The sequence below is a fragment of the Pyrus communis genome, chromosome 2 (assembly GCF_041283825.1).
Source record: "Pyrus communis isolate YQ-2024b chromosome 2, ASM4128382v1, whole genome shotgun sequence".
NCBI lineage: Eukaryota > Viridiplantae > Streptophyta > Magnoliopsida > Rosales > Rosaceae > Pyrus > Pyrus communis.
Window position 1 is genome coordinate 27317837 of NC_142566.1, and position 242096 is coordinate 27559932.

General features: G+C 37.6%; 35 protein-coding genes, 1 long non-coding RNA gene, 4 other non-coding genes and 6 pseudogenes across 59 annotated transcripts; 25 read left to right on the top strand and 21 right to left on the bottom strand.

Moving 5' to 3' along the window:
- The first annotated feature begins 9747 nt into the window (after nucleotides 1-9747).
- Nucleotides 9748-13838, top strand: LOC137749069 (cytochrome P450 734A1). The gene is made up of 5 exons (XM_068489252.2): nucleotides 9748-10207; nucleotides 11482-11705; nucleotides 11791-12032; nucleotides 12169-12544; nucleotides 13276-13838. The coding sequence occupies exons 1-5, from the start codon at nucleotides 9922-9924 to the stop codon at nucleotides 13738-13740; spliced, it is 1593 nt and encodes a 530-aa protein (XP_068345353.2). The 5' UTR covers nucleotides 9748-9921; the 3' UTR covers nucleotides 13741-13838.
- An 8244-nt stretch (nucleotides 13839-22082) lies between these two features.
- On the bottom strand, nucleotides 22083-26999 carry LOC137747559 (uncharacterized). Of its 6 annotated transcripts, XR_015960176.1 has the most exons (6): nucleotides 26844-26999; nucleotides 25597-26029; nucleotides 24623-25303; nucleotides 24429-24473; nucleotides 22675-23993; nucleotides 22083-22472 (listed from the first exon to the last, which is right to left on the bottom strand). XR_015960176.1 is itself a non-coding variant. In XM_088690044.1 (4 exons), exons 2-4 carry the CDS (start codon nucleotides 25996-25998, stop codon nucleotides 24468-24470), a joined length of 1089 nt encoding a protein of 362 aa, XP_088546170.1. In that variant the 5' UTR covers nucleotides 25999-26029; nucleotides 26844-26999; the 3' UTR covers nucleotides 24304-24467. The 6 variants fall into 6 exon arrangements, 2 of the variants coding, with proteins under 2 accessions (XP_088546170.1, XP_068343789.2); XR_011069977.2 differs by lacking the exon at nucleotides 24429-24473; XR_015960174.1 differs by having other exon boundaries at nucleotides 24429-25303.
- Nucleotides 27000-34423: 7424 nt separating this feature from the next.
- Nucleotides 34424-37805, bottom strand: LOC137747552 (protein arginine N-methyltransferase PRMT10). Its single transcript, XM_068487682.2, has 7 exons — nucleotides 37260-37805; nucleotides 36640-36832; nucleotides 36444-36549; nucleotides 35820-36009; nucleotides 35434-35619; nucleotides 35249-35332; nucleotides 34424-34794 (listed from the first exon to the last, which is right to left on the bottom strand). The coding sequence occupies exons 1-7, from the start codon at nucleotides 37473-37475 to the stop codon at nucleotides 34618-34620; spliced, it is 1152 nt and encodes a 383-aa protein (XP_068343783.1). The 5' UTR covers nucleotides 37476-37805; the 3' UTR covers nucleotides 34424-34617.
- Nucleotides 37806-39468: 1663 nt separating this feature from the next.
- LOC137746818 (putative receptor-like protein kinase At5g20050 pseudogene) lies at nucleotides 39469-40855 on the top strand (annotated as a pseudogene).
- A 966-nt stretch (nucleotides 40856-41821) lies between these two features.
- Nucleotides 41822-45524, top strand: LOC137747148 (acyl-protein thioesterase 1). 2 transcript variants are annotated; one of them, XM_068487177.2, is made up of 10 exons: nucleotides 41822-41939; nucleotides 42902-42997; nucleotides 43487-43601; nucleotides 43854-43890; nucleotides 43975-44044; nucleotides 44190-44294; nucleotides 44548-44698; nucleotides 44788-44870; nucleotides 45052-45145; nucleotides 45234-45524. In XM_068487177.2, the coding sequence occupies exons 2-10, from the start codon at nucleotides 42967-42969 to the stop codon at nucleotides 45319-45321; spliced, it is 774 nt and encodes a 257-aa protein (XP_068343278.2). In that variant the 5' UTR covers nucleotides 41822-41939; nucleotides 42902-42966; the 3' UTR covers nucleotides 45322-45524. The 2 variants fall into 2 exon arrangements, with proteins under 2 accessions (XP_068343278.2, XP_068343280.2); XM_068487179.2 differs by lacking the exon at nucleotides 41822-41939 and adding an exon at nucleotides 41957-42583.
- Nucleotides 45525-45606: 82 nt separating this feature from the next.
- On the bottom strand, nucleotides 45607-48564 carry LOC137747150 (deSI-like protein At4g17486). Of its 2 annotated transcripts, none has more exons than XM_068487180.2 (4): nucleotides 47992-48564; nucleotides 46743-47030; nucleotides 46262-46342; nucleotides 45607-46163 (listed from the first exon to the last, which is right to left on the bottom strand). In XM_068487180.2, the coding sequence occupies exons 1-4, from the start codon at nucleotides 48143-48145 to the stop codon at nucleotides 46012-46014; spliced, it is 675 nt and encodes a 224-aa protein (XP_068343281.2). In that variant the 5' UTR covers nucleotides 48146-48564; the 3' UTR covers nucleotides 45607-46011. The 2 variants fall into 2 exon arrangements, with proteins under 2 accessions (XP_068343281.2, XP_068343282.2); XM_068487181.2 differs by having other exon boundaries at nucleotides 45607-46160; nucleotides 47992-48492.
- Nucleotides 48565-49587: 1023 nt separating this feature from the next.
- LOC137747284 (uncharacterized) lies at nucleotides 49588-52477 on the bottom strand. Of its 2 annotated transcripts, none has more exons than XM_068487367.2 (2): nucleotides 52208-52477; nucleotides 49588-51018 (listed from the first exon to the last, which is right to left on the bottom strand). In XM_068487367.2, exon 2 carries the CDS (start codon nucleotides 50949-50951, stop codon nucleotides 49914-49916), a length of 1038 nt encoding a protein of 345 aa, XP_068343468.2. In that variant the 5' UTR covers nucleotides 50952-51018; nucleotides 52208-52477; the 3' UTR covers nucleotides 49588-49913. The 2 variants fall into 2 exon arrangements, with proteins under 2 accessions (XP_068343468.2, XP_068343469.2); XM_068487368.2 differs by having other exon boundaries at nucleotides 52034-52411.
- Nucleotides 52478-55441: 2964 nt separating this feature from the next.
- On the bottom strand, nucleotides 55442-59775 carry LOC137748717 (uncharacterized). Of its 2 annotated transcripts, XR_011070108.2 has the most exons (9): nucleotides 57633-59775; nucleotides 57406-57483; nucleotides 57164-57316; nucleotides 56808-56971; nucleotides 56516-56663; nucleotides 56277-56399; nucleotides 56104-56191; nucleotides 55751-55996; nucleotides 55442-55669 (listed from the first exon to the last, which is right to left on the bottom strand). XR_011070108.2 is itself a non-coding variant. In XM_068488895.2 (8 exons), exons 1-8 carry the CDS (start codon nucleotides 59715-59717, stop codon nucleotides 55830-55832), a joined length of 3006 nt encoding a protein of 1001 aa, XP_068344996.2. In that variant the 5' UTR covers nucleotides 59718-59775; the 3' UTR covers nucleotides 55442-55829. The 2 variants fall into 2 exon arrangements, 1 of the variants encoding a protein (XP_068344996.2); XM_068488895.2 differs by having other exon boundaries at nucleotides 55442-55996.
- Nucleotides 59776-63165: 3390 nt separating this feature from the next.
- Nucleotides 63166-64149, bottom strand: LOC137749060 (plastid transcriptionally active protein). The gene is made up of 3 exons (XM_068489243.2): nucleotides 63881-64149; nucleotides 63631-63779; nucleotides 63166-63336 (listed from the first exon to the last, which is right to left on the bottom strand). The coding sequence occupies exons 1-3, from the start codon at nucleotides 64004-64006 to the stop codon at nucleotides 63294-63296; spliced, it is 318 nt and encodes a 105-aa protein (XP_068345344.2). The 5' UTR covers nucleotides 64007-64149; the 3' UTR covers nucleotides 63166-63293.
- A 1176-nt stretch (nucleotides 64150-65325) lies between these two features.
- On the top strand, nucleotides 65326-68417 carry LOC137746910 (receptor-like serine/threonine-protein kinase SD1-8). Its single transcript, XM_088677887.1, has 7 exons — nucleotides 65326-66505; nucleotides 66685-66774; nucleotides 66867-67084; nucleotides 67229-67436; nucleotides 67524-67761; nucleotides 67871-68021; nucleotides 68121-68417. Exons 1-7 carry the CDS (start codon nucleotides 65326-65328, stop codon nucleotides 68415-68417), a joined length of 2382 nt encoding a protein of 793 aa, XP_088534013.1.
- A 4522-nt stretch (nucleotides 68418-72939) lies between these two features.
- Nucleotides 72940-74899, top strand: LOC137748608 (protein kinase PINOID 2). Its single transcript, XM_068488776.2, has 2 exons — nucleotides 72940-73600; nucleotides 73941-74899. Exons 1-2 carry the CDS (start codon nucleotides 73020-73022, stop codon nucleotides 74860-74862), a joined length of 1503 nt encoding a protein of 500 aa, XP_068344877.1. The 5' UTR covers nucleotides 72940-73019; the 3' UTR covers nucleotides 74863-74899.
- A 6057-nt stretch (nucleotides 74900-80956) lies between these two features.
- On the top strand, nucleotides 80957-82944 carry LOC137746490 (early nodulin-93-like). The gene is made up of 4 exons (XM_068486511.2): nucleotides 80957-81137; nucleotides 81995-82056; nucleotides 82155-82230; nucleotides 82359-82944. Exons 1-4 carry the CDS (start codon nucleotides 81059-81061, stop codon nucleotides 82451-82453), a joined length of 312 nt encoding a protein of 103 aa, XP_068342612.2. The 5' UTR covers nucleotides 80957-81058; the 3' UTR covers nucleotides 82454-82944.
- A 1920-nt stretch (nucleotides 82945-84864) lies between these two features.
- Nucleotides 84865-86310, top strand: LOC137746491 (early nodulin-93-like). The gene is made up of 4 exons (XM_068486512.2): nucleotides 84865-85049; nucleotides 85512-85573; nucleotides 85827-85902; nucleotides 86027-86310. The coding sequence occupies exons 1-4, from the start codon at nucleotides 84971-84973 to the stop codon at nucleotides 86119-86121; spliced, it is 312 nt and encodes a 103-aa protein (XP_068342613.1). The 5' UTR covers nucleotides 84865-84970; the 3' UTR covers nucleotides 86122-86310.
- A 2343-nt stretch (nucleotides 86311-88653) lies between these two features.
- Nucleotides 88654-90798, bottom strand: LOC137746909 (pentatricopeptide repeat-containing protein At1g08070, chloroplastic pseudogene; annotated as a pseudogene).
- A 5909-nt stretch (nucleotides 90799-96707) lies between these two features.
- On the top strand, nucleotides 96708-98745 carry LOC137746532 (RNA-binding protein csdA). The gene is made up of 4 exons (XM_068486551.2): nucleotides 96708-96832; nucleotides 97242-97583; nucleotides 98253-98323; nucleotides 98432-98745. Exons 2-4 carry the CDS (start codon nucleotides 97255-97257, stop codon nucleotides 98437-98439), a joined length of 408 nt encoding a protein of 135 aa, XP_068342652.1. The 5' UTR covers nucleotides 96708-96832; nucleotides 97242-97254; the 3' UTR covers nucleotides 98440-98745.
- Nucleotides 98746-103760: 5015 nt separating this feature from the next.
- On the top strand, nucleotides 103761-107097 carry LOC137748683 (zinc finger CCCH domain-containing protein 39). The gene is made up of 2 exons (XM_068488854.2): nucleotides 103761-105102; nucleotides 106585-107097. Exons 1-2 carry the CDS (start codon nucleotides 104334-104336, stop codon nucleotides 106836-106838), a joined length of 1023 nt encoding a protein of 340 aa, XP_068344955.2. The 5' UTR covers nucleotides 103761-104333; the 3' UTR covers nucleotides 106839-107097.
- A 529-nt stretch (nucleotides 107098-107626) lies between these two features.
- Nucleotides 107627-119877, top strand: LOC137747627 (nudix hydrolase 19, chloroplastic). Of its 2 annotated transcripts, XM_068487767.2 has the most exons (6): nucleotides 107627-108460; nucleotides 108693-108833; nucleotides 108912-109016; nucleotides 109138-109237; nucleotides 109355-109447; nucleotides 109678-110223. In XM_068487767.2, the coding sequence occupies exons 1-6, from the start codon at nucleotides 107846-107848 to the stop codon at nucleotides 109965-109967; spliced, it is 1344 nt and encodes a 447-aa protein (XP_068343868.2). In that variant the 5' UTR covers nucleotides 107627-107845; the 3' UTR covers nucleotides 109968-110223. The 2 variants fall into 2 exon arrangements, with proteins under 2 accessions (XP_068343868.2, XP_088546171.1); XM_088690045.1 differs by lacking the exons at nucleotides 109138-109237; nucleotides 109355-109447; nucleotides 109678-110223 and adding exons at nucleotides 118278-118377; nucleotides 118495-119877 and having other exon boundaries at nucleotides 107716-108460.
- Nucleotides 110166-111977, bottom strand: LOC137747628 (uncharacterized). Its single transcript, XM_068487768.2, has 2 exons — nucleotides 110764-111977; nucleotides 110166-110615 (listed from the first exon to the last, which is right to left on the bottom strand). Exons 1-2 carry the CDS (start codon nucleotides 111478-111480, stop codon nucleotides 110334-110336), a joined length of 999 nt encoding a protein of 332 aa, XP_068343869.2. The 5' UTR covers nucleotides 111481-111977; the 3' UTR covers nucleotides 110166-110333.
- LOC137746518 (uncharacterized) lies at nucleotides 118770-122232 on the bottom strand. Its single transcript, XM_088690046.1, has 3 exons — nucleotides 122110-122232; nucleotides 119175-119944; nucleotides 118770-119051 (listed from the first exon to the last, which is right to left on the bottom strand). Exons 2-3 carry the CDS (start codon nucleotides 119886-119888, stop codon nucleotides 118770-118772), a joined length of 996 nt encoding a protein of 331 aa, XP_088546172.1. The 5' UTR covers nucleotides 119889-119944; nucleotides 122110-122232.
- Nucleotides 120561-121541, bottom strand: LOC148698856 (aspartate--tRNA ligase 1, cytoplasmic-like). Its single transcript, XM_088679219.1, has 4 exons — nucleotides 121494-121541; nucleotides 121183-121251; nucleotides 120959-121072; nucleotides 120561-120833 (listed from the first exon to the last, which is right to left on the bottom strand). The coding sequence occupies exons 1-4, from the start codon at nucleotides 121539-121541 to the stop codon at nucleotides 120561-120563; spliced, it is 504 nt and encodes a 167-aa protein (XP_088535345.1).
- Nucleotides 122233-130151: 7919 nt separating the features above from the next.
- On the top strand, nucleotides 130152-133804 carry LOC137746905 (NADH-cytochrome b5 reductase-like protein). Its single transcript, XM_088690047.1, has 13 exons — nucleotides 130152-130425; nucleotides 131190-131231; nucleotides 131402-131478; nucleotides 131660-131719; nucleotides 131830-131880; nucleotides 132092-132146; nucleotides 132259-132329; nucleotides 132410-132461; nucleotides 132706-132783; nucleotides 133006-133095; nucleotides 133195-133308; nucleotides 133409-133477; nucleotides 133581-133804. Exons 1-13 carry the CDS (start codon nucleotides 130267-130269, stop codon nucleotides 133644-133646), a joined length of 984 nt encoding a protein of 327 aa, XP_088546173.1. The 5' UTR covers nucleotides 130152-130266; the 3' UTR covers nucleotides 133647-133804.
- A 1933-nt stretch (nucleotides 133805-135737) lies between these two features.
- Nucleotides 135738-136712, top strand: LOC137749059 (uncharacterized protein At1g15400). The gene has a single exon (XR_015960177.1). It is a non-coding gene; the product is annotated as an uncharacterized protein At1g15400 (transcript).
- A 3976-nt stretch (nucleotides 136713-140688) lies between these two features.
- On the bottom strand, nucleotides 140689-142545 carry LOC137746441 (uncharacterized). Its single transcript, XM_068486455.2, has 2 exons — nucleotides 141931-142545; nucleotides 140689-140976 (listed from the first exon to the last, which is right to left on the bottom strand). The coding sequence occupies exons 1-2, from the start codon at nucleotides 142438-142440 to the stop codon at nucleotides 140821-140823; spliced, it is 666 nt and encodes a 221-aa protein (XP_068342556.2). The 5' UTR covers nucleotides 142441-142545; the 3' UTR covers nucleotides 140689-140820.
- A 3858-nt stretch (nucleotides 142546-146403) lies between these two features.
- Nucleotides 146404-149735, top strand: LOC137748955 (mediator of RNA polymerase II transcription subunit 17-like; annotated as a pseudogene). The gene is made up of 9 exons (XR_015960178.1): nucleotides 146404-146682; nucleotides 146793-146991; nucleotides 147091-147204; nucleotides 147315-147399; nucleotides 147695-148078; nucleotides 148157-148615; nucleotides 148707-149024; nucleotide 149082; nucleotides 149217-149735. The product of XR_015960178.1 is annotated as a mediator of RNA polymerase II transcription subunit 17-like (transcript).
- On the bottom strand, nucleotides 147590-149231 carry LOC148698857 (uncharacterized). The gene is made up of 3 exons (XR_015960179.1): nucleotides 149122-149231; nucleotides 148340-149004; nucleotides 147590-147997 (listed from the first exon to the last, which is right to left on the bottom strand). It is a non-coding gene; the product is annotated as an uncharacterized LOC148698857 (long non-coding RNA).
- A 677-nt stretch (nucleotides 149736-150412) lies between the features above and the next one.
- LOC137748216 (uncharacterized) lies at nucleotides 150413-153057 on the top strand. Its single transcript, XM_068488330.2, has 4 exons — nucleotides 150413-151582; nucleotides 152166-152330; nucleotides 152425-152476; nucleotides 152571-153057. Exons 1-4 carry the CDS (start codon nucleotides 151326-151328, stop codon nucleotides 152688-152690), a joined length of 594 nt encoding a protein of 197 aa, XP_068344431.1. The 5' UTR covers nucleotides 150413-151325; the 3' UTR covers nucleotides 152691-153057.
- A 1116-nt stretch (nucleotides 153058-154173) lies between these two features.
- LOC137746900 (uncharacterized) lies at nucleotides 154174-155680 on the top strand (annotated as a pseudogene).
- Nucleotides 155681-162891: 7211 nt separating this feature from the next.
- Nucleotides 162892-165890, top strand: LOC137748551 (F-box/kelch-repeat protein At1g55270). The gene is made up of 2 exons (XM_068488720.2): nucleotides 162892-163626; nucleotides 164392-165890. The coding sequence occupies exons 1-2, from the start codon at nucleotides 163600-163602 to the stop codon at nucleotides 165649-165651; spliced, it is 1287 nt and encodes a 428-aa protein (XP_068344821.1). The 5' UTR covers nucleotides 162892-163599; the 3' UTR covers nucleotides 165652-165890.
- Nucleotides 165891-165956: 66 nt separating this feature from the next.
- On the bottom strand, nucleotides 165957-169732 carry LOC137748552 (putative ethanolamine kinase). Its single transcript, XM_068488721.2, has 11 exons — nucleotides 169532-169732; nucleotides 169200-169291; nucleotides 168901-169007; nucleotides 168309-168414; nucleotides 167836-167958; nucleotides 167561-167652; nucleotides 167213-167297; nucleotides 166758-166863; nucleotides 166591-166657; nucleotides 166394-166486; nucleotides 165957-166311 (listed from the first exon to the last, which is right to left on the bottom strand). The coding sequence occupies exons 1-11, from the start codon at nucleotides 169666-169668 to the stop codon at nucleotides 166165-166167; spliced, it is 1155 nt and encodes a 384-aa protein (XP_068344822.2). The 5' UTR covers nucleotides 169669-169732; the 3' UTR covers nucleotides 165957-166164.
- Nucleotides 169733-173212: 3480 nt separating this feature from the next.
- LOC137748749 (uncharacterized) lies at nucleotides 173213-176017 on the top strand. Its single transcript, XM_068488930.2, has 8 exons — nucleotides 173213-173451; nucleotides 173555-173683; nucleotides 173935-174050; nucleotides 174207-174288; nucleotides 174488-174547; nucleotides 174628-174735; nucleotides 175328-175373; nucleotides 175642-176017. The coding sequence occupies exons 1-8, from the start codon at nucleotides 173383-173385 to the stop codon at nucleotides 175851-175853; spliced, it is 822 nt and encodes a 273-aa protein (XP_068345031.2). The 5' UTR covers nucleotides 173213-173382; the 3' UTR covers nucleotides 175854-176017.
- A 467-nt stretch (nucleotides 176018-176484) lies between these two features.
- LOC148698858 (uncharacterized) lies at nucleotides 176485-178944 on the bottom strand (annotated as a pseudogene). Its single transcript, XR_015953108.1, has 4 exons — nucleotides 178775-178944; nucleotides 177644-177732; nucleotides 177110-177316; nucleotides 176485-176991 (listed from the first exon to the last, which is right to left on the bottom strand). The product of XR_015953108.1 is annotated as an uncharacterized LOC148698858 (transcript).
- A 618-nt stretch (nucleotides 178945-179562) lies between these two features.
- On the top strand, nucleotides 179563-183069 carry LOC137747398 (DEAD-box ATP-dependent RNA helicase 37). Of its 2 annotated transcripts, XM_088690048.1 has the most exons (7): nucleotides 179563-179740; nucleotides 179839-180580; nucleotides 180693-180776; nucleotides 181062-181304; nucleotides 181434-181598; nucleotides 181730-181843; nucleotides 182179-183069. In XM_088690048.1, the coding sequence occupies exons 2-7, from the start codon at nucleotides 179855-179857 to the stop codon at nucleotides 182716-182718; spliced, it is 1872 nt and encodes a 623-aa protein (XP_088546174.1). In that variant the 5' UTR covers nucleotides 179563-179740; nucleotides 179839-179854; the 3' UTR covers nucleotides 182719-183069. The 2 variants fall into 2 exon arrangements, with proteins under 2 accessions (XP_088546174.1, XP_068343604.2); XM_068487503.2 differs by having other exon boundaries at nucleotides 179708-180580.
- An 83-nt stretch (nucleotides 183070-183152) lies between these two features.
- On the bottom strand, nucleotides 183153-183225 carry TRNAA-AGC (transfer RNA alanine (anticodon AGC)). Its single transcript has one exon. It is a non-coding gene; the product is annotated as a tRNA-Ala (tRNA).
- A 1746-nt stretch (nucleotides 183226-184971) lies between these two features.
- Nucleotides 184972-187003, bottom strand: LOC137748971 (adenine nucleotide transporter BT1, chloroplastic/mitochondrial-like). The gene is made up of 3 exons (XM_068489156.2): nucleotides 186247-187003; nucleotides 185876-186034; nucleotides 184972-185779 (listed from the first exon to the last, which is right to left on the bottom strand). Exons 1-3 carry the CDS (start codon nucleotides 186847-186849, stop codon nucleotides 185309-185311), a joined length of 1233 nt encoding a protein of 410 aa, XP_068345257.2. The 5' UTR covers nucleotides 186850-187003; the 3' UTR covers nucleotides 184972-185308.
- A 937-nt stretch (nucleotides 187004-187940) lies between these two features.
- LOC137748618 (ribosome biogenesis regulatory protein homolog) lies at nucleotides 187941-190430 on the bottom strand. Its single transcript, XM_068488786.2, has 8 exons — nucleotides 190233-190430; nucleotides 189839-189989; nucleotides 189449-189500; nucleotides 189118-189246; nucleotides 188892-189009; nucleotides 188486-188669; nucleotides 188274-188387; nucleotides 187941-188186 (listed from the first exon to the last, which is right to left on the bottom strand). Exons 1-8 carry the CDS (start codon nucleotides 190328-190330, stop codon nucleotides 188046-188048), a joined length of 987 nt encoding a protein of 328 aa, XP_068344887.2. The 5' UTR covers nucleotides 190331-190430; the 3' UTR covers nucleotides 187941-188045.
- A 730-nt stretch (nucleotides 190431-191160) lies between these two features.
- On the top strand, nucleotides 191161-193840 carry LOC137748651 (chaperone protein dnaJ 49). Its single transcript, XM_068488819.2, has 2 exons — nucleotides 191161-192607; nucleotides 193492-193840. Exon 1 carries the CDS (start codon nucleotides 191486-191488, stop codon nucleotides 192590-192592), a length of 1107 nt encoding a protein of 368 aa, XP_068344920.2. The 5' UTR covers nucleotides 191161-191485; the 3' UTR covers nucleotides 192593-192607; nucleotides 193492-193840.
- A 509-nt stretch (nucleotides 193841-194349) lies between these two features.
- Nucleotides 194350-197210, bottom strand: LOC137748650 (pentatricopeptide repeat-containing protein At5g66520). 6 transcript variants are annotated; one of them, XR_015960184.1, is made up of 6 exons: nucleotides 195566-197210; nucleotides 195255-195461; nucleotides 195105-195169; nucleotides 194895-194982; nucleotides 194487-194560; nucleotides 194350-194407 (listed from the first exon to the last, which is right to left on the bottom strand). XR_015960184.1 is itself a non-coding variant. In XM_088690050.1 (1 exon), exon 1 carries the CDS (start codon nucleotides 197154-197156, stop codon nucleotides 195570-195572), a length of 1587 nt encoding a protein of 528 aa, XP_088546176.1. In that variant the 5' UTR covers nucleotides 197157-197210; the 3' UTR covers nucleotides 195456-195569. The 6 variants fall into 6 exon arrangements, 1 of the variants encoding a protein (XP_088546176.1); XR_015960183.1 differs by lacking the exons at nucleotides 194487-194560; nucleotides 195105-195169 and having other exon boundaries at nucleotides 195255-195297; nucleotides 195372-195461; XR_015960181.1 differs by lacking the exon at nucleotides 195105-195169.
- Nucleotides 197211-197818: 608 nt separating this feature from the next.
- On the bottom strand, nucleotides 197819-201276 carry LOC137748652 (uncharacterized). Its single transcript, XM_068488820.2, has 8 exons — nucleotides 201065-201276; nucleotides 200806-200918; nucleotides 199750-199821; nucleotides 199328-199363; nucleotides 199152-199197; nucleotides 198796-198883; nucleotides 198237-198294; nucleotides 197819-198091 (listed from the first exon to the last, which is right to left on the bottom strand). Exons 1-8 carry the CDS (start codon nucleotides 201141-201143, stop codon nucleotides 198041-198043), a joined length of 543 nt encoding a protein of 180 aa, XP_068344921.2. The 5' UTR covers nucleotides 201144-201276; the 3' UTR covers nucleotides 197819-198040.
- Nucleotides 201277-201974: 698 nt separating this feature from the next.
- LOC137747157 (uncharacterized) lies at nucleotides 201975-203806 on the top strand. Its single transcript, XM_068487189.2, has 5 exons — nucleotides 201975-202115; nucleotides 202206-202326; nucleotides 202441-202544; nucleotides 203327-203458; nucleotides 203537-203806. The coding sequence occupies exons 1-5, from the start codon at nucleotides 202113-202115 to the stop codon at nucleotides 203561-203563; spliced, it is 387 nt and encodes a 128-aa protein (XP_068343290.1). The 5' UTR covers nucleotides 201975-202112; the 3' UTR covers nucleotides 203564-203806.
- An 863-nt stretch (nucleotides 203807-204669) lies between these two features.
- On the top strand, nucleotides 204670-204751 carry TRNAS-AGA (transfer RNA serine (anticodon AGA)). The gene has a single exon. It is a non-coding gene; the product is annotated as a tRNA-Ser (tRNA).
- Nucleotides 204752-207622: 2871 nt separating this feature from the next.
- Nucleotides 207623-209621, top strand: LOC137749028 (AAA-ATPase At3g28510). The gene has a single exon (XM_088690049.1). It carries the CDS (start codon nucleotides 207683-207685, stop codon nucleotides 209105-209107), a length of 1425 nt encoding a protein of 474 aa, XP_088546175.1. The 5' UTR covers nucleotides 207623-207682; the 3' UTR covers nucleotides 209108-209621.
- A 1227-nt stretch (nucleotides 209622-210848) lies between these two features.
- On the top strand, nucleotides 210849-210930 carry TRNAS-AGA (transfer RNA serine (anticodon AGA)). The gene has a single exon. It is a non-coding gene; the product is annotated as a tRNA-Ser (tRNA).
- A 455-nt stretch (nucleotides 210931-211385) lies between these two features.
- Nucleotides 211386-211793, top strand: LOC137746897 (protein NRT1/ PTR FAMILY 6.2). Its single transcript, XM_088679233.1, has one exon. The coding sequence runs from the start codon at nucleotides 211386-211388 to the stop codon at nucleotides 211791-211793; it is 408 nt and encodes a 135-aa protein (XP_088535359.1).
- Nucleotides 211794-212149: 356 nt separating this feature from the next.
- On the bottom strand, nucleotides 212150-213714 carry LOC137746804 (putative sugar phosphate/phosphate translocator At4g32390). Its single transcript, XM_068486813.2, has one exon. The coding sequence runs from the start codon at nucleotides 213514-213516 to the stop codon at nucleotides 212479-212481; it is 1038 nt and encodes a 345-aa protein (XP_068342914.1). The 5' UTR covers nucleotides 213517-213714; the 3' UTR covers nucleotides 212150-212478.
- A 3548-nt stretch (nucleotides 213715-217262) lies between these two features.
- On the top strand, nucleotides 217263-219970 carry LOC137747204 (beta-glucuronosyltransferase GlcAT14B-like). The gene is made up of 4 exons (XM_068487267.2): nucleotides 217263-218038; nucleotides 218604-218679; nucleotides 218787-218902; nucleotides 219138-219970. Exons 1-4 carry the CDS (start codon nucleotides 217489-217491, stop codon nucleotides 219653-219655), a joined length of 1260 nt encoding a protein of 419 aa, XP_068343368.2. The 5' UTR covers nucleotides 217263-217488; the 3' UTR covers nucleotides 219656-219970.
- A 65-nt stretch (nucleotides 219971-220035) lies between these two features.
- LOC137746497 (putative pentatricopeptide repeat-containing protein At5g59200, chloroplastic pseudogene) lies at nucleotides 220036-221679 on the bottom strand (annotated as a pseudogene). The gene has a single exon (XR_015960185.1). The product of XR_015960185.1 is annotated as a putative pentatricopeptide repeat-containing protein At5g59200, chloroplastic pseudogene (transcript).
- Nucleotides 221680-242096: the final 20417 nt, after the last annotated feature.

A 242096-nucleotide genomic window follows, 5' to 3' on the forward strand; every position in this document is an offset into this window, starting at 1 on the left:
CATACTTGCCCATCATATGCAAAATTCAGATACGAATTCATATGAATAAATATGGAGAAAGGAAAAGAGAGGGGGGAGGGGAGGGGGAAAAAAGGGGGGGGGGGGACGCTCCTTTTGCTCCTCATCGTCTTCATGCTCCACCTTACCCTACGATGAGGAGGAGGAGAAGGAGCGCCCCCCTCCCCTCTCTTATGAAGATGATGATGGCGACGAGAGGAATTCATTGTGGCCTGCTGTGTGGTATGCTTATATTACAAATACTTCATGTAAACTTGAAACAGGACATGTTCTGTAAAGGAGGCATGTGCCTTACGCATAACGGGACTAACATAAATACAAGGATAGCAAGCAACTGTCTTTGTCTATATGCTATATGCATGTATTTCTCGTGCTACTATACCTGAATTTAATACCACCATTCATAACTTCATGCTTGTAGTAGCTTCTTTCATTATCTCTCTCTCTCTCTCTCTCTCTCTCTCTCAGCTTAGTTTTGATGATCTGGAATCCCATGCTTTATTTTCTTTCAACTTCATGTCAAAGCGCAAGGACTTTGGTCCTATAAAGCTCATCTAATATTCTCGCGCTACCTACTTTTATTCACTTGCTAATTAAGAAGCTCGTTTGGCAATTGTTTTATTTTTACTTTTTACTTTTTGTGCTTGAGGTACCGAGTATGAAGGAAAGGAAAGGTAAAGAAGGGTAAGGGAGAGAGGGAAAGAAATAAGGAAGAATGAATGTAACCAAAATCTTGAAAGTACAAACTACTTAAAATTGTTTTTAGTTTTCATTTCGTATGCCTTCGTAAAATTTCTTCTACGTCTTTCTTTCCGTTCTTCATTTCTCCTTTCTCTATGAATTTCCCTCCTAGCACTGACAAAAAGAGAGTGAAAACAAAAAAACAAAATTGTTGTTAAATACAGTTAAAGCTATATATTGACTTTCCTCTCCATGAATTTCCCCTATTCACAATTTTTTTTTTCTTGTACATTTTCATTTTTATTTCAATTTTTTTGAAAGCAAAGGTGCACTGAAAATCATTTCCCCCCAAAAAAAAAAAAAGTTGATTGCGATACCTCTTGTGCTTCTTGAGGGATTGTAATGTGATGAAGTATTATTTATAATGTGATATCTTTGGTGACAATTACTTACAACTGAATCAAATTAAATATTTGAGTGTCACATGATTGTCTGTTTAAACATTCCTCCAACATCTGCCTAAGTCGCACTAGTAAACATAAAAATTCCATTGTATCATGCAACCACGTGCCTGGATCTTCCACACATTTTTTTTTTTTTTACTTTAGATGTATAAAAAAAAGGAAAACTAATGAAAATGATTTGAAAACTTTGAGTTTTAACGAAAATGACAAAATAAAGGGTAGAGTGAATAGTATCATGATTGACTTTTTAGTGTAAAAATGTGATTTTTCGTTAAAATGAACAGTACCGGAAGCTTTTCGTTAAAGTTCCCACAAAAAAATCATACTTTACAATGTAGAAACACACATAATTCAACATATAATAAAAATTCAATATGTTTTTATATTTTTAACAAGAAATTAATTCAGATTCTATCTCCTTCCATTTTTTCTTCTCACCGGTCTCTTTTTATTTGAACGCTCATAATTAAGCTATATCGACATTTTGTATTACCTCTTTGTAGAGTGAAAAATAAGAAGAAGAAGAGGGAGGGAGGGGGAGAGAGAGAGAGAGAGAGAGAGAGAGAGAGAGAGAGAGAGAGAGAGAGAGGACCGGAGGGAAGGCAACGAGGGAGGAAAAAATCCTACTCCATAAGCTAAGGGAATAAGATGGGTTGTGAAACTATTTATACAAATTGGAAAATGTGGTTGTTGGGAACAGACATAAGTTAACAAAGATGGTTTGATAGGGGAAAACATTTGGCAATTGTCACAATGGAAAATGTAACATTTGTTGTTGGGTTTGGTTTCCGTTTACAATTTTGTGAACTGTAAATTTTAACAATTGAACAACTTTACAATATCTGTTCCTGTGAGAAACTCTTGGGAAGGTAGAAAAAGGTGGTAAAATAGGGATTGAGATCAACTCCAGATTCTGTGTTTGGAGTTCGCGGATGGATCACTTAATTTCAATCATACGGTCCTCATTAGCTTATCCTAATGGCACACTTCATAAAAACCTAAAAATTTGAACGGTTCAAATATCTTCCTCTCTCTTTCAAAAGGTTTGGGTCGCTTGGTCAACAAGCTCTGAACACAGAGAGCTAGAGTCGATCTCATTCCGTAAAATAGTCATCATGGATTGCAGTGAACAGTAGAACCAGTGGAACTGGATATAGAAATAAGAAATTAGGGTTGCCATAATTAGGGTTTGTAACTATGTAACTCGAAAAGAAAAAGAAATAAATCAGGCCCGGGATTCACGAGGGGATTTGGCCTGTGCCTGTGGCTAGTGGGTGGAGAGAAGTACGGATTTGACATTGCTTCTGCCTGTGTGATTCTTTTACACTACTGCCAGAGGTTATTATCTTGCCAGAGGTCGTTATTTTCTCACTCAAAACATAAGATCTTTTAGTATTCAACGGTATATTTTAACAGTAAGTTTTTGACCGTTGATTTATTTAGTTGCACATGTAACGTTTCAATTATTGTTGCACACCAGACACAGAGTTCCCATTCTATGTTTTGGTTTTGAAAATATTCATAATTGGAGACCATCATTTACAAACAATTGGAAGAGAATGCTAGTCTCTGTTATGAATGGAAACGTTTTTTTTTTTTTTTTTTTTGCTTAATAAGAAATGAGTTTGAAATTTTCGGAGGGTGACCCAGTTGACTGTTTTAAGAATATTCACCTGTAATCACATGTAACACAAATAACTAAATGTTCATTTACAGAAAATGGTTAAGTGAAACAAATTATATTACTAAGCTCTTGGGATTAACTTCCGTAGTAAGAGAGGTGAAGTGATGAGTTAAGATTATGATAGATTAAGACTTTGATTATCTCTAATGTAACTAAAATTATAGTGTAGTTGTAAAAGTTTACACATATTTATGATAATAGAATTTTTGATAGAATTGTGACAGAATTGTGACAGAATGACTACATTGATTTGAGACACGTACTTGCAGGACTACATTGAACAATTTTCAATTTCATGGACCATTTTGATGTCTCGTGTCAATTTCATGGACCATTTTAATATCGCATGTCAATTTCAAGGATCATTTGTGATTAAAAAAATAAAAAAAACTTATGGGACCCATTTATGTGCCACATCAACAACATAATTTTTAACAGAACTATGACAGAATGACCATATTGATTTGCGGCACTTATTTTTAAGAATTACATTGATCGATTTTCAATTTCAAGAATCATCTTGATGTTGAGAATCAATTTTAAAAATTATTTGTGATAAAAACCTTTTATATAATTCATGATTTTTAAGCATTTTGGATCGCAATATTATGTAGTTGCGCTTCTTGTGCATTATAACCAAACTGATAAATTAGGTAGAGTGACAAGAAGGGTGATTTGATAAATTGAGGAAAATCAAAGGAAATGGATCCTCGTCTAGGATTCTTTTTTTAGGAATTCTAAATATCTAGTGATTTTGATCGTTTATTGTATATTATACATTTTACGATCAGAAATTATTTTAAAATTTAAAATTTAAAATTAAATATGGATAGCATTTAACAAAAATTGATCGTATGATATACAATAAACGATCACAATCACAAGATTTCTCAGATTCCTGAAAAAGATCCGGCAAGATCCATTTGCGAAATCAAAGAGAGGAAGACTGAATCTGCCAAAGCTCGAGTTGACATAACCAAAGGCTTTTGCATGCGGACAAATGTAGAGAAAGTGTCAATGATTGAGTGACACGTGGAAATCCATGATTTGACTTGGATAAAGATATAAAAAGAGAGTGCAGCTGGAGCCTGGAAGGCCTGGACCCGTCACACCGTTGATTGAGTGGACGAAAACTCGTTTTAAAGAAATGTTAAGGGACCTTTTGAAAAATGAGGTTTTTTATAAACTTTATGTTACTTCAAAATTTAATGTTAATTTTTAAATTAATATTATAAAATATGAAGAATAAAAAATCTCACTTTTTAAAGAATTCTCTTAGCATTTCTTCTCGTTTTATACCTTTATTTATTCACATATACATGATATGAGTGTATATGATCTCACAAATCAACCAAATCGAAGTACGTGATATAATTGTGCACACACAAGCAACCTAGTTATTCTCAGCTTTTATGTAATTGAAGGAGGTTATAGGTTAGATTCATACAAATTTGGTGACAATGTGTGTTTTTAGTGAGTTTGATGTTTAGTTGTGGTTCATTTTAAGTTGTAGTTAGTCAGTTAATGATAAATTCACTTCAATTTCAAACTAAAGTACCAAAAATACCAACAATTGGAGTTAAGTTTCAAACGTCTTATAATGATAATAAGGATTGATGTAACTATTATAATCCAAGATGTATAGAAATTTATTATATATATCACTAAACACATCTTTTACAAAAATAAATTTACATATGACCTATTTTTATAGGTGTGTTTTATCTACAAGTTTATTTTAGAGATGGGATTAGCAGTACGAACAATAATATAGCAAATGGAACTTCATCACTCTTATTCATATGCGTAACCATGTATAAACTTCAGATTCTCCCTCGCGGACCATTTGAGCAAGCTTACATTATTCCTTGACTTGCACAAGTTGTATATCAATTATAATTTCTTTATATTATCTAGATTACCTATCGGTTTCTCACCACATAAAATTTTTACTCTGCCACTAACCATACTCAAATACTAAAACTATATCATCCAAAATTCAATTGAGGTTACATGTTGGTGAAGAGTTCTTATGAGCGCAGGTTAAAAAAAGAAAAAAGAAAAAAAAAAGGGAAAGTAAACACATATATCAATTTACAACAAGAAATTGTATCATTTCTTAAGATCTTTCACAATAAGCCGAAAAGTGAATGCGATACCAATATATTGAATTCATGAGTTTATATATTCAACTTATGAGTTAAATATATCAAACTCATAAATATGGTACTAATATATTGAACTCATACTAGTGTGAAATGCCTAACAAGTAAGCTAGAAAGAGGAAGAAAATCCTCTAACATAAATCGTGCTCTTTTAGCTAAAAGCGCACAGACGCATGCTCGATCTTTTAAGTTGATGGTGAAATTTGTCTTTCTATTTCTTAGTTGACCATCTAATTAAGTGCGCACTTCTTGACCATAAGTCCTAATAAATCAAATCAAATCTAAGTACAATGACATTATTACTCGGATGAAAATTTGATCACTAACTCTCTCGTTTAAATTGGATATGGCATGAGTACCTATGGATACTCCAACTAAACTTCTCAGTTCTCATCATAGAAGTTAAATTAATTTTTTATTTGTAAAAATTAGATCAAGTTGGCCAGATATGCCATATATAGAATGACACGCGGACACAATATGGCGAACGATTTTTCAATATGTCTGGAAGATAAATCTTTGTTGTACCGGAACATAAATGGTACATCATATGTTATTATATAACTAGTGGAAAGTTTTACTTTTTAAGTTGTTAATTTTTTTAACACTAGTATTTTACCATTTGTATAGTGACACATGATGGTACACATTGAAAAATCTCTAGTGCCTGGAACACGGGTATATATGTCATATGTCATTATACAAGTGAATGAATACTTGAAAAAAAATTCCTCTACTTATAGAATAATATATACACACCGTCACGTTTTCCAGATACATTTAAAAATCTTTCCAAAATGGTTGGTTAGATTTGGATTTTTATCCTTGCTTGTAGGTTGAAGTCATTGTGGGGGAGGGGCGGGGGGCGGTGACTTGTGATGTTCATTAGAAGAAAAATATGAGGTAGGGTGGGGAGAGGAATTTGCTAGCAAAAGCATGTGTGCAGATCCCTTCTTTTGCTCGTACCAATCGTCTTTACCAACTAAATCTTTGATAACTATCACCTTATAAAAGTTCCAATTCTTTTATAGTCAATTATTTTCATTTCACATTTGGGTCCAAAGTCTATCAGTAAGTCTCACTCATTTTGATTCAATTCATTTGCATCCCATAACAACAACAACAACAATAATAATAATAATAATATTATTATTATTATTATTAATCCAATTTTGAATTTTCTTTCTACAACACAATTTATAAAAGTTCAGAAATATGCATATTTCATGAAGTGACAATACACAAATATACAAACAAAATATTAAATAAATTATATATGGGACTGCAACTGCAGTTTTTTCTGGTTCAATTGGTCCCATTTATTCAATTGGTCCCATTTATTTATAGGAAACTTTAACGAAAAATTTCTGATACTATTCACTTTAACGAAAAATCATATTTTTACACTAAAAAGTCAATCTTGGTACTATTCACTTTACCCTTTATTTTTTCCTTATCGTTAAAACTCAAAGTTTTCAAACAATTTTCATTAGTTTTTCTTTATTTATATTTGTATTCTTATAAAGGTTGGGAAATGAAAAACAAAAAATATATATAAGTTTGCAAGCAAAGGTACCTCATCAGGCTGCAGCCTTTTCTTGGTTGGATTATTTTGGTCATTTTCGAAAACTCCATACCTTTGTTAAGTGATTGCATATTCTACTTTGTCCTTTTGGCTTTTTCATTTTTGCAGAGAAAATATTCATGTTTTTATTTTTACCCTTTTTAAAGTTTCGTTCGAATAAACCACTATCTAACTAAAGTTATAGACACTGAACGCAGCGAACAGACTTTTCAAGAGTGAACTCAGATCTCTTTGATGCCATCTCCAACCGATGGTTGGCCAGATGGCTCGTTTTAGCCCTCTGGCCCTCCAAGATTCTCCAAGATATTAATATTTTAATGAACAGTACAATGCCATATTTGCTTCCATCTCCAACCGAGGGCCAAAGGGTCAGAGGGCTCGTTTTAGCCCTATCACAAAAAACTGTCTCCAACCGAGGGCTATAGGGCCAAACATAATTTATTATTTAAAAACTACACCTTAAATGTTGTTACATGTTTTTTAACAAATATGAAAAAATAGAAATGTTTTTAATAATTTGTTAAATGTTGTTAAGAACTACAAATTTTGTAAAATAAAAGTTATAGGAAAAAAATAGAATTTAAAAAAAAATGAAAAATAGAAGTTATAGGAAAAATTTCGTAAATAAAAAATAATAATAAAACTGTAAAAAAAAATTTCAAATCAATCTTGTCGGTTAAAACCGAAACCGACAGTAATACATTTATACTAAATAATATGCATGTATTCCTGTCTGTTTTAACCGACAAGATTGATTTGAATTCTGACCAGCCCTCCAACCCTCTTCGATTCCGTGGGGCCCTCTTAGATTCCACAGCCCTCTGGCCTAGCCCTCGGTTGAAAACGATTTTCGGACTATTTTCAGCCCTCTGACCCTTGAGACCCTTCGGTTGGAGATGACCTGAAATCTCTCACACACACACTGACACATACTCAAATACGTACACAGATTACCGTCACACCTAACTAAAGCTTTTCAAACCCTAAAGCATGCTTAACTGTCTTACTTAAGTTTGATCACAACTCTTGTTTAACTTGCTCTACATAGTCTAGACCGGTATTGTTTGCATCGTTCTATGTAGGCAAAAGCATTTGCATGCATGCATGGAACATGTTTTATTCTTCTTCTTTTTGTATTTTTCATCATGTAACATGATGAGAGATGCAGATATATATAGCGAGTATGAACACCGGTTACTAGCAAGTGTAGCAATCTAAAAGAAGCCTCGTGACCACCTCATCACCCCTTGTGGTCTTATACAACCTAACATACACATCGACCACATGAATCTCGCGTGCCCTTTGTCCCCAGGACATACAATGTTTCTATGTACTTGAACAAGTTCCCTTTGGTTAAACACACACACACACAGATATGTGTGTGTGTGTGTGTGTAATTGATGATCAGTTCCCTTTGGTTAAACACACACACACACACATATATATATATATATATATATATATGTGTGTGTGTGTATAATTGATGATCATCAAAGTAGAGGTCAGTGTGAACGGTTACTCTATGTGTTTTGGCCACGAAGTGGTAACGGTATCTGTAAGTTTTGGTTTGAAGTCAGCAGCTGCATGCAATTGTTGCCACCCGCCCTTTGCCACAATACTTCCGAGTGTAACCTTTGAGTTTGTTTTAAATTTGTAGGACGTATGGGAAGGGCACATGGCCCAACATGTCTTGGGGCTATTAGGACACGATTAGGGGAGGATGCCTTTGCGTGGGTACCCCAGTGTTGGGTCAACTAGAGCATATTTCCCCACCTAGAGCACAGATAGAAACCCTAAAATAGACAGCCTTGTTTCCATGTGTACAAATTAAAGAGCAACATTCCAAAACTACAAAGCTCCCTTGAGCCCTGGCCCTCCACTCTTTCTCCTTCGTCCCGCCTCCCAAATCATATTTTTGGGACAATAGGAAGAAGATAGGAACCATATGTAACAATCCTTCGACATTCTATCCTCAATTTTCTTTTCAATTAGCCTAAGATTAAGTAATTAGTAGGCGATAATTAGTAGGACATAATATGTATAGTTTTAATTTCAAGAAACCTTATTAGATGTTCATTATGTATGCGATAATTTTCATATTTTATGTAGCTAGATTGGAAAAATAGTGTGCAAAAAGTCTTGATTTGGTTCATTATTTTCAACGTCAATAGATGAACTATTTAGGAACATGGGGGTTTAATTATGATATTGAATAAAGATCATCGAGTTAACTGATCAATAATTCTTAACAAATCTGCTTTTTCATTGTTTTTAAGAGAATATGTACATGTGGTGGGGCTCATAATTTTAGTTTAATCAAGAAACCATACAATAAATGTTGTGTGAGTCACATATTAACTGCGACGTCAATATGTCGTTTTTTTTGTCGAATTTGTCATCTAAAGTTTTGAAATCAAAGATTTAATCCAACGATAAAAATTAAGTGTTACAAAATCAAATGATCATAAACATGCGTCATTAGATAATCCTACATAAGATCCAGGCAAGGAAAAGTTTCTAATTAAATCCTTAAATTTGGAACATATAACGAAAGGGCAATAAATAATATAGTCAAAGATTAAACTAAAACGAAACAAGATATTTTTTCACTTAGCAAAGCAAGTGTATCCCCATAAGCTTGGAACATTCTCACATTAGAATGTTCATCCCTTGCTATATAACAAAGTAAAAAAAAAGATTTTTCAAAGAAAAGTATCAGAATGGAAATATTTTTGCTTACTATCATCAGGTGATGATAATGTTCATTACGTTATTTATTATCTTTATATGAGTTTAAATTTAGAGATCTGTCTAGTGGATAGATACAAATCTCAAAATTTTAAACAATAGATAGATACAAATCTTAAAATTTTAACTTATCTATTGATGATAAAATGGTAAACATGACCACCACTTAAGGGTGGTGTGCAAAAATATATCCGTATGTAAAAGTTGGACAGAAGGTTGATAGTGGAAAACAAGAGGTGGGGATACAATAATACTAATAGAAAAAGACAAGGGTAACATTGTGAAATTGAAACTAACAAAAAAGCTCGTTGACCCCTCTCCAATTCCAATGGCGGCCCCTACGCCGTTGGCCTTGCACTTGCTTATATCCTTTCTCCCTCCTAAATTAACACCATCTCTCTCTCTCTCTCTCTCTCTCTCTCTCTCTCTCTCTCTGCTTTCTGTAAACCACCCAAGAAACACTATAACAAGTAAACAGCACCACAAGCAAAGCAGATAAAAGAAACAAAGAAAGGCTACTTCACTCTCCACATTGAGGAGGAAGTTAAACGATAGCAGTTCTATTAGAGCGTTAAGATGGAGGACGAGCTCATCTTTTCGTGGCTCAAATTTGTTTGCATATCTTTAATGGTGTTGGTTTTTTCTCTGAAGATGGCGGTGGTTCTCTGGTGGAGGCCCAGAAAAATCGAAGAACATTTTGGGAAGCAAGGGATCAGAGGACCTCCTTACCGTTTCTTCATTGGAAATTACAAAGAACTTGCTGGGATGATGATCAAGGCCTCCTCTCAAACCCTTCCTTCCTCCTCTCACCATATTCTCCCTAGAGTTCTTCCTTTTTACCATCACTGGAGGAAAACCTATGGTACTTCCCTCTCTCTCTCTCTCTCTCTCTCTCTGTCTCATCATTTTCGGTTCCTTGTTTTGAAGTCTTTTCAAGTTTCAACAACTGGGTTTTCAATTGTTTGGCTTGTCATCCTTTCCCTTGTTTTTTTTTACACAATACTGGAGTAGAGGGATTCAAACTCGGGCCTCAGGTGTAACGAAAAATGTTCCTGTCTCTTGTTTCAAAACCTTTACATTAATATCTGGATGTTACATTGACATATTTGTTAATTTTTGTTTGAATGCTATAAACAAGTTGATGAAAGGGTGTTAATAATAATTTAACTTGATTTTTTTCCCCCTTGAAAACCATTAAAGTAGCTATTGGTGTGTGCTCTCTTCTACTATGCATGATTGTTCCTTTACCTTGGTTTTATGATGCTCAGAGTCTGGCTTTTTTGAAAGGCTTTTTCTTCAGTTTTGGGTACTTCTTCTTAAGCCTTTTTCAGGCTTTTTTTTTTTTTTTTATTTTTTTCTTCTTCGGCGCTTAGATGCTTGATGTTGAAGTTGAGATTTTGTTCTTTCCGCAGCTTTTGCCCCCTTGATTTCTTTTAAAACCTCCATGGTAACAATGTCCTGTTAATGACCTTTTTTTAGTAGGATTATCTCCTTTTCAAATTCTCTTATCTCCAGTCTCTTCCTCTTTCGATTTCTCTTTTTTTTCTCTCTCTATAAAAAACTTAACACTAGATATTGACATAGCTTATCGTAACTGTTTAAATATGAAAATATTGGAGAAAAATAAAATTAAAAGAAGAAAAAATCATACTCCTTTTTTCCCCTTTCCCAATGGAATAATTTTTCATTCTTCAAAGTGAAAGATGATGAAAATGTTCAACTTTTTTTGCGGGAGTAAAGCTTTCACCACTTTTTCAGTTTTTATGTCTTGTTTTCTTTTGTTTTTTGGAAGGCTTGAGTTTCCCAAATGAACTTGTCTTTTCCTGCTTTGTATTGCTAATAGCTTCGTTTTGAGTTGTCTTCTTCCGTATTTTCTTTGTTTTTGCTCTCTTTGTAGGGTCTACACTATCCATCTTATAACTACTCCTCCATTATTAATTTTATATATTTATTTTATTTTATTTTAACGTACATTTATTTTTTCAGGTTACATTAAATATTTCAAATCCTAAACCTAGCCTACTACTACACTCAATATCCTCCTTATCGTCACTACTGAGCTAACTCCTATGGCTTAAATTTTAACCTACCTAATTAATTTACTTTGTTTAATTTTCTCCAATATTTTTACTGCAGGTGCAACATTTCTTGTGTGGTTTGGACTTACAGTTCGACTCACAGTTGCTGATCCTGATCTAATTAGGGAAATATTTACCTCAAAATCAGAATTTTATGAAAAAAATGAGGCTCACCCACTCGTTAAACAGCTCGAAGGTAATGGCCTCCTAAGCCTCAAAGGTGAAAAATGGGCTCGCCATAGAAAAATAATTACCCCTACCTTCCATATGGAGAATCTCAAGGTAAACAGTTAGTTAACTCTCTAATTATTGTTTATATTCACTTAACCCTAATAAAATTATTGATGGAAATGATTACTGGTTTCAGTTGTTGATACCGGTGATGGCAACGAGTATAGTAGACATGATGGACAAATGGTCAGCAATGTCCAGCTCCGGTGAGGTCGAGATTGAAGTATCCGAGTGGTTCCAAAACCTAACCGAAGATATAATTACCCGCACGGCGTTCGGAAGCAGCTACGAAGATGGCAAAGCCGTTTTCCGGCTACAAGCTCAGCAAATGGCGTTTGTTACCGAGGCCTTTCAAAAAGTTTCCATCCCTGGTTACAGGTAACGTTTTGTTTATGTACAGATACAGTATGAAAAATAATGTAAAAGTAGCGTTTTATTTGTTTAAAAGCTCAACTTCGCCTTAATACTTTATAACCCGCGATACTTAAGGATTAACTTTCATTTGAGTTTTCAGATTCTTGCCCACAAAACGAAACATAAATTCTTGGAAATTGGATAAGCAAATCAGGAAGTCACTGATGAAGCTGATCGATCGACGGGTAGAGAATTCGAACTCGGGCGTGCATGAAAAATGCCCGAAAGATTTACTAGGTCTTATGATTCAGGCCTTAAATTCTTCTCCTTCTTCCAACATCACTGTCAACGACATTGTTGAAGAATGCAAGAGCTTCTTCTTTGCGGGCAAAGATACCACATCCAATTTGCTGACGTGGACAACGGTTCTCCTAGCAATGCACCCACTGTGGCAGCTACAGGCACGTGACGAGGTGCTGAGGGTGTGTGGATCACGTGACATACCCACTAAAGACGACGTTGTAAAGCTTAAGACGGTAAGCCAATCAGAAGCTTTATTTTGGGACGGAAACAAAGTTCTAAAAGACACTAGATAGACGCTAGGCACTAGTCGGGCGGTGTGCTGGGATCTAGCGCCTAAGCAGCTAGACAGATTTAAGTAAATATATTATATTTCGTGTAAATAAATGTCTGTTTATACTTAAAATATATATAATTACATTATAAATTACAAAATAGAATGACATATATATTATGAAGTATTGAAACATAATGAAAACATGAGGAACAAGCATATAATTTTTGTTCATTTTAGTATTCAACAAGTTTCTTTCAACTTATTAAAAAAGTAATGCAAAATAAAAGTTATCTATTTTCTATACAAGTCAGTCGCAACCTAAGCGGGTGTCTAGGCAGGCTAGGCAGGTACCTAGGCAGTCTAGGTGAGTGCCTTAGCAGGTCTAGACGCTCTTTCTAAATTTTTAAATGTCTAGGCATTAATGATAGCAGTGATCAACCGCGGCGGAGCTTAAGTGAGGATTTTTAGAACAGTGTATGTAAATCATGTTTTGTCTCTGTCCAATGTTTGTTTCCTGCTAAAAAACAAACGGACACCTTTTGCTTTTCTGTTGCATGTTTTTTTTGTAAAACATTCACTGGTAGTATAGTCATTTTCACATGCAAAAGTTAGGCACAAGGGTATTTTAGTTATTTCATTCTTTATTTTCTAACTTTTATTTACGGGCATATGATATGATATGATGTGCAGTTGAATATGGTCGTCAACGAATCACTACGTTTGTACCCGCCTGCGATCGCAACGATTCGACGGTCGAGAACAGAAGTGCAGCTCGGGGGATACACTGTCCCACGTGGGACCGAGCTTTTGATTCCAATCATAGCCGTTCATCACGATCAGAGCATATGGGGGAATGATGCGAAGGAGTTCAACCCGAGCCGGTTCGGAGAGGGCGTGGCGCGGGCCGCGAAGCATCCGGTGGCGTTCCTTCCATTCGGGCTTGGGGTCCGCACATGCATCGGGCAGAATCTAGCATTGTTGCAGGCTAAATTAGCCCTTGCCATCATGCTTCAACGCTTCTCTTTCAGGCTGGCCCCTACCTATCAACATGCACCTACCGTCCTGATGCTACTTCACCCACAATACGGTGCACCCATCATTTTCCAACGCCTGCCACCACATGATCAGGGTCAAGATCGAAATCAAGGACCTTGATCTCTTACTGTCACTATGCAATACCAGTCGTTTGCGTGTGAGTGTGCCGTATGATTCGGATGAATTGACCGAAGTACCCATTTGGCCGATTTTCCTTATTTTGTTTTCTTTTTCATTTTTATGCTGGGTTTCCTTAAAACTATAGGAGCCAAGTTAATTAAGGTAAAAGATAATATCTTAAGAGAAAGATGTTGCACTCCCAGATCCTCTCCGGATCTAAAGATCCTGAGTCTAAGGATCAAATAATTCGGGTCGTTGAAATTTGGTCCAACGGCTACAATTATTATAACTTTTAGAGTTACAAACAGGAATCCCTCTAAAAGTTATAATAATTGTAACCGTTAGATCAAATTTTAACAGCTCGGATCATTTGATCCTTAAATTTAGGATCTTTAGATTCGGAGAGGATCTGCTTTCCTCCCTTTCACCTAGCTTTTTACTGACCCTCATGACCATGGTTTTTTACCAAAGGGAAAAAGGAAAAAAAAAAATTAACCCTCTAGTCGCGTGTAATTTTTTTTATTTTATTATTTCTCTGGATTTAATTAGGAATTAGTGAATCGCTAACAAGTAGGTTAGCTTCCTCTCTCTCTCTCTCTCTTGTTTGTATGTAATGTATATTCTGCTCTCTATTTTTCTACAAAGTTTGTGATATCATTTTGCATCAATGGATATTAATTGGTTGCCTAGCTACTTGCGTTTCAAGAATTTCACTTTTTCCACATTGAATTATTCGGCGACTTTTGAACGTGGGCGTAGTTATATTACTCAAAGCAAATTTGTTATGTTCTTTACATGCTAAGTGTTAGAATTTCTCTGTCCTAAATCGACCAGAAAGTTTGAGAACAAGCTCTTTAAATAGAATCACTCCACTCTAACTAACACCAAGACCTTTTGTATTAAAACCCCACACCTGACGAATTAAGCATGTGGCCAAGTGGGGACAGTATCGGTGTTGTTGGAGTGGACCCATGGTCCGTCTACCTGAAATTTAACATGGTATCAGAGCCAGGGGACGGCCATGTACATCCACGTGAACGGATGGGTCCCCTTTGACCCCGCGCGAACAGGTGAGCCTCGACTTGGCTCCATGTAGGCCAAGAGATGCCATGTGAATGGGTGAGTTCCCATTGGCCCCGTGTGAACGGGTGACCCCCGGCTTGGCTCCACGTGGTTGCCGATGTGTGGAACTTCACGTGTGACCCATAAAATGGGGTCTTACGTGCGGGGGAGTGTTAGAATTCCTCTGTCCCACATCGGCAAGAAGGCTTGAGAACAAGCCCTTTAAATAGAATTACCCCACTCTAACTAACACCAAGGTCTTTTGTATTAAAACCCCACACTTGACGAATTGAGCAGGTGGCCAAGTGGGGACAGTATCGGTGTTGTTGGAGTGGGCCCATGGCCCGTCTGCCTAAAATTTAACACTGAGTTCGGCTCCACCGCGTACAATTCATATTAATTTAAAGTAAAATATCACTTATAGAAAATGTATATGGCAATTAATAGTAGGGTTTTCAGGAGTTGTATATTTTAAACTCAATTTGATTTTTGGGAGAAGAGAGCTCGGTTGATTAGAGAACAAGTTGTTGCAACCCAAACAAATTTACTGATGTATGTTACCAATGCACTAAGATTTGCACATTTCATGGTTATACTCTAGAGCAGGTTGTATAATATATGCTATTATGAATGGCTATCAGTTAAGTTGAGCAACCCAATGTAAATATGTCTAGTAAAGAGAAATGCTAAGTGGATTTTTTTAAAGCGGGACTTTCCATGGACTTTGTCACATTCTGGCCTGGACCCCCACTACATCTTGAGCTCAACTCCACCGTAGCACGATATTGTCTACTTTGGACCCCCACCACACCCTCACGGTTTTGTTTCTGGAAACTCACACGAGAACTTCCCAGTGGGTCACCTATCTTAGGATTGCTCTCGCACAAACTCGCTTAACTTCGGAGTTCCTACGGAACTCGAAGCCAGTGAGCTTCCAAAAGGTCTCATGCTAAATGGAGGTGAGCATATACATATAAGGCTTACAGGATTCACTTCCATCAGTGATGTGGGATGTAACAATCCACCCCCCGTTAGGGGTCCGACTCCCTCGTCGGCACACATCCGACCAGGGATTGGCTCTGATACCAAATTGTCACATCCTGGCCCGGGCCCCACCACATCTCGGGCTTAACTCCACTGTAGCACGATATTGTTCGCTTTGGACCCCCACCACGCCTTCGCGGTTTTGTTTCTAGGAACTCACGCGAGCATAACTTCTCAGTGGATCACCCATCCTGGGAATGCTCTGGCCCCTTTCTTGCTTAATTTCGGAGTTCCTACAGAACCCGAAGCTAGTGAGCTCCCAAAAAGCCTCATACTAAATGGAGGTGAGCATATACATATAAAGCTTACAGGATCCACTCCTCTCGACGATGTGGGATGTAACAAACTCTATATATGTCACCTTACAGTTAAATGTTAATTCTTGTACTAACATTATAAAATATCGTGACAGAGAATTCATGAAAAATCTCACTTTTGAAAGAGTTCCCTTATCATTTCTCGTAATAAAATACACGTGAATCATGCATGAAGTTTTTATAGTACCATTTTGGGGTACCACGAATTTTATTCACAATGTTGAATCTATGAGCTAGTAGTAGAAAGCATTAGGAAAAAAAATCGAAGTTTATTCACAAACAAAGAAGTTTTGCCATAAGAAATCAACCAGTCCTTTTTACAGATGAATCAAAGTTTAATAGATTTGTATAAACGTTTTTGGTTGGTGAGGAACGATTCTTCTTATACAAGCAATATATGTCAAAAGTGACTTGCAAGTAAGAATCGATGACACCTTACATGTAAAGAAGTAAGCAATATCCTATTACATACACATAAAAAATTAAAAAAAACGTATATTTTGTGATGAACATTAGCGGCTCAAATACTTGATCCTTGTTTTTCTTTTTAAGATTTTCAAAATAAATGTAATATTAATTTTTGGTGCGTTACTAACAAGAGAAGAATTGGCATGAAATATTGTTTTAAAGCAAATATACTGCAATCCAGCATGCAAATGCACTTTTTTGAAACATTCTCCTTTATGGGGTTTCGGGCTTTTGAGTTGTAGTTTAGTGAGGAGTACGATCGAAAATCTATAGTGATACGGATCAATGCATGGTACAACAATTCAACGGTTTGGATTGATTCTTGTCCAATCGAACGGTTGGCAAGAATTATGGATTTGGAAAAAAGAGAAACCGGCTAACTCCAATTGCAAGTAAAATTGGGACCTGAAGTGGAGTGGTGGAGACCCATTCAACTGTTTACCTCCAAGGATATGTCTCACACATGCTAATTTAATTAAAAAATAACACCGAAGGATCAAATACTACGTATTGCTAAAGAAAAACCCGTGTAAGATTTGAGAGAAACCAAACCTTTCTTGTTGTATTACTTTTTGGGATCTTCTCATGCTCTTGGAAGGTAGCCTCTCTCTAATTTTTGGGGTTTGATGGTCCCCATGGAAGCATGTGGGTTTGAGCTACAAGTAACAAATCTCTCCACCTGTTTTGGTGTATAATTTTTAACTTTTTTGTTGAAGGAATCAACGAGAAGCATGCCAAGATGCATGTGATCTCATTACTCATCCCTAATTGCCTTAATATATGGCTCATAATATTAAACTTCACACATTAAAGGAATGTTAGCAACTTTTGCTAATTGAACAATCTCATCCTAGAATGTTACATGATAATTCGAATTGTTTATTTTTTATTATCAATCTTTGAAGATCAACTCTACCAAAATTATCTGAAGCTAAAATTATTTAGCATCTAAATGTTATATAATAAATAGACGAATCACGTTATTCAGTTAAACACTGAAAATTTGACAACTTTAATCAAACATTTAAACAATTTATGATTGAATTTTTTTTCAGAGATGCATTAGAACATAAACATTGCAATCACTGTTCAACATTGTAAAATCAGAAAAAGAACCGAAAAAGTCGGTAGCATACTAACATTCCCCCACAAATTAATCATCTCTCTCTCTGACTGCACACAGAACTGACAACTTTCTATTCAGGTACAATTTTACTACATTATTATGTAGATTACAATCTGATTATTCTTCCTTATCGATTATCTTAAAGTTCGTGCTGCATGAAGAACCATTATTACGTTAAGTGAATACCTTATTAATCTTGGTGAAGTGTGCTTCCTTTGCTTTCTTTCTATGTGAGTAGAAGGCATGAGAATTACCTTTACGATGCTCCAATCACATAAAACAAGAATATAATGTTTCACGACGCACCTATGATTCTTCATTAGCTTTTTTTCCAGTTGTTTAATCTGTAACACGATTCCCCTGATTAACAGTAATCTATGTCCTAATCTTGAATGTTTAACTTTAACTTTTCTTTTATCTCTTAGAGACTTCTTTGTTCACTTGTGCTTCGTCTTGAGCATGCTTCCCACATTAACATCTAGGGCAATGTCTCGCCACCTTTGCTAGGCGACAATATCAACACTCCTCCAATGGCTGATGGCTCCATCTTAAAAGGTCAAACTGCATTTGTAAAAACATTTGATAATATTTCCCTCTCCATCTTTATAATTTAATATAACAGACAATATTCCAGGAAAACTTGAGGTAAAGTTATAGTTATTTGAACAAACCATTTTCTTTTTGTGCAAGTAGCCGTTTGATTTGAACCCTGAGAACAGGAAGGTCAAGCTACGAGCCTACAGGGTCATGAACGAGGTAACTTTGAGTGAGATCGGCACACTGTTACATAGTGTTAATAATCTACTTATACTATGCATGCATGCATATTTATTTAATCTCTAGTATATCAATTTCGTCAACACTCTTCTTCTAACATGTAAATTAGTCACAATACATTTCAATATATATTGATTATCTCCATGGAAGATGTCCCAACTCTTAACTTGTATACCGTCTAAGGAATTTAAATTGGTTTTTGTCCCCTCCACCAAATTAAAAAACTAGGGTTTTATAGATCCCTAGGAAATACTCAAGATATATGGTTGTGACAGGAACATCTCCCAATTCCCTTAATCACATTGTATAGTATATTACATCAATATTTAAAAGAATTATTAATATAAAATTCCCTTAATATGCTCTCCCAAATTTGCAGCCCTGCCAAAGGAATTGAGCTGGCTAATGTCTGCCCTTGATTAATGCGACCTTGTCGGCATAGACCAAAGGCCTATCTATTTCTGTTTTGTATGATGGCCTTTTCCTCTAGCCTCCACCGCCAATTTCGTATGAACGTCTTACTCCTTCAATATACTATATCATACATAATTCCATATCTCAGTGTTCCACATAGCCCATGATCTTCTTCTCCACCTACCATATATATATATATATATATATATATATATATATATATATATATATGATCACTGGGATGGATCACAAGGCTTAACTAGTTAATTGTATAGGAAATAATATATACAGATACACACACACACACACACACACACAAACATACATATATGCATGTACATATGCCTCAAACAACAACAAAATTTTATCTCATTAAGTGTGGTCGGTTGTATGAATCTTAGAACTTCAATGCGCTCGATTTTGCATCATGTATTCCGTTAGTTCTAAGTACTCCATATCTTTTCTTAAAGTTTTTTTCCATGTCTTCTTAAGTCTTTCTCTACCCCTTTTGCTTTGAGGCTTCATCTTATAGTCTCATCTTCTAACCAGAGCTTTTGTACGTGTTTGGTTCATGTGTCCAAATCTACTTACCCGATTTTCTCTCATTTTATCTTCAATTGCAGCCACTCATACTCATGTGTATATGCCGAGATAATTATTTTAAATGGATGCGTGTGATGAACAAATGGCATCTGATATATATTAAGCGGATCCCAACAATTGCTGACAGCCCAAATACATTAATACTTGTTTGATTGAATTTCTATCCAAGTTTACAGTAGCACACACATGCATGTTCACTGTTCCAAAAGGAAGTGGCATGGAGAACTCGATGGAGAGACACAAAGAAAAAGTTGGCCAGACATTTAATAAGTGCTGCATATGTTAGGTGAAAGTAACTAAAGTTTGTGTTGGACATTCAAAAGACAACTTGTAACATTCTTGTCCAAATTGAAGGTGATAACTGATAAGATGGTGCAACCACATAGCACCCCCAACCAGGCCATTTGTTGATACGTTAAGTTCACGAGCCGGGATAAATTCCAGTAACTCAAAAACGAATTTGTTTGTGCAACTTCATAGTTTGAGTTTTTGTTTTTTGCTCATGGTGCTCGGTTTAACTAAGTCTTCTTATTTACTTAACGACTTATAAGTTAAGCTCATGGATTGATCGTAATAAGCTGCAGTAACTCTTATCAAAGTTTGGTTGCGCTCTAGTCTTTATCAATAAGACATACATCTCCTCTATGTCTCCATTTGTGGGAGAGGCAAAATCACATGGGATTGACAATGATGAAGAGACGATAGTGAGACAATTGGAGAGGATTTGGTGGAGCCACATAAATGCAACACTCATTTGTTAATCCAAAAACGTCTTTGCAAAGAATGACACCTTCGAATTTTGTTGGTCATTTTTGTGACAAACCCACCTGTTTGGTTGCCCTTTTGCTCCTAAGATTCTATCTAATTACTGCCTCTCAAGGAAGGAGACGAGAAATTAAGAAACAAAACAAGAATCATTGCAAGTTTTCATCAACATATGAACTATATGAAGGATGCGTATATAAAGTTAGAGATGGCCATGTGGTTAGCTGAGTGCAGCTTTCTGTCATCACTGTAGTCGAACAGGTTGTGTGAATAAGATCGTAGAAGTACCAACCACTTAACGTCATCGAATCCTTCTGGGCAATATATTTTTGCCTTTTGTGCTTTATTCGAGGCTGCGTTTGAGAAGATAAATTTAGATAGATTATATTGACTCGATAGATTCAAAGTATATCGAAATTAGAGAAAGAATGAATGATAATTTTTAAATATAAGTTGAAGGTACAAAATGCAGTAGATATAAAGGAAAATTATCCCGACTAATTCTATCGTCTTTCTGAAAGGGGTAGCTTTCACTTCTTCATGCGACTAGGTTTGTGTTCAAGTGCCAACCACAACTCATCCGCAAATTTTCACCATGAGTTAGTTCAGATATCCACGTAATTATTATGACTGCAAATTTCCGCCATCTCTTCCTTTGATGAAAATGCACTTGCAAAAAAAATAACACCTTTGATTAAAACCAAAAACCTCACGCGCCCATGATGAACAGGGGTTTTGGCCGAAGAATATCCGATGCCAAAGTTTAGAATTCTGAAGAAAAAAAAATGTATTTAGGAGTTTGTGGGTAGCAAATGACTTTATAGGAGGGTGGTTGGTCCTTTGGGTGGAGAATGTCCGGCCATATATGGGGGAATTTGGTGAATTATTGCAAGATATTATGTGAAATAATATTTACAATTATCATGGTAATTATCCCAAATTAAATAGGAAGTTTTGGAGGTTACCTTATTGAATAAAATCAATGAGGAAGTGACGAGGGGAATTCGAATAAATTCCATAAAAATCACCTTTGAACCGTTATTGTATGTTGCATGTGCGTGAGAATTCCAATGTGCCTCGAAAGTAATCTCGTCTCGTCTTGCTTAACTAAAAATCCACGTATCACCTCCATAATTTTTGCGATTATTTTTTGCTCCACAATCATGAATAATAGGAGTTGTAGAGATGTGCAAAAATGCCCTTGTCCAAATGTTAATATGAAAATTAATTTCATCCAAAAACTTTTGCTACCATTTGCATACTAGATTTTCTTCCATGCCATCAAATCATCACTTTATCAAAATTTAATGACTTCTGATGGTGGGTTGCAACTTGCAACCAAATATTGGATACATGAAGCCCAAAAGTCCTTGACCCTACTTTAGCAAGAAAACCAAAACTTGGGCCCATTAAATTGTTTTTTATTTTGTCTTGAGGGCCCATAAAACAGTACTGTTTTGCATGTACAAACAATTGGCCTTTGGAACTTCGGACCCCTAAAGTTGGAACCAATAAATCGGATGGAGATCCTCCCCGGATTTTTGTATCCGGAGCCCGCAAATTCAAAAATCCGAACTACTCATTTAAAATCCTATGACCCTTATTTTTCTATTTCACCAGTCACTGCACACAAATCAAATGTCTGGATCTCTCTCTCTCTCCTTTGAACGACCCAAATCTTTGGATCCGCGGGCTCTAGACTTGGAGATTTGAAAAGGATATCGATTCCCATAAATCTTCACAAGATATGAAAACCTTATCCCAAGATAGAAAAAACTGTCACATTCTCTTAAAATTTTCACGAGATACAAACGATGTAGGGTCTCATGGTATGGCATGCAGCAACAGTGAATGCTCTGCTGATACAGAAACAAATGAGTTTCTGCCATGAACTTTCACACAATGCCAGACTTACCAGAGGGGGTGACAATACTTAGCTGAATCATTTGGAATTGCCGAGGCAATCAAATTTTGCGTAGGCGTTATGTCATCGTTACATGCTCAAGATTCTGGAATGTTTTGCATCTCACATTTATGAGCATAAAGTATTGAGCAATCCTCAAATCTTTACCAAAAGCGAACGCTTCTCATTGTTGGCTACTTGGTTTCCACACCGGATTTGTTCCGAGCTGATATAGAGTTTGTGTCGAAAGCATCTGCAGCAGGAACCATAGAAAACTGTAAAAACGAATTTTACTTTCAAACCACGAAGGACATCGAAAACAAGTAATGTTTTTTTCTACAGAAACTTGACAAGGACAAAAGCTAATAATTAAGGTCAATGACAATCTAAATACCATTAACAGAAAAATATAACTTTGCTTCCTTCCGTATCCAGTTTAACCATTTCCAGCATACCTCAGTTCAAATCTTGTAGCACAAGGACATGGCTGACAATTTTTGTCAATCAGGGGCAAGCAAAAGCGTGCATGGATGCTTTATTCGAAGTTATCCATTTGCTTTTTCTTGGGGCATAGTGTCCATCGCTCTGCGCTCTTGTCGAAATGGATAATTGATCCAGTCACTAAAGCTTATGCAGTGCAATGCAATGCAACAGAACCTATCCGATAACTTCCAAAGATACAAACATACAAACAAATACAACAATAATCACAAAGAATTGAAGAGCTGTAGGGCAGTCAGATGGCCTATATATCAGGACATGAATATCTTCTTACTGTTTACACTTGGAAAGTTGGTTATTAGGGGTTAAAACACTCCCAATCAGAAGCTGAGGTAGAATATCGAGAAATAAATCGCACATTTCCTGCTGATCAGCATAAGATACCATCAGGTCTACCGCCCTATGCTAATTCAGCGAATGGCGTACTCAAGCACTTACTTGAACAAAGAACAATATGCAGCTACAGTACACAAGAAAGGAAACATGTTAAGAAATTTTCCAATTGCCCCCAAGATGTAGCACATGTTGTTCGCATCTTTTTAAGAGGTTACAATGTAAAACTTGTCAAACTACAACTTCCAGAGAGACCTGTGACTCTAATTCGTAAGCTTAAAAATACCTAGATATCATCAGTTCCTCCTCCTATAATGCGTCTGGCTTCTGCATAATCCGCAGAAGCCGTTAACCTATCCTTCCAAGATTCTTTCTTTTTTTTTTTTTTTTTCCAAATAAACTTCCCATGCTTATGGACATTTACAAAATCCTGAACTTTACTTTAGAAAGACCATCGACCAGACTTGAATAAAGTTATAAACTTTCCCAAATAAACAAAAAAGGACACAGAGACACAGGAAACAGAAAGAACAGAAGACAATAAAAGCAGTAAACCGTAGAAACGACGAAGATTATGAAATGTAGTATGCTGACATGATAAATCTATAGCAGATGGAGAATAAAATTGATATCAGTAAGTCAAGTAAGCTGTAAGTGGAAGTGCTGAGGCAGCGGTTTGAAACAAAACCTTTCAAGCATCTACATCTCAGGTCATCCTGTGTCAGCCACTAGATTTTCTTACTTCCTCCAGTAAAACAAGTATCTAAGGCACACGGGTGGCCTGATATGGACGAATGCAGAAACCAGATATATTAATGTGAACAGCAGCATCAGAAGCTGTCTTACTATTGCCCTCGAGTCTAGGCTGATAGAAAGTTGGCAAGCCCCAAGATCATCTTTGGAGACTTGAAAGCAAGGTGACAAGCCTCCTACTCTGTCCCTGGAAAACGCAGTGGATGCATTAATACTGTCCACAAATGAAATCCTGGGACATATTATTCACACCAGAGAATCGAAGAGAAAGCAAAGCCTCACAAATCAACAAATAAAGAAAGGATACAGCACTCTATATGTGCAGATGTGTCATAAGAGAACATGCAGAGTCATTACTTGCAGTTTGCAATATACATCGATAATACCCAAATGCTTACACGAATAGTACAGAAACTTCATATGGTAAGGTTTATGTTGAACCTCTAGATCTTGATATGGATTCAGTACAACCCCAGAAAAAAGCAAAAAGAGAATAATTGATCCACAACGAAGAGTATAATAATAATAGGCATACTTGGAAAAGTTTGTACTACATTGAATCTGGACTATGTGTTGTAACTAAACATAAAAGAACATCAAAACATCTCATCTTGTTTCTTACAGTGGAGCGAGGTCATTAATGAAAATGCTCATCGAGATTCTACAGCTACAAGAAAAAGAAAATATGAATCAAAACACGCAGTTCCAGTTTTCCTGTCATCTAATATGAATGCTGGTATCTCCAGAAATTAAGTTTCTAAGCTCCATTAAATGTTCATCATTTGATATATGGAGTGAAAGGCGAAGATTCGTCACCAATTCTTCTTGTTCCCAACTTAAAGGTCCTGACGCATGTAATGCCCCTATCGTGCAACGGTAAGCATGCAACTCTAACCTATGGATCTCATCTGCCAATTCTTCTTTAGCAGGAAGGAGAGAGTTTCCTTCCTCGTATCTCAATTGAAAAGAAGATTCGGCATCAGAAAACTGATCATCAAAATCTTCAGTAGAACTAGCAGAAACAGGAGGAGGCAACTTATTGAAATCTTTGCTATCAATACTACAACTACCAACAGAGCATGTAACACCATCAGCATCATTCGAATTTAGGTTCACAGCAAACAAACGCCCAACATCACCACTTGGTTTCCTCCTTTCAACATCCACATCAGACAATACACCTTTTCTGTTGTTAAGAGAAGCACGTATATCTTTTCCACCCTGCATACGTCCTGGTAAAGCAACATCTACCTGTTCAGAAAATGTACAGAAATTCGCAGCAATTACTCGGAGACACCTTCCCTCTTTTTCAACAGCTCTAAACTTCTCAGCAGGTCCACCATATGCTTCATCTTGAGAACACATGTAGGGTGATCTTCTCTTCAGATGAGAGGAGGCAGTCAGCGTTTCGTTCTTCTGAGCTTTACGATATGAATGTTGATTGAACTTTGGAGTTAAAAATTCACCATGTTTTTTATTCTCGTAATTGTTCAAACCCTACAAGCAAGTAAACAAAAAGTTAGCACATGAAAACAACATAGAAGAATTTTGTCAGTATTATTCTAACAACCAAAGCAATTTCCAACTTTAAACATTCAAAACAAAAACCTACAAAGCTTATACTGATCACTCGTCGTGATGCTTAAATTTTGTACCACTACTGATTAACCTTAATACATACTACATTTTGAGGTCCTCATTACTGTTAACACTTGAAAACTCTTGGACACATAAAACTGATAAATGCAAATAAATAAATTGCGTCGGCAAATATATTAGGATGATATTACCTTTCCAATCACAACCCATTTGTCATCTTGCCAAAACTGTCTGACTCGGATTTCAAATTTTCTGACCTTGTATTGCCGGGAGGATCCGACTGGCCTGATTAAAAAGCACTCCTTTCCCAAAACCTTTGTAATTGCTGCCATTTTCCAAGAAAAATTGTCTAAAAACTCAATGACATCACCAGGAACCAAATTCCCTGAAACTTCCAGTGAAGGTGGGCAAGGCCTGATGGCATCTCTGGATACCCTCTCCACAACGGCGTTATCAGCGTTACCCTCATATCCATCATATCTGACAGTGTAGTTGTGGCCGTTACCGCAGATTATCTTAGCAGAGCACCAGCAGCCTGAAGGCATCTCCTTTTTGCTCAATACTTCGACAATGCTCCCTCGTTTGAATCTCATGATGCTATATGCAAATTCCCAATTACAAAACCTGCTTTATGCAATAGAACTAACGTAAGACACAAGACAGAATATGAATTACAGAATAAGATTATATTAATCTCAGCATCTCATAAGGAAGAGTGAGGATCAAGGGCAATCAAATGATACGAAACAACGTAATACAATTGAAGGAACATCCATATTTAGAGAATCTCAAACAAATAAGAACAAAAATAAAACAGATTTAAAAATCAATTTTTATCTGATCTGCATCTTCTAAACGGCCCAACAGTCAAAAAATTGAAAAACTTGCAGAAACCCTTTGGTTTAAGATTAAAGGACAAAAATTTAACAAGATCATAAATTCAAATCGGACTGCCGAAACTTATGCTCTGTTTGGCTGCTGAGAAAATGCAAGAAAATTTAAAAAGCACCAAACTTTAGATTCCCAACTTTTCCATTCATTAAGACATGAGAAAACTCAAACCAGCACTCAACTGAGCTAAATTCAACTGCATGGTTTAGTTTCATCAACCCAATTTCACAAAACCATCTTTAGTTTCATCAACCCAATTTCACAAAACCATCTACCAAACCAGCAAAATTACAGACCAACCCAATGTTTATTTTCTGCCTGTTTCCACCGTTTTCTCGGCAACCAAACAGCTTGGGGAAGGTAAACGATTGAACCCAATAAGCAAAATCAAAACTTTTTTCTGTCAATTCATTCTCTTCAACCAGAAGAAAAACATTAAACTGACAAGAGATAAACAGATTGCAAAGCAAACAAATTTAATCAAAATTACAAATGCAGAGAGAGATTAAAGAATTGAGAAACGTAAACAGAGAGGTTTCTGTCTGACCTTTTCTCCAATTCAGAGAGAAAAATTTGGTTATCAGAAAAAGTTTGAACTCTCTGATTCTTCCTCTTCTTCTTCTTGTTGTGGTGGTTTTGTGTTAGTTTTAACTTTTATTGTTTTTTATGTAATTAATTTTTTTTATATTTTTGTCGGAATTTAAAAGGTCCAAATATTTTAGCTTAATAAGCAACGAATATGGCATGGTTTCTATGCCAAGTTGCCATCTTCCCAAGAATAGCTTGCTGAGGTGGGAAATTTTACAGGGGTTAAATTTCGACTACAAATACCAGGTGTAAATTCTAAATACGTACAATTTGAGTTTATAACTTGTTCGCATTTACGTTTTTGTATCGAATTACTTGTGTAATTTAATGTGAGAATGTAAATTATATTGTAATGAAATGAGTCACAAATACAAGTTTAACGAGTAATTTCAAGTCAAACTTTCAAGCTATGCAAAAAAAGGAACAGCATTAGTTACAAGTTTGACTATATTATTTACTTTCATCGTTACTAAACAAATATTACATTTTTTTCGAAAATGATATTTTAATTACTCTAATATGAAGGAGGGGAAATTAAACTTAGGAACAAAATGACAGGCACACTGTCTTAATTAACTTATCTAACGTACTTATTTCTCTAAATAAAAATTATTTAATTACATTTTCACGAGCTCATTATTATTTGATTTGGATTGTCACGTTGGCTTCTATTGTAGAATGTATGCCAAACTGAGATATGCAGATATTCTGTTGGATATCGAATATATGGTTGCATAATTTTTTTAAATGAAAATATTTTCCATAAATTGAGAATATTTGGTATTTTGTATTGCGAAAGGTTGAGAAAGAATTCTCTAATTTCTTTTTTATTTCTTTTACTTTTATACAATATCAAAAAGAAGAGAAATTTGCTTGTACTTAAAAAAATTGAACATAAGACTCCGAGGAATCAAAATTCGAAAATAAAACTATAATTGGGACAAATAAATAAAAATATTCCTAACTTAGTCAATATTAAAAATAAAAATAAAATACTTGATGCGAAAACAGAAGCAAACATGATTCGATAATTTTTTTTTTTTCTTTGTAAACAGAGGATTAGCTGGTAGCTTCGTCACGGTAGTCCATATTTTCAGAAAGCAAGAAGGCTCATAGAGGTATTTTAACATTTTCTAATCACCATTGTATGATGTACCAACGATATTAATCAAACCTAAAACATACTACGTGAAATATAAACTAAAAATTTATCTCAACTACTGGACCATCTTGTAATGTTCATGATATGATAACCTATTGAAAATTTGAAATTGTTGACAGAAAAAGTCGAAAAGCATCTTTGGGCACGTGAGGTTTTTCTTTTCTTGGGGACCATTCACCAGTTGAGGAAGACCAAATATATAATGAGCAGACGGTTGTCTTACTTTGAATTTGAACTGCAAACGGTGGCTAACAAAATGAGGGTTTTGACTAGTAGAACCTGTGATGAACATGTCAACACACACATTGTCTTATAACCTTCATACATAAAATGTATATCAATTCATTTGTATTGTATAACATATATTCATAGCAAGTTAGCAACATGGCGAAACAACGTATTCCAAGTATGTAGGGTTTAGGTCAAATGACGTGATTCGGGAATAGAAACTAATTTTCGATGTACTTATAACACTATCACATGATGTTATTATTTTACGTATTTTGAACAACGTAATCATGAATTACGACTAAATTAGGTCAAAAGGTCCGAATGCATGGGGTTCAATACTTTTTTCTTCAAAGCATGGCGATCATACTTGCATGTAGCATGTCTTTCCATGCATTGCATGGTGATCGTTCAAAGGTCAAGTTTTCATAAACTAATCGATACGGCACAATTTTTTTAGCTTGGTTTTTTCATAAACTAATCGATACGGCACTATTTTTTTAGCTTTGGTCTTTTCACTTTTAGAATAGAAAATGGGAGCCATAATCTAAATCAATTGATAATATGAGTAGCTTAATTTACTTATAAACATAAGTAATATTTCTTTTCTTATTAATGTGGAATTCAGTTTTAACAACTCTTAGATCCTAAAATCGAAAAATTTACATCTAATAATATAAAAATATTTTTTGACAAACGATAGCGTTAATGAGTTAAATTGTTAAGTGAAAAAAAAACTGTAAAAATTTAATCCGCATCAGAATGCATAAACATAATTATTTTACACTACTGGAGTAAAACGCATTTGAGATATTAAGTGGAGAGCTAAGGTGCCTAATTTCTGGTAAAAGTATTTAATTTGCTTATGAAGTGACATTTGCCTGCCTAATTGTCTTTAACAACCAATCCTCGTTTATTTAGAAATTATAATTAGGATAGGGGTGTGCTATTCACACACCTCATTTTACTTCTTACACATCCTTTGTTAATTTATATCCGTTGATTTTTTTCAATTCATTCAATCTGACGACCGAAAATTAGAAGGGTGTGTGAGAAGTAAAAAAAAATGTTTGGATATCACATCCCTTAGGATAATGCTTGTGTCCTTCATGGGAACTTACTTATCCTCTTATATGTGATTAACGAACTTTTACTGTCCGAACATCATAATCAGAACTATTCATTTTGTTTGTTATCATCTAAAAATTATATCTGTAAAAATTATTCAACTTGAAAATCGTTTAGTCATTCATACGTGTATAACCTAATAAACGGTTTTATTAACAATAAGTAGCATTCTCATAATGAACATTCCGTTTGTTTTATGCATATGAATGACTAAACAATCTTCAAATTGAAAGATCTTTTGCATATATGATCTTTAGATAATGATAAAGAGAATAAACAATTTCAATTATAATGTTTTAATAGTTAAAATTTGTTAATCGTAAATGAGAGAATAAGTAATTCCTCTGACAGAGGGACACAACCATTATACATCCTTATGAATAAGGAAAAACTAACGGAAAGTCCAAAGAAATTTTAGTTTTAATGAAAAATGACAAATAAATGTGTAGTAAATAATACCAGAAAAAAAGATAAAAATGAGATTTTTCGTTAAAAGTGAACAACACCAAAAGTGTTTAGTTAAACTCCCTGTAAATAATTGTGATAGCTGGCAAATAGCATAACATTCTAAATTTAAAAAGAGGAAGTCGATTTTCATGCCAAACCACATACTTGGCAGTTTGGATATGCCAAAGCCACTGTGAAACCGTGGCCCTCTCACCCTCAGCCCTCAGGCCCCTCAGTTTTAGGTGAGCATATATACAACAAGGATTAGCTGCACTTACCCCTTGTTTGTCCCTTTTGAATAAATAAAATCCCCACGTTAATCCCTAATATGTAATAATATTTCAATCAAAATTGAACTATTCACAAGTTTTAATTGGTTTTTTTATTACCAAAAATTGTTATATAAACTATTTTTGTGGCGTTTAAACCGAACTATAAATTTTTATGCATTAGTAGTTCATTCGATTAATGACGAGCATTATATCTTTCAGACCTTTCTGATCCTGGATCACTGTGATGAACAAACATCGTTGCATGCTCAAGTAGACATTTTGAAGATGTTATGGCGAACAAAACTGTATTCTAGCTATGATAGTGCTATGGATTTGCTAGTATTTTTTTTATTGATTTTTTACAGTTTCCATATTAAAATCTATAAAAAAAATATTTAAAAAAATCAACAATCATATTTTTCTAAAAAAAAAAAAAAGAAAAAAAAAAAAGACCATGACTCAAATTTTTCTTAATTGTTTTCGCGAAGTTTTACCATAAAGAAATTGTAAAACGAATTTTTCATGTGACTCAATAAAAGTTACTTATGGGACTCGATAAACAATTTGAATACTTAACCACTAAAGGTGGTCTCATGGTTGGAGATGATTCCAGATCCGTATTTCATACGATACGTCTTAAGTTCGATTTCTGACGTTGGTAAATCACATAATGGTACTCATGAGAGGCTAAAATTCATTTGTGATACTTCCCAACTTCCAAAAAATAGATTATTATAGCGAAGTAACCTTCTAGTTCTTTAGAAGAAAAAAAATGGTAAATTACACTTTCATACCTTATATTTGAGGTCTATTTCAATTTCCTACATCTTCAAAACATTTCACTTTCATACCTTAAGTACTATTTTATTTCAAAATAATACCTCCGTTACATTTTCCATCTATTGATCCGTTACATTTTCCATCCATTGATCCGTTAAGTGTTGATGTGGCTACAAATGTCTGCCACGTGGCAAAAATAATAATTTTTTTTTTAACCTGAATTTTCTCAAAAAAAAAAAAAAAAACCGAAACCTGTCTTCTCTTCTCCAAACCCATCCCCCCATCTTCATCTTCTTCCCTACAACAAAGAAGAAGAAGAAGAAAAAGAAAAAAAACCCGTCTTTCCCCCCTCTTCCCCTCTCTTCATCTTCTTCCCCCGATCCCCTACCTGCAATCCAAAAAAAAAAAAACCCAAATCCCGTCTCGCCATCGCCGGGTTCGTGGAATGGATGTGGATTTAAGAAGTGGGGGAGGGGGTGTAGAGGAGAGTGGGGGGTGTGTAGAGAAGGGAAGAGGATGGGTGCGGAGGGAGGGAGGGAGGGTCGCGAGTTGGGGGTGGGGTGCGTAGGGAGGGTCGCGGATGGGGGATATGCAGGCGGCGGGGGAAGGATGCGGGTGGGGTGGGGTGGGGGGTGGGGGGGGGGGGGGGGGGGTGGTGGGGGTGGGATTGTTGTGGGTTTTTGGTTTTGAAGGGAGAACGGGGATTGGGGGGGATGACGGGAAGGTTAACTTCAGTTCATTTATTTTTTATTTTTTATTTTTTTTTTAAATTAATATATTTAGAAGATTTAGGGTTTAAAAAATAATAATAAAAAATTGTTTTTTTTGCCACAGGGCACACATTTGGCAGCCACGTAGTGGCCACGTCAACTCTTAACAGATCAATGGATGGAAAATGTAACGGATGTTTTATTTTGAAATAAAATAGTACTTAAGGTGGTATGAAAGTGAAATGTTTTGAAGATGTTATAAGGAATTAAAATAGATCCCAAACCTAAGGTATGAAAGTGTAATTTACCCAAAAAAAAAAAAAAAAACCAAGAAAGCTTATTCCTGTGTTATCTGTTTGCTATTTATGTAAAGCTACTTTAAGAAATGTAGAAAACGTGCATGGTTTCTTGGCTAATACGTTTCTTCATAAATATTTTATATTGAATACGTTTTTGGTTTGTTATTAAACCTCTTGCTTTTTAAGTTTTAATATAAGTTGGAACGTCGCTTTTGGCCATCCTCCATAATCCTCTCTGATATTCATGTGTTGCTTGCAAGCAAACGACTCTCTGTAGCACACAAAAATGAGGCATCAACATCATTAATTTCTGTCACCTTTCTATTTCTTATTCTCTATATATGGAGAAATTTTTCAATGTGTCGAAAATACAGCTCGGTACATTAAGTATTATAATATAAGTGGTCAGAATTTTTTTTAAAAAAATATTCAACTACTTATATTATGACACTTTGTGCACTGAACCATATTCTCAACACACGGAAAAATCTCTCATGTTATAGACAACAAATATGACCTCCTACGACACATTAATGTATTGTTGCATGGATGATGGATCCACGTCATTCTTTGATGTCGTCTCAGGTGAGAAAATGGCTAAAAAGAGACTCCGAGCATGAAAATAACTTCCATGCATCTAGCATGAAGATATTTCATAATGCAATACAACGTTAGAAATATAAAAGCATGATAATATTTGATTTGACTTGTAATACCGCAATCTTGCTCATCCAAAGTGTAGAATGGATGCTCGGGCAATGTGGTAGGTTAGAGGGGGGTGGAGATCGAAGCCTTGTGGGCGTGTGGTTGGGTTGGGAAGAGGTTGGTCCTTGACCAAGCCCATCCAATTCCCAATGCCTCCAACATTCAACCTTGCAGACTTGCAGTTGTAGGAGCAACCAAAAATTTGATTGACTTGTAAATATATGAGCAGGAGCAACCAAAAATTGGTTAATTAAGTATAAATTTACGGCAAAACCAAAGATGAGAATAAATTTTAGGTCGGTATTCTACATGATATGTCTAGATTCGATTCTTGGAGGTCGTGAATCACACAATGGTGGCTAGAGGAGGTTGGAATGCCTCTGTGAGTCTTTTCGGCCCCTAAAAGAATAGATTGTCGTGACGAAGACACTAGCTGGTCACTTTAAAAAATAAAAAAAATAAAAAAATAAAAAAAAAACAAGCAATCAAAACTAGCAAATATCATTGTCTCAATGTCATGATCTTATGATGTGAGAGTACTAATAGTGATTACATTATTTCCGTATTATCAACCTCTTTTGCAGTATAGAGCAAACGAAACGAGTGGTGCATACGTGCGTTGGGAGAGCACATACACTCGCTCTAACTAATGTGACTACGACCGTGTCTGCTAAAGAGATGACATATTTAAGTTTTGCATATAACGACATGATAATTAAGTTTACATTTTAGGCGGATAAGAGGAAATCCAAAGTATAAAACCGCAGAGAAACAAAACGAAGGGAATTAGATGAATGACATTCCCTCCTCCTGGAGGGGTATGAAGCAGACCAATTTCCTTTTTGGTAGCATGGTCTGAGTTTCCATTGGAATACACTGGCAAGTCTTCGGAAGCTGCTGCGGTTTTTAGAAGCGGAGTTGAGGCCAGGGACAGAGACGCTGGAGAGAAGTTCACCAAGAACTCTTCCGAGGCTCGGGCAGTGCTCGACGATCTATGCATTTTCGGAACAAGAAGGCGAAGGGGTAATCGGGTGATCGAAAACGATGGAGAACAAGAAGAACAAAGTGCTACCAGATCTTATAGTAGAGGAGAGGGAAATAATTGTATATATAATGGAGCTTGCTAGGATCGTCAGGAAAGGCTGGAAGATCAAAGGATAACAGCTTTGCTTGCAGAGCCAAAAATGCAGGGAAGTCGCATGAGAGAATGCCAACTTAGCTTAAAAGCAGCTTCTTCCAGGACAATTAAAGGTATGCATGCATGTGATGAACAAAAAAGTCAAATTATGCAGGCTGTCATGTGTAACACACTTGTTTTATTTTAAGACATTATCAACTAATAGATAAGAAGACTAGGACGTTTGAGTCAAAATCATGTGACTCAACGGAGATAACAAACTGAAACGATCAAAGAACCGCCATGATGTCAGTAAAATTAACGCTTTTCTCAACTCAGTTGACAAAGTATTGAGTAAAGTGAAACACAAATGATGAGTCGAGGGAGTATAGCAGGACAAAATTGAGTACAAAGAGTAAGGTGAGATTTTAAGCCATTATCAACTAATGGATAAGAAGATTCGAACATATGAGTCGAAAGACATGAATAACCAAATATGGACGTTGAAAGAAATTAAAAAAAAAAAAAAAAAAAAAAAAAAAAAAAGCAAATATGGATTATACCAGTTGGTTTGCACCTAAGTTCAAATTCCCTTCCTTGTCTATTTTCGAAAGGTGCATGATACAGGCGTTTGAACGGAACCGAAAATGGGGTTCAAACGTTCTCCGGTATGACACTGCAAAACTTAATGTGACCATAAGGACCCAATTCTGATGAAATTGACATAACTTGGCTTCAAAATATCACAAGATTAGGACATAACAAATATTCGAGTATAGCGAAACAGCTGCAAAGCCCGCTGCAAAACTCCCACAAAACTTGCAAATATGATTTGTAGGACTGATCACATCTTACAATCCAGTCTTACAGGATCCGTGTCTCCGGTCACTCTATGAAATATCTATTTGTGAAACGCGGAACTAACTCGCCAGACTGCTGTTGAATCTCACAGCTGAACTCAACCTCCATTAATCTATGATTCTCCTTTGATCGTTTCATTGAGAAAGAACCATTTAGTTTATCCCCTTCAGTGATACGAGCCGGAGGGTTCAACAGGAAAACCTGTTCAATAAACAAAGGGGACGAGCATGGAAGAAATTAAATGCTGTAACCAAAGATGCGAGCAAGAAATCAATTTCTTATTGGATTTCCTAGAACATAGTAACGGAAACTTTACGTCAAAGAATATTCCATAGAAGCTAAATTATTTGGTTCCGGCAAGTGTGCCTATGTATAAGTGAAGAGAACAGTTGAAAAGACATCATGAATAGTAGTGCACCGGCAACACGAAGTTAGGTGCGATGTTCTACTTATTCAGTGGCCTGTCAATATACGAATTCTCTGGGCCCTAATTACACAAAACTACACTAACGGTGATACAGATAGATGGAGTAAAGCCTTGCAAAGTTGATATGTTATCTTATAGAAATACATACATCTTCCTACGATATCGCACAACGGCATATTGATTTAGACAATTACAAAAATATGAGGAAAAGATTTTTGGCAGAATAACCTGTTGGCCCCAGTGAGTGCCATCGTCCACACTAGGAGCAGTAGTCAACTGGACTTCTTCCTGAGCTGGATCCTCCTTTCTTCCCTGGTATGCCAGAAGAGGATAAGTTTCATGTTACATTGAGCATGAAAATATTGAATAGTGTTTTCAATCTACAAGATAAAGGAATGCAAAGATCAACTTACTCGAAATTGAACATCAAACCATCCCCCGTACCCACAGAGCCTTGTGTTCTGAAGAGTTACGGTTGATGAAAAGTTCGAATTGACTTCGAGGATGTCACTGACTGAGGCAGTTAAACAATCAATCTCCTTTATTGAAGCAGCTGTCCCTATAACTTGATGTGGATGAAGGTTGTTCCACAATGATGTCTGCAGAAATTTCATAGCATGCAGTTTAAGATGTTGGACACCGGAAGGAGCATGCATTAATTGACAAGCCTGACTATAACTATATATACAGTATACAAAGACTCTGCCTGGATGAACATCGCACAACAATGTACAACATAAAATACAAGTCTATCAAACACACTAGGATGATTTAAACACACTATAATTATAGAAATTACCTGAAGATAGTATTTCTTCTGCTCTTGCGAGAAAGGCTTTGTTAGAACACTCATATCAACACCATAATAATTTTTTGTCTCATCTGTGAAACGTTCCCATTCGTCCATAGATGAATAATAATCATTACTTTTTTGATCTCCCAATCCAGTCCTAATAGGTGCCACCCACATGGTAGCATGGCTTGGATACCTGTGAAACCAAAAATTCATTCTGAGTTATAATCTAAAATATTCTGTAAACAATTTGAGGATTGCCTAATTAACATACTAAAACTAGAAGGGGTCAAGATAAATTTCCCTGTCTCCAACAGACAATACTAATCCCATCGTAGTACAAGCAAACTACGATGAGATAAAGAATTGGCAAAAGCACAGTTCGAAAAGACAAATTCCCACATTTTGAAAGGACATGAAAGCTTTCCGACAAGTACTCATATAATCTTGTCATATGGGGATGCATTCTGATGACTTAATAACAGATGCAAGTGTTGAGTTTCAGAAAAATACAGATCTTTTTCAGTACTCAGTAGAACAAAATTCACCAAACTTTAGACTACAGACACAAAGTACCAATTATGGAAGTGTGTGCTTGCAACATCTGATGTAAATGCTAGGAATACTTACATGACTCCGGTTGGCTTTAACCATCGGTCACGTGCACATATTACTGAATCAAACATCGATTCACGCAGCAGGAAATACCCCATCCACTCAGAAATGATCACGTCCACTGAGCACCAGTACAGAATCACATAAGCATGACACTAATCAAAACAACATTACTATACCAAAATTGTCAAATTCTTCAACAATGCCAAACCTTTCTCTGGCAGGACAACATCCTCCATGGAGCCCTCGATCACCTCAACCACGTCCTGAAGGTTATTCGCTTTTACAACTGCACGTGCATGTTCGGCCATGGAAGTCGCTTCAACGGCATAAACCTTCCTCGCCCCAGCTTGCGCTGACCAAATTGCGAGAATGCCACTCCCTGCTCCCACATCCAACACAGCCTGCTCCACAATTAAACCAAATTAATCCCAAATTATCGATGGTACAACAAATTCTCACATTCCTCAGAAACAAATGCCTACTACATAGCAAAGGTGAGTAACAGATACACCATTTTCAGCAAAGCTTCGCTCTTTTCGGTTCAGAAAACCAAATTAATCCCAATTCTTCATTAGTTTGACAAAATTCTCACATTCCAAGGAAACAAATGTCTACTTCAAAGCAAAGCCGAGTTTAAAATACAGCTTTTTCAGTAAATTTTCGTTCTTTGCGGCCTTAAAACCAAATTAATCCCAAATATTTTACAGCCTAACAACAAATGGTAAAATTTATAGCTTTTTCAAGTAAAGTTTCGTTCTTTTCGGTTCTTAGAGCAACGAAACAGGGGGCAAAAGAGTAATTAAGTAGTGAGCTCATGAGATTTTGTACCTTGCCATGGAAGTGGTGCTTGTTCTTGAAAACGGCGTTGTAGTAAGCGTCCATGCGGACTCGATCGGAGAGCATCTCCTTCTGGTGGTAGAGGAAGGCGTAGGTGCAGAAGTAGTTGGCGAAGTCGACGCCTTTGTCCACCGGGGCGCCGCCAGCGTCGCCATTGCTGGTGCCGCTTTGGTCCCCGCCACGGCCGCCGTTTCTGTAGCTCCCCATGTAGCTACTGTAGGAAATGGTGGTGGCGGACTGGTAGTGGTCAATTAAATCCTCTCTCACTCGGGGAAGAGACACAGAGAGAAGAGGGGGGGGGGGGGCGGGGTGGTGGGCAGGGCTTTTGGTATTAGGGTTTAGGGCAACGTCGACGTAGCCATGGGGTCCTTTTGCCTCCAGCTGCCCCGTATTCACTATTCAGCTTGCCACTTGCATTTTTTTATTAATAAACTACTATAGTGGAAAGCTTTTCTCTTTATTCGTCTATTTTATTATTGGACAATGTTAGGCCATCACATTTTTAGGATTGATATTCGTTCTAGATCTCTGTATCTGAAGTCCGAAATTAAGAAATCCAGACCTTTGAAGAAAGAGAAAAAGATTAAGGCCGTTCAAATTTTTGTATTTTTGTGAAGTAGGGACAATAGGATGAGCTAATGGGATCGCAGGCATACCATATTTATGTGTCTTATATTTTTCATCTTTTTAAAAGAAGTGCAACCTACTTGTATTAATAGACTATTGCATCTATTAGAAAAATGGTATGATAGGTATATATATAAGTGCGGTCTCCCTAACACTATTCAATCAATCATGATAATTATTATAGCATAGAAGCGTAAGTCGTGAGAGAGTGGAGAATAAAGAATTTGAAATTTTGAATTATGATAAGTCGAGTTCAAACCTCTCCAATGTAACAAGAGAAAAACAACGTACATTGTGCTTTATCCACCTCACTCAAGCTCTCTACTTTTTCCTCACTTTGAGAAAAATTTCAATCTGCTAGAAATACAGTCCAGTACACGTATCATGATATATTTGGTTCAAAGTTTCAAGTTTCCGACCAATTGTATTGTTACGCTATGCACCGAGTGCTTGCACACACACACAAATCTCTCCCTCACACTCCCTTTCTTCCCATCATTTCAACAAGTAGAATTGAGCCGTTGGTTTCTATGGTTTTGTTTGCAACAACAAAACAGGGGGCCTACAAACGAATCTATACAACGTCACATGAATCCAAATAGTTGGAAGTTCTTGTCACATTGCACATTGTTGTTTAGTGTCTAAACCTCCCGTTAATCCCGATTATTTAGCTGCAACAACAAAGCAACAACTGTTTAGGTTTCTTCACGATTTGTAATGTTTTGCTGATTCCCTGAATCTGAAATTAATCCTACCCAGGACTCGGTCTTGCAGTCTCTGATTTTGTCAAGAACTCGAATATAATATGAATTCTGTCAGTGTTAATCAAGGGAAAACTTTGTTTAAAGTGCAATTAAGGGTTAAACCACTTGTCTTTAGCTCAAGGGATTGAATCAGTCAATATATATTTAAACTAATTAACATTTGTTTATGGTCGATGACTAGGTCATATTATTACTCGGTTCATCGTTTTTCATATGGTAATTGGCTTTTTCCTAATCCCACAAATGAATTATAATGCAGCAAAAAAGAACTAGCTAGACATGTTTAACGAAGAGTGGTGTTTCATCAAGTTGTGTAAGCAATGGCGGATTCAGGAATTTTTGTCCAAAAGGTTAACGCGTAAAAGTTAAGGTCATTCTTAGCATTATATTGAGATATTATAGGTGTGAATGACCATTTGATTTCAGAAAGAGATTTAATTTTCTACAGAATATATATATTTCCAAATAATTGACCAGATAAAGGGCGGCCCAAGCTTGTGAGGGTCGGGACAATGTTTATCGTACACAGTTTTACCTTTGTTTTGCAAATAGGCTGTTTCCACGACTCGAACATGTGATATTTCGGTTATAAAAGATCAATATTTCTGTTGCGCTAAGGCTCGCTCAAAATCAAACAGATAATTAATATCAATTATCAGACAAAATATTAGGTGATTTCTTATTAAATAATGAATTGTTCAAAAGTATAAAACTATGGTGATTGTTCACAGAAAGAATATGAATCATGTCAAAAGCTCAAAAGCTCCCTCTCTCTCTCTTTATCCGAAAACAAGGATGAAGCTTTTGCAATGGAGGACAGAAAAGCAAACATAGTAGCTTCATCGTCGATCATCGCGTTCGTTGTTTTTATACTCGTTGCGCGAATCACTCTCAAACTTTCGCCAACTTTCTTCCTCATTTGCGGGGCAGGTGTTGCTGTGATCCTTGCTGTGTTTGTATGGCTAGCGATCAGACACCATTACAATTGCCGGAGAAAGCTCTTGGAAACAAAATACGCGTCAGAAGGAAACGAACTTCGCATGGAGTATAGTTTTCTTCGAAAAGTTGCGGGGGTTCCCTCGAAGTTTAGGTACAAGGAGCTAGAGGATGCAACGGATCATTTCGAGGCATTGCTTGGGAAAGGGGCTTCAGCTTCTGTTTACAAAGGGATCCTAAGTGATGGGACTCAAGTGGCAGTGAAAAAGCTCGATGTGGAGGAGCGCGGCGAGACGGAGTTCAGATCAGAAGTTGCGGCGATTGCAAGCCTGCAACATATCAATCTTGTGCGCCTTCTCGGGTATTGTTGTGTTCCTGCAGGACCGCGATTCTTGGTTTATGATTTCATCCCAAATGGATCGTTGGATTCGTGGATTTTCTCTCAGAAGGGAAGGCCTAATCGGCGTGGGGGGTGCTTGCCTTGGGACGCAAGGTACAGGGTTGCAGTTGACGTTGCTAAAGCGCTTTCTTACCTGCATCATGATTGCAGGTCAAGGATTTTGCACCTTGATGTGAAGCCAGAGAACATCCTTTTGGACGAGAATTACAGAGCAATTGTCGCAGATTTTGGCCTTTCGAAGCTAATGGGAAAAGACGAGAGCAGAATCATGATCACGATTCGGGGGACTAGGGGCTACTTGGCTCCTGAGTGGCTCTTGGAGCATGGAATTTCCGAAAAAACAGATGTGTACAGTTACGGAATGGTGCTTCTTGAGATGATCGGAGGGCGGAGAAACATTAGCTTCGTTGAAAAGGGCAATGCCACCAACAAGTCTCAGAGGAAAATGGAGTATTTTCCCAAAATTGTGGTCGAGAAAATGGGAGAAGGTAAGCTTCTGGAAGTTGTTGATCAAAGGCTGATCGAAAGTGGACGCACTGATGAAAGGGAGGTAACAAAACTTGTTCATATAGCCCTGTGGTGCATACAAGAGAGGGCTAGGCTTAGGCCTACCATGTCACATGTGGTGGAGATGCTCGAGGGCCGGACGCCCGTGGAGGAGCCTCCCGACACCCAAATGGTGGTTGTCGATTTTTTGGCGATGGATGACGAGGCGGATGACAGCAACGACAGGGCAAAGATTGGTAGTGCAGCCTTGGCAACGCAAGAAGTAGAGAGCAATGATGCATCCACATCAACTTGTTCATATGGAAATGCAATGTCCATGATAGCCCCAAGATAGATCCATAAACATGATTGATTGGTTGCTTCTTAATTTATGGATATCCAAATTCTTATCTCACCCCTTCATGAATAATATTTATTGTATTGTCCTTTGAAAGTGTTCGCAAATCAGTCCCCTCTCCTTCGAAAATTATTGCGACATGTAACTTACCTTCGAAATCAAGTTTCGTGTTTAACTTATTTTATACCGTCAAGCGTGCTAGACTCTCTAATTACGACAACAAATAATATTATTTACATTAAAAAGAGGGAGTAGGCTTAGCTTCACAATATGTTAGCAATAATATGGTTCAAATTCGTCTTTAGCAAGAACCAAATCTAAGACATCTTACTTAGAAGTAAAGAGAAAATTACTATACCGTTGTATTAAGTAACAACAATGAGAAAGATTATTAGACTGCAATGTTAAGTGACATGTGGATCCATGATTTTGAAATATGAGTAAATTATAAGGGTATTTGGTCAAATGGTAAGATGAGATGAAGAAAGTGGGACCAGCATAGCAAATAATCGCACTGAGATAGGACCAACGTCCAGCAACTTCTAATCTCTAAGTATATTGTGTACTCGTTTGAAAGTGTTTTTAAAATTATTAAAAGATTTCGATCAATAATGTGTATTTTATAGAAAGTATTTTTAGCGTTTTTTTATTGATTTAAAAAATATTTTTGTACTTTAAAATAAGAAATTTTAACGAAAAACTTCTGGTACTGTTTATTTTCATGAAAAAAAAACTTTAGGTATTGTTCACTTTAACGAAAATACCATATTTTTACACTAAAAAATCAATCATAGTACTATTCACTTTACCCTTTATTTTGTCATTTTCGGTAAAAATTTAAAATTTTCAAGTTATTTTCATTAATTTTTCTTTTAAAAAACGAATCTAGAATTTTCTTTCCAACGCTTATTACTTAAGAGACACGTGGCATACATCGATGGTGTTACCTAGATCGACGGATGAGATTCTTCATCATTTTATTCTTCGACGCAAAACGACACTCTGAATTCCGAAGGCAGTACATCAAACGACAGGAAACATGAGGTGAACATATATGGGGGAAGCGAGAGGAAGAAGACAGCGTCCAAGACTTGTTTGAGGTATGTACTGACTCTGCATCAATGGCGTAAAACCCTAAAACCCAATTTTATTTTCTGCTCAATTTTATCTAATTTTGTTTAACTTGCTTAACTTAATTTTTAAAAATCAGTATTTATGCTTCTATATCATTTCTGGTTTCTGTTTTGCTGTTTTGTAGTAGCCAAGCTTTAATTTTTGAGTTCTGGGATTTTTTCTTTGTACTTTTAATTGTATTTTTGGATTGTTTTCCTGGATTTATGGTAAATATTACAAATTTTTGTAATGATTTTAGTTTTTCTCTTTTGGGATTTTTTTATTTGTGGTTTCTGGATTAAGGGGTGTTCGGAACAATATTAAAGTTTTTCTTGTTATTTTAGCCCGAATGGTTGAAAAGATTGATTGAAGCAGCCTATGGCTCATGTATATCTGTTTGGCATTTCGGAAGACCAAAACTCCTATATGCAGAACCCCTGAGTTTTTATTGTTCGAATGGGTTTGTGTTAGTGTTGCTCGGATTAGATTAAGGTTATTCGCGTTCTTGATAGGGTGAGGAAGATGCCGTATGATTGGTCGGGGGAGGGAAGTTAGCCTTAGCCTCGCCCGGCCCTGCTTCTACTTACAATCAAAAGCCTTGCCACGAGTGAGAAGCCAGTGGCGAATCTAGGTACAGATGGAAATCTATAATGAGCTGACAGCACTCAAATTGTATTTCTTGAGGCCGGGGTTTAGGAACTAGTTACATATTGACCTCACTAGTTTTCTAATGATCATGTACTGAATGTTAAATGTTTGCTAGCACTGTCAAAGTAATTTTATGCAACTGCTTGTTTGAGCTATCGGAGTTGCTCCAACATGTTAATTAACTATGTGTACTTTATATGTTTTAACATTATGGTTTCGTTGGAGAGCTTATAAATAAGCAATTTTAGGTGCTCGCAAAGAAGCCGGCGAATATGAATTTTTTGGTGTTTCTTCGTTGCAGGATCTGTGCTCTGTACACTTGCTGCAGAGGAGTTTGGTCAGTGGTATTTACTTGAGGAACCAAATATGAGCTTTACTGGTCCCTCTGTTGGTTCTGGTTAGTATGTTTGCATTTCTTTGCGTAGCCATCATTTGGTAAAGAAGTTTTGATACTGATTGCCATATCCATGAGTGGTCGCTGAGTCATGTCATTTTGTGTTTGTGTCAAACGATAGTTGGCCTTAACGGCATAACCCTACCTATTTAATTGATCGTGTCAAAGGACTTGACACCAACAGGAGTCAACTCGTATATCCTATGAGCTAGAAGGATATGACTAGGGTCCCATTTATTCTTAAATTAAACTATTACTCAAACAGTAATAATCTACCATCTAAGAACTAGCAAAAATAAGAAAACTTATCCTATACTTTTATAAGAATTTGTAACATATTCTAGGAAAAGAACGAAGAGATCACTCACGCTTTTATGGTTCTTCCATTTTCCTTGTTGGCGATTTTGGGCTATCTTTCATGCTTATCCATTTGCCTGAGGTTTCATTGGTTCTGTTATTTGCACCTTTCTCATTAGGGTATCATGATTTCAGGTGGTAGAACTGCTAGAAGGGCGTTTGAGTTTGGAAGAACCTATGTAGTCAGACCTAAAGGCAAACACCAGGCCACTGTAGTTTGGTTACATGGCCTCGGCGATAATGGTTCAAGGTGATACTTTGGCCTCATTGCTTATGTTACCATTTTTTTTAAGGTTACACAGTAATTAGGAAACTGAGGAAGTTTTTCATTTAAATGACTTTTTATTAATTTCGAAGTTCCTTCGTTATAGAGAACAGTAATTTTTTAAATATTTTTGCGAATTAAAACTAGAGAATCGCATGATCTTTAGAAATTAGATTTATCCTTTTTTATATACGTACACACTTGAAGTCTTAAGATTTATATTTTTCTGTCTGACAGCTGGTCGCAGCTCTTGGAATCCCTCCCTCTTCCAAATGTAAGAAAAAATACATACAAACAATTTGAATTGAATTTTCATAATTTACTGTCAATGACTTATGGTGAAAATTATGCGATGCAGATTAAGTGGATTTGTCCAACTGCTCCTACTCAACCAATTGCGGTTTTTGGTGGCTTTCCCTCCACTGCTTGTAAGTTTTTTTCATTAATAAATCCACACATTAAAGTATATTCAGCAGTTGATCTGATTATAGTCGCAGAAAAAGAAAATGTCATTCGGTTTTTGGTGAATCGAAAGTCATAAACTCCACTAAAGCGGTTATGTGATTTAAACAGGGTTTGATGTTGGAGAACTTTCAGAAGATGCTCCGGATGATGTAGAGGGTTTGGATGCTTCTGCAGCACATGTTGCGAATTTGTTATCAACAGAGCCTGATGACAGTAGGTTTCTTCTTGCTCGATTTTAGCATTTGATGAACTCCAATTGCTGCTATCATTTGTTTGATTTTTTTCTGCACGGATGCTTAGAATTTCATTGCCCCTCTTGATTGATGAGATATTTTGAAAAGACAAGCTTGTAAACTATGACTAGCATTTTTTCAAAGTAAACTCTATGCAGGATGTCTTGTCTACAAAACTCTGTTAATGCCATTATTCTAATACCATATACGCTTTTGAATTTTCTCTGTTACAGTTAAACTTGGAGTTGGAGGGTTTAGTATGGGTGCAGCTACGGCCCTATACTCTGCGACCTGCTTTGTTACAAGAAAATATGGGAATGGTAATCAATACCCATGCAATCTGAGTGCGGTTGTTGGACTAAGCGGATGGCTTCCATGTTCCAAGTTTGTCCTCTCACACTCTCCTTATCTCGGCTGGATTGTTTTTGCAGTGTATTTAAGTGCCTATAGTTAAAAAACCTTTTCTCTTTCAGGACCTTGAGTAAGAAGTTAGAAGAAGTAGATGAAGCTGCAAGGCGTGCTGCCTCCATTCCGCTTTTGTTATGTCATGGGAAAAGTATGCATATGATTATCTCTCGTGTAAAAATATTGCTCGTTTTATTTGTATTTTAAATTATCTGCATCGAAGAAAAAGCTTTGTTACATCCTTGCCTCTAGCATCTTGTTGCGTAGGTGCTCTGTATTTTAAATCATAAGCCGAGCCTAGTTCATAATGCTGTGGATATGATTTATTGCAGGTGATAATGTGGTTTCTTACAAGTTTGGTGAGAAATCGTCGCAGTCCTTAAGGTCAAATGGCTTTCAGGACGTGACATTCAAATCCTATAACGCGTATGTGATTCTTAGATTATGTCGAAAAGTTGTATATAAATTTATCAAGACAACGAAATACAACAATGATTTGTTTGAGTATATGCAGGCTTGGTCATTATACAATCCCGGAAGAGATGGACGAGGTTTGTGCTTGGCTAAGGTCAAAACTGGGGCTTGACGGGACTTCTTCGTAGGACGCCCATGAAAAACTCGAGTGACGGCAATGGAAGAGGAAGCAGAAAGGAAATATGTAGCAAACAATACTTTCGAGTGTTTAGCACAACCTATATGTCCTGTTATTATTTGGCTGGTGCCACTGGTTAAATCGATATTCGTGTGTAACTGACATTCATTATTTGAATTATGAACATGTAGTATGTGTCGATGTTCCTCTTAACTGCCTGAGATTGCAATTTCTTGTCGAGTTATTTCTGCATATTTGTCAAACTACAGAAGAAATTAAATCTGAACTCGGCGGATGAGTACTCTTGCGAGACAAAATGAAACAATTTATAGCATCATTCCAACGTTTGAAAAAATTACAGAAGAAATCAAAGACCAAAACACTCAGATTCGTTTCCACTTGCAAAAACAGTTCCCTTCCCTCTTGCACAAATCACAAATTTTACCAACTATGACCTAATTTCGGATTCCTCCGTTTGCAAAAATTAAATAAAAAATAGCCAAAATAGTAGAAAAACACGCGTCTAGTTGAACGCTTGTGCACACAGATAATGGATACAATTGAGGCTTTCTTTCGGAAAAGAGTTGCATGTACTTTCCTTCCAAGTCCATAACAATGACAGGCACACCAATAACTGGCCAAACCGCCCTTTTCCCAAAGGGTGACTCCTTCCTCCATCTGCAAAAGTTGAGGGTTTGTTTCACTTTTGAGCCTCTTTAACAAAAGTTACATCTCCACTTCCCGCCACGGGTGAAAGTGAAGCCAGTGGGGACAGCAGGCGTTTTTCTTGATCGTCATCAACTTCTGCTGACTCACGAGGCGTTGTGATTGATAGAGTTTCAGTACCATCTTCTGGACCCAGAAAAGAACGTTAGGGATGTAACAACTAGAATCAGCACACTGAATACAGACACTATAATACTGAGTAGAAAACAGTCGAGGGAACTCACCTGACTCGTGATGGTATTCAGGTATTTGTTTAACAGTGGTCACTTGAAGGCTTTCGGGGAGAAGACAACTGCATAAGGCACCTGAAATTACAATGAAAACATGGTCTTAAAAACACTTCCGAGAAATAAATCATACCCATTTGTGATTGCATGTCTCCGAGAATTACCAATCACCTTGAGAAGTAAAGGGCAGCACATAAATAATACGCAGAATATTACATAAGAAGATGAAGACACAAATGAAAGCATCTAAATCCAACCCTCACAAATGATATGATTTTGATTTTGCGGTTTTAAAAGACATTCATACAGTCCTACCTGAACAAGAAAAGAAACTATTTCATGCGGTAATTACATTCATCTCAAAGATTTATATCAGACTAAATCAATTAAAAATGATGCAAACGTAAATGAGTTCCAGCTAACACATACCAATGAAATATAGAACTACTAGAATAGTCAGTAGAAAAGTTCTCTTTACCTAGACGAGCAAGCCGATTCACCCATCCAGGAATCCGTTTTTCTGTCAACCTAAATGCCATCTCATCTGTGAAATGGTTGCAATTCTTGGTGATGAGATGATAGGTATCCCCATGATACTCTGCCGCAACATTCTCAATAAATGTCCGAAATTCAGAGGGAGGCATATTTATGCGGCCAAGTTGAATGGAACATCGATAAATAAAACCTGGGCAGCTCCTTGGTTCCACTTCAAAAACTCCGCTAACTGGGAAGTCATGGGCTCCAAAACCGTACTCTTTGCCATGGACTGTTTATACAACAGACAGATGATATCGTTAAACATAATTTCTCCTTATTTGCATCTCAAGGAAATGAACAACAATTAAACGAAGTCACTCATTGGTCAGTGCAATTTCCAGAAAGGATGATTCAAGATTCAGTTCAATTTGTAAAACAACTCTCATAAAAGCTTATAACAACACAATATCCAAACTCAATCAACCAGGAAAATATTTCCCAACACATTGAGAAATCTATCTCTAATACCTCCCCTAATCCCGAGATACGCTCAGGATCATCACGTGGCAGAAGAAAGTAGCGGTACAATAATACATGGACTCGACTGGAACTCATACATAATACCCACACACCACGATATGCAGCACATTCCCATTAGCAGTTCTTCATAACCAAGCATAAAGGAACAAAAAAGCTGACCAATTTCATTTCACATTGCAAAATTTGATCACCATTGCACTATACGTAATGGTATACAACAGCATCGTTCTAGATCCTGGTGCAAACCTTTCAAGTCATGTTGCTACACATCTAACTAATATTGGATGCAAAAGAAGCCAAAGTACTCAATAACATACCACAACACAACTACACTTTAAATATGTAAGCACATACATACTTCAAAACAGCAAATAAGAGTCGAACAAATCCGAAAACCCGGCATCCTTCCTTCTCCATCTAAGTATTGAAAGTGCCAATCTTTTTTTTTTTTTTGCTTCAAAAACCAATCTTTAAACACAAAACAATAAGAATAAATGCATATCCATCGCAACTAAGCATGCCCAGAAAAGGAAACAAACGAATCCAAAAATTAACTAAACAAAACCCAACAGAGAAAACCAAAATGAAAAGATACCCAGATCACCAAAACACATATAAAAACGAAAAATCAAACAGAAAGAAAACAATTTTCAGAATTTTCAAAAGAAAAGAAAAAAGGAAAGGATTCGAAAAGGTCCTAAATTTTTTACCTTCAATACCGGAGTGAAAGATTCCGAGACCGAACCAGACGGTGTAATTATTGAGGGGGGTGAGGTCGTAGACATTCAACACCACCTGAGTCTCGTTGCCCTTTCTGCTGTTTTCAATCCCGCCGCCGCGTAGAGAGGTGCTCTCCGACCCCATTTTTACCCCCAATTCTTTTCGAATTTCTGAAAAAAACCCCCACAAAGGTTTCCAATTTTGCGTTTTTGTTCTTCTCCTCCCCTTCCCAGTCCGTCGGAGAGACAGAGAGAATGTTAAATGCGACGCCTTCAGTTCAGAGATCCGTCTTCCGGCGAGACGAGGAAAAATATAGACAGGTTTGGGGCTTTTGATGAACAAATTAAAAACGAAAAATAAATATAAACAAACAAAAAATAAAAGTTTAATTTCAAAAATGGAAGGCCATCATGGGCGATGACAAGGTGGAGAAATCTGTATGACTGTCGTATATACTATTTCACACGTTTACAACACTAAAACTCCACGGTGTTCGGAATACTGAATCCTCCGGACATTTTATCCTGTCACATTTTAATTTTCATAGTTTTTATTAAAGATTTAATGGTTAAAAACTTCGTAATACCTGATATGCGAAAGTATTATAACGTATTGAAGTCACATGACGATAAATTACTAAAATCATTTTATGCGATTTATGTATTTTTTCTTCTTCTAGACAGTGGCGGACCAAAAAAAAATATTGGGATGTCAGTAAGAATAGCGTGCAAAATATTTTAGACGAAGTAGCATCCAAATTGGCATTTTATCAAGCCTTAGTAAGCATGAGATCGTTTGTCAAGTCGTATTGCACACCTGTCAATAGATGCGAACAACTTCCGAACCAGCATGTTTATTAATGTCAATAACTTTTGAGCAATGATACCATAAATACCAATATGACGATTGAACCTATTGATATATGCCTATAGAAACACATATAGAGGTATGAGGTCGAGAGCTAATTTGCCCAATGCCTTATAAAAGTTATTCGTCGAGAAGTTAGAAGGTGGCTCAGGACGACTAAAGACGGCCTAACTTTTTTTATGGAGAATTTTGAGCTTGCAAGATCGGCTGCCCTACCTTAATTTTTTCGAATAGCAACAGCATGAAGCTGTAATTTTTTGAACTTTCAAAAATTTGGACTGGTGGACCACTTTGGCTGTCGTTGTTTGACCGACTGAATTTCGCGGGAGGTGTTTGAGGAATAGCGCGAAATTTTGGAGCGCTTTCTCGCGAGATGTTTAGGGTAGTCACGTGGGCTCATTGAGGAAAGGGAGTGGCACTTTCGTCCTTTGACCGCAACAAGAAAATTGAATTAAAATAATGAGTGGAAAACAGAAAACCGGACCCGGTTCACGTAATGGTACAACACGAGTATAGGACCGTGAGACCATCCTGCACTGCACTCTGCATTTTTTTTCTAATTTTTGAATTGCTTCTGTAAAAGCACTTCTACTCCAGCATAAAACTTGTAATTAAAACCAAAACCTTAGACTGAATCCAGGACGCCACGTAACGGTAAACACATTCATGTAAATTCCTCTCCCATGAAACAGCTAAAAGAGGTAGCGACACATGCTAAGTTAGCAATATCATCCCGTTTCATGTAAATCTCTCGCGGTACGAAGAGGTACTCTCGTTAATTGCCGGAGAAAAATTACAAATACGCGAGTCCTGCGAAATAAACACATAAATACATTTCTTCAATATATCTCTCAGCATCATATTTATAATCTTTGGTTCGTTAACAGAATGTGAAGGAAGAGGTTTCACCGGGCAGAAGCAAAACAATCAGTAAGCTACTGAAAGCTGCCGAACACAGAACTGGACCAAACTTACTTTCAAAACTTTCGGGAAAACGAGGACGACGGAAAAGAAACAGATTCACTGATCTCTCAAACGTATGCAATCATGGCTGGTGGTTGTCTGGTGTTGTCCGTCGCCGGAGGCGCGCACTGCGCCTCCTGACACCTGAGTCACCGTCTGAAGACTCGTTATCCTCTTCTACGGTTGAAGATGCAGCTTCTCCCTCGTAGCTCTCCCCCCATAGTCTGTTTGATCTCCTTCTCATACTAACTTGTGCTCTGGTTCTTGTGGTTCCATACCAGCTGCTGCTCCTCGAACTGGACCCAGGTCGAACTACTCTAACTAGAAAGAATATGGTTAGCCAGCCCGCACCGTCATCAGCCGGCAAACTACTGCTATCATCACCCCTATCCTCTCCAACTGAAGATTGGATTGAGCTGAACAGGTCAGCAATATCCCTCTGTCGCTCCAAACTCCTCCAGGTACGCTGTCGCTCTGGGTCTGCCTCTGATGGGCGCACTAATGGATGCTCCAGCCTCGCATGCTTCCTGAGATCTGCATAGGTTCCGTTATAATTACATGTCTCACAAGAACAATTTCTTGATTTTGCATTCATGAAACAACGAGCAGGCTCCACAATAATCCAATCTGTTATCTCCCCACGGCAGAGGGGGCACACAAGCTTCGGCTCTGCCTGATGCTCACAAGATACGGAATTCATGGAGGAGAGCTCATCCTCAATTGTACTATCATTTTGCACTTGAGTAATTGTTGATTCAGGAGTTTCAGATGGAGACAACTGAGTATCTGAAATCTGAGTTGCTCCTTCTGGCGGGATAGTTGGCGAGGTTTCTGCCGAAAATGACTTGCAGTACTGGTCTAGACAGTTTGAATGGCGGTAGCTTGTGTCACACATGTAAGGGCGGCACCCTTTCTCATAGGATGAACATATTAGGAGAACAGCATTGTGTGGATGCTCCAAGCAAACGGGGCATCTGGCTTCTTCCCATTCTTTCAAATTGTCCTCGGTTTCTGAAGGAATTTTGGGCGATGACCACCTTGTATGACTGGAGCTGCATGGATAAGGAGATGCTCTATACCTATCACGAGAAACAGAACGCCCTCTTCTATCCTTAGGCATTTTGAGCTCTCAAAGATGCTTCACGCTTTCCCGACTCCAACGCTCTCCCAATATGATAGTAGCAGAGCTATTGAAACAGAAAAAAGGCCACATTAACAAGAGTAAGAGAATAACAACCTGTTTTAAAGATTAGATGGTGTTGAACTTAAGTCCATACCAAGACCAGGCAGCAACGACAACATTACAAAAAAAAGATGTCATATATTCAACAAACAAAAAGAAAAAGTTTCAAGTACATTCAAGAATTTAGGCCAACACCACATGTGATTAAATGCATATGAGCACACAATTTCAAAATCTCAGAGGCCATTAAAAGATAATACACTGAAAGTAACTTGTTACATAGTTTGAAAGTATTACTTTTGAGTATGAAACAACAATTAGAAACAAATGATAATATCAATGCAAACGAAGCCTCAACACATGTCATTGAAGAGAACAAATACTCACAACACAAAGATGACCGTTAAATCAACATAAAACTATTTCCACAACCAGAAATCAAACTAACATATGGATGTACCTCCCATAATCGCATAACTACGACAATGGCCATTTTTGTCAATTATCATACGGCATCAACCTGGTACTTCTCCTTTAATAACAAAGTATTAACCTCCTTCTCTTTCTTTCCAAAACATTAAGTACAGTGTAATAACAAGGACTGAAACACTGTAAGTTGATTACAGACTTGAAAGTTCAGCTATGATATCGAACAAATTCATAGGGCTGGTTTGGGACTGCTCTTATAGGAAGCAGTTGTGCTCATAAGTGCTTTTATTAGAAGTGCTTTTATTAGAAACCCTATGATTTTGTTAGAAAAAATCCAAGTTCTTTACGAAGAAGAACTTAACAAGTGCTTCTCCAGAAAGCGCTTCTATGATCCATAAGCACTTTTAATGCTTTTCCCAATTCCAAAAGCGGTCCCAAACATGCTCATAGTTACAATCCAATCAAAACTACCCACCATCGTAAACTACCAGCTCAAACATGAATAATGAAGCAACAAAAACAAAAAATCCTTAATTTCCTTATCCAAATACATCAAAAAAGCAAAACCAACATCAATTTCACAGCTTTACCTAAAAAATCAGAAACCCCAAAAAGCTCAAATCCCCAATTTTTCAAATTTCACCATTATTGAGCTAACGCACCAAAATCGAGCCAAGAAAAACTTGAACCGAGAAGAAAATCCGAAAGCATTCAGATCCAGCTACAATCGGAGGTCAAATTAGGTAAAGGATGAGAAAATTTACCAGATTGAAATCGGAAGAAAACAAAATCCCCAACTTGAAACTCCGATTCAAATGGATTTGACTCGGCGGAGACGCTAGGTTCTAAAGCCTAGCTGGAGCAGATGATCGCATAAAGCGTTTAGAGAGAGGGAAGAGAGAGAGGGGATGAAGATGCAGCCTTTCTAGGTAACTGATTCAGCAGCGGCTGCCGAGAAGGAAAGAAACGAAAGTAGGAGCCGAGAGGAATATATATACAAGGGAAGGGATCTCCATTTAAAAAAAAAAAAATAGGAACATCATCTTAACGTTAGATTTGACTTTAATAAAATTATGTGGTTGAAATTATATGGTCTGTGATTTAATCTCAACTACAAAATTTCATTAAAATCAAATCTAACGGTCAAGAAGGCTATCCCCAATTTTTTTGAAAAATAGGATTCCTTCTCTTAAAGGGCATATGTCTCTTATACGTTACTTACATATCATTTGTATGTACATAGACGACTTGCGGTATCTGAGAATTTTTTTAATTCGAATATCACCGTCATACTGTCTGATGGTTTTATAACTCGTACAAAATCAAACTTACCAAGAAATTTATTGTACCGTAAATCATTATTCATTTTATAACACGTGATAATAAATTAATAATATCAGATGACGACGAATATAATAAGGTGTGAGTTGACGTGGACGACTACGGTACACTCAATTAATTTTTTTTTTTTTATTTTATAGTTTTTTTTATTTTTAATTTATGCTACTTAGTAATAGATCACTTTTTGTTAATCAAAATTTTATAAAAGTACCGTCATGTCCCTCTCACGAAAATTTTAAAAAAATATTATAGACAATTTAGTAATTACATGCAGCATAAATTTTCATTTTTTACTAAACATTCAGCATAAATTTTTCACTTTTTACACACTTATTTAATTAAAAATAAATAATTTTATTTTAGTCGCTCTCAACCACACTTGTTGGGTGTCTAGAGTTTTTTAGTAGTAATAATAAATTACTAATTCTATTCAAAAGTTTGTATGGTTATAGAAATCGGCGTCGTTTTATTGTAGTTGGAGGCAGATGGTACTTGAAAGGCAGCGATGATACGGTCTTAGCTTAGTATTATACTTGGATAGATAATATTTTCAAAAGAAAAAGAAAATAAATAAATTAAGGTGAGACTTTTTCGTTGAGAAAATTATAATTAAGGGCTTAATGATGAGTATGTATTAATAAATTGGATTTGTAGGCTTAACAAATGTGTTAATCACAGCCCATTGACTCTAATGTTTAATCTTTTAGGGTCACGGTTGGATAAATTCCTGTTTAGACGTTATGTAGCTGGTCGCCATTCTGATAAATTCTTATATGAATTAAGAAATAGTGCCTAGACCTGATTCTTGTCCGCCACCATACTAGCGCCTTTTAGAATCTTGATTAGGATTAATAATACATACCTTCTTGTGTTTTGATTCTTGAAGGATGCAGGCAGAAATCTTCTCAGAAGGTAGGCTTTCAAGTTTCGTGTTTCTTTGAATTATGGGAGAGACTTCCTTTATATATAGTGGAATGATAATCCTAGGAAATTTTTCTTCTTGTTTAAGCCTTATATTATTTAGGTAATTAATTAATGTAAGTGTGTTTTTGACAAAAGTTTTTTTTTTAAATGTGTGTAAGGATACAATTAATGTCAACAAATAGGACTGTGCCAAGTGTTAAAATAATCTTATTATTAAATCAGCTACTAATTTAAACTTCGGGGAGGGAATTTGAATTCGGGTGTATAGTTAGTAGGAGAACGAATATTTTCACAACTCTTTGTCAATGAAATATTCGCTCAACCAAAAAGAGTTGTGAAATTATTCTTTGAGAAATTACACTTCATCATGCAAACATGGTCATAATCACATTGTGTAGAGTGGATTTGCTCCCCTCTATGCACCGAATTTAGAGCATCTCCACACATTTTGGAAGGCTAATACAGAATATTACTCATATTAAAATAAAAAATGATTTAAGTACCTAAATCCTCCCAATTTTTTGATGTGATTCCAAATTAGTTTCTTTGTTTTTCAAAAGGGAATTATTATTAGCACTCCAAAAATCTCATTTGACACTTCAAACTTTCTATAATTAAAAAGAAAAATACACTTAAGACAAGTGTAGAATAAGATTTTTGGAATGCTAATAATAATTCCCTTTTAAAAATTCCAAAAGAGTAACCAACATATAGGAAATATCACTTTCGCTAAGTTCCAAGTTAAGAAACCGTTAAGTGTTTACATGGCCTTCATGATCAAATTTTTGTTGATAACGTGGACAAATCTCATAATTTCCAAATCTACATGGATTTCTGCTGATTAAACAGGTCCCGATGGATGCCAAACCTCATAATACTTCTTCGAAACCCTAACCTCTTTTTCGTCTGAAACTACACTTAGGGTTGCAAACTTAAGAAACCACGAATATCACGTCATGAATTCAAGAGGTTGGGACTAATTTGACCATGAATGTCACGTAATTAAAAGTTGCTTCATGAGATTTGTCCACATTAGTAAAAAAGTTTGACCATGAATGTCACATAGGCACTTAACGGATTTCTTAACTTAGACCTTAACGGAAGTGATACTCCAATATGTTGGGTACTCTTTTAAAATATGTGAAAACGTTGAAATTAATTTGAAATCACACCAAAAAATTAAGGATTTTACGTACTTATCGTGAAAAATCACATTCAAATTTTTTTATCCTAAAACATTGGTAGAGGACTAATTCAATTCGAGTGCATGAATAATAAATCATTTTAACCCCAGGTACACATGCAGTGCAACAATCTAAAGCTCGAAACAATATAATTGTAGACAGATTATTTGACATGTCAAAACTAATTAAGGGTTCTGGTAGGTAGGTAGGTAGTAGGAAGCCTGGCCGGGCCAGGAAGGTTTTCTGCAGTTTCACCGTCTTTTCTGAGGGCCACAACCACAGACAGCAAGGAAAAACTAGGCATGTACCTTCCAAAAGCACATGCTGCCTCACCCCCCACAACAAATCATGCCAAATTCCTAGTAATAATTCAACGCAAAATCATTTCCGCACTCCCTATTTTCATCTCCTTGCATTTCTCCTCTTATTTCTGGCTACAATGTTGAATAAATCAACGGTGAATCGAGGAAAATAACCAAGTAAGGTAGTGTAGGCCGGGAAGTGCGAAAATCATTTTCCTAATTCAATTCTATCCTTCTCCATCTTCAGTATTGTAATCACAATCTTAAGTGGAATATTAATTCATGGGAAAAGAAAAATATCAGAGGTCTACATGTTATTATGTTCTATACAATATATTCTATAGGAAAGTCCACAATCAAGGCCTTGATGAAAAATTTTCAGGACCATCCAGCTACCGAGGACCGAAATTTTCATATACTTCAGCCTCCGTCTGCATACGCTACCTGTTCGCCCTATCACATACCGGTGCAAAAACTGCAAAAACGGCACCCAACGTGACTAAACGTACTGCAAGATTCATTAGACTGCACATGACAGCGGACGGCAAAACTTAACCATGTCTCAGCACGTGCACTTCCTCCTCCTGGTGATCCTGAAATATTTACATGAGCGTGTAGGCGAGCTTCAATATTTGTCACTTGATGTTCATGGCAGCTGACATGGCGCGTAGCTCCTTTGCAATTTCTGAGAAGGTTGGCCTAGAGTTGGGGTCAGATGACCAGCACCTTTCCATTAACGATCTCCATGTTGGATCGCACCAGCTTGGGATTTCAGGTCGGAGACTGCCTTTTATTATACCAGCTGAAAATATCATAATAAAATGCTTCTAAGCAAATTTTGATCGCCCATAAGAAGAAAGCAATTCAGTTGTCGAACTTCTATTTTGCTAAGATTAACTTAATGAATACCTATCATTTCCTCTGAGCGCAGGCGTCCATATGGTTCCTCCCCGGTCAAGAGCTCCCACATCACAATTCCAAATGAGTACACATCAACCTGCGAAGTCATTCAAAAACAGTATTGTAATCGACAAAAAGACATGAAAACTAGAAACGTTTGATCATTTAATGGTGATCTTCACCTTTTCTGTCACCAAGTTGTTGTTGCTGCTCAAAAGTTCAGGAGCCATCCACGGTATGGTACCTCGTACTCCACCAGAAACAAGTGTCCTCTGCTTGATCTTTGATAAGCCCAGATCACCAATCTGAATGCATTAAGTTGAAATTTCAAATTAGTAAGCGGAAAGAAAATATTCTTAACAAGAATAAAGGTAGAAGAAATTCTAATAAAACCACCCATATTTTTTCCCGGGCTGCATACCTTGCACACTGGACGCTGAGGGTCCCTCATATTCACAAGAAAGTTATGCGATTTCAGATCAAAATGGACAATGTTCTTCTCATGAAGATATTCCATACCAAAAGCTGCATCCATTGCGATAATCAGCCTCTTTCGACGATCAATGGTCCTGTGAATCAGAAATGCAACTTCAGAAAATGATCTCCTGAATTATTCATTGCCAGGTCTATGAGCTATATACTAAAGATTGGGAGACGACAGTCACAGCACTACAACTTTCAAATCCTTGTATTATGCTGTAAAACTATCTTACCGGTCTTTCTTTTGCAAAACTTGTTTTAAGGAGCCATTCACCATGTACTCTGTCACCGTTGCCAAATCCGTCACTGGTCCATCTGACACTACACCATAGAATGCCACGATATTTGGGTGGTGAAGCTGGCTGAGTATGCGAGCTTCCTTCCAAAAATCAGCAAGCTGCAGAGAAATAAACAGGCGTCAACACAGCACGCAGGTATAAAAGTGCACGCAATCATAAAAAACAATCTAGAGATGTTCTCCTCTCCTAACCTTCTTTCTACTCCATGCAAGCATAAAAAACAAGATCTCCTTTTCATGAAAAGTAAATAACGGAATATTTATGCTGAACAATGCGAATGAAAAAATTACCAATCGCTCTTGCTTCACTGTGTCTTCAGTAAAGCAACTTGGCTTAATCTTCTTTATAGCAACATCAGAACCCTTCCATTTTCCATGGTAAACAGTTCCATATGTTCCCGAACCAAGTTCTTTTATGAACTCAAGGTCAGAACTTTTGATGGTCTGCGTAACAAAGTGGAGAACATCAATCCTACATTCCATTCACGCTCCACATGCTTATAAAGCAGAAATTGTATATGATCAAAAGCTACCTGAAGCTCTCGAGTTGCAAGATGGGCATAAAACGCAGCCAGATCACTGGAGGTTCCACCAATTACTTTATTGTTGGCCTAAGAAAACATAATCATAAGTCGAAGCTGAGTAAAGTATACTTTGAATAGTAAAGCTACTAGAAACCTATAACAAATGTTCTTTTTTCCTTCTGATTTCTCGTATATTGAGAGTAATAAAAGGAGATAAAATGTCTTCAAGTAACTACCTTTTCATCAATGGTGATACCAGATGAAGCGTCCTGTTGGACCTCCTCATCAAGCACATTATCCTTCTCTTTCTTAGCTGAATTCTGGGAGGCAGGATTAGGTGCAACTCCATTGGATTCATCGACTTGATGATCTGGGGTAAATTGTCCTTCATCCATGAGATCTCTAGGCTTTGATTGATGTTTGACATCAGAAGACACAACACTGCTGGCATGAGAAGACAGTTGAGGAGCTTCCACTTCTTTGGATGATGACAGTGAGAGGTTATGCAAAGAAACACTCACTGAAGCTGGGACTCCGCTACATGAAACTTGTATGTCATTAATGCCATTTTTGCAATTTTGTAAAGCGTCGATGACTGCTTCCCCATCAGGCAACTTATTATCACCTTCCAATCCATTACTACAGCCCACTTCACTTGGAAAACCAGAGGTGTTAGCAACCTCATGAGAGTCCATCAGGCGCGTCTCCTTCTCAAGCTCGCAATAACCGGGCATTCCATGAAGATTTTCATATGAAGTTTGATATGGACATTCACACTTCCCAAACTTAGAACCAGTTAGGCGATCTTCCAGAATGTCCATTGTCTTCACAGATGGAGATGAACTCTCAATGGCATCAGAATTCACGAGAGATTGATTTCCCACGCCAGTATATGCACCACAATTACCTGAATAGGATCCGCTCGGATTATCTATCAGGTAGCTGTCCTTCGTTGAGCTAGAACCCATCATCCTCAGTCTTTCTTCCATTGCATGCTCCGAGAAACCAGAACATTGCCACCATAAACTCGGATTATATACTCTTACAGGCTGCCCCTGCTTTGCAATGTTCAAATTTGGCCTAAGCCCTGGGTAGCATTTTCGTGCTGAAATTCCCTGCCTTGTTCGATGGCTCCCCATCTCAGCTATGTTGATCCGATTATGGTTCCAAACATGATACTGATAACACCGCTTATTTCTAACATCATTCACACCAAACCTATGGTTACGAATCCGGCTCTTTAAGCCGCACCACGCCCTATGACCACTACAAGAAGACTTCACAGGATACACAGTAGTTCCAGCCAAAGAATCACTGCCCCACTCCCAAGGCATAATGTTTTCTCTGTTCACATAACTAATCCCAGCCATTCCATTGTTTCTACAATCCTGCTTAGCATCACTACAACAACCGTTACAACCCGGTACTGGTTTCGCAGGTGGCGCCCGACTCGACCTCCCAACCCCATTACACAAAACCCTCCCCGACCTCCCCGAATAGCACTGCCCATAACTCTTACTTTTCAACCTCAAATTCCCATCTCTGGGATTCAACGGATTAGCCCGAGACACCGAAAAAATCCCTAGATTATTACCACAATTAGTCCCTAATCTGTTATCAAAAGATCCACCCTTTTGGGATTCACCCAAAAACCCCATTTCCACATCACTCTCACCAGCACCAAAACGACGCCAAAAAGCCGATTGCTTTGCAAGCAATTGCTGTTTCAGCACCTTTTTTCTCAGCGATTCATCGCCGGACCGTCCGCCCCCAAAGTTCTTCACCGCCGCCTTCTCCTCCACATGAGCTTCGCCGCCCAAATGGCGGTGGTTGGTTCCTACATGTTCGCTCTCCGACTCAAGCCCATTACTAAATTTCACTCCTTTCACGCAATTCACATAACCATTGACATCATCACTGACATCGCTACAACAAACAAAGACCCAGAGCCTCGGGGACTTACCGTACAGCTCCAGCTTGTCGTACTCTTCGATCATGCACCGAACGTCGTCGTCTGACGCCACGATGACTAGAGGGGCGGCTGAGTCGGAGTCGGAGCCGGAACCCGGGAGCTGGTACACGAGGGTGAATGAGGGGTTACTGTTGGGGCAAAGATCCAAAATCTTTGATCGGAGCTTGGAGTACACGATGTTGCGGTCCACAGATACGATTCTGGCCTCGCCGCCGACGTAGCGGAGCTTCCCGGACGGCGGGCGGGTATGGAACGCGCCGTTAAAGCAGCAGACGAGCTTCAGCTTCTTGGGCTGGTGGCAAGTTGGCCTTCTGCGACGGGAGAGAGGTGGCTCTTTCATGGTAGTCATAGAGAGAGAAAGTGAGGAGTGAGAGAGCGAATGTTTGGGTGTTGAGAAACAGTTTGTGCGTGTGATATTAACATTTGTACATGTATGGGAGCGTAGCAGGGGGATATCAACTCTTTGCCCCGAGAGTGTCTCGAAATTTCCATGTTGCCACTCTGACTCCACATGAATTTTTGTTGCTTTTTGTGTTTTACAACTTGTATGAGGTTGCTATGTATAAATAAATATATTTATTTCATGAATAAACCTAATTAATTTAATAAATAAATAAAACCAAAGGTAGTGTTTTATAAATAAATTGTGTGGGAATCATGTGACTTCTCTCACATTTTTTCCCTCCTCTTTTTTTCTTTTTGGACCGATGTAAATTGAAAAATGATATAATAACTTGTAGGTGGCTGGAAGTAAAAATTAATTATTTGTATTAAATTTCAGAAGAATTAGGAAGATAAGGTACCCTTTTTTAGGTTAAAATCCCACCTATTATGATTCTTGTGAAATAAGAACCTTCCAATTATAAAAAATATAGGAATTTTCTTGTTGATCTGATTTTGTGGTCCTAAACCTAATCCAATACACATGGGATTTCTTCTCATCCCTCAAATGGTGGAGGTTGTTGTGTAATTTTAATTTATTTCGGTGTATGTTTGAGTCTGAGTCTAATACACGTCTAGTTGTGATTTTGTGGTTAAGATTTCATTGTTTATATTTTGTAAGTACAAGTGTGCTATTTTGCTTTTATTGATAGTGGAGGATAGAAAATATACATGTGATAGAGATGAATCATGCGAACACTTGAATGGTATGAGTATCGAGTTTTCTTTTTCATTTGACATGTCTCTATTAAGAAACAAAATTTATACGTTCATATCAATTACAGAAAATTCAAGAGTGACTATGAAGATATACACACTTTGAATTAATCATGTTAAACGGGTCGTTTTCGTGTCATTTTCGTGACATATCCATTATCTTAACGGATTATTGCATGTCAAACTCGTTAACTTAACAAGTGATATGATAATAACTCAATTTGTTAATGACTCTTGTCGAGTTATAGGACCATGCAAAAAATTGTGATTTATAAATGTTTAAACTTATATTTTATCGAGTTGTTCATGGGTGATCTGATAATGATCTAACTAATTAATAGATTGATCCAAAACATTTTATTTGAGCGTTGTTTCGTATCAAATTAACAGATTGGATAAAAAATTACTAAGCCTACTCTGAATCCATATTTCATTACTTAATTTCATACGCGTGTATCACTTTTCCATCGACAAAATAAATGCATGACTTTTCTTGTTATCAATTAACCGTCCAAATTTATTAGTTGGGAAAATGATGCTTCAAGGTTGATTTTAAAGATTGGTACGATGAGGTGGAAACCGTTGATTGGAGGACTAACCAAAATTTAATTAAAGAGTGGCATTTGTGTTAATAAGATGCCATGCAAGGGCATTACTTTATTGAACGCAGGGATTCTCGTAGGATGATGCCATGCCATTTGGCCTCTTGGCAGTTTTATTCTAACGAGATAACCACCTCCTTTTTGTCTTCTAGTGCAGTCAGGAAACCTCCACACAAAGCAAGCAGTTGAAGATAGTTAGACCCGATTTGGTACTGAGGTGATTCTGAAAAAAGTTGGGAGCTGTTTTTGTGTTTGGTAAACATTCAACTTCAACTTTTTTTCACAGTTTTGGATGAAAAAAGCCAAAAACAAGAAGCTGCAAAACCCAGCTTTGAAAAATCGGCTTTTTTTCACATTTGTTTTATATAAAAGTTTACCAAACACTATAATACTATTTACCAAACACTATAATACTGTTTTTTTTTCAAAAGCACTTTTACAAAAAAAGTTTACCAAACACTCTGCTGCTTTATTTCATAGCCGCTTATTCTCACAACACATCAGAATCAGTTTTTTTTCAAAACACAGCAATACCAAACCAGCCTTTAGTCCACGCCACCTTGCGCCCGGTGCACACGGTTGGAAATTATTGGTAACATCAGTCTTTTTCAAGGCATAACGAATTTGCATGGGAAATGCAAAGTAAGATGAAAGAATAAAACTACCTCTAAAGATTAGTCAAGCAAAAATAATGTCAAAAGATTTAATCGTGAATCGAACCAAATTGAGACATTCAGTAAACATTACAACTTTTTAAATATTAAATTACATGACAATCGTAATAAGTTAATGCTTGTTTAGAAGTATTTTTTAAATAACTCAAGGGTTTTTAGATAAAATATTTTTTGATTTCAAATGCACTTAAAATACTTCCTGTAAAAAATACGAGTTATGTGCTCATTGTAGAAAACACAAATCAAGTGCTTTTTCGACATTTACTTGCGTAAATTTTTCTAACAGAAGTTTATTTTAAATTTACAAAAAACGTATTCAGTAATTTTAAATATCATTATAAATGAGTTCCTTATGAAAAACAAAAATAAGAATATTCAAAATTGCAACCTAATTCTAATTCTTATCTTATTCTTATTCCTTATCGTCTATCTATTAATTATTCCAAATTGATTTGGATTCTCACACGTATAAGTTTAAACGCCGACAGCGGGCGTAAGTTAGCCTCTGAGCCGACGTGTACGCGGGCCACCGATGTTTCATTCCCGCCAGAAAACAACAAAAGCGGCACCTCACTTTTTAACCATTTTTCAGTTTCTGATGACAAGGCCGGAACTAAGGGGAGACTGCCACGTCGAGAAGGGTGGCTGGTGGGTCACACGCGGCGGAGTTCAAGCTGGAACACCACCCCAACCGGACGGTTTGTGGGACCCCTAGCGGGACGTCATATGGTGGGGCCCGCAGGTGATGTACACACGAGAAACTTCGGGGTGCGGTTGGCAAACGGCAAACCAACACGACGTCGGATGATCGAATTTTTGAGAAAGCATGTTGGGCTTTTGTTTTATGTTGGGTTGGGTTGGGTTTTTTAATTTTGGCTGTGGGCCTGTTTGTTGGTCCATTTTCACCCCACCCAACAAACCCTAAACAAAATCTGTGCATATCACCCAGTCATCCTACCCTCTGTGCAAATTAAGGTTTAAACTTCCAACGAAAGGAAAAGGATCTCCTTTTCCTGGATTCTAAGGATCTCGTGATCATGACCGTTCATCGTACATCGTGCGATCAGTTTTTTTTAAGTACTATTCATATTTAATTTAAAATTTAAAATTTTGAAATGATTTCTGATCGCACGATGTACGATGAACGGTCATGATCATAGATTTCATAGGAAAAAGATCCTCGTCAGATCCTTTTCCTTTGGTTTAAACCGAATCGACTAGGAGAACTAGTTGATCTGATTTCTTTTTCTTGCTTCTCCTATTCGAAACTATTACATTAATTTGAACCAGCATGTGGATTTTGAACCGGAACGCATTCATAAAAACCTCACACTTTACCCTAAAATATATGACCACATGCAACAAAAGTAAGACTCACTTTATTTTTGCTGCTATTGTGATACACTTGTACAAGTTACAACATAAGGTTGAGTAACATTACATGATTAAGAACTAAAGAAATAACCATTCTGCCATTGATTATACAATTACTCAATTGTATCCCTTCCCTAGACAGTTGAGACAGCGTTGCACCCTGCAAAATCCCATTTAAAAAAAAAAAAAAAAAAACATCAAAACACACAAAATTTCACATGCAAAAGATAAGCAGTCTTAATATTTTAAAGAGACGAACCAGCAACCCACTGCTAATTACATTCGTATAATCAACAAACGTTTATCTTCCCCCTACGAGCACCACAAGTATGAAATTTTATCACAAAATACGTGGACACGATTAGTACTATTAACCTTCGTTACATATCATATTGCATTTTTTGTCAATTTTCCGACGGATAATCGAAGCAAAGAGCGTTAGTATCGAATTTACCTATTTCCATCACAGGTAGGGCAAAGGCAGGGGTTGATGGCAATCGGATCGTGCAGCGGCGACCATTCAATGGTGGCATTCCCTTTGCAAAGCTTGCATATATAAAACCCTTTCCCTCTGCAAACCACACAGGGCAGCGCAACCCTTCTCTGCCGCAAAAACCCACCAACAAAATGGCGATAAGATACCAATTCAGCAAAGACGGAGAAGATATTTTGGAAGTTAAGAGCTGGGTTTTTGGTCTTTTTACCCGTTTGGATTCGGCGGCGAAACGGAGCGCTCCGATTGTGGCGGTGGAAGCCAGATTGAGGGTGAGGATTCCACCGAGGAGTACGGCGGCGGCTGTGCCAACGGTGCGGAGTTGCTTCGGAAACATGGTTGGTGTGGTGGAGTTTCGCTCAGTCGATTTGTCGAACTGTTGGAGGGCGTTGAGTCAAACTCTGTGAAGCTAAAGGCAAAAGGCATCCAGGTGAAGTGGGCCGTACCAGAAAACTGAGGCCCGTTTGTTTTGGTATGCGGAGACCGTTAGAATTTGGAATGTTAGGATGTGGGATCCTAACCCTCTTTTATTTGGGTTTCCATTATTTACGAGGATGGGACTCAATCAAGGGCGCATTCAAGAAACTTGCATCCACTCCGTTACGTGAAGTGGCAAATGCACCCTAAGTTGAGATTATGATCTACTTCGGATTTCTATGTCTGGATCTGCAAACTGAGAGATTCGGACTACTCAATTTCAATTTTATGATCTCCATTAGTCCATCCCATTGGCATACTTCACAAAAATTCAAAAAAGATGAACAACTCGGATTTCTTTCTCTCTTTTGAACGATTCAGATCTCTCGATTTATGAGCTCCGAACATAGAAATCCAAAGTGAATCTCATTCTCTTAAGTTAGAGCATTTTGAAAAAGAGCCACGTTTTTTTCGCTTCGACTGATGGTGTACTGTATGAGGCCTTTAAGCAGATTCTCAAACACATCTTTTAACAAAATGAAGACCAACTGTCGCTTAGACCAAATGATCATACTTTAAAAAGCATAATGTTATGTGCTATGTGTTCTCCGTCTTGGATGTGGAGATGTGACAAGCACATGAAATGATACATCATGTGTCACTATATAAATAGTGAGATATGTATATTAAAATGTTAATAACTTAAAAAATAAAATTTCTCATCACTTACATAAAAACACGTGATGTACCACTTGTGTTCCCGTCACATTGAAAATTTTCTCCACAAGTAGGGACAAACTAAAAGAATATTAGACCTTTTGAGAATATTATTGATAATATCAATGCTTAAGATTCATGTTCTTGACCTTGGCTGGCCAACTAGCAGTCAACACTTTCTTGGACTTTAGATGCTCTCCAGACTTCTCGGTTAAGATTAAGGTTAATTATGTTTATTCCTTCATTTGGACTATATAATTTTATTAAATACACATAATTAATATATATATATATATATGTATATATATATATATAATTGTTGGGCTGTTATCCTGTCATGTTTCCAAGTCCCCAAAAATGGTGAAGCCGTACGCCAAAGAATTGCAACCCCTCCACCATTTTTGACTCTCTCTCTCTCTCTCTCTCTCTCTCTCTCTCAAATGTTGCCACCTAGTATGACAACCCTCATCGCAACATAGTCCCTCATAGTACAATTGTTTTCTGTCTTTGATTTGTTTAGACATGAAAACATCGGGAACATTTTCTCTTCTGTTGTGTACTTTCACCTGCTTCTTTGTGTGTTTATGTCATGCATCGGACACCCTGAGTCATGGACAATTCTTGTACAGCAATCAAACCCTGGTTTCCGCCGGCGGAGTGTTTGAGCTAGGCTTTTTCAGCTCCCCCTCTTCGCCGGACACGTACATGGGAATCTGGTTCAAGAATGACAAGAACCAAAAGCCAGTTTGGGTTGCAAACAGAAACAGCCCCCTTATGGATTCTGTTGGAACGGTAGGTTCCTCCGGAGTATATCTCACCATCCGGTATGATGGGAACATGGTGATCCTTGACAGAAGAGACACTCCGTTTATTGTGAATTATGGAGCAGTTGCACCAGGGAAAAACACAACTGCAAGGATTCTTGACTCGGGAAATCTTGTTCTGATGGAAGGAGGAGACACGTTTTGGCAGAGTTTCTACTACCCGACGGATACATTTCTTCCTGGAATGAAGCTGGGGTTGTTCAACATAAACACTGAGGAGTCGAGGAGGCAGTATCTTGTGTCCTGGTCAAGCACTTCTGACCCTGCTGATGGTCCTTATGCTCTAGGCATTGATCAAGTGAACCACACTCAGTTCAACGTCTGGCGCAGCGATGGAGCTTACCAACAGATTGGATTTTGGGATGGCCATGAATTCCATTTATTCTTCAAAAGCAAGTCGGATAATCTCAACTACAGTTTCGTTTGGCATAGTAACGAGATTTATCTTACTTTTAGCAATAAAAATAGTAGCATGCCTTCGTGGTTCGTGGTAGCCTCGGATGGGCTGATTGATGAATTCATGATGGTAGGAAATGAGATTACGATTGTCGATTATTCACTATGCAATGACACAATGGCACGCAGTTCTAATGGCTGTTTGGTGCGGACGCCATCAGCGTGCTCAGATGGAGATAATTTCTCACGTGTCACAGGAATGCTGCCGAGTTCATTGTTTTTAAGTTGGCCAATTCGGATAGATCCCTATGACTGCGAGATATTGTGCAGGAACAATTGCTCATGTGTTGCATATACATATGATTCTCTGCCGGATGATGGAACTCTATGTCAACTTTATTATGGAAATAAAACCGATCTTCAAAAAATCGTCAGGACAGGAAACAGCACCATCTATGTGCGTGGTAACGCCTTTAAATCCGGTAAGCTTTTTCAATTACTCAACCTTTGATAGTTAGAGGAAGAATCAACAGCGGAACTACGTATCCTTTGTTCATTCAAATGCCCTTAAAGTTTTTAGATGGTAAGATGTGAACAGCCTCCTTTTTCTCTCCCTAAATTCTGATAGAGAACATTTTCTTTTTCTTTCCCCACTCCTCAGATAGGAAGCTGTTGGCTGTCACAATTATGGTGATTCCTTTGGTGTTGTTCATTTTAATCTTATTGCTATGGATAAAGTGCAACTCTTTAGGTACGTTAACTGCGCTATCGATTGTCCAGCACACAGTAAAACGTTGCCAAATTAATATGTTGAGTAGACTGACTTCTTTGTACCAACAACAGGAATTTATGAATTCCGCAGTGGCACGAGAGACAGTATGAGGCTATTATTGTCGCAGTTGAGTGCCGATGATAATGCCAGCAGTCCAAATCTTATAGAATTTGGAAGGCAGAAGGATCATGAGTTGCCACTGCTTAGCTTTTCATTCATAGTGAAATCCACTAATAATTTCTCTCTTGCAAATAAGCTTGGGCAAGGTGGTTTCGGGCCTGTTTATAAGGTTTGTATTACAATTGTACTACATTTCTAACAATAAGGCATATGGTGTGACGAGTTTTATCGATTTCTAAATTGAGAAGTTATGTTAGATTCGAAGTTTATGTTAAAAAAAAAAAAAAAAAACTGTATCTGTTGTTTGTTGCAGGGCAAATTACTACAACACCACATTGCAGTCAAAAGGCTATCCAAAAGTTCTGGACAAGGACCGGTGGAGTTCAAGAACGAGGTGCAGTTAATCTCTAAGCTCCAGCACAGAAATCTTGTGAAGCTTTTGGGTTGTTGCATTCATCGAGAAGAAAAGATACTAATATACGAGTACATGCCCAATAAAAGCTTGGATTCCTTCCTTTTCGGTTTGTAAATTCATCTATGCTCCTTTCCTATTTTATTTTTGGTCATCAGTTTAGTTCTCTCATGCTGTTGAATTGCAATTCTTGCAGATCAATCAAAGCGAAGGCTATTAAATTGGAGACAGCGCATACACATAATTGAAGGGATTGCTCAAGGGCTTCTTTATCTTCACAAGTACTCTAGATTAAGAATTATTCATCGAGATCTGAAAATTAGCAACATCTTATTGGATGCTCACATGAACCCCAAGATTTCAGACTTTGGCTTGGCTAGAATTTTATTTGGGAATGAATGTCAAGCCAAAACAAATCGGGTTGTTGGAACATTGTAAGTAATTTCATGCCTGCTGCATTTGTGTATTTTTGACATGTGTTTGTCATGCAGCATATAGTTTTCATAAAACTAATAACTCACTTTCTCTTTTCACTAAAACCAGTGGCTATATGTCTCCTGAGTATTTGATGCACGGCCTTTTCTCAACTAAATCCGATGTGTTCAGCTTTGGAGTCATTGTATTGGAGATTGTAAGCGGCAGGAAGAATGCAAATTTTTATGAGTCAGATCATTCCCTGAACTTACTAGGACATGTAAGTAGCAACAAGCTTTGGTTCTGAATTTATAAAATTCTTGTATGATATACCCCTCTATTCTATTTATCCAAGTTTAAAATGTGAAAATTGTTGAAGGCTTGGAACTTATGGAAATCTGCGCAAGCCGCGGAGCTCATGGATTCGACATTGGCAGGTTCAAGCTCAATGGAAAGCCTTTTGCTCTGCATTCAGGTGGGTCTTTTATGTGTCCAAGACTGTGCAGAAGATAGGCCAACCATGTCGGATGTTGTTTCGATGTTGAGCAATGAAGGAGCAAATTTACCTAACCCTAAGCAGCCTACGTATTCGAATTTAACGACAGAGGTTGATAAACCATTAAATCGATTGCCTTCTGTAAATCTATTAACATGTTCGGAAGTGGAAGCACGTTAACAGCTTCGAAAGCGAACCAAAGGTAAATAGTTGCTTGTGTTCCAAGTAACCGTGCAGATGTATAGCTATACGTTCTTGTTCCAACTGATGAAGCCACCTGAGGTGGTCATTTTCTGCTTTTTTACTTTCTTCTGAATTTTATCCTCTACCAAAATGTACATATTTGTTTTTTATTTTCTCCATACACGCATAGAGTAAGGCACAGTTTCTCAACAAATTTAGCAGTATCCATCTCTTATATGGGGCCCAAAAGCCCCACGCAAGACAACTTGAAGTCCAAAGCCAAAGCCCATCCATTCTTCTTTGGACAGGACATCCATTTTTTATACAAGTACGGATTGTTAACATGGTGGTGGCAAGTCATCGACACTATATAACTAAAACGTATTGACTTGCTATTGATATAAATCCGTCTTATGTATACAACAAAATAGACGTCCATCACAGAGAATTTCTAATCAAGTATTAATCAAATTAATGGTGTTTAAACCAACTCCTATCATGATAACAAAATAAATGTAAAAAAAAAAGAAAATTAAGGGTAGTTCCTCACTCCTCAGCATATGTATCCATATCGTCGTTGAAATTTTTATCCAATTGCACTGAAATTTATGCTTCTTAACAAACCTTTTCTTAAGAAACCTTAGCTAGGGTTCATAAACTTTCCTATATTCATATATTATTGTGTAAAGTCTTGTTGTGGGGTTGTCAGTTTGGCCATGTTTTGCTCAGTCTATGATCCCTCTACATTATTGAAGAAGTGGAAGTTCACAGTTTAGACAACGACATTGTTGGTTCCAATTTCATCATATCTTTTCTTCCGATTTTATTGTGCTCATCGACAAGCTATTCACATTCTCGATCTGAAAAATTTGTCCCGCGTTATTTTTAATCTATAGACGTACTAATCTCGAATTATAATCGAAGGCTTCACCCTTCTTTGACATTAATTTATCAATTGGTGGTTGCATAAAGAAATGAAATGAAATATCTTCAAACATGATCACTTGCAATGATGAGAGATTTTGTCCATGATGATACAATAAAAACCAAACTTTCATGCAATATAAAACACATATAACTAAATTATTTATCAGAAAAATTAATGTCCTCACTGATACTGTTCTACCAAGCGTAGTTCTAATAGATTATTTTGTTTTGGGATGTGCTATCCATACACTCCTTTTTACTTCCTACACACCCTTCTAATTTCCGGCTGTCGAATTGAATAAGTCGAAGAAGAGCATGTGTTTTGTATTGTATGAAATGATATAGAGTATTTGGAGCTAACAAAAAACTTAAAGCAAAACCGAGCGTAGTGATGTTCTAGAATTCATACAGCCAACTCCACTTAGCGGGATAAGACTTGATTGTTATTGTTGGTTTAACCTCAGAAAAAAGAAGACAATGTTGTCGGAAACTTTTATTGGTGAGGGGAGAGGAATGTATGGGGCAAGTGATGGAGCCTTGAGTCATCCTATATATATGCTTCTCTGTAACACTGCAATTCTTGCTAGGTTTGTTGCCTAAAATTGGAACAAAGCATTGCAACTGATAAGATCCTGTGGTGAAAAAGTGCAGAATTGAAAAAAAGCAGAAAAAGGGATAAAAATTAATTTAATTTAATTTAAAAAAAAAAAAAAAAAAGATATCTGCGGAGGAAAAATTCAAAGAATTTGTGAAAAGTCCGAAGTAATTCCATTAAAACTGGCAGAGGGGACAGGATTTGATGCCATCCTCCTAAATATATTTCATCTATCAAATTCAAACCCATGTTTTTCCATTTTTACCTCTCATGAATAATATTTGTTGCTTTTTTCTTTCTTTAAAATCTCTTTATTTGGTTTTGTGAACAAAAACAAAATTAAAATAAATTGTGCTTTAGGGTCCCACAAGATCAAACACCATGGGATGGGGTAAGTATCAACAAGAAAGTCCAGAATCACACTGATTGGGTGATCTTTGTTGTCTGATCTAAAGCTAAAAGGTGGGAATATGATGTCTTTCAATGGTGGGATGCATGAAATAAAAAATTATAATATTATTATTATTAGAGGGGATTTTGAACTAATTTACAAATGAGAATACACACAAGCCTAAGTACTTAAGTTAACTAATATTTTATGTAAGAAAGTATATTTACATGGGTGATGCTATTGCGCACATCATCATTTACTTTTCATCTAGACTTTCACTTTGAAATTTATCAAACATGATATCAACAACTATGTAATTGAAGTATAGATTGTGTCAATAACTAGCATGCAGAACATGTTGATAGTCTATAACGTCTTCATATGCATGTTGATATTAGGTGGTCAGATATGTCACGTGATCACGATCTAAATTCTCCACACAAAAGGACTAAATACAAATCATAAACTTTTGTTTATTAGAAAATGTGTTAGGACCTATCATTCATACTCTCATGAGCTGATGCAGACGTCTTTACCCTTTATAAATCTCACAAGCATGAATAACCAAAATAAACCAAATGCGGGTCCCCTACAGTCTACATGGGTTCACATGCATGACAAGAACGTCATAAACATGTTAGGGCAGAAGGTATAAAGGGGCACCAGCCACGTAACCCTAATGAGGTGGACGTGAATACAGAGGCACGGGTATTTGGTGCACCCTCCACCTTTCCACTGACCTATGGCCTGTCTGTTAATTTACCAAAAGGTCCCTCACTTTTAAAGTAACTACTGTTTTACAGAGCAGAATATCGATTTTTAAGGTGGCAAGCAATTTGACCGTTTGACAGAGGTTGATTGGTAGATAACAGTGGTAAAACACCAACACTACGACATGTCGTTGAGGGTAGGCGTGGTTTGCGAACTTTTATCGTGGTTCTTGAAAAAACGGTGGAACGAGGCTTTTAACGGGAAAAGAAAGAAGCGACGCTTTTTGACCGCCAGCTTTGGAAAGCAACATTTGTTGAGGCAAAATAACAAATCAGCCACCCACTAAACAAATACAAAAATACTTGTCGAAAACCCTAATCGATGCCATGTTAATTAAAGCAGTATTCTAAAAGAGTGTAATTCAAGTTCAAATTTTCTATACATACATAGTCGAATATCGCTTAAATAAAACAACTCGACCCATTAATTTGGGCTTAGGACTTGTTTGGGACTAGCTTTAGAAGAGCTAATGTGTTTGAAAACCTTAAAAGTGGTTATGAATTGTAAAAGCAGCTTTTTAAAGAAATACATGTTGCGTCCATAAAAATTACACAAAATACTTTAGGGTTTATGTTAAAAAGTTATGCTTATAAAGCGCTCTTATGAGCTGAAGTATCTTATACAAGAACAATTTTAGTGAAACTCTTACATATTTAATCGTAGGTGTCAAATGATGATTAGAGAAAGGGAAAAAATAGAGAAGACTTCAAAAGTATTCATAGAATACAAATTTGTACAGAAAACTGCAGGGAGACAGAAGCAAATGACATGCACATACAACTAGTTAGATTCTAAGACATGAAATATCACATCATAAAATAATTACTTCCATATAAGACCTTTTACATATGAGAAATTGACAAGGTCCTAATTAAAGCACCATTAAAATAATAAAAAAAGATAAGATAAATAATGAAAATTACAAGTTACAAGGCCTTGTTTGGCTGGTTTTATAATTTTAATATGATGAAACATGCATCAACCATTTGTTTTGGAAGTCACTTTTGAAAACAAAGCATAGTGGTGGTGTCAGCTGAGATAAGCATGCCTAGAACAAGATCAATCTAAAAGCTCTTTATTTGCTGCAGTCTTTTGTTTGGCCGAAGGCAGATAGCTTGGGTTGGTTGAGATCAGCTGTAAGAAATTAAAACGCTAGAAATTGTAGAAAAAAGAAATGGAAATGGTGAACCAGATAAATTTCCATAGACTTGCACTGTGTATTTCCAAAAGTGGAGTGGCTTACCAAAATAGCCATCCTCTTGCTCCCCTTTCTATGTATCTTTTGGGAGAACCCCACATGATTCATCAAAAAGTGAAAACAATGGCATTGTTGTGAAATATTGTGGAAACATGGGTAAGTATATAGATGACTTTCATTAGCTTCATAGAACAATAACTTGGCACTTAAGTTTGATAACACTTGGGTAGAGACAGCGACTACATCATTTATCAGACAACTCTAACAGAAGTGAAAACACTCTATGCATGATGATACAACTTGAGTCCATGACTCGTCACATTCAATATGAGAATTGTCCAAATAAAACAATCATGCTGAAGTAAAGTTTTCATCCTTAACTTCTACCAAAATTTGACACATGTTTAGCGGAATACGATATTTGGTATGTGAGAATGGATTAAAAATAAGAAAATTCTACAATAATGTCTACTCATATATTAACACATAAACTAATTATACTAAATTATTGTAATTCGGTAGTATCACACACTAATTTTTCTTTTATTATCAAAAGTAGCACTTTGTAACTTTGTTTGAACACCTATTACATATTTTGATGTGCTAAATAGCCTCATAGCCTACTAGTTCTCACAAACCCCTTGTTATAAAAAGCCCGATAAAGCAAACAGAACACACACTCTCTCTCTCTCTCTCTCTCTCTGCTTCTTCACAACAATGGCAACCATGACAACCAAAGATGAATCGGAATATGATAGCAGTTGCTCATCCATAACAGTTCCGGACTCGAGCCGGAGCTGGATGAGCAACCTGAGCTTCAGCAGCCGCCGGCCGAGTTCGGTCTCCGTCTGCTCCTCCGCCACTGAAGCCTGCCCGCATTCCTCTGCTCACAAGCCCCACAAAGCCAACCAAGCTGCATGGGAAGCCATGAGGAGGCTCCGCAGCTCTAAAGGCCGAGTTGGGCTTGAACATTTTCGTCTCCTCCGCCGACTAGGCAGCGGCGACATAGGAAATGTGTACCTTTGCCAGATAAGAAACCCGGTGGTGGGTTTGCCGCAGTGCTTTTATGCCATGAAAGTGGTGGACAGAGAAGCACTTGCTATAAGGAAGAAGCTGCACAGAGCTGAGATGGAGAAGGAGATTCTGGACATGCTTGATCACCCTTTTTTGCCTACTCTCTATGCTGAGTTTGATGCTTCTCACTACTCATGCTTGGTTATGGAGTTTTGCCCCGGCGGTGACTTGTATGTCGCCCGGCAAGGCCTCCCCCGAAAATGCTTCAGCATCTCATCTGCTAGGTAATTACTTAACTCCATCTAACTAATCGTAGTTAGTAGGAAATGCTCTCTCGTCAAACAGTATTAATCTTAGTCGGAAGTTCTGCTATGCAATTAAATTACTTCCTGTAATTGCACTTAGTCGGTAATTAATAGCCGAAAATGTTCTCTTGATACAGTGCGTTTCATTTGACAACATAGTACCTTAAAAATAGCTATATATACGTTCATTATCATGTTTTCTAAATTATGAGGAAACTCAGGAGTACTATTAGCTAGAATTACTAGGTAGCCTCGTTTTATTTTGTGAAAGTGGTATAAAATTGAAATAATTACAATTTTTGGGATGAATTAATCGCAGGTTTTACGCGGCGGAGACGCTGCTAGCTCTAGAGTATCTGCACATGATGGGGATTGTTTACAGAGACTTGAAGCCTGAAAATGTGCTGGTTAGAGAGGATGGACACATCATGCTCTCAGATTTTGATCTCTCCCTCAAATGCGACGTGGTTCCGAAATTACTCAGGCGAAAATCAGAGTTAGAATCGAACCAGAAGAGCGCAAGGAGCTCATCAATGTCGTATTGTGCTGCTGCCCCCATGCAGCCTGTGCTCTCTTGTTTCTCTGCATCCCATAAGGAAAAGAAAGGCACAGTCACAACCATAACAGAACAAGTTGGTGCTGGTAATCATGTTAATCACGATCATCATGATATTAATCATGATTATGATGATGATTATCAAGAGCTTAACCCGGAAATGGTGGCCGAACCAATCCACGCCAGGTCCAAGTCATTTGTGGGGACCCACGAGTACTTGGCGCCAGAGGTGATATCAGGGCAAGGCCATGGAAGCGCGGTGGACTGGTGGACTTTTGGAGTGTTTTTGTATGAAATGTTGTACGGGCGGACGCCTTTCAAAGGCGAAAACAACGAGAAAACCCTAATCAACATACTCAAGCAGCCATTAAGGTTTCCAAGAGTTGTGGTCAGCAGCAGTAAAGAGCTTGAGGAGATGGTCAAAGTTCAAGACTTGATTAGCAAGCTATTGGTGAAGAATCCCAAAAAGAGAGTTGGAAGCTTAAAGGGATCTGTGGAGATCAAAAGGCATGATTTCTTTAAGGGTGTGAATTGGGCTTTGATTAGGTCAGTTAGGCCTCCTCATGTCCCTAATAGCGATTTGCATGATAAGATTAGGAATAATAGAGTTAATTACTTGCCTAAGTTAAGCAAGAAGGAGAGGGATGAACCGTTTCAGATCCCTCATCATGTTGAATATTTTTAATTTTATTGCTTCGATATATTAATGATTTAATGATGCATATAGGTAACCCTAAAACACAAAGCAAATTTATTTTCACGTTTTACATAAAAAATGTCATTGGAAAGGTATCTCCCGTCCAGGTAAGTTTATGAGAGCGTTTCTCTTTTGAGAATATAAATAAATGTATGTGCAAGTAGGGATGTAAAAGTAAAGGATCCCATAATTGTCCCAATGTGATTTTCATGAGAAGTCTATGAAGACATGTGAGGACAATAATTACTCTTTGTCAATGATGGAAAAAATTATAAATAAAAAATAAAACTTGAATCATGTTTTTGCTTTTATTATTTTTACTTTTTCTCAAAAATCGTCTACTTTTTGCATATGGGACTTTCATATCCACACATTCACATGCTGTTTTCACCGAGAAAGAAACTAACAAAAGCATCATGCATGCTTCCTTCCCTTCTTTGTTCTTCTGATATTTCTGGTCATGTAAAGTGCCAACTTCTTTTTCCTCTTCCCCATATCCATCCAAGCACTTTTTTAAAGAAGCTTATGCATAATTTAATTCAAACATGTACGATTAGAGAGCAAAGCCCTAAAAATCAACCAATCAGTTCAAGCCATATGATTAGCGTTGTGGTTGTATGGACCATTTCAAGAACTAGCCTCCGTTTGTTGGCCCAGACTGGACAAGATCGGAATTGAATCCAAGCCAGTATTACAAGGTTTAACGAGACATAGTATGTTGAATTGTTATCCTATATAATAATCGAGTCTCAATGCTTATATGTCACCAAATAGAGTTTAAAGTATTGGTTCAATTTATTTGAAATAGTCAAGTTCAGGCCGAACCACTAAACGGAATTCCTGAAACCACAGCAGTCGGCATTTGGAATTAATCTAGTCATCTATGCCCAAACAATCTTCCCAAGACACAGGAAGGACAGCCCTACATTGGTTCTCAGTGCATCAGTTTGCACACGATCTCTTCTGAATTCAAAGAACCTTCTGCATATGGCTAGTGAGATTAATTTTTATAATCTTGTCATGTAATCATACTATGCAGCTAATTTGGTGCAATCTGATAACTCGTACGTACGTGTGTATGTATGATGTGCATAATATATAAAGATTTTGAGAAGGAACTGCCTGTATGCCTCTAAGTCAACGCTATGTGCACAAAGGGTCAATAGAGGTTTCATTGGCTTTCAAGAACTTGCCATTTTGTCAATACCATTGATGGAAATTCAGACTAACAGAGGGGGAGATCGTGCAGTCTTCATCACTAGTACTTTGCAGCAGCACGCGCAGGAAAGAGACAGGGTTGGCTATGGCTTGGGTGACCTCTCTCTCTCTCTTAGGGATTTCAATATGCTCCGACATATTTTAAGTTGAGACACTGTAATTTGGCCGCTATAGTTTAGGGTTTAGGATACTCTTGGGCATCCCGATGTTAGAATGCTCCAAAGCATAATAAAATTTTCGCCCTCTCTCATTCTTTCTTTAAAATTAGGTCTAAAGCCTAGTCTTTATTGTACGGAATATATGTGCATGGGCCTTGCTAGCTATCGGTTTCACCAAACAAGTAAAAGAAGTAGCTAGGAATTGTAATGATGCTCTTGAACTCATATCATGCTCTGTTTGCTTTTTGTATTCTGCGAGCCGTTTGGTTAAATTTCATGCAATTCTTTGACAACAACCATTTGAACCTGCTCGGCCTAAACTGGATATATTTGAAAACGAAGGGCGAGTGTTAAAGTTTCTAGTTGTATACCAAGGAAATGAGGACTATATATCATGGTTGGATAACAAAATATCTGGTAGACTTAGTTATAGTTATATTCATAATTATGTGATTTTTTAAAATGTAAATTAAAAAAAATTAATACATATGTATTTCTTTGGACAAAATATAATGTCCTGTATTGCATTTTACGAGTCCAATATCCAATGGCCAAAATATCATTGTCGTGATTAGAAAAACTATCTTTTCTCATAGCTTTCAGAAATGATTTAACAATTCAACTAATGTAGTACTTGCTTATCATTCTCTTCAATGATAACTACGTTGAGCTTGTAGCAGGAATAGGATCCTCTTAGGATTCCTTCCATCCGGATTCACAGAGTCCTTCAAATATATTCGTTCAATAAAAAATCGAACGGCTAGGAACTAATTCTCTGTTCACCTGCACCTTCACTTTTTCCTGTTCATCTTCTACCATCTTCACCTTCTCATGTTCATCAATTTCAATTTTTTCCTTGTTCATCTTCTTCCCTTTTCTCCATCTCTCTCTTTGGCTTCAAAATTATAGGATCTGAAGAGAATCGCAGTCCTTTGTAGTAAAATTCTTGGTTTTCATGTATTTGTTGTGTATAAATTACAGCACACATTATTTGTTCCATTGCTTTTATCATTAAGATAGAATTAATTAGGATGCGGAACCAAATTATTTGAGAAGGTATAATTCTACATTATCAAAAATTTGATCATGCTCATAAATTGGACTTGTACGCCCAACAAGATCGTTCATCAAATGTTGTGACCGTCTACCACTTGTTCAAAATTCAGCTCCCATCACACATTATTTGATACGAAAATTTAATAAACTAATTAGACATGTTAGCTAAAATTATTACTTTGATAATCATAAGAAACCTATACCAAATTTTTTTTTTTGGTCCGGACATCATCTAGTGTCATCACATCCTAGATTTTGCATGTGCCACAAATTTAGAAAACATACCATCGCAATCATGGTACCAATATTATATATGTAATTAAAGTTTTAAGGTAACGCTGAACAACTATTGCTTTCCAATATTTTCATGTTCACAGGCTACTATTTTGGGGAAGACAAAACACTTTGAATAAACAAATATACAAATTGAGTTAGCTCAGCTAGTCAGGCATATTTCTGAAGTGATTGGTTAGTCGACATGGTACATTGACCATAATATGGCAAAAATATCAACATTAATCAACTGTGAATATTGATCAAAATAATATCAACTGTTAATTGGGTACTAAAGCAAATAAATGAAAGAATCTTTTTATCTTTAACTACTTTTTCATTAACAATATATCTTTAACTCCTTCACCTACCTTTAGCCACTTGATTAACGTTTGAAATGGAAAAGCATTAAAACAATCTTTCTTTTAGGTGACCGATCATGTGATAAAAGAAATATCAGTTCATTTGTGATGGATAAGTCTCTCTCACGACGTTCAGTTTTTATTGTATTTGAGTTTTATGCGGTCAAAAAAGTAATAATTTAATAAGATAAGATAACACTACAAGTAATATTTTTCTCCACCAAATGAAAGATACACAAAACCTACCCATAGTCGCTATTTAGCACGTATGGATTTGTAAGAGAAATTCTTACATCGAATTGATGATACTGTCTTTGTATATATTCACAGTTTTAATTTTATGAAACACGTTATGAAAGGTAGATGTAGATACAAGATGACATTTCCTCGGTCGCACAATAGAATCTCTCAGACTTGTGACGGTGCAAAGACAGACAACATATGAAACCAGACACTGGCGACCCACTCAAGGGAAAACCATGGACTGGAAAAGAGAAACCCTTTCCAGGATTTTTTTAATACTGTCTGCAACAGCAGATCACCTGGTGATCTCAACCCTTGCTTTTAGGACACCTGTCTCAATCTCATCAACTATTGAAGTGCGTATGGAACCAAAGCACAAGGGCAAACCCATGGTTTTGGGGCAGCTTTGTCCCAAACCAGTTACAATTTCACTCCCAACTCAAGAGAAAGTGAATTTCATAAAAGGTGGAATAGTAAAATTCAAATTTTAGGTTATAAACTTATCTTAACTTGCTCAAATTCTTGGGTTAAATATGAGTTTTAACTCAAAACTTATTTTTGAAGCAAATTTCGTCCAAAATTTCTCCTAGGTTAGTAGACTGGTCCACCATACATGTGTATTTTTTTTAGTTTTATTATTAAATCCAACTGCTAAGCTCTCATATGATTAAATCCAACACTAAAAAAAAAAAAAAAAAAAAAAATCTAACGGTCCACATTTAAACTCAATGGTTAAATAATTAAAAAAAATCTTTCATATGTTTCATATTCTTTCATCATGTTCCACGAGTTTTATGGTCTTAGTTTAGTGATTTTTCAATATCTATCGGAATCAAAATATTTTTAGATCAAAATGTTCATAAAATTAAATTAGGTAGTCTACATATTTTTTTTTTTTTTTTAAAGTTACTTTAAGAATTTTTTTTTTTTAAATTCATTCTTTTAATAATCTCGGGCTAAAAATTTAACTTTAGAAGAGTTTCAACAGAAAAACTGTTTCTAAATTAAAACTTAATTTTCTGGTTAAAAATTTTAAGTTTTAACTCAAGGTTGAAGATGATTTAAATAAAATAACATGCAATACTTAGAAAATAAGTCTTATTTAGGTTCGTGGGTCATCTTAGTAACACCAAATGGTTAATATAAGAGCATCTCCAGTAGAATTGTTAAATTTATTTTTTTAACTAAATATGTAAATTAGCCCGTAGGATTTCCTTGTTCTAAGAGAGTTGTTACTCAATTTCAAATTTAGGACTTGTACTACACTTTCTAGATTTAAAGAGTTTCTAACCAAGTCTTTAAACGATCTTTTTATTATAATAATGTGTCTTTTCTCAACATCTCTATTACAAAACAACAAAAAAACGTAAGACCACTTGTTTCATATTAGGTACTATATAATATATAATATAATATCAAAATCTATACAGTAACAAAATTGTGGAGTGGCAATTTTTTCTCTTTAAATTGCCACGTAGGTCAACAAACTCATATTTGAAGAGTTATATTTATGGAGGTTGTAGGAGAGGCTCGATGCTTTAATTAAGCATTGTAGATCTCAAAAACCTTTCACCTGGAGAGAGATTTTATTTTTATTTTTATTTTATATAAGGTAATGCTAGAGATACTAAATTTGTAAACTAAATGATACGAAAGTTAATGATTGAATTATTTAAGCGTTTAACGATTTTATTTCTTATTGGGAATTAATCATTTAGTTTGTAAATTTATATCTACAAATTTAGTCTACCTAACATTATGTTTTTTCAACCACAACAAGTGGCCTAGTGGTAAGGACGCAGACTGCAGCTCCCCAATAAACAAAAAAAAATGTAAGAGGTCCCGAGTTCGATCTTCAATCTGGTGAGTCTTGACTGTGGCCACGGACATGGTGAAATTCCTCATAGCCTCTTTGGATCCGTAAGGGGTGAATAACCGTGGTTTGCCATCAGTAATCATGAAACTTTGACCAATGTACCTTGTAGTTCGTACTGTTTGTTGACCATAATTCATGAACCCAGTTACCATAGAGAACATATCGTTAATATATATATATATATGAATAGTTTTACGTTTGTTTATTTCTCTTGTTTGAGACACGATGTGAATATAGAATGTTGCTTTACAGTGAAAAGAGTTGGACCGCTTTTTAAAAAGAGAAAAAAAAAAGAATTGTTATTAGCACTCTAAAAATCTCATGTGGCACTCCAAGCTTTCTATAATTAGAAAGAAAAATACACTTGTGAGAAGTATATAATGAGATTTTTGGAGTGCTAATAATAGTTCAAAAAAAAGAAAAAAGCATTACACTTTTTATGTAACAAAAATTTAGTTACAATACCATCTAATAAATATTTATTACATGTTTAAAAATATATTATTTGTCAAATATATAAGGAAATTGTTATTAGCATTTCAAAATTTTCATTTGGCACTTCAAACTTTCTATAATTAGAAAGAAAAATACACTTGTAAAAAGTGTAAAATAAGATTTTTAGAGTGCTAATAATAATTCTCATACATAATTGTAAAGAAATAAATTATTCTCTCTCCGTACTTAGTTCACATTGGTATCCTCAACCATCATTTGGTTTACCCAATATCCCAGACAAAACCATGGGCACTTTGAGAAACAAAAGCCAAAGAACCAACTAACCAGCCAACAACCAAAGGTGAAACTGAAAACAAGCGATTCTGACCCCAGAATTCAGTGAAACCATCTAACTCCCTCACAACACCTGTGCTTCCTGAATCCTTATAAATATCCACCCAAGTCCAACATTTCAGTTCATCCAGTGTTTCAGAAACCTCATTCATTCGCTTCGAATTTCTTCAAGTACCCATTTTTTACAACTAGCTAGTTATTCTCCTACAATGGCAAAAAACATGGCTCAGTCTCCCTTTGAGAAGGCCTCAATTGACAAACTAGCCATGGCTAAGCGTTGTTCTCATGGTATGCTTATGTTTTCTTTTCTTTTTGGTTCCGTTGCAATCATATCTCTCTTTTAATTTCTTCATCTCTTCTCATGCAACAAATACATTGCATGATAAGGGAAGTAAAGACAAAGTAATACAACATGGAGTAACAAAAATACTTTTTCCCTTTGACCAACTTGATTTATATATGCATTTTATTAATTTTTTTATTATTAATTATGAGAATTATTATTGGCACTCCAAAAATCTTACTTTGCACTCTAAATTTTCTATAATTGGAAAAAAAAACACTTGTGAGGAATGTAAAATGAGATTTTTAGAGTGCTAATAATTGTTCCTTTAATTATTGGCTAAATTTATATTAATATGGTTTTTGAATTTGTTGTGTGGTGATTCATGATGTTAAGCATCATGACCTTGAGCCAATGAGCTGCTATACAGTTGCAGACTGAAAACTGATATGCTAATTATGTGATTAAGATTTTCCATTAAAAAAACAAAAAAAATTATGTGATTAAGATTTTGTATTATTTCATGTAAATGGCCTTTTTCTTCTGAAATTGGATAAAGTATATAGGGCTTCCTTTTTCATGGAAATGGATTCTCTCTTGAGCATCTGCTAATCTAACGATTACAAACAAAAGGATCATTTTAAAGTTATAATAATTGTAGTTGTTCGACGGCCTTTGTATGTGGATCATTAGGATCCTGAGCAGATGCTCAGGAGAGAATTCATTTCCCTTTTTTAATGGGGGACCATACTCATATATCCTAAAATTTTTATTTAATCTTCTTTTCTTTATACTTAAGTAATTCACTTTTACAATTTCTTCTGGGACTGTAATTATTTTTCACTGTTAATTGGATAAACAGAGGGTGCAAAAGCAGGAGCTAAGGCAGCTGTTGTTGCCACCATTGCCACTGCTATTCCAACTGTAGGTTTTCAATCTCATCATATTTCAGGCTCCATAAATTTAAAGTTATACTGTTTTAGGGTTTACATCAAATTTTGTATGTGCTTAATTATATGCAGCTGGCTAGTGTGAGGATGCTACCTTGGGCAAGAGCCAATCTCAATCCCACTGCTCAGGCCCTCATAATCTCCACAGGTTTTCTTCAATCCTTTCCCTAATTTTCCACATCATAATCTTCTTAAAAACTTATTAATTACTGCCTTAAATATCATTATAACTAGTTTATAATTGAAAGAAAATATTGTTAATTTGATGGCGTGCAGTGGCTGGAATGGCATATTTCATTGTGGCTGACAAGACTATTTTGGCAACTGCAAGAAGGAACTCATTCAATCAAGTGGTTCGCCATGAAGCATGAATTAATCACTAACTAACTAGGGTTTATGCTCCTGTTGCTGCATGCCTGTGAACCCATATCTTTAAATATAAATAAATAGAGATGGGTTTCAATATCTAATAGCACTAGAGTGTTTATGTACTAAATTTTCAGCATTAATTTATGAATGCAAATTTTATAAAGCTTTTGAGAGGGAACTGCAGTACTTAAGCCTCCAAGTCAACGTACGGTATATGCATGAAGGCGTCAATAAAGGTTTAAGTGATGGGGAGATCACTATATTTTAGCAATACGAGCACAAGCAACTTCTATTCCTCTTCATTCGTAAGCAGAAAAGAGGCAATGTTAAGCTATGGCGAGGATACCTATCTGTCTCTTTCATTATTTCTTTAAATTAGGTCTAAAGCCTCTCAAAGTGTTGTATTTGTATGACTTCTTCAGGTTTTTTACCAAATGAGAAGTTATAATATATACTCAAGAATTTTATATGGTCACCTCGATCTGTTTGCTTTTCGGGCTTCTGCATGGCGATTGTTTAAGTTTCATGCAAATCTTTGACAAGAACGATTTTGTATCTGCTCAGGCCTAATTAACTGGATATATTGAAAGCAAAGGGCCAGTTTGGAAACTTCTAGCTGGCTAATTTATAAACCAGGGAAATGGGTACTATCATTGGCCAAAAGAACAAATATTTGGTAAACTAAATTCAAAATTGTGTGGTTTACAATATAAATTTATGAGAACGCTGAACTGCTAGCTGTTGCTTTCCCATTTTCATTTTCATAGGCTACTATTTTGGGGGTTGACCAGAAACACAGAAATTTTGAATAAACAAATACAAACTGAGCTACCTAAACCCTTAGTCGACTTGGTACGTTGTTGATATTAAGACAAAAATATCAACATTAATCAACCCTAATTGTTTAAAAAGAATCAAACTAAGAATCTTTTTACCTTTAACTACTTTACCAATGATGAGCACTAAGTTAATGGGGGCTACATTTTTCATCTTACGGGTGTAAAACAATGTATGTCTACATTTTTCCTGACGTGATTGGCTATGCGTGAGAGAGAAAAAGACATGGATGCGTTTGTGAAGAAACTTTTTTCTGTAGGTGAAGTCTAACTGTATGTAATTGGCTTGAAATGCTGTATGTTATATTGACATTCTCAATCACAGTAGTTATAAAAAAAGTATCTCACTTGATACAGGGGTTTGTTTTTATTATTTTTATTGGCCATTGAGTTTGATGATGAGGTAGATTGAGTTGGTAGCTCGATTTTCTATGCTACGTACTGCCTCTGCTTTATTACAAGTAAATATTATCTCCGTCGGATGGAAGTTGAAACCACTACCACCCCACAGTGGCTACTGTGCACTGCCCTTTGGCGGTGCAAAGACGGACGACTTATGGAACCAGACCACTGGCCGCCCACTCAAGGAAAAAACCAGCAACTCGTGAAAAAATATCAAAACCCATATTCCAACATTTTGAATGCTAGCCTGCAACAGAAGATCACTTGATGATCTCAGCTCCTGCTTTTGGGACACTTGTCCTAATCTAATGAACAATTGATTTGCATGTGGAACCAAAGCCCTTTTGTGCACCCATGGTTTTTGGGCAGCTTTGCCCAAACCAGTAGCAATTTCCTCTGAGATAGAGATAGTGACTTGAGTGATGCACAAAAGCCATCTACACTTTAAATATGTAAAATAAAACGAGAAAATGTACTTAATAGAAAATTGTAAGAATCTTTTAGAATGAGAGTAACAGCTCTCTTAAAACGTGCTATGTATTATGTTTCGACAGTTGAAAGTTGAAACTCTATTTTCAAGTCGAATTTTTGTAATAATTATAATTAGATCTATTAGCATAAGTTGCAAAACTGGAAAAATAAGTCATATTTTTAGATTCGTGTGTCACCTTATGCTAACACCAAATGGATAAGGTGCAGATCTCAAAGCTCCTTCACCTGATCGAATGTCCATGAATACATTGAATTTACACTGATACCCTCCAATATCATTTGGATCATCTAAGTATCCCTGACAAACCAAGGGTATTTGGGGGGAGTAAGAGAAAAAGAAACAAACCAACCATAGCCAACAAAAAAAAAAAAAAAAACTAATGAAAAATGTTTGAAATTTTTAAGTTTTAACGATAAAGATAAAATAGAGAGTAAAATGAATAGCACCAGAATTAATTTTTTAATATAAAAAAATAATTTTTCGTTAAAATAAACAGTATCGATTTTCGTTAAAGTTCTAAAAAAAATAAATAAAAAATGAGAACCAATGATGAAACTAATAACCAGGTGACTCAGACCCCGGAATTCAGTGAAACCATCTAACACTCTCACGACACCTGTACCCGCCCAGCCTCAACCAGCTGATGAACCAAAATCCTTATAAATATCTACCCAAAATCCAACACTCTAATTCATCCATAAGATTCAGAAAAACCTTCTCATTCACTTCCGACTTCTTAAACTTACCATTTATTCAGTTACCAATTTACTACCAGCTAGTCTCTAACAATGGCAAGAAATCTGCCTCAGTCTCCCTATGAGAAGACCTCAATTGACCAGTTGGCCTTGGCTAAGCACTGCTCTCGCGGTATGCTCATGTTTCTTCTTTTTTGTCTCCTATTTCAGTAATAAGTCTGTCTTGTAACTGATTGTATATCTTATTTTATTCATCTTTCTCATAACGTGACTAGTTTAAGCGACGAGGTATAGACACAAATTAATACGACTCTAAATAGCTAAGATACTTTTCTTTTTGACCAACTTGATATATATGCATTGATAGTATTAACTCTTACCATTCGTTGGAGACTGAATCTGCAATATATGCTAATTATGTGATTAAGATTGTTTTTTATTGTCATCTTGCTGTTGCTGCTAAATACTAAATTGCACACGAAGGACTTTTTTCAACTGGGGACCACACTCATAGCCTTGTATCCCAAGATTTTTATTTATTTATAATATTAATTTTCATTTATTTTTTAGTAATTCATCTTTAGAATTTCTTCTGAAAGTGTAATCCTTTTTTCTTGTCTTAATTGATAAATAGAGGGTGTAAAAGCAGGAGCTAAGGCAGCTGTTGTTGCTACCATTGCCACAGCCATTCCAACTGTAAGTTTTCAACCTCATTGTATATACGAAAAATTTACAATATTTCAGAAATATTGAATATTCCGCCACTTAAAGTGCTTAAATCTAGTCTAACAATTATCCAAAAGATTAAACAACCATTCAATTGAATCTGTGGGCACTAAGTGCCGGAGTACACAATATTCCGGACTATTGTAGCCTCTCCCTATATTACAAAGGCTCGTAGAAACTACTTTTTTGGGGTTTACATCTAATTTCTATACTTTATATGTAGCTGGCTAGTGTGAGGATGCTGCCTTGGGCAAGAGCCAATCTCAACCCCACTGCTCAGGCCCTCATAATCTCTACAGGTTTTCTTTAATCCTTGCCCTAATTCTCAACATCATAATCTTCCTTAAAAGCTATTAATTTCTTCCTAAATGTAATCATAATTAGTTTATATATTGAATTCAAATATTGTTAACTTGATGGCAGTGGCTGGAATGGCATACTTCATCGTGGCTGACAAGACTGTTTTGGCAACGGCAAGAAGGAACTCATTCAATCAAGTGGCTCACCATGAAGCATGAGTCCGTCACTAACTAGGGTTTAAGTTCCTGTTGTCGTATGGTTTGCTAGATGAACCCATCATCTTGAATATAAATAATAAATAGAGATGGGTTTTCAATCTTGTAGCACTTTATATATGTACTAAATTTCGGGTTTTCAATCTTAATGAAATTGTGGATAGAAACTGAATTTAGATGGTATATTGTTAGAGAAGTGTTATTGGCACTCCAAAAATCTCATTCTACACTCCTCACAAGTGTATTTTTCTTTCCTAATATAGAAAGTTTGGAGTGTAGAATGAGATTTTTAGAGTGCTAATAACAATTCCCTATTGTTAAAAGAGTAATTCTAGGAAGACTAAATTTTGGAAACTAAATGATATGAAAGTTAATGATTGGTTTATTAGTTAAGCGTTGATGAACATGCTCACTTTTATTGGTGACACATTATTTAGTTTGCAATTTTAGTCTTCAAATTTAGTCTCTCTAGCATTACTCTTATTAAAATGTTTGAAGTTTTGGTGGTTAATTGTAACTTTATTTGTCAGGGTGGTAAATGAACATAAGCTAAAGAAAAAAAATTAGGCGTCATTTGTTCCAAACCAAGCACAATGACATTCTAAAATTTATACAGTGAACCTGACTCAAGACAGCCAGTGTTCCCCACCAATGGACACCCGACACCTGACTATCTTCTTTTTGTATTGCACATGTTGGCACTTGAATTATTATCTTCCTAGTTAGTCCCTAACAATTTTTTTTCAGAAAATAATTATATAAAAAAAAAAAAAACATAAAAAGTTAAACAAAACCGTTGAACCCAGATTGTCGTCCCGAGTCTCCGACCTTCACCCCACCCCCACCCATCTCCGCTTCCCCTCGCCGTCACTATCTCTCTCTCTCTCTCTCTCTCTCTCTCCCTCCCTCCCTCCCTCCTCGTCTTCCAATTTTTCATTGTACTCCTCCCTTACGCCGGAGAAAGATCCTAGAAATTGCCCGCGACCACCCTCACGTTTCCATCAGAGGCCAGCGACATCTAATTTGAAGGTTGGAGTGTCGTCGATCAGTCTCCAATAAAAAAATATCAGCTTTGACATTCTCCAGTGAAAAATATCAGCTTCGATTGAGGTGGGTGATTGTCTTGGCTAAGTTCTTGGCGGCGCTGGGTGGCTGGTGCTGAGGGTGATTATTCTCAATTTCTGTTAGGGTTTGGGGTAAATTAGAATTTTGATTAACCAAAAAAATAATGCTAGTTTGACATTTTCTTAATTCACAACCTGGATAATTACTTTTCAAGCTTCTATTAGTTAGGAACACCAACTCAACTGGGTTACCCGGTACCCGAAAAAATTTATCTTGCTGTAATAATTAAGATCAATTAACGAAAAGTTAAAAAAAAAAAATTTCATTTTAGTGAAAAATTATTTTTAAAGATATAGTAAATAGTACCATGAAAATGTATAAATATGATTTTTTGTTAAAAGTGAACAGTACTGTGTTTTGTTAAACTTCCCTATTTAAAATGGCCCTTGTTTTACCAAAATTAATGGCCTAAGCATATTTATAAAAGGAGAAATTAGATTCTCATCCTTCTTTTTGATATTCCACTGATTAAAATCCTATTCGTTTTCAATTTTTGATCAAGGACCTGGTATTAATAACAACATTAATTATTTCAATAATAAAATATTTTTTATTTCTAAATATATTCATTTAATGTTAAAAATGTTACAATTAGTATATTTATATTTATGACTAAATTTTTTTTATCATATATTTTTAGTTTTAGTTTGTACCCATTTTTAATTTATAGTTCTTTTTTAATCTGTACCAATTTTCTTTTCAGTTTTAATTTGTACTCATATATTAATTTCTTTTTTTGCCCATATTTTTTAAAATTTATTTGTATTTATACACATATATGTTTTTTATTTGTTTTTTTTTTTTTTGCTAAATGTACCCATGCTAATTATATGTACCCATTCATGTAAAACTTTTTAATCTTAAAATGTACTCATTTTTAAATATACCAATTTGTTATATGTAAAATGTACCCCTTTTTTTATATAAAATATATTCAATTTTTTTAATCCATTTGTAAAGGTACATTATTTTTTCTTTGATTTTAAAATATATCCATGTCAAGTTTAATCGAAGAAATTTACTAATGTTATTAAGCCTAATATCTTTTTTTGTTTTTTTTTTTTTGTGATTTTGAAGAATGTGCCCATGTTTTGATACAATAATTTATTTGGTTAATTTTGATGAATGTACCCATGTTAATATATATACACACACAATAATATATTTATATTTTAATATTTTTAATCCCACAAATTATGGTTTTTTTTTAATTTAAAATCTCATTTATATAAACAACTAATTTTTTTAATTTTTAATTTAAAAAATATAGTAACGTACATAGAAATAAATTATAACATTGATTTCAGGGATCTCGATCAAAAATTAAAAACCAACAAGGTTTTAATCAAAGAATATTCATAGCTAAGGACCGCATCCAAAGTCTCCCTTTATAAAATGTACAAGTGGTTTTCAACAATTGACATTACATGGACAAGAAGCATCTCTAAAATGGTGGAAACGGTTGCCATCTCTTGCAATAATCTCCCTATTAAAAATCTTGGATATCAGCTTTTTAGCTGAATGGCAATTTCCAGAAACACGAAGATTCTTTACAATTCGAATCGTTGTGCCTGCCTTCGTGCTGATCAAACCGAAAGCGATGGCCAACTTGTCACTGTGATGACTAAAAGCCACACTAAAAGCCACTTCCTTCCACTCCTCATCTATGTCGTAGAGCACCTCCGATGTATCTGGCACAAATCCAGCCGTATACAAACGCCTGTCGATTTCTTCCGGCATCTCGTAGATTTCTTTGCTTAAGGGGTGCGATTTGTCACTTACGAGACACTCATGAACACATTATCAACCTCAATAGAGGTAGAGCCAGGAACTTTCTTGATTCCCAAGTCATTCAGCCTGGACGTTCTTATTCCTTCCATATCATCCCACCTGCCAGCTCCTGCATAGATATTTGATAGCAGAACATAAGACCTGGCATTTTCAGGCTCCAATTCGAACAGATGTTTGGCAACATATTCACGCAGCTCCACCCCACTGTAGAGTCTACAAGCTCCAAGCAGAGAACCCCAGACAACACTATCTGGCTTTATTTCCATGCTCTTCATGAAGACCTTCATCAAATAACCCGGCTAGCCCTAGAAGATCTTTCATGCGTCCGTAGTTATGCAGTTCTGGTGAAATATGATAATCCGTGGTCATGGAGCTGAAGTATTGGCGTCCAAGGTTTACAAGACCACCATGGTTACAAGCAGATAGAACTCCCACAAATGTGGTAGCATTTGGTTTAAATCCTTCATCCTCCATTTTCGAGAAAAGATCAAGGGTTGCATGCGCATCCCATTTTAAGAAGCAAAGCTTTGGCTTCCATACCATTAAAGACTTGCTTTGCTGCCTCGATGTTTCTGCATTTTGCTTACATGCCGATAAGGCTCGTCCAGAGGGAGGTATTGGTAAAACTCTGGAAGTTCTCATCTATATAAGCATGAATCGACTTGTCAAGATCAAGAGCTCCTAAATGATCACAAGTTGGAAGACTGCCTAAGAATGTGACATCATTAGGCTCTGTATTTGATTGAAGCATCAACCGAAAGAGCATCAAGGCCTCTTTTGCAGTGGCTTTTATGTGTATAACCACAGATCATTACATTACTTGAAATTACATCCCTTTGCAGCAAACCATCAAATAAACCCCGAGCTATGTTGAATGCCCCACACTTTGAGTACATATTATTAAGTGCACTGACGAGGTGAAGATTTGAACCAAGTCCATAATCCTCAATCAAAGACGCAGCCCATTTGCCCTATTCGAGAGATTCCGATTGAGCGCAAGCAGAAAGCACCGTAACCATAATACTCTCATTGTGCGAGGTATTTGCTTTCAGCATCTCCACAAACAAAGCCAATGCCTCTTCAAACAGGCCACTTTGAGCGTAGCCCGAAATCATGGCGTTCCAAGACACCACGTCTCTCACTGGTAATCAAACAGAAAACGAGCATCATCAATAGAACCCCTTGATACATAGCCGCTGATTAGTGCCGTAAATGAAACAGCATCTCTCAGAAGACTTTTATAAACGTGCATTATCCATTTCAAGTCCAAAGGCATCGGAGCCAAGTCCAAGCTTCAAAAAATGTCCATGGATCTGTTTCCCTTAATGGCTGGCTCGCCACATATTTTGCTCAGGATTTGAAAGGAAAAGGGAACGCATAAGAACTCTGCTCCCGAAAGGATCATCCGCAGATAGAATTCCATGGCCTCCATCGGCTTGGAGCTCAAGAATGACCCCGAATAATCGTGTTGCAAATAACATGACTGGGGTTCTCGATGGATTCGAAGACTGAGAGGGCATAAGAGAGGTCACCAAAGAGCAAAACGGTGCTAAACTCGATGATCTTGCTCAGGGAAAAGTGTATGCTGTGGAGGCCGGTTTTGGTGATGTGTGTGTGGACTTGTTTGAGGCTTTGGATGCTTTTGCATTTGGAGAGAAGGGTGAGAGATGGATGGGTTTGGAGGAGTTTGTACGGCGGATCAGCGGCGGAGAGGAAATGGAAATTGCAGGGTAGAATGGGCAACGATGAAGAAGAAAACTCCATAATTGAATAACTTGAATTTGGGTGCACTGTGGAAAACAGAGGGATAAGGGTAGTGTGGCCGGTACAATTTGATATGCAGTTGGTTAGTTAGGTTACCCGCCAAAATTTACCACATTAGTCTTCTTAATAATATTGACTAATCTTGTTTTTTTTTTTTTTTAATCATTTCGGTCATATTTGATTATTCTATTTAAGATGTTTAGTGGTGGTAAACTTAAGGACTATCTCACGGTTACAAAAAGTGGTTGTTTTCCTGTTAAGTTTATAGCGTCATTAGTGAGTTCAACACAAGAAGATAGTTCATTATATGTTAAGTATGAGCCCTTTTTTTTTGTAGGCATGTAAGAAAATCTCCAACCGAAATGTCAAAATACCACGATAGATAAAAAATAACTTTTTTTTCATTTTTTTTCTTTTTTACAACAAAATGGCTCTAAGGACAAACCAAATGATACCATAGATTAAAGGAGGAGAGTTTAACGTCAAAAATTGGCGGCCACCAAGTATGATGCCAATTCCTTCTACAAATTGACTAATGGTGGGATCCACCATAAATATGGCTTCTTTTGTGTGTTATATAACCATGAGCTTACGCTTTTCAATAAACAAGTTATAAATATTACAAATAAAAGTCACTTGTAATACGGTCTAATAGTATTTATTTTCATTTATAAGTTAGATGTCTTATGTTCGATTCTTACCAAAGGCAAATTTGAACCACGTTAGTTCTAACTCATTGTGAGGGTAAGCTCATCCCCTTTCTCTTTAGTGTAGATAATATCGTTTGTTAAAAAAAAAAAAAAAAATTAACATATTATGTGAAGTAGAAAGTTCTTCATAATGTCAAATTTCTACGTAAGTCGTCAAATTCAAATTTGTTGTTTTACATTTGCTCTAAGGTGCCTCCCACACTTGCTCATTTTGTAACCGAACAAAAGAAGAATAAATCAGTTAATTTTTTGTCATCTTTTTTTTTGTTTTGATTTAGGTTAAAATTCGAGCTATTTCCATAAAATAATATGGAAGGTAAGTTGTGTTTGGGCACGTCACTTATATATTCTTGATTGTTGACGCATGTTGAGCTCAACATCGATTTCATTTGTCGATATATAATAAGAAAAAAATTTCACACGACTGCGATAGCATGGAGTCCTTTTTCCAAAACACTTGAGTATCTGAGAGTGGACTGCAAGAAAAAAATGTTAAAATGTCAATGCAACGGTATCTCAAATCAATCGTGCACTGTTATGCAAGAAAGTTGAAAGGCGGAACAATACGTGATTCTTATGACAAAGGCAGAAAGTAATTATCTTCGAGTTAGTGTGCCACCCCTAGGGTCACATCCAACTTGGTTGGTAGGCAGGGCCATGGGAAGTCCAATTCATGCAGTATATTATCTTCAAGCATCCTCAAAATATAACCAGGAATATGGATACCTAGTTTAGTATACTCACATTCTAAAATATGGGATTAGTGCATCGTTTTTATTCTCAGTTAGCGTCTAGAAGGTTTCAATTCATAATCTTAACATAGAAGTTTACGAAAAAAGTTATCAAATAACCCAATCCAATCATTAGGTAACACCCTTCGTTACCCATACATTTTGATTCCATAATTGACCTTGCAAAAGATAGGATTCATATGAATCACGAGCAATTTAATTTAGGTTTCTAAAATATGAATAAAATCCACTAAAGACCAAAGGATAGGATAGCAAAGATAGAGCTCGCTTTTAAGAATTGATGTGTCCTCTAATTAATTCACATAGTCATTACTCATTAGTGATTAGTAGTGTTCGAACTTTTCAATTAAGGCGTTTTTATGAGATTGATCGTGGTGATTAAGGTTTTTGAGTGCTTTCTATCTGAAAAATATCAACCCATACAGGTGAAGATATTCAAAATTCTAAAGCCACGGCTATTTTTCGCTGGTTATGCCTGTCGATGGGAAATTGGGGATATGGAGTTGTAGATTCTCCTCATCCTTGAGATTGCCTCATCCTTCTTTTCCCTTCCTTTTGAAAATAGTCACTCGTATTTGAGGGAATAAAGATTGAAGGGGCACTGTCCAAGGTTTTTTTATAATTCACGCGGAATATTCATCATGTCTGGTGATCAAAAATGTGGTGATTAGGTTCTCCAATATCCAATCATAGGTCAACATGCAAGCATCTTTTTGCCACCTCGGATTGCATGGGACTTGTAATTCGTTCGCATGTCTGCATATGAGGACACCCTAGTTATGCTGCTATAAGAAATTTTTACGGTACTCGATTAATAAGAGTGATCGACATTGTTGATGTGTCTTATTTTAATATATATTATAAAAAGATAAATTTAAGTATTATCATTTGAATGAAATAATTAGACTACATAGCCATATTTTGAGTATATCAATATATTGGTATCTATAATCAGCATTGGTCAGAAAGGGAATGCAAATTATCTGATGTGTAAGTTTTCATTTGCATGAATCATTTACTTGAGAAATATTATTGTTCTGGATGAGGTTTATGATTGGGTTGCTAAAACCCTAGATATGCTTGTTTCTTCGTTTTTGATAATGCTGAACACAAAGTGGGAGGTCGGTAGCTGAGTCGCTGACACAGGTTAACCTTGAAAAAATGCTTTGGTTGATCAAAGAGTCTAATTAAACATGGGCTGCTTGAGAATTTGATCCAAACTCGACTATTAAGGCGTATAAAAGTGGAATTAAAGTGCATGCGTTGAGAAATTAGTTTGATCCCATTCAGGCATTCTCCCATGCATGAACTTGAAACAAAAATAATATAATAATCATTAATGTTGTGAATTGTTGTCGTGGTTATATAAGATATCCCTTTTTAACTCGCTGCATTTTAGGTTTTTCTTCTCTTCTCTTTAATGTAGATTAGTATAAAATATTGTTTTTACTTAAAACTGATTAGTCATTTACGTTTGTCTCTGCAATACAATTCATGAAATGCTAAGCTGATTGACTTATAACATTAAACTAATATACCATAAAACGTCACCCAGGTTGACCTTGGAAAAATGCTTTGGTTGATCAAAAAGTCTAATTAAACATGGGCTGCTTGAGAATTTGATCCAAACTCGACTATTAAGGTGTATAAAAGTGGAATTAAGGTGCATGCCTTGAGAAATTAGTTTGATCCCATTCATGCATTCTCCCATGCATGAACTTGAAGCAAAAATAATGTAATAATGATTAATGTTGTGAATTGTTGTGGTGGTAATATAAGATATTTCTTTTTAACTCGCTGCATTTTGGGTTTTCCTTCTCTTCTTTTTAGTGTAGATTAATATAAAATATCGCTTTTACTGAAAAATGATTAGTCATTTACGTTTGTCTCTGCTATACAATTCATGAAATGCTAAGCTGATTGACTTATAACATTAAACTAATATACCACAAAACGTGATTAGATTTTAAAAAAAAGGAAAAAATGGATAGTTGAATTCTCAAATTTTCCAAAATATTTTGTGACATACACCAATTCCCGGAAAAAGATTGTTGGTGCATTAAAAGAAAAACCCCTTAATTAGATTTACAGCAAACATGCATGCATGCCATATATGAACCCTAGAATGCTAACATGGGACAGTTAAGCAACAGTCTCCCTAGACAAGAAAGCCTTAGGTTGAAACCACTTTTGTGGAATACCAGGTTATGGTTCTCCAGCTCATTCTGCATAACCAGCGTCTGTCCGCCGCGATGCTTATTCCAATTTGATTTGCTGAAATAAAGCTTTCAATTTTTTTAACAAAAAGAATGGTGGAACTTGTTGGTAGGCTAGCTATAAGATTTGGGAGCCTCACCTCCTTCGCTTTGTTTGAGATTGATTTCCAAACACGTGGCCGACATCCAACTGTAGAGGATCGAAGGTCACCTCACTATTGAGTTTACATATTCTTAATCAAACAAATATTTTAACTTAATTACTTCTTAATTAATTATTTCCTAATTCATCTATCCTATGAGTTTCACTACACAAATATTACAATATTTTATTAAAACTCGTTTGATAATCACTCCCGTTTTTGGTTTTTATATTTTTTGAAACAGAAAACCAAAATATAAAATTTATTTTATGAGTTTCTAAATTTGACTTGATATTTAATTCAATATTCCTTTTTGCAAATCTGAAAAGGAAATATAATATTAATATTCACCATAGAGATTAACTTTGACAAATATAGTTAGAGTTAATTAAGCAATTGTGGACATGAATCTTCGAATGGCATTTCAAATTCAATTATTGCCAAAGGGCAAAAAGGAATCGAGAGAGAAGGTAAGACGAATTTTGCAATGGATGTGCACATTACTTTGGAGGTATTGATTCCAAGTGAAAAACATATTTAGCAGCATGGAAAAAGTTGTCTGGTATTTGGCCCTTTTTTAAACTGACCCATCTAGGGAAGGTGTATTTGGTAGATTGAATGAGAATTAGACCTCTTGGCGTGTGACGTATATGTGAATGTAAACTTTTTTTTAATTTATTATTATTATAGGGAGGAGGATGATTTGAAACTATTATAATAAATTAGGGAAGAGGTTTTCGGATCCTAACAAATGGGTGAAAACCCAACAGCCTATCCACTAGTTGATTCCTTGTCAATTTCTCTTCGGAGTTGGCGTTACTCGTTGTCAAAGAGTGTCCTCATATTCGTTATATTGTAGTTTTTGTTCGCTAAATTTCTCAAGTTCCAAAACGTCGAGTGTTTGTGGAGTTCATTTGGCTTTGAAGTGTCATCTCAATCTAAGTTTAGGTGTGGATGATTTCAAGACTTGGATGATTTTTTTTGCTTCTTCTCAGGCATGTCTCGCTCTCAAATCCACCGATACGATGACAACTAGTTTGGCCAAGTTGGTGTTTATCCAAAATGTCCTAGTTGAAGATTATTTGTAAAAAATTAAAATAATTAGAGATGTTTTAGGCACAAATTCAGAATTCTATTGTTGTCCATTTATTTAATACATATTAATGAGTAATCAACGTCCGATTTAACATTAAAAGTAAAATATATTCCTGGGGCCTCTTTCAAACTTTCAATTTCAAATAGGAGCTTCCCCTCATACCACCTTCGTATCTAGAAGTTGTGGATATACTCGGGACATGGAGAATAAAAGTTCCAACTTCAAAGTGTGTAAAGGCTGGTTTGATATTATTGTGCTTTGAAAAAAAATTACTTCTGTTGTACTATGAAAATAAGCTCATTTTTGCTGCTTCATGTTTTCAGTTTTTTTTCACCCAAAACTGTGAAAATAAGTTGTTTTAAGTGTTTACCAAACATCATTTTGAGCTCAGTTTTTTTTTTTTTTAGGAAAACTAACGAAAAGGGCTTGAAAACTTTGAGTTTTAACGATAAGGACAAAATAAAGGATAAAGTGAATAGAACCAGGATTGACTTTTTAGTGTAAAATTGTGGTTTTTCGTTAAAGTAAACAGTACCACGAGCTTTTCGTTAAAACTCCAATTTTTTATACCTACTTTTTATAAAAGCACATCAATACTAAACCAGTACTAAGTTTCCAATAATGCATCGAGAATAATGTAAAGATGGGGCAGGGGAAGGGGGTCACCCCCAGTAGAATTTGACTGGGAAAGTGATATGTGCCTGCACTCACCAAGTAGCTAGTTTTTCTCGACCTTTAGAAACCCACTTGCCACCCTTCCCTTGATTCTAAATCCCAGCAGCAGAAGTAACTATCCAATACTTGTATGAAAAAAAAAAAACAATCTTAAGGAATCCCAATCACATGCTTATTATTAAGGGAAAAACAAACCCATCTAAAGAAAGCTGGGAGAGAATAAAATAGGAACATCAATGGCCCCCAATCCAGAGTCTTACAGTCCACGCAGGAAGCCTAACTTCACCAACCACTATATAAATCTCCCTGCCCATTCAAATAAGATCACCAACTCATTTGACAAATCTTCTCTTCTTCTGGTGTTCTACAACAAGCTAGCACAAGCCAAGCACAGCTAGTACAGTTTACAGTTCATTTCTTCTGAGCTTCTCCTTACCTTCAGGTGAGCTAAGCTAGCGCTTCCTTCTGCTTTGGGTTCTGTAACTGATATCATTCCTTTTGTTTCAAACTCGTGTATATATAGAGTTTGCCTCTGTGCAAGACACACTGTCTCTAAAAAGGATATATCCTCCTTTGGGCAAGATGTCTTGTCTTTAAGAAAGATCGGACTCGTTGAGGAAACCTCAAGCTCTTATCTGTTATAGAACATTGATACAAGGGGAAGGATCTAATAGACTATTAAATTCTTTCTCAAATGTACAATGCAGTTTCTCTACTAGATTTACATGGAAGGAAGCCTGCCTCTATGAGATTTCTAGCAGAACAAAATGAAAAATCTAGCTAAAGTGTTGGTTTGTAGCTAATATTATATATATGCTAATTAGTTCTTATGCTATTTGTTAAATATGCAGGAGGGAATTAAGAATGAGCTGGACAGGAGGAGACTGGATGTGCGGAGCATGCCAGCATGCGAACTTTAAAAAGCGCGACGCTTGCCAACGTTGCGGGTACCCCAAGTATGGCGGACCTGATCCATCAACATATGGATGCAACCGGACAGAGGTCTTGGCTGGAGACTGGTATTGCAACTGTGGAGCTCATAACTATGCCAGCAGACCCAATTGCTATAGGTGCAGCTCAATGAAAAATGACTATGGTGGTGCTGCCTACAGCATGATGCCTTCTGCAGAAGGCTATGGTTCCGATGCCAGCGCCCCACCTGGATGGAAATCCGGCGACTGGATGTGCAATAGGTAATTAATGTTAAATGTCCCACATCGGTGGGTTCATAGAAACCCAATGGGTTTAAATATGATTACGTTACTTTAACTAATACCGAGATTTTTTGTGGTAAAACCTCACACCTGATGGATTAGATAGGTGGTAAAGTTGGCGACAGTATCGGTGTCTTTAGCCTAAGGTAGGCCCGGTGATCTAAAAGTTCAACATGGTATTAGAGCCCAAGATTCGGGCCCGTGCAAGTCAACGAGCTTGTAACCCAGAAGGAAACAAGTCTGAACTCTTAATAAAGAGACAACAGCTGAGTTCCATTAAAAACAAGTGGATCCAATGTGAGACGACCTCTGACAAATTGAGTAAAACTCCATACCTGATGGATTGGGTATGTGGTGAAATTTAAGACAATATCGGTATTATTAGAATGAGACAGGACCGGCGATCGAAAAATTCAACAATTAATTAGCCCACAGACACTCTCTAAAACCCTAAATTGCCAGCATTGTTTATAGAAACATCACATTTAACTAAGAAATGTGTGCTACTAGCTAGTACTTGTGAAATTTGTTTATATCCTCACACGTCCCTTAATGTATAGCAAATTTATGGTGAAATCTCAACTTCTTTAGCAATGTGATTTTCTTTAATTAGTTTGCTAATTTGAGTGTATTTTTGAATTGGATCAGAGTCGGATGTGGAGTGCACAATTACGCCAGCCGAATGGAATGCTTCAAATGCAAAACACCTAAGGATTATGGTAATAAGTTTGAATTAGACTTCAAAATTACCTTTTATATGTTAATTTATGTGCACAACTAAAAGGGGCTCAGCATCTAATTTGCAAATGTTTATTACGTGGTTGCAGGTCTGTAACACATGATGTACTTGATCAGGTGGTGCTGTTTAATGAAATGGAGCATGTAGTTTTATGCACCGTCCCTTTTCGCATTTGCGCGCATCTGATCCCATCTCAAGTCTTGTATTTTTTTCCCCAAATTTTCCTTTCTAGAGATAAATAAAGTTAGGTGATCCTGGTTGAAGGCACATTTTCACAGGGATAGCCTTCAACTGACAACTGTATTAGATGAAGGGTTTTCTAGTTTTCTGTCGCAAATTTGCTATTCTATGAAGCCCAGAAAATCCCTTCTTTTAATGGAACTACCAAGTTTTCTGTATCAACTCTCTCTCTCTCTCTCTCTCTCTCTCTCTCTCTCATATTGTGTGTGTGTGTGGGGAGCATATAGAATTGAGAACACAATACTACTTTTTGTAAGGTGGTCCAACATTGACAGTGGGCCAGTGGCTGCAAAGATCAACAGAAAAATGGAAGTCTTAATTAGGGTTTCAACAGAAAAGAAAATAGAGGAGAAACAAAGAAAGTTAACAAATATTATGGGGTGTCTTCAATTGAGAATTAGAGAGATTTTAATGGATTTATAAATCGATGGATTTTTATGGAGTTTAATTGATTTGTAGAGATTTCATGTAAAATTTTGATCCAATTCTCTCGAAATCTCTTTTGGCTAGATGAGATTTGTGAATACTTAAAATACACTACAAAATCTTTTCAAATTCCCTCTAATTTCTCAACTTTTTGGAATTCTTTAAAATCAAATTCTAATTTAATACACCTGGAATGTTATAAACTTCTTTAAAATCCTAATTGAATACACCCAAATTTATAAGGATTTTAATAAACTATCTTAAAATTTTGATTGAATACACATTGAATTTTAGAGAATCACTTAAAATCCTAATTGAATACCTTAGATTCATTAAAAGAACTAAAATCCCTCAAAATTCCTATTGAATACACCTCTTTAGATTCAAGGAATTTCTTTGAGTTGATCACTTTATATAACAAGGCCTTCTCTCACTGCAATAATTTATGAACCCTTTAAGTATCAAATATCCAGCGAAACCAATAATTATGCAGATAAGAACCAGATGCTCTGATTCATAAAGCATAGATGCAACGCAATATGGAAGTTCAAAGTTAGTCAAATTCAACTTTTCCTTGGACAAAAAACTTTTGCATTTCATTTGATAGCAAAGCAAAGCACACAAATTTATAATCTCTCAAGGCCTCACCATCATGCGCACTAGCTAGAAAGACATTTGATTCCATCTTATGCATGCTTGCCCCTCCCTATTGCTAAATTTGGATAAAAGTTTTCGACTTCCAATTGGCCCTCAAAAACTTCATGTGCATGCATAGGTTCCCTTTTATTGAATTTAAATTAGTGCTTAGGTTTGGGAGCATCCTTGGCATTGTCACGTATTTTATCTTTTTCACGTGCATGAAAGAGCATGATTGTCTTTATATACTGCGATATTGACATCTCTGTACGTTGCAGCTTTATGGTTTGCTCTACATGCTGCATTGTTTGGCTTTTATAAAATATTCTGGGTTTACTCTATCTAACTCGACACCTTTATGTTCTTATGCTTAGCATATTACTCTTAAAGCAAAAGGGTCCAGTTTGGTGAATTAGTTCCCCCAGCACATAACGCAGACTTCAAATTACTTTTCGGTTTTTTCCCTTACTGTTTTGGTATTTTAATCCAGGAAAAGGGTTCCAAGCTGAATATCATATATATATCATCAAAGTTAGAATCCAAGATTCTGAACTCATTATGTTTGGCTTCCTCCGTCTTCCCCTATCCATATATACAAGTCCACACACACTGGCGGATGCATTGAGGGCCCCCCTCCGTCGGCTCGCGGGGGGGGGGGCGGTGTGGGCTGACCTCCTGAACTTTGGTGAACGTTCATGGATACTTTGGGTGCTAACTCTCCAAATTTCGGTGAATGTCCATGGATACCTTGGGTGTTGCCCTTTTGAAGATTGGAGTTGGCTTCATACATGTCCTCCAACATCATCATTTTTTGACAAACATATTAATGGTATGCAATGATATCAAACATTATTAGTATGTTCAAGATAAGTTTGTTTCTTTGTTAAGCATTCATATGAGAGCAGTTTTGGAACATGTTAGTTACCCTCGCAAATGAAGCATCAACAGGTGTGCAGTGTCTTTCCAAATAACTTCATACCTACCAAGACTCGATGAAATAACGATATGCATGTTATTTCTGGTAAAAAAAATTTGCGCGCGCAACCTGAATCCGCCACTGTCCACACATAAAATATGACCCCAAACAATACATGCATTCAAGAAGGATTACTGAAATCCATCTTTGCGTTGTCCAAATGAAGAATATTGAAATCCGTCGCTATCATGTGTCTCGTCATCCAATCAGGGATCGATGAGAACAACTGAGAGAACCTTTTTCACAAAGTTGCATAGAACGAGTGTCTCCCATGAGCCATGTGCTAGCTGCTCACTTGATGTAGTAATTAGTAAATGTAAGATGTATGTTTTAGGAAACGAGTGCATGAAAATTTTTCTTGTTGTATACTGGCCAAAACAAACACGACAACAAACAAAGATGATATAGCCGATTCATACATATTCGAAGATTTCAGCCATGTTGTTTCACCAAAAAATAATATTAGAGCCATATTAGAGTTGCATGGGCAAATAAACTACACGTAGTTGACATCTTATTTTAGGAGTTGGATTCCCTCATCTCCTTTTTTTCCTCTCCTCCTCTCTCAATTTCCTCTTCTTCTTTCTCTTTTTACAAAGAAGATAAAAAAAATAATAATGTGGCTTATTCTTGAGTGTTCAAATAAGAGAAGAGGGAGAGGAAAATGGAAGGAGAGAATTCCTTGTAGGAACTATAAATGGTTAGTCTTCAACAAGGATCACAAACAACATATCTTACATATAACATTACAAGAGTCGGCATTAAAAAGAGATCGACCATACCTGAGAACCCATCTGCCCAGCAACAAAGACAGCATCAACACCAACTGAAAAACCTGGTGCAGGGTGTGTTTACTGGTAACACAGAAGAATTCTTCTACTCACTCAAGACCTTATGTTCCAATGGTGATAGAACCCTGATTACAGAACCTTTTCTTTGTGAGCAGGGAGTCTTTTTTATAAGTATAACCTTTGCCAACTTCCATCTATCGTGGAGTGTTGGTTCTTTACAGTTATTTGCAGTTTCAGATTGCAATTTGTTTTGTGATCACAATCACCACATATTCCTTGATTATAGGAAGCAGTTTTACACGTTTACAACTCCCACCAGTTTGTACAATTGGCAACTGCATTTCTTCCTTATACAATTTAGTTTAGTCCAATTAGGTTTCTTACATTCCTACCCCTTATTTTATGAGTCGCCTTTCGCCACCACATTGTTACAATTATTGATCAACCGTGATGTGATAGCCAAAGAAATGTTGCATTAACCTTCAGGCTTTTGCTGCAAATCCAAGCTTGTAATTTCATATGAGGTTTTGACTCGTAGTGAGTCGAGTGGGCTCAAACTCCATGCTATTTTCTTGAATTATTTTTTCTCTAGTTTAAAGCCTCATTACAACTCAAATTAGACCTTAGTTTAAAATACCTAAAATATAAAAGGAATGACTACTACGTATAAAATGCAACTAAAATATGCAACGTATGTACGTAGAACATATTATTTTGGTCCAAGGTAATGAAAATTTCTCAAAAAAAGTGCATAAAATTGTAAATGCGGATTATAAGTCAGTCAATCATGATAGATTGTCTGTCTCTAACACCTGAATCCAAAACCCCATTTTCGTAGGGTGCAGTTTTATAATATTAGAATACTAAAAAAAAAAGTACAGAGCATATAAAAGCCAACAACGATTTTTATTTTTATTGTTTTTTAAAGTACTTATAGAGAAAATAATTTTGAAATCAATTCTCAATAAAAATGTAAATTAATTATGTAAAAACACATAACTGATGTTTCTTACATGAAGTGCTTTTGAAACTAAAAAAATATTCTCTAAAAGCACTTCCCAAACATTCTTGAAAATTTGTTAAAATGATCAAACTTCAAATTTTAATTGCTAAGTTCATCCAAATAAATATTAACCACATCGTGATTTAAAATTGATAACATACCGATCGAATATTGACGATATAGTGGTTAAACTCTATTCTAGCTAATTTCCCTTTACTAAAAAGAACATAATAGATGAAGAGGAAACACTACATTCATGCATTCGTTGTGCTAAATGCATTGTGGTTATTGCCCTACTAAGTTAGTAGCTCACTCCTTATGGATTATTTAACAGTTGTTGAATTAGAAATCTGAAAAATTAGTCGACTTTCATAGAAAGTATAGAGGAATTTTGGAATATATGGTAGAGTGTGACTATATTATTGTGAAACGTTCTAATATAATTTAAGTGATTTTTTAAGTTTTTTTAATTTTAATTTTTTTTCTTATCATTTTCTACTTTTATTCGCGTATTTGACGTAAACCATTTTATCCACCGATTTCGGGTCCATAGCGTAAAGAATAGTAATTTTCAAGAAAAATAAAAGGAAAAAGAAAGAGAAAGTAGGGCTGGGTTCGGTTCTAATCGGTTCGGTTTTTTCTCAAAACCGAAACCGAACCGAAATTTCGGTTCGGTTCGGTTCGGTTTTTTTTCGGTTCGGTTTTTCTCGGTTCGGTTTCGGTTTTTTTTCGGTTTTTTTTTTTTTTTTTTTTTTTTTTTCTCTCTCTCTCCCTCCAAAATTATTAAAAAAAAAAAAGGAAATATGAAAGTTCACATTCATATTAATAGGCGAGGCGAAATGAAAAATAAGGAGGAGGAGGGTTAGGGTTACACTTAAGGGTTTTGTTAAAAAGATTAAAAAATTAAAAAAATCTCACAAATCCTGGAGGCATGAGGGTTCGAACCCATGCCTCCATGCTTGTAAAGTTTCACTGAAACCAACTTGGCAACAGGTTCTGTTTTGTTATGATTGTATGACTAAACTATTTATAAATATTCAAAAAAATTATATATATATATATCGGTTCGGTTCGGTTTGACAATTTCGGTTCGGTTTTTTTTTCGGTTCGGTTTTTTTCGGGCTCGGTCCGGTTCGGTTTTCGGTTTTTTTCGGTTTTCGGTTTTTTGAATCCACCCCTAAGAGAAAGTGGAAACATAGGAAGACACACGTGGAAAGCCAAAGATGGATGGCCCACAAAACTGGTCCCCGCTGACGTAACCACCTCTCCTCAGTGACGTGCATTTACCAAAGGTTAAACGAAACTCTACTGCGACGTATTTACCCCTCAGTTTTTTACCCCAAAATCGCAGGGTTTTGGGACGCGTTTAGGGGTTTAAGCTTTAAGGGCTTCTCTCACACGACTCCTCGCCCACTCAGAAGTCGTGGGTGGCATCGATTTTCGTTTTCAAATTAGGGTTTCTTTGGCGGCTAGGGTTTGATCTTCTCTGCAAATCATATTGCTTCCAGGTTTTCTTCTTTCCCTGTCCTTTGATATAATTATCTCAAGAGTTCTTGAACTCCGTCACTTCCCTCCAAATTTCCGACCCCAAGTTGGTGTTTTAGCCCCAATTCTCATCTGGGTGTCTTGATCAAATTTGGTACTCCAAGCTGTGAACTTTGATCATCCCTCTCATCAGAATCAGTCAAAGATTGGTGGGTTTGTGAAGAAATTCTGGATTCTGCACAGGTTTTGTGATTTGGGTTTTCTTGAATTAGACTCTGCTCGTTGATTGATTGTTATCTGTTACAGTTCTTTGATTCTTGCTTGCTACCATACATTGAATTTGTTCAAGATTTGTTGGGGGATTTGAAAGTTTTGATCTTTATTTGACTGATTTACAGAGGAAAGTTTAGGTTATAGAGTAGTTTTCTGAGGTATGAATTTTTTTGATCACTCACAATTTATGCCGCCGCAAACGCCTTACAATGGCGGTGGCAGTGACGCGGTTAATTGCTGGCCGCCTGCATTTTCTGAGAACAATGATGACCAGCATTCTCAGTTTGAGCAGCAACCTTTTAAACGGGCTAGGAATTCTGAAGAAAGCCAATCAAATCCGATGCCATACCCTCCCATGAATATCAGGGTGCAGCAGCCTAATGCGCCGGTTAACAAGGGTGCGAGCAACATTTTCTATAAGACCCGTTTGTGTGTAAATTTTAAATCCGGTATGTGTAGGAATGGTGAGAATTGTAACTATGCACATGGCATTGAGGATATCCGCCATCCCCCGCCCAATTGGCAAGAACTTGTTTCTGTGCGTGAAGAAGATCGACCATTGCCTGGTAATTGGGATGATGATCAGAAAATAATCCACAGGATGAATCTGTGCAAAAAGTTTTATAACGGGGAGGAGTGTCCTTATGGAGATAGATGTAACTTTCTTCATGAAGATCCGGCAAAGTTTAGGGACGATTCGGGTAGGTTTAGGGAGAACACAGCAATAAGCATTGGAACTACAGGGCCACCAGTGCCTCATGGGAGTGGCTCCAATCATCCTGAGGAAAATAGGCTTGTAAACGCGGTTATGGATGCTTTGCGGGGAAATGTGAAGCCAGTGTATTGGAAGACAAAGTTATGTAATAAATGGGAGACAACGGGTAAATGCCCCTTCGGCGAGAAGTGTCACTTTGCTCATGGGCTAACAGGTAATACTCAGTCCTCGTGCTAAGCATGTTAAGTTTACATTATCACTATGCTTGCTGCTCTGCTTAGTATGGTCAATTTTAAATGTTAGGCTAACAACCGTATTTAGAACTGAATCAGTGTGAGCTTGTGCAATAGGGGGGCGTTTGTTTGCCCTCACTAACTCGGCCTGGACTGGACTGGATTAGCTATTAGTCCAATATTGTGTTTGTTCCATGCTGTGACTAACATTAATGAGACTAAAGGGGACTAGCATGGACAAAACCCTTCACTAAGTGGTCTTAGTGAGACCCCCCAATAACCATGGGACTAGCTAAGACTATCCTCTATTTCTCGTCCTTGTCATGCTCAACGACCACTCCCGACAGACTCCTCGTCATCGCCGGTCACCTAGATCAATCATTAACTTCCCGACTCTCTTTCAGATCCATTTCACAACCAACTTTCATATAAAATATACCAAATTGAAGCTAGGAGTGACAAGATTACGATTTTACTTGAATCGAGGCCAAAATGTGGTCGAATGTGGCCGGAAAATGGCCTGGAAGTCTCGGCCTGTTTGGGCTTCTTCAAATCCATGACAAATTTGAGTATGCAAAGCTAAGATCTCGGTCTAGGGATGGTGATGAATTTTTTGGCGGTGCTAACTTCATCCAATTTAATGAGGGTTGGCCAAAAAACACATCGGGAAACCTGCAACTCGTCGGAAAAATTGGAGCCATGAGGTTCCGTTTGAACAACGCGTAGCTAGAGAGGGAGGGAGGACAGAGAAATAGAGATTGGAATCAATAAGGAGTTTGACCAGGAATGAGAAAGAGACATGAATTGAGAGGTCTGAGAGGAAAAAAAGAGGGAGAGGGTGGGACGATGAGAGAAGAGGAAAAGAGTGGGACGGAAATGGTAGGAAAAGATGGAGAAAAAGATAAGATCATAATAAAATATTAATAATTTATATATTAAATAAAATAATATTAGAATTTGTTATTATCCAGCTTCTTAGTCCAATACTGCACCAAACGCTTCACTAAGTTAGTCCAGTTTAGTCTAATCTAAGCCAATCCAGCTTAGTCCTTGAAGCTAATCCAGTCCGAGATAGTCCGGCGCAACAAACGCCCCCTAGGAGTACTGGCATTTTGTTTTAGTTTGTGGATTTGATTAGTGGACCAATGTTGCTATTACTTAAAGTACGTAGGGTAACCGACTGGCAATGTTGTAATATATAGATTGAGATTATTTTGGATGCAGGGTAACAGATGTTTCGTGTAACAAAGGTACTTTGTAATTAGATGTTTCTATGGATGTGTAGCGTTTATTTGTTTTATGCGATTGGCATGTCATTAGATGATTAGGGATTTTTTTTAAGAATACTTGTGTATCGAGTTTGTAAATGTTAAAGAACGTGAATAAAGAGAAGGTTAAGAAAATGTGGGAACTGACCTTTTGTTGGTAATATTGGTTTTCTAATATTGAAGTTTTAATTTCAGAGTTGCAAGCTCCCGGTGGACGCACCGTTGAGGCAGAATTTCTAAGTCCCCTTCCCTTTCCAACACCCCAAGTTGTTTCTGCTGTCAACTCATCTGCAACTGTAATAGCCGCACTGCCTGCTTTAAATGAAGAAGGGGGGCAGAAGAAGAAGGGCATGCTAAAATGGAAAGGGTCCAAGAAGATCAATCGCATATACGCTGACTGGCTTGATGATGTCCCGCTGGTGCACCAGCACAACTTAGTGGAGAGCTAAATTTGAGTTCAAGCTCTTATCTCGGCGCCATTTTTGAGTTGGTTCAAAAAATCCAGAGTGCTGTCGAGTTTCAAAAGTTTTGCTCTTGAGGATGATTTGGTTTACAGAGTTTGATCATTGTTTGTTGGTCAGATCTATAGGTTTCTGTTTCTTGTTATTTATAGTATTGGTTCCTCTATCCTCAATAGAGATTGTTGTAATAATGTCGCAACACTTGCTGTTAATTTTTTAACAGATCAAATAAGAGCTCTTGATTGTAGATGTGATTGCTACTTAACTCCCCCACTATGTATCAAAAAAAATATAAAGACGACTCAAACTTGACTACCTCTCGCGCTTACTTAACTCGTATCTACAAAAGAATTAACTTGACTCCTTAAGATCGTGGAGGAGTTTCTTCTCAAGTTATCTTGTGACTAATTCACGGTACTACTTGCGCTTATGATTAGAATCATTGATATTTTAAATTACTTTGTAAAGAAAAAAAATGATCTTTGCAACAAAAAAAAAAAAAAAAAAAAAAAAAAAAAAAAAATCAATTAAAAACAAGACAATTTATTCAATCAATTGTAGCAAATAGATAGACAGTTCATAAGTCTTTTATTGAATTCGTGCATCTGTTTTTATAAGGTTGAATGACTAAACGATCTTATATTTTATTAATTTTTTGTAAAAATGATCTTATAGTGATTTATAGTATGAACGTTTAGGTCGTAGTTTTAAAATTCCGTAAATCGGTCATGAAATATCAAGAAGAACTCTATTTCTGAGAAGGCCCGAAGCAGAGTCCAGTCCAAATACTGAAGGCTCCCGTTAACCACTTGGGCTTTCTGTAAATTCCCATTGTGTGTGGCCTTATCTGACGGCACCCGGCACCCGGCACCGGCAGCTCGGCAGCTGTGCGTCTCAATCAGTGACAGTTGTCGTCACGCCAGCCTCGTAGTCACCACCTACCTCCGTTCGCTTTCCCTCTCTCTCCTCAAAAACCGCCACCACCCAATGGAAGCATGGTCAAGTTCTCTCTCCTCTCTTCTTCCACTCACCTCCTTTCTTTCTGTAGAAAATCCACTCTCCGCACCCTGTCCAGAAGAGCTCTTTGTTCCACCTCTACCGCCGCCGCCGACACGATGTCTATAAACCTCCAGTCCCACGCCTTCGCCGGCAATCCCCTGATATCCAAGACCCCAAGTCCCAGCGACCCTTTTTCACCATCCCAAGCGCTCGAGACCCTCAAGACCCAACTTTTGGAAAGTGCCCAATTGCCCTTTTCCCTCAGCTTCAAGGTTTTGCCTTTCAGAAAGGGCAGGCCTTTAGCCTCCTCCGGCTGTGGGGCCGGCGATTCCGCGCCAAATTGGCATCTGGGTTGGATCAGTTTGTTTGAGTGTAAAGATTTCCTGGCCAATTGTGGGGTCCAGCTGAGTGGAGAATCGCTGGTGTATTTGGGTTCCCGGCCCGAAGACGACCTCGTTTATTGGGCAATTGATGTTTCCGCTGATAGTGAGAGTAGCCTGGTTGCTGAATTGGGTAGCAAGCAATTGTGTTTTGTTGAGCTGAGGACGCTTATGGTGGCTACTGATTGGGCTGATGCCAGGGCTATGAGGGAGTTGGCTATTGCTGGACATGTAAGTGCTTCTACCCAAAGCACTTACTGCTTTGCTATGTGTAATATTCTAAAATTGACATGTTAGTGAGATCAAGTTCCTTGAATTGCAATGCGAATGCCTTTGGTGTGTTTAATGAATGAAGCAATTGAGTTTTTGAACTTTTTTCGTATTGGCGCGCAATAGTTGTGTGATGATCTCAGTCGTTTTCCTAAATAGTTACGAATTGTATACGCTTTTGGTGTGTGATCAGGCCAGGGCTTTGCTAGAATGGCATAGTATATCACAATTTTGTGGACATTGTGGAGAAAAAACAGTTCCCAAGGATGCTGGGAGGCGGAAGCAATGTTCAAATGAGCTGTGCAGAAAGCGGGTCTACCCTCGTGTTGATCCGGTATGATTATGCTTTATCAGTTTGCATTTCAAGTTGGTGCTTTTCTCTTGTATAGCTCATATTGTGTCATTTCAACAGGTTGTCATAATGTTAGTCATTGATAGAGAGAACGACCGTGCTCTATTAAGTAGGCAATCTCGATTTGTACCTCGAATGTGGAGTTGCTTAGCTGGTTTTATAGAGGTAACTCTATTGAATATGTCAGACACTGCTAACTGTGTATAGCAGTCGGTATTAGTATTCATACTCCTTTTCGTGGGGTTGTGTAACAGTTTCATTAGTTTGATCCTTTTCTCGTCCTTAGCCAGGGGAAAGCTTGGAGGAAGCAGTGAGGAGAGAAACATGGGAAGAGACTGGTATTGAAGTAGGAGAAGTTGTCTACCATAGCTCTCAGCCATGGCCTGGTATGAATGTTACGAAGTTTGTGTTCTGTTTCACTACAGACAATTGCACACACCATATGGGTTTCTTTCTTTGTTTCCAATAGATTGATTGAGTTCCAATTTTGGTTTTGTTTCCAGTTGGACCAAATAGCATGCCATGTCAGTTGATGGTTGGGTTCTTTGCATACGCAAAATCACTGGAAATAAATGTAGACAAGGAAGAGTTGGAAGGTACACAGGAAATTAGCTTGTCGTTGCAGTTTTAACTAAACTGCGTTTGCCGTTTCTTCATACTGAATTTGACTTCCTGAGGCCGCTTTGTGCTCTGTTTTGGAATTTATTTTTTGTATGAAAAGTAATAGAACTCGGTACAAATATTATATTTTCTGAATACAAGCTGCATTGTACGCATCCGATCAAATGGAGTGTTGATTTTGTTCTTTGAAATTTTGTCCAACCAGATGCTCAGTGGCACAGTAGAGAAGATGTAAAGAGAGCTTTGGCATTTGCTGAATACAAGAAGGCACAGACAACAGCGGCGTCAAAGGTGGAACAGATGTGCAAAGGAGTTGAGAAAGGGCAGAACTTCTCTGCCGACTTCAATGTTGAAAGTGGTGAACTCGCACCCATGTTTATACCCGGGCCATTCGCAATCGCCCATCACCTGATCTCTTCTTGGGTTTATCAGGATGCAACGGATGGTGTCACAGCACGTCTAAAACAAACTAGCGGTTCCACTTCGAATTTGTAGCTCGGTTCAATTCATTTCATCCGTAATCCAAATTACTGGACTACTTACCTTTGGATAATAAAATAAGCTTGGATATATGTTGATTTGGATGTCATATGGTTAAAGATGTTTGAATGTTTTTCCCTCTTTTCTATTCACATAATTCGATCGTTGTAAAAGTGTATTGTTTAACTTTTGCCTGATGACATTTTGGTTGTCTACTTGTAACTCATAAATCTGTGTATATATTTCAAACCAGAAGTTGATTTTACAAGAAGTTTCAATTGAGTTGATTTAAAGATTTGCTAATATCTTCAGAATTGAAGAGAAATATGGCAATGACACGAAGATTTTGTACATTTTATTTAGCCATGTTGCTACGATCTCTTATCCACTTTTGCCTGTAGCCCTTGCCCATTTTATTGTCGACCTAGCCAAAGCGTCCATGGGGTCGATACATTTCTTAAGAAGAGGGTCGTCCGGAGGCAGAACGCCCTGCAAGTCATCCGAAGCAATGATCACGGTGTTCACCGCCCTCACCAGCAGGACCTGGATTGCAATGCTTAACAGGTTTCGTGCCCCCTCCATGTCCCGTCTTTTTATCGCTTCAATAGTGGGAATCACCACATGCTCCATGGTTTGCTTGTCAGGTACCACAACATCAAACCCCTGTCCATTGCCATTGCACCGAAATATGTTTTTCGCGGTGACTTAAAATGTAAGTAAAGTTTTCGAAGAAAATCGGAATTGGTATCTTCATGGTTTTCACATAATTTGATAAATGAGCAAGAAAAACAAAATTAGGTTGAATGTGTACCTGACTTTGTAGCTTTTCTTGGTAAAAACCAGCCATTAAAGTTGCATCTGCAGCAAGCACTCCAATCCTTACATTACTTCCTTTTTCCAGTGGCTTCAAATTTGCTTCCCTGAGCTCCCGGGCAACACACTCACCGATATGAAGGAAGCGCAGAGAACAGTCCTCAGATATCTGGTCGTGCCACGCATGAGACAGATGACACGGCATGACTATGCATTGAGCGCCAGAGTGCTCGAGGAACGCCCTCTTGCGACACAAGCTCTCGATGACAGGCCAGTTATTTGATAGGATTTGAGCACTACTAGTACTTCTTCTTGTGAGTGAATGCAACAAACTGCGAATCGGAAGCTCCTTATACAACGTTGGATCGCTGCACACGATGAAGGGCGGGCATTCTCCTCCATCTTTTAGACTCCACCACACAAGCTTCTCCAAGAAAAGGAGGCTTGAATAAACAGACACCCCTCCAATGATGCCGACAGTGTTTGGTTGGCTCAGTACGTGGCATCTTGTTAGAGGAAAGCCCGAATTCCGAACTTTCTTCGATTCAGGTAGATTTCCGCTCTCATTGGTTTGCAGGACTGAAGATACTTGCACTGCAGCTACAAAAGAGCTTGATTTGGTTCTGTATTGTGTCCTAGTTTTGGTCAAAAGTCCGAAAAGAAGAGGTGGCCGGTTTTGTGTGTGGAAGGATATTGTCATGCCTGCATCAACCATCCCCGTTGCGATGTGATCAACTACTTAGAACCCTAAGATTTTGGCTACTTAGAACCCTATTTGACCACCAGATACCGGTTTCTTGTATCGAATCCGCCTTTGAAAACTAGAAAATCTCATTACTCTCTCTACTTCACCACTCAAAGTTCAAACTTTCAGTATGAGGTTGTGATCATACCAACTTACGCACACATGATTCCATCAGAACTGCGAAGTTAAGCGGGTTTAGTCGAGAGCAATACTAGCATCAAAGGATGGATTATCGTCTGTGAAGTCTCCGTGTTAAAGATGAATCCCTCTTGGAATCCAGACCCCAGATCGCAAAAGCTACTCCAAACCAGTCTTTGGCTCAGAAGTTTGGTGATGCAAGTAGAATGCAGAAAAAGACACGATCCCGGAACATTTTGCAGGGTTTTATATAAGCAAACAAAGAAAACACATTCAATATGGAATCTACACAATTCCTGTCCTATCAGGTTTTGCCATGGCAGCATTGTCAGCCGTTGAAATATAAAATTAATAAATGTAATTAAAAACAAAATAAATGACTTTTATTGCTAAAATATCTGCGAATATCTGCGACTTTAATTGCCTTTATCCTGCTGTGACAAATCTGATAGGGATTGCAGTCTGTCAGTATTTTAGGATAAAAAATTATTGACAGGCTGAGATCATTTCCACGTCTCATTGTTCGGAACCTAAAAATTAAGAAATTCTGATCACTTAAATTAAATACGACAGTCTTTACTAAATCATTGCATTAGCCCATTTCACATAAGCGGCCCGATCTCTATTAAAGGGTTTAAATTTTTTAGTTCTTAAACCATCTCCAACTGATCCAGCCAAAGGGCTAGAGAGTCGAAAGTTTTCCTGTTTGGTTGCTGTGAAAATGGAAGAATTTGACTAGCCTGAGAACAGTAAAGCACAAAACTTGAGGCTGGATTTTCTCGGAAGCCAAACAGAAAAACCCCAAAAACTGAGAAGTTGAAGCTTTTTGCAAAGAACGCAAGGGCTCAACAGTGAAAACTTTGCAAAGAACACGGATTCTTCCCTTTTTTGGAAGGAAGGAAGGAGAAGAACACGGATTTTCCAATTTGGGTTTTTGATAATTGATATTTCCGAAGTCCGTATGAAGAAGAAAGAGAGAATCTCTCTCACAGTCACAGTCACAGTCACATCCAATTGTTATTTTAAAATATAATAACTTTTTTCTTAAATAATAAAATACTGGTTTTACTGTGACACTGTTCAGACTTCAGAGACTACATTATTGGTGCCAGAATTGAATTTCTTCTGTCTATTAAATTGTTTTTCCTCTAGAACGAGGAATTCGGATTCTCTTTGTAAGGATTTCAGATATATGTTAATTGTGTTTATTTATCTTATATTGTACAGTTAGAAATTATTTTAAATATTTTTATTTAAAAGTAAACACAAACAGTACTTAACAAAAATTGACTGCACATATCATTCGAAATCCTATTTGAAAAATTATTGAGTTTACATTTTGAAAAGTTATTGAGATAGTTTAATTTAAGGAATCATATTAATTCAATTAAAATAATAAATTATGTTTGGCATGTGGCCCTTTGGCCCTCTCGGTTGGAGATGGTTTTTTGTCATAGGACTGTGTTTGGCCTACGGCCATTTGGCCGTGGTTGGAGATTGTAAGAAATATAACATGTCAATATTTATTAAAATATTAATTTTTTGAAAGACTATACAATTAAAATGAACCTCCTGACTCTTCTTTAGTTGAAGATGGCCTTAGACCATCTCCAATGGTTGGGCTAAAAGCCAAATGTTTTAGCCCGGAAAATTTAGCTTTTAGCCCAGAAACAGCTTTTCTACTCCAACCGTTCTAGCCTAAAATTTTAGCCCGGGATCATTAAATAATGAACTTAGGCTATTTTTTTGTTAAATTAATTTTTTTTTTAAATAAATATGTAGAATATCGTAAATTAATTTTATGAACATTTTAATATAAAAAAATTTAAATTCCGATAAATATTGGGTGAAGTCCACTCTGATTTCTGGGCTAAATTTTGGGGGGGAATTTGGCCTTGGTTTAGCATTTAGCATTTAGCCCAAATTTTTCCCTTGGGTTGAAGTGGATTTGGGGGAAAATTTTGGAGGGTAATTTAGCTTTTAGCCCACCATTGAAGTTGATCCTAGGCTCCAAGGAGTTGGATCTAAAAAGCATCTCATCTCAGTTGCTTGTGAAACGTAACAAGTGGGTGTTGCTTGTGAAAAGTAATGAGTGGCTGTTTGTGTTTTGGTGTGAACATCCCATGATTGTGAGTGCTCAACCAACTCATTTGGTGAATATAAATTTTGATTAATCCTAGAATACATCTGGAATTCAGTAAGTTTTAAATCCAAAAACATTTGTACTGTTATTGTCACTTCGAGAAGTCATTTTGCAGGTCTTAAAATGCAACTTCAAACTTTTATTTTTTAACCTGAGATAATCTTTGAAAGTGTCTAGCCAACGAGAGTTGATTGAACTGGAAAAGATCGTTTTTTTTTGTTAAATCATGATCTAGATTCGAGTTTCGTTGCAGACAATCTCTCTTGATGAGCGACCTGTAAAAATCAAAGAATAAGCTAAGACCCCTCTGTAAGTCTTCAAAAAAACTTGTGATATACTCTGACTCTAAGATGGGATAGCCTCCCCTTCTCTTAAACTTTTTATCAAAAAAACGTAGCCTAATCCAGTAAAAAGGCATGATTGTTGTAGTGTCAATCTTGAATATATTTTGCAACAACAAAAGGGGGTTGCTATTTGTATTTGCATAAGTAAAAAATTATTATTAGTACTTCAAAATTTATTTTACAATTTAAAATACAATTTTCTAACTGTAAATAAGTAAATAATAACTTTTTTGAAGTCGAGAAACTACTATACTTCCTTAAACAACAATAAGGCATTGTTCAATGCATCAACGGGGGATCCATACATCACACATGTACAACAATATTCGATCAAAACCATTTGGTGATCGTCCTCGGAAAAGGATTCTCGCTGGATCCTTTTCCTAAAAATTCTAGGCATCTCGTGATCGTAATCGTTCATTGTACATCGTGCGATCAGTTTTCGTTAGATACTATTCATATTTAATTTTAAATTTTGAAATGATTTCTGACCGCACGATATACGATGAACAATCACAGGATCCTTAGAATCCCCTAGAAAAGGATTTGGCGAGGATCATTTTCCATCGTCCTTTATTATTTGAAGATTGATCGTGACTAACATAGTGACAAGTAGAAGTGTCTCATTCCTACTCCATTTTTTTAAGTGTTAACCTCTTACGTATTTTTCAAATAAGAATGAAATTGTTATTGACACGAAAACTCATTTTGATTTTGGAAATGTGATTTGATCGAGCTTCTGTTTTTTGTCAATGAGTAGTGCATGGTGATTTTTTTGAAACGAGGAACCCAAATAATTCCGAGACAAGAGGCACTCGCTTCAGTAAGGTCAAGGACACTTAATGAGACTTGATGAAATTTTTGTGATAATTGTGTGAGGTTACGGTTTCGCTTTGACGCTAAAAGGGATAGATAACTAAAAATCTCGCTTAGAGATCACAATGATAATCAGAGTAGAAGTTCACATCCTTCGTTTTACCAAAAGGCATTGTTCAATGCATCGACACATCGCACACATGTACAACAAAATTGGATTAAAACCAAGAGGTATCGATACGTAGAACAATATTGGATTGAAAGCATTGGTGATTTGGTGATCGTAGTCAATTATTTAAGAACTTTTATTCTTCTGGCTAAACAAAAAAACAAAGAGCCAAATAGGAATGTCTTTTTCCAAGTTCATTCAAGGTATAATATTCATAAACATGTTATACATTTTGTTTCTATGTTTCCATGACCAATCAGAGTGACATACGTGGTAAATGATGATCATAGTGGTTGAGACCGATATATGTATATAATTCGTACATAAGTATAAATATTAGTAGATTATGTTATCCTTGGGTTAGTTTGATCTTAACGTTAGTGAAGTTCATATTTCATCAGCTACCAAGGATGATTATAAGCCAACAAGGTTTTCTGTTTTGCGAGAGTCAAAGAGGGGTTGGAGAAACGTTTATCATATGCAACATTACCCTGGCTTTGCAACGAGGTTATTTCCACGACTTGAACATGTAACCTATACAACATAATTATATCACATATGAACACACACAACTGTGCATGTTTATCACAAAGTGTGTAGACATATAACTCCTTCTATATAATATAGAAATTAATTTTTTGATCACTGAAACTATGTACCTGATTGACACCCGTTGTATTTATTTATTATATTGAATGAAATATCACTCTATCGCTTCTGGTAAAATATCCATATATATATAAGCTTATAACAATACATATTTAAGTAGGAAACCTATACTAAGAACAACATATCAATTACATAATATATTAGGAAACAGTTACTACAGTGAAGATTCCAGAGTCATCAAACAAAATGCATCAATGCAATTAAAAGTAGGACTATTATTATATATTGTATTTTGTTTTGTCAATATGTCGATGTCGTAGTTTTTGCCTTCTTCAATAGTAAGATGATGGTAAGTTTGTGTTAGCCGGAAGAGGATTTGGTTTGGATCTTTCTTATCAAAGGTTCAAGATCAAGTGATTCGGGCTGTTAAAATTTAATTCAACGGTTTTAAATAGGGGGTCCCTTTAAAAGTTATAATAATTATAACCGTCGAATCAAATTTCAACGGTCCAGATTATTTGGTCCTAGACATTTGATGGGAGAGATCCGGACCGGATCCTCTTCCATGTTAGCCGACCAATCAGCTTCAGCCAAATCCAAATTTGCTTCGATTATCACCTTGAATTTGAAGAGTTTCCTGACACACCAAATGTATTAACATAATTAATTATATTTAATGTATCGAGATTTGTTACGGAGATAATGAAAATTTTCTTCGAACCTAGTAGCCCGCCGACAGCTACTGCAGTTCGACTGTCATCCAATTTTCACCGACACTGGATGGATGTTTGGTGCTCGGAGTCGTGACTCATCGTCGTAGAATAATTTACCATTAATAATAAAAAGCAACTCTAAATATCTTCTTCTTTTTTTATTCTTGTTTTTTTTCGCCGCTAGCATAGTATACCAGTTCCAAACGACAAGAGGTTTTCTTGTTTGTAGATCTCCTCCTTGGTTCATATTTAAAGCTTTTCAGGTTGAGAGACCCAAATTGCATGCTTGTGGTTCTTTCGTTGGCTTAAATTTGCAAGAAAACGACGACGCTATACATCAATTTTAATATATTTATTGTTTTACTCCTGCTCATGACAATAAAATCTCACCGTAAAATTAGAAATGATAAATACATCGTAATCCTTGAGCATGTGTTCTTCATTTTGTTTATTGTTCTTCAATCCCACTTGTTGAATTTATAATTGATTATAATAATTTCTTGTTTTACTATCACCAACTATATAATTGGTGCTATGAGATATTGTTATATATCCTCATTCAATCATAAAATGATTAGATGTTTGAATCTTAGTATCTTACCTACCACCTTGTATGTTTACATGGTTACAAATCAACCATAATTTATTTCCCTTGTAATGAAAATATTGTTACTTTGCAATTGGAAACTCGATTTTTACTCTATTTTGCTAAGATTTTGTCTATTAAGTCAAAATGTGACGTCATATGCTCATGTGGCATAAATATTGCTTATGTGGCGTGTATTCAAGCAAAAGATATAAGAATATATTGATAAAGTTATCATATGTTCTTCCTTCTCTTGGATTTACTTCCATTACCATTCGAATTCAAAGAAAGATTGAGCCCCAAATCCATGGATGTTGATGCTCTCAATTTCAAACCGAATCTCTAAAGTACGACAACCTAAATTCATCGTCGAATCTACTTCTTTCTCTTCAATTTTCTTCCATTGACATTCGAATTTCAACAAATATGACCCGAAAAACTGTGTATGTGGAAGGCCATGTAGAATTTCAATAAATTTGACGTGAAAATCTCTTCAAGTGTTCATATTGGTTATGTATTTATATTTAACGGGACTCATAAAGTAATATTTTCAAATATTCTCATTGGTTACGTGTTTGTATTTTAACGGGACTCATAAACCACGTGGGATTATCAGTACTTTTTTTTTTTTTTTTTTCCACATTGAGGCACTAGTCCACTGGAAATTGAGAGCACATCAGGCCTTAAGCTTCGACCTATGTCTATTAACTTCAACAGTCAAGGCCCATATTTGAACTCCCGGCCCACCCAGTGAAAAGTATCCGATCCATAAATTGGGCCGTGTGGCTATTGGGCCCAGCAATCACTGACATTGCAATAAGAAATATCAGTTGGACTTTTTGACAAGACTAAGTATGTAGCTCAAAGCCTTTGTTTTTATCATGAACTTAGTTTGTTTTAACAGATTAGAAACTTAGTATATCAAGCTTAATTTCTGTAAATGCCACATATCCAATTCTAAAATTGACATGTTAGTGAGATCAAGTTCTTTGAATTGCAATGGAATGTCTTTGGTGTGTTTAATGAACGAAGCAATTGAGTTTTTGAACTTTTTTCGTATTGGCGCGCAATAGTTGTGCGATGATCGCGGTCGTTTTCCTAATTAGTTTCGAATTTTTGTATGCTTTTGGTGTGTGATCAGGCCAGGGCTTTGCTAGAATGGCATCAGTTTGCATTTCAAGGAGTATTTATACTCCTTTTCGGGGGTTGTGTAACAGTTTCATTAGTTTGATCCTCTTCTCGTCCTTAGCCAGGGGAAAGCTTAGAAGAAGCAGTGAGGAGAGAAGCATGGGAAGAGACTGGTATTGAAGTAGGAGAAGTTGTCTATCATAGCTCTCAGCCATGGGCTGGTATGAATGTTGCGAAGTTTGTATTCTGTTTCACTACAGATAATTGCACACACCATATGGGTTTCTTTCTTTGCTTCCAATAGATTGATTGAGTTCCAATTTTGGTTTTGTTTCCAGTTGGACCAAATAGCATGCCAGGTCAGTTGATGGTTGGGTTCTTTGCATACGCAAAATCACTCGAAATAAATGTCGACGGGGAAGAGTTGGACGACATTATGGTTGTCTACTTGTAACTCATAAATCTGTGTACATGTTTCAAACCAGAAGTTGATTTTACAGGAAGTTTCAATTCAGTTGATTTAAAGATTTGCTGATATCTACAGAAACGAAGGGAAATATGGCAATGACACGAAGATTATGTACATTTTATTTAGCCATGTTGCTACGATCTCTTATCCACCGTTGCTTGTAGCCTTTGCCCATTTTATTGTCGACCTAGCCAAAGCGTCCATGGGGTTGATACATTTCTTAAGAAGAGGATCGCCCGGAGGCAGAACAACCTGCAACTCGTCCGAGGCAATGATCACGGTGTTCACCGCCCTCACCAGCAGGACCTGGACTGCAATGCTTAACAGGTTTCGTGCCCCCTTCATGTCCCGTCGTTTTATCGCTTCAATTGCGGGAATCACCACATGCTCCATGGTTTGCTTGTCAGGTACCACAACATCAAACCCCTGTCCATTGCCATTGCACCGAAATATGTTTTCGCCGGTGACTTAAAATGTAAGTAGTATCTTCATGGTTTTCACATAATTTGATAAATGAGCAAGAAAAACGAAATTAGGTTGAATGTGTACCTGACTTTGTAGCTTTTCTTGGTAAAAACCAGCCATTAAAGTTACATCTGCAGCAAGCACTCCAATCCTTACATTACTTCCTTTTTCCAGTGGCTTCAACTTTGCTTCCCTGAGCTCCAGGGCAACACACTCACCGATATGAAGGAAGCGCAGAGAACAGTCCTCAGATATCTGGTCGTGCCACGCATGGGACAGATGACACGGCATGACTATGCATCGAGCGCCAGAGTGCTGGAGGAGCGCCCTCTTGCTACACAAGCTCTCGATGATAGGCCAGTTATTTGATAGGATTTGAGCACTACTAGTACTTCTTGTGTGTGAATGAAACAAACTGCGAATCGGAAGCTCCTTATACAATGTTGGATCGCTGCACACGATGAAGGGCGGGCATTCTCCTCCATTTTTTAGACTCCACCACACAAGCTTCTCCAAGAAAAGGAGGCTTGAATAAACAGACACCCCTCCAATGATGCCGACAGTGTTTGGTTGGCTCAGTACGTGACATCTTGTTAGAGGTAAGCCCGAATTCCGAACTTTCTTCGATTCAGGTAGATTTCCGCTCTCATTGGTTTGCAGAACTGAAGATACTTGCATTGCAGCTACAGAAGAGCTTGATTTGGTTCTGTTTTGTGTCCTATTTTTGGTCAAAAGTCCAGAAAGAAGAGGTGGACGGTTTTGTGTGTGGAAGGACATTGTCATCCCTGCATCAACCATCCCCGTTGCGATATAATCAACTACTTAGAACCCTAAGATTTTGGCTACTTAGAACCCTATGGTACCGTTTGGTACGCAGACGGGACGGGACGGGACAGGACGGGACGGAACGGGACGGGACAGAATGGATGTTCCGTGTTATGTTTGGTACGCGCAAGACGGAACGGGACGATTGTTCCGTTCTGCGTTTGGCAGCACATGGACGGAACGGAACCAAAAGATAAAAATGACTAAAATACCCATGTTTCGTTTGTTGTTTGGTACAATATTTATGCGTGGAACGGGATGAGACTTTTTTTTTTTGTTTTTTGTTTTTTTTTTTTTTTTTAACTTGTTCAAATTTTAACACTATATGCTTATCCATTATTTGTTTTTCTTGGTCCAAATTTTATTAGGTATATGTTGTGTTCCACTTGCAAACCCCTTTAAAATTTGTAATTCTTCTATGATTTAGGTTGATGAAGCCAGACTTCCTTGAGCCAGTAAATATTGGAAGTGATGAGATGGTTAGCATGAATGAGATGGCTGGTTCTGTCTATATGGTCATGGTTGCCATGCAATGTTGAAAAATATATAAGTTTAATGATCATGCATGACCAGAACAAACAAGCATATAATTGCACCATAAGTTAACATACATCGTCATATAGGGCGGTAAAGGTAAACAAATGCCTAAAAAATTACTAATTCTACCTCAAAGTAGTGCCTCTTGATCTCCATCTCAACATCAAGGCCAGTGAACTCACACAAATGCCTATGGGTAAAGGAGTCCTCAGCTCTAAAAACAGGACCAATCTCAAAAATACGACCGAAGTCACCACGTATAGCCATTTGCTTGTGAAGCTGAGGTGACTGGGCAAGGCAGGCATCTTGACCCTTGTAGTTGAGTCTAAAAACAGCAGCTCCACCTTCACTTGAACCAGCAATCAGCTTTGGCAAAAGAGCCTTCGGATTTCAAGAACTGCCCAAAGATCTACACAACAATGCAACCGACATACAGAACTAAACTCTTAACGATTTTCTCTAGCTTTAAAAAGATAAATACTGTAAATGGTGGAAAGACTACTTACATTGCCAACTTGACTCTGAATGCGGAATATCCCCTGATTCGCAGGTGTTCGCAAATCAAGAACTCGGTTATTCAAGCAGGTATCCTGATTAACTCGAACAAGTGTTTCTCCGGCCTATAAACCCATCATACCACCCAACGAATATACATGTACTAAGAGAGAAAGTCCCAGAAAGCTTAACAAAGCTTCAATAATCCATTTCAAAATAAATCATCTAAATGTACCTGCAAAGCCTTTTCGATTTCGATATCACTCCGAGCAGCATCCTCAATGTTAATAGGTAAAACAGCAGCCTTACTCACACAATACAACTTCTCCACTTACTCACACAATACAACTTCCCCACTTGAACCTCCACCTAATTAAGATCAACATGTCAATTATTTCAATCAAAACCCAATACAATCATAGGAACTTTCAATCAATTTCTTTCTTGTTTTTTTTTTCCATATTTTTTTTTCAAGAACCTAATTAATAATATTATTTATTCATCAATTTCTTCTGAAAATCCATGGATATCATCACCATCAATTGCCCCAAAATCCCCAGTAGAAAAACAACCTTGTTTCCGCCCAAACCCCATCCACGGTTTTCATTGCCTAAACCCCAGCATGGCCCGTCCAACCTAAAACCCAGCGAAGAATGCACTCGCACTCCCAGTTGCACAAATCTTAACAAAACCCAGTAATTAACAAATCAAATCTGATAATTAACAAAACCCCGTAATTAACACAACCCAAATCAGCAACAAAAGACATTAATCGCATACTTGGGTCAATCTGCAGTGCGACGGTAGTGGCTCCGTGCTGCTGCGTGCTGGCTGGGTGCAGTCGACGGCTATGGGAGAGGATGAAGAAGAAGGATGAGGAGGAAGGATGAGGAGGAAGTCTACGGGAAGAGAGAGCAGCAAGGATTTAGGATTTGGATGGTGTAAATATTGAAAAAGACAAGGGGTATTTTTGTCTTAAAATGTTATAAATTTGTGTCCCACGAACGTGGAACAAGTCGTTCCAGGGGGGAGAGGTGGAACCAAAAATCACTCAAAACTTGTCCCGTGGAACAGCGTGTTCCACCCATTTTAGGCTCACCAAACGTGGGACGGAACGTCTCGTCCCACTCCGTTCCGTCCCGTCCCGCGTACCAAACGCTACCTATATGACCACCACACGAGAAATGATAAGATTAGGAATGAGGATATCCGAGGTAAAGTAGGAGTAGCCGAAATTGAAGGAAATATGAGAGAAAATCGGTTACGGTGGTTTGGAGATGTGAAACGAAGGCCTATTAACGCTCCGGATAGAAGATGTGATTGCAAGATAGAGGTTCAAGATTGAAGGGGTAGAGGAAGACCTATGAAGACTTTGGAAGAGACTCTAAGAAAAGACTTAGAGTACTTGGATCTAACGGAAGACTTGACACAAAACCGAGCTCAATGACGTTCTAAATTCATATAACCGATCTCACTTAGTGGAAAAAGGCTTTTTATGCTGCTGTTGTAGAACCCTATATGACCACCAGATACCGGTTTCTTGTACCAAATCCGCCTTTGAAAACTAGAAAATCTCATTCATCTCTCTACTTCACCACTCAAAGTTCAAACTTCAGTATGAGGTTGTGATCATACCAACTTACGCACACATGATTCTATAAGAACTACAAAGTTAAGCGAATCTAGGTGAGAGCAATACTAGCATCAAAGGATGGATGATCACCTTCAAAGTCTTCGTGTTAAGATGAATCCTTTTAGAATCCAGACCCCAAATCACAAAAGCTACTCCAAACCAGTCTTTGGCTCAGAGGTGTGGCGATGCAAGTAGAATGCAAAAAAAGACACGATCTTGCAACATTTTGCAGGGTGTTATATAAGCAAACAAAGTAAACACATTCAATGTCCAATCATAAAAAGGTAAATGAAATCTACACAACTCCTGTCCTATTCGGTTTTGCCATAGCAGCATTGTCAGCCGTTGAAATATAAAATTAATCCATAATGAAAATTTGATAGTAGCTTTTTGTCTTATAGGCTTTCGATAGAATTTAGGTAATACTTTCAAAGTGACTTGACGTCTTCCAGGCTATTCAGGAAGAATGCAGCAATTCCTAATCAGTTTGCCTTGTCAAAGAACAATACTTGAATACTCAACAGGAAGTACCGTAGTTGCTGACCATCCTATTAGGACCACTAAATTTAAAACATTAAATAAAATCCTCTTACTATCTTTCTAACCAAACACACCATTTCATCTCTTGTACTAGTATTCAAACATCCATGTTCTTTCTCACTACAAAGCATTGTTGCCACATCTCCACCAACCACCTGCTCTCTTTTCTCCCGAAGTCATGGTAGCTTCACCCTCTCAAATACCCATGAAAGATCTGATCCATCTTGCTAATCTTATGAAGGAAATTTCATCTATAAGAAAAAATTATGAAGCATGTTGAAATTATTTAGTGAAATTTGGGAGAAGGTTGGTATTCGGAACTGCCAAAGATTCCACTAAGGAGAAGTCCGACGACGGCGACGAGGTGTTGCCATGGCTTCCACAATAAAGAATAGGAGGATTTTTGGGGCAGAGTTGACAGAGAAAGGTCAGATGTGGGTGGCACCGACGGAGAAGATGAGGTTCCCGGAGGCGTTGGGGAGGACAAGGTTTCTGGCGTTGATCCCATGGTAGAAGCAAGGAGTAGTGAGGTTGGAATGGTGAGCCTTTGAGGGAGAAATGGGATGTTTGGATGTATGGTTAAAATTGTGTTTGGTTACAAGTTTATTAAATTAAAGTTGTAATGTTCTTATTGGGCCACTAGTCAGTACCTAAGTAGTAACAAGTGGTTGTTGCTTGTGAAAAGTAACGAGTGACTGTTTGTGTTTGGTGTGAATAATGAATATCCCATGATTGTGATTTGTGAGTGCTCAACCAACTGATTTGGTGAATATAAATTTTGATTAATCCTACAACCTAGAATACACCTGGAATTCAGTAAAGGTATGCTCATATACCCGTAATCGGAATCAAAACGAGAAGTTGAATTCTGATTATGAAGTATTCAAGCGTTTACTAATTTTAAAGGAATCAAAGGAGTGGCGGACCCCGCACAAATTAAGGAATCAAACTCCCCAAAATGGAGGAATCAAACTCCTTTGATGGATGTGGTATTTGAGTTCCGGAATAGGGAGGGAATGGGAATGTAATTTTTCTACCTATTATGCCCGCTTAATATTTTTAAAATTTCAAGTTTGCACACAACAAACCCACCACTTTAGGATTTTGGAATAAGGGTATTATAGTAATCACACTGTTTTTCATTTCGAGTTAGGTAAATTAGTAAACAACTTATTGACAAAAATTAAAGAATGAGCTAAGACCCCTCTTCAAAAAGCTTGTGGTATACTCTGATCCTGAGATGAGATACCCTCTCCTTCTCCTAAACTTTTTATTAAAAAAAACGCAGCCTAATCCAGTAAAAAGGCTTGATTGTTGTAGTGTTAATCTTGAAGATATTTGGCAACAACAAAAGGGCGTTGCTATTTGTATTTGCAGAAGTTGAAAACTGTTATAAATACTTCAAATTTTATTTTACAAGTTAAAGGATAATTTTCAAACTTCGGTTGTATTGCAATAAGTACATAATAACTTTTTTGAAGTCTTAAATGACAAAAAGGCATTGTTCAATACATCAATGGGGGATCGACACATCACATGCAAATTGGGTGCTTCATTGGGTTTTTCTGAGGTAATTTTGGAATCTGACTCTTCCGAGGCTGTATCTTGCCTCTCTAATTCTCTGGAAAATGGCAGTTGGGAGGCTTTTCCTATTTTAGAAAGGGTGAAAATGATGGGGGAAGCTTTCCAGAACTATCGTTGGTCTTGGGTCCCAAGATCAGCCAATATGGCGGCAGATGCTCTTACGTCGCGAGATTGTGCGGAGCTGTGTGATGTTGTTTGGGTTGTTTGGCCCCCATCGTCGCTGGTTTTTGTTTTGAACAATGATGGTCTTCCTTGTCCTTTTTAGTTGTAGGTGGCAGTGTCGGGGTGACGCTTCTGCTTGGCTGAAGCATCTTTGTTTGTATCCCTTTTCATCGCCTTCCTTGCTTTATCATGTTTGTTGTTTGCCTCTTCGTAGGCTCTCTGGTCTTCTATTTGGCCTCTGTGCCCTGGAATGTACTTTCCTTGTTCTCAAAAAAAAAAAAGAAAAAAAAAAAGAAAAATTAGATCAAAACCATTTGGTGATTGTACTTAATTATTTGGGAACTAGATCCCCTCCAGATATGTAGGAAGTGAACTTAAGGATCATGAGATCCGGACCGTTGAAATTTGATCTAATGGTTACAAATAAAGGATTCTTCTAAAAATTATAATAATTGTAGCTGTTAGATCAAATTTCAACAATTTGGATCCCATGATCTTTAAGCTCAGTTCCTACATATTTAGAGAGGATCCGGTTTCAATTATTTGAAGATTGATCGTGACTAACATAATGGCAAGTGTCACTTTCCCACTCCATTTTTTAAAGTGTTAACGTCTTACATATTTTTCAAATAAGAAAGAAACTGTTACTTATATTTTCAAAACTCATTATTGATTTGATCAATGATGACTTTTTTGAAACAAGAAACCAAATAATTTCGAGATAAAAGCACTCGTTTCAGTAAGTTCAAAGGACGCTTAATGAGACTTAATGAGAATTTTGAGATAATTGTGGGAAGTTAGTGTTACGCTTTGACGCTAAAAGAAATAGATAATTAAAAATCTCGCTTAAGATCACAACGATAATCAGAATATGAGTTATCATCCTTCTTTTTACCAAAAAGCAATTGTTCAATGCATCGACGAGGGATCAACACATCACACACATGTACAACAAAATTGGATTGAAAGCATTGGTGATTTGGTGATCATACTCAATTATTCAAGAACTTATATTCTTCTGACTAATCAATAAAACAGAGAGCCAAATAGAAATGTCATTTTCCAAGTTCATTCGAGGTATAATATTCATAAACATATTGTGCATTTTGTTTCCCTGTTTCCATGACCAATCAGAGTGACATACGTGGTAAATGATGATCATATAGGTTGAGACCGATATATTTATATAACTCGGACATAGGTATAAATATTAGTAGCTTATGTTATCTTTGGGTTAGTTTGATGATCTTAATGTTAGTGAAGTTCATATTTCATCAGCTAACGGTTAAAAGAATGACTCTAAGCCAACAAGGCTTTTTGCTTTGCGAGCGTCAGAGAGAGGGTGGAGAAACATCTATCGTACGCAATCTTACCTTGACTTTGCAAGGATGTTATTTCTACGACTTGAACATGTGACCTATATGCTACCACATATGAACACAACAATTGTGCGGGTTTATCACAAAGTTTGTAGACATATAAGTCCTTCTATATGATATATAGATTAATTTTTTGACCATTAGAGCTATGTACCTGATTGACACCCGTTATATTTGTTAATTATATTGAATGAAATACCACTTTATCGCTTCTCGTAAAATATACATATATAAGCTTATAACAATACATATTTAATAGGAAACCTTTACTAAGAACAACATATCAATTACATAATATATAGGAAATAATTAGTACAAAGAAGATTAGAGTCAACAGTTTACCAAACAAAATGCATCAATGCAATTAAAAGTAGAACTATTTATTATGTGTTGTATTTTGTTTTGTCAATTTGCTTACGTGGGAGTTTTTGCCTTTTTCATTAGTAAGTTGACGGTAAAGTTGCATTAGCCGACCAATCGGCTTCAGCCAAACCCAAATTTGCTTCAATTATACTACCGTCACTCTAAACCTAGAAGAGATTATCAACACATCAAGAGTAATAATATAATTAGTTTAAAATTAAAAAAAAAAAAAATTAATCAATTATATTATTACACTTAATGAACCAGACTGTATTCCAACTTAAATAACATTTTCTTCAAGCCAGCTGGCATCTACCACACTTGACTGCCATCCAATTTTCACAACAATCAATGGATGTTTGGTGCTCGCAGTCGTGACTCATTTTCCTAATAGAATTACTAGCAGATGAGCACACACTCTGTGTATGAACAATTTTATTTTATTTTTTGTTTTTTTATTAAGGAGTATGATTAGTTTTTAAAATTTTAAAAAGAGTATGAAATAATGATGGTGGAATAATTTCTCTTGATAAGTGCATATTTTATCTTAATATTACATTTTTTTTATTAAGGAGTGATTAGTTTTTAAAATTTTAAAAATAATGATGGGACCATTTCTCTTAATAAATGCATATTTTATCTAAGTATTACATAATTACTGTTTTGTGCTCTTTATGTAAATATTGTGTATCAAAAGTGAGTAAAATAGAAAAAATAAGAATATGATTGTCATTTTCTCAAAAGATGCAAATTACCATTTTGCCCTCCTTATGTAAGTATTGTGTATCAAAAGTAAGGGCAAAATAGGAAAAAATGGCAAAAAATTGAAAAGGAGGGTTCTCTTAATAATATTATAGATAATAATAAACAACTTTAAATATCTTTCTTTTTTTTTTTTTTTTTTCCGCTAGCATAGTATACCAGTTATAAACGACGAGAGAGGTTTTTGTTCACAACACAGAGCAGTATGCCATATATTATTATACAATCAGAGAAATATTTTTTTTAAAATTATTTATCTACTTCTATAATGACACATGATGTATATAATCGTGTTCCACTCACATTGAAAATATGTTTTAGATCTCCTCCTTGTCCTAGCAAATGAGATTCATGCAATCTTAATGAATGCTGTGTTTTGCTTGGCTCATATTTAAAGCTTTTCAGGTTGAGAGACCCACGTTGCATGCTTGTCGTTCGTTCCTGGCTTATATTTTGCATGAAAACAACAACGCTATATATCAATTTTAACAATATATATATATATATGTGTGTGTATGTATGTATATATATAATCTTGCTCATGACAAGAAAATGTCACCATTAAATTAGAAACGATAAATACACTGTCATCATTGTGCCTGTGTTCTTTATTTTGTTTATTGTTCTTTAATCCCACTTGTTGAATTTACAATTGATTATAATGATTTATTGTTTTACTATCACCAACTATACTATTGGTGCTATGAGATATTGTTATCCTAATTCAATCATATAATCATGAGATGTTTGAATCTCATTATCTGGTTATAAATAGCCCATAATTCGTTTATCTTGTAATGAAAATATCGTTACTTTGCAACTTGAAACTTGATTTTCACTTTATTTTGCTGCGATTTTGTTTATTAAGTCAAAAAGTGACAGAATGTGCTGACATAGCAGAAATATTGCTTATGTGGCGTGTATTCAAGCAAAAGATAGAAGGGTATTTTGGTAAAGATATCATGTGTTCTTCCTTCTCTTGGATTTACTTCCATTACCATTCGAATTCAACAAAGATTGAGCCCCAAATCCATGGATAAGTGCATATTTTATCTTAATATTACATTTTTTTTATTAAGGAGTGATTAGTTTTTAAAATTTAAAAAATAATGATGGTGGGACCATTTCTCTTAATAAGTGCATATTTTATCTTACTATTACATAATTACTGTTTTGTACTCTTTATGTAAATATTGTGTATCAAAAGTGAGTAAAATAAGAAAAATAGGGATATGATTGTCATTTTCTCAAAAGATACAAATTACCATTTTGCCCTTCTTATGTAAGTATTGTGTATCAAAAGTGACGGCAAAAAGTTGAAAATGAGGGTTCTCTTAATAATAGTATAGATAATAATAAACAACTCTAAATATCTTTCTTCTTCTTCTTTTTTTTTCTCTTTTTTTTTCCGCTAGCATAGTATACCAGTTATAAACTACGAGAGAAGTTTTTGTTCGCAACACAGAGTAGTACGTCATATATTATTATACAATCAGAGTAATATTTTTTTTTAATTATTTATCTATTTCTATAATGACACATGATGTATATAATCGTGTTCCACTCACATTGAAAATATGTTTTAGATCTCCTCCTTGTCCCAGCAAATGAGATTCATGCAATCTTAATGAATGTTGTGTTTTGCTTGGCTCATATTTAAAGCTTTTCAGGTTGAGAGACCCACGTTGCATGCTTGTCGTTCGTTCCTGGCTTATATTTTGCATGAAAACAACAACGCTATATATCAATTTTAACAATATATATATAATCCTGCTCATGACAAGAAAATCTCACTATTAAATTAGAAACGATAAAACACTGTCATCATTGTGCCTGTGTTCTTTATTTTGTTTATTGTTCTTTAATCCCACTTGTTGAATTTACAATTGATTATAATGATTTATTGTTTTACTATCACCAACTATACTATTGGTGCTATGAGATATTGTTATCCTAATTCAATCATATAATCATGAGATGTTTGAATCTCATTATCTGGTTATAAATAGACCATAATTCGTTTATCTTGTAATGAAAATATCGTTACTTTGCAACTTGAAACTTGATTTTCACTTTATTTTGCTGAGATTTTGTTTATTAAGTCAAAATGTGACAAAATGTGCTGACATGGCAAAAATATTGCTTATGTGGCGTGTATTCAAGCAAAAGATAGAAGGGTATTTTGGTAAAGATATCATGTGTTCTTCCTTCTCTTGGATTTACTTCCATTACCATTCGAATTCAACAAAGATTGAGCCCCAAATCCATGGATGCTGATGCTCTCGACTTCACATTGCATCTCAAAAGTGCGACAACCTAAATTTGTCGTTGAGTCTACTTCTTTGTCTTCAATTTTTTTTCATCGACACTCAAATTTCAACAAATATGACCCAAAAAACTTTATGTACGTGGAAGGCCATGTCGAATTTCAACAAATTTGACGTGAAACTCTCTTCAAGTGTTCGTATTGGTTACGTACTTATATCTTAATAGGACTCATAAAGTAATATTTTTAAGTGTTCGTATTGGTTAGATACTTGTATCTTAACAGGACTCATAAAACACATGATTATCGGTACTTTCCACAAGAGGAAAGGTTTCTTTTTTCACATTGAGGCACCGGTCCACTGGAAATTGAGAGCACATCGGGCCTTAAGCTTCGACCCATATCTCATAACTTTATCAGTCAAGGCCCATATTTGAATTCCCGGCCCACCCAGTGAAAAGTATCCGATCCATAAATTGGGCCTTGTGGCTATTGGGCCCAGTAATCACTGACTTCCACGCCAGAAACGTTAAGACTTTTCCCACGAAAGTGGAAACTGGAAACGTCGCCAAGAGTAGTGAGAAATCAGCAAGGCAAGTGGCGAGCAGCATCTGTGCTTTGCTTCTTCCAATGGCTACCTTCTTCCAAAGGCTCGCCAAGGCGGCGCCGATCGCCTTCAACAGCTCGTTTCGAGGTCAATCGAAGTCCAGCTTTCGCATTCCCTTCGGAGCAGTCGCAGCCGTCTCCGGCGGAATCTCCTATCTCTGCTACTATTCCTCGCCGGATTTGGTAATTTCTCCTGCTCATTTCATCTGGGTATTGATCAGATTGTTGATTTATTACTGATACAATGTGGGTTTTAGCTCAGGAATTTTGTGGCCCCAATTGGGTTTTTTAAGAAAGTATAATTTCTCCTGATGGTTTTGAGCGTTTAAAGAAATGGGTGTGTTGGTGATGGTGTTTTTGTTTTCTTTTCGATATTCGATTCTGGGTTTATTTAGTTGTAAACTACAGATAGTATAATTAGGTATTTGAATTTTGTTTGTTCAGGTCTTTGTTGTTGATTAATTGTTTATGTATTTGGATTCTTGTCTAATTAGCTTAGAATGTTTGGAGTAATGGGGATTTTCAAGCTAGTGTAGATTGCGTTTGATGAACTGGTTTCATTTATGGTGTTGCGTTAGTGATGTTCATCATCGGATAGTAATTAGAAGTTGTGTATGCCTGCATGGTATAACTTTGAAAACGAAAAGAGCACAGGATCAGATATCCCGGTGTGTGATCAGAATACCTTTTATTGCTGGTTTACTACTGCAAGATGACCCTTCTGAGCGACATTAACGTTTTCATGGATAATCACTGCTCTATTGGTTTTATAGGTTTCCTAATGCAATAAAAGGTTTTTCATTGTCTTTTCCTGCTCATTATGGTTTGGTTTATATTTGCCCGTATAGCAACTTACTTGTCATTAAGGGTTTAGGATTCAGGTTCTTCTTCTGTATTGAGAGCTAAGAATCCTTCCTTTTTTTTTATTTTTTATTTTTTTTTAACAGGTCTATCTAGATGAAATCAAAGAACAGACTGGCCCAAAAGTTGTTGAGTTTTGATAAGACTAAATACGTAGCTCAAAGCTTTATATCATGAACTAAGTATTGTGTTAACGGATTAGAAACTTAGTATATCAAGCTTAATTTCTGTGAATGCCACACATCCAATTCTTTCACCCTTACATTCATGCTCGGTAAATGTGTTTACTGTGTTTTCAGCACTTAATCCAGACAAATGGGTTGAATTTAAGTTGCAAGATACTGCAAGGGTTAGCCATAATACACAATTATTCAGGTATATCCTCAAGACACACCAGATGCCTTAGAATTATTATTTGAAATAAAATTTATATTGATCAGAAGCACTAGCTCTTCAATTACCTGCAATAATACTAAGATGTCCTGATTTCATGTTCTTGTAGAATGTCTAAACATCAATGTGACTGATTTCTCTTAGTTTTCTCCAAAACTGGCAGGTTTACATTTGATCCGAATGCCAAGTTGGGTTTATATGTTGCTTCATGTCTCCTTACAAGGTACACTCTTCTGTTTATAATTACTCTGCTTTGTCTTGAAATTCCTTATTGATAGGAAGTCTGTCACTTCATTGATATAGTTTTTTGTCCCTGTGATCCTGTAACACTAGGGCTCCATTAGGACAAGATGCTGAAGGGAAACCAAAATATGTCATACGCCCGTAAGTCTTTCTGGCCTCATGTTAAATGCTGTTTTTATTTTCTCCTTATGCCGGGACTTAATTATGTAACTTTGGAAGTCTTTGAATTCTGTATTGCTCTTACCTGCAGCTGTTTGTATGAGTTATTGAATTTACTTTTTGATTTTCAGTCACCTCGTGTATTTTCATTTGCATGACTTGTAGTGTTTATTCAGTTTACCTTTATGCTCAGGTATACTCCTATTTCAGATCCAGATGCCAAGGGATACTTTGACTTGTTAATTAAGGTATGCTGTCAATTATATTCACTTATTCGCTTGATTTGGTTAAGTTTCTGAGGATTCATTGACCCTTAGATGTAATTCAAGCTTCTTTCATTTTTGTTGAAACTCTATGCAGGTGTATCCAGAAGGAAAAATGAGCCAGCATTTCGCAAGTTTAAAACCAGGCGACATAGTTGAAGTGAAGGGGTAATTTATCCACATTCACAAGTAATAGCAGTGGATATGCTCTAAATCATCTTCTAATCAGGTGTATCTGTTTCTTGCAGGCCCATTGAAAAACTCAGATATACTCCCAACATGAAGAAACATATAGGCATGGTATGAGCTACTTGTATAGAATTCAATATATAATATATAATAATTTTCTCCACCTTTTACGAATATCTCATGGGTTGCATGCATTTGCATCGTCGTTAGCTTTATCAATTATGGTAGTGGTGTTCAGTTCTTTCTTGCATTGTGTGTCTATACACGTGAATACTTACAAAAATTAAGATCATTGGTGTATGATAAATCTGTGTGGTCTCTTTGTCTGAAAGTGCGATTTCATTCTTTGTTACAGATTGCCGGTGGTACAGGTATTACTCCAATGCTTCAGGTTATTGAGGCCATACTGAAAAATCCTGACGACACAACTCAGGTGAGAGAGAGCCTATATCATTAGTCTTTACATCACAAGATTCACAACTGCGGTCTATCCAATTGAAATCTTGAACTTCTCATTTTAATATGTGTACTTATATACATAATAGAGTAAGTATATTTGTGATATTTAACAATGTCAATTCTATGTAATAATCGCTATACGACAGTCTCAGCATATTTTGTAATTGTGTGAAATTGACGATTGATGATGGCCTAGGTGTCACTTCTTTATGCGAATGTCTCCCCTGATGACATACTGCTTAAACAGAAACTCGACATACTTGCAGCTAGCCACCCAAATTTAAAGGTACCATTTGTCTCATCATAAAATACCATCATTGCATCACTCCAAATTTGGATGGTCTCTCTCATGAAACGTGGCTTTATTTTTTGAAACCAAATGCAGGTATTTTACACTGTAGATAATCCAACAAAGAGTTGGAATGGGGGAAAAGGTTACATATCAAAGGATATGGCAGTTAAAGGCTTACCTGCTCCTGGTGAAGATACTCTCATCCTGGTAAGTGTTACATACTGCAGAGGCACTATGTACTTGTCGATATCATCTTCTAGTTCAATTTTCATTAGATCTCATCGATCGACCTGCATTGCTTGTGCAGGTATGTGGTCCTCCTGGGATGATGAAACATATATCTGGTGACAAGGCTCAAGACCGATCGCAAGGAGAGGTAAAGAAGGGCAGTATCCTGCTTTTTAATTGCGGCAAAACCATTTAGTCCATTACCGTTTCTATTTCTTTTTTCTCATAAGTTTCTGTTTGCTTTGTTGCAGCTCACTGGCATACTAAAAGAACTCGGGTACACTGAAGAAATGGTATTTTTGATTCAGCAAGGATGATTTCACTTACAAGAAGCACTTACTAAGTTTTATTTCAAATTTGTGTGCAATAAACTGTGTTATTAGGAAGCATACACAACTCAAACTCGACTTCCAAATAAATTTGGGAACAATACTGAATGGGACATATTTTGTTATGAAATTTGTTGTGTTGTCCACTCGAGGGGACGAAATGTCATCTCTCTTTCTGCACATCATTGTTTACGGAAAGGAGATAATGTTCGATTCCGAATTGGCAGACAGACAGGGATTTTACGTATCTCTGAAACCGCCTGAGAAGGCGAAGGTTGACTGATGGTCGTTCAGTTACCGGCTTATCAAGAAGGCGCGAATCACTTGGATTGTTTGGCAGAAGCAGGAAAAGGCCTAAAAGGTATGGTACGGGTAGGCTGTTGCATGGAAGATTGGCATCTGAAGTGGGAAATAGCCCTTGTGAATCACTCAGGGGAATGCAGTTTTCTCTAGCGGTCGAATTCGACGTGGTTCACTTAGGCATGCACGGGAGAAGAGATCCGCACGGCAGCCTAATACCTGGTGGGATAGATAAGATTGAGCCTTAGGATAGGATTGGATTGGCAAAGATTTGTAAGACAGAACTTGTAACCTGTGTATTAGGATATGTTAGATAACTCACTCTATCGTGAATTCACAACTCATCATGTCTAGTCATGTCCATCATACATTTTAACACAACAAAAAAGGGACTAGATTCAAGTTCAAGTTCATTTTAATTGATCACAACCTATTCAATTTGTACTTTAAATCTTTGACTCAACTCAAGTTGTCAAGAACGTTTACTGTTGATCAGTTAAGCATCGATTAATCAAAGCATCCGATGGAGAAATAATCAGTCAAAAAACACATTTCCTTTTTGGCTAAGTCAAACGCATTGCTTTAGAAGATTAGAACAACAATATTGACCAGGTGGGGACTCATGTTCAACTGTTTCCGGGTAACTCGACCCGAATCCATCTAATGGCCCACACTGGTTGTTCACAGATGTCGACCAACCAGTGTTGAATTGGAGCATTATGTACACAGAAGTCGACATGCCATTGGAAGGTTTTCTTGCTAGCTTTGACAATCTCCAAATTCGTTTAGTAACGTTTTTTTGTCTTGTAATGAGAGAGAGAGTTAGAAATTAAATATTTAAGTGAGAAGATAATCAATTTAATTTTGTATATACAATTTTTGCTGTAATTTATTTTTTCTCTTTTAATTTTTTTAGGGAACAAAAATTTTAGAGCGAGGGGAGGCTACCCATTTAAAGACTAGAGCATATTACAAGCCTTTTTGAAGACTTATCGTTGGAGTCTTAGCCCTTTTTTCTTTTTTTTTTTACAGGTCTTTCACCAAGAAGAATTGTCGACAGGGAATTGAACTTAGGCATTGGTCTGGCAAAAAGAAAGATCATTACCAACTCAAATTTTAGCTTCCAGTCGTTAAGTACGTCTTTTACACGAGTTAGAACATTGGACGTACAAATTCATGCAACAATAAAGGTATCTCAAATAAAAATGTAAAATATTTTGCATTTTTTGGTTGGCCAAAACCTAAAAAATATAAATTAAAACGTAAAGCGGAAAATGCAATGAAAACATAGTTTTTGCATCTCCCCGTTGGAGATGCTATAAAAGGACATAAAAAATCTTTTGAATTTTATTATTTTAGAAATATTAGTATTTTAGGTAACTTTATGTTTTCTTTATCTTCTTTTCCTGGTTGGTTATGTTTTCATTGATGCTTCTTTCTTTACAAGATCTTCAAATTCCTAATAAGATTTCGAATTTCAATTTGGATTTTCAGTTCCAAGTACAACTTATATTCACCGAATATCAATTAAATTTTAGAGTTTTCTTAAAACATTTATTCGTTCTTTCTTAATTTTAGACGCTTGTCTAATTCCTTATTTCGCATTTTCGACTGAGAATCAAAATCAAACAAAAAGATAAACAGAAACGACCAAGCTAATTGTTTTCTTTAGTTACTGAAAAATAATTAGGAAGAAAAGGAACACTGAAACAAGACACAGTAATTCATATAATTAATCGCAAATTAGCGATTAGATTCCACCTCCTAATCTCTTTCTCCCTAACATTCATTTGTCACTTTCTCTCTCTTTCTCTCTCCTCCCTCTCTCTCTCTGCACCCCAAAGCAGCAAGAAAAGTCCAACACCATATAAATAAATAAACACGCACCATTGCAGCTACTTGGACTTCAAATTTCCAATCCCAAATTCCAAATCCCATCCACCAAATTCACATAAATCGAACCATCCAGACTCCAGAAACAAAACCCAGATCGTAGATTCAGAGATTCATCAGAAAAATTTCAGAAATCAATCCGATGGCTGAGGGGCTTCAGAGGTCTGAGAGCACGTTTAGGAGGCAGGGCTCGTCGGGGTTGATTTGGGACGACAAGTTTCTACAGCGGGCGCTGAACCAAGTGGAGGCGGAGAAGCAGGCAGAGGCAGCTCAGCAGGCTCAGGGCGGCGGCACAGCAGCACCCACCATGGAGCGGAGCCGATCCAACGGAGGAAAGGGGTATCGGACGGTCAAAGTTTCGCCACAAGCGACGGACCCGCCTTCCCCGAAAGTCTCCGGCTGCGGGATCTGCGGCGCGTTTGGAAAACCGAAGCCGGCGTCGGCGCGTCGGCCGAAATCGAACAAACGAAGGTCGTAGAATTAATTAATTCTTGAAATTTGTACTTAAAAATTTGTTAGCTGTTTCTTGTTTTAATTGGAAAAACACTGCATGCCAAGTTTTTTTTTTTTTTTTTTTTTTTTTTTAATTTTAATTTTCTAATGTTATTAGAGAATTGGGGGGGGAGAAGGATTATTTAATGCTGGAAATACGGTCTGGTACATACGGTGTATTAGTATAATTAATTGAAATTTTTTTCTCGAATTTTAATCAATTATGTTATTACACTTGTGTACCGAGTCCACCGGCATACTGGAAAATTTCTGAGAAGAAGGTGTGATTGTAATGTAATGTTAAAATGTATAATTAAATACTTTTGGTGTGTCCGGTGAGCTGCAGTAATATCCCATTTGAATTCTCAATTATGTTCTAATTTTTCTTAATTGTTCTTGATTATCAATTCGAAGAACCGAGGAGCTCTTAATTTTTTTAGTGATCGAAGATGTTCTAAGTTCGAATCTTCATTTGTATTCATAATTAGAGAATGTCGTTGAAGGGTTCACTTAGGAGTTAGCGGATACAATTGCTATACTTGGAATTATACAAATATTTCTCTGATATTCTTTTTTAAGTACTAAAACGGCAAAATACTTGATAAAATATCTCAAAAAGACCAAGATAAGATAAGCTTTAAAAGAGCGATCGAAGTAGCGTGCCGGTTATATCTTGTTTTGGAGATATAAATTCTGAATCCGTCACTGTCACTAATCGTTGTAATAATGATGGCCACGATGGGTTCAAAGGAAGTGGGAGCTGCAAATTTGATCAATTCAACAAAGTAGCGCCTTTTCGTAAAAGGATTTTGACTTGTTTTCAATGTGGGATAAATGAATAGGATTGTATGAGCTATTTACAATATCGCCCCTTCAAGGGCAGCGCATTGCATAATGCGTCCACGCGATGGCAGCGGGCAAAGCTTGTCATCTTACTTTTTTTTTTTTGGAAACTAGCTTATCGTCATACTTTTGTAAAGTTATAAGACCAACATAATTTTTCAGAGGGCCCATTTGTTATACCACTTTTTTTTTTTTTTTTTCACAAAATAATTGTGTTTTTGTGGAACTCATTCTATAATATATATTAACGATTTGATTTATTTATTTTTAAAAATATTATTTATAAATTATTTTTACAAAAAGTTAGATAATATATAACAATTGAAACATTTTTTATATTTTTACAAAAAGTTAGATAATATATAACAATTGAAACATTTTTTATAGATATTATCTAAGATCTAAAAAATTAACGATTCGGATCGTTAAAGTACATTATAAAAATGTGTGACAAAATTTATGTGAAAAAGTGGTGTAACGGATTTGTCTCCAATTTTTTATGTTGATATAATGTCAGAAATTGTTGTGTATTGTTGGTGTTTGGTGAGTAGCAATTAGCAATTTTTTTTTTTGAACAAATGATAATATCTATACTAAAGTGGTGGATGAGTGAGTTAAGTCTCACAATGGGTTGACATAATAATGATCAATTAACCTTTGACAAAAATCGAACTAAAGATCTCTCACTTACCAGTAAATAAGAATACCATTAGATCGTAGCACTAAGCGGCATAAACTTTTGTTAATTCTAATGATTTTCTAATAATTGTTGCCTTTTGAAAATTAAGGGCCGGGCATCATATTATTCTAGTACCCGTGGCCTTTTACTTAAGAGTTTTATTTTAATTTTGTTTAAGAATACCCTACAATGAAAGAAGTCCTTGACATCAACGTGCACTCCCCCAAGTTTCCAACGTTCTTATGCTAAAGTGCAAGAGAAAAAGAAATTGATGTACTACGAGGAATTTTCGTGCGAATTTACTGTTTTTCGAACTGAAATATGTTGTAAATGAAGAGATGTCGAAGGAGCTTAGTAGTTTTTTACTTTTTAAATAAATATTTGTACATCTATTTATAAACGATAGTTCGTTAAGAATACGCTATGGTTCAAAACTAACTGTTTATTATTTAATGATTTTTTTTTTCATTTTAATCCTCAGAATTTTCAGTATCTTAATATTACCCTCACATAAACTCATAATTTTGCAATTTTATCAATATTTTGTGCATGTGAGCTAGTATGATTGCTTCGTTTTCTTTCTTTTATGCTTTTAAAAGGAAAAATATTAAAACTCTGCAATTTTATAAATATTCAGTGCATGTGAACTATTATGATTACACTTTAAGACCAAAAGCCAGTTCTAGTACCAATTAGAGCTCAGCAATTTTTGGCCAACGATACAAGAAACATGTAATTTTAGTACGCCAAAAATATGATCTAGTGCATCAAGTGTCATAATATAAGTGGTTGAATATTAAGAAGAAAAATAAATACTTGTATTATGATACTTGATATATTAGACTGTGCTCCTAGTATACTAATAGATAACGTCTAGGTTGAAACAACCTAAAAAATAACGTGGGATTATACAAATAAATAGGACTAGTTTTGAAGAAAATTACAATTTACTTTGGTTGGTCCCCAGACACAATAATTAATTAAAAGAATGTGTGGCAAAATCGACAGCTAATCCAATTTTCTATTGGCTATTTGGCTTGCTTCGGGGCTTGTTGGCTTGTAAGGACACGTATGTAATAAGGATAAGGTGTATTGGATTTTGACAGTAACATTTTCCTCTACTTAACTTCCTCAAAACAATCAATTTTCACTTTTCTAATCTATTTATTCACTATTTTTTTTTCGTTGTCGAGCTGTTAAGGATCCACACCATATGAGGATATGAGTTTTTTTTTCTTCTGAAGATTGTTATGAAAAAAATGAAGAAGAAATTGTTAGTGGTGGGTTCAGAAAATTTTGTTAAACAGTTTGTCCCACAGCAACCATGGTGGAGTTTTAACTTCCACGGAAATTTTAAAACTTTGTAGTTAGAAGAGAATTGGAGTAAGAGCAACAACCTCCACTCGCCTTGAAATCCGCCTCTGAATATTGATGTCAAATATTTTTAAGGTCATGAAACATAATTATGATTTTTTGGCCTCCAATTCCGCCTGATTACAATAAGATTAAGAGTTTAACGTGACTTAGAAAATAAACGATTCAATAATCATGAAACATTACAGGACAAAAAGAAAAGGCGAAACAACATAATAAGAAAATTTAAATTAAAAAGTTGCTAGTGTTCTTCGAATTTTAAAAATTATTGTATTTGATTTATTTAGCAGTCCAAATCAAAGGGAAATGATGCGTTTCCGGAAAGACCTTCCGTGACTTCATAGTTGCCTCCAAAACAAGCATAGTTTCCTCGTTCCTGTATATTTAAAGGCTTAGGGATAATAAAACTGATTAATCATGCATAATCTCACCTATTATTATATGCTTGGAAAAATAGAAGAAGGCAAATTAATTAGCAAATTAGCAATCAGTAGCCGCAGCAGAAGAACCTGACCGCCCCATTGCGTATATTCTTATGCTTTATTAGACATATTCAACTAAACCAGCCAGCCACAAGGGACCACGAAATGGTCAGATCTCCAGACCAATCTGGCAACCCATGCTTGACTCTTAATCCCACCATTTCTTTTTGTTTTTCTCCATACCTACTCATGATTGCTTCTCTTCTCTACTTACTTCACTAATTGTGATGTTGTTTCTCTCAAAATTTTATACAAATGACAATCTACTTCAAATTAATCTCGACTACAAGGAGGAGGATTCAAACTCGAGAAGAAACATATCGTTCTAACCAATTTTAGCTAAACCAAAACTTCCGTTGTTTCTCTCGTACGTTTTGTTTCGTTGTTTTGTTTCGTCGAAAGCATATAGCATCCTATGTCATGTTAATTTGCATCTCCACAAGCTTCACATGCAAGACCAGACAACCAATAAAACCCTAATTAATTAGAGCCCAACGACGTCAAAAACGATAAACTCAACCACCTGTCACATTCCTTGTTTTTCAAAACCATACATACCTTGCAGTTGAAATTTATGTTTGACCTGAAAAACAAGTCTCTCCAATGATTTATGAAAAGCTGCATAAGGTAAAAACTGAAACCCTAATCGAAAAGCTGAATGTGGTAATTAAATTATAAACTTAAACCCTAATTCAAAAGTTGCATGCAGAATTGCAGGTCATCTCTGGCTAACATGGTCCACGAGCTCAATCTAAATTATGTGGACGATATTCTACTTTAAACTAATCTAAATTACAGAAGCGGTGATTTAAACTCATGTGCATAAAGGAAAACACATCTGCTCTAACCAATGTGATTATGCCCATATTTGCTCCTTCTAGTGCTTCCACGACTTCAATATGACCATGAACCAAACTTGCAACAAAAAATTGACTATGTTTACTAATTAAGTTTTTTGAACAAAATGTCCACTAAATAATTAATTAAGGTCGAATATTTGAGATTATATATGCACACTCTAATCCAGTGTTCTTGTTTAATAATACAGTAATGATCTCAACCCACAAAAAAGAAATAAATAGTTAAATACAGACAACAATCAGTCCACAGCTTTCTGGATTTTTGTTCTAAACAAGAGAATGCACAGCTTCTCCATTGAAAAATATAGGAAGCAACCTGTTGAATGGGTCACGAACGACCCGAAACCCGAGCCCACGATACAATGCCATGCCGGCCCGTACAATTTATCAAACTCCTGCATAAATCATGGAGCCCATGATTAGTCAATGAATTTTAGTTAAGTGACTAATCACCTTGAGAAGAACTGTTATTAATTGGAACACATGGGCTGTTGGAAGCAGCTGGAACATGAACCCACTTCCGATTTGCAGACAGGAGAACAACTAGTGCAGAAACACAAGTGCTGCGAATCCAGATTCATTGATTCAAGATCCAACCTATCTCATGAAATCATCTGATCAATGGGTAACCGTTGGATCACAAGTGGCCCCATTGATAGAGAGTCAGAGGAGAAAGGCTGCCTTATAAACGAGACAAAAATCTGTCTTATAACTGATTGGTAGTTGTTGTATACAACTATGTGTTTATTTCGTCAAATATTTGTTAAGTGGCCTCATATTGATTAAGAGACCGAGAAGAGAATCTATCTTATCACCATTTTCATGTGACTATCTTATACAAACAAAAACACTTGAGAATCTTAAATAGAAGCACCAAGAAATATATCAGATCTGGTCAGTGAATCAATCTCAATGTTTCTATCTTTATATATTCATTGAACCCATGTTGTCTGTGGGGTTTGTATGTATCACCATATGAATATGATCACACATGAATCCAATCATCCAAACAAGAGATGGTTGGAAGTAAACTCCAAAAAGAAACTCCACTTAGAAGTTAGAAACCAATTGTATCCCAAGAACCAAAGAGGAAAATAATTTTATCCCAGACAATTGTCTTGGGCTTCTTCGCCCTCAAGAGATTCTTGAGCGTTGCTGATTGTACTGGTGGTAGGACAAATTTTCTCCGTCAAATTTCATAAACCTTTTCATTTACTGTGCTAATTAACTTTACCTCGGTTGCTTTGGACAATTAATCTTAATTAATAATAAGAGCAAATGACTGATGAAATAAAGTAACTATAACATAATATATGTAGATCTAGCTAGGGTTTAAATTTGGAACGTACCTTTTTTAAGTTATAAGCCATGTGTTTTGAGCTAAACTTCTCCAAGCTGTCATAAGTTCGTCTGGCGCTGCGGAAGGCATGAACTTGCATGAATCCCGGCATATCAGAGGCCAACACCTTCACTTGAAGAAATGAAGCCACTGATGCCAAATTTGTTTCCACATGAGACACCGACTTCCTGGCCGCCTCAACCACCATCACTTCCCCTCCTCCTCCGCCTCCGCCTCCTCCTCCTCGTCTTCCATTTCCAAAATTACCATCTAAACTATAAGTAACATTCCCGCCCTGCTTCCTCTTCTCGTCACAATGGACTACATCAATTTCCGGACTAGGTTTTGGTTTTCTCATGGATAAATTGAACCAGTTTCGTAAAGCATGGGTCTTATCCGCCATTGTAGTAACAGGCTTGGATTCCGGCTTTAAGTGACGGCCGCTGCTCGGATTGTATTGGTACGTGGACATGGCTCCTCCCCTCTTCTGCTTCTCATGGCTGGGAGTGCTACTCGCCATTTCTCAGTTCTCAGACTCTCTCTTACCCTTTCATTTGTTATGGCGGTACAAAAAATATATAATGCAGGATAGGGGGACTGTTTGGAATCACCAGGAAAATCAATGGGGTATTAATTAATGGTTGATTAGGATGGTAACATAATTTATAGCAGCAAACCATGTGACTCTGCCTGTAATCTTGGATATTAAAATGAGGTTGAGATTGATAGTTTTGCGGATTACATTTCTTGATTTTGACTAGGAGTGGTAATGTGATGTGTCGTTTACCATATTTGATTTATGCCAGTCAATCTTAAATAATTTCTGGAATCAGGTATTTTTTGGAATAATGTTATCTTCAGTCGTGCATGTGTTGCTTGCTTGTTGGATTAGATTTTCATTTTCGATTTGTGTTAAAGACCAGTCTGTTTCTATGCATTTCAATTTATGTTAATTACTAGTCATCTTCTTTTTTTTTTTTTATTTTTTTTTTTTTAGGAGTGCTATCGTTGATCGCCCATTTTAACTTATGTTAATTGTAGATGCATGTATGTCGTATGATATTACGAGTTTGTTGTTGCTTGAAATTGGTGGTAGTTAGATACTTGGATATTGGTGGACATTGGTAATTACTCGTTGGGGCGTGTTGGTCCCCGACGGGTGATATGGTTTTGTTTTGGAGACCAGCAGCAGAGGACCCCCCAGATCCCCCTACGTTCCACCGCTTATTTCTCTGGTACACAACCAAATGGTCGCTGTCTTTGTTGTCTTTGCTGTATGCTGGTATTCTTTATCCACACACACACACACACACACATATACACGTAGAATTAAATTACAAGATATGACAGCACAAATCTATACGTGTAAATTTGTAGCTCCTACATTGAAGAATTGACTATGATATTATATATTGTATATGCTTTATAACTAGGAAGAAGATTTTTTACCCTCTTAATCTCTTTATCTTTCCATGTCTTCCTATTTGAACGGTCACGGTTAAGCTATGTCAACATCTTATATTGATTTTTTTTTATAAAATCTAATAAGACAAAAAATAATATATAAGAAGAAGGGATGGAAGGGAAGAATATGTTAGTAAAGAATTCTCTGCATTATAACTAACAACCTTTGTTTTCTTCAAAGCACCTTTCCCAAAAATTAACATGATCAACAAATTATAAAAAGATTATGATATTCCTTATTAAGAGCTACAAAGAATGCAAATTTTCTTTCTTATACTGGATTAAAAAAAAAGCGACTCCAAGCCAGTTTTTCTTTTTTGACGGTCAGAAGAGAACGTTTATCGTATGCAACCTTATACTGGACTATTCATTTTTTTTTTTTTTTTTTTTTAATTTGTTACATTGGAATGGAAGTAAACATTGGCTTATTATCATAAGCCTAACTCATGGAATATATCGGTTTGGTCAGTTAGTCAAGAAGTTGCATCCGCCTCTTACTCTCCTTAGTTCAAAATCATATTCACGTAGATTAAAGTAGTTTAGTATTATAAGATTTATACAGGAGAAAATCAGGGAGCAAGAAAAGAGGTATTACATAAACTACTCATGGCATTGGTTTAAGAGATTTTCAGTCAATGAAACTTACAGGATGAGCATATACTTATCTATTAATTAAGCATCACCATCAACCCCGAGTCAACAGGATCACATGTCCTATCTTTCTTCCAACATGCTTAGAGGTAGAAAAGTAATTCTTCAGAAATATCTTAAAATAAAAAAAAAATTAGATGGTCAAATTTTACTTCCTCATGATGGTGCAGTTCACTTTTGATTAATACGATGTGTTTGATTTTTGTTCAAGAAATATTGATCAATGAGCATTTGAGAATAAATTGAAAGTTCGAATTATTAAAAGAAATGTGAAATAAATTTCACCCGATATTCTTCAATAAAAAAGACTTTATTAAATAATTTTGAGACATGCATGTACGGTTAGCACAGACTCAATATTATTTTCTTTCTGAATTATATGTTTACATAAATTGTAGGGAGCATGTTTGTTAATTAGAAGACTATTATGAATTTGATTGGTGAATGTATGTATGTATGTATGTATTAATTATAAATCTGCATGTGGAGACTTTGGACTTGGAAGCTCCTGAGTGACACCCCACCCAATTGCTACAGAATGTTTGTGGGTTAAAAGCTCAGCAACAGACCCTTCATTGAGGAGGGTCCATGTTGATAACTAAGGGAAGAGGAGCCCTCAGTCTCAATCTTCATGCATTCATATAAACAGTGTAAGGCAAGTGATACAGTTGTCTTTGAAAGCGATTGGAGAGTCGAATGCAAGATCTTACGTAAATGAGTGATTACTTGAGTTACATGCCTCTTTGAAGCAAATCATGATGTCATTTGCAATTGTTACATAAACATGTAAGTGTAAGGTAAGGCAAAATGACCTAATGTTCTTTATACAAGCAATATTCTGTAACTGGGAATCAAACGTAGAACCTCAAATGCCGGAGTAATTGTTCTTAACTACTTGAGTTACCTAACCTTTGCAGGCAAAATGAGCATTTAAGTAGACAACAAATTGGTTAGGTTTGGAATAGAAGAAAGCTTCCAATATTTGTAAGGGTAGGCCAATAGATTTAATAGGATACTAAGTCTAGCTAAATCCAGTAGCTAAATTGTAGTTAGAGTCAAGAGTGGGGGGATGAAAGTCAATGAAACAGTTAAGGGAAAAAAATGAATAAAGGTTGGATGCAAAGAACAATTGGAAATATTTTTCTGTTTTTGGGAAGCAATTGAAAAACTTGATTTCACCTTTGCATTTGTATGTTATCAAAATAAGGATTATTCTCTTGATCAGTTAGATGTCACAGTTCTTACAATCAATGCTTTGGCATTCATCTTCAAGCCATGACTAACTATAAATCCACATACCATTTTCATCCCTTCTCATCTTTCTCAGCTTCCGTTTTCTCTTTTCTTGTCTATATTCGTGTGAAAATTGCAGAAATGAGAGTTCCATGCAGCCCAAACCAGCGGCTATGAATAAAATAGTAGCTCTATGTTTTGGACTGAAGGGAGCTCCCAATTCTTCTATTTTCTTTCCTTGATAAGGGCTAAAACAGTTTAAAATATTTAACTCTGCAAAAAATAGTGCTCATATGCTGTAGGTAAGTTTATTTTTTATTTTTTAACTTTTATCTCACTGCTGAAACAATAAATGGGTTTAGAGTTTTCGAGGGAGATTAGAGCCGAATAAAACAACAAAATCTCTCTCGAAAACTCTAAACCCACCCAGTTAGAATTTACCTGAGATAATTCACCCCTTACTCCTGTATTCTTGTGGACTTGGGCTCCGGTATTTGGATACTTGGTGTATCTGTACACTGTAAGGGTCACTGTGCTGCCGCGGACCTCTTTTTTGGGTAGGAAATGGAGAAGTGCGGCACTGTGGGCGTGTCAAGGATTTGGGTAGGAAAAAATGAGAGGGGAAAAACCGACGGCCCTGTTAGCTCGGTTGGAAGAAATCAAGAGCCCGCTCTTCAGTGAAGGAAGAAATCAACGGCTAGGTTTCGTTTGTTCACTGGTGCCAAATTCATTTGGGTTAATACGAGACAAATAGTTACATACAGAAGGTTGAGACCATGCAAAGAATATGTTCAAGTTTCATATTTTGATTTATAATTTTAATCCACTAAACAATATGTATGAATTTGGAAACTATAAACCCAAAATCATGTACAAATGGACATGACGGGACAATTAAAACGCACAAGTTCTAACCGTTGTTTGATGCAATTTAATTACAATACAGTTTTGGTCTTAGAGGAAGACCAAATTATTGAGGTTGTTATTGTCACTTTAGCAAAGTTAACATGATTTGACAGAGTTAACAAAATTCGGACAAATATGGTACATTACAGTCATTAAGTTTCAAGAAGTTAAGGGTCTTTTCGGGGACATCCGATAAAATTGGGACAATATAGAGTTTCAAGAAGTTAAGGAGAACAAATCGAGTTCAAAAAAAAAAAGAAAAACTAAAATCGAGATAAAAGGTCAAATATGTCTTTTTATACAGTTCGACTGAATCCGCGAATTTTCCCTTTCAGTGACCAGCTTCCAACTCCCTCCTCCAACGGTTCTGTCCGAATTTTCTCTGCAAATTTTCACATTCCCGGAAAAATCGAGAGGAAATGGACGGAAAAATGGAAATCTCGCTCGACAAGCTTCCCATCAAGTGGTTGGAAGTCATTGAAGAAAACGGCCTCGAACAATTTCCTCCGTACGTCGTTATTCTTCACCCTTTTTTTCGGCTGATTTTATTTTCTCGGCAACCAAACGGCAACTTTGGATTTTCTCGGAAACCCCAACTATCTGTTTCTTTGGTTAAAGTGATGTAGGCTACGACGAGAAGCGGCAGATTTTGATTCGGAGAATCGTTTTCGCGTGGGCTGTGGGGATGGACGAGAACAAGAAGCAGAAGAAGAGCTTGAAAGAGAGCGCCGCAACGCAGTGGCAATGGCTGAGCATGGTGGAGAACTTGCAGCTGGCGCACCAGGAGCTCTCTGTCATTATCGATCTCATCAACACCGTAAGTCTTTCAATTCTCGGGTGATTTCTGACAGATTTCATTTCAAGGAGCAATGCATGCTGTGATTGAGTGATTCTAATGGAATGTGAATGTGTGCAGGTGGAAGCAAACGATGCTGTAACGGTGGCTAGCAGAACGCGTCCAAAGCCGCTTCCTAATGAAGCTCTGTCTGATCTTGCTGTGTCTGCAGCAACCAAGCTTCAATGCTTCAGGGTGATGCTGTTCTCGCAGGGTTCCAGATTTCGTAAATTTTGTAAATTTGGTAACTTTTTGTTTTGATTGTTCGTGGATAGCTGTTTATGTGTTATCGATTACCATTTCAGCATCTTGGAAAGTACTTTAAGCAGTCTGCCAAGGCTTTGGACCGACAGGTTGCTCGAGAAGCTAGATTTTACTTGCTCTAATCAGGTGAGTCTGCAATGTTTGATGATGCTCCACATTGCTGGCATTGATGTTAGTTTTTTGGCCATTGATTTCTTTCTTATCACCAAGAAAAGCTATTTGCTTTAATTGCGTATATTTCTGCGTGAGTTGTTCATATCACTTATAAACGACTTCAATAAGCTCGTTGGTTTCTTCTTGCATAAAGGAATTTGGGTAACTTGAAATTTGTGATACTCTGTTTGTGCATGAGTGAAAGGAACTCGGTACAATAGTATTCATATATTCTTGAACAATATTCTCTATCTCGTATATTGGCAAGTGGATAGATTACAGCAGAATTGGAAAGTTAAGCGGCAGCGTATGGCAGCTTCAGCTTCTGGAAATGAAGGCTTTACCATTGATCTGTTTGACAACTCATTATATGATCCAGCTGCTATATTTCGGCCGTCTGCTCTGTCTACAGCTCGTGTTGAATATGACTCGGCTGGCATACTGGCAATAAATCTACCTCCAAATTCATTTTGATCCCATCAATTTGGTTTTCTTGGTGCTAATCCAGCAGATAATCCAATTGAATCCAGTAAAACCAAAATCAATTCATCAAGGGAGGCTGAGAAAGAATCTGTAAGTAATGATAAGTGTGTTAAAGAAATGCATTCACTTCTTCGCAAAGTTCATCAAGCAATATTTGATGAGCAGGTATATTTTACACATTAATTTTTTCTTATTTATCGCTTTTTCATTTTAATGGTTTTTAACTCCTGTTCTTATGGTCCAGGTGTTTATTTGGTAAATCGTGAAGCTTTCAACCAAACTTTAGGAGTCAATGTAACTGGAATACAAGAAAACTATTTACAACTGAATAGAGGCCATGGAACCTCTGTGTTCATATCACTTATCCCGTCTAAAGATGAACAAACGGTTGACAGTCTAAGCACCCAGAACATAGAGAATGCAATTTTACCTTTGGACACATTGGATGGCTTGCAGTTCCCAGAGGATGATAAACCGGATACCCCAAAGAAAATGCCAGTAATTCCTGATCAAATTAGTTGTTAAATATATCTGCAACAGATTTTTCACCAGCATGTATTTGTCAAAGCAAAGGATGTACCAACAACAACAGGTGCTCGAGTATCGTCAACCAGCCAAAGAAGGGTCCGGACTTCTTGGCCATTTTTGCATGTCTTTGGCTCATCGAATCTTTTCAAACAAAGTTCTTACAGAGCTGGAAAATTTGGTAAAGTCCAAATTCTTGTGAAGACATATCAATGCTTGAATTTGAATTTATTTGATTGAACTTTTTGTCACTTGTGTCCATGATTCTGTAGGTTAAAGGGGTACCATATCTGCAGCTGTTATCTCAACCCACTTGGCATTCGCAGACATCATCATGGATGCTCTCTGTGAAGATTCCTGAATCCATTCTACATGCATGTCAAACCCGAGCATCTGACATGCGTCATGTGGGGAACGTTGCCAAGTCTCAGTTTCATACTAAGGTGGTTGTAACAGATGATTGCCTCGATGTAGAAGGGGAAGGTGCTCCGAATATGGTTGGCCTGTTCAATGGGAATTCTGAGGAAATTTGTTCAATGAACAGATACGACTGCAACTTGGCAGATCTACCTGTGATAATTTTGCAGCAGGTATCTCTTATATTTGTAAAGGTGGGTTATAAGTCGTTTTAATTTATAAAGAAAAAGGGTAATGTTGTGAAACTTGACAGATTCTTGGCAAACACACCGTCGGTGTCTTTTGATGTCTCTCTTTGCCTATGATTGTGTGTGGTACACTACGACTCATTTATACTTAACATGGTTGTGGAATTTGGAAACAAGTTGCAGGTCAAGTTATTCGCTGGCTTCACGAAGAAGCTCTTGCAGTTGGAATAAAGGCAAACCGAGACTTTCTTTGTTTGTCACTTGAGCTGGTTCAGGGCGAAACACGCAGCATGGTGGCACATGTGGACCCAGGAGACAGTGAAGGATGCATCTCATGGTGGTTGGTCGTAGACGGCAGGTTTATAGAGGAACGAAAACTCAGTATAGACACTTCGGATGCTGCGTCAGAAACTAGGAAGTTTTTAGGTCAACTATCCCTGGAAGTGTTGTATTGGACGCTGATGGACTTGGTTAGCCTGTGCAACGGAGGCGGTACCTGATGATGAAGCATGCGTGATAACGTTCTAGCTAGTAGTTTTGGGTTGTTTTTTCATTTTTCTACGTACAAATGTTGTCGTGTAATCGATATACAATCCCATAACCAATTGTGGCATGTCCTTTGCACCTTCAAGTGGGGTATTTTTGCCCCCGTTGACTATTGTAATCAAATGTAAGTAGTTGGGAGGGATATTATCAGTAGCTGTAGCATCCCGGATAGGCCGGCTAGAGGTCGGCACGGCCCGCCCTGACCGACCCGACAGCCGAAATATCTACAAGCATGGTCAAAGCCAGGAATTATCTTGCTTGCCTTCCAAGCAGGCAATCAACAAGAAAGGAGTCAACTGGGAAAGAAGGAACCTGGAGGTTTCGTGTTTGGGCCAATCACCCCTTGCCAACTTTTTAATGGGCGTGACTTTAACACCATTCCATCTCACCTCTTTAATAAAAATTAAAGAAGGGTAGATGCTTGTTAGGCCAATTAGTCAGGACAATATTCATTTTTGTTGCAGTCAAGTTTGAATTCATATTTCCATATAATACAAAAAAGAATAATAAATTCGTGATAATTAACCTAATTCGTGACAAGGTTGTTTTATTAATTCCTTGGTGATTAAAAAAAAAACCTTTCGTGATGCCACTTAATATTACGATTTAATGGTATTTCTCTTCACTTGTAAGTGAGAGATTTTAGATTCGATTCTCGCCAAAGACGAATTTGAACCACATTATTGTGAACTCATTATAAGGTTAAGTTTACATAATCTCTTTTAATATAGATAGTATCGTTTGCTCATAAAAAATAAAAAAACACATAATTACCCTAATTTGTCACGTCAACGTTCTTATTCCCGTCAACGTTCTTATTCCCTTGCATCCACGATGAATCATAAAAATCATAATACACATACCAAAACGAAAAACAGTAAAGAGGGAAATTTACAAAATTTAAAATCAAAATTATCGTCATCAAAATTGAAGGTTCTTTTTTCTGCCTTTCGAACGTGCACGAAAAGAATCACATCCTTAATTTCTTCTTCCCGAATTCCAAACTTCCAATTCAATCCAAACACGTTCTTCCGTTATACAGAACGGATCCGGTTCCTTCTTCCCTCTCCAAACACCTGCGCAGGGACGCCACATGCACCCGCTCGCAAAAGACCCAAAATACCCCTCTGGAGTTCCGTTAGTCGCACAGCCTTTGCAGCTCTCCCTCTGTGCTCCCCTATTCCAGGACTGCTGCTCGGGATTGGGATTGATGTCTGCGAATCGGAAAAACCGATGAAATTGCCGTCTGGGTTTCGAGGGGAGGTTGAATTGGGGAACTGGGTTTGAAGAATTTGAAGCCTTCGTTCTCTGTTGGGAGAGGATTTTTGAGTTGGGGGCCAGATGGGTTTGTTCTTCTGAAATTTTTGTTTTTTGTATTCGAATTCGAGATGGTTTTGCGGGAATTTGGATTTCTGATAAGGGTTCTTTGGATTATAAAAAATTATTGGTTCTTTGATGATCAAGTGGTGGACTTTTGTAATTTTAGGTGATATTTGGTGATTGAATTACTAGATTATCGCATTCAATTTTCATAGATTGTGATAGATACAGAAACACATTGCTGCTTGATATTTGATTAGAGGTTTAGGAGCAGCAGAAAGAGTAGAACAGTTTTACTACATTCTTTGTAGAATTGAGTTTTGCCCGGTGGGGGTTTAGTTAGTGATTGATTGGAGTGGTTTGGTCAGATTCTGCGGCTTGAGATTCTTGTAGTTTGTGTACTTTATATTGTTTGTCTTGATGTCGGGTGGTACGCCAACTGGGGCCGGATATATGAGGCAGAGGCATAGCCAGGGATATGCATCGAGCGGCGATGATCTTGAGGATGATGCATGCTCGGTTATGCGCTCTCCGTCCCCACAAAGTCCGAAAGTTTGGTCGCGGATTGAGATTTTGGAGAATGCCCTTTGGCTTGCCTCAGCAGCATTCATTGTGTACTATGGTGACAGGAAATCCAATATGATATATATCTTCTGCCATGATGAGCGAATTAGAAGGTATCGGTTTTGCTTGAATTGTTCTCAATTTTGCACCGCTGGTTATTTTGCTTGTTCATTTGTTAGAAGGGTTGTGCCTTAGGCTTGTGATAAGTAATATGTACTAAATGTTATATACTGTATGACTTGGTTCTTTAGTCTTGGGTATTTGGTGGTACATTTTCCCTTTGAATTTCCTGATTGCGTTTGCAAGCTTTGACAGAGCTTAAACTAATCTTTGATGTATCGTTTGCTACTCTTGAAATGTAAATGGTTTAGGACATACGTAGAAAATCTCATAGCCTATGCCTCTTGATTTCTGTTCACACAATACTAGGTGAAAATTTGGATTTATGTGGTCTTGATTTATGGTCAAGTCATTTGTCGGTATGTTTGCTTAAGATTTGGATTATGCGTATCAGTGTATGACAAGCATAACCATGCTGTTTAGAAAATTCTTGGGATTTTAACGACGGGAGGAGCAGGGTTTGCCTGTATATATTCAGTATTTGCTCATGAATTATATGGTGTGTTAACTTTTAACTGATTGGGATTCGTATACATTTTAAAGCTTTCGTTCTTATTTTTTTTATAAATCTTGCAGATTGCCTTTATACCTTGGGATGGTGGGCGTAGTTTTAAACATTATCATCTTCTTTTATACGAGTATGTCGGCATGGAGCGTAAGGAGATTTGACGAGAAATGGGAATTAGAAAGTATAACTGCTCTGCCGTTTGTGACACTACTTGGCGGCATCTCATTTTGCTTGTAAGAGAAACCATACTGCAATTCCATTTTACATTCATCAGGTGGTATGTTTACGATAACTGCTTCTGACTTGCTGCTTTCCATTTTTTGGCAGCTTCTGCTTTGCTTTGTGGCCAATATGGAGTTTCTTGACGCTTCCTCTTTTGGTAAATCCTAGTTTCTTTTCATCTTGTCGTACCTTGTAGATTTACGTATTATTTTTGTTGTGAAACTGTCTAAGTACTGTTTGCATTACTGCAGTTCACGCTGTTTATGGCAGGCATGGTTATATGTCCGTACATTATAATCGGGATATTCAGGCAACAGCATGATGTGCTGCGTACAGATTATGCCTCAGAGTTAGGTGAGAAACATTACTGATCCAGAACAAGAGCTTCTAACCCAAACCAGGGATGGCAAGTCACTCAGAAGATTGAAGTTTTATCAGATGCTCTCCTTGCCATATGTTGCGAGATTGGTCATTCTGTCGTTGCTTCCAATCAGTCAGGCTTCTGTTTTTACATGAACCTTATTCAGTCGATACACCTGATGGTACATCCATAGAGTTCTGTATTAACGTGAAGCGGAATGGTTGGGATGTAGTTTTTGTGATCTGATACCGGTTAGCAATTAGCCATATAAGCATATTGAGTTTATATCTTTTTCTTTCTTTTCCTTTTTTTCATTGTAAATGAGCAATATTGCACCATAAATTCTGCATCTTTGATAGAGAGACTTCACTGTTCAATGTTGTATACCCCTATGTGACTTAAGAGTGTCTGATCAAATCATTCGTAGGACATCTCTCACATAAACATAAAAATCTCATATATTTTGGTCCATCTGACCCATGCTCTAGTTCTACTCCGTGTAAGAGCTGCTTTGGTCAAAAAGTCCTACCGAAGTTTCTTTTGCATAACCATGGAATATGAGGGAGTGTTGAGTTAGAAAGTGAATGTGAACCCCACAAAGAATGAAAGAACTCAAGTCACCAAGCCTTGTCCCCCCAAAAAGGAAAAGTGGTCTCTCACTTCTGTAACATTGTAACATAGTGCTCAGAATATTGGTTGAGTTTGCATCACATGATGGTGAAACTCCAGATCTTACGGCCATGTTTAGTGAATATGATTGGATTATTGCATTAGATTAGATTAGATTGCTGGATTGGAGATGATAACATTAGTCTAATGTGATGTTTGGTGCTTACACAATAATGAGTTGGATTATCTGAAAAGTGCACTGGTGTTCCAAAGTCTAGGTTCCGGTTGTCCCGGGTTTTGCATAGAGGGAACCGGGGGGGGGTAACAGTGTTCTTTACCAACTAAAAGCGCTTACGACTACGTCTAACAAAAAGAAATGATTTCGAGTTATAAAAGTGCTTCATGGAGATTGTAATTGGCTTCATGTCACCAGTTATGTATCCCGTGACCAATAAAGAACTAGGTAAGAGCGGATAAGTAATTGACTAAATGGTTGAATCTCTCTTAATCATGAGTCGGGAAAACCATCTCCTCAGCTCAATTTGCCCACACTAATTTTGGATCCTTGTTTTTCTTTGGGGACTGAGTCGAATCAAGATTTTCCATGAAATCATCATTGAGAACTAAATATCAATGAAGAAGAATTCTTACGTGCGTCAAACTCACGAATTGCTTGGAGGCCAAGTTTAAGGCCTAGCGTCTAGGGTTCTTCTGCCATTATAAGTACATACAATTCGAACCAGGCAAAAAGGTCTAGCGTGCGTCTAGGGTTCTGGCACTACAATTACATACAAACACTAAAGACGTTTTTCTTCCAACAACCACTAAAGATTTTTTACAAGAAGAGAAAGAGAAAGCGAAGCGTCGACATGATCCAATCCAAAATGGACGCGGACTTGGACATGCTGATGCCGGAGGAGATGACCGAGGACTTCAGTCTTCTCGGCGAGGAGAAGAAGATCGGCGGGCAGGGCCTGAAGAAGAAGAAGCACTTCAAGGTCAAGGACACCCCCAAGAACGTCGACGAGGGTGATTAATTCTCTCTTTGATTTCTTCCTTTCTTCTGAAATTTTGAAATATTCATTTTTTGGGAAAGTTGGTTTTGTACTGGTTTTTGAATTGGGATTGATTGGAATGGCTATGGTTAGTTGTGGAAGGGTGTTGGCAGAAACGAACCTTGGAAATCATATAGAACATCGTACAGCGGCTCGACTTACTTGATCGGATTCACGGCTTAAGCCTCCTCCGCAAGCATTGGAGTTCGATTGCATTGCAAAGAGACATCCGCAATAATCATCAATTCCCCTGGTTACTGGTCACTAAAGCACCCAGGTTGCTTGGCGGCACTAACCCAAGGCCCAAGTACTTAGAGTTGTCCATCCCACCCGATGGTAACGTTATCACGTTAGGGTTGTCGAAACAAAATCAAGGGCTGTTTCATAGTTCCTGCAAAGACTGGTTGATCATGGACAATGAAGAAAACTCTGGAAGCATTTCTACTAAACCCTATTTCTGGAGCCAAGCACGAACTTCCTTCCTTAACACAAATCCCATCTTTCGGAAATTTTAGAGCACAAAATGTCCGTTTTCTTGGTAAAATTGCACCATCGAGTTCAAACATGTCAGAATGTACGGTGGCAGCATTTTTTTCTTCCAAGGAAATTGGTGTGTGCAGGCCGGGAAAAAATAGTTGGAGCATCTCTCCGATGTCGGATGATAGCAACGATTCTCTTTTATGCTTGTTGTTTTCTTCATGTGGCATGCTATATGCCTTGATCGACAACAATGCCAAGAGCGGAAGAGTTATAACTCGCACGTTACGTTTTGGAGATGGTGATGATCTTGAACTGAAGTTGGTTTATCATATAAAAGGAAAACCAAGGGAATATTAGTCCACTGGCCTTAACATTCCTAATGGTTTTAGGTATGTCTATATCAAGCACAAGTCATATTTGATAGAATCAACAACCAACAATGAATTTTTGTTGATCCATCAGTTTACGGATTACGTACAGAATAAAGAACGATCCAATCGTGAGACAATGACTCGTGATTTTGTAGTTTACAAGTTCGACGAGGAGGATGGCGGAAGCTTTATCGAGATACAGAGTTTGGGGAACCAAATATTGTTTCTAACAAGCCGAGGTTGTTCTTTTTCGTTGCCCGTGAGTAATTCCAAACGATTGGAAGCCAACTGCATTTATTTTCTGGAGATGGGAGTTGGTTCCTGCGTGAGTGGATTTTCTCATCCTTTCTACTTAAATGGTCGGAAATTTGGAAAATCCAGAGACGATTACTCTCATGCTTTTTTGTTCCTTTGGTTCAGTACTATTTTTGTTTGCCCTATTTGTTTTATTTTACCAGTGTTATATTTTGCAGTTCTTAAATTAAGTTATATACTCGCATCTCTTGTACTTTTTTTTTTTTTTTGGTGAAACATGTTTCAGCATACTTGCATTCCGGTAAAAGATTCTTCTTCAAAATGGTGACATGACAAAAGTGAGACCGGATCAGACAGAGATATCCATATTAACATGGTCTCAAACGCATTTCTAATAAAATTTTAACGTTTTCTTAGGATATCTAGGTCATCCTTTGAAAGTGCACATGATGAATTACGGTTGGACCATTTTCGGGTTTAGTACTCTAATCTGACTTCTTATCTTGCTCACCTAACGACGTGCATGGAGCCGCTAATGTGAATGGACAAATGTGTTTGTCTTTCTAAGAGGAGATTTAATTGAAAGCAAAAAAAAGATGGGTGACTTTTCTGTATAACGATAATTCGGAATTAGGCATATGTAGCTGTTTTTATGGAAGTATTTGTTTGATTTCAATGGGTTTGTAACTGGTCATTGTGTGATTTAACTTAGTTTCATTCATTAGTATAAATATGATATCGTGTTTTTTAAATAGAGAAATTAAAAAAATTACGTAAAAATATTAATTGTAAAGTCAGGTAGACACCAACAAAAAATCAACTGAAAAGTCTGATTCTTTCTATTTTCTTCACCATCATGCGGATCGGAGTGGTTGGATTAAGGGCCTGTTTTCCGAGATTGAAGTTTTATGAGATGCTCTCATTGCCATAGTTTGCGAGATTGGTCGTTCGGTCATTGTCTTCCAATCAGTCAGCTTCTATTTATACGTGAACCTTATTTATACGGGATATTGATTTGCCATTACAGTATCGAGTTCTTATCATGTGTCTTTTCTTGTTAAATCCAGTTTTTTTCTTTTCCTCATTATAAATGAGCAGTGATTGCTCCATAATTCTGCATCTTTGAGAGAAACTTCACTATTTGATGTTGTACCCCTCTCTCTCTCTTGCTTGTCTCCACTATAAGATAGGAGTGTGATTGCTCCAAGTCATTCGTAAGCAAAACCTAGAGAAAAATTTGGATAGGAGTGTGATTCCAACACAAAGCTTGTAGAATTCTAGTGTGCAAGATAGTGAAACTCCCAATCTTATGGTCATGTTAAGTGAGGATTGGATTATTGCATTAGATTAGATTACGTTGGATTGGAGAAGATATCATTAGTCTAATCTGATGTTTGATGCTACACAAGTGAGTTGGATTGAATGAAAAAGGCACCGGTGTTCCAAAGTCTTGGTTCCGATTGTGCCGGGTTTGCATATGAAGAACCAGGTCATTGGTCTAAGGGTTGGGTCTTGGATTGTCTTGTGTTTGCATACGGGGAACGGGGAAGGTTAAGAGAGTTCCCTACCAACTAAAAGCATTTATGACTATGTCTAACAAAAAAAATTCCGAGTTATGAAAGTTTTTCATGAAGATCATTATTGATTGCATGTCATTAGTTATTCATCTATTTCTCAATAATCAGTTAAAATGGTAGAATCTCTCTTAATTATGGGTTAGGAAAGCCTGTCTCCTTAACCCAATTTGCCTCTATTTTTTGTTTGTGCAAAAATTTCACTAAGCCCACAATAATTTTGGATTCTTGTTTTCTTTGGAGATTGAGTCGAATCAAGAATATTAAATAAGAATCCTAATAACTTTTGGAGCAAATAAGAATCCTAACTGTTATGGTAGAATTAATTAATCAGGAATTATCTCAATAAGTATTGCATATATTATATGAATATATGTTTTAATTGTAATTAGTGTACGATTCCTACTTAAACAGGAGCTTATGTAACCTATATATATTGTAACAAAGTCATAATTCAACGTTGTAGCGTCTAGGGTTCTGCCGTTATAATAACAAACAATTGGAAGCAACAGGCCTAGCGTCGGGTTCCGCCATTAATTACGTAATTAGAGATGTTTGAGAAGAGAAAACGAAGCATCGAGAACATCAACCAATCCAAAATGGACGCAGACTCGGACATTCTGGCGCCGGAGAAAATGAACGAGGACTTGGATCTTCCCGGGGGAGAGAAGGAGATGGGTATGCAGGTTCTGAAGAAGAACAACCACCACCTAAACGTCAAGGACACCACCAAGAACGCAAACGAGGATCAAGGTAATTATCTTTAATTTATCCGTTTTCTGAAAATTTGAAATTTTTTCGCTCTCTTTTTTTTTGGAAAATTGGTTTTGTACTTGTTGTTTGGATTGGGATTGATTGGAATGCCTATGGTTTGTTGTAGAAGGGTGTTGGCAGACACCACATTTGGATATCATCGAGAAAATCGTACGGCGGCTCGACTTACTTGATCGGGTTCGCAGCTTAAGCATCCTCTGCAAGTACTGGAGCTTAGCTAGAGAATTGGTTGTTCCTTTTGTTTCAGTACTCTATATATATATATATATATTTTTTTTTTTTTACCAGTGTTATATTTTGCAATAAATTAAGCTATATACTTTTTCTTTTTTTTGTTGAGAAGTGATTTTCATATGCTTTTTTTTCATTGCAAGTTGTAGAAACACGCGTTGATATAGTCGTCACTAGAGCCACGCCATTCTATTCAGAACAAAGAAAAATAGAGGTGTTAAAATTACCTATAGGTGCAAAAAATAACAAAACTTTGTGTTGTGAAATTACATTACTGCCATTAATTTTTTATGTAGCAATAAAAGATTAAATAGTTTTTTCATCCACTTTTGGTTGACAAAGAGAGTTCTATTAATATGTAGTTTAGATACATTTTTTGAGAAGTAAATTTTATACATGCCCTTTTTTTCATTGCAAGTTGCAAACCATTCTCCTCGGAATGAAGAAAAATAAATAGAATGTGCAAAAATCAGTTTCCTTCGTTTTCGTTGTATGGGCAAATAACTTCAAATCCAATGAACCTCGCAAAGAATGAAAGAAGTCAAGTCTCACCAATCCTTGTCCCCCAAGTTGGGAAAGACATGTTTCAACATACATCCCCCTCAAAAAGGAAAAGTAGTCTCTCACTCTGACTCTTATCATTCTCTACTTAGTGCTAAAGAATAACTGGTTTGTGTTTGCATGATATGATGAATGAATACCACCCTCAAATTCCAACACAAAGCCTGTACGATTTTACTGTGCAAGATAGTGAAATTTCCCTACAGATATCGCGGAAGTAGGATTCTCCCCCCTCCAACTTTCTGACCCTCCTCTCACACTTTCTCTCTTTGTCTTTATCTATCTATAAGAAATCTACACATGATATTGACGTGACTTAATCATAAGCGTTTAAATCAGAGGAGAAGGAAGGAGAGAGGGATTTGGAGAAAAGAAAATCCTACTCTCGTCTTGTGACCGTGTTTAGTGACTAGGATTGGATTAGTGCATTAGGTTACGTTGGATTGGAAAGGATAACTTTAGTCCCATGTGATATTTGGTGCTACACAAGATGAGGTGTGGTGTGGGATTAACTGAAAAATGCACTAGTGCTCCCATGCCGGGGTTCCGATTGTCTTGGGTGCATGTGGGTATCGGGGTCATTGGTCTGCGGCACAAGGTTGGGTGTCGGGTTTGAGTTCATGCGATTGAGTAGTTGGATTAAGGGTCTATTAGGTACTCGTTATGAAACAGTACTTTCAATGTTTTTTTTTAAGGACTTGGTTTTTAACAAGAATTTCGAGGTGCTTTTAAATTTCTAAAATAAGTTCTTAGAAGTAAAAACACTTATGATTATAAGTGCTTTTTACATAAGCAACCTCAATTGTGTTTGTAGTAAAATTCCAACTTTAATTTGCTAAGGATAAGTCATCCTTCGAAAGTGCATAGACGATGAATAACACAGGTAGTCTAATCTACTTCTTCTCTTGCTCACGACACGTCGTACGTATATATAGGATAATTAGCTGCTAAAATGAATGAACAAACGTGTTTGTTTTTCTAAGACGAGACTGAATTGAAAGCAAACAAAATATGGGTGACTTTTCTGGAAAACAAGATTGAATTAGTCATATGCAGCTGTTCTCATGGAAATCTTACATGGTCTTACGTGAGCAGTATTTGTTTGATTTTAATTTCACAAGTACATGTCCATTACAGTTTTGTAATATTCCTCCACATTTATAATTAAAACATTTTAAGTTTGACTTTTTCTTTTAAATGACGAGTTCAATACTAAATTATTACGACAATCATAATGCAATTGAACTTAAAACTTTCATTCATTAGTATGCAAGGCCAGCCCTGAGAGTGTGCTGCCACAACACAGGGCCTCGAGTTTGGAAGGACCCCAAAATTTTCTTTACATATACACTGATACACATGTACATAAATGTGCAAGACATCACCAAAGCGCTAGTGGTTTAAGCTTTGTACCTATTTGTGCATGTATTGGGTTTGGGCGTTGTCGTTGTGCATTAAAAGATGAGAGGCCACCGTCTAAGTTTTGTTCAGGACCTCTAAATGCTCAGAGCCGGCCTCGTTAATATAAATATGATATCTCACCTTTTAAATAAAGACATTAAAAAAATTAGAGAGACTTATCAATGGCGATGCCAAACCTATATCAATTCATGTACAAATATTGTTGTAAAGTCTTATTCTTTCTAAGTTTCTTCCCCATCACAAGATTTTGAGAGATTAACAAAAAAAGTTAGATCAACTAATAATACACTTTTGCCATCTTCCTAAAACTAGAGTGAACTTGTGAAAGAAATATTGGTTAGTGGACATTATTTTAATTGATTTCCTTTTTGGATGATTTGGATTATTCCCAATCATGGGTTTAATAAAGCAAAAAACAAAAAGAAGTTGGAGCTAATGATCTTGCTTTATTTTTATTATAATATCAAATTAAGAATCAGTCAAAAGAACTTTAGGAGACAAATGGTTAGGAATTTAGGTCTAGCTAAGATGTTTTATCATGTAGCAAATTTTTATCGAGTATGATAAATATTGATTTGTCAAATGACGCAATTGAAATTACAAAATGAATAATTGCATAATAGACATCACATTTCTCATTTTTTTTAAAGAGGGATCAGCTAGTTGATTGGTTATGATAATTTATTATTTTGAAAGTCGAGAAAACTTATAAAAGTATTTATGTCTCTTATTGATTATCATCATGTGATTCACATACGTCAGGAATAGAACTAAGAGGGTACCGTGTAAAATACGAGTCTTAAATTCGTCGACAACTACTAGATTACCTGTAGTGGATCATGATAGACATCTGATGGATGTTATGAATAGAATTGTATGTACAAACGGGCTTTTTTCTTTTTTCAAAGTGCGGTGTTAGGCACATATTCCTTCTTGAACTGTTTGAAGATTGAAAAGTGGTGCGAACCCGAAAATTTACCAACTATGTTGGTACCTTAACGCTCAATGTTGAATACTCCACCATGTCATGTTTTTGCACCTTTTTTTTTTTTGGGGGCTGCTAATTTTAACAGTCCAAAATTACTTTCTATGCCTCCTCAGACAAATATTTTGGCACTTTAAAAGTCGCTTCTAATTTCTCATATTCCTCTATTCTCTTGCACGAGACATTTTTATGTGTATTAAAGAGTAAATTTTCGATTGGTTAAGAGGGTTTCGAGCGTGACAAAGACGAGTCAATGTTAATGAGTTTCGTGTATACAACACCTTAGAATTATAAACCACCATTTTCACGGCTACAAAGATCATGGGAAAGTTTAAGAAATGTAGTCACATTTGTAGGTCAACTAGACATCCCTTAAATATATTTTACTTCAAATATCCAATTAAACTTACAGGGCATTGATCCTTTCACTTAATTTCCTACCATTCATCCCCTCCACATGAAAACCTCTTGTTCGAAAGATTTTTTAATGACTAATTTCACCCGATAGTGTGTTTGTCACACTCAAAAATCTCTTCTTTTACTCTTTAACCATCTTTATTATAATGCATAAATGACTAATGTCACGTGATGATGTGATCGACATGCTTAAAAATTTTATTTTACCCCTATATCATTGTTGTTATATAATAAAGCACAAACTATTAACAGCACGAGACAATATGATTGTCACGCTTAAAAAAATTGTGAATTTTTTTCAATTTTTTTTTTTTTTTTTTTGGAGGTGCATACAAAATCTATCATGAAAAATTATCGAATACATATGAAATAAAATACGGCAGCACAAATTAGAGTTCGTAAAAATGTTTTTGAAACCGATCATTAGTAAAAATATTTTTGAAGCCAATCCTTAGTAAAGATGCAAGTTAATCATAGATTAGCACTTGAAGTACATAATTGATGCTTCTGAAATGAAGCATCTCAAATACTTTTAGAACCAAAAAATATCTTCTTTAATAAAGCTTTTAATCATCAAAATGCACTTATCAAACGAGTCCTTAATTAATTCGATTATGATAATCCAATCGCACTTCAGTCCACGGACTAATTTAATTTGATCATCACCAAGCAATGACTAATATTATGAGTTTAGGATCGCGCTCGTATTGATTTTGACCAAAATACCCTTGGTGGAGTGGGAGCCTCATGATCGGATGGTGCGGTGGGTCAACGCAAACACACTAGAAAATCTTTGTGTCATTAATACAGTTTGGCACTTTGGTGGGGCCCGTATTTGTGATTTGTGATGTGGTGGGGCCCGTGGGGCACCTCTTATTCTATTTTTGAATCTTTGTCTATGGCTCCTGTTATTCTTCATGTGATAAACAACACTAGCTTGGATAAAAAAAATAAAAATAAATTAACACCAGCTACGGTGTAATGGATTAATTTGTATTACAGGTTTTCTTACAACTAAAAGCGTTTAATTTTGAGATATACATAAGGCATATCTGACGTTTCATTGTATCATATGAATTTTATTTTAAATATATCCATAATGCATGTCGGATACTTGATTATGTAATACTTTTAAGTATTTTTACATAACACGTTAAAAGTACTTTCAACAGAAAAAATTATAAACAAAAGTAGAAACAATCTCAATTGTTTGTAAGTGATGATCTTAATGCAAAACACTAGTTGATGCAAGTCCTTGATTATTTGTATGGTTTTTGTCCGCTTTAGTTTTTTATTAATTTTATGTTTTAAAATTTGATATTAAAGCAAATAAAAAAACAAAACAAATTCATATGCAATTGTGTATTAATTTTCTTTTTAATGAATTTTATTGATTTGATTAAAACAAAATAAACCATTTTTAAATAAAAAAATATGAGCTTTTCGACTTTTGACCCTCAAATTTCCCACTCTCTTTTCCCCAAAGTCTCACAAGACAAAGGCTAACTTCCAACTTCGGTTTGTGAATTGTTACTCAATTCCTTCAGGAAACAACCACCAAATTGTCATCACTCTCAATCAAAACCCTCTCTCTCTCTCCCTTTCCATGGTCCTCTTAATGGTTTAGGTTTGCCCTTCCTTTCCCCCCATCTCTTGTTCAACACACTTGTGCTTTGGTGGGTTGTGCCGCTGAGGTGAAAAAATGGGCCCTAAACTCCACTGAAACAATTTTAATGGCGAGAGGGGTCTCCACATATTCCTCCACTGCTCTCTTTGCCTCCTAGTCTTTGTGCTGTCTCGCATTTGGAGGTTTTGGGTTCTCTTCCTTTTCATCTTTTTGTTGAAAATATGAGATCTTTGGAGGTTTTGGGTTGTGATTTTTGAAGATTTGGAGGCTTTTTCCGATTGGGTTTTTTATTTTTTATTGGTTTTGATGAGAAATGAAGTGAACAATGTTGGGTTTATGGTGTTTTCCAATTGGGGTTCCTCTTCCTGTGATGCTTTCAGATTGCGATTCTTCTTCTGGAACTTGAAGATTTGAATTTTGTGGTGGAGTTTTTGAAGTTGAAGTTTTGGTTAGGTTCAAAAGTTAGGACATTACGATTGAAAGATTGGTAATTTGATTTCTGAGGTGGAGTTTTTGTTGCAAAATCTGGTGTTGGCAAGTTCCTGAAAGGAGGAAAAGATGGACACAAGAATACAGCCTCCGCTGGTAAGTTTCTTTTGTCAAATCTCTGATACTTTCATGTTTTGCTTAGCGTGCTCTGCTGGGATTTCATTTTCTGACTTTTACATTTCGAATTGTCCGATTCTCGGGTTTTGCTTATGATTTGTGTGTTTTATGCAAGTGTTATAACTATGGAGAAGAAAAACTTCAAAAAAATGAATTGATGGTGGATAAAGTTCAGCGGTGTCCGCTTTCATTGAATCCAGGGGGAATATTGGTCGTATGGTTAATCGTTGATGAAAATTTTGTATTTTGTAAGCGTTGGAATCGTATATCATAAAGTGCATTTCTGTCCAATGAGTTCAACTGAAATCGTATATCAGCTGGATTGGTTCCATTTCCAAACAATTTTGGAATTTCTCTAGTGATGGAAACATCCTGCGTGCCCATCCCAAGGTGTAAAAGGCAACGAAAACGCTAGAGGAGAACAAACATTAGAACTCCAAGGTTGCAACATAGACAATCTTCCTACTTGTTGGTACCCGTACAAGAAAGTTTTGGCTTCTTGCTAATTCAAAACCTATACTCTTTTCCGCTTTGTTTTTATCTGTTTGTTGTAGATTAATATAAAGTACATTTGCGTGAGTTTCATATGTGTTTAATTGGCTGCAAACCTGCTCCCTCGTGGTAATGACTTACCATGAGATCAGGGAAACTGTGTTTAGATAATGCATTTTGTGAGTTGCAGTATTTTCGAAAGGAAAATAGCTTGGTTGATTGCGTTTAAGTAATGTACATTTCTCTTTGCAGGTTGATTCAACAGCATGCTTGTGTAGAGTAGATGCTGGCCTTAAAACTGTTGCTGGAGCTAAAAAGTATGTCCCTGGGGCAAAGCTCTGTCTTCAACCCGATATTAAATCATCCATTCATCCAACTAGGAGTAAGCCTTCACGTGGTGAGAGTAGCCGCATTCAATCCCCTCTGCTTCCTGGACTCCCAGATGATCTTGCTGTTGCTTGCCTAGTTCGGGTCCCAAGAGTTGAGCATCGTAAGCTCCGCCTGGTTTGCAAAAGATGGTTCCGTCTTTTGGCTGCTAACTTCTTTTACTCACTCCGTAGGAACCTTGGCATTGCAGAAGAATGGATATATTTAATTAAGAGAGATCGAGAAGGGAAAATCTCTTGGCATGCTTTTGATCCCGGATGCCAGCTCTGGCAACCCCTCCCTCCTGTCCCTAAGGAATATTCTGCAGCCCTAGGGTTTGGTTGTGCTGTACTCGGTGGCTGTCACCTGTATTTATTTGGAGGAAAAGACCCGCTGAAGGGATCGATGAGGCGAGTCATTTTTTACAACGCCAGGACCAATAAATGGCACCGTGCCCCAGATATGCTTAGGCGGCGGCATTTCTTTGGCTCGTGTGTTATAAATAACTGCCTGTATGTTGCCGGCGGGGAGAATGAGGGAATAAGTCGGTCTCTGAAATCAGCTGAAGTCTATGATCCGAACAAGAACAGATGGTCCTTCATTTCGGAGATGAGCACTGCAATGGTTCCCTTCATTGGGGTTGTTTACGAAGGCAAATGGTTCTTGAAGGGGTTAGGGTCTCATCGACAAGTTTTGAGCGAGGTCTACCAACCAGAAAATGACACCTGGAACTCTGTGTATGACGGAATGGTTGCAGGCTGGAGAAATCCTAGTGCTTCTCTAAACGGCCATCTCTATGCTTTGGAATGCAAAGATGGCTGCAAACTTAGAGTCTATGATGAAGCGACGGATTCTTGGAGCAAGCACATTGACAGTAAGATGCATTTGGGTAATTCTAGGGCTTTGGAGGCAGCTTCCCTCGTTCCCCTCAACGGGAAACTTTGCATCGTTCGGAATAACATGAGCATCTCGCTGGTTGATGTTTCGAATTCCAGTGATGTTCACGGGGAAAGTGCTGAGCATCTGTGGGAAACTATAGCTGGTAAAGGGCAGTTCAAGACCTTGGTTACGAATCTGTGGTCAAGCCTTGCCGGCAGGGGCCGCCTTAAAAGTCACATAGTTCACTGCCAGGTTCTTCAAGTTTAGAAACTGTAAATCGTATCAAATTCAAAGGTTCACTCTTGTGGTTCGTATGTTTCTGAAAATTTCACGATTCAATGGACTACACGTAATGTAGAACCCTAGAGGCTTCGTCGGACACACCAGGGATTCTAAACGCCATCGGTATAGGTTCTCGTGTACCATGAAATGTGCTAGGTGGTCGAGGATGTTTGTTTTAGTGAACTTACTTTATCACATACACATATGTTGGTTGCCTGTGCAAATTTTTCATCTTCTTTCATATTGCTGCGCTTAAACAAAAAATGATCATGCGATCTGCTGCCTCTCGGTTGTATAAAATTTGAAAAATTTAATCACGAATACTCGAAAAACATTACAGAGATCAGCTACACAAGTTTCTGCGTTACACAACACTTCTGGGAGCTCCTAAATGCCAATTATTTGTTCATCTTTGCTGCAAAAGAATATTTTACAACACTTCCAAAACTGGTAAAAAGAATTGCTTTCCCTACAAATTAATCACATACCGGAACCTACTTATTGCGCATTCATGTTCAAGCCGGTCTCAGATTGCAAGAGATGTGATCTTGCCATGGAGAAGCTTCTTTCCTTCTGCGTTTTGTATTCATTGTATCGCAGGAAGAAGTAACCGAGGTAGTCGAAATTGATCGGAGAAAACTTTGCCTGCATACGATTGGCCCGAATTATATCACAAGGATAAATTTTATGGTTTGAGAGGAGAAGCACAATTGGAGTAAGAGGTCACCTGGATTATTCCCCATAAAGCCCAATACAAGTGAGAAGCTAACATATATGTATTTGCCTCAACATACAGAGCTTCAAGATCCTTGTCTGATACCTGTTGGAATCGGAAATATGAACGAAAATTTACAGGGAAGAATATGATCCGATAACATTAACATCTTCATTTAGGGCTAAACTTTTAAATTTGAACCAGTTTACCTCATGTGGATTGGTAGGTTGTATATAATGCCTCAAGAAGTGGTATTGTTCATCCTTATTCGGGCATCTGCATTGACACCATGTTCAACAATCAAACGTAATCCCATGGGATCGCCATGGTATGAAGCTAAAGAACAGGAGATGGATCAAGAAAATAGAAAACATACAAACTGTAGTCGCATTCATAGCCTGCATATTCATTGAAGTGATTCCCGATGTCAAAGCCTCTATAATTGTATGATCCGTACTCAAAATCAATGAAGTACAGTTTATCTGGAAACTCATCAGAAAAAAAAAAAAGAAATGTAAGTGGGATCAAAAAACAATGTTACTTTCATTTTCCAAGTTATGAACCGAAAAAATTTAATCTATTTTTGCTTTCCCCCCATATGCATGTCCAAATACCATTTCAAGCACCAGGAACCAAAACTACCATCATGGAAATCCCATTCTGTTTCTGACCATCTTGGACATCCAGTAACAATGGCAGGCAAAGGAAGACGTCACAAACCAAGGCAACCATCACAAACAGATATATCGCAGGACTGAATTTTGATTATTCTTTCCAAAATGTCTTTTGAGGAGTCAACAATAAGAGATGGTGAAAAGAAGTGTTGAATACCTTCTTCATCATTAACCATTATATTTCCGGAAAGCAAGTCATTGTGAGCAAAAACAACTGGAGCGTTCAAAAGGCTCGTCAATTCCTGTTCCATTTTCAGGAGAAATGTCTAGGTAAATATGCACAAGTACAGTATAGCCAACCAACACAGAAACACCGAATAACAATTGAAAACAAACAAACTTTTTGATCCAAACAAATATATTCCTTTATCGTTACATCAATGTATCACTGTCAACAACACTTTTGCATTGCCTTCCAGTTGTCATTGTTATGCCAATTTCTACATACTTCATAAGTTGATTAGAAGGATCGCCAGCAACAGGTAAACAAGGATGGTGGAGATACCTTGAGCTCAATCATTTCATTGTGAACTACACTAAATGAAATGGTGTTATAAACTTTCTGCTTCTGATTGTCGTCAAATTCCAGAGCAGATGCTGCAATCAGGCGGTGACGCAATCATGAGAAAAACTTACGTGTATGAACTGATGTTAAAAAATAATATGAATTGTAAACCCGCCCATACAAAACAGGCCAGTTCCAATCGCCTAATATCAATCTAGCTAACCAGACATGTAGAACATAATGTCTACAGGAGGTGGGTAAGACTAATAGATAACCTTTCTCAAAGAACTTGAACATGTCAATCCACAATTGAGGTTCCTTGGAACCTGGAATTTCCACTTCATGGAATCTGCGCAGTTCCTTGGCAATATCGGCAGCCAGCTTTGGATTTCTCATGTCTGCCAAGATTGGAATGAGTTAAAATCATGTCAATGGACAGATTCAGTTCAGCAAGAACCCTGAAAATGCATACGATTTATTTCAATGAAAGCGACCTACTGTCTCTGATTGTATACCAGTTTCGATCATCCAATGACCGGACAAGAAAAGATTTTGAAGGATAGAAGTTGGTGAATTAATCCATCTGTTTTTTGATGGTCATATAAAACCAGAGAACTCTTGTTATTGTTTATTTGGTTTGCTTTTGATTTTCAAACTATGTATACTTTTGGGGCGCATATGAGTGCCCCCTTGGAGGCCTTAAGAAAAAAGATTTCGCTCATCAAAAAATTATATAACCAGTAGTTACCTGATGGGACTAACGTACGTGCATTGATAAAAGATTGCACCATCCCATTCGCAAAAACTCCCAGTAAATTTGCACCAAATCCTGCAGCCGAGAGGTATTTGATTGCCTGAAGATAATATTCAGTGAGCAAATACAAGTGAAGCATGCAAGTAAAACATCATCAATATTGTAAATTGAAGAGCAAACTAAGTTTAGATGAATAATCCAAATAGACAGAGAAGCATACAGATCAGATATAAGGGAAAAGAAAATGAGAACGTTGAGTATTATCTTAAACGATAAGTGTTTGTATGCCCGTATGGTTATATCCTTCAATGAATATAATTAGGGCTCGTTTGGAAATGCTTTTAAAATGACTAAAAGTGCTTTAGATGTGAGTGTTTTTGAAACCAATCCGTAGTAAAAATGCAAGTGAATCCTGAAACAGCACTTCAATTGCTTGAAGTGCTTTTGGAACCCAAAAACACTTTCGGCAAAAGCGCTTTTCAGTCATTTTAAGGCACGTCCAAATGAGCCCTTAATCTTATAAATAGTACCAATACTAAAAGAATTTCATCTTCTACACTCATCATCAAAAAGTTCACAAAACTACCTGCAGTTCGCGTTCCCTATTGATAACATAATCGGTGTTAGGCCCGTACAACCTAACTGTCACAGACACGGTATTTCCATTCTCTTCCTTGACAGTCACCTTCAGCACTGCATGTATCAATGATCAATAACTCAGTTCAGCTCTGCACCGAAAAACGCTCAGAAAAATCGAATGAACAATAACGAATTCAAATTTTTGTTTTTGATAACATTTTCACAAAAACGATCTTTCAATTGCAAAAGACGACTTCTCTTAGCTCATAGAATCCAAACACAACAAACAAGAAGAACAACACTCACGTAGATTTGTGATGCCGCCCGAAACCGTCTCCACGGAGAAGCGAGAGTTCTCCAAATTTGACCATTTCTTAAACAGATCCTTGCACAACTCTCTGCAAATCAAATCAAAGCACATAACGCATCAAAATTCAAAATTTTTACTTCCAATAAAATATAAGCAAACACAAAAATAACAAAACCGAATCCTTTTTTTTTTTCACATTTATATCGTTTCCTGCAATTTATCATCCACCAAACTGAACTTTTTAAAAAGGCTATAAATTTCAAATCCAAAAATCGAATAATTCATCTGAGCTAAGAGCAAGTTGCAGAAAACGAAGAGAGATACTGACATGATGAGAGGTGAGATGTCAGAGAGAGGGAGGGAGGGGTCGATGGAGAGGGAAGAAGAATGGATCTGAGAGGTGGAGCAATCAGAAGCTTGCGCAGATACTTCCATGGCGTTCCAGATGTTCTTCACGGCTCCCATTTCTCTGTGTTTTTTATTTTTTATTTTTGCTGAATTTTTTGCTCTAATTTTCAAACGAATCCACAACCGAAATTCCAAAGCTCCAGCTTAACCGCATTGGGCGGGTGATGTGGAATGACCGATTTGGGCTTCCGACAATTTATCTTTTGCCACGTGTCTCCTGTTATGTTAGAGGATCTCATTCTCTATCCTCATATTCTCATCTCCTTCTATTCTCTTCTCTTACACATTACTTTTTATCTTATTATCTCTATAAAAAAATCAATATAAGATGTTGACGTGGCTTAACTGTAACCGTTCAAATCGAAAGGCATGGAAGGGAGGAGAGATTAGAAGGGTAGAGAATCGTGCTCCGAGGATCTCTACGTGATCCTATCAAGAAAAAATCCTAGATCTTAAAGCGGTGGAATCTAAAAAACAATATTTTGCGGTTGGTTTTGGAAGTGATTTTAAAGTAATTGAAAGCGTTTTTGTAATGATTTTGAAACCAATACTTAGTAAAAAAAAAAAGCAAGCGAATCCTGCAAAAGTACTTGAAAGTTTTCTCTCAAAATATTTTCACTTATTTTAAAAACATTTATAAACATTATGTTGTGTGGTCAATGACTTGTGTAATTTTGCTTCCAAAAGGAAAATAACATAATATTCAAATTACTTGTATAAATTGGGAACATTTGGTTAATTTTTTAGTATTTTATTGATTTAATAATTCTTTGTCAACCCTCGTGATTCAACTACTTGGAATTCGTCAACACACGTTACACATCCCTGACTTTATATGAGGTTTTTAGCAAAGAGGAGAACAACATAAATAACACAAATATAAATAATTAATTATATATAAAGTTGTTAAATTCTAAAAATAACTAATTATATGATTATAGTCAGAAAAATGCTGAAATATCTTTATAAGTATTCTTTGCTTCTGAAAAAATCTATTGATGCGACAAGCTAATCACCTTTTTAAAGTATTTGGCATAGTACTTGACCAATATGGCACGTGTCAAGGATGGGGGTTGATTGAAAATTTGGAAGCATGTGGTGTGATGGATGAGCTTAAAGTAGCAATAATTGGTTATGTGAGAGGAGTTTCATTCTATAAATTTCATCACATTTGTAATGTGAAAAAGAGCTTGATTTTAGAAGTTTCATCACATTTCTAATGTGAACATGCTTAAATAATTATAACATTAGATCGAGATTCGAACTTAAGTGTACAGGTGGAAGTTATATACTATTCTAATCAATTTGATTAAAGTAAGGGGGTGTAGTCAATTTGGATTTCAATAGATTTTAATAGACTTTTTTAAGTGACATATTTAAAGGAATTTAATAGATTATACAATTCCATATGGATTTTGACAAATTATTATGGATTTCTATTATAGATTTTTATGGATTTGTAAGGATTTCTTTCATGGATTTCTTAGGATTTCTCTTTTGACTCCTACAACATAAATTATTTTCTCAGTGCACAATCTGAAAAAGACATAAACATATATATATATATATATATATATATATATATATATATATATTGATATGGAAATATAAACCAATCAAATATATATTTTCTTTCCTTTTCTCATTTGAATTGTGATTTCTTTACGAAAAATAATTTTAACTAACCAAAACAAGTAGTGCTTCTTAAATCAAATGTCTCGAAACTAACCCTTTTTTCCTCAACAATTGATTAGTTCATAATGTGTTGTTCAGTCTAAGTATAGCTTGTGATATCCCACATCGCCCAGAGGAGTAATTCTTATATATATATATATATATATATATATTCTCATCCCTACCTAGCACGAGGCCATTTGGGAGCTCACTGGCTTTATGTTCCATGGGAACTCCGAAGTTAAGCGAATAGCGCGCGAGAGCACTCCCATGAAGGGTGACCCACTGGGAAGTTCTCGTGTGAGTTCTCAGAAACAAAACCGTGAGGGCGTGGTCGAGGCCCAAAGCGGACAATATCGTGCTACAGTGGTGAAGCGGGTCCGGAAAGTGGTCCCCTCGGACCGGGATGTGACATAGCTACCAATATAAATAGGCTTTGGAAGATGCTTGCACCCTAACACTAACATGGTTACACGAAAAAGAACAAAAAGCTTGAATTGGCAATAATATTCTTAGTAGTAATTTCCAAGAGTTCAATTAACATGGTAAAAAATTAACACCTTCATTTAGAACGCATAATCATTACAATAACTGCTAGTAGCCATTAACACCTCTCGTCAAATCATTACAAGAAACACTATTACACATTCCAAAAAAAAAAAGGAAATAAAAAATTAAAAAAATATTGTAGTTTGCTACTGGTACGATGACGGATGAACGTGAAAGGAAATCACATTGGCAGGTTCTATGTCCGAAAGAAAATGGAGAGTGAGAAGGAAAGATTGAGTTGCAAAATGGAGAGAGAGAGAGAGAGAGAGAGAGAGAGAGAGAGAGAGAGAGAGAGAGAGAGGGTTGAAAAGAAATCATATGGAGGTGGAGGTGGAGGTAGGATTTTGCTATGCTTATAATCCCTCAGAGAGAGAGAGAGAGACAGAGAGAGAGAGAGAGAAAGAGATAGGGGGTTGAAAAGAAATCATATGGAGGTGGAGGTAGTATTTTGTTATGTGTATAATCCCTTCTCAAATCCTACAAAATCTCCTATTGAAAGAAATCTTTCAAAATCTATGAATTTTTGAATATCTATAGATTTGCATGGACTCTATAAAAATCCTTTAAAATCCTAGTTGACTACACCAAGATTATAAAGTATTTTAAAATCTTTTAATTGATTACCCCTATATTTGAATGAATTCTTTTAAAATTCTAATTAACTGCACCATGATTTTATAGTATTTTAGAATCTTTTAAAATCCTCATTTGACTAGACCCCTCAAAAGTATGCAAAAATTCCTTTAAAGCTCTTTTCAAGACTTATTATATGTCTGAATGATGAAACACTTAGTGCTCATTTGAAAGTTTTTTTTTTTTTTTTTAAAATGATTGAAACCACTTTTAATGAAATTGATTTTGAGTTTGACAAATACTTTAAATATTTTTTAAATAAGTACCAGATATATGTTTTTTTTACAAGAAACACTTAAAATGCTTTTCTATGATCTACTTGAATTTTTACTAAAGATTGAGTTAAAAAAACATTTTCACCAAAACGCTCATTTTAAAAACACTTCTAAATACGTCTTTGTACTCATAAGTTATCAACTAAAAGTGATTTCACACACATATGTCAGAGTTTTATTAAAAACTAAGTACTTATGAAAAGCGCTTTTATGCTTTTTGTCAAACATAACCAAAAAAAGCTTTCGATCGTAAATGAAATCATTTTCAACCCTTACATGAACAGTTCAAAACAGGCCCATAATCATTGTGTTTATGTTATGGGATTTTGTAGGCCATGGGCCTCTTTATAAGCTGTTTGGGTTTCAAATGGGTCGAAGCCCAATTGTTTTAGGCTGACGGACGAGATAAACCTTCAGTTTAATAACAAGCGGGGTCAAAATACCCGGATTTCCTATTCGGTAGAAAAATTACTGCTTTGAATCAATCACTCCTGTTCTCCCGTCTCCGGCGTCTCTCTCTCCTTCGCCAAAACCTCCGCCGCTTCTCCGCCCAACGCCTCCACCACCGCTCTCTCACCCTTATTGTCTCTTTTCTCTCTCCATCTCTCTCTGTGTCTAGCACACACAGTGTACACAGACGATGCAGAGGCAGCTGCTGAAGAAGCTCACTCTCCGACCTCCCAATGGACTCACCCAATTCAATCAGCGGGTCCGGACACATTTTCCGCTCTCCCAAGCTTACGTTCCCGCTGAATCTCTCACTCATAATTCCATTTGCTTATATATCCATTTCTTGGTTGGGTTTTTTGCAGAGAGAGATGCACAGCAGGAACAAGAAGGCGATGGAGTTGATAGCAAAAGGCTGGAGCGCCCTCAAGGAAGTCGACCGAGTCATCGATTACTGCGAGCTCAACGATCGCCGCCTCATCCCTCTTTTACGGGTAATTAATTAGTTTAATTTCTGATGTTATTTATGTATTTTTCTCAAACCCCCATTTGTGAATTTGTATTTTTGTTTATGAATTTGGAATAAATTTTTATTTTTTGATGTAAATTATGTATTTTTCTCAAACCCCATTTGTGAAATTTGTGTTTTTTGTTCATGAAATTGTGATAACTATTTTTTTTTTTTTTTTTTTATGTGAGTTATATGTTGATATTTTTGGGTTTTTGTTGTTTGAATTGGTATCAGGGAGCGAAGGAGAATTTTGAGTTGGCACTGGAGGCTGACAATTCGAATACCCATGCCAGGTATTGGTTGTCCAAATTGCATTTGAAATACCATGTCCCGGGAGCCTGCAAAGCTATGTAAGTTCGATTTATTCGTTGGTTTAATCGTCTCATTTCGGTGTTTTCTCGTGTTGCTTTTCTGATGGTGGTCTGCATTCCCTACATTACTGCTTGGTAATGCATCAAGATGGAGGTCATTTAATTGATACTTTATGCCATTTTTCGCTATAACAGAGGAGCTGCTTTGTTAGTTGAAGCGGCAGATATGGGTGATCCGGATGCACAGTACGAACTGGGTTGTCGTCTTAGAGTTGATGTAAGAATTCTAAGAAATTTGTATTTGAAGTATAGAAGATTTTGCTTTTTGTGTTTATCGGTTTAGCTTTCTTAAGGATAGTTTTATGTTCCCCTAACCTATGAAGTTTAGTGACTCCGGCACTTAAGTTCTCCCCTATTAGTTCACTTTGCTTTTGGTTTATATTACTGAGTTTCCAACTGTTTTGTTTTTTCGTTAGAATGAATACGTTCATTCGGATCAGCAAGCTTTCCATTATATAGAGAAGGCCGTTGACCAGGTACGTTTTCACAATGTAGATGCAAATTGTAATGATTCTGAAATGTTTTGAAAGCCTTACTTGAGCTTGCTATGTTCTAGTTGCATCCAGATGCTCTTTACCTTCTTGGTTCTGTGTATCTGACGGGAGACTGCGTGAAAAAAGATATTGCCTCTGCAATGTGGTGTTTCTATAGGGCATCAGATAAGGTAAAAGAGCTCCTGGTACCCCCTAGTCGGTTTCAGCAATGGATCATCGATGAGGGATATGCATGCGGGGATAGACAAATGGACATTGTTTAAACTTGAAGTGCTTTAGTAGTTGTAGATTTTTGTTGGTAAAAAAATGGTGATCTTTGAAACGGGGTTAGATATACTTGATAAGCTATTCTGACATTTACAAAGATGAGTAAATTAAAATTTTCGTATTTATTGACTTGAATAGCCCACTTTCTTCCATTTGCAAAATGAGTTTTAAGTTTCGTGATCCAAAACATGGTCGCATTTTTGCTTTGTATATACTGAACGCTTGTTTCTCCAGATGATTTATTAGTTGTAGCAACTCTCTCTCTCTCTCTCTCTCTCTCTCTCTCATAATTTCACTGATTTGTGTACAGAATCAGTTTTTATGAATCTTAATGTCTGCTCCTCAAATTGAAAATCCGTTAACTAGGTATACAACATGCTGGTGCAACTGTTTTGCAAAGATAGGAGATAGAAAAACTTTTATCACGTACATGGAACCTCAACATTGTTTAACTAGTGCACCATTTTAAACTGTTATTCCTTTTAATACATGCAGGGACATCCCGGTGCAGCTATAGCATTTGGATCTCTTCTTCTTAGAGGTCTGTTCTTCTAACCACGCTTCTTTTGTTTTACGTATAATTTGATGTCCAATCATAGTCATAGACCGTGTAACTATGAAGGATGATTTGGAGTTTCACTGGTAGTTTTTGGCGATCATTCTATTTATACAAAAAGGGTTCTAAACACCTATGGTATCACCAATTGTAAAAAAAAATGGCATGGCTATAATTTATTTGTCTGCATACATTTCCTTTGCCAATTTTGTAACGATTTTTCTACTCTTAATGATAAATTTGCATGTCTTAGGTGCTGAAATCCCCAAATCTGTGACGAAGTTCTCTTCAAAGAGGGGTCCTTTGGCCAGAAAGGAAAGCGTAACAGATCCCATAGAGATGGCAAGAGAACGATTCCAGATTGCTGCGAAAGCAGGATGTGATCTTGGACTTAAATGGTTGGAAAGACTTGAGGAGGAAGAGAAACATCTTTTGACCGGATCTGAATTGGCTGAACGGGGGTAAGTCCTCCACCCGCCGGAGGCCTTACCATAGGTCTAAATTAGGTGAAATTCTTGCATAAGACGCCCTGTAGGATCCATATGTAGAGGTGTCACATACTGATATCCGTACGCTAAAGTTTGTTAAGCTTCATATTTTACATAATACAAAAACACGTCCAATAGTCATACCGGTCTTCATCTCATTCAACGGCCCTTGAATGCCCACAAAATGCCTCCTCAATGAGGACAAGGGGGTCGTACTCAAAAGTTCAAAACTCAGATTACTGAAAAATTGTAGATGATTACTACGCGGATAACATTCACCAACCAGTTTGTTTCCATCAATCAGTATTGTTTCCAAATTAAAGCATAAATCATATGCTAATTCACGCAAACTTTTCATTAAAAAAACACCAAACCGGTCGCCATTGAATCTTGATACATACATTAGCACTACAAACCACCAAACACAATGACACTTAGAGTTCATTTGGATGTACTTTTAAAATAACTGAAAGTGCTTTTAGAGAAAATATTTCTGAATTCCAAAAGCAGTTTAAATCCTTTCTACAAGAAGCACCAATTATGTGCTTCTTCCAGGAAGCACTTTTAAGTGTTTTTTTTTCAGGATTTATTAACATTTTTACTAAGAATTATTTCTAAAAATATTTTCACTAAAAACGCTTTCGGTTATTTTAAAAATGCATCCAAACGAGCTCTTATTTAATGTTCTAAAAGACTGACACAACTTAGAAATTACAAATGCATTTGTCTCCACTGCATGCTATCTATTAAATCCAAATAGTCTTCAGAGGGCAGTTTTTAGTCGCGTGGTCCTTCTCCTTTCCACAACATTCACAAGGACCATATCTAAGTTTTGCTTCTTCTTCTTCAGGTGTGAGTTTAGTCCCAGAGCCAGAGCCTGCAGCCATTCGTTCATTGACTTCTTCCGCCGTTTGTTTGTGGTTCCGTTGTTAAATACCAGCGGATTGACGAGTCCAATAAAACTTCACAAAACCGTAAAACAAAAATAATCAAGAGCGTACCTATAGCCAGCCAATACGCCACCGTACCTGGCGGAAACTTGTCCGCAGGGCGACACTCTTCGTAATAAGTTGATGATGAGTCTTGAACCTCTGGTTGTTCTTCTGCCTTGCTATCTGTTTTCACATTGCAGTTCCATTTTAATGTAAGTACAAATAAAAACAAAGGAAAACTAATAAAAATAGCTTGAAAACTTTAATTTTTAACGATAAGGACAAAATAAAGGCATAATACCATCATCAATCGTGGCCACTGTTTGATTCTGCCCTTCGCCGGATGATCTTGACCCCCCGTCGTACTTGACTGGTGGTTTGGCTTCAGAGTTGAGTGCGCGGCGAATCACGGGAACGGATACGCGGCGGATCATGCTTTTTTCTGAGAGATGAGAGATGGAAAAGGGGAGAAAAGGAGATATAGGGCATGCTGTATAAAATATAGAGATAAAAATTAAAATCCAAAGCACAAAATATTAAAATGAATAAATAAATAAAATAAGAGATAATGATGGATGGTGGTTCTTGCTCGAAGATAAATTTATATGCTTAGTCGGAACATAAATGGTATAACTGAAGTGCAACAATATAAAAACCATACTTTGAAAATATATTTTCATCAGCCATTTATATTAAGATAGGTAAACTGCAGCTCGACCACCTAAACTATTATTCAATAGAAATTGATCTCTTGAATTATTTTTTGTACCTAATCCCATCTCATGGACTACAAAGAAGCAAAACACAATGTCCGATGATCGGACATTCTACTGACCGGATAGAACTCTTCCGAGATTTCTCGAGACTGAGTTGATATGCGTCTGTATGAAGTATGCCACAATCTGATCCTGTACAATCTCTACCCTGCATGAAGATTGAGTATTTTGTATACATTCTTCATATTTGTTGTATGCTTTGGACACTGGCAAACATCTTCCCTACCAAATATTAGAAATTCTCCTAGGATATCTGTAATGTATGCCCCATAGTAGATCCCATTTTTCTACCATTTTCCCAGTCGATAACTATTCATAACTATTACCTTGACGAAATGTTAGAACAAATATTATACAACTGAACCGTATACATGCTCTAAACCATGTAGGGTTTAGGGTAAAATGTAATATTTTCTATTAGAAAGCGATATTAAGTTCAAACTATTATCCAAGCAACCCCTACATTATAGGGTTCTTAAAAGATGACTCAATAACGATTCAACATGTTAACAGAGTTTAACGGATGATCCGATAATTACCTGATTCATTAACAAATTACCTTAAAATTTGTTATTTTCATATCAGATTAACAGGTAATGTAAAAAATTATTAGACCTATATATCCATATAACTTTTTAATCGTGAGATCTTGATTTTATGTTTTTCATCATAAATTTAACGGTTAAAATACTGAAAGAACATGATACTGAGAATCCAGAGAATATGATTCTCGTGAGTACTATAAAATCTCATGCTTTAGTACATGCATGGCCCCCCACCATATAATATTGGGTCCCACCAGAGGCTTTACGCCAGCTACATAGCCAATAGCCGCAGGCCCGCAACTTGCGGGTAAAGAACTAAAGATGCCAAAATCCGATTCTACCCTCACGGCCGTTGGTTTTCTAGATTCAGAAGTCCACTCGCATTCTTGGCGCGTGTTACAGCACTAAAAAGTCCAACATTTCCCAGCATCAGCAACCAGCCACGTCATCACTTGAAAGATATTTTGTGATGAACTTGGATCCTCTCCTGAGCTAGCCCCAACAGAGCCTAGGGATCAATTGATCCCAGCCCTTCAATTTGATCATGTGGCCAAGAACGGCCAAGGCAGTGCACCCAACTTTGTCCAGCTCGTCGACTTCCTCACCCTCCTCGTCTCGGGTGCCATTTTCCTCCTCCTCACCGACCTCATCGTCACCGCCACCGTCCTCGACGTAATATTCTTCACCCCCTCATCATCGTCTTCAGTCCCATATGGGTTGCGTGTGGAGGCATTTGTGGGGGTGTTAGGGTTGCTGGGTCTCAGAGCTCTCTGTTGTTGCTGGGTTTGTCCTGGGTTTTGGTGATGGTCGGTCATGGATGCGTTGAGAGAGAGAGAGAGAGAGAGGAAGGGGAGGGGGAGTGAGAAAGAGGTGCGGGAGATGTTAAGAGGGGTTGGAGAGAGACAGCTGTGGGGAACCGTTCTTGGCCGCATGATCAAATTGAAGGGTTGGGATCAATTGATTCCTAAGCTTCGTTGAGACTATCTCAAGAGAGGATCCAAATCCTTTTGTGAGAACCAATCGGTTGCCTTACAACTCCACTGTATACCTCTCTTTCTTTTATTTTTTTATTTTTATTTTTATTTTTTTATCATTAGTTAAATTTGGGGATGGGGGGAATCGAACTTGGGTGAGGTGGGAGTTTCTTCGCTCTAGTGCCACTGCAACTAGGCCCTTATCCTCAAAAAATTTGAATACCTCTCTTACTATCCAATAGAAAGCCTCCACATCACAAATTAAGAATAAAATTTGTCAAACAAAAATTCGCAGGCTCAGAGCACGCGCGCAATTAAATGAACGTGCGAAAAACCCTCTCTCTCCCCCACATGCATCTCCTGGAGGAGCGAGAAAACGTCCCTCTCTCTCTCTCTCTCTTCTTTCTCTCTCTAGACACGAAGGGGTTTTTAGGGTTTTGTAGGCTTTCTTCATGGGAAAGGAAAACGAAAAGAGGAGAGAGAAACAAGAAAGGGAAAGAGAGTGAGCGAGTTTACAACACACTGTCACTGCAGCTTTTCTCACATCGTCTCCATCGCGCGCTCTCTCTCTCTCTCTCTTACTTTCTCTCTCTAAAATACGGACACTATTTTCGATATTCGAAGCAAACCTCCATCCGTACGGATCCTCAAAACCTTTAATCTCTCTCTCTCTCTACATTTTTATAAAACCCTTTTATTTTCTCTCCATTTTTCATCTGGGAATTTGTTCTACAGAAAAAAACCATCGGAGATGACAATGCCATGGTCCGATTCCTTCACCGAGTCAACTCGGAACCCGACTCGCCGACCTCTGTCCAAATACATACCTCGGCACCTCCGAAACAGTGGCGACGGCGTGGGGTCGTACGGTTACGGCTACGCGCCCCCAACCGAGTCGGCCCAGTACGGCTTTCGGCAAAGCTATGCTGGTGGTCCCGGAAGGCAAGCCGGCCGGAACGGTCCGAGTCGCGGCGGCGGAGGACGAGGTCGCGGACGTGGTGGCGGTCGCTTTTGGGCTCAACAGCCCCCAAACCCGACCCCAGACCCAAATCCGTTTGATAATGTCTCTGAGGAATTTGATCAGCTCAAAGTCACTGAGGACGAAGGCGATGGAAATGGCGGTATCAATTTCGACGCCTACGAAGACATCCCGGTGGAGGCGAGCGGCGAGGACATTCCGCCGCCGGTGGACACGTTTGTCGAGATCGATTTGGCTGAATGCTTGAACGAAAACATCAAGCGGTGCAAGTACGTGAAGCCCACGCCGATTCAGCGGCACGCTATTCCGATAGCCATGGCTGGCCGCGACTTGATGGCCTGTGCTCAGACTGGGTCCGGCAAAACGGCTGCGTTTTGCTTCCCCATTATCAGTGGTGTCTTGAACAACGGTCTGGGGTTGTCGCCGGCTCGCGGGGTGGATCGCGGCGTGTGCCCCACCGCCCTCATTTTGTCTCCAACGAGAGAGCTGGCTGGTCAGGTATGTAAATATTTGCTCCATTGTGGTCGTTTTCGAAGTTCATGTGCTAATGGGTTTATGATTTTGGCCTAATTTTGTTTGGCGTTTGCTTTTTAATTCAATTTTTTGGCAGATTCATGAGGAAGCTAAGAAGTTTGGTTATCGGAGTGGGGTGAAGATTGTTGTTGCTTATGGTGGAGCTCCAATTTCTCAGCAGGTTTTTGTCGTTTTCTTAGTGATTCTCAGCTCTATATTTTTGTATTTTGTTGTTAATTTTTGCTGATTTTTCAGATGAATTGGTATGTCGTGTTTACTCACCCGATTCGGGTTTTTGTTCTGTTGATGAAATATTATCATGATCCATATAAACATTTTGTGTAGAAGATGTGTTAAATGTTCTGAATCCATTTAAGTTTACTCACTCGATTCGCGGTTTGTTCTTTTTTAATCTATTAGATATGTTAATTCTGAATGACTTATGGTGTAATCCTTGATTCTGCAGTTGCGTATTCTGGATAGAGGTTGTGATATCCTTGTTGCAACACCCGGGCGCTTGGTGGACATGATTGAGAGGTCACGAGTTTCGCTGAGTAATATCAAGTATTTGGCATTAGATGAGGCTGATAGGATGTTGGACATGGGTTTTGAGCCTCAGATAAGGAGGATTGTTGAACAAATGGACATGCCTCGCTCTGGTGCAAGACAAACGTTGCTTTTCAGTGCTACATTCCCAGATGAAATACAGGTGGGTTTATTAAACGATAATGCTCTCTAGCGTGATTTGATGTTATGCTTGGTTTGTTGATTTATTGTAGCTGCGTATTGTATGATTGTTCTCTTATATGTTTGTATTTGTAATTTTTGTTTCTCTCAGAGGCTCGCTGCAGATTTTCTGTCAAACTACATTTTTCTATCTGTTGGAAGAGTTGGATCAAGCACAGGTCTCATTGCACAAAAAGTTGAACTCGTTGAGGATATGGACAAAAGAAACCATTTGATGAAGTTGCTTAGCCAGCAGGCAAATGGAGCTCATGGAAAGGTATGATAGCAATTTGAGAATTCACGAGCCATGGAAATTGTTAACTGCAACATCGATTTGGCAATGATATGGTGTATTTGATTGATACTTTTCAAGATCTGATGCTTAGATTAATATTGTTCTTGCTTCAGGTTGCTTTAACCTTGGTGTTTGTGGAGACAAAGAGAAGTGCAGATTCTTTAGAAAACTGGTTACGCATGAATCGTTTTCCAGCTATAGCTATACATGGTGATAAAGTGCAAATGGTTCGTTTATCATTTTTTTTACTTCTTTATTTCCACATATCTTATTGTTTAGATGAAATCTTTTGGTTGTGTGCGTGTATTTACCGGATGTTTTCTGCATTTGGTACAAATACAATGAGGTTTAGTAGCTGTATGGATTCTTTTTCTTTATTGCAATTGGCTTAATCAACATTTGCGGTCGGAGGAAAAACGAATTTTTGTCTTGGGATTTGTCTCAATGTCTTCGAAACTTGCTGTAATTAAGGTTAAACATGTTATTCTGGACTGTTAATAAAAAAAATTATTGTCTGCCCTTTATGCTATCTAAATTATTATTTGACTGGCCAATTTTGAAGGAGAGGGAGCAAGCTTTGAGATTGTTTAAGTGTGGCAAGACTCCAATATTGGTGGCGACAGATGTTGCTTCACGAGGGCTAGACATCCCTCATGTTTCCCATGTCATCAACTTTGATCTGCCAAAAAGCATAGATGACTACGTTCACAGGATTGGACGAACAGGGCGTGCTGGAAATTCAGGTCTTGCAACTGCTTTCTTCAATGCCAAGAACCAGCCACTTACCAAGGGACTGATCGAGCTGATGCAGGAGTCAAACCAGGAGGTTCCAAGCTGGCTGAACGAATATGCTGAGGGCGAATCACAGACGTACAGCAGTGGTGGTGGTGGCCGGAACAGGAGGTCTGGTGGCAGTAAGTTTGGTGGCTATGACTATCGTAGGGACTCTCAATCTGCGCATGACAGTTATTACGGTCCAAGCAGCTATGGCTATGGAGATTATTCTGGGGGCATGTCTGCTGCTCCCTATAACGATGCTACTGCTGCTGTTCCAAACAGCTACGGAAACTATGAAACTATTGTTGCTGGTGGGTGGGATTAGAGATCTGGAAACTATGAAACTATTGTTGCTGGTGGGTGGGATTGGAGATCTGCAGAACACCTTGGGTAATATTTACAGAGGCTATATCTATAGATATATCTATATCTATATATGGTAGTAAAATTAATATATAAAGGTGCAGAATTAGTTGCTGAAGACTTAAGTTACAAGTTGGAGATTTAAGTGATTAACCAAATGGGTGCTTTTGGAGCTGCTGCTAACATGCCCCTTGCTTTTGGTATCTGTTTTTTGAGTTGGAAATAGTCTCTCAGATTTGGAGAGCAACCACATTTTGTAAAAGTGATGTGATCCTGAATCACAGTTTAATGGATTATTATTTCCCTCTTCAAATATCAATCCTTGGGCTTGTTTTTGCCGATTTTTCACGAGGTTAATGACAAAACTTAACTGTTAATTAAAACGTTAAAAACGGTTGGAGAAGTGGGGTATCGATCCCCATACCTCTCGCATGCTAAGCGAGCGCTCTACCATCTGAGCTACATCCCCTGTTGAATATCTTTATCCATTACACACACACACACATATATATATATATATATTGAAATCCAACTGCCCCGGGGCTTTGGGGCAGCCATTGTTAAGTCACGAAATAAACAATCTACCTAACGATCACAATTATTTTGCAGAATTTGTAGATAAAGGTGAAGGTGAGATGAAAAGTGTTGTGTCTAATTGCTTCTTTCTTCATTATATTTTTCTCTCTTTGTAGACTGTTTACATCTTTCGATATGTGTATTACACAATAATACAAACGCACCCCATTTGCAAGTTAAATATTGGAGGAAACTAAAAGCATGTTTAGCATTTGATTCAAATCCAACCATTTTAAAAGGATTGAGTACAATTGTAATCTCATAAACATTTTTAAAATATTTCAATCATATACATTTCTTCGTATTTTATTTCAATTTTCAACATCTATTAATTTTTTTATTAATTCATCGATTATACGCCTAAGTGACAGTCATGTAGCAACTTCATGCGGGACCTACTGCTGCACAATTTGGAAAAAAACAAAAAAACAATTTTATGAAAGTCATCAACCATCATCCTCATCAACCTTCAGACCCAGCACCTCTTCCCACTCATAAGTTAGAGGGACTTGTTCAGCCATCCCACGCTTCTCTCCACCATCAGCTCAAACTCCTCCTCCCCATTCCACCCCACCACATGTGGCATCCCCTACAAATTGTGTCTGCCCCCTGCATCTTTCGACGAACGGCGACTTCCTCAAATTTATCACCAGCTCCATCCCAGCATCCACGCACCTTAACAGTGCAGACTCGGATAAAAAGGTATGCGATCAACTGTGTTCTTCTAATGCAGAATCTTTCAGAACCAGATGGTGCTCATCGAATCGATGGATTGGAGATTGAAGATGGTACTAAACCCCAGATTCTCTCCGTTGGATTTGTTGGATGCTGGTTTCAAATATTGGGGATTTGTGCGAGCAATGGTGGAAGAAGTTGCCGGGTCGAGCCTTCCCTCCAAGCAAAACCAAAGATACTTTTCTCATAATTTAAAATTTAGATCCTTTGCCTTCGGGAATTTCTTGTCTGAGTTTTTCGTATTGCATTTTAGATGTGGTTTGTTCTTCAATTTTGTGTTAGGGTTTCGAATTCTTAGCATTTGGTTGTTTGAGTAAAGGTGGAAGAACAAAAGCCAAAAAATGTGGGCTTTTTTTTTTTTTCTTTTTAAATTAATTTTTTTTTTCCACGTTATCGTTTAATAATCAAATTAACATGACATTGAAATAAAATAATAGTAAATATATAAAGTTAAAATGTTTTAAAGATATTGTATAAGATTATAATTGCATCTAAATTTGTGGATGCAAAATGTAATTTACCCTTTTTTAAAGGGACTTGTTATTGGTACTCCAAAAATCTCATTCTACATTCCAAACTTTCTATATTTGTAAAAATATACATGTGAGAAGTGTAGATTTTTGGAGTGCCAATAACATTTCTCTTTTTAAAATAAAAAACAGTTTCTGTGTGTCATGTCAAGAATTCATGTTTAGTAAAATTTTCTCAAAAACACAATTCAAAACCAACTCAAGAAAAAGACTTGCTTCCGGAAAGGGGGAAAATTTACGGTTTTTCAATAAGAATCATCTTTCTGTTCTCTCTTTCCGCTAACATAAACAAATTTATGAGGACGCCACAAGCGCCGTTTAATTTTGTCCCAAAATCCGTTAGATTTCAGCGAGATTCGTTCGATTTCACCAGATTTGTTCGATTTCGCTGCAACGAATTTTTGAGTCTTATGAATTGTAGTCAGAAACCATGTTCTTGAAAAAAGAAATCGAACTTTTCAAGTCCAATTTTCTAAATAGAGCCCCAAGAGATTAGGTCATGATTCAAACACATTTACCTTTCTTCACCCCCAAGAAACGAGCTTGGGAGGGATTGGTTAGTGCTTGTTATGATGAAGTAAAGATTACTTACAGTTTGATGATTGTCCAGCCAAACCCTTTCAGTTTATGGACTAAAAACCACCTTGCTACTTTTCGATCAATGATCCAAAACTGGAAATTTGGAGTCCTTTTGGCGCGCGTATAGTTGTATTAGGTTTCTTCATCACTCTCAGTCAGCATCCGCTTGCAAGCCTCGTAGCACATGAAGGAAATCCCAGCAGCAGGGACCAATTTCATGTAGCTCGGCCCCAACCCTCTGTACAAGCCACTGATTCCTTCACTGGCAAGTATGCTCGAAAGAGCATCAAGTATGTGCTTGTATTGCCTCCCACTGAGAGCCCCAACCTGCATTCTCTTCCGAGCCACCTCAAGCGGGAAAGTTGCACCGCTCGAAATTGCAGCAGCTGCTGATCCGATCAAAAGAGTTGTTATGTTTCCGATTTCCTCCTTTTTGAAAGCCTTCTTGTAAGCTCTTGAGAGCGCGTCATAAGCAAAATAGTTGGAGGCAGCGTATGGAATTACGCCGATTAAACTCGGGGTGAGGCCTCTGTATAGCCCTGCAGCTCCCTCCTGTTGGACAATTTTTGAAATTGCGTCGAAAAAGTTGTTGTACACTCCTTTCTGCAATCATGTAAAATATGTTACTGTGAGTACTAATGCAGAGAAAACAAACCAAATGAATTCAATAGTCCTTTCAAATTTCGGGAACCAATTTACCTGGACGGTTAATCGTGTTTTTAACAACTCGAGAGGGTATGTACACAAGGTTGAGCTAAATCCGGCAACAGCGCCTGCGATTGATGAAGCCGGGATAGGGATTTTCAGGTCTTCTTCGGGTCGAGTCAAGTGCTTCTTCACCGTGTCATAAGCAAATAACTGCACAAAAGAAGAGGTCGAAATATGAAGTTATCCAAGTCTAGTTATAGAATGAAACGTTCTTTTTTATCGTTAATATGTCACTGATAATGTGTTAATATCATTGTTGTTAACAAAATTTAACGAGATGTTATCAATACACAATCATTTTTTATTGACGTTATGTACATAGAATTTTTGTACTAATATCTTACTCGTCTGGAATATCATACCTCAATAGCCTTGTTTGGAGCAACCCTGATGACATTGACCAAAGTACCCCTGAACAAGCCCTGCCATCCATCAGTTTCCATGATAGACTGAAAAACATGAGAAGCACTGGAGTGGCCACTGCCCCCCACCATTAAATGCGTCCGTATCGTCTCCAGTGGAGCAACCGCCATCCGCGACACCACTCCCGCCACCGCTCCACTCACCAGCCTCCTCAGTGATGCATTCCCAACCTTTATTTTCAACCTCAAACCACCACCATTACCTTTGATTTTGTTAACTTTCAGCAGCTCTTCTGCTTCTCCAACCTCGAACAGTGCCTCTGCCTCCACCAACTCGTCAACCCTACTAATTCGCAGCCTGAAATCCGGCGTGGGCATATATGTCATGCACGTGGAGCTCAGAAGCTTTGTGGTTTGGTTTATGGAGTTCTGTGGACTTGGTGTGATACCAAATCCTCCTGCAACTTGTCCAACGCTGGCAAACAGTCCACCGGATTGTGAAGTACTATTGAGAGGACTGCGTCGGATTCTAATCCCGGAAGAACAAGAGAATACTACATCGTCGTTTGTATTTTCAGTGGCCTGCAATCTTCTCCTATCCATTAATCCAAAAGCTTGGAACTATATAAATATCAAATATTTGAGGAGAAAAAAGAGTTGGGTCGGCTTAAAATGATTAGGTTTTGTTTGCCAATACTTCGAAACTAGGATAACCAATTATATTTGACTCTTGGGGAAATTGGGGGATTAAAGGGCCAGTGGGGTTTATTTATTTTTCTATGGTTCATGACCCCTCTACGGTTTTTTGGTTTACAACACTCGTTTGGAATGGTATTGGAGTTATTATGATTGTCGACTGTCTTGTGTTTACTAAAAAACAAACGTTGGGGTAAACTTCAGGCCCACATTTCATACAGTTCGTTTTGGGTTCACATTTTGGCATTGGTGAATCACACAATGGTGGTCAGAATGAGGCTAAATGTTTTTGTGAGTTTTCCTGACCTTCGAAATGATGGATTATCGTAGCTTCGCCACCAACTGATTTCCTTTTTAAGAAAAAAAAAAATATTTATATTCATGACCTTTTTTTTTTCATTTTTTTTTTTTTTTGGTATTTACTAACAGATGAAATCGAAAATTATGTCACATGTTACAATATGTAATCAATACATCAAAAACCAAGTATTACATTCTGATTAGGGTATGCAGACATGGGTATAGTTCCCATATCATAGTTGAATAACCATGTATGAAATACAGACGTTTGTCTAATATTTAAACAACTAAGTATCATTTCCATTCATAACTTTTGTCATTCTAAATTACTTTTCATGTCACGACTTATCTCATTCCAAATAAAACGAAAGGCATTAATTTATATATTGGATGAATTAGATTTCCGCATTTCAGATGAATTATCCACTTCTGTCTAATGTCCACTACACGTTACATTTGTTTCGTGAGAAACTTTCTTGGCACTTTGAGTCCACGAGATTCAGATAGAATTTGATTGTTGATGTTTCAAATTTCCAATAAGCAGAATAAAGTTACATTTTGATTGGAAGATCCTATTCAACTACGTGGCTATGTTTAATACCAAAAACTACACGTCGACATATTTCATCCCAAAGACATGCACATAGAGAGAGAGAGAGAGAGAGAGAGAGAGAGAGAGAGTGTGAAAACATTGCTCCTGAAAAATAAAGGAGTCTTGCATAATAATCTTTGATTCCAAATGATTAAACTTGTAAAACCTACATCAAAACCCCAATATCTTATCGGTGACATTAATAAGACATTCACTTTCCCTTTCCCTTCGATGAAGATCCCTTCTTTAATGGCTTCTTTTGGATGTTCTTCTTCGGTTTTAACGTGCTTGAGGACATCCCCGGCTTGTTCTTACGCTTCTTGTCCTTCTTGACGTTGTACATGTTAACAGCCTGTGTCACAACAATCCAATTAATAAGAGGGACTCAAACCGGATCAATACTGCAGCAGAAAACCATTTGACAGCGAAAGAGATGAACCTTGTCAACGTTAAATATCTCATGGGAATTCTTAGAGATTAGCTTGTTCAGTACTTTATCTGTTTGTTCCTGCTCTTGCGAGTGTTTCCCTTTTCCTTCTACAACTGGTAAAAACTGAATGCAAAGCCGAAAGAATAAGGGGCAAGAACATTTATCAGTTTATTGTGATGTGCGACAAATAGTTGAACATGGCTAGGATGAGAAATACATACCTTGCGGAACTTTCCTTTATGTTTAGGAGGTTTTTCCCCTGGCAATTTCTTGTCAAACTTACCACCACTGGCCGTTGCAGTTGCTGCTATTCCCGCTACATTACCCAGTTCATCTTTAGAAAACTTCTTCGTTGCAGACTGGGTTCCCGTTATGGGCAATCGTGTGGCAGCCAGTTGAACATGGCTGTAGAAAGAGTTTAGTTAGATTATGCTGTGCAATGGAAAAGAAACATCTAAGATCACTGAAACTTTCCCAAAGTGTGAATTTCCAATATAAACGCTAGCTTATATCGTTTTGTAGTTATTGATTACCAAATTGGATGTCTAAGCAGCTAACTGGTTTTCTACTTTAACTAGTGACGAGCCATCTATGTTTTGAATAACATGGAGAAGTAGAAGGGCATACCTTGGTAAAGCACCGACTTTTGCAGCTTGCTTCAAGTTCTGCAACCTATTCTTGTCTTGTTTTTCAACTCTTTTCTTTTTATCCTCTTGCCTTTTAGCAAAAGGATCCTCCCCTGGCACTGAAAAGAAGTAACGAGAGCAGTAGGATAACTTTCGAATCATGCATTTCAGTGCTTACAAAAGAAAATAATGACTTTCTGAAAGCTTTAAGATTTTGAAACAATTACCATCAGTCTCCTTCGCCTCAATGATAGGTACACTATTCTCATCATTTGCACGATCATATCCAAAGCGACGTTTCCAAGTTTCAGTCGGCTCATCATATGCAATCTTGTCTCTTTTACGATTCTTGATACCTGCAATACATATCAAAATAATATAACCAACACGTAAGTTCAGCTTAAGGATAATCCAATTTCACAAAATCTTAAATCCAACTATATTTCTCAAGGCCCAATATCCACATGAGAAACTCTAAACAGAGCCTTAAGGGGGGAACAACGAAAGAAAAAGGAAACAGAAGAAGGGTACTATTCAACTCATACAGTAACGACCAACCTTTTGTTTTGGCAAAAGTTTCCCATTTCGTTGGAGGTTTAGGCACTGGAAGCTGTAGAGAACAAAAGAATATGCCATTGGCAGTCAGACTTTTATGCTAAGAATACAATAGCAACTCTTAAATCGGTTACAGATAAAAACCAGCAGCATCAACAGCCCCTTTGCATACGCTAACATTCTAGACAACCAATTTGCATGAGAGGAACCGTAAATTGGCAGCACGACAAGGGGGATCAACAAAAATTTCGACAGTTACCTAAAACTACCATTCCACTTCTTTTCAAACAACAGATTGTGAATCATGTATTCACTATCCAATGTTAATATGCATGATCAAAACCTATAAAAAAACCGTCATTGGAGAATCATAAACTAAGAGGAATGACTTACATGCTTCTGTCTTGGCAGTTTAGTTTCGGGACGGGGCAATTGCACAATTGGACCGTCTATATCTTCAGTTGAAGGTAAGTTGAAAAGACTATTTGCAATAGCTTGAACCAACTCAGTCCCTTTCGTTATACATTCCTTCACTAATTCCTCCCTAAATTAATAAAAACAAAAAACAAAAAACCAAATCAGAATTTCACCCACTGAACAAAAAACCTATCAGCATAGTGTAAAAAATTCACTATTTAACTTAAAGACTGCAACTTCACTACTGGGACTAATCCAAATAAAAAACCCAATTTCCAAAATTATAAATTTTCAATAATTTCTCAGAGCACAAACAGTTACAAACACAGAATTATACAAAAAAAAAAACAAGAGAAAAATAAATAATTACCTGGAGGAGGGATTAGAGGGGAAGCTGTGATGAGGGTCAAAGGCCATGAGATTACCCAGATCGACTTGAATCTGCTGCTGCTGCTGCGGGATCTCCATTGCAGCGACCTCTTTTGGTTCCGCAGCTCGCGACTTGAAAGCTGAAGAAAGAAGAAAGGTAATAACTTCAGGTTTAAGGGTTTAGGGTTTATGAATAAAGACGATAATTTTTTAGCGAAAAAAACAGACTAGGATTGGGCCATCTGGATCTAGGACTGGGCCAAATGGGCCATCTAATCTTACAACTTTGAGAAAAACTTATGGATGATTTCGTTTTCAGCTTGTTTAAACGTTTTTTTAAACTAAAAATTAAAATATTGTTTGGTAACTATTTAAAAAAAATGAAGACAGAAAATCAAAAATTGAAAATTACTTCCTTGAGTTTCAAGTGTTGAATTTTTTTTTTTCGAAATTGGAAGTAAATAGCAAAATAAAATGGCTATTTAAAAACTGAAAACAAAATAATTATCAAATAGACTCTTATTATCCCTAAGGAAACGAATTTCATGTCACAATTAGACATTTATCGTCGCTTTCCATGCCAAGTAAATTATTCTTCTCCAAAAGCTAATGTGACGTTTTCAATCAATAAATGATGTCATATGCCATAAGATTTTCTAATAGCATTACAGGGTTGGTTTGAATTTCTCACAAACATAAGCATGATAGATTTAAATCACCATCAATAAAATGATGCCGTATGTTATAAGATTTTCTAATAGCGTTACAGGGTTGGTTTGAATTTCTCACAGACAGAAGCATGATTGATTTAAATCACCTTGACTTCTCCGTTTCATATCAATATTCCTACGGACAACTGGGCCAAATGGGCCTTTTGTTGCTGAATGTTTGGGCTTATATAAATTGGGAAACTGTAACGACTTTCAACCGTCCTCAAACCCACATGAAGGTGCCAAACTATAAAAGAAGAGTCAAGAACTACCACTTCCTCCAAAATCCCCCACCGAGTCGGACTCCGCCCCAAATCTCCCGCATCATGAAACCCTAAATCGATCAAAATCTCCAATACCCAGTAATTGATTGATCCCCGGCACATATCTCCTTCAGATTCATCTCCCTCGTAAGTCAAAATTTCCCCTTTTTTTTTTTTTCAATTTTTGTAATCCAATTGAATTCAATTTCTATGGGGTACTAGTTTTCCGGGAAAATATTTGCTGGGAATTCTTTGTTTTTGTCTTCTGGGAAAATTTCGAGATGGATGGAAACAAAGACGATGCTTTGAAATGCTTCAGAATTGGGAAAGATGCTTTGGAAGCTGGGGATCGAAGCCGTGCCGTAAAATTCCTGACTAAAGCTCGCCGTCTCGATCCGGCGTTGCCCGTCGACGATCTCTTGTCGTCGATTGACGGAAATTGCAATCCTCAATCGGGTTCGGATGCTGGTGGGTCTGCCAATGGGCCATCTGGGTTGGGTTCAGCTAAGCCGTTCGATCAACCATCGCTTCGCCAGAGGGCTACGGCGACTGGGTCTTCGTCATCTAAACCATCGGGAGCTGCGTCGTACACGGAGGAGCAGATTGCGATGGTGAGAGAACTGAAGAAGAAGAAGGATTACTACGAGATTTTGGGGGTGGAAAGGAGTTGCACTGTTGAAGATGTTCGAAAGGCTTATCGAAAACTGTCTTTGAAGGTTCATCCCGATAAGAACAAGGCACCGGGAGCTGAGGAAGCGTTTAAGTCCGTTTCGAAGGCGTTCCAGTGTCTTAGCAATCAAGAGAGCAGGAAAAAGTATGATGTTATGGGCTCGGATGAGCCCGTGTACGAGAGACGTGCTACCAAACATGGAGCACATGGATTTAATGGCTTTAATGGCTTCTATGATGCGGATGTCGATGCCGAGGAGATCTTTAGGAACTTTTTCTTTGGAGGAGGAGGAATGGCTCCGGCAACCCAGTTCCGGGGATTCAGTTTTGGGCACAAGGGAATGGGGCAGAGGGGTGGTGATCATGGCTCTGGTGGGTCCAATATTCGAACTCTAATTCAGTTGCTGCCAGTGTTGCTTATTCTGCTTGTCAGCTTCATGCCGTCTTCTGAGCCTATCTATGCTCTTTCGAGGTCCTATCCCTACGAATACCGCTTTACTACGGAGAAGGGTGTGAATTTTTATGTTAAGTCAACCAAGTTTGAGCAAGAGTTCCCGCCACATACCTCGGAGCGTGTCAATCTAGAACACCGGGTTGAGAGAGAATACTTCAACATTCTTTCCCAGAATTGTCGGCTTGAGATGCAGCGCCGCCAGTGGGGATTTATTCGCGAAACACCACATTGTGACATGCTGCAGCAGTTTGAGACTGCAGCTTAAACTCTAGAACCAAAGGTCCATTTTATCCTGCCATATTTTTCTTTTAGATGATGTAAAGTTCTGTCTTTTATCGGGAAAACTAGCGAGGAAATATGCAATAAGTGATTTTGTTTTTTGTTCTTTCATGATACAAACTATAAGCATTAAAACACCAGATGTTACATCTTGCTCCTCCCTGTAATACTTCACCAGATATTACATTTGTTACGTTTATGTTGATAATGGCGCAAGCTAACGTTCTATGTGTGATCGGGTTATGGAATCTATATCTGGTAATCTCTTAGCTCTAGCAATGTGTTATCATCGATACGATCTCTTGCTGAAAAAAACTCCAAGTCGAAGTTTTAGACAGAGATGACAATTAAGTTTCTGAAAGGATGAATCATTTTGTAAAGCCATCTCGTATTTGTGGTGTTTTCGTGAATTTTAGTGTTATGCCTCATCTCAGCACCCTTTTACCCATTCTTCTCTCAGTGATATGCTACTTCACTTGACGGCTAAGTTTTGTTTGCTAGTTTGATGACACTACCACTCGTTTACTAATCTACGGTTTCAAACAAAATGATGATTCTTTCCGTGTTTTTTTTCTTCTTTTTGTGTACTTGTGTGGATTGATAGTATGAAATATATACATAATTGAATGAAAGATTTGCTTAAATTTATCTTTCAACTATTTGGAGCCAATCTGAAGTTGAGTTAGGTTTGTGTTGTGTTTGAAGCGAGAAGTTAGTTAGCATGCCGGTTTTTTAATGCTCTGGCTGCGGTGTTTGTGTTGACTCGTTGCTAATTTATCTTCATCGAATGATGGTTGTTTTTCGGCTTTTACATGAATAAAATGTAATGTCTCATTGTTATCGAAATTGTAACAAAGTGCTTTGCATTATTGTTCTCTGGTGCAGACTGCTTGTTTGGTGCCAGTCTTTCAGTATTCTTGTTGCGGACCATACGCACGGAGCAAAATGCGAAGGATAACAGCTGCAAATTTTGGAGTCCTACAAGGTGAAAATTGACAGCAGCTGCAGCCTGCGGCCTGCGCATGTTTTATTTTCTCTAGTCCTATGTATGATGCACAATGAGTTTGTGTAAAATTGTCTGTGATTTAACTAGTGCTGAGTTTGTATGCGTAACCACGGTTGCGATGAGCTCATATGAGAGCTTTGCTTTTGTGAATGTTACATATCATGTTCAGTACACTAGTTTAAGAAATAAAATGAGTAACGGGGACTTCTAGTTTCCCAGTTGTAGATATTGGGCCGGTTTGGGAATTACTTATGGGAACGCTAAAAGCGTTTATGAGCGTAAGTGTTTCTTACTGAAGCAGTCACAAATGTTAATCGCTCGTGACAAGAATTTAACTCCGCATTCCCTTTCCTTTGATTTGAAAAAGGAAATAAAGAAATGAAAATGATCATTGAGCAAATTGCAACATCGTAAGGGGTAAAGATCGAATGTGAAATTACAGTTTTAATTCAACTGGCTTCTCTCTCTCTCTCTCTCTCTCTCTCTGCTTCAGAAAATAAACTTGTATCCGGCTGTGTCTCTGCAGTTGCATCTCTAATCCTTGGAGGTTATGACCAGCAATCCCAGCGCCCCTATGAGAATGTACAGCGAGAAAGAAACACGCGAGACAACACTTAACCTTCAAATCGAACGACAAGAGATTTCGCCAACGGGTTATATAAAAATACGTTTCTGATTGAGTAATAATGCATGATTAGAAGAAAATTTGAAGAATGTAAGGATGTGTAAAAGCAAACCTTGATTATAGGCTTTTCTGTCATGATAATTGTCACCCAGCCAACGTAAGGCAAAAACCTGCAGAGGAACCAAAAATGTATATGAATACACTTGTTTTCGATGGCAGAAAATGACCGCATTCTTCTTTCAGTGAAACCTTTGTTTTCGATGATAAAGAAGGCAACGATGCAGATACAAGCACAATCGAAAATCTCCCAGGTACAACTCTACCTTCAGATAACCAAATAAATTTTAACATGTATTAACCCCTTTGACAAGATAACTTCAGGGTTTAGGCAGATATAAGTACCGTGCTGAAATGCGTACAGAAGCGACCATTGTAGAGGTAAATCAACCCTTATGTTAGTGTACAGCTGATGTTAGATGCATCGACGTTCAATACATACATAACTGGAACATGTATTCCGATTTCCAGCAAAAATGATGTATTGTGATTGTCGTTACATTGTTCTAACTTATGTCACAGTTATTAACTTACCTAACAGCTATAAAAGTTTTACCAAACAGATTAAAAAATGAATTTCAAAATATGAAAGAAGAATACCCAACAGCTCTCCCCATGATATGGCGTCGGTTCAACCACCGCTGGCCTCGAGCATACAGGCTTCTGTCTTCATCAAAGTTATTGTCTCCTGCAAAATAGTAAATCAAAATGACAATTACTAAACCATAGAATATAAAATGATAAACAGAATCATAAGCATCAAAACATATTCAAATCCTTGAACTTTATCACGGGCAAGCGCGACTACACCTTCATCTAATGACTTCAAGACTTTGTTTCATTTCCTTTCTTCATAAATTACATGGACAATACAACTGCAGATGATTTATCGTGAACAAGTGACAGGAACACAGATTAAAATGGTCTAATCATTATGTTTATAAAAAAAAAAAACAGTACCTTTTGTGAGGACATAGACTTCTCCAGTATCTTTGTCCTCATGAACCCAACAGAAAATGGCCATTATTATCATTAAACAGACTCAACGAGCATGAAAGAAGATGCTATCACAGGGCCAACCTTTTGCTCAGATGGTTAGCTTCATCTAGAGGTAAATGAAGCAGGTTCGAGAATCGAGCAACTGCATGTTAATATGTTTGATGCTTCCTGTAAATTAACCGGTAAAATATATTGTTGATCTCTCCGTTGCATTAAATTATGAAAAATAAAATAACAGAGTTACATAAAATTATGAAAAATAAAATGGATACCTCCTCAAATATCCTCAAAATTCACCATTTTATGAAAGGAGTTGAGCATATTAACTATTTCTTCTGCTTGTGGATGGCAAAGATCACCAACAAAGAATTCTTCGGCCGCGCCATTTACCTCTATCACACTGGAACCAGGTTTCTTCTTCATTCCCGCTTCATAGATCATATTTCTGACTCTCTTCGCCTCCAATTCCCAGCCAGCTGCCTTGTACATATTATACGAAAGAACATGAATGCCACAGTCGGCTACTCCCATATCTGCAAGCTTCTTCCAAGTTCTGTCACCAACTTCAACATTCCCATGAACTCTACATGCAGCCAGTAATGCTCCCCACACGTTGGCATCCCCATTTCCTAGCCCTCCCATCTTGTCCTCTATAAATTTCTCAGCTTCCTGCACCATGCCTGCTCTGGCCAATAGGTCAACAATGCAAGCGTAATGTTCAAGCCCAGGTTTAACCCCGTAAAGGGTCTCCATTTGATGAAACAATTCAAGGCCCATGTCAACCGTTTTTGCATGTGTGCAAGCCGAGAGAACGGCAACAAATGTGGTCTCTGTGGGTTGTATCCTATCTAAAACCATTTTATTGAAGAGTTCAAGTGATTTCAACGCATCCCCATTAATTGCAACTCCAGCGATCATAGCGTTCCACGCTTTAGCATCCTTGTTAAGAATGCCCTCAAAAACCCGTAATGCTGCTTCCACATACCCGCATTTCGAGTACATATCAACCAGAGCAGTGGCCAATCTCGTGTTCAATTCAAGATTGCACCTTTTAGCGTAGGAGTGCACCCACAGTCCTTGTGTGACCGCACCGAGATGAGCAGAGGCAGTCAGAACACTAACAAGAACCGACTCATTAGGCTTTGTACCTGCTTCTTGCATTTGCCTAAATAAAGAAAGCACCTCCCTGAAGTCGTTCACCCGAGAATACGCAGCCATCATCGCACTCCAAGATATGGTGTTTCTCTCCGGCATTTCGTCAAACAAAGCTCGGGCATTCTCAACATTCCCTGTCTTCCCATACCCGTCAATCATTGCCGTCCACACTACCACATCCCTGTTAGGACTTTTATCAAACACCATCTTTGCAGTCTCCATATCAGGGATTACGGCATAAAACTCAATCAGCGAGCTAATAACAAAAGGGTCGTCACCATACCCGAACTGAATCACATGGCCATGAACTAATCGACCACTGAGCTTCAAATTCAGTGCGAGAATCGTGCACGCTTTAATCAACGGCGGAAAAGTGTACTTATTCGGAACAAACCCATAATTCAACATGTCTAAATAGTACGAAATGGCGGGAACCGGCGAGTGCGACTGAACACATCCTCTGATCAGGGTGTTGTACATGAAGATGTTACGGTGGTTACGGTGGTGCTTGAAAATTGAGCACGCGTAGGATAAAAAGGAAGCATCTTTGGAGGTTGCTGCCGCGGAGAGGAGCGGAGCAATGTCGTACAGGTTTTCGGGTAGACGGCATGTAAGGATGTGGGCGTGGATTTGCTTGAGCTGGTTTAGGGTTTTGCATTTTTGTGGGAGGGAAACAAGGCCGTTGCTTCTAACGGTTTTCTGAATCATCTGAATTCGCGGGTTACCCTTCGGGCGGTCCCAAGAAGAGTCTGGAGATATGGGTTGTTTACAATTACAACTTGGTTCAAATAATAACAGTATTCCACCTATTACTACAGTATACTAGTATTCCTCTTCACTTGTAAGCGAGAAGTTTTAGTTTCGATTCTCGTCAATGGTGAATTTGAACCACATTATTGCTAGCACACTCTCATCCCCTTAATGTAGATAATATCGTTTGTTAAAAAAAAATAATCACTCTTTACTTATGTGGATTGATAGTATGAAATATATGCATAATTGAATGAAAGATTTGCTTAAATTTATTCTTGTTGCGGACCAAATGCGAAGGATAACAGCTGCAAATTTTGGAGTCCTACATGATGAAAATTGACAGCGGCTGCGGCCTGCGGCCTGCGCACGTTTTATTTTCTCTAGTCCTATACACGATGCACAATGAGTTTGTGTAAAATTGTCTGTGATTTAACTAGTGCTTGCCATGTATGCGTAACCACGGTCGCGATGAGCTCATATGAGAGCTTTGCTGTTGTTAATGTTACATATCATGTTCAATACACTAGTTTAAGCAATTAAACGAGTAACGGGGACTTCTAGTTTCCAGTTGTAGATATTGGGCCGGTTTGGGAATTACTTATGGGAACGTTAAAATATGAGCAGAAGTGTTTCTTACTGAAGCAATCTCAAACGTTCATCGCTCGTGTTTCCTTTGATTTGTAAAAGGAAATAAAGAAATGAAAATGATCATTGAGCAAATCGCAACATTGCAAGGGGTAAAGATCGAATGTGAAATTACAGTTTTAATTCAACTGGCCTCTCTCTCTCTCTCCTGCTTCAGAAAATAAACTTGTATCTGGCTCTCTGCAGCTGCATCTCTAATCCTTGGACGTTATGACCAGCAATCCCAGCGCCCCTATGAGAATGTACTGCAAGAAAGAAACACACGAGACAACAATTAACCTTGTAATCGAATGACAAGAGATTCCGCCGCCGTGTTATATAAAATTACTGATTCATGATTAGAAGAAAATCTGAAGAATGTGTGCAACTTAAGGATGTGTAAAAGCAAACCTTGATTATAGGCTTTTCTGTCATGATAATTGTCACCCAGCCAACGTAAGGCAAAAACCTGCGGAGGAACCAAAAATGTATATGAATACACTTCGTATTTTTATATATGTATTCGTGGCAAAAAATGACCGCATTCTTCTTTTAGTGAAACCTTTCTTTTCGAGGACAAAGAAGGCAAAGATGCAGATATAAGCACAATAAAAAATCTCCCATGTTCAACTCAACCTTCAGAGAACCAAAATTTTTTTAACATATATTAACCCTTTTGACAAGATAACTTCAGGGTTTAGGCAGATATAAGTACCATGCTGAAATGTATGCAGAATCGACCATTGTAGAGATAAATCAACCATTATATTAGTGTACACGTGATGTTAGATGCATCGATGTTCAATACATACATAACTGGAATATATATTCCGATTTCCAGCAAAAATAACATATTCTGATTGTCTTTACATTGTTATAACTTATTTCTCAGTTTTTAACGTGCCTAACAGCTATAAAAGTTTCACCAAACAGTCAGAAAAAGAATTTCAAAATAATGAAAGAAGCATACCCAACAGCTCTCCCCATGATATGGCGTCGGTGCAACCACCGCTGGCCCCGAGCATACAGGCTCCTGTCATCATCAAAGTTATTGTCTCCTGCAAAATAGTAAATCAAAACAGCAGTTAGTAATTCATAGAATATAAAATGATAGACAGAATCATAAGTATCAAAACATATTCAAATCCTTGGACTTTATCACTTGCAAGTGCAACTACGCCTTCATCTAATGACTTCAAGATCTTGTTTCACTTCCATTTTTCATAAATTATATGGACAATAGAACAGCAGATAATTTATCGGGAACAAGCGACAGGAACACAGATTAAAATGTCTAATCAATATGTTTACAAAAGAAAACAGTACCTTTTGTGAGGACATAGACTTCTCCAGTATCTTTCTCCTCATGAACCTAACAGAAGATGGTTATTATATCAATAAACGAATTCAACGAGCATGAAAGAAGATGCTACCACAGGGCCAACCTTTTGTTCAGATGGTTAGTTTCATCTAGATATTAACCCGTGATTCTAATTTCTTACCTTAATTACTCGATGAACAATTGGAATATCACGTCCCTAGAGAACAAGCAAAAGATATGTGAGAAGAAGTACAAACACAACAAAAGACATACATAGCCCAGTAGCCTGACCCAAAAGGTACTTTTGGAATTATCAGTGAAATGAAAAGCAGCTCAACAAATTAAGAACTGAATTTCATAGCTAAGATATTGCCCAGTGCCATATCTTCACTGTTACAACATTTACTCTATACTGATGGACCAAGAGAGTTGCACCACCTCCAGCATTGAAAACTAATCATTCAATGCTTGGTCCATAAATTTCAGAAAAATTAAAAATAACAACAAAATATGATACTGAATGACTCTCATATCAATGGATTGGACATATAAGAAAGTTTAAAACAAATGAACTGGGGGACGAATAGCATAAAAAGGACATACATCCACGTTAAACACCACGATTTCTCCTGCACGAATAGGATCCGCGCTCATATGCAAGAACAAAATGTCACCCTGAAAGACATCATCACGTCAGCAAAATTGAAAAAAGGGAAGATGAAAGCACAAATTTTTGTGCATGTTCAATGGTAATATGAGAAACCAAAAATTAAATGAAACGCAAAGATGAGGCAGCATAACAGTTAAGCACGCACGTGCAAAAACCAAAAGGCGCATAAATAGTGTAACTGAAAGTCTGCAAGTGAAACGACGGTAAAATGGTTCTACAAGGAAGAGTTGCATCAATTGGGGCAGCTAGGACCAAATGCGTGCAGCCATAGTACTGGTGGTTCATTAGAAATTTCAACGTTGAAACTTGAAATGACCCGAAATCAAGAAACCATCTCCCATTGAGCAAAAATAATCAGCATATTCACTAGGCCTCTTAGCACCTCAATCTCAAGGGAAATACTACTATACTAAAACATTCGTATATGTATCCTCTGATAGAATCTTGTATACAATTCCATTCAGCAAATTGAAATTTTGACCACTCTAACACCCTGACCCCCAATTTCTTTTACAACTATAAAACACAGAGTCATTGTTCAAACCAGGTAAAAGGCATGGTTTTATTCCGTTCATCGTATCTTGGCAATCCTTGGTAGAGCTTTTTCCGATTTCGTGCTGAACCTGGTAAACAAACAAATAGGTGGTCTTTCTGGAAATGTAAAACAAAAGTTTTTCCCTCACATCTCGGTCACTTTTACTTTTTTTCTTATTCTTACCCCGAATCATTGTTCTAGAATGGCTATTCCTCACAATTGTTCCTTGCGATGTAGCAGAACCACGGCAATTAGGATTTCAAGACGCATCACCTTAGCCCTCCATGGACTAGTAGCTCTTATAATCTACATGCCAAATTTAACTTCAATCCCTTAACTTTTTGCTTGAAACATGCTTAATTGACACTTCTGGACTAAAATACAAGGCTTTAAACACATAAACAAATCTTGGGTACAAAGAAAAACAGAAACAAAACAACTGAGCTCAACTCACCCTTGCAAAGCCAGGCTCCATGCTTTCAGATAGTACAACCACCACAGGCGATTCACTCCCAGTCATACATATCAACCCTTTCCATATAATCAATGCCGACGTCACAATCAACCCTGAAGCATTATATCAAACACCTTAGCTACAATCTTCATTGACCCCAAACAAAAAAGCTACTGAAACATATATACGTGTAAATACATATACAAATACATAATATATATATATGTGTGTGTGTGTGTTTGTATAGATATATACGGACCGAGAGTGACGGCTTGGGAAAGAGCTTGTCTGATCTGAATGGACTTGATGGAGTCCAGGGTCTCCCCGAACCACCCCATTGCTTCTGATTCTGAGCAGCTGCGAAAAGCAGAGAGATTACGGGGTGTAAATTTGGTATTTGGTTTTGATAATTTTGAGTCTGTCGACCTAGAGGGATCTTACAGTAGGAGAATCGAGAAAGCGTCTGCCTGAAAACAATGGCTGCGGTGTTTGTCACCAGCCAAATCATGTTTCGCCACCTGGACACAGATAGCCACGTCACGTGATGATTTTAGACTATACGTGATGTGGCCGTTCATGATTAAATACGTTATTTAATAATTTAAATTAAAAATCTAATTACCAATTACCATATCAAGTAATCAATAAAATATAATTAAAATCACTGACATCATCCTTTTTATTTTTAGGAAATAGCAAATGAAAATGAAAAAAATTCAATAACTCACCTTATTCCCGACCTCATACGACACCTTTCACGAAATCATGAAACCTCATGTATTTTGGTCCTTCACAACCACATGTTAATCTATCTGATATGAGAGTTATCTTACTTGGCCAGTTTTTTGAAATATTTCATACTTTGACAAACTACTAACTTTCTCTTCTTATACGGATTAAATTGATCATGTAATTAGTCTAATTATCGAGTTTGCATGTATTGTATTACTGGCGTAGTTTAATGTTTTCAAGTACAACATTAAAATTTTAACCGATCTTACTTAGTGAGATAAAACTGAGTGGTTGTTATCGTTCATGGTTCTCAAAATGATTTTTTTTTCTTCTAAATTTATTATAAAATATAATCAAAATGGACCGGTCCAAAATCAATACAAGATGAGCCCAATGTTCCATATCGGGCCGACAAACTCTAGTGCGTTACACTCGGCATAAACGACGGCGGCCCAGAAACCTCCTCTATAAATTTCCCGGCCGTACACGGTAAACGCTCTCCTCCTTAAACCCTAATTCGGTGCGCGTCAAAAACCCTAGCCTCTCTACTCCCTCGAAATCGACGGCGACACACAATGGTACCCTCTCGTACTTCAACTCTGATCTTCTCAATCGATCGATTAGGGTTTCTGAATTGACTATTTTATTGTGTTTGACTGTAATTGCAGACCGGAGAGGCAGTGAACCCGAAGGCGTACCCGTTGGCCGACGCGCAGCTGACGATCACCATACTCGACCTGGTTCAGCAAGCTGCTAACTACAAGCAGCTCAAAAAGGGCGCGAATGAAGGTACTCAACCGAATGCTGCTGCTTTTTTATCCATTTTTCTTTATCATTTTTGTGTGAATCTTGGGACTTAGAATTTTGAGGAATTTGACATTTGGTTTGTCATTTTTTTTTCAGCAACTAAGACCTTGAACAGGGGTATTTCGGAGTTTATAGTGATGGCGGCGGATACCGAGCCCCTGGAGATTCTTCTTCACCTTCCCCTGCTGGCTGAGGATAAGGTACTATTTTTTCCAGTCATTAGATTATCGTGTTTTGAATGCGTTTTGATTGTGAATTGTAAGTTTTGGTTGGTTGGTTGATTGTGATAGTGTTGATTCTCATATGGGGGTAGTTCAGTGACTTGATGCTTTGCACAATGACATATTAAAGTGCCTCTTTTTGTTTATTTTTCTACACTTTTTAGATAAAATGTTTCCTTTTTGGCTTGATAGGGCGTATTATTTGTCGGTTGAGTTAGTTCGTGTAGTTTCTGAAGTGTTTGATGTTCCAGATTTGTAGTAGGCGTTACCGATTTTATTTACTTGTGGTTGGTTGGGATGTGTTATACGGCTTTACATTGATGCATCAAAGATTATGTCCGTTTTGTTTTAGACTGTACACGTCCCATATACGACAACCTTTTTAGACTTGATAGTTGGCTTATTATTTGTCAGTTGAGGTAGTTCATGTAGTTTCCAAATTGTTTGATGTTCCATTTTTGTAGTACGCATTGCCGATATTGTACCCAAACCAGACAGTTATTACTTACGTTTGGTTGGTGCTTGTGGCTGTGTTCTACGGCTTTAAATTGATGCACCGAAGCTTATGCCCTTTTCATTTTAGATTGTACGCGTCCCAATGCAACAATCCTTTCAATAAGCATCACGTGGTTATAGACACGTAACACCATGCCCCAAGACAGTAGTGCACTCTTAATTTTCACGTGTCTGCTTCATTTTATGCTGGAACTTTAAAACCTAGTATACAACATGTTACAAACATTTTACTTGAATTTGTGCAGAATGTGCCCTATGTGTTTGTCCCTTCGAAGCAAGCACTTGGACGAGCATGCGGTGTCACAAGACCCGTCATTGCCGCCTCTGTGACAACAAACGAGGGAAGTCAATTGAAGTCACAAATACAACAACTCAAGGTACTCTTCGTTCTAGTTTTAAACTACAGTTTCTGGATTTAGTTCTGTATTCTAAACATCGTATATGATGAACTGCAGGATGCCATTGAGAAGCTCCTTATCTAAACTATTTCGGAATGCATACTCGGTGTGATGGGCCTCTCGGACTGTAGCGAGAGCCTTCAGAGGCTTTGACTGATGGAGTTGTTGTGTACTAGGAAATCCTTTCATGTTCACTTTGTATTGAAATTTTTGTTTTTAACGAACTGCTTGGCAGCTTGAATCTGAAATATATTTGGATGAATTCGAGTTGAGTGTTGCTATTTAAGTACAATCTTATGTAAAAATTTGCATGGATTGATTGCGTTATTCTTCGGTTGCTGTTTCAGTGAGGTCATTAGTAATGCTTTAGCAAAATTACTTGGTGTTTCGGTGTCTCTTGCACGCTAGGCAGCGTTCTTACTCGGAGCTAATGTCGTTTTGGTGGTTGCATATAGAGCTCCTCCAGCTGAATGAGCACCCTTTTTCGACGCTACATTTTGGTTAAGAATCATTGTTTTGGAACGTGTTCGTGTTCAAAGATCCTTAGGCTAAGATCTAGTTATGCCACTTCTGAAAGTATGGTGGTTTCTGTATGGTGTTGTCATCCGACCTCATATTGGTCCCTTTTACTGTCTTAGTTAGAGCCTTAACGAAGTTTTTCTCAATCTTGTACGCAATCATGGTCATCATCGAAATTAGAGGAGTTAAATCAATGATTTCAAGTAATTAGAGTCGAAAATTTCAAGAATTCTTATTGCAATTCGAGAGAAAATGCTTGTGTGTAGAAATGTGTAATTTACGTCCTTGGACAAAGATCCACTATGGATTTCACTATCTGGAGTAATTTACATACTTGGATAGGGTTCCACTCTGGATTTCACTGTACGGAGCTCAAGGATCAGACAATCCAGACTACTCAAATTGAATAGACGATCCCCATTAACTCATTATGTTGGCCCCCACCACACACAAACTATTGTCTTCGATTTCTCTTTCACACAAACTAAGAGTTCAGATTTTCTGATCATCAAGCTAAAGTCCAGAGAGAATCCAAATTTCACGTCCTGAGGAAAGAGGCAGAGTAAATAATACTTGGAGTTGGTGCAGGGCTCTATGAACTAGTACGAATTACCTAACAGAAATTAATGTCACGTGTAAATATTGCAATTATAACGTGAGATCAACGTCAAGTGGTCGTGCCGGAGTGGTTATCGGGCATGACTAGAAATCATGTGGGCTTCGCCCGCGCAGGTTCGAATCCTGCCGACCACGATTTTATAGTTTTATCTTTCAGTTTTTTTTTATTTTTTGGTGATATACTCGGTAGAGTAGATTGCATTATCCTTGACCAAAAAAAATTACACTTTTTCTTAGTCGGATGAATGGTACGAGTTATTGTATATTTAATTATTAACTTTATATTATTTTTCGTATTGGTTAATCTATAAGTTGATATAAACACGACATATATATAAATAGATAAAACTAAATGCAACTCATTATTACTGTTAAATGTTTCAAATTGTTGACAATTGATATATGCTATCTTAAAAGATGAATTTCCCTTTCTATTTTCTTTGAACCTTGGCTACAAAGGAATAATTAGAGTACACTAATGGAAGCTTTTAATCCAGTTAGGCTAGAGAATGGACTCCGCCTCAAGCCACGTCAACATTTAATAGAGAAATTGGCAGAACAACTAACGAATGTCTGATATTGCAACAAATTTGTAAGATGAGGTATGACATTGTAATTTTTAAAACATGAGGTATGAGATTATAATTCGACTCATAATTAAAGTAGTTTTGTGTAATTTACCCTTATATTTATTACAACTGGAATTGCTAAGAAGGTCGGACTAAGAGTCACGATCGCTGATAAGGAACAGGTGATAATATGCCCAATTGCCCATCCATCCGCACTATTTCTCCACCCACTTTTTGAAGATAATTTTATTGACATCTCCAACCTTTGCAAAATGACTAATAAGACCATCTTTAACCTTTTATTCTTTTCTTTTTTTTTCTTTTTTGCGTGTGTTAAATTCTTCTTACTTTTTGTAAACTTTAATTTTCAATTAAAAAAAATTGAAAATAAAATGAACGAAAACATGAGCCCAGAAAGTTGAAGCCATCGCAACGACACCAACCAAGTTGAAATCACCAATTTCCTCATCTTTTATGTCAATTCCTTTCTATCCATTCCAACTCTTCATCAAACACCGTAGACCAATTTCAATTACCTTAAGAAACCTTACTCTTTTTCTCTCTCTTATACCTATTAATAGTTTCGGCAATTCGCGTGGAACTGTGTTCAGGTCATATAGTTGACATGGTTTTGATACCCTCTTCTTCGATTAATCCTCTACTTGAGTTGTAATTGCATGGACCGACTATGAGGTTGATCGAGAATCTTGCTCATCCTTATAGTCTTGATAAAATTAAAGATAGAGTTGGCTGACAGTGAGAAGGGGATTGCTTGCCGTCAAATGGTCGTGGGGGTTTGGTGGGTGGATGTGTGAGGGTGGCTAATTTTCTTTGTAAGGGATAGTTGAAGAATATCAGTGGGTGGGAAAATTGCATTCTTTCTTTTTTACCTTTTGAGTAAGTGTTGCTTCTAAAAACTACTTAGCCTACATGGCGTGCAGACAGAATAACTAATAAGCTAACTACGTCATTCGGTTGAATGCGGGGTGTGCCAACTCGTCAGCTGAGCTTGGTCGGGGAGTGAATGAATGTTGATGTGGCGTTGGGTGTGCTAATGACTTCTGAATCTTGTGATTGCGGCTGAGGAAGGAACACATATCGACCTTTGGGTTCTATAGCCTGAAGGCAAGGCTACTAGTTATGCGAAGTTCAATATCAAATTCGGCTTTCAATGTGTCGAATGTCGTAACCTGGTAATACCTCACTTAGCCGAAAATGCTGATGAGATGACCTTTTCCAACAAGGACTCGGAAATCCTTGTTGACCGAGACTTGGATAGATAACCAATCGGTCTCGAAGCAGTGCTGTTTATCCAAACTGAATGTGCTTCTCGGTCGGCTGATTCTACGGCTCCAATGTTGTTTACCCAAACTAAAGATGTTGCCGATTGCCAACACAGTGTTGTTTATCCAAACTAAAGGTATGTTGGCGGGAAAAAGGAAAATAATAATCTCAAGATGTTTGAGAGGTTTCGCGTAGAGTAAGAGTTTGCACAAGGTAGCTTTGTGTGTTGATTTGGAGGGGCTTTGAATGATGCACACCCCTCTTTATTTACAGTAGTAATTCCCTCATGACCAAAGTAAAGTTTCATTCGGACTAGAATTCCTTAACCAAATCTGAATGGGTCTCGGACAATCCTGGTTCATTTAGGACTCTGAATCAAGCTCCTTTATCACCTAGATTCAACCCTTGAATCTCAGCATCTTTTTTTATTCGAAGCATAACTAGCCTCTGAGGATTCCTTGTTATAATAGGATTCGGCCACTCTTCCTTATCCAGATGAAACCACTTCCTAATAGGATTTGGTCAAATCCCACTGGGGCAGGCCCTTGGTGAGAATATTCTTGATGCTTCTATTAGACCGAGAGTAATCATGGGCTTAGCCCAAAAACAGTGGGGTGGGAAAATAAAGTTGGTGAAGAAATAAGATTGTGGGGTGGGTTTAGTAGCTCTCTAAAAGGAAATAAGCTCAATTTTTTGGATAAGGAAATAAAAAACCTGTTAAGAAGGTCAAAATAAGAGCTGCAAGGAAATCGCTCAGAAGAAGTTTGTGTAGGAAGATTCGAAGAACCATATTTTTTCTTGATTACATAGGCAGAAGTGCGTCATGGGAAGACAGCATGAGTCCAACTGGAAGACTACAATGCCGGCCCCTACTGAAATACTTAAAAATACTGAAAAAGAAGAGTTAAGAAAAGGCCATGAAACATGTCTGAACCTTCCATGACACATTAAAATCGGTGAATCTTACCGCCTGTCACTGTCGTTATTGTGCGTCATGGGAATTTAGGAAGGTCTACAGGAAATTGTGTTTCTGATTCCTCCATATACTGTAATTGCCAGCAAGTTTCCGAAAACTTGAGCTCAGCCAAAAAAAGAAATAAGGAAAAACCTGGCGCTGCCTATAAATAATTTGAGGACATGAAGCCAAGAGAGAAGCAAGAAAAGAGTGAAAAGGGAGGTTAATTAGCACCCATAAATAGAAATTAGCCATATAATGTCTGCGTGGGCTATCTTAAGAGAATGCTTTCCCCTTAGTGTCTCAAGACACATTGATTGGATCTATCCAGTGGTAGTCGGTTCCATTTACTATCCTTACATCAAAATCAAATTCAGTGAACGTTGTGAAGAGCAAAGTCTGACGCACAGTGAAGCCTTCTCCGCCATTGACAACTACCTGAGGTCCAAAGCTTCCAAAGAAGCAAAGCGGCTGCGTGGTTACGTGAAGAAAAACCAGTCCCTTGTGCTTAGCATGGATCATAATGAAGAGGTTGTTGACGAGTTTCAAGGAGCCAAAGTATGGTGGGCTTTAGGGAAAACCACTGTTATGCAACGTTCGGTGCACCCTCCAGTTCCTTATGAGAGATGGCACTACAAGCTCACTTTCCATAAGACGCACAGGGCTCTCATTGTTGGGCCTTATATCAAACATGTCATGAAAGAGGGCAATGCAACTAAGATGAGAAACCGGGAAAAGAAGCTTTATACCAACAATGGGGCACGTTGGAACCATGTTGTGTTTGAGCACCCTGCAACATTTAAGACACTAGCCATGGATCCGGTGAAGAAGCAGGAGATTATGGACGATTTAATGGCATTCAGCAAAGCGGAAGAGTTTTATAAAAGCACTGGGAGGGCGTGGAAGCGAGGGTACCTCCTTTATGGCCCCCCGGGAACTGGGAAGTCCACCATGATTGCTGCCATGGCAAATCTTTTGGGCTACAATCTTTACGATCTTGAATTGACTTCAGTTAAGAACAACACCGAGCTGAGGAAGCTACTGCTTGAAACATCAAACAAGTCTGTTATTGTGATTGAAGACATTGATTGTTCACTTGATCTCACGGGGCAAAGGAGTAAGAAGAATGATAAAGTGATAGAGAAGGAAGATACAGGTGATGGAAAGGAAAAGGAAGGAGAGGAAAAGGAAGCAAATATACTGAGCCAGGTTACACTTTCAGGGCTTCTGAATTTCATTGACGGGCTCTGGTCAGCCTGTAAAGGAGAGAGGCTGATAGTATTCACCACCAACTATGTGGAGAAACTCGATGCTGCACTCACTCGAAAAGGAAGGTTGGACAAGCACATAGAACTATCATACTGCACCTTTGAAGCATTCAAGGAGCTGGCTAGAAACTACCTTGAACTTGAATCACACCATCTGTTCCCCGCGATTTGTGAGTTGCTGGGGGAAACCAATATGGTTCCAGCAGATGTTGCGGAGCATTTGATGGCCAAGACACTTTCTCGGAACGTTGACCTCTGCCTGCAGAACCTGATCCAAGCTCTCGAGAAGGAGAAAGAGAACGGAAAGTTAACAGCCGAGGAAAAAGGGAAAGACGGAAACAATCAGCTGAAAAGGAAGTGCAGGACAAGCACACAAGATCATTTGATAGAAGATAAAAAGAGAGCCAAAAATTAGGAAAAGAATCGGATCCTCTAACACTATGTTTGTATGTTAGTGTGATGTTTGTGTACTCTATTTTCCACTGTTGAATTATGAGATGTGAGCAGATTAGTATTAGTGAATAAGCTATGTGTCTAATGAACAAGACTTGGCTGCTGAAAATTCAGCAGCCACTCCTGCTTAAAATAATCAAAATTTGGACACGTGTCCATCCGTGATTGGGTGTAAGCAGGAGTGGCTGCTGAATTTTCAGCAGCCAAGTTAATTCCGTGTCTAATTATGTATTCACTTGTGCTTAAGATTGCCTAGTGTAAGGCCATAAGTGCCATGTGTAATGATCCTAGCTATTAACTAGATGAGTAGCTGTGATCAGCTTCTAGAGTGTGATAGTTTTATTCTCCTCCTTTTCACGTTTTGTAGGGACAAGGAAAAGCAATCAAAAGAAAAGGCAATCACTCAAGATAATTTTTCCTCTGATTTGCAGAGTGAAAGGAATAGCCACTTTCCTTTTCTTCTGTGCTTTTACCTTCTTTTGTTTTCTTCTTCCAAATTAACAGTTCATAGAACCGTCTTTTTCAACTTACACTAACATCCACCTTGTATACTTTCCTTATCTTTTCTGTACAAGCGGTATGAGGAAATGAGGCAACCAAACTCAGAATCCCGAGTTCAATGAAATTTGACACTAAAATATTCTTTTTTTTCCTTTTTAATTAATTAAATAAATTTATGTGTCCGATTCTCACAAGTGCTGGGAATTTCGAAAAATTTATCTACTGTGAGGGCCTTGAGAAAGCATCCATTGTCACCCTCTAAAAACTTTCATCTCCAATACTAAGCATTTCGCCATTCTCCAAATCTCTTCAGAAAGCGGGTCAGACGTATCGCCCGACGAAAATGGATGCAACCACCACCAACCAGTGTCCCCCCAGCTAAACCTAACTTCCTCACTTCCCTATCTCTCATCCCTTTTCGTATTTTCGTCACCATTTCCCAGTCCCCTCCCCTTTCTCAGCATACCAGTTCGACATCTGCACGTAAGCATCAGACTCCGTCGGTTCCAATCCCATCAGCGCGTCTGACGGTCTCTCACCCATCTCTACGTTCCCGTGTATCCTGCATGCCCCGAGCAGGCTTTGCAGCAACGAAAACCCTAGCTGGCCTGGGATTTGACTGATCAACTTCATGAATCGTTCGGCCTTCTTCCACCCAAGAAACTACATATCGTTCATGTACTGAAACACCAATTTTGCATCTTCAGTATCCTCACACTTTGAATATGTCGAGATCAATACATTAAAAATCAAAACATGCCTTCCGTGTCCTGATTTTATCTTCACGCCATATATATGTTTCCCGAGTCCTAAATTTTGCTCATAACCGTAAGTCGAAACTGCACTAGTAAATGGGACATGGTCTAACTCCATCCCTTCTCTCATCATCCAAAATCTTGTTGAAGATTGTTTCAGCGATAAAGAGACAGAACTAACATTCATCAACTTAGTTCGACAAAAAAAATGTTAATCAATTCAAACACAAAGATGTGACAAGTCATCATTTGAGAATTCGTACATGAAGTCACAAAAAACCTTCAAATTCATACAAACAAACAAGTAGAAATTTATTTCTTATTGTGCTGTTGTCCAAATATTAACCGCTATGATATTGATCATCGTTGGAACTCTTTTCAATGGGATCATTATTTAAGAGCTTATATTTAATTAATATACGTAAATTGTAACTTCATCAACAGCAAGTGGTCGTGCCGGAGTGGTTATCGGGCATGACTAGAAATCATGTGGGCTCTGCCCGCGCAGGTTCGAATCCTGCCGACCACGTTTTTTTTGTTTGACCACGTTTTTTTTGTTTTTATCGAGTCCAATCCAATCCTAAGTATCAAACAAGGCCTTGGTTACCTAACAACGTCATATGTCAAATATGGTGATAAAGACTACTTTTGATATGGTGGACAATTATCATAATTTTGGATTAGTTATGCACAGATGATGACCGTCTTTGTACAACAAGCATCGACCAAGGTTGATCGGAAACTTCCAAATCCCGGCTGGATCTCTCACCGTATTCTTTATAGTCATCATGATCACTCTCGGTTTCAACGACCGCGTCATCATGCCTCTTATGAAGAAACGCGAAGGCCGGCCATGTACAAAATTAATGTTAAGAAATTAGGCTGTGAATTTGGACCGGGCATACAAAACGTTATTTCTAAATGATAAGACTCCTTTCTTTCTGCTTGCAATGCAACCATACAGGTTTCACCCATCTGCAGAAAATGGCAATAGGGCTTGTGTTAGCAACTTTTGGGATGAGAGCAGCACAATGTGCGAGGAAGAGGTTGGCCGTGGCGAAAGCCAACGGAGGATTGAATCCTCTGCCTATTAGGGTTTTCTTCTTGCTCCCACAGCTCTTGCTCGTGGGTTATGGTAATGCTTTCATGCCCACCGGGCAGCTTGATTTCTTCATAACGGAATCGCCCACGGGGGTGAAAACTATGAGGACAGGCCTCTTCCTCGGTACCTTATCCTTGGGTTTCTTCTTCAGTAGCCTCCGGGTTTGGATTGTGAATAAGGTGACAGGAGGCAAAAATGGCGGATGGCTTGCAAAAACCATAAATCAGGGCAGGCTCGATTGTTTCTACGGACTTTTGACCATTCTCGTTGTCGGAGAGTACGAAATTTAGGTTATTACACTCATTTTTCTTTCTGCATTCTCCCCGGAATTGAAGTTCAGGGAGTAATATACGAACACCTGTTTTCCGTCTATGGGAACAAGCAGTATGTAGCACTGAATGTCCTGAAAGAAAACCCAGCAACAATTTGAGAAGAAATCTCGAATCCATCCATTTCTGGGAATGAAGTAACACTGCCTTTTTCGACCAATTTATGGCTGGAAGTCTATACAACTATCAAAGAAATGGAAGATGCAAGAAATTCTAGAACTACAGCTATAAAATTGGTGTTCAACCAAACCAAAATTTGACAAGCATTCAACCGAGTAGAGGCAAAATACAAGAACAAACTGGCATAAATAACACACTAAGAATAAGGCACATTAACATTGATATACTCAATAAGTTTAAGCTCTCCTCGTAAACTAAATTACGAGTCTGAAAACATTTATAATTTCGCACGGCGATGATCAAACACAAACCCCCCGGTAATTGAAATTGACGCAGCTAAATTGAACTATTGGATATAAAAATAAAGAGTAAGTAAACCACAACCGTCTAACACCACATACCCCCAAACAATAGCTGCTAACTGCGACCAATTAACAAGCTTTCCATTTCCTTCCTCGATTATCTTTGATCTAATTCGCTATCTTCATCTTTCTCACATACAATGTTTAAGTTATCTGTTAGAAAATCAATCCTCAGTCTCACTCTTCTTTCCGTTCCCTTCCCCGTCTCTCTCCTCCAACAACCTACCGGCCTCCACATTGTCCTGCTGTGACTTCCTTTGCGCCTCGGCTGCCTTAAGCCCCTGCAATTTGGCATGATTGTAATACGCAACCCCGCCAAACGCAATCAGGTACCCGATCAAATTGATGGGTGTCACCATATCCTTGATCACCGACCATGAAAACGCAATCAAAAGCCAATCTTTGACAACCCCAGCAACATTCATAGTCAAAGCCGAGGTCTTCCCCACCAACAGAAACACAGCCAGATTCAAAGCGAAAGCGCACACCGAATTCGTCCCGAAAATCACAAAATCAAAGTGAAAACTCGAGCTCTCCCTCAACACCGGCAGCTCAACAATGACCCACGGCACGCACAAGAACACGAAACAACACGGCGCAACATAATACAGCGAAGTAATCGGATTCAAACTAATACCCTTTGCATTAAGTAGAATCTGAATCAGAACCAACCTTGTGGCCTCGAACGCCACGGCCAACAGCTGCAATGTAACTCCCCAGGAGTTAAATTTGGCTTCCCCGTACGCCGCGATAGCGACGCCGACGGAAATGGAGACCATGTTGAGCATGGTGTCGCTCTTGAAAGCGTCCTTCTTGAAGGCGACGCCGATGGAGTAGACGGCGACCGGCATAAGGGCCTTGAGCATCTGGATGAAGGAGACGGAGAGGAAGATGTAGGCGGAATTGGAGAACCAGAGGGAGAGGGCGTAGAGGGCGCCGATGGGGACGACCGACTTGAGGTAGAGGTCGCGGGAGATGGAGACGGCGTCGACGAGGCGGAAGACGCGGACGAGGAGGAAGGCGAGGGAGGAGCAGAAGGCCATGTGGATCATGGTGAGGGAGATCGGAAACGGCCAGTTGTACATTTTCCGGTCGAGGATGTACTTGTTGTAGACGATGACGGTGAAGGAGAGGAAGATCCAGATTCCGACGTAGGCGTAGGAGAGGAGGACCTTCTTCACCACCCCCTCTGAAAGCGCCATTTTTTTGGGAATCTGAAAACCCTGAACCTAATTTGGGGGTCTGATTAGATTGGATCTGAAGTCTGAAAACTCAAACCCTAGATTTGGGCTCTCAAGAGGACTGGGATTTAAATAAGGAGGAGACTCTCTCTCTCTCTAAAAAAATGCGTGTCTTTCTCTCTCTAAAGTGTGTCAGTGCGGAAGGGAGAGTGGTGGAGGAAGAGTAACAGTTGGATTAGAATTTGGGCTTTTGTAATCTCTGTCAGATATGGGTATTTTTGTAATTTAGCTTGTGTTAGGTATTCGTTGACTAAAATAATGTGAAATTTAATCTTATTTTTTATTTTTTATTGATTTTTCGCAAATGGAAATTTGGTATTTTGGAACAATTAAATTAAATACTATAACAAAAAATGGTAATTTATTTCATCGCCTACCAGAATTAGCCGATGTGAATGCCGGTAATCAACAATACTTGCCAAAGAAAGATCTTGTACCATAGTGAGAGCGTTAGAAATACGTTCGGTATGTGAAATATAATAATATAAGAGAAATGCTAATGATATTCTCTTAAACTGAATTATGGGCTAAATGCTATTTTTTAGGTTTCATTCCCCCTCAAACCCAACACATGCTAAATGTGTGGGTTAAAAGCTAAAAGTCAAACAAAAGCCAAATCTAAATATGTGGGTTAAAAGATAAAAGTCAAACAAAAGTCAAATTCCTCCCAGGATTTAGCTTAGAAAATGGTGTGGACACCACCAGTAAGATCCCACCCACATGGTCATGTCTAAGATTTATTGAATCCAATGACTGAGATCGAATATAATCAAATCTAACTGAAAAAAAAATCTAACAGTACAAATTTAAATCCAACGGCTAAAATAATTAAAAAAATTATTTAACTCAAAATTCACCCAAATTTAACGATTTTTCAATATTTATCGGAATTTAAATATTTTTAGGTTAAAATGTTCATAAAATTAAATTATGATAGTGTACATAATTTTTTTTTTTAAATTACTTTAAAAGAAAAAATTAGCCTAAATTTATTCTTTAATAATCTCGGACTAAAAAATCTAGGTCATAAATGTTGGAGTAGAAAAATTGTTTCTGGGCTAAAATCTAAAATTTCTGGGCTAAAAATTTTTGGTTTTAGCTTAAGGGTTGGAGATGGTATTAAAGTAAGATTTTTTATATACTCTTGGTCACATCATAGTTTAACGTTAATCACGTGCTAACATTATAAAACATTGTGTCAAAACATGAGGTGCCAAAGAGTTCATCAAGAGTCTCATTTTTTAGAAAGTATCCTTATCAATCTCACAATACAATTGGTTGAAAACTTAAAAAATTTCAACCAATTGTATTATAACCCTTAAGATACCTACCTATATTTCCAACACACTAGTGTTTCCTATGTATTGGAATTTCTAGACCGTTAAAATTTTAATCAATGATTCAACGACCAAAACCAAATTTCTTAGTTTTAAATTCCCTTCTCAATTTTTTGCAAGACAATTCAGTTACACTACCATTATATTTTTCAGATTAAGGACCTTTGAAAGGGATTAAGAGGTGTGTTGACTAAGACCACTTAGAAGTTGGGCAAAGAAAAAGACTGAATTAGCTCGCTCGCAATCAAGGGCGAAGATCCAGGTCAGGAAGAGGAAGATGGTGACACCCGTCTTCTTCCCCCTTGCGTGGGTTGAAAGGGTGGTTCTCATGCCGACTACTCAAAGGTGCATTCTGCCATATTTGACTCCTTTACAATAACATTTGTTTCCTAGACCGTCTTTGACGGTGCAAAACTTTCCTGCAACTGAGACGTTATGGTAAAGTATTGGTACATTAAAGCTATTTATTCACTCCACATCATGGAAATTAGTTATAATTCTCTCTTTCATAGTTGTTCTCTTTAAACAGTGATTATCTCTACCAACGCTATTGGAACTAAGTTTCTAAAATTTAAACGCATAACAGTGTGTGACGAGCTTAATATACGGCAGCCTTGTGATACAGACATGAGTAGATTTCATGATATGCTCTTGAAGTTGACATCAAATGGCCCTTTGGATTGCAAATTGTGTATGCCCAGAGTAGGGACTGGGCCAAAAGTATGAAAGGAGCCCAAGATATTAATAGTCCACTTGCTTTGGGCTGTCACTCCAAGGAGAGGGAAAAAACCACTAATGGGATATGATTGCAAAAGAAAAAAAAACAAATAGAAAAAATGAAAATTGTTTCATTGTTTGAGAAGTTACGCAAAGACAATTATAATGGTTAACATTAGGCTGTACAATTTATTGCACGATTTGTTAATTAATAGGAAATAATACGAAAATAATAGGTGTTGGGTTGAGCCCAAGATATTAATAGTCCACTTGCTTTGGGCTGTCACTCCAAGGAGAGAGAAAAACCACTAATGGGATATGATTGCAAAAGAAAAAAATAAAACAAATAGAAAAAATGAAAATTGTTTCATTGTTTGAGAAGTTACGCAAACACAATTATAATGGTTAAGATTATATTGGACAATTTATTGCCCGATTTGTTAATAGATAGGAAATAATATGAAAATAATAGGTGTTGGGTTAACCCGTTAATGAAACGGGTCATTATCGGATGACACGTTAAGAACATGTTAAAGAATCGGGTTGTCATCAAATCTTCATCGAATCTCCCGTTAAGATAACAGGTGTGACACGTAAGTGATATGAACATGACTTGTTTGTAAGGTTTAGACATTAGATATGATAATTTCTTGCATAATTTATTAACCTAACACGAAACTACACGACATGATAATGAGTCAAGTCGTTATCCAGTCACCTGTTAAAAATTCGTTAAAATAACATGTTTGATACGACAACATGTATGACACAATAACAACATGAATACAACCCGTTTCCAATGTCTTGTTAGAAGGTTCAAAATTTCATTGCTGTTACACTGGCCGGGCGCCGTGAGGCATTTTCAGGCGATGGATTCTATTTGCACAGGCGAAGTTCAAATTTTCTTAAAAAAAAAAAAAAAAAAAAAAAAAAAAAAAAAAAAAAAGGCCATGTACAATCAATCATGATTGAAACCAAAGCGCAATGCATGAATAAATACAGCCATGATGTGTGCCCCCACATAATAGGGGACAAAGATTTCTTTTACAGCTAATTTAGCTCTTTTCTCCAATCCGGCCATTCATTCACCACCGCGTGTTGATTCTTATTTTAAAGTAACACGGTCCTAAAAAGTCATGCCTGATAAATTTATTTGTAACGAAAATGTTTCTGTGTCGGTATTTCGTTAATTACACTCTTCATTTGTATTAAATTATTTTACTTAATAGTACGTAACTGGGTTAATGTATCATTTATTCTCTGCAAAAGGGGAACAATTGATAGTTTCATTACGATAATCCACTATTTCAGGAATCGAAAAGACTCATCGAGACAATTCAGCGTAGTGTCAGGAATCGAATTTAGGACATGTCGTGTAAAGTACAAGCTTAAAATTCGTTCCAACCATTGGACAATCCCTTAATAATTGTGTTAAAATATCTTTAAGAAGACATATAATATTACATGAAAAATGTAATATTAAATTGAATACTGTTACAGTGACGTTCCGGACGACAAAGTCGGCCGTGGACTCACCACAGACCTCACTGCCGAAAATCACTCATGAAAAGAGTATTCTATTACTGCATTCCCACTGCAACCACATTCCCTCAGAATCTCATTGTTTATACACACTAAACAGAAAAATTAATCACTTACCAAATTGTGTCCATTCATTCCGTGAACCCCACCAACCAACCACCTCTCGCTCTCTCTCTCATCAGTACAGATCCCTCTCCAGGCGCACAACCCCATATCCTCAGCCGCCGAAACCAAAACCCCCCAAATGAAAAAGCTTCCATTTTTCCTCACCTTCTCAGCTGATTAAATCTTGGGTTCTTCTTCTTGTTACTTGCTGTGAGCTTGGTCGCCGGCAACAATGGATACCAACAAGCCACAGAAGAAGAAGAAATGGTTTTTACCCTTGGTGGTTTCACTTCTTCTCTCCACCCTGCTAATCTTCATTACTGTTTTTACCTCTTCCAGCTCGTCTTCTGCATTATTTTACCGACCCCGTGTGAAAAAACACCTCCCACATTTCGTGGAATCGAAGCTAAAGATTTCGGAAACTTCCAAAAACCCAGTTCCCAGATTGGCCTACTTGATCTCCGGCTCCGTCGGCGACGGCGGCAGCTTGAAGCGGACGCTGAAAGCGCTGTACCATCCGAGGAATCAGTACGCAGTGCATTTGGACCTGGAGGCGTCGGCGGAGGAGCGGCTGGACTTGGCGAGATTTGTGAAGGAGGAGCCATTGTTTGCCAAGCTGGGGAATGTCAGGGCGGTGGTGAGGGCCAATTTGGTGACGTACAGAGGGCCGACGATGGTCACCAATACGCTGCACGCGGCGGCGATTTTGTTGAAGGAGGGTGGCGAGTGGGATTGGTTTATCAATTTGAGTGCTTCTGATTATCCTTTGGTGACGCAAGATGGTAAATTTTTGGCCTTTCTGATTCTTTTACTGCTATTTTTTCTGCTTTTGGGTAATTTATGACTTTTTTTTTAATTTGTTGCTAATTTTGGTTATGCATTGGACTTTGCTATATTTTCTGTATTCTTGCATTGGATTTCTTGGTTTCTCAGGCTTATTTTGGCAGGTGCAAAGCAGTTTGTATAACTTATTATTTCCGCTTTTAGTTTTGGCAGACGTGGGTTAGGCCAGTTGGCGAGGATAATGTTTCTGGTATTTCCTTTCTCCGTAAATTAGGGTAATAGAAAATTATATCACCTTGTCCAAAAAAGTTTGTTACCGCTTCTGCTCATTGCTAACTGTACTGAAAAGCATTCGGATACTGCTATTGTTCTGTAATACAAAGAAGACGAGTGAGGGAGGGGCGAGGGTGGGTTTAGTCTTTGTAGTTTTGTTTGTGATATCCGGCATTCATGCAATCTGTTACTTTCCGTGCTGATTTCTTATCGTTGAATTTAGAGTAGGGGTTAAATGATTAAGCTGCATCGTCATATCCTAACGCCTTGATTTACGCGTTTGTCTAACAGATCTGCTTCATGTCTTGTCATCCATTCCAAGGAATCTTAATTTCATTGAGCATACCAGTGACATTGGCTGGAAGGAGTATGTGGCTCATCTCCCCTCCTTTTGTAGTAATTAGTTGGACACACTAAGTGTGCAAAGTTGTATATAACTGCTCCTAAAAGGTTTAAATTGCATGAATCCCACAGGGATCAGAGGGCAAAGCCCGTTATAATTGATCCGGGGCTGTATAGCCGGCAAAAATCAGATGTATTCTGGATCTCACAGAAGAGGAGCGTGCCGACTGCATATAAGCTGTTTACAGGTGAAAATCTCTGCTTCCACTGCTTCTCATTTGAGCATGTATCTGGTTCAAGATCTGTAACGTGTTGTATCTTACGCTTTCAAAGTAGAAAGTGCGCTGCTTATATTGTTCTTTAACATAAGTTACATGGCAGCTGCCTTCTAAAAGTTTACGAATCTTAGTCACTATATCCGAACGCCACCTCCATACATATAACTTATAGCTGATTCTGGATTCTGCTCAATAATTTCCTCAGGGTCTGCTTGGATGATGCTCTCCCGTCCTTTTATCGAATATATTTTATGGGGCTGGGACAATCTGCCAAGGACAGTCCTTATGTATTATGCCAACTTTCTCTCTTCACCAGAAGGGTATTTCCACACTGTCATCTGCAACGCTGAGGAGTTTCGGAACACTACTGTGAACCATGATCTCCACTTCATATCATGGGACAACCCCCCAAAACAACATCCACATTTCCTCATCATGGATGACTTCCAGCGCATGGTAGACAGTAATGCGCCCTTCGCCAGGAAATTTGGGAGGAATGAGTCAGTTCTTGACAAGATCGACTCTGAGCTTTTAGGCTGCAATGCCGATGGATATGTGCCAGGTGGATGGTTCAGTACTCAAGCAAATGGAAGTGCGACAGTTCCAGATTACAGTTTAAAAAACATCACCACTCTTAGGCCGGGTCTTGGTGCTCAAAGGCTAAAGCGCCTTGTCACCAGTTTGATATCTGCCGAGGATTTTCATGCGAAGCAATGCACCTGACACCCAAAACAGTGGGTAAACTACTATGTTAGTCTTATAAGTTATACCTAGTAAGCGATGTCGACGATTGATCTTAGTTCATAGTAATAATGGCTGACAAGGGCATATTAGCAGGCTATATGTACTTAGTGGGGAAGAGAAGTTCATACCTACAATCATATATATAATTTTATATATATATATATATGTATGTATTTCTGCATTACCAGCTTATCATATATGGTAATGTTCAATACAATATTCTTCTAGTTGAAAAGCTGAAGGTGTACTGTAATGCATTATTCAATTTACATAATGATGAGTGTTTTTGAGTCATGCTTGTTTAGTTTTGTGGAAGCAGGTTCGAGAATTGAACAATTGCAGGTTAATATGTTTCATACTTTCTGTAAATTAACCGGTAAAATATATTCATTCATCTTTGCATTAAATTATGCAAAATAAAATAACAGAGTTACATAAAATTATGAAAAATAAAATGGATACCTCCTCAAATATCCTCAAAATTCACCATTTTACGAAAGGAGTTGAGCATATTAACCATTTCTTCTGCTTGTGGATGACAAAGATCACCAACAAAGAATTCTTCGGCCGCGCCATTTACCTCTATCACACTGGAACCAGGTTTCTTCTTCATTCCCGCTTCATAGATCATATTTCTGACTCTATTCGCCTCCAATTCCCAGCCAGCTTCCTTGTATACATTATACGAAAGAACATGAATGCCACAGTCGGCTGCTCCCATATCTGCAAGCTTCTTCCAAGTTCTGTTGCCAATTTCAAAATTCCCATGAACTCTACATGCAGCCAGTAATGCTCCCATCTTGTCCTCTATAAATTTCTCAACTTCCTCCACCATGCCTGCTCTAGCCAATAGGTCAACAATGCAAGCGTAATGTTCAAGCCCAGGTTTAACCCCGTAAAGGGTCTCCATTTGATGAAACAGTTCAAGGCCCTTGTCAACCGTTTCTGCATGTGTGCAAGCCGAGAGAACGGCAATAAATGTGGTCTCTGTGGGTTGTATCCTATCTAAAACCATTTTATTGAAGAGTTCAAGTGATTTCAATGCATCCCCATTAATTGCAACTCCAGCGATCATAACTTTCCACGCTTTAGCATCCTTGTTAAGAATGCCCTCAAAACGTAATGCTACTTCCACATATCCGCATTTCGAGTACATATCAACCAGAGCAGTGCCCAATCTCGTGTTCAATTCAAGATTGCACCTTTTAGCATGGGAGTGCACCCACAGTCCTTGTGCGACCACACCGAGATGAGCAGAGGCAGTCAGAACACCAACAAGAACCGACTCATTAGGCTCTGTGCTTGCTTCTTGCATTTGCCTAAATAAAGAAAGCACCTCCTTGAAGTCGTTCACCCGAGAATACGCATCCATCATCGCACTCCAAGATATGGTGTTTCTTTCCGGCATTTCGTCAAACAAAGCTCGGGCATTCTCAACATTCTCTGTCTTCCCATACCCGTCAATCATTGTTGTCCACACTACCACATCCCTGTTAGGACTTTTATCAAACACCATCTTTGCAGTATCCATATCATAGATTACGGCATAAAACTGAATCAGCGAGCTAATAACAAAAGGGTCGTCACCATACCCGAACAGAATCACTTGGCCATGAACTAATCGACCACTGAGCTTCAAATTCAGTGCGAGAATCGTGCACGCTTTAATCAACGGCGGAAAAGTGTAGTTATTCGAAACAAACCCATAATTCAACATGTCTAAATAGCACGAAATGGCGGGAACCGGCGAGTGCGACTGAACATATCCTCTGATCATGGTGTTCTACATGAAGATGTTGCGATGGTTATGGTGGTGCTTGAAAATTGAGCACGTGTAGGATAAAAAGGAAACATCTTTGGAGGTTGCTGCCGCGGAGAGAAGCGGAGCAATGGCGTACAGGTTTTCAGGTAGACGGCATGTAAGGATGTGGGCGTGGATTTGCTTGAGCTGGTTTAGGGTTTTGCATTTTTGTGGGAAGGAAACAAGGCCGTTGCTTCTAACGGTTTTCTGAATCATGTAAATTGGCGGGTTACCCCTTTGGGCGGTCCCAAGAAGAGTCTGGAGACACAGGGTGTTTACAATTACAACTTGGTTCAAATAATTATGTTCTTCCATTTAGTACTACTATCCAATAGTATTTCTATTCACTGGTAAGTGAGAAGTTTTAGGTTTGATTATAATCGATGGTGAATTTGAATCACATTATTGCTAACCCACTCTCATCCCCTTAATGTAGATAATATCGTTTGTTAAAAAAAAAAAATCACTCTTCACTTGTAAGGGAGATGTGTTAAATTCGATTCTCACTAAATGCGAATTTGAACCACATTAGTAATCTATTGTGAGACTTAGCTCACTCCTCAACCCCTTTAATGTAGATAATATCGTTTGTTCAAAATAATAATAATAATCACGGTCTTCACTTGTAAGTAAAAGGTCTTAGGTTCAATTTTTGCTAAAGGCGAATTTGAACCACATTATTATTAGTCTATTGTGAGGCTAAGCTCATCCCCTCCCCTTAATGTAGAAATTTCGTTTGTTCCAAAAAAAATAAAAAAGTCGAAGTATATTTCAAAGTTATTTTTAAATTGTTAAAACATAGAAGTTTTTAAAATCAAATTACATTTTAGCCCTTCAAGTTTGGGTTCAATTGCAACTCCATACAACATCTTTAAAATATTTCAATTTCATATATTTAGTTATTATTTCATTTCAATTTCATACAATAGTAAGAAAACACATAAAACGAGGTAGACTCAGCGCACGAAAATTGCAACATGCAAAACAAGGCAATCTCAACACACGAAAAAAATTGGCATGCAAAACGAGCTGGGCAAGGCGCACGAAAAATGAGACAGGTTGGTGCATGCAAAACGAGGCAAACTGACGCATGCAAAACGATGCGAGCCCAGGTACATTGTTGCCCGCACGAAGAATGGTGTCAGGGTGGAGCATGTATAAACCACTGTCCATATGGGATAAGGTTTAGTTTTAATCTCACGGGTCAACTATTGTTGCATGTACAAACGAATTGTGTCAAAGGTAGGGCGTTTATAAGGGGTATGGTTTAGTTTTAATCTCACGTGTTAGTCATGGTTTGTCGTATGGAACATAGGTGCCAGGGGTAAGGCATTTATAGGGGGTGTGTTTGGTTTTAATTCCAGGGGTCGACTGTTGTTGCTTGTGTAGGAATAAGGCATTTATAAGCCGTTATCAATAAGGGGTATGGTTTCATTTTAATCTCAAGGGTCAACCATAATTAGCATATTATAGGATTTGCACTAAAGTCATAAGTTGTAATAGAGTAACCTCTGTTTAAAGGAAAAAAAACATTTCTCCATTGTGATGAGCGAGGGAAAAAAATTCGAATGCGCCGGGCAATGAAACGCGCCGAACTCAGGGTGTTATTATTAACACACCCCTAAACACTTGAACTCAGGGTGTTACTATTCACATGCCACTAAACATTAAACCTCATGGGCATCCATGCCCTCCACTGCTTCTACTGCGGCTTGAACATTATAGTGGGAATAAGTTTGGGCTTAGGCGTGAGTTTGGATTGCGTCTAAATCATTAATTTTATTTATTTAAAGTTTTATCTTTTTATTTTTGTTAAATTTTGGTCTTACCCATACCACAACACAAAACTATCATCTTGATGTTCTACAAAATGTATTTTTGGTGAAAATTTTCTTATAATCCATGTCAAAAAAATTTGAAAATAAGGATACAAATATAAAAGGTATTTGAATCTAAATAAAGTAACGCACTAAGAAAAAGAAATTCAATGGAAAAAGAAAAAGAAAAAGAAAAAGGCGGGGGGAAAAATGTTACTATCGATACTTTGGCCCCGATCCTTTCTGAAGTGAGTTGCTATAGTACTACCGATGGTACCGAATTACGATCGCTAAAACACTAGCAATTATACCTTATTAAAGTCGCTATCTTCATACCGATCCCCCTCTTTTCAATTTTTTTCTTTTTATTTATTTTATTTTATTTTATTTATCTTACCATAACTACAAATTATCATATTCATGTTCTTCAAAATATATTATCCCATGCTAAATCTATTATAATTAATATTTAAACACTTGAAATTAATGATTTAAAACCTAAATTTAAAGATACTCTCATATTTTAAACTTGAAAAAATCAATAAAAAAATAGTTTCAGGACCTAATAAACAGTATCACGTCCAAAGGTCTTCCAATATTTTCTTTAACTCCGACGCAAATATTTCCTAAAACTAAAAATTTCAAATTTTCACAAAAACTGTGATTTACAACCCATAGTTCTCTAATCGATGTTGAGAACTTTTACAATATTCGTTATAAACTTATAAGCCAAAGTTATAGTCATTTTACTCGCACCACATGTTTCCTAAAATTAATTTAGCACATTCCCAAGATTTTGGACACCTACAAATCTCTTTGGGAGACCCCACTATTAGTTTTTTTTTTTTCCTTTCTATTTTTCAACTTCAAAAAATTAACGAGAAATAGTTCCGGGGCTTAATAAAGGATAAAATCACATCAAATGAACATTTTCGTTAATTCCCGCATAAAATATTTGCTAGAGCTAAAGGTTATGGTTTAATAATTTACTAATTAATTTTATGTAGTTAATAAGTGTTAGGTTTAGTGATTTTTCAATATTTATCGGAATATAAATATTTTTAGATTAAAACATCTATAAAATTAACACGCCCCTAAACACTTGAACTTAGGGTGTTATTATTCACATGCCCCTAAACACTAAACCTCATAGGCCTTCATTGCTTCTACTGCAGCTTGAACTTTCTAGTGGGCGTACGTTTGGACTTAGGCGTGAGTTTGGACTACGTCTAAACCATTAATTTTATTTATTAAATTTTTTTTTTTTTTGGGAGTTTTAACGAAAAGTCCGCGGTACTGTTCAATTTAACGAAAAATCATATTTTTACACTGAAAAATCAATCATGGTACTATTCACTTTACCCTTTATTTTGTCTTTATCATTAAAACTCAAAGTTTTTAAGCCATTTTCATTAGTTTTCCACTTATTTTTTTTTATTTTTGTTAAATTTTCGTCTTGCCCATACCACAACACAAAACTATCATCTTGATGTTCTACAAAATGTATTTTTGGTGAAAATTTTCTTCTAATCCATGTCAAAAAAATTTTGAAAATAAGGATACAAATATAAAAGGTATTTGAATCTAAAGAAAGTAACGCACTAAGAAAAATAAATTCAATGGGAAAAGAAAAAGAAATTCAATGGAAAAAGAAAAAGAAAAAGGCGGGGGGAAAAATGTTACGATCGATACTTTGGCCCCGATTCTTCCTTAAGGGCGTTGCTATAGTACTACCGATGGTACCGAATTACGATCGCTAAAACACTAGCAATTATACCTTATTAAAGTCGCTAGCTTCATACCGATCCCCCTCTTTTCAATTTTTTTCTTTTTATTTATTTTATTTTATTTTATTTATCTTACCATAACTACAAATTATCATATTCATGTTCTTCAAAATATATTATCCCATGCTAAATCTATTATAATTAATATTTAAACACTTGAAATTAATGATTTAAAACCTAAATTTAAAGATACTCTCATATTTTCAACTTGAAAAAAGCAATAAAAAAAAAATAGTTTCAGGACCTAATAAACGTTATCACGTCCAAAGGTCTTCCAATATTTTCTTTAACTCCAACGCAAATATTTCCTAAAACTAAAAATTTCAAATTTTCACAAAAACTGTGATTTACAACCCATAGTTCTCTAATCGATGTTGAGAACTTTTACAATATTCGTTATAAACTTATAAGCCAAAGTTATAGTCATTTTACTCGCACCACATGTTTCCTAAAATTAATTTAGCACATTCCCAAGATTTTGGACACCTACAAATCTCTTTGGGAGACCCCACTATTAGTTTTTTTTTTTTTCCTTTCTATTTTTCAACTTCAAAAAATTAACGAGAAATAGTTCCGGGGCTTAATAAAGGATAAAATCACATCAAATGAACATTTTCGTTAATTCCCGCATAAAATATTTGCTGGAGCTAAAGGTTATGGTTTAATAATTTACTAATTAATTTTATGTAGTTAATAAGTGTTAGGTTTAGTGATTTTTCAATATTTATCGGAATATAAATATTTTTAGATTAAAACATCTATAAAATTAACACGCCCCTAAACACTTGAACTTAGGGTGTTATTATTCATATGCCCCTAAACACTAAACCTCATGGGCCTTCATTGCTTCTACTGCAGCTTGAACTTTCTAGTGGGCGTACGTTTGGACTTAGGCGTGAGTTTGGACTACGTCTAAACCATTAATTTTATTTATTAAAATTTTTTTTTTTGGGAGTTTTAACGAAAAGTCCGCGGTACTGTTCAATTTAACGAAAAATCACATTTTTACACTAAAAAATCAATCATGGTACTATTCACTTTACCCTTTATTTTGTCTTTATCATTAAAACTCAAAGTTTTTAAGCCATTTTCATTAGTTTTCCTCTTATTTTTTTTATTTTTGTTAAATTTTCGTCTTGCCCATACCACAACTGATACACCCCGACCGAAATCAGGGCGTGCTGGCCATCACACGAAGGTGACGTAGCCAAATGCACGTGCGGAAGCTAATAGAACAGTAATATAAAATACGAATAATTAAAAACTAGCATACAAAGTCCTAGAACAAGTGCTAGCGTGATACAATTTCAGAGCGAGACTATAGCAGTCCAAAATAAAAGTTGCGACAAAAGTACACCCGAAGGTGACCCTACGCTGGTGAGTATCTGTCAGAAAAGCCGAAAGAATCCTCTGGGAGACCACCGAAACTGCTACTCAACTAGAACCTGGAGGGGCGCAAAACAAAAGCGTGAGTGGGCAAAAACAAAGCTTTCGAAAACCACTTATAAAATACTTTCTAACCCCTCGCCGTAAAACCTGTATACTTCCCAGAAAATATATACACATAATACAAATGCCAAACATGCTCAATAATATGCCATGGCGAAATCTCATAATGATATGCAAGTGCCCAGGTATAAACATATCAATATCATGTAATCTGGCAGCCGGAGTCACCTAACGTGACCTGTACGGCTGCATCTAGAGCTCAAATCTCAATCTCAATATCTAAACCTGCCCACGAGTCGGAACCACCTAAAGTGGTCTGTACGACAGGCCTGGGTGTAAATAAGTGCTACGATCACGTGAAGACTGGGCGAATAATCGCGGGTCACCTACGAGTCGGAACCACCTAAAGTGGTCTGTACGACAGGCCTGGGCACCTACCTTGAATCCAAGGTGAGCATAAGGTGCGGGAGGTGAACATCACGTGAAGGACTGTGCCCTGGCCACGGACGGGAGCATTAACACCGGGGGTGCAGGTTATGAGCTCTCTAACTATCTCAAACCATCACTGAAACATAAACGTGAATACGCTTACCTGGCACTTACCTGTGCGTCCACAGCACCCAATATGCATATGCATATATATGCCACTACTAATGCATGTGATGATGCATAAACAATAATAATATGGTGCATGGCATAAATACTTAACCCTTTTTAACCAAATTCTGGGAATATAAATGTATATAGGTATATACGGAAAACAAAAGCCCACTCACTGGTATGTAGAAGGGTCGTAGCCCCCTGCCTCGCGTGTGCACGCTATTCCTCGGGGTACGTGTCACCTATATGCGAAATAGCTATAAAAACGTTAACTTTAAAGCACATAACCAATTCCTCGTAATAACTTCTCATACATTGTTCAAAATGGACAATTGAATATACCAACGTGCTCTACACAACCTCAGGATCACAACCATAATTTTAAAATAATTTTCCTTCGCCGCACGCGCCCCCACGCGCCGGCCAAGGCACGGCCACACGTGCCGGCCAAGGCACGGCCACACGCGCCGGCCACGTGCAGGCACGTGTGGCGCACATTGACGGCGTCAACTGACGCCGTTAGGAATATTTCGTCAGTTTTGACAGATTCCGTTAACTGCGTCAGGAATATTCCGTCAGAATTGACGGAATATTCCGTCTCCTTCTCCGGCGACGTCGCCGGCGCCGGAAAACTGGAAAAACTTCAAACCTTGTTTTCTCGTTCGTTTCTCAACCATTTTCTATGATTATTGGACCAAAAGAAAGCCCTAGACTAGTAGAATCACGTTATACAACTTTTAAAAGCTAAAAACCACACGATCGTACCTGTCTCAAAACTCAAAATTCGGCCAACATCGAACCAGGCCTTCCCGACGTCCAAAATCGTCCAACGAGCTACTCCGATGCTCCCTAGGACCTCACTAAGACACCTACGAGCTCAGAAATCCCAAAAACTCAATGTATAACTTTTGCATGAACAGTACTCGAATCGGCCATTGTCGAATCGACGTGAAAACGAAGGATTTCTCACCTGAAAATGGTATGGCTGTGCTCGCCTCGACCTCACGAGTTCAATGGTGTAGTTGGTTCCCTCGATCAGTGATGGTTTGGGTGGTTTTGGTGTTTGTCCGTACGTCGAAGGAAGAAGAAGAAGAAGAAAGGGAGAGAGAGAGACACGGGACAGGGACAGAGGGAGAGGGAGAGTGTGACAGTGTGTGTGTGTGTGTGGTCCAACACATGACACACCACACAAACAACCAAAAACGTGATAAAAACGAACTAGGGGCAATAATGTAATTTCACACGTGCGTTCTAATAATCCCGGGACGGGATGTCACAACAACACAAAACTATCATCTTGATGTTCTCCAAAATGTATTTTTGGTGAAAATTTTCTTCTAATCCATGTCAAAAAAAAATTGAAAATAAGGATACAAATATAAAAGGTATTTGAATCTAAAGAAAGTAACGCACTAAGAAAAATAAATTCAATGGGAAAAGAAAAAGAAATTCAATGGAAAAAGAAAAAGAAAAAGAAAAAGGCCGGGGGGGGGGGGGAAATGTTACGATCGATACTTTGGCCCCGATCCTTCCTGAAGTGAGTTGCTATAGTACTACCGATGGTACCGAATTACGATCGCTAAAACACTAGCAATTATACCCCATTAAAGTCGCTAGCTTCATACCGATCCCCCTCTTTTCAATTTTTTTCTTTTTATTTATTTTATTTTATTTTATTTATCTTACCATAACTACAAATTATCATATTCATGTTCTTCAAAATATATTATCCCATGCTAAATCTATTATAATTAATATTTAAACACTTGAAATTAATGATTTAAAACCTAAATTTAAAGATACTCTAATATTTTCAACTTGAAAAAATCAATAAAAAAAAAATAGTTTCAGGACCTAATAAACGTTATCACGTCCAAAGGTCTTCCTGTGACATCCCGTCCCGGGATTATTAGAACGCACTTGTGAAATTACAAGTTCACCCCTAGTTCGTTTCGTTATTATGTTTGGTGGGTGGTGTGGTGTTGGCAGGTGTTGGGCCACACACACACACACACACTGTCCCTATCTCTCTCCCTCTGTCTTCTCCCTGTCACTCTCTCTCTCCCGTGTTCCCATTTCCTTCCTCTTCCTATTGAAACTGTACGGACACACACATAACCATACCAAACCTTGCAGATCGGGGGAACCAAGCATACCTTCGAGCTCGTGAGGTCGAGAGGAACTCGAGCATACTATTTTCAGGTAAGAAAACTACCATTTTCACGTTGTTTTGACGAGGTCCGTTTTAGTTACTATTCATGCAAACTTATTCTAGCGTGCTTTTGGACTTTTGAAGCTTGTAGTTGTGTTTGTGAGGTCCCAAGGAACCTCGGAGTGTATCGTTGGACGGAAGTGGACGTCAGAATAGCCTGCTTCGAGCTTGGCCGGTTTTGGAGTTTTTGGACAGGTATAATCTTGTAATTTGAGACCTTAAAACTTGTTGGGACGTGTTCTACTAGTTCTAAGGTTTAATTTGTTGCAAGAAACATGAAAAATGGTGGAAAAATGAGCGAGAAAACCCAAGTTGCAGGTTTTCCCAGTTTCCGGCGGCGGCGACGTCGCCGGAGATTGAACGGAGAAGGTGACGGAATATTCCGTCAATTCTGACGGAATATTCCTGACGCCGTTAACGGAATCTGTCAGTTTTGACGGAATATTCCTAACGGCGTCAGTTGACGCCGTCAGTGTGCGCCACAAGTGCCTGCGCGTGGCCGTGACTTGGCCGGCGCGTGCGGCGGTGAAATTTTTTTCTAAAAATTCTGGTGTGATCCTGAGGTTGTGTAGAGCACGTTGGTATATTCAATTGTCCATTTTGAGCAATGTATGAGAAGTTATTACGAGAAATTGGTTATGTGCTTTAAAGTTAACGTTTTTATAGCTATTTCGAATATAGGTGACACGTACCCCGAGGACGAGCGTGCACACGCGAGGCAGGGGGGCTACGACCCTTCTACATACCAGTGAGTGGGCTTTTGGTTTTCTGTATATACCTATATACTATATTTTCCCAGAACTTGATTAAATGGTTATTCATTATGCCATGCATTACATTATTGTTTTTCATGCATCGTTGGGTACGTTATTAGTTGCATATATTCATACATATGCATTTTGGGTGCTGTGGACGCACAGGTAAGTGCCAGGTAAGCGTTATTCACGTTTATGTTTCAGTAATGGTTTGAGATAGTTAGAGAGCTCATAACCTGCACCCCCGGTGTTAGTGCTCCCGCCCGTGGCCAGGGCACAGTCTTTCACGTGATGTTCACCTCCCGCACCTTATGCTCACCTTGGATTCAAGGTAGGTGCACAGGCTTGTCGTACAGACCACTTTAGGTGGTTCCGACTCGTAGGTGACCCGCGATTATTCGCCCAGTCTTCACGTGATCGTAGCACTTATTTACACCCAGGCCTGTCGTACAGACCACTTTAGGTGGTTTCGACTCGTGGGCAGGTTTAGATATGGAGATTAAGATTTGAGCTCTAGATGCAGCCGTACAGGTCACGTTAGGTGACTCCGGCTGCCAGATTACATGATATCGATATGTTTATACCTGGGCACTTGCATATCATTATGAGACTTCGGCATGGCATATTCTAGAGTACATGGCATATAATTGAGCATGATTAGCATATCTATACATATGTGTATATGTTTATTTTCTAGGAAGTATACAGGTTTTACGGCGAGGGGTTAGAAAGTATTTTATAAATGGTTTTCGAAAGCTTTGTTTTTGCCCACTCACGCTTTTGTTTTGCGCCCCTCCAGGTTCTAGTTGAGTAGCAGTTCAGGTGGTTTCCCAGAGGTCTTTTCCGGCACTTCTGACAGACACCTATCATAGTAGGGTCACATTCGGGTGTACTTTTGTCGCAACTTTTCCTTTGGGCTGCTGTAGACCTGCTCTGAATTGTGACTCGCACGCTAGCACTTGTATTAGTACATTGTATGCTAGTTGGTTTTTATTTACTCGTACTTTATATTACTACTTTATTAGCTTCCGCACGTGCACATGGCTACGTCACCTTTGTGTGACGGCCAGCACGCTCCGATCTCGGTCGGGGTGTGTCAGTTTGGTATCAGAGCCTAGGTTTGGCAGTCATGTGTCCTTGTGAGTATTCTAATGGTTTTGGTGTCTTCTGTCAGAATTATGCCGCCTCGTCGGGAACTACGTCGTACTTCTGAGTCTAACTTCCCCGATGTTGTTCAGTTGGGGGAAGTTTTTGCTACAGCCCTTCAGTCTGTGTTGCGCCCTCCCCAGAGGACTCTTCTGGAGACTATGTACAATCTGAAGTTGGATAAATTTAAGGGTAGTGAGGGGCACGAGGGCGCAGAGCGCTGGCTAGAACATATAGAGAAGACTTTCCGTGTGCTACATAATCAGGGGAACTTGCCTATGGATAGGTGGGTCGAGACGACCTCATCGTTTCTGGATACGGAGTCGGCAGCTTGGTGGGAGCAGGAGCTTCGTAGGTTGACTCCAGATCAGATGACTGATTGGAATGTTTTTACGGAGTTGTTCAAGAGAAGGTATATACCCCCTGAGTACATTGATCGTAAGAAACAGGAGTTTACTGAACTGAGGCAGCGGAAGATGTCGGCGAATGAGTACTACCGCAAGTTTACGGACTTGTCTCGTTACCATCCTGATGTCGCTGGTAATCCGACGGAGATGCTCCGTCTTTTCCGTTTGGGCACCAGGAAGAAGTGGCGTTCTATGGCGACTACTATCCACAGCGAGACTTACCAGGACTTCTATGAGATACTGTTGAGGATCGAGGACTCTGAGAATATGTCGAGCGACACTGATGAAGAGAAGAACAGCAACCAGAAGAAAGATGACAAAGGCAAAGGTCAGGCATCGCTCGGGCCCCGTCAGACTCAGAACTTCAAGAGGGGTGGTGCTAGCTCGAGTTCTTCGAGTGGTGGCTTCAGTGCCACTGGGCAGGGTCGTGGAGGTAGATTTTCTGGTGGCGCTAGAGGCCAGAGGCAGGTGATGCGAGATTTATACGCACACAAATTAAACCCTCTTTTCGTCAAATTGTAGTATATGTATAAGTAGGGATCGTTCTGGACCGGGGATTAGGAGGGATTGTTAATCACTTGGATTTGACTCAAAAACGTAAAATAACAATATGAAACACTATACTAGACTCAAAGAATGCAAAACTAAACTTTAAAACACTAAGACAAACCAAAAGACTCAAAACAACACAAACACACTCAAATCTGCCTAAAACCCACTTTCTGGGCAGATTTGAGCACAAACACAAATTTGGACGAAATTAAGTTGTAACTCGACTCAAGACTCTTAAAAACACAATATAAAACACTAAACTAACTCAAAGAATGTAAAATTAAACACTTAAAACATTAAAACAAACCAAAATACTCAAACATCCCCCAAAACACTCAAAACTGCCTTAAAATCACTTTCTGGGCAGTTTTGAGCACTTTGGTGAATTTGGACGAAATTGGGAAATAAAATGAATCAAAACACTTAAAAGCACAAACTAAATTGATTTCTAACTAAATTGGACATTAAAGTAAAGGGGGATTTAGATTTATACGAAAATTGAAATAACAAAACAAGTTAATAAACTAAACAGATTGTAAAACGAATTTGATGGAATGGAATGAATGGATGATAGAATGGCTAAGGGGTTCATCTCCATACATGTTATACTTGCATAATAAAATGATTTCCAATTGCATTTCAATAAACCATGAAACTCAACACCCCAAGTTAACCGTGATGCACTAATTAACCTTCAAATCTTCCTAACGTTATTGAATTGGATGGGTTAGCGCATACACAATTCAAAACATTTTCCAACGGTCCTCAACATGAATGCATAGAAGAGATACAAGCAAGAATCATTACGCTCTATGAAAATTATAAGTGTTGACGAGGCATTCGTTACTATGAATTGCATGAAACTTATGCCAAGAATTCATTTAACGCGATTGTTTATAAGCAACCTCTACTACTTGTGAATATAAGTTCATAACGATTAGGTGAAACTCACTTATATTCTAGCGTCATATTCATGCATGAAAATTAAGTGTGCACTCTCAATGAACATACATAAATAAGTTATCAATCAAACAGTTAAACGAATTGAATCCACAACTTATGAAACGCAATTAGAAGTATTCAAATCAAAATGCAAGCATAAACATATATTCGAATCACCCCCTAACCAAGGGGGGGTTTAGTTCCTCATGGTACAAAACAAAGAGAATCAAAGAAACACATAAACATTCCAACAACTCAAACTTGAATTGTATGAACGTTTAGGCCCTCTTATCTTCCATTCCTCATTCGTACAAAACAAAGAGTATTGACATTAAACCTTGAAATCAAAGAAACACCTAAACATTCCAACAACTCAAACTTGAATTGTATGAACGTTTAGGCACTTTTCTCTTCCTCTTCGTTGTAGCACAAGGTCTAGGGATAGTTTGATGGTGTGAATGGTTTGGGGAGTGGTGGAAATGGAAGGATGGTGTTTGGATTGTAAGGGAGAGCACGGCACAAGGGAGTTTGATGGTCTACATTTCTGCAATGGATGAGTGTTTATGAATGGAATGGATGGACTTTGTGAAGGGCACGGCCCCAAGGGACCAATTTCTGTTGTGAAAATGAATGTGTATGAATGAGTGTGAATGAATGAGTATTTATAGGTGAAATGGGGGGAACATGACAGCTAGGTTGCATGTGCTAATGCTGGAATGGTATGGTGAGTGAATGTGCACGGCAATGAGTGTTGTTGGTGCTGAAAATGCATGTGTGTGCATGTGAAATCTGCCAAGATGCATGTGAAAGTGTATGAATGTGCACGGCATGGGTTGTTTGTAGAGTGGATTGTGCATGTGGGTTGCTGGAACAAAGATGGAATGCATGTGATTAAAGGGTGGAATGAATGGAATGAAATCTGAAATGCATGTGAATTAAAACTAAAGTGATGATGATGAATGCATGTGCAAAGGAAGTGGATTTTCTGCAAATGCAAGGTGAATGTGCATGGCTGAAAATGCATGTGAAAGCATGTGAATTAAATGGATGTGGGTGGAAATGTGGCTGCAATGATGAAGTGAATGCATGTGGAATGGATGCAAAGGGAATTAGGCTCGGCAATGATGGTGTTTTTCTGTGGTGAATGGTAATGCAATGTGTTTGCATGTGAATTAAAGCTATGTGAATGATTAGGGTGAGTGTGCATGTGCTTTGACAGCTAGGATGAATTAATTAAAGGAAGTGCATGTGATTGCAAAATGTGAATGATTATGAGTGTATGTGAGTGAATTAAAGGATGGAATGCATGTGAAATGAATGAAATGCAATCTGAAATGGGATAGGAGTGCATGGCAAGGTTGTAGAAATGATTATGGATGCATGTGTTGATTAAAGGGGGAATGATATGCACGGTTTTGGTTGATTTCTGGTTGCATGTGGAATGAATGATTTCTTGGTGAGTGGATGCATGTGTTATGGCTGAAATGTAAAGGGGATGCACGGCATGGTTATGATGAATGCATGTGACTAATGATGAAGGGAGAAAGGTGGATAAATGATTAGGGTCTTGTAAGGGTGGAAATGCATGTGGAGTGCATGGTTGAATGATTATGTGTGAGGTGTGGCTGAGATGAAGGAGTGAAGTCACGGCACAAAGGTGAATGGGTGATGTGTGAATGTGTTGATGGTTTATGGAGATGCATGTGCAAAGGATAAATGAAAGGTTTAAATGTCCTAGAACTAAAGGGAACAAGGTTCCAACACTTTGGTCTTCAATTAGGTCTTCAATTTCGTCCAACACTTTGGCTCCAAGCATAGGCTATCCATCCTTAGCCCAAAAGTGCTCCAAAAGTCTCCAAAATGCATATTTTTGCTCCTTTAGCCCTTTGGACTTACAAACACACGAAAATAGCTTAAAGTACTAAAATAACTAAAGAAACATAACGTAAATGCACGAGAACAAGCTATTTAAGTCGCATGAATATGCTCCTATCAGCAGGGCGATGGTGGTCGAGGCAGAGCCCCTATTTGCCGCAGGTGTAACAACCGGCATTTCGGCGAGTGTAGACGTGGTAGCAGTGGTTGCTTCACGTGTGGACAGATGGGACATAGAGCGGCGAATTGTCCCCAGGGTCAGCAGCAACAGAAATCGCAGCAGACCTTTATGCCACCACCTGCACCACTCCAGCAGATCCAGGGTCCTAGTAGCTACGGCCAGACGGGTCGAGGTGGTGCTTACCACTATCAGGGTGATGTTGTTTCTTATGCTCCGGGGCAGTATCAGTACCCCCAGGACCCCTATTCCCAAGGTGGCTATCCTCAGTATTCTGGCGGCTATATGCCGTATCCTCCAGCTCCAGTAAGTGGCTCTCAGTGGTACCAGGGAGGACAGTATCAGCAGGGTGAGATTGCCACTAGTAGTGCAGGGTCTTCGAGACAGTCGGGTCAGCCCAGTCAGGGGCGTGGTGCTCAATGACGCGGTGTTCAGACGAGCAGAGGCCGCGGCGGGCGTCAGCAGGGACAGGGGCGTCTTCACAATATTTCTCTGCAGGACGCTCAGAACAACCCAGACTTGATTATGGTTACTTTCGTGGGTGAGCAGAGTGGGGTGAGACATGGCGTTATCTCGGCGCTGCGAGCGAAAAAGTTGTTATCTAAGGGTTATCAGGGGTACCTAGCACATGTGGTGTTAGATGAGGCCGCTCCTGGTAGAGTTGAGGATGTGAGAGTGGTCAGACACTTCCCTGATGTTTTTCCCGAGGATTTACCTGGTTTACCCCCAGATCGAGACGTGGAGTTTACCATTGAGTTGCTTCCAGGTACTAATCCTATTTCTTTAACTCCTTATCGTATGGCTCCCGGGGAGTTAAGGGAATTGAAAGTTCAGCTGCAGGAGTTAGTGGATAAGGGATTTATCCAGCCTAGCATTTCGCCTTGGGGCGCTCCAGTGTTGTTTGTGAGGAAGAAGGATGGGACTTTGAGGCTGTGTATCGATTATAGGCAATTAAATGGGGTGACGATTAAAAACCGTTATCCATTGCCTCGTATTGATGACCTGTTTGATCAGCTGAGAGGTGCTTGTGTATTTTCCAAGATAGACTTGAGGTCTGGGTATTATCAGCTGAAGATCAGTAGGGATGATGTCCCTAAGACGGCGTTCAGGACTCGTTATGGTCATTACGAGTTTCTGGTTATGCCATTTGGTTTGACGAATGCACCAGCTGCTTTTATGGATTTAATGAACCGGGTATTCCAGCCTTACCTGGATAGATTTGTTATTGTTTTCATTGACGATATTCTGGTGTATTCTAAGTCAAAAGCGGAGCATGTTCGACATCTTACTTTGGTGTTGAAAAGGTTGAGGGAACACCAGCTGTATGCTAAGTTTAGCAAGTGCCAGTTCTGGCTAGATCAAGTTGCGTTTTTGGGGCACATTATTTCTGCTCAGGGTATTTTGGTGGACCCTCAGAAGGTTGCAGCTGTGGAGAGTTGGGAGCAACCGCGGACCGTCACCGAGGTGAGAAGTTTCCTTGGTTTGGCAGGGTATTATCGGAGATTCGTTAAGGATTTTTCGGTGATTGCCTTGCCACTGACGAGGTTAACGAGGAAGGATGTTAAATTTGAATGGGATGATAAGTGTGAGCAGAGTTTCCAGCAGTTGAAGCATTGTTTCACTCATGCACCTGTTTTGGCGCTCCCAGACGATAGTGGTGATTTCGAGGTTTATAGCGATGCTTCCTTGAATGGTCTGGGATGTGTACTGATGCAGTATGGTAGGGTGATTGCTTATGCTTCGCGGCAGTTGAAACCTCATGAGTTGAATTACCCTACACATAATTTGGAGTTGGCTGCTATCATCTTTGCGTTGAAGTTGTGGAGACACTATCTTTACGGAGAGAAGTGTAGGATCTTTACAGATCACAAGAGTCTCCAATATCTTTTTACTCAGAGGGAACTTAATCTTCGTCAACGGAGGTGGTTGGAGTTGCTCAGCGATTACGATTGCACGATTGATTATCACCTGGTCGTGCGAACGTAGTGGCTGATGCACTTAGCAGGAAGTCTAAGGGTCGCATTAATGCGTTGTACGCTAGCCGTATTCCTCTTTTGGCGGATCTGCGTGCGACAGGAATGAGGTTAGAAGCGGAAGACCGAGATGTGGCTTTACTTGCTAATTTTCAGGTTAGGCCAATTTTGGTCGATCGTGTGCTTGAAGCTCAGGTAGCTGATCGGGAGACTCAAGAACTTATTCAAGCTCAAGAGCAAGGAAGGAGGCGAGACCTCAGAGTTCGTGATTCGGATGGCATGTTGATGCTAGAGGGTAGAATGTTCGTGCCTAATAGTGTGGATTTGAAGAAAGAAATCCTCGATGAAGCACATATCTCGGCTTACACCATGCATACAGGAGCTACTAAGATGTATCATACCATTCGACCATTTTATTATTGGCCGGGTATGAAGAGGGAGATAGCCGAGTATGTGAGCAGGTGTGCTGTTTGTCAGCAGGTTAAAGCGGAGAGGAAGAAGCCGTTTAGGTTGTTGCAGCCGCTTCCCGTTCCAGAGTGGAAATGGGAGAATATCACTATGGATTTTGTGTACAAGTTGCCGCGTACACAAAATGGCTTTGACGGCATTTGGGTGATCGTTGATCGGCTCACTAAATCGGCATATTTTATTCCAGTGAGAGAGAAGTATTCTTTGTGCCGTTTAGCGGAGTTGTTTATCTCAAAGGTGGTGAAGTATCATGGTGTCCCTGTGACTATTATCTCGGATCGTGACCCACGATTTACATCGAAGTTCTGGGTGGCTTTTCAGGAAACTTTGGGCACGAGACTACTTTACAGTACGGCGTATCATCCACAGACAGACGGACAGTCAGAGAAGACTATTCAGACTTTGGAGGATATGATGCGAGCTTCGGTGTTGCAGTTTGGTGATGCTTGGCACCAGCGGTTAGATTTGATGGAATTTGCCTGCAACAACAGTTTTCATTCGAGCATTGGCATGGCGCCATTTGAGGCCTTGTATGGCAGAGCTTGTCGCACACCGTTGTGTTGGTCAGAGGTTGGTGAAAGAGTCTTAGTGGGTCCAGAGATTGTTGAGGAGACTACTCAGAACGTTCAGGTAATTAAGTCTAACCTGAAAGCAGCTCAGGACAGGCAAAAGAGTCTAGCGGATCGGCATGCTACGGACAGAGTGTATGAGGTCGGAGACTGGGTATTTCTGAAGCTTTCACCGTGGAGAGGTGTCGTGCGGCTTGGAAAGAAGGGGAAGTTGAGCCCCAGGTACATCGGACCATACGTGGTCACAGAACGAGTTGGCGAGGTAGCTTACAGGTTGGAGTTGCCTCCGGAGTTGGCTAGAGTGCATAACGTTTTTCACGTGTCCATGCTCCGACATTATGTTGCTGATCCATCTCACGTGATACCTCCTCAACCATTAGAGATTAATCCAGATTTGACGTATGACGAGGAACCGGTGACGATCATTGATTGGAAGGAGAAGGTTCTGAGGAACAAGACAGTGAACTTAGTGAAAGTTTTGTGGAGGAATCATTCAGTTGAGGAAGCTACGTGGGAGACAGAAGATCGGATGAGGGATTTGTACCCACGATTGTTCTTTGACCACTAGGGGTTATACTTGGTTGTTTTGAATTTCGGGACGAAATTCTTTTAAGGTGGGAAGGTTGTGACATCCCGTCCCGGGATTATTAGAACGCACTTGTGAAATTACAAGTTCGCCCCTAGTTCGTTTCGTTATTCTGTTTGGTGGGTGGTGTGGTGTTGGCAGGTGTTGGGCCACACACACACACACACACTGTCCCTATCTCTCTCCCTCTGTCTTCTCCCTGTCACTCTCTCTCTCTCCCGTGTTCCCATTTCCTTCCTCTTCCTATTGAAACTGTACGGACACACACATAACCATACCAAACCTTGCAGATCGGGGGAACCAAGCATACCTTCGAGCTCGTGAGGTCGAGAGGAACTCGAGCATACTATTTTCAGGTAAGAAAACTACCATTTTCACGTCGTTTTGACGAGGTCCGTTTTAGTTACTATTCATGCAAACTTATTCTAGCGTGCTTTTGGACTTTTGAAGTTTGTAGTTGTGTTTGTGAGGTCCCAAGGAACCTTGGAGTGTATCGTTGGACGGAAGTGGACGTCAGAATAGCCTGGTTCGAGCTTGGCCGGTTTTGGAGTTTTTGGACAGGTATAATCTTGTAGTTTGAGACCTTAAAACTTGTTGGGACGTGTTCTACTAGTTCTAAGGTTTAATTTGGTGCAAGAAACATGAAAAATGGTGGAAAAATGAGCGAGAAAACCCAAGTTGCAGGTTTTCCCAGTTTCCGGCGGCGGCGACGTCGCCGGAGATTGAACGGAGAAGGTGACGGAATATTCCTGACGCCGTTAACGGAATCTGTCAGTTTTGACGGAATATTCCTAACGGCGTCAGTTGACGGCGTCAGTGTGCGCCACAAGTGCCTGCGCGTGGCCGTGCCTTGGCCGACACGTGCGGCGGTGAAAATTTTTTCTAAAAATTCTGGTGTGATCCTGAGGTTGTGTAGAGCACGTTGGTATATTCAATTGTCCATTTTGAGCAATGTATGAGAAGTTATTACGAGAAATTGGTTATGTGCTTTAAAGTTAACGTTTTTATAGCTATTTCGCATATAGGTGACACGTACCCCGAGGACGAGCGTGCACACGCGAGGCAGGGGGGCTACGACCCTTCTATATACCAGTGAGTGGGCTTTTGGTTTTCCGTATATACCTATATACTATATTTTCCCAGAACTTGATTAAATGGTTATTCATTATGCCATGCATTACATTATCGTTTTTCGTGCATCGTTGGGTACGTTATTAGTTGCATATATTCATACATATGCATTTTGGGTGCTGTGGACGCACAGGTAAGTGCCAGGTAAGCGTTATTCACGTTTATGTTTCAGTAATGGTTTGAGATAGTTAGAGAGCTCATAACCTGCACCCTCGGTGTTAGTGCTCCCGCCCGTGGCCAGGGCACAGTCTTTCACGTGATGTTCACCTCCCGCACCTTATGCTCACCTTGGATTCAAGGTAGGTGCACAGGCTTGTCGTACAGACCACTTTAGGTGGTTCCGACTCGTAGGTGACCCGCGATTATTCGCCCAGTCTTCACGTGATCGTAGCACTTATTTACACCCAGGCCTGTCGTACAGACCACTTTAGGTGGTTCCGACTCGTGGGCAGGTTTAGATATGGAGATTGAGATTTGAGCTCTAGATGCAGCCGTACAGGTCACGTTAGGTGACTCCGGCTGCCAGATTACATGATATCGATATGTTTATACCTGGGCACTTGCATATCATTATGAGACTTCGGCATGGCATATTCTAGAGTACATGACATATAATTGAGCATGATTAGCATATCTATACATATGTGTATATGTTTATTTTCTAGGAAGTATACAGGTTTTACGGCGAGGGGTTAGAAAGTATTTTATAAATGGTTTTCGAAAGCTTTGTTTTTGCCCACTCACGCTTTTGTTTTGCGCCCCTCCAGGTTCTAGTTGAGTAGCAGTTCCGGTGGTTTCCCAGAGGTCTTTTCCGGCACTTCTGACAGACACCTATCATAGTAGGGTCACCTTCGGGTGTACTTTTGTCGCAACTTTTCCTTTGGGCTGCTGTAGACCTGCTCTGAATTTGTGACTCGCACGCTAGCACTTATATTAGTACATTGTATGCTAGTTGGTTTTTATTTACTCGTACTTTATATTACTACTTTATTAGCTTCCGCACGTGCACATGGCTACGTCACCTTTGTGTGACGGCCAGCACGCTCCGATCTCGGTCGGGGTGTGTCACTTCCAATATTTTCTTTAACTCCGACGCAAATATTTCCTAAAACTAAAAATTTGAAATTTTCACAAAAACTGTGATTTACAACCCATAGTTCTCTAATCGATGTTGAGAACTTTTACAATATTCGTTATAAACTTATAAGCCAAAGTTATAGTCATTTTACTCGCACCACATGTTTCCTAAAATTAATTTAGCACATTCCCAAGATTTTGGACACCTACAAATCTCTTTGGGAGACCCCACTATTAGTTTTTTTTTTTCCTTTCTATTTTTCAACTTCAAAAAATTAACGAGAAATAGTTCCGGGGCTTAATAAAGGATAAAATCACATCAAATGAACATTTTCGTTAATTCCCGCATAAAATATTTGCTGGAGCTAAAGGTTATGGTTTAATAATTTACTAATTAATTTTATGTAGTTAATAAGTGTTAGGTTTAGTGATTTTTCAATATTTATCGGAATATAAATATTTTTAGATTAAAACATCTATAAAATTAACACGCCCTTAAACACTTGAACTTAGGGTGTTATTATTCACATGCCCCTAAACACTAAACCTCATGGGCCTTCATTGCTTCTACTGCAGCTTGAACTTTCTAGTGGGCGTACGTTTGGACTTAGGCGTGAGTTTGGACTACGTCTAAACCATTAATTTTATTTATTTAAATTTTTTTTTTTGGGAGTTTTAACGAAAAGTCCGCGGTACTGTTCAATTTAACGAAAAATCACATTTTTACACTAAAAAATCAATCATGATACTATTCACTTTACCCTTTATTTTGTCTTTATCATTAAAACTCAAAGTTTTTAAGCCATTTTCATTAGTTTTCCTCTTATTTTTTTTATTTTTGTTAAATTTTCGTCTTGCCCATACCACAACACAAAACTATCATCTTGATGTTCTACAAAATGTATTTTTGGTGAAAATTTTCTTCTAATCCATGTCAAAAAAAATTTGAAAATAAGGATACAAATATAAAAGGTATTTGAATCTAAAGAAAGTAACGCACTAAGAAAAATAAATTCAATGGGAAAAGAAAAAGAAATTCAATGGAAAAAGAAAAAGAAAAAGGCGGGGGGAAAAATGTTACGATCGATATTTTGG

What these genes read in the sequence shown, in the direction of transcription:
- LOC137749069 (XM_068489252.2), top strand. Translation starts at nt 9,922, where the DNA reads ATGGAGGACGAGCTCATCTTTTCGTGGCTCAAATTTGTTTGCATATCT. An exon ending in TCACTGGAGGAAAACCTATG is followed by an intron (nt 10,208 to 11,481) that starts GTACTTCCCTCT and finishes TTTTTACTGCAG; the next exon opens with GTGCAACATTTCTTGTGTGG. An exon ending in TCCATATGGAGAATCTCAAG is followed by an intron (nt 11,706 to 11,790) that starts GTAAACAGTTAG and finishes TACTGGTTTCAG; the next exon opens with TTGTTGATACCGGTGATGGC.
- LOC137747559 (XM_068487688.2), bottom strand. Translation starts at nt 25,998, where the DNA reads ATGAGATTCAAACGAGGGAGCATTGTCGAAGTATTGAGCAAAAAGGAG. An exon ending in AATGGGTTGTGATTGGAAAG is followed by an intron (nt 25,304 to 25,596) that starts GTAATATCATCC and finishes ACTTGCTTGTAG; the next exon opens with GGTTTGAACAATTACGAGAA.
- LOC137747552 (XM_068487682.2), bottom strand. Translation starts at nt 37,475, where the DNA reads ATGGGGAGCTACAGAAACGGCGGCCGTGGCGGGGACCAAAGCGGCACC. An exon ending in TTAAAGCCAACCGGAGTCAT is followed by an intron (nt 36,010 to 36,443) that starts GTAAGTATTCCT and finishes TTGGTTTCACAG; the next exon opens with GTATCCAAGCCATGCTACCA. An exon ending in GGTTTGATGTTCAATTTCGA is followed by an intron (nt 35,333 to 35,433) that starts GTAAGTTGATCT and finishes CTGGCATACCAG; the next exon opens with GGAAGAAAGGAGGATCCAGC.
- LOC137747148 (XM_068487177.2), top strand. Translation starts at nt 42,967, where the DNA reads ATGAGCTTTACTGGTCCCTCTGTTGGTTCTG. An exon ending in CTCGGCGATAATGGTTCAAG is followed by an intron (nt 43,602 to 43,853) that starts GTGATACTTTGG and finishes TCTGTCTGACAG; the next exon opens with CTGGTCGCAGCTCTTGGAAT. An exon ending in TGGCTTTCCCTCCACTGCTT is followed by an intron (nt 44,045 to 44,189) that starts GTAAGTTTTTTT and finishes TGATTTAAACAG; the next exon opens with GGTTTGATGTTGGAGAACTT.
- LOC137747150 (XM_068487180.2), bottom strand. Translation starts at nt 48,145, where the DNA reads ATGGGGTCGGAGAGCACCTCTCTACGCGGCGGCGGGATTGAAAACAGC. An exon ending in GAATCGGCTTGCTCGTCTAG is followed by an intron (nt 46,343 to 46,742) that starts GTAAAGAGAACT and finishes TTGTAATTTCAG; the next exon opens with GTGCCTTATGCAGTTGTCTT. An exon ending in TGAATACCATCACGAGTCAG is followed by an intron (nt 46,164 to 46,261) that starts GTGAGTTCCCTC and finishes TTCTGGGTCCAG; the next exon opens with AAGATGGTACTGAAACTCTA.
- LOC137747284 (XM_068487367.2), bottom strand. Translation starts at nt 50,951, where the DNA reads ATGCCTAAGGATAGAAGAGGGCGTTCTGTTTCTCGTGATAGGTATAGA.
- LOC137748717 (XM_068488895.2), bottom strand. Translation starts at nt 59,717, where the DNA reads ATGACTACCATGAAAGAGCCACCTCTCTCCCGTCGCAGAAGGCCAACT. An exon ending in GTATCACCATTGATGAAAAG is followed by an intron (nt 57,484 to 57,632) that starts GTAGTTACTTGA and finishes ATGTTTTCTTAG; the next exon opens with GCCAACAATAAAGTAATTGG. An exon ending in CAGTGAAGCAAGAGCGATTG is followed by an intron (nt 56,972 to 57,163) that starts GTAATTTTTTCA and finishes ATTTCTCTGCAG; the next exon opens with CTTGCTGATTTTTGGAAGGA.
- LOC137749060 (XM_068489243.2), bottom strand. Translation starts at nt 64,006, where the DNA reads ATGTTTCCGAAGCAACTCCGCACCGTTGGCACAGCCGCCGCCGTACTC. An exon ending in TCGCCGCCGAATCCAAACGG is followed by an intron (nt 63,780 to 63,880) that starts GTAAAAAGACCA and finishes TTTTTGCGGCAG; the next exon opens with AGAAGGGTTGCGCTGCCCTG. An exon ending in CCTACCTGTGATGGAAATAG is followed by an intron (nt 63,337 to 63,630) that starts GTAAATTCGATA and finishes GGGATTTTGCAG; the next exon opens with GGTGCAACGCTGTCTCAACT.
- LOC137746910 (XM_088677887.1), top strand. Translation starts at nt 65,326, where the DNA reads ATGAAAACATCGGGAACATTTTCTCTTCTGTTGTGTACTTTCACCTGC. An exon ending in GATAAAGTGCAACTCTTTAG is followed by an intron (nt 66,775 to 66,866) that starts GTACGTTAACTG and finishes TACCAACAACAG; the next exon opens with GAATTTATGAATTCCGCAGT. An exon ending in CTTGGATTCCTTCCTTTTCG is followed by an intron (nt 67,437 to 67,523) that starts GTTTGTAAATTC and finishes CAATTCTTGCAG; the next exon opens with ATCAATCAAAGCGAAGGCTA.
- LOC137748608 (XM_068488776.2), top strand. Translation starts at nt 73,020, where the DNA reads ATGGCAACCATGACAACCAAAGATGAATCGGAATATGATAGCAGTTGC. An exon ending in TTCAGCATCTCATCTGCTAG is followed by an intron (nt 73,601 to 73,940) that starts GTAATTACTTAA and finishes AATTAATCGCAG; the next exon opens with GTTTTACGCGGCGGAGACGC.
- LOC137746490 (XM_068486511.2), top strand. Translation starts at nt 81,059, where the DNA reads ATGGCAAAAAACATGGCTCAGTCTCCCTTTGAGAAGGCCTCAATTGAC. An exon ending in TTGCCACTGCTATTCCAACT is followed by an intron (nt 82,057 to 82,154) that starts GTAGGTTTTCAA and finishes AATTATATGCAG; the next exon opens with CTGGCTAGTGTGAGGATGCT. An exon ending in GGCCCTCATAATCTCCACAG is followed by an intron (nt 82,231 to 82,358) that starts GTTTTCTTCAAT and finishes GATGGCGTGCAG; the next exon opens with TGGCTGGAATGGCATATTTC.
- LOC137746491 (XM_068486512.2), top strand. Translation starts at nt 84,971, where the DNA reads ATGGCAAGAAATCTGCCTCAGTCTCCCTATGAGAAGACCTCAATTGAC. An exon ending in GGCTAAGCACTGCTCTCGCG is followed by an intron (nt 85,050 to 85,511) that starts GTATGCTCATGT and finishes ATTGATAAATAG; the next exon opens with AGGGTGTAAAAGCAGGAGCT. An exon ending in TTGCCACAGCCATTCCAACT is followed by an intron (nt 85,574 to 85,826) that starts GTAAGTTTTCAA and finishes CTTTATATGTAG; the next exon opens with CTGGCTAGTGTGAGGATGCT.
- LOC137746532 (XM_068486551.2), top strand. Translation starts at nt 97,255, where the DNA reads ATGAGCTGGACAGGAGGAGACTGGATGTGCGGAGCATGCCAGCATGCG. An exon ending in GGCGACTGGATGTGCAATAG is followed by an intron (nt 97,584 to 98,252) that starts GTAATTAATGTT and finishes GAATTGGATCAG; the next exon opens with AGTCGGATGTGGAGTGCACA.
- LOC137748683 (XM_068488854.2), top strand. Translation starts at nt 104,334, where the DNA reads ATGAATTTTTTTGATCACTCACAATTTATGCCGCCGCAAACGCCTTAC. An exon ending in CTTTGCTCATGGGCTAACAG is followed by an intron (nt 105,103 to 106,584) that starts GTAATACTCAGT and finishes TTTTAATTTCAG; the next exon opens with AGTTGCAAGCTCCCGGTGGA.
- LOC137747627 (XM_068487767.2), top strand. Translation starts at nt 107,846, where the DNA reads ATGGTCAAGTTCTCTCTCCTCTCTTCTTCCACTCACCTCCTTTCTTTC. An exon ending in AGTTGGCTATTGCTGGACAT is followed by an intron (nt 108,461 to 108,692) that starts GTAAGTGCTTCT and finishes GTGTGTGATCAG; the next exon opens with GCCAGGGCTTTGCTAGAATG. An exon ending in GCTTAGCTGGTTTTATAGAG is followed by an intron (nt 109,017 to 109,137) that starts GTAACTCTATTG and finishes TCTCGTCCTTAG; the next exon opens with CCAGGGGAAAGCTTGGAGGA.
- LOC137747628 (XM_068487768.2), bottom strand. Translation starts at nt 111,480, where the DNA reads ATGGTTGATGCAGGCATGACAATATCCTTCCACACACAAAACCGGCCA. An exon ending in AAGAAAAGCTACAAAGTCAG is followed by an intron (nt 110,616 to 110,763) that starts GTACACATTCAA and finishes GGCAATGGACAG; the next exon opens with GGGTTTGATGTTGTGGTACC.
- LOC137746518 (XM_088690046.1), bottom strand. Translation starts at nt 119,888, where the DNA reads ATGGTTGATGCAGGGATGACAATGTCCTTCCACACACAAAACCGTCCA. An exon ending in AAGAAAAGCTACAAAGTCAG is followed by an intron (nt 119,052 to 119,174) that starts GTACACATTCAA and finishes GGCAATGGACAG; the next exon opens with GGGTTTGATGTTGTGGTACC.
- LOC148698856 (XM_088679219.1), bottom strand. Translation starts at nt 121,541, where the DNA reads ATGGGGTTTGGGCGGAAACAAGGTTGTTTTTCTACTGGGGATTTTGGG. An exon ending in TTTCTACTGGGGATTTTGGG is followed by an intron (nt 121,252 to 121,493) that starts GCAATTGATGGT and finishes TGTGTGAGTAAG; the next exon opens with GCTGCTGTTTTACCTATTAA. An exon ending in AAATCGAAAAGGCTTTGCAG is followed by an intron (nt 121,073 to 121,182) that starts GTACATTTAGAT and finishes ATGGGTTTATAG; the next exon opens with GCCGGAGAAACACTTGTTCG.
- LOC137746905 (XM_088690047.1), top strand. Translation starts at nt 130,267, where the DNA reads ATGGCTACCTTCTTCCAAAGGCTCGCCAAGGCGGCGCCGATCGCCTTC. An exon ending in ACTTTGACTTGTTAATTAAG is followed by an intron (nt 132,147 to 132,258) that starts GTATGCTGTCAA and finishes AACTCTATGCAG; the next exon opens with GTGTATCCAGAAGGAAAAAT. An exon ending in TGAAGAAACATATAGGCATG is followed by an intron (nt 132,462 to 132,705) that starts GTATGAGCTACT and finishes TCTTTGTTACAG; the next exon opens with ATTGCCGGTGGTACAGGTAT.
- LOC137746441 (XM_068486455.2), bottom strand. Translation starts at nt 142,440, where the DNA reads ATGGCGAGTAGCACTCCCAGCCATGAGAAGCAGAAGAGGGGAGGAGCC. An exon ending in TGGCTTATAACTTAAAAAAG is followed by an intron (nt 140,977 to 141,930) that starts GTACGTTCCAAA and finishes TGATTTATGCAG; the next exon opens with GAGTTTGATAAATTGTACGG.
- LOC137748216 (XM_068488330.2), top strand. Translation starts at nt 151,326, where the DNA reads ATGTCGGGTGGTACGCCAACTGGGGCCGGATATATGAGGCAGAGGCAT. An exon ending in CATGATGAGCGAATTAGAAG is followed by an intron (nt 151,583 to 152,165) that starts GTATCGGTTTTG and finishes TAAATCTTGCAG; the next exon opens with ATTGCCTTTATACCTTGGGA. An exon ending in GGCGGCATCTCATTTTGCTT is followed by an intron (nt 152,331 to 152,424) that starts GTAAGAGAAACC and finishes ATTTTTTGGCAG; the next exon opens with CTTCTGCTTTGCTTTGTGGC.
- LOC137748551 (XM_068488720.2), top strand. Translation starts at nt 163,600, where the DNA reads ATGGACACAAGAATACAGCCTCCGCTG. An exon ending in CAAGAATACAGCCTCCGCTG is followed by an intron (nt 163,627 to 164,391) that starts GTAAGTTTCTTT and finishes TTCTCTTTGCAG; the next exon opens with GTTGATTCAACAGCATGCTT.
- LOC137748552 (XM_068488721.2), bottom strand. Translation starts at nt 169,668, where the DNA reads ATGGGAGCCGTGAAGAACATCTGGAACGCCATGGAAGTATCTGCGCAA. An exon ending in ACGTACGTTAGTCCCATCAG is followed by an intron (nt 167,959 to 168,308) that starts GTAACTACTGGT and finishes CAATCTTGGCAG; the next exon opens with ACATGAGAAATCCAAAGCTG. An exon ending in ATGAAATGATTGAGCTCAAG is followed by an intron (nt 167,298 to 167,560) that starts GTATCTCCACCA and finishes AAAATGGAACAG; the next exon opens with GAATTGACGAGCCTTTTGAA.
- LOC137748749 (XM_068488930.2), top strand. Translation starts at nt 173,383, where the DNA reads ATGCAGAGGCAGCTGCTGAAGAAGCTCACTCTCCGACCTCCCAATGGA. An exon ending in CCGGGAGCCTGCAAAGCTAT is followed by an intron (nt 174,051 to 174,206) that starts GTAAGTTCGATT and finishes TCGCTATAACAG; the next exon opens with AGGAGCTGCTTTGTTAGTTG. An exon ending in TAGAGAAGGCCGTTGACCAG is followed by an intron (nt 174,548 to 174,627) that starts GTACGTTTTCAC and finishes GCTATGTTCTAG; the next exon opens with TTGCATCCAGATGCTCTTTA.
- LOC137747398 (XM_088690048.1), top strand. Translation starts at nt 179,855, where the DNA reads ATGACAATGCCATGGTCCGATTCCTTCACCGAGTCAACTCGGAACCCG. An exon ending in CAAATGGAGCTCATGGAAAG is followed by an intron (nt 181,599 to 181,729) that starts GTATGATAGCAA and finishes TTCTTGCTTCAG; the next exon opens with GTTGCTTTAACCTTGGTGTT. An exon ending in ATGGTGATAAAGTGCAAATG is followed by an intron (nt 181,844 to 182,178) that starts GTTCGTTTATCA and finishes CCAATTTTGAAG; the next exon opens with GAGAGGGAGCAAGCTTTGAG.
- LOC137748971 (XM_068489156.2), bottom strand. Translation starts at nt 186,849, where the DNA reads ATGGATAGGAGAAGATTGCAGGCCACTGAAAATACAAACGACGATGTA. An exon ending in CTCCAAACAAGGCTATTGAG is followed by an intron (nt 186,035 to 186,246) that starts GTATGATATTCC and finishes TCTTTTGTGCAG; the next exon opens with TTATTTGCTTATGACACGGT. An exon ending in AAACACGATTAACCGTCCAG is followed by an intron (nt 185,780 to 185,875) that starts GTAAATTGGTTC and finishes ACATGATTGCAG; the next exon opens with AAAGGAGTGTACAACAACTT.
- LOC137748618 (XM_068488786.2), bottom strand. Translation starts at nt 190,330, where the DNA reads ATGGAGATCCCGCAGCAGCAGCAGCAGATTCAAGTCGATCTGGGTAAT. An exon ending in CCCTCTAATCCCTCCTCCAG is followed by an intron (nt 189,990 to 190,232) that starts GTAATTATTTAT and finishes TTATTAATTTAG; the next exon opens with GGAGGAATTAGTGAAGGAAT. An exon ending in ATAAAGGAAAGTTCCGCAAG is followed by an intron (nt 188,388 to 188,485) that starts GTATGTATTTCT and finishes CTTTGCATTCAG; the next exon opens with TTTTTACCAGTTGTAGAAGG.
- LOC137748651 (XM_068488819.2), top strand. Translation starts at nt 191,486, where the DNA reads ATGGATGGAAACAAAGACGATGCTTTGAAATGCTTCAGAATTGGGAAA.
- LOC137748650 (XM_088690050.1), bottom strand. Translation starts at nt 197,156, where the DNA reads ATGATTCAGAAAACCGTTAGAAGCAACGGCCTTGTTTCCCTCCCACAA.
- LOC137748652 (XM_068488820.2), bottom strand. Translation starts at nt 201,143, where the DNA reads ATGGGGTGGTTCGGGGAGACCCTGGACTCCATCAAGTCCATTCAGATC. An exon ending in TGGAGCCTGGCTTTGCAAGG is followed by an intron (nt 199,822 to 200,805) that starts GTGAGTTGAGCT and finishes GATGTCTTTCAG; the next exon opens with GGTGACATTTTGTTCTTGCA. An exon ending in AGTCTATGTCCTCACAAAAG is followed by an intron (nt 198,884 to 199,151) that starts GTACTGTTTTCT and finishes ACTATTTTGCAG; the next exon opens with GAGACAATAACTTTGATGAT.
- LOC137747157 (XM_068487189.2), top strand. An exon ending in CCCTGCTGGCTGAGGATAAG is followed by an intron (nt 202,545 to 203,326) that starts GTACTATTTTTT and finishes GAATTTGTGCAG; the next exon opens with AATGTGCCCTATGTGTTTGT. An exon ending in CACAAATACAACAACTCAAG is followed by an intron (nt 203,459 to 203,536) that starts GTACTCTTCGTT and finishes GATGAACTGCAG; the next exon opens with GATGCCATTGAGAAGCTCCT.
- LOC137749028 (XM_088690049.1), top strand. Translation starts at nt 207,683, where the DNA reads ATGTCTGCGTGGGCTATCTTAAGAGAATGCTTTCCCCTTAGTGTCTCA.
- LOC137746897 (XM_088679233.1), top strand. Translation starts at nt 211,386, where the DNA reads ATGGCAATAGGGCTTGTGTTAGCAACTTTTGGGATGAGAGCAGCACAA.
- LOC137746804 (XM_068486813.2), bottom strand. Translation starts at nt 213,516, where the DNA reads ATGGCGCTTTCAGAGGGGGTGGTGAAGAAGGTCCTCCTCTCCTACGCC.
- LOC137747204 (XM_068487267.2), top strand. Translation starts at nt 217,489, where the DNA reads ATGGATACCAACAAGCCACAGAAGAAGAAGAAATGGTTTTTACCCTTG. An exon ending in AGTGACATTGGCTGGAAGGA is followed by an intron (nt 218,680 to 218,786) that starts GTATGTGGCTCA and finishes TGAATCCCACAG; the next exon opens with GGATCAGAGGGCAAAGCCCG. An exon ending in TGCATATAAGCTGTTTACAG is followed by an intron (nt 218,903 to 219,137) that starts GTGAAAATCTCT and finishes TAATTTCCTCAG; the next exon opens with GGTCTGCTTGGATGATGCTC.